The sequence below is a fragment of the Lutra lutra genome, chromosome 12, assembly GCF_902655055.1.
Source record: "Lutra lutra chromosome 12, mLutLut1.2, whole genome shotgun sequence".
NCBI lineage: Eukaryota > Metazoa > Chordata > Mammalia > Carnivora > Mustelidae > Lutra > Lutra lutra.
The window spans coordinates 94,005,588-94,293,945 of NC_062289.1; the positions used below are offsets into that span (position 1 = coordinate 94,005,588).

A 288,358-nucleotide genomic window follows, 5' to 3' on the forward strand; every position below is an offset into this window, starting at 1 on the left:
CTGTGGCCTGAGTCTGTGGCTAATGGCAGGGCTTTCCTGGGGACATGAACACCACCTAGTGTACGCTCGGTGACCCACTGTCTCTTTCCTCCAGGCCATGCACTGGTGATTCCTGCTGCCTGGCAAGATTTTCTTTCAGTGAAGTATTTGTTTATTCCTTAACAGAGGCACAAGTTTGAAAACTCGGACTCCTTCCCATCCCACTTCTCTGCAGAGCAGCAGCTGTTACCCATCCTTCTCCCTTCAAGGGACATCTGTGTGGGGGGTGATGCGATCTGTCCACACCGCCTTCGTGTGGACAGGCCCACACTGTTCTGCATCTTGATTTTTCCATTTACCGGTGTCCCTTGAAGATCGCCAGATCTTAGTACTTGTAGATCTGCCTTCTGCTTCTTGGTAGCTTCATGGTATTCGATTTTGTGGATATACCATGATTTAAATCTCCTTTTTGGGGGATATTTTTGCCAGATCTTCTTAAACACAGGGATTACTGGGCAGAACATTGTTGGCATGTAGTAAACACTGTACCTGTTGGATTTGATGGTCGTTCTTCTCATTCACAGAACAAACCTTGGTGGCAGGCACTGTTCGTTCCCTCTGGAATTTCTGGTAGATGCGATGCAGACCTTCTCTTATCGCCTGGGTTTTGTAACCTCGTTTTCATGTTGCCATCTCTGTCTCTGTGTGCTGCCTTCTGGATAATTTCCTCAACCCTCGTGGGTTTAGTAATTCAGCCTCCATATTTCAGTCCACCCATTAAATTCACTTGTTTTAGAACGTAGCAGCTTGTTTTGGGATGCCTGGGTGGCTCAGCTGGTTAAGTGTCTGACTCTTGATTTCGCCTCAGGTCATGATCTCAGGCTCTGCACACAGTGTGGAATCTGCTTGAGATTCTCTCTCCCGCTCCCCACCTTCCCCACTTGCATGCACACGTTATCTCTAAACAAGAATAAAATCTTTAGAAGTTTATTTTCATAACCAAAAGATTTTAAGGATAATTATTAGGACAAGCATATGCAGGAGGAAAAAAATGTGAGGTTAGTTATACAGTTGATTAAAGCAGTGCTTGGAGGACTCATGAGCAAAGTTCATTAACTGACCCCCCAAAACAGGGATTTCTGAATTGGCTTTTTTTTCTCATACTTCTATTTTCTGCTGATTTCTTTCAATTTAAGTATGATGTTTGTTTTATTTTTTTAGGTACCTTTTATTCAACTGAGGAAGTTCCTTTCTGTTGCTGGTTTCCTACAAGTTTTTATGATGAATGAATATTGGATTTTGTTATATGCTTTTTCTGCCTTTTTTTTTTTTTTTAAAGTCTGTTGATATGAATGGCATTGACTGATCTTTGAATCTTAAGCCAAACTTGCATTCATGAAATAGATCCGTTTTGGTCATTATGTATTGTCTTTTTTATATATTGTTGCGTTCAATTTGCTAAAATTTTGTTGAGAATTTTTATCTCTGGGTTCATGAGGGATACTGGTCTGGAGTTTTCTTGCACTGTCTTTCTGGTTTAGATATCCAGGATAATGCTGTCTGCATAGAGGAAGTATTTCCTTCTCCTCAATTTTCTGGAAGAATTTTGGAGAATTAGTAATATTTCTTTCTGAAATGTTTGGTAAAACTCACTGTTGAAGACATTCGGCCTGCATTTTCTTTGTCGAAAGGTTTTGAACTATAAATTCAATTTAGTAGATTCTGGGTTATTCATGTTATCTGTTACTTCTTCATTGAACTCTGGTAGTTTGTCATCTTTCAAGAAATTTTTCCACTTCAATTAAATTCTCAAATGTATTGGCATAAAGTTCATAAAATTTATTAATATCGTTTCCATAGCTACCAACTCTGTGGGAATGTTTCTACTCTTGTTCTTGATATTGGTAATTTGTGCTCCCCCTCATTAGTGTGGTTAAATATTTATGAATTTCATTGATCTTCTCAAAGTATCAGCTTTTGGCTTAATTTTTCTCTTTTTCTGTATTTTCTGATATTTCTGCTTTTATCTTTATTATTTCTTCTTGTGTTCACTTGAGGTTTGATTTGGTTTTCCCACTCTAGTTTATTAAGGCACAAGCTTAGGTAATGTATTGGAGACTTTTCCTCATTTCAAATATGAACATTTAATGCTATAAATTCCCTCTAAGCACTGCTTTGGCTATACCCCACAAATTTGACATGTAGTATTTTCATTTTCTTTCCGTTCTAAATGTATTTTTTCCCCCTAAATTTTCCTGTGATTGTCCCCTTACCCTCTTTTGAGATTGTCCCCTTACCCTCTTTTGATCCATGGGTTGTTGAGAAGTGAGCTACTTAAGTTTCCATGTATTTGAGGATTTTTAAGATCTTTGTTAATGATTTTTAATTTTGTTGTGGTAGAGGACAGCCTTTGCATGATTTCACTCCTTTTTCATTTATTAACTTATCTTATAGCTCAGAATATGGTCTATCTTTGTATATGTTTTTCTGCACTTGAGAGGAATATATATTCTGTTGTTGGGTGCAGTGTTCTATAAATATTAATTAGGTTACAGTGGTTGATTGTGTTGTTTAAATCTTCTATGTTCTCATTTTTTTTTTCTTAAAGACTTTATTTATGTATTTGAGAGAGAGTGCAAGCAGGGGGAGGAGGGGGCGGGACAGAGGGAGAAGCAGGCTTCCTGCTGAGCAGGGACACCTGAAGTGGGGCTCCATCCCAGGACCCTGGATCACGACCTGAGCTGAAGGCAGATGCTTAATGACTGAGCCACCAGGCGCCCCCTCACTCATTTTCTGTTTACTTGCTCTATGAATTAGTGAGATTCACTAATTGAAATCTTAACTACAGCTGTAGATGAGACTACTTATATTTCTATCAATTTTTGCTTCATGCATTTTGAAATTATATTATTAGCTGCATAAACATTTAGAAATATGTGCTTCTGATAAATTAATCATCTTATTATTGTGGAATGATTTGCTTTATTCTTGGTAATGCTTCTTGTTCTGAAAACTATTTTGATATTAATGTAGACACTCAGTTTTCTTATGATTTGTGTTAGCATGATATATATTTTCCATTCTTTTTCTTTTTTTATTTTTTTCACACTTTTATTTAAATTCTATTTGTTAACATATAGGGTATTATTGGTTTCAGGAGTAGAATTTAGTGATTCATCACTAACATGTAACACCCAGCGCTCATCACGGTAAGTGACCTCCTTAATACCCATCACCCATTTAGCTCATCCCTCCACCCACCTCCCCTCCATCAACCCTAAGTTTATTCTCTGTAGTTTAGAGTCTCTTATGGTTTGCCTCCCTGCACTGCATACCCCCACCTGCTTTCCACCTGCCCTCTATGTTCATCTCTTTTGCCACAGAGTGAAGGAAACAATCAACAAAACTAAAAGGTGGTGGCCTATGGAGTGGGAGAAAATATTTGCAAATGACTTATCTGATAAAGGATTATTATCCAAAATCCATAAAGAACTTACCAAACTCAACACCCAAAACCCCAAATAATCCAGTTAAGAAATGGGCAGAAGACACAAATAGACATTTTTCCAAAGAAGACATCCAGATGGCCATCAGACACATGAAAAGGTGCTCAACATCATTCATCATCAGGGAAACGTAAATCAAAGCTACAATGAGATACCACCTCACCTCAGTCAGAATGGTTCGCCATTAATTTTAGAATTAACAACGCAAAAAACAACAGCTATTGGCCAGGCTGCGGAGAAAGGGGAACACTCTTCCACTGTCGGTGGGCATGCAAACTGGTGCAGCCACTCTGAAATAATACAGAGGGTCCTCAAAAAGTTAAAAATAGAGCTACCCTATGATCTAGCAGTTGTCCTACCAGGTATTACCCCAAGGATACAAACATACTGATTCCAAGGGATGCATGCATCCGGCCGCGTATGCCAGCATTATCAACAACAGCCAAATTAGGGAAAGAGCTGATACATTCCTCGAGTGATGAATGGATAAAGAAGATGTCTCATCTCTTTCTTGTTTCCTCCCTTATTTTAGATTATTTTATGATTCCATTTTATCTCATTCATTGGCTTATTTTATTTTAGTGTTATTCTAGGATTTACAGTATACCTTCTTATCTCAGCTTATGTTCAAATAATGTTATACCACCTGACATATGTTAAAATAGTGTATTTCCGGGGCACCTGGGTGGCTCAGTGGGTTAAAGCCTCTGCCTTCATCTCAGGTCATGCTCCAGGGTCCTGGGATCGAGCCCCGAATCGGGCTCTCTGCTCCGCGGGGAGCCTGCTTCCTCCTCTCTCTCTGCCTGCCTCTCTGCTTACTTGTGATCTCTCTCTCTCTCTGTCAAATAAATAAATAATTAAAAAAAATAGTGTATTTCCATTTCCCTTCCAACTTTTGTGTGATTACTGCCATACGTTTTAGTTTTATATTTATGAACCCACAACATATCTTACTTTTGCTCCAACCAGTCCATTATCTTTTAATGAGATTGAAAATGCAAGTCTTTTATATTTATCCACATATTTTCTGTTCCTAGTGCTCATCATTCTTTGGTGTAGATCCAGTTTCCATCTGGTACCATTGTGCTGCCTGAAGAAATTCCTTTAACATTTCTTGCATTACTGTCTGATAACGATGAATTCTTTTTGCTTTTGTAGGCCTGAACTGAAAAAGTCTTTATTTCACTTTCAATTAAAAAAAATTTTTATTTGTGTATGTTGAATATACAAAATATTTATCATAATTAGGGGCACCTGGGTGGCTCAGTTGGTTAAGTGTTGGACTTCAGCTCAGGTCATGATCTCAGGGTCGTGGGATCGAGCCCCAAGTCTGGCTCCTTGCTCAGTGGGGTGTCTGCTTCTTCTTCTCCCTCTGCCCCTCCCCCTGCTTGTGCTCTCCCAATCTCAAATAATAAAATCTTTTTAAAAAATATGTCATACTTGATTGTGCACATAAGTGTACAATTAGGTGGTGTTAAATACATTCAGTGTTGTATAACCATCACCACTCGTTATACCCAAAACTTTTTCATCATCTCCAACAAAAACTTCATAGTCACTAAACAATAACTCTCCTCTCCTTTCTCCAGCCTCTGATAACCTCTATTCCATCTCAGTGAATCTATTTGAGGTACTTCATATAAAAGGATTCATATACCATTTCTCCTTTTGTGTATCTGGCTTACTTCTTTTAGCATAATGTTTTCAACTTCTATCCATGTTGTAGCAATATCAAAATTTCATTCCCTTTTCTGGCTAAATAGTATTCCATTGTATGTATATACCACATTTTAGTTATCCTCATTTTAATATGATGGACACTTGGGGTGGTTTCACCTTTTGACTATTGTGAATAACAGTGCTATGAACATGGGTGTACAAATATCTGAGTCCAAGCCTTCAGTTCTTACGGATTTATACCTAGGAGTGGTGTTGCTGGATCATATGGCTGTTCTAGGTTTAACCTTCTGAGAAACTTCCAAAGTGTTTTCCACGATGGCTTTACCATTTTATACTCCCATCAGTGATACACGAGTTCCATTTTGTCCACATCCTTACCAGCACTTGTTTTTAACTGTGTGTGTTTTAATATAATAGCCGTCCTAATGAGGGGATGTGAAGTGGTATCTCATTTATCGTTTTGATGTATGGTTTCCCTAATGACTAGTGAGATTGAGCATCATTTCATGTGTTTATTGGCTATTTGTACATCTTTGGAGAAATATCAATTCAAATCCTTTACAAAGTTTTTAGATTGGCTTGTCATTGAGTAGAGGAGTTCTCCATAAGTGCTGGATATTAACCTCTTATCAGATATTTTCTGCCATTCAGTAGGTTGTCTTAATTTTGATGAAATCTAATTTATCTTTCTTCTTTCTATTGTTGCCTGTTTTCCGTGTCATATCCATGAAGTTGCTGCCAAATCCAGTGTCATGAAGATTTTCTTCAGTGTTTTCTTCTAAGAGTTTTATAGTTTCAGTTCTTAAGTTTAGGACTTTGATTCATTTTCAGCTAATTTTGTAAATGGTGTAAGGCAATGGTCCAATTTCATTCTTTTGCATGTGGATATTTAGTTTTCCCACCATGAGTTGTTGAAAACTGTCCTTTTCCCATTGAATGGCCTTGGTACTCTTGTTGAAAATAAATTTACTGTATGTGTAACATTTTATTCCTGGACTCTCTATACAATTCCATTGGTCTATATGTCTGTCCTGATGCCATTATCATACTGTTATAACTACTGATTTGTAGTAAATTTTCAAAGTTGGTTAGTGTGACTCCTCCAACTTTCCTCTTTTTCAAGATTGTTTTGGTTACTTGGGTCCCCTTGCCATTCCATATGAATTTGGGAATTGGCTTTTCCATTTCTGCAAAGACTACTTAAATTTTGATAGGGATTGTGTTGAATCTATAGATTGCTTTGGGTAGTGTTAACATTTAACAATTTAAGTTTTTTTTTTTTTTTTTTAAGAGTGTGAGCAGGGATGGAGGGAGGGGCAGAGAGAGAGAAAGAGAGAATCTTAAGCAGGCACCATGACCTGGGACTTGATCTCACAACTCTGAGATCATGACTGGAGCCCACATCAAGAGTTGGATGCTCCATGGACTGAGCCACCCAGGTGCCCCCAATTAAGTATTGTTATCCATGAACACGGGATGTCTATTTATTTGTTTTTAATTTCTCTCAGCAATATTTTATAGTTTCAGTGTACATCTTTCATCTCTTTGGTTAAATAATTATTTTATTCTTTTTAATGCTATTGTAAATGGAATGGCTTTCCTAATTAGCTTTGCAGATTTTTCATTGCTGGTGTATAGCAATACAAATGATTTTTATGTGTTGATCTTATGCCCTGCAACTTTGTTGAATTAATTTATTTTATTTATTTTTTTGTAGTCGAATTAATTTATTAACTATAATAGCTTTCTTGTGGACTTTTTTGACATTTTCTTTATGTAGGATCATGTCTTCTGTGAATAGAGGTAGTTTTATCTGTTCCTTTCTGATTTGGATACCTTTTACTTCTCATCTCATAGGTCTGGTTAGAACTACCAATACAAAGTTGAATAACAGCAGTGAAAGTGGGCATCCTTGTCTCATTCCTCATCCTAAAGCTTTCAGGCTTTGATCATTGCAGATGAGGTTAACTGTGGGATTTTCCTAAGTACATTTATCATGCTGAGAAATTTCCTCCCTATTTCTAGTTTTCTGTGAGTTTTTATCATGAAAGGGTGTTGGATTATCAAATGCCTTTTCTGCACTAATGGAGATGTTCATCTGGTTTTTTTTTCCCCCTTTTGTTCTGGTAATGTGATGTATTAACATTTACTGATTTTCTTATGTTGAGCTGCTCTTGTGTCCCTGGTATGAGTCCCATTTGGTCATGGTGAATGTTTTAATGTGCTGTTGGGTAAGATCTGTTAGTATTGAGAATTTTTGCATCTATATTCATAAGCAATATTGGTCTGCAAATTTCTTTACTTGTGATGTCTTTAACTGGCTTTGGTATCAGAGTAATGGTTGCCTCATAGAATGAGATAGGAAGTATTCCTTTCTTTTCAGTTTCTGGAAAAATTTGAGGATTGGTGTTAATTCTTTGTTTAGTAGAATTCACTGGGGAAGCCATCTGGTACAGAATTTTTCTTTTTTGGGAGCTTTATCATTACTTATTTAATCTTTTTACTTGTTAGAGGTCTGTTGAGATTTTCTATTTCTTTTTTTTATGTATGTATTTATTTATTTTTAATTTTTTATTTTTTCAGCGTAACAGTATTCATTATTTTTGCACCACACCCAGTGCTCCATGCAATCCGTGCCCTCTCCAATACCCACCACCTGGATCCCCCAACCTCCCACCCCCCGCCCCTTCAAAACCCTCAGATTGTTTTTCAGAGTCCATAGTCTCTCATGGTTCACCTTCCCTTCCAATTTCCCTCAGCTCCCTTCTCCTCTCCATCTCCCTTTGTCCTCCATGCTATTTGTTATGCTCCACAAATAAGTGAAACCATATGATAATTGACTTTCTCTGCTTGACTTATTTCACTCAGCATAATCTCTTCCAGTCCTTTCCATGTTGCTACAAAAGTTGGGTATTCATCTATTCTGATGAGATTTTCTATTTCTTGAGCTAGTTTAAGTAATTTGTATCTTTTAAGGAATTTGTCAATTTTTTCCAGATTATAGAATTTGTTGACATAGAGTTCTTCATAGTATTCATTTGTAATCCTCTTTATTTCTGTAAAGTCATTATTGAATGTCTTTACTTTCATTTTCAATTTAATTATTTGTCTCTTTGTCAGTCCAAGGTTTTGTCACTTTTGCTGATCTTTTCAAAGAACCAACTTTTGGTTTTACTGATTTTCTATTTTTCCATTTCCTACTTTGTCTCCTCTCTAATTTTTATTATTTTCTTCATTACGCTAGATTTGTGTTTAGCTTGTTCTTCTTTTTCTAGTTTCTGAAGGTGCAAGTTATTATTGACTTGAGATCTTTCTTCATTTATTTTCAAGTAAGCTCCACGCCCAGTGTGGAGCCCAACAAGGAGCTCAAACTCACAACTTTGAGACTAAGACCTGAGCTGAGATCAAAAGTCTGATGCTTAACTGACTGAGCTAACCAGGCACCCCGAGACTTTCTTCATTTTTAATGTAGGTACTTACAGTGATAAAGATCCCTTGAGTACTGCTTTTGTTGCATCCCTTAAGTTTTTGTGTGTTGCATCTTCATTTATGAAAAACATTCTCTTAAAATTCTGAGAAAATTTAGAATTCTTTGTAATTCTGGTTGGGGACTTGTTTTCTTTCAGTCCTTTAAAAATGTTGCTCTCCTGTCTCCTCACTTGAATTGTTTCTGATGAGAACTTTTCTGTCATTCTTACCTTTGTTCTGTATTTCCATCCCACCCCCTTCACCCACCACATGGCTACTTACAATTACTTAAAAAAATATTTTATTAATTTATTTTAAAGAGCAGGTGAGTGGAGGGGGAGAGAGAGAATCTCAAGCAGACTGCGCTGAGTGTGGAACCTGACATGGGAGCCAACATGGGGCCCAATCTCATGACTGAGATCATGACCTGAGCATAAATCAAGAGTCAGACACTTAACCGACTGAGCTACCCAGGCACCCCTACTTATAGTTATTTTATCATTTATTTTCAGCAATTTGATTATGAATACCTTGGTGTGGTTTTCCTGTTTATTCTACTTGGGGTTAATTGAACTTCTTGGATTTTGGGGTTTACAGTTTTCTCCAAAATAGAAAAAAAAAAAAATCCAGAGAATAATTTGGCCATTATTTTCTTACCATCTTTTTCTGTTTTACATCTTTCTCTTGACACTTTTCTTTTTTAAAGGATTTTATTATTTATTTGACAGATAGAGAGACAGCAAGAGAGGGAACAGAAGCAGGGGGAGTCAGAGAGGGAGAAGCAGGCTCCTTGCAGAGCAGGGAGCCCCATGTGGGGCTCCATCCTGGACCCTATCTATGATCATGACCTGAGCTGAAGGTGGACAGTTCACAACTGAGCCATCCAGGCGCCCTCTCTCGACACTCTAATTACACATATGTGAAGCTGCTTATGTTGTCTTATAATTCACTGATGCTGTTTTTCCCCAGTCTTTTTTTTTTTTTTTTTTTTTTGTTGTTGTTGTTGTTGTTGTTGTTGTTGATAGTTTCTATTGCTGTATTCAAGGCCACTAATCTTTTCTTCTGCAGTATCCAATGTGCTGTTCTTCACAACTGGTGTATTTTGTATCTCGGACACTGTAGTTTTCATTTCTGTAATTTTGACTTAGGTCTTTTTTATATCTTCCATTTTTTCTCTCAACCTGTTCATGGTTTCCTTTACTTCTTTGGATATATAGTATATAACCACTTTTTAAATATTCTTATCTACTAATTCTATCATCTAAATAATTCTTGGGTCTATTCCTGTTGGTGGATTTTTCTCTCCTATATGGGTCTTACATTCCTGCTCCTTCATATGCCTAGTAATTTTTATTGGGTTCCAGACATTGTGTATTTTATACTGTTGGATGTTTTATATCATTTGTATTCCTTTAAATATTCTTAAGCTTTGTCCTGTGACAGTTACTTGGAAATAGTTGGGATCTTTTCAGGGATTACTTTTACGCTTTATTAGATGGGTCCAGAATGTCCTTTCATCTGTGGCTAATTTACTGCATTGAGACAATACCTTTTTGAGAACACTAATTGATGCCTCATGTGTTAGTCTTTCTATTCTGGTGTTGAGAGTATGAAATATTCCTTGCTATGTGTGAACTCTGTGGAGCCCTGCTCCTTTTTTCCAGTTCCTTCTCTGGACTTGATAGTTTCTCATACAGATGTACTAAAATCAAAGGTGAACCTTTGCAGATCTTCAGTGATTTCTTTCCCTCTGAATTCTTTTACCTTGTCCCACAATTCTAGGCATCCCAAGGAAACTTCTGGGTTCTGTTTTGATATGTTCTCTCTGACCCATGGTTTGGAAATGCTCTATACATTGTATCTTGGGGCAGTTGTAGGGTTTCTGTCATTAGTTTTCCTTCTGTCAGAGATCTCTGTCCTGTGCTGCCTGTTGTCTGTCTGAGACCTGTTGTTTCATATATTTTATGTTTTAGTTGTTTAAGGTGGGATGGTTAAACTCCTTTTTATTCCTTTAGTCAGAATTGGGTTATCAGCCCATTAATATTTTTTTAGTCCATTAATGTTTAATGTAATTATTGATATGGTAGTATTTAGGTTGTTTCTTTTGCTGTTTTCCTATTTGTCCACCTTAATTTTCTCTTTTCCTGATTTCTTTAGTTAGTTTTTAGTATTCCATTTTAATTCCTCATATTAGACTTTTTTAGTTATACTTTTTGCACTTTACTAAGTATTTAAGGATTACAATATACTTGAAAAACTTTCCCCAACCTACCTAGAGTTATTAATATTTTATCAGTTCATAAAAAATATAAAAATATTGCAACCATAGAGGTCCCTTTACCCATCACCCATATTTTATGCAATAGTTGTTATAGGTATTAGATCTTCATATATCAGAAACCCCACTATACAATGTTGAGTTTTCCACTCAGTTACAGGTATATTAATGAAATTTAGAGAAAAATCTTTTATATTTAATCAATTGACAATTGTATTAGTTATCTATTACTGCATAGCAAGTTACCTCATATCTTAGTGACTTAAAATAATAAATATTTATTCCACAGTTTCTGTGAGGCAGGAATCAGAATTGGCTTTGCTAGATGATTCTGGCTTGTACCTTCTTAGGAGATTACAGTAAAAATATTGGTCAGAGCTGCAGTCATTTAAAGGGTTGACTCAAGCTAGAGGATCTGCTTCCAAGTTTTTACATCACAGCATACTGATACGTTTCTTGCCATATGGGCCTCCCCATAAAGCTGCTTGAGTGCTGTCATGACATGACATCTGACTTCTCCTAATGTGAATGTTCTGAGAAAGATGGAAGTGGGAGGTTTTGTTTTGTGTTACTGTAAATTGAGATATAATTCTCATACTGTAAAATTCACACTTAAAAAAAAGATTTTATTTGTCAGCACAAGCAGGGGGAGCAGCAGGCAGAGGGAGAAGCAGGATCCCCACAGAGCAAGGAACCCAATGTGGGACTTGATCTCAGGACCCTGAGATCATGACCCAAGCCGAAGACAGACATTTAACTGAATGAGCCACCCAGGTGTCCCTAAAATTCACACTTTTAAAGTGTATAATTCAGTGGATATTTAGTGTATTCACAAAGCTATGGAATCACTATTGTGGTTTAATTCCAGAATGTTTTCATCACCCTAAAAGGAAACCCTCTACCCGTTAACTGTTATTACCATTTCGCCCTTCCCCTGGCAACCACTAATCTCCTTTCTGTCCCTAAGGATTTGCCTGTTTTTGACATTTGATATAAGTGAAACAGTATTTTATGTGGCCTTTTGTGTCTGGTTTCTTAGCATAATGTTTTCAAGGCTTATCCATGTTGTATTATGTATCAGTGTATGTATATGTTCATTCTTTTTTATTACTAAATAACATTCCATTGTATGGATACTTGTCTATCCATATGTCAGTTGAAGATTTGGGTCATCTCCCCTTTTTGGCTATTATGAATAATGCTACTGTGAACCTTTGTGTACAGGTTTTTGTGTGGATATATATTTTTTAAATTCTCTTGTGTATATAACCACTAGTGGAATTGTTAGATCATATGGTAACTCCATGTATTACTTTTTGTGGAACTGTCAAACTGTTCTCCAAAACAGCTGCACCATTTTATAGTCCCACTAGCAAGGTAGGAGAATTCCAGTTTCTCCACATCCTGGCTAGCATTGTTATTGTCTGGTTTATTACTATTATTCTTATTCTTATTGTCATCCTAGTAGATGTGAAGTGGTATCTCATGACTGATTTGTATTTCCCTGATGATTAATGGTGTTGAGCAACTTTTCATGAACTTATTGGCCATTTATATATCTTCTTTGGAGAAATGTCTATTCAAGTCTTTTGCCCACATAATAATTGGATTTTTTAAGTGGTTGAGTTGTAAGGGTTCTTTAAATGTTCTGGATACTAAGCCTTTATCTGTGATTTACAAATAATTTATCCAATTCCTTGGACTTGTTTTTTTTTTTTTTTTTACATTCTTGGTTGTGTCTTTAAAGCACAAATGTTTTAAAATTTTATTTTAAATTATTTTAGTCCAATTATTATTTCCTTGATTGTATGTGTTTTAGTTGTTATTTCTCAAAAATTCATGCTTAATCCAATTGGGGTCATGAAGATTTATGCCTATGTCAATGTATTTAATGACCTCGCTTTGGACTTCTTACACTATCACTTCATATTCTGGTGGTCAAACAGACCAGTCCTGATGGTGTGGGAGGGAACTATATAGAGGAGATAAATAACAGAGAGAAAGGATCACTGAGATCATTTTGAAATTACTAGGCTGACTGGCTTAATTTCTGTAAACCTCAATTCCCAACTGGTCTCTTTTCCCTTGACCTGAAAGAAATTTTATTTTTTATTTTTTATTTTTTTTTTTTGGACACAAAGCATGCAAGCTACGAGCGGGGAGAATGGCAGGCAGGGGAGAAGAAGGCTCCTTGCTGAGCAAGGAGCCCGATGTAGGGCTCAATCCCACAACCCTGGGACCATGACCTGAGCAAAAGGCAGCTGCTTAACCAACTGAGCCACCCAGATGCCCCTAAAGAACTTTTTAGTAATTCCTGTAATGCAGCTCTGCTGCTTACTGACTCTTCCTTTTATCTGAAAATGTCTATATTTCACCTGCATTTTCAAGAATATTCCCACTTGGTAATAGAATTCTGGGTTGACATGTTTTATTTTCATACATTTAAAGAGGTTATCCCATTGTCTTTTAATTACCATGACTTCTGATGAGAAGCTTGCAGTATTTCATATAATTGAAATGTGGTTTTTTAAGTGTGTCATTTTTGTTGCTTTCAAAATTTTCTATTTTTAGTTTCCAGCAACTTGACAATGAAGTCCTTGGGTGCAGCTCTCTTTGTATTTATTCCATTGGGGGTTTGTTATGATTCTAGAACTTTCTCCAAATTTGGAAAATTTTGGCCATTATTAAAAAAAACTCTGGGGCACTGGGCTAGCTCAGTAGAGCATGGGACTCTTGATCTCAGGGTCATGAGTTCATGCCCCAAGTTGGGCATGGAGCCTACTTAAAAACAAAAAAAAAAAACACCCCGTTTCTGCCTAATGCCTTCCTTCTTCTCCTTCTGGGATCCCAATTATTTATATGTATGCTAGACTGTTTGATGTTGTCCCAAGATGCTCTGACCATTTTTTTTCATGTTTTTTTTTTTAAGATTTTTTATTTTATTTATTTGACAGAGATCACAAGTAGGCAGAGAGGCAGGCAGAGAGAGAGAGGGAAGTAGGCTCCCCGCTGAGCAGAGAGCCCGACGCGGGGCTCGATCCCAGGACCCTGAGATCATGACCTGAGCCGAAGGCAGAGGCCTTTAACCCACTGAGCCACCCAGGTGCCCCTTTTTTTTCATGTTTTTAAAAAATTTTTTAAAATTTAAATTAACATATAATGTATTATTTGTTTCAGGGGGTACAGGTCTGTGATTCATCAGTCTTATGTAATACCCAGTGCTCATTACAACACATACCCTCTCCAGTGTCCATCACCCAGTTACTCTATCCCTTCCCCACCTTCCCCTCCAGAAATGCTGTTTGTTAGATTATGTTATGGTTTGTCTCCCTCTCTGGTTTCATCTTGTTCCATTTTCCCCCTCTCTTCCCCAGTGATCCTCTGCCTTGTTTCTTAAATTCAACTTATCAGTGAGATCATCTGATAATTGTCTTTCTCTGACTGACTTACTTTGCTTAGCATAATACCCTCTAGTTCCATCTATATCCTTGCTAACGGCAAGATTTCATTTTTTGATAGCTGTTTAATATTCCATTGTGTGTGTGTGTGTGTGTGTGTGTGTACACGTACCACATCATCTTTATCCATTCATCTGTTGATGGACATCTGGGCTCTTTCCAAGGTCAGGCTATTATGGACATTGGGCTATAAACATTGGGGTGCACATGTCGCTTCGGATCACTACATTTCTGTCTTTGGGTAAATACCCAGTAGTGCAATTGCTGGGTCATAAGGTAGCTCTGTTTTAAACTTTTTGAGTTTTTCATGCTGGTGTACCAACTTGCATTTCCACCAGTAGAGTGTGAGGGTTCCCCTTTCTCTGCATACTTGCCAACATCTGTTGTTATCTAACTTGTTAATTTTAGCCATTCTCACTGGGATGAGGTGGTATCTCATTGTGGTTTTCATTTGTTCCCCTGATGCTGAGTGATGTTAAGTCTTCTGCTCATTTCTTGACTGGATTATTTGTTTCTTGGGTGTTGAGTTTGATAAGTCCTTTATAGTTTTTGGATACTAGCCCTTTATCTGATTGTCATTCACAAGTATCTTCTCCCATTGTCATTTATCAAAAATTTTTTGTAAGATTTATTTATTTGAGAGAGAGAGTGAGAGAGAGCATGAGAAGGGATTAGGTCAGAGGGAGAAGCAGACTCCTCATGGAGCTGGGAGCCCGATGAGGGACTCGATCCCAGGACTCTGGGATCATGACCTGAGCCGAAGGCAGTCTCTTAACCAACTGAGCCACCCAGGTGCCCCTCAAGTTTTTGTTCTGTTGACTGTTTCCTTTGCTGTACAAAAGCTTTTGATATTGATGAAGTTCCAATAGTTCATTTTTGCCTTTGTTTCCCTTACCTTTGGAGACATGTCTAGCAAGAAGTTGCTGTGGCCAACATTGAAGAGGTTGCTGCCTGTGTTCTCCTCTAGGATTTTGGGTGGATTCCTGTCTCACATTTAGGTCTTTCATCCATTTTGAGTTCATTTTTGTGTATGATGTAAGGAATTGGTCCAATTTCATTCTTCTGCATTTTGCTGTCGAATTTTGCCAACACCATTTGTTGAAGAGACTTTTTTCTATTGCATAGTCTTTCCTGTCTTTGTCAATGATTAGTGGACCATAGAGTTGAGGGTCCATTTCTGGGCTCTCTAATCTGTTCCATTGATCTATGTGTCTGTTTTTGTGTCAGAATCATACTGTCTTGATGGTTACAGCTTTGTAATAAGGCTTGAAGTCTGGGATGGTGATGCTGCCAGTTTTGGTTTTCTATTTCAATGTTCCTCTGGCTATTCAGGATCTTTTCTGGTTCCATACAAATTTTAGGATTATTTGTTGCAGTTTTGCAAAAAAAGTTGATGGTATTTTGATAGGGATTGCATTAAATGTGTAGATTGCTCTAGTAGCATAGACATTTTTTTTTAAAGATTTTATTTATTTATTTGACAGAGAGAGAAATCACAAGTAGGCAGAGAGGCAGGCAGAAAGAGAGGAGGAAGCAGGCTCCCTGCTGAGCAGAAAGCCCGATGTGGGGCTCGAACCCAGGACCTGGGATCATGACCTGAGCCGAAGGCAGCGGCTTAACCCACTGAGCCACCCAGGCGCCCCTAGCATAGACATTTTAACAATATTTTTCTTCCAATCCATGAGCATGGAATGTTTCTCCATTTCTTTGTGTCTTCAATTTTTTTCATGAGTGTTCTATAGTTTTTGGAGTATAGATCCTTTGTCTCTTTGGTTAGGTTTATTCCTAGGGATCTTATGATTTTGGGTGCAGTTGTAAATGGGATCAACTCCTTAATTTCTCTTTCTTCTGTCTCATTGGTATGTAGAAATGCAGCTGATTTCTGTGCATTGATTTTATATCCTGCCACTTTGCTGAATTCCTGTATGAGACCTAGCAATTTGGGGGTGAAGTCTTTTTGGGTTTTCCACACAGAGTATCATATCATCTGCAAAGAGTAAGAGTTTGACTTCTTTGCCAAATCAGATGTCTTTTATTTCTTTTTGTTGTCTGATTGCTGAGGCTAGGACTTCTAGTACTATGTTGACTAGCAGTGGTGATAGTGGACATCCCTGCCATGTTCCGACCTTAGGGGAAAAGCTCTCGGTTTTTCTCCATTGAGAATGATATTCGCTGTAGGTTTTTCACAGATGGCTTTTATGATATGGAGGTATGCACCCTCTATGCCAACACTGAAGAGTTTTGATCAAGAAAGGATGCTGTACTTTGTTGAATGCTTTTTCTGCATCTATTGAGAGTATCCTATGGTTCTTGTTCTTTATTAATGTTTGTGTATCACATTGATTTGCAGATGCTGAACCAAACTTGCAGCCCAGGAATAAATCCCACTTGGTTGTGATGAATAATCCTTTTCATGTACTGTTGGCTCTTATTAGTTAGTATTTTGGTGAGAATTTTTGCATCCACGTTCATCAGGAATGTTGGCCTGTAATTTTTTGGTGGGGTCTTTGGTTTTGGGATCAAGGTAATGCTGACCTCATAGACAGAGTTTTGAAGTTTTCATTCCATTTTGATTTTTGAAACAGCTTCAGAAGAATAGCTATTTTTCCTCTGTTCTTTAGATTGGATGTCTATTGCTCTTTTTCAGTTAAGAAACTCGATCCATCTAGGCCAAATTTGTTTATCCCTATTCATTTACTTAGCTGCTTTCACACTGCAGTGGCAGAGACAAGTAGATGTAATGGAGACTTTTGACCCTCAAAGCCACAAGTACTATGCTCCTTTGCAGAAAATGTTTCCTAGCCCCTGCTTTTTTTTCCTTCAAGCTTAATGATCCTTTAACATGTCATCTTCAATGTGCTGTTAATCCCACTTATTGAATTTAGTTATGGTACTGTATATTTGTTTAGAATTTTATTGGGTTCATTACTTTTTCTCTGCTGACAATTCCTACGTGTGCATCCATTATAAGCTTATTTTCCCTTACATTCTTTGGCAGCATTGTAATAGTTGATTTAAAAATCTTGAGTGTTAATAACATCTGGGTCATCTCCAAGTCCTTTTACATTAATTACCTTCTCTCTTTAGTATGGATCACATTTTCCTCTGTAGTAATTTCAAATTATATCCTAGATAGTGTGATAATACAGTGAAGAAGTTCTGAAGAATATTTTTAAAACAGGCACTTGGCTGAACTCAGACTTAAAACTTTGATTCCCCTGTGGTGGACAGCAGTTGGTCTCTTTTCAGCTCTTTCAGTGGGCTGCTTGGAGTCTGCTGTATTTAGAGATTAAAGATTTAGGCAGAGTTTATACACAGACCATGGGTGCTCACTCACTCTTTCAGGGATTGACTCCCTCACTTTTTAAGGTACTGGGGTGATTCCAAACCATTTCTTTTGGTGACTGAAGCTAAGATTGCAAGTTTCTTTTTACTTGTTTATTTTTAATAATTAACATATAATGCATTATTAGCCCCAGGGGTATAGGTCTGTGAATCACCAGGTTTATATACTTCATAGCACATACTTTCTCCAATGTCTATAATCCCACCACCCTCTCCCTACTCCCCCTCCCCCTGACAACCCTCAGTTTGTTTTGTGAGATTAAGAGTCTCTTACGGTTTGTCTCCCTCCTGATCCCATCTTGTTTCATTTATTCTTTTCCTACCCACCAACCCCCCACATTGCATCTCCACTTCCTCATATCAGGGAGATCGTATGATAGTTGTCTTTATCTGATTGACTTATTTCGCTCAGCATAATACCCTCTAGTTCCATCCATTTCATCACAAATGGCAAGATTTCATTTCTTTTCATGGCTGTGTAGTATTCCATTTTGTGTGTGTGTGTGTGTGTGTACACCACATTATCTTTATCCATTCATCTGTTGATGGACATCTAGGTTCTTTCCATAGTTTGGCTATTGTGGACATTGCTGCTATAAACATTCGGGTGCACATGCCCCTTTGGATCACTACATTTGTATCTTTAGGGTAAATACCCAGTAGTGCAATTGGTGCGTTGTAGGATAGCTCTATTTTCAACTTTTTGAGGAAACTCCATGCTGTTTTCCAGAGAGATTGCAGGTTTCTATCCCAGTTTTAACTACCTTATGGTGGCAACTGGGGACTGTCCTCAGGCAAAAAGCCATAAAAAGGGGCACTCGGTGACACTTCCTTCCAAATGGCAACTCCCAGTTTCTCTGGGGTTGGTTGCTCTTCACTCCCTTAAGGTACTTGTTTTCTTCACTTTGTTGAGGATGTATAGTTGTCATTTGTGGGAGGGTTGGACGAATAGAAGCTCTTTCACCATTAGCAGAAGCAGAACCTTCTTCACTGCTTTGTAAAAGACACTTTCTATAGTTTAAAGTTATTTTTAGCAGAAGGATTGATTTGAATTACAGCCCATCATTGCTGGAGATCAGAACAGCGGCTGGTAGTTCTTTTCATTTATTTTTATGGTTTGTTGTTTTATTTTTTTTAAAAGATTTTATTTATTTATTTGACAGAGAGAGATCACAAGTAGAGAGGCAGGCAAAGGAAGAGAGAGGGACTCGATCCCAGGACCCTGAGATCATGACCTGAGCCGGAGGCAGCAGCCCAACCCACTGAGCCACCCAGGTGCCCTGGTTTGTTGTTTTATTTTTATTTTTATTTTTTTTAAAGATTTTATTTATTTATTTGACAGAGAGAGATCACAAGTAGACAGAGAGGCAGGCAGAGAGAGAGAGAGAGAAGCAGGCTCCCTGCTGAGCAGAGAGCCCGATGCGGGACTCGATCCCAGGACCCTGAGATCATGACCTGAGCCGAAGGCAACGGCTTAACCCACTGAGCCACCCAGGCGCCCCTGGTTTGTTGTTTTAATGACAGCAATGGGGGATTCAAAATTTTAACATTAAAATCTGGTTGCTTCAGATGCCTCAAAGAGGTGTTTGGTCCTGGTCCCTCCTTCCTAGGGACTCCTGATTTGTACAAGACCATACTCTTAATAGTAGTAGTCCACACTGCCACAACACGGCTGGGATGAAGGTCTCTGCATACACCTCCGGACAGCAGCTGAGTCAGAAGGACCCAGGCTTCCCAAACTCCAGCTCTTCTTTGCCTAATAGGGTTGGTGGTCCCTCACCTCCAACAGGATGTTGTTCGCACAGTCCTCTGTTTATAGACACCCCTACCCCCCTTTTGTTTAAGCCACACAAGTCACATCTAAAACACGGGGATGTGGGGCGCCTGGGTGGCTCAGTGGTTAAAGCTTCTGCCTTCAGCTCAGGTCATGATCCCAGGGTCCTGGGATCGAGCCTCACATCGGGCTCTCTGCTCAGCAGGGAGCCTGCCTCCTCCTCCTCCTCTCTCTCTCTGCCTACTTGTGATCTGTCAAAAAAATAAAAATAAAACACGGGGATGTGATTACCTTCTGATAAGCTGGACAAAGACGGTGGGAACACCTGAGGCAAACTGACCTTGAAAGTTCTTTTGGTATATAAAATGGGTAATAAAATCTGCTTTGCCTATATCATAAGGTTTTATTAAAAATATGAGGTGATTACCATTTTGGCTTACAAACGTGGAATACAGACTGGATTTGGGAAGACCAGGGCAGAGGTGGTTGCAACAATCATCATTTGTTTTGGGCAGTGGTTAGATTTAAAATGTTTTGGGGCTACTAAGCCAGTCAGCTACCACAGAGTGTCTAATGACTTGACTGTATTTTCGGAGGGTGGGGACTATCTGTAATAGTATGCTGGAGAGCAAGTGTAGGGGTTAAGGTCACGGCCAGTGTTTGGAGCTATCAGGTAGTGATCTTGGAGGCCTCGTTGAGTTCCTCTGTAAAACTGGTGATGGTAGTGGCCCTCACCATCAAAATTCCATGTAGGATTAACTACTTGTTCTAGCCCTCTACACTCTCTTTGGATCATGATTGTGTCTTCTCGCTTCAGGTCCTCCTCCAATTTGCCAAGCCTGGCAGCCATTGCCTCAGCCACACCGTCAGGGAAACTACCGGGTGGGGCTGAAGACAAAGGCCAGGGCTGCTCCTCTGAGTTACTGCCAGGCCCTTCCTTTGCTTATTTGGAACAGGGTCATTTAACAGGTTATTAACCTATTTTATCAATGATACCTCAGCCTTGACTTCCCCACCTTGTCCCTGAGGATAATTTTCTAAATGCTTTGCTGAATCTACTCTTGCTTTCTACAGACTCTGGCTTCTGTCCCTCTTCTATCTTGTGGCCTGACTTCAGCCAAGTGGCTTAAAATGACACTGCTCTTTATTTTAAAATAGACTGGGAGTTTAGCCCATTGAATCTTTTGTTCCAAGGCTGTTCAAGAAAAGCCTGCAGATTTGGGAACTAAAACAAGCTCACAATGACTGATGGGGGGCTTCACAGTGCAGTGGGTAACTTCCCTCAAAATAAGTAGCAGGACTCTAAAGTACATGAAGTGAGAGAGGGCACAGGTAGTGTTTATTACGAAAAACAAAAACATCACCACTGGTTTGCAGAATCTGATTAGAGGTTGATACCCTTGGCCTTAGGCAGCCAAAATGTTAAGGACCTATTACGCAGAACCTGTAGCATTTGAGTTATTGCAGAGAACAAGTGGCTTCTTGTAAGCGCCTCTATGTTCGCTGCTGAGGACATATCACGTTTCTGTTGTGAGCATTTTGCTAAGTCCAGGCTGCAAACAATTAAGGCCTAAACTGACCTCAGAGAATGGCTCAAGGAAGGCCCTAAAGGCTCTGGGAGGCCACTCCTTAAACTCAACCAGGGTGAGGCTCACTGTTGGGCCCTGCCCAGACATCGCAGGACTCACACATGTGGGAACTGTTAGACACGCTCAGCCAGCATCGCTGCTTTCTACCAAGTCCTTCAGTGCACACCGTAAAATGTCAACACCCTGGGCTGGCCTAGTTTTATGGCAAAGATCTTATTCTCTATGAAGAATCCTCTCTGTTTTGAACACCAGACTAGGATTCAAATTCAAGTGCCAGCCCTCCCTTCATCCCTCAACAGGGGAAAGATAACCAGTTTCCTCAGTGATGAACTGGAAGCATTTACAGAAGCTGTGGTTGCTTTGATAATCAAAGCATGTCTGTTTAAATCTGATAATTTTAATTGCATTCTAACTCCACAGAGACTGGTAAATTGTGTAGAGTACATGAAAACTCAACAGACCAGAGAAGTGCCTAGTATTCATTTGGTACTTTAAATAACACACCTTTATCGCCAAGGCCCAGAGGGGCTTTATCACTAACCCCAGGCCACATGTGGCTGTGTGAGGCTAACTGCTGATTGGGGAGTCATTTTCCGACCTCTCACTATTGAGATCATCTTGGTATTTAAAGCCTTGGGGAATGTACATTTCTATCTTTAAGACACCCCAGTTCTCTAGCTGCTTTACTGACTGAACCAGAACTCCTCCTCCTCCGTCTTTCCTTTCTCTCAGTTTTGGCAATTAAGTGTTCAGGTCAAAAGCTGTGGTGTCACCTTCCAGTCCCCGTGCTCTGCATGCAGGGTGGCAGCAGGTTCTTCACACCCCTAGTCCCAGGCACCCTGCACTGGGACTGCATAGTGGGGAGGCCTGCTGGCAGAACAGCTCCTTGAAGACGATGGTGAAAGCCGGACAGAATGGCAGCAGAGAGACCCACTGGGTGACATCTAGTGGCACAGGCCCTGATTACACCTGTAGTTGTTGAAAGGAGTGGGGCATTGTGGGGGAAAGGTGTTTCTTCATTCCCCAGGCCTCTGGGTGGGCCTGGGGCTCCTGGCCAGCGTGAGGTGTTCCTTCAGATCTGGCCAAACCTGCCACCAGCCTTGGGGTGGGTGGCACGGTTTCCACCACTGTCAAGCTAGCAAGACCGTGACTTATCCGAACAGAGCTTTGTCATCTCAGAGGCCAGGAGTGCTCCTTCTCATAAAAGCAAGTCCTTAAACTCTCTTTTTGAAATTAGGTGTCTGCCCTCACCAGGAAGCCTGTAAAGCTGGGCACAGCTGCCCCAGGATGTGCTACTATATACCCGCAGAAAATACCCCAAACAAGCTGCACCACCAACTGCAAGAGGGAGGGAATCCGCGGTCTCCGATGGAAAGGTTCAACCACACAGGCTAAAAGTTAGCTACACGTGCTACCTGCTCTCCAAGTCCAGGTGGGTTGAGTGAAGGGTCTCATTAGAGGGTGGAGAGGTAACTTGCCTGGAGCCAGAGTGTTTGGGAAGGCAGAGGAACTGGCATTCAGAATCCCAAGGCCGGAATGCTGGCACGCGGCCACCTTGTTGCCCCCTCTCCATCTCTTTGTCCTCCGGACACCCACTTCCTGTCTTTCATTCCTCACAAGGCAAAAGCCCACTGCTTGGCAAATTTCCCAGCTCCCAGTCTCAAGCCTTGTTTCCTCTCCCCAATTGGTTCCCATTCCTCTGTCTTCTTGAGATCTAGTGAGAATCCCAGGACTCTGTGGGGGCTGGAGCAAGCTCATAGATTCCTCTCAGGAACACTGTTCACTTGCAAACCAGGGGCAATTGATACCGTTTCTACTTGACAGGGGCTAGACTTCCTGGAACTTCAACAATTGACTAGGAAGCATTGTAATCAGAGGAGCCATAAACTAAGCCTGAGTCAGCCACATGAATTTTTAATAACTCAAATACCTAAAAGCTCTGTATAGCACACTAAAGTGATCACTACGAGAAAGTACTGCATAAAGTTAGAACTGCTGGCTTTAGTAAGATTCCTAAACCATGCTGCACAGAGATAATGTACTCAGTGCTCCTGTCCGCTGTAGTTTTATGTATTTGGCCAGGAGCACCATGGTGCAGGAAAAAGGAGCGTTTACAGCCCTGCTTTCTCTTTGTTAGTTGCAGGATCCAGTCCTGCATTCCCAGCTATGCCTTTGCTATTTACAGGAAAGTCCAAGTCATGGACCAAAAGCTCTAGATTCTACTTGTCAAAGGTGAAATAACATCACTTCTGTCAAGGAGTTTTAAAAGGAGCCAGGAGGCTGTTAAGGAGGTGGGCCTTATGCACATCCTCACCAGATGGAACCATGAACTTCTGGACTGGGCTAAATCACAGATCCTCCCAAGGACTCTGCACAGATCTGCAACTTCGTACAGGAACTGATTTTTGCTTTCGGGGATAGCCTTAGCGACCAATTATGTTCAGCCAAGATTAGTCTTCTGCCACTACCAATCAGAATGCTTTGTAAATAGTATCAATCCCCTTTCTGTTAAAAAACAAAACAAAAACCAAAAACTAACTCTGGTTTTTGCTCCCTAGTGGGACACTATTTGGATTGCTACCCAAATCTATGTATCCCAAATAGTTGTGCTTAATTATTGCTTCCTAATGGTTTCAGGTTGACACTCTATCTCTCGAACTCAATGCTACGTTGCTGAGTGACCTCATCTACAGGGACCACGTTCCCCACGTGCCCAGCATGGTAAGGCACCCCTGCCATGGGGCACGAGGGATCAGCTCTTTGGTTTTGTTCCCTGGAGCACCCAGTGCCTGACACAGCTTAAGTTGAAACAACTCTGAAATGGCCACCAGTGGGCAGGAAAGGGTTTTGAATTCCAAGGGAAATGAGGAGGAAACAAATTATGGCTGACAGCCACGAGGAGGAGTCAGCAACAAACTGTTCTGGGAGAGGCTCCATACACGTAAGGAGTTAAGAGTCCGAACCTGAAAAAGTGTTTGTTCAGTCCTGCAAACAGCAGTCTATAAATTGCACAGGAATAGAAATAATTTCTGGATTAAAAACCTCTTACCTGGCTTATCCCTCCCAAAAGAGGGAAGAGGGCTGAGCTCTCCAGGCAGATCTGCAGGACTTCGTACAGACTCCAGGGCAAGGCTGCCACCTGTGTAAGAGCCATTTTTCTTGAAGAGATTTCATTGTTGGAAATTGCCAAGGCAATGTGACTGAGTGGAGGGAGGAGTCTGTCCAGGCCAGTATGCACTGGAGATCAGAAGTAGGACAGGTTGCTTTCCTTCTGAGCCTGTACTGTCTGCCCTGCTTCTACGGAGAAGGAAAATTGCAGTTGACATTCTTGATGAGTATGCTTCATGTATATACAAAACGGCTACATTCCAAGGCTCTGATGTAAATGTTGGCCTTTACCAAACACAAATGTCTACGTACAACACTGGATCTGGTTAGCAGTAATGAGAGCTGCTATGCAGACACAGCAGATTCTATTTTTGACATTTTATTGACAAAACAGAACTCCCTTCCCTCCACCCCCACAGAGAACTAGTCTTTTTTCTTATGGGTACCATAACTTACCTGTTGGTTAACCAAGGTTTGTGCTGGCATGCTACAAAGGTAATTCAGATAGTAGCCTACCCCCACACCCTCCAGTGCTGGTTTGAACTGTCCCCTACACAGCGAGTTGTGCAGCTATCTTATTCAGAAAAGCAGAAGCTGTAGTAACAGTAATGGAACATACTAGGTTTTGCATAAACTTTGCTGTTCTATCTTCGTTAGCTCAGATTAGAATAAAGTTACTATGTAAGTGAAGAGTTCCAGCATGCGGTCTCTTTAGAGGAGGAAGAAACTCAGACCAGTGAGGAAGAAAGGTGGTCTGTGCTAGAACTTTGTCAACATGCCTTGCCTAATGCAAAGACTTCTTAGAAGACCACAGAACTCAGACCATCTGAGAAACCAGAAGAGGAAAAAAGAAAAAAAGCTGGGGACATAGATCTGTATCAGGCAGGGCAGGGGAGAAGACTGTAAGGGAAGACCAAAATCGTGTGCTGTTACTGCAGCACCTCCCACACCTCCACAATAGCACTACTTCCAGAACCAGGGAAGTTCTAATGTGTCTTCTGTGGTTAATTTAAAACAAAAGGAGTTATTTGTGGTTCCTCTGCCAAAGTTTTAAGGGCTTTGAGAACTAGCAGCTGGGATCCAAATTACATCCAGGAGACCCAAGTGGGTATTTTCCCCCCTAAACCCGCACAGAAGGATGACCAAAAAATTATATTCCGTTTTTTTACGAAATTTAGTTTTTTTACGAAAAGATAGAAAAATCAAAATGACCAGCTGCCAGGATAATACTTCTAACCATTACTGGCACTTACCCTTAATCGGAGTCATTTTGGTAGAGTCCCCCGACTCCTGCCCTGTTTAATTAGTCAGTAGCATCAGGGAGGGCTAAGGAAGGACAGCTGATAAGCAGCAAGCACACCAGTGTACCTCTGGTCTTCACCAACTCCAGAGGCTGTTTCGAGTTCTGCGGACAACGGAAGCTTCAGTTCTTTGACATCTCTAGGACTGAAATGAACCAGAGCTGTAGGTGACCTTGTCTGGAGACAAGGTCTTACCGTCAGTCTTCTGGAACAGGCACAGTGGGTGGGAGGTGACGGGAGGCTCTGTGTGGTACCAGCAACCAAAAGTGAAGATGAGGTGACAAAGGCTAGAAAGGAGTCATTTATTAAAAAACAAAAACAGAACAAAACCAACAAAACAAACGAAACAGCCCTCAGCAGGATTTGAAGACAACAGGAGAACACATCGTCTTGATCGCTTTACGTCCCCATGAGCACGTGACACGCACTGCCTATGAGCTCTGTCCGTGGGGAGGCACAGCACACCAGTTCATTGCACAGGTCAGAGCAGTGGCAGGTTACCTGCTGAAGGGGGAGAGGGGGACACGTGGGCCCTCCTCCCACTTCTGCTGTCAGGTAGCCAGGCTTCTGCCTCTCAAGTGGGCCATTTCTTATCAGGCGGGGGCCGCCACGACAAAAGCGAGCTGACATGATCGCAGTTACTACCGGAATACCGGCTCTCCAGCAGAGACCACACAGCACACGGTCAGATTCTAAGGGGACAGAGCAGCTTGCTCCTTCTGCCATGCCTGCAATGTAGGGCCCAGCTCAGAGGGGCAACTGACATTTGTCCCCAATACCCAGTTGTCACCACAGGTAAACCAAGACCATAATCACAACAGCAAGGACAGGATCATGTTGTTTTCCTTTTTTTCTTCAAGGAGTGAGGGCATGGAAAATACAGCACACCAATGAAACAAAATGCCAAAAAAAAAAGAAAATACAAAAACAATAGAAAATAGAAAAATGTATTTACAAGTAGTACATTACTATGATCAGAAAGCACAAAGACACCTGCTGCTATATTACATGCATTGGTTCAAGAAGAAACTACTAAAAACCCTGCAAGGGAGAAGCCTGTAAAAACAAAACAAAAAAAGGGCCAAAAAGTTTGAACTTTTCATCCCTAATTGGCTACACTGATCAAAACCAAACAAGAGCCCCCGAAAGTCCATGAGTATATCAGTACAAATACTATACTGGTTTTTTAACTGCATGTTCAGTTGTGGAGGGGAGAGACAGCAGCGTATCCATATACAAGGAAGCCGGAGTAAACTGCTCTACATGCTAAAAATTACAGCAAGTCCCTGTCTGCTACACAGCATGATCTTAGCAGGTTTTAATTCTGTTTATTCATATATATCGATGTGTGCGTGTGTGTATGTATAAAAACCGTGCCCTCGTTCACTGCCGACACAACATCTGGGTGGACATGAACTCATTACAACAAATTCTTATGTGTATGTTTTAAGAAGTCACTCAATGTCTGTGGATTTTTAATAAGTCACTTCACACCACAGAAAATATTTAATAAATCCAGAAAAAGGAAAGAATATAACGACAGAAGAGCTTCTGTCTCAGTTCTCTGAAATGGAGTCCCCCATAGGAAACTGGTCCCAAAGTTCTTGAGGGTTCACTGAAGAAACTTCGGTTTGCTAATATTTTTCATCCTTTTTAGTGTTCAAAAGGTATAGAACGACTCCTTGCCGTGGTCAGTTTTAAGCAGTCATACTCCATCCCCCACAGGTAACAGTCTGGTGCAATTCATAAAAACGGGGGAGGAAGGAGCGCTGGGGAGGGCCTGTCACTTCTGGAAGGGCTCCGCCTCTACATCGGCAGGAAGAGAAAAAACGAAGCAGGGCTCCAGCACCTCGTTCCTGCAAACAAGCTCCCTGCAAACGCAAAATCCAGTCACATGTCAGTTCCTTATACAGGTACATCTCCAAGTACCAGGCCAGCTCTAAGAGGAAACAAAACCACGCGTTGACAGAAAAGGACTCAGATGGCCATTCTGGTCACTGTCTGGGATCCATCATACTTCCAGGAATCGGGAACTGCCGGACTTGGAGTGGAATGGCTCAGACCACATCCGCCGAAGGTCACCCTAGGGAAGAAGGAACTTTACTAAGTTATAGATTTAAACATGAGCCACACACATCTATAAGTCCTTTCTGATTCTTGATCTCAGATCAGCCGGCTTCTGTGAAGAATCAAAGAACATGCAAATTTTATTCAATGAAAAGTAACCTACCATTCTTTGAAGAACTCTCTAGAAGAGCTCTTAGGGTATAAGTTCTATCATTTAAGAGAGAGATGCTGAAGCCAAGCTAGTTTACCTCTGTTTCCTCCTCTGTAAAATGAGGATAATACAAATCTTATATATCAGGTAATGTTCCAAGTCTAGCTGTAATCATACATTTCTTAAATATCTCAAAATTTTAATGCAAAGTAGTAAAAAGCTATTAGGTAACAATCTGATGCTGCTTTTAAGGGAAGTCTCTGCAGCTGGGCTCTAGGGACTTCAATAAGTTCGCTCATGACAGAGCAGCATAGTAGTCTAATTCACTAGCATTTTGTGCCAGTGTCTCCAACAGGCTGGAAGAGGTTGCTCATACCAGGTGAACAAAGACCCACCAACCCACCATCAAGGTCAAGAGCTGTGGGGCTTAAGCAGACCCACCTCTGGCAAGGAGAATACATACCCAAGTGCTGAGTCAATGCCAAGTTACTGCCTTCACAGGTTTCTAACTGCTTCTCTCACCTTTAAATAGGCCATTGTGAGGAGCGGCAATAAGGTGAATGGCACCAAATAGAGAAGGGCGGGCTGGGCCGCTCGGTGAATGCGGGACGCCACGGTTGCGGTGAGCAGACCTATGAAGGGAGAAACATTCATACACAACACTGAGGGGTCAACCCTCAGAGAGGAAAGCCTGCTACCTGGCTGATACCTGCCAGGGTCTTGATCGGACAGCTCTCCTGTGACGTGTGCTGTCTAGACAGAAGCCCAGGGAGAGGCCCTGCTTGTGATCTCTGCCCAGGGTGGAGCAGCATAGCTTTGAAAAGTCCTACAATTCCAAGGACCCGTGAGCAGCCCAGGTGCCCCTCAGTGCTTAGCTTCCTGGTCCAAGCCCTTACTTCTGCTCTGAATGTGCCTGGTCCTCCAGTCTCGTGTGGTAGGTGATGCCAAACTCAGAGGCAAAGAGGTGGGTTCAAGTTCTGACTCTGTTCCTTCTGCAAGCGTTGTCACCTGGGTCATGGCGTTTCACGTCTCTGAGCCTCAGCGCTGAAATGATCCACCCTGCTGTAGCCAGCCACTGGAGCAGCAAACAGGTTCCCACCATTCATTCCTACAGCCCCATTATGTGGGTCTTCCCTGTCTGTGTGTAAGTGAGCCAGCTAGAGAAGAACTGGCCCAGGGAGAGTCTAAGGTTAGAAGTGACAGACATGTTAGAACAAATAAAGGGAAGTACCTGTTTCATGAGGTGGGAAATAAACATGACCTTGATTAACCTCAAGCTGAAGATTTAATTAAGCACACAGACTGATCCACGATCATTGAGTGGTAGATATTTCTAACTCTGAGGCCTGATCAGTCTTTCCACAATGTTCTTCAGATTGGTGGATAGGGAACTGGGCTGGCCAGTAGAGACAGCATCTGTCATGTCATGGGTCACGTTTTTCTTTCTCTGTGGCTGTCTACTGCTCTCCTTCCACCTAGTGTCTGCAGCTAGAAGACCTGATTTAACTCCAGGGCTTGGAGGACAGTGAGGGGATCCCATGCAGGCTCTCCAGCTCCCTTACCTACAAAGTATCCAATGAGAGTGCAGTGAAAGTAGGAGACCTTCTGCATGCGTCCAGAGATATTGGCAGGTCCAGAGGCACCGCAGGAGTCGCTGTTGGCTTGTTTTTTGTAGTTGTCGTAACGAAGGACAAAGCACAACAGGAGTCCAGGCATCACGATGTCCCCAATGCCCAACATAGAGAAGTGACTGCCAGTGGAGCTGGAATGCAGTGTCATAGGTCAGGGATGCCACCCTCAACAATCCCATTTCTCCTCCTCCTGTGCAGAGTCATCTGTCAGCTTTTTAAGAAGTTGGACTTACCTGAATGGGAGCTGGAAATCTCTAGAGGTGGAACAACACTAGTTTTTAAGAGTTTTTAGAGATCACAAGCCACAAGATTACTGGCAACAGACGTCTTCAACCAGGCCCCTCACTGCTTCAGGAAGAGTACCTCTAAGAGTAGTGCTGAAGTCATCTGTTTAAGTAATGCGTCTTCCAGAAATGTCAAGCAATTCCATATTTTGTCACACATTCGCTGCTGTGACTTTAAACAAGCACCTGACTACTCCCAGACATGGAGTCCCAACATAATTTTTCCTAAGACTGTATCCTCAGCAACTGTATAATTTTTAGCATTAGGACATATTTTTACAAATGCTTTAGAAATAAAAAAGATTCAGAGTCTCCTATTGACTTCCTCCAGCCAACTCTAAAATATGCTAACAACAGTAACATACAGCTGTTTCGTAACATTAATCAATAATAAAAAGCAGCACCTGTATCATTTAATGATAAATCTTTTCATTAAATTTATCATTTAATGATAAATCTGCTGATAAAGCAGCACCTGTATCATTTAATGATAAATACTCAAATCAGTAGTAAAACAGAGAAGATGACACACAACTCTTTTCCAGTCTAGGATAAGAATGTTGATGACAAAGGCTAATCAAGGAACACAGAGGAATAGGAAGACAGTGTTCACTATCACAACGTGAGGCCTGACATGCCAGTCCTACCTTGGGAAGACCAGTTTTCCAGGCAGAGACAGGCGAGGAACATCACGCCCAACATTGGGCCCCAGGTGGAGCTTCCGGGATAGAACGTCAAGGGGATTGTCAGCCGGTTGCGTGGCCACCTTCACCATGACATTGCTATTGAAGATGTAGGCAGAAAAAAACACCTGCCGAAAGCCAAATGGAGAGACGTGTTTAACAGAGGAAGCTGGGAGCACCCTGATTTCAGCATCAACCCTCCTTGTTCTTAAGAGCAAAGTCTCAGAATACTGCAATGTCAAGAGTTTTTTGTTTTTTAATTAACATATATTATTAGCCCCAGGGGTACAGGTCTGTAAATTGCCAGGTTTACACACTTCACAGCACTCACCATAGCACATACCCTCCCCAATGTCCATAACCCTACCACCTCTTCCCCCCGCCCCCAACAACCCTGTTTGTTTTGTGAGATTAAGAGTCTCTTATGGTTTGTCTCCCTCCCGATGCCATCTTGTTTCATTTTTTCCTTCCCTACCCCCAACCCCCAACGTTGCCACTCAAATTCTTCTATCAGGGAGATCATATAATTGTCTTTCTCCAATTGACTTATTTCGCTCAGCATAATACCCTCTAGTTCCATCCACGTCGTTGCAAATGGCCAGAGTTCATTTCTTTTGATGGCTGTGTAGTATTCCATTGTGTATATATACCACATCTTCTTTATCCATTCGTCTGTAGATGGACATCTAGGTTCTTTCCATAGTTTGGCTATTGTGGACATTGCTGCTATAAACATCTGGGTGCATGTGCCCCTTTGGATCACTACATTTGTATCATTAGGGTAAATATCCAGTAGTGCAATTGCTGGGTCGTAGGGTAGCTCTATTTTCAACATTTTGAGGAACCTCCATGCTGTTTTCCAGAGTGGCTGCACCAGCTTGCATTCCCACCAACAGTGTAGAAGGGTTCTCCTTTCTCCTCATCCTCTCCACATCTGTCATTTCCTGACTTGTTAATTTTAGCCATTCTGACTGGTGTGAGGTGGTATCTCATTGTGGTTTTGATTGGTATTTCCCTGATGCCAAGTGATGTGGAACACTTTTTCATGGGTCTATTGGCCATCTGGGTGTCGTCTTTGCAGAAATGTCTGTTCATGTCCTCTACCCATTTCTTGATTGGATCATTGTTCTTTGGGTGTTGAGTTTGACAAGTTCTTTCTAGATTATGGATACTAGCCCTTTATCTGATACGTTGTTTGCAAATATCTTCTCCCATTCTGTCAGTTGTCTTTTGGTTTTGTTGACTGTTTCCTTTGCTGTGCAAAAGCTTTTGATCTTGATGAAGTCCCAATAGTTCATTTTTGCCCTTGTATCCCTTGCCTTTGGCGATGTTTCTAGGAAGAAGTTGCTGCGGGCTGAGGTCGAAGAGGTTGCTGCCTGTGTTCTTCCTCAAGGATTTTGATGGATTCCTTTCTCACACTGAGGTCCTTCATCCATTTTGAGTCTATTTTTGTGTGTGGTGTAAGGAAATGATCCATTTTCATTTTTTCTGCATGTGGCTGTCCAACTTTCCCAACACCATTTGTTGAAGAAACTTTTTTCCTTTGGACATTCTTTCCTGCTTTGTTGAAGATTAGTTGACCATAGAGTTGAAGGTCTATTTCTGGGCTAACATCAGGCTTCTTTGACTGCATGCTCGGAGAAGAAAAAAATATTTGCTCCCATGGCAGAGAATCTTGTCTGCCTGGTCTCTCCCCCACCCCAAGAGACACAGATGCACTATCTGTTTAACACATCTCAACAAACAGGTGGGGACAGATGCCTGCTCACCTTTAGTATGTACAGTTTAGGACTGGAGGGAGTGATCTTAGGCAGGAGGTACTCCAGCCAGCCAGCATTTGGATACTTAAAGTTAAGAACTTTCAGGAATCAACACTCCAATTAAACACAAGAGAGAGCGGTGGCTTCGGGGAAACAGACACTTACCCAAAAGACATCGTAGATTAGAAGCCCTGAGAGAAGCAGGCAGGACACCTTGAGGCTGGGCAGGCGGACAAAGGCGATCATGGCTACACAGAGACCCATGGCCAGGGCTGCAGAGGAGACCACAGACATTGGTCAATGTGGAGTATGGGCTCATCCTCTTTCCACAAGCTATTCTGCTTATACACCTAACAGTTTATAAGTCCCCTCAAAAACCAAGCAGCTCAGTTTAAGCTCCAGTTTAAGACATTTACACTCTACTTGTGCAAAGTGCCCACTTGAGCCAATTTTGACCTGCTTGGTCTTTGGGAACATCCTTTTTTTCATGTTCTTGGATAGTGCTAACTGTGTAAGACCCAGGAGATTCTGTTCTGAATGATAAAGCTCTTGGCCAGGCCCAGTTTAAGACTTCTTGGCTCTGCTTCTGGCCTTCCCCATCCCTGAGGATCCTTGCTCCTTGCTCTTGACTTTATGTGGTCTGCCCACACCTGAGACCACATCCCCTTTTATTTACTCAGCAATTCATTCTTCTATCCTGGCCTTATTTTTTTTCTCACACCTCTCAAAATCTGACATACACTATATATATGTGTGTTTAAATTCTCTCTCAACTAAAATGCCAGGTCCTTGAGGGCATGGTTCCCTGCCGCATCCCGGGAGACTATAACAGGTCACACTGATGAATGGTCTCTCCCTGCCTTCAGCTCTCCTCCATTATTCTGAAACACAGGTCTGATCAGACCACTTCAGCTGCTTCTGTACTTCCTGTGGGTTCTCACAGTGGAACAAAGGTCAGAAAACTTGGATGGGCACTGACAGGGATGTAAGGGAGGACACTCTCCACTGCCCAAGTCCCCTGCCCTCAGCGTGCAGTGCCCTGGCTCTATTCTCTAGTCACCTAAATATGATCACACCTCTGAACTATGTTCCTTCTTGTTTACAAAATGCCCTCTTCAGGGAAGTCTTTCCTGATCTAATCAGATTAAGTAAACACCTCTTGTGATGCTACAGAACTCTCTCAACACGTTCATCCATTCTGTAAGTGTGATTAATTTATATACAAGTGAATTTATTCCCTAAACTCAGTGCTCCTGGTAGACAGAAACCACGGCTTATTCTTTCTGTGAAGCCCCAGCACTTAACAGAGTAGTCATTCAACAAATATTTGCTGAATGAATGAAAAATTCTGCTGTCTACTTTAAATTTCAAATTAATTCTAAGGAAGGTAAGAAAAGCAAGGCCATATTAATAGAACTGGTGGTAAATTGTCAATACATGTAATGAAGTGGGCAAATACGGCAGTTTGGTGGACCCTAGACACAACAATTCAACTAATATTTGGTGAGTTCCTACCATGGGAATGGTGTTGCACAAACAAACGAGAACCACTCCCATCCCTGGAAGACAGCACTAAAACTGGAAAGAAGAGCAAACTATCTCAATTTCCCCTGTGTCATTATTGTTATCAAGTATTCACTAATCTCCATGGTGTGCACTGTGTGTATGTTTTGGAGAGATGTGGTCAAACATAATTTCTGATTTTACAATAACCTAGGATTTTACTAGGGTCTCCTTTAATTTTTTATAAATTCATAAAAACAATGAAGGCCCCTGATATAATCAACTCATACCTGTTTTTAAATAATGATATTTTCCATTATAATCTTTGGAAAGAAAGAGTGGGCTGTGCTATGAATCAATACTCAGGACACGGGCAGGGATAAGCTCAGCTGACTTGAGGAACAACAGTGGTCAGTAGAGGGTGGGAAGCCCTGGGGGCAGATGCAGGGTGATGGTGGTAGGGGAACAAGAAGTGATCTGTTCAGAAACTTAGACAAGTGCTTATGTGGAGTGAGAAGCACATCAAGGGAAGAAAGGGAGAAATGAAGGCCTGAGATGGACATACAAGGGACAGGCATGTGGCCAGTGGAGGTCAGTGGACTGATGACACCTGAAAAAGAGGTATTTTGGTAACGAAAGGGACAGACAAGCAAAATGGCAGGTTCCCAAGTTAAATGTATATGCCTCTGTGACACACGCAGGTGACTGGTCTGTTCTAGAACTTTTCAACTTGCCATACAGTTACTTAATCCTAAATTGGTAGGAGCCTTTCTGGCCATATGGTCTAATCATCCACTTGTTGCTTCGCTACTCCTCTTACACTAATCCTACCCCACCCGAGAGGAAACCACCCACGGACAAGATAGAACTGCTCAGTGACAGGATTTTCCATGATTCCAGACAATGCCATTCAGTTTCTCATCTTCCAAACTAGAAACTCTGGTTCTGTTTTCAGTTTTTCAGTCTCTCATCATGTACACTCACGCTGCAGCCATTCTGGGTGCCACCCTTTGTGGCTACAGTACACCTGTTCATGCTTCCCTACACCTCCCTAGTTTGACATGCATCCTTTCCCACTCTGGCTTCTCTCCCACTTAATTCTTCACTGCCACTGGAAACAATCACTGTGTGTTTCCTGCATATGGTAATAGGTTCCCTACTCTGTGATGGGTCCAGTCTAATTATAAGTCCCATGGCCTTGGGCACAACTCACAGGACAGTGAGCTTTCAGGGTCTGCCTTCCTTTGCTCCCATTCCTCAGCTACTGTTTCATCTCCAGCTAAGCTGAGCGATACCCTCTTCCAGTCATTCCGACCAACCATCCCCACTGTGCTGTGAGCTCCACATTTGAAGAGGCAAAATGCATCCCTCCTGACTCTTTCAGTATCACTCCTACCCCCAAACAAATATTGCCACAATCTGTCACATCCCCGAAACACAGGTGTTCGCCTAGTTTGCCTCTCTTTTTCTTCATGCTTTCATTTAAATAACCCTTCAAAGTCTCACCTCCTCCTTAGGACTTTTCCAAGCCAAAATGAAAAGGGGCGGTAGCTTTCCCTCATTCCATGCTGGTTGAGAAACTGAAGACTTGACTTTTTGAGAAACTCAAGACCAATCTTAACTTTTGGTTAAATGTAAAATAACCAAAAGTGTTAAGTAAATGATTATTCTTAGCCAGCTATCTAGAATTACTTTCAATGTATTATTGATATCATCTTTGTGTCAATTTGCCTTCCATGACCAGTAGGGCCAGGGACAAAGACAACGACACTGAACTGAGCCAAAGTGTTCTCGAAAAGAAACATGTAACCTGTAATAAGATCTTAGGCAGTACTCTGTTCTGTAGAACCTGTAGAGTCTTTATCTTAGCCTTATGTGGACTAAACACCGGAGTCTAGCATTTTAAAACCAATTACTAGATTTTTGGCATTGTACATTTTCTAATCATAGATTAGTAACAAGCATATTAAGTGAGGTGGCTGGACTAGACATCTGTTCAAGACTTCTAGTCCCTGAACTGGTTAGTGGACATATATTGTGGACCTGGTGTAACAATCTTTGAACAGTAAATGTGTGTGCACAAGATTCATCAACTTTTAGCTAATGCACCACACCACCCATTGGTCAAATTCTTTCAAGGCTTCCCAAATTTAAAAGGTTAATTTGCCAGATGAAGGTGAGAGTAGATAAAATACTCTAGGTTTAGTTCAAGAACATGCTTAAGTCTCTTACTATTAATGCTTTTTAGTATATAAGCCTGAAAATATACTTCATGCCTTGCCCTAAAACAACCACATTTGTCATTCTGTTTTCACTCTCACTTTAAGTAACAGGCTTTCATTGAGAAACATTCATTTTTTTAAAAATTCTACTACCAAATTATCACTCCCTATGATGATTCTGATTCTGCAGAGACATCTACAAAGATAATTTCCATGTCAGAAAAGAACCAGTTCCAGATTTTTCTTAACAGCAGAAAACAAGTCTCACACACGCACCAAACACTAGAGTCTGAGAAACAATTTTAAAAAGCTCAAAGGCTCCCCTCTTTAGGGGACCAGGCAGGGAGAGAACTCTGTTCTTGGTTACAAAGGCAGTTTAACCAGTGCGAACTGGTAGGGAGAAGAGACTCCTAGACAAGTATATTTTGGGGACCAGCAATAATGACAAAAGGTGATATAAACATCCACACATATGGGTTAAGTGGGGTTTGGGGAACCTCACTGACCCCTCAAAGAATTTTAGCTATCAGGTGAATTTGAGGATGGAAATATATTTCCTACAGTGGTCACTGGGAAAAGAAAGTTGTCTTGTATGGGCAGCTCTCATGAACTCTACAGTCTAGATGAAATCCTGTAGTGCAATGGACTCTGCATTCTATCTTACAGAGAGCTGCTTATCTGTTTCTTCTGTTAGTGAGTCTAGTAAGCCTGTCCCTAGCCCTGCCTGCAGAGGTACAATGAGGAAAATTCTGCTTATCTGTTCTTAAGTATGTACTTCAGATGGCTGTGTAAATCAGTGGATCTTGAAAAGAATGTCACCTTCCAATGCCAACCTTTTCTCTTTTAGTTACATACTACTAGAAAATATGTATTTCTCTGTTCTCTGCAATGCTTGGGAAGAGTAGAGATGAGAGTATAAACACACTGCTTGCTGCTTTGAGAGGGATCTAATCTTTTCGGGTCAGCAGCTTGGTAAACTTAAAACCCTTAGCAAAGCCTATAGATAGTTAACGTGTGTCTGGACACATGAATAAAGAGTTCCACGAAAGTATAGAGTCACAAGAAGTCAGTGGGATTACAAAGAACCTCAGAGGAAGCTGAGAGACTTCAATGTAGCTTAAGCACCATCTGGACTTAGAGTGTGCCGGCTTTGAAACTAATCAGTCTGGTTAGGTGATGACTGTCTGCTATTACTCTAGTTAAAACAGTGGCACCTGAAGCTCTTGTCATCTCATTTAACACAATATTTGTATAGGGAGATCATTTATGTGTAATATTTATGGGAGTGGACTCTTTCATTTAAGGACATCAACATAAACCAGTTTCTCTTAAGAGTATATAGCTAACAGTCATCCAGTGATTTTAAATAGACCAAAGTAATCTGGTTTAGATATTAACTAACCAACCAACCAACCAACCAGCATTTCTAAATATTTTTGTTCAGAAATAGTAGAGGAGAAATATCTATGCTGCTTGTTTCCTCATCAGGAAGCACTGGTTTAGGTGAGATTAAAAGATATAATCATAAAAGCAGCTATGAGGCTGATTTGGACTAATAGTTACTATCCTTACTCCAATCATCATGACTAAGACTCCTTAATTTTCTGTAACACAGATTTAAAAAGAGATTATGCTCTATTAAAGTCTTTCAAAATCACCTACATGCTTTTAGGTTAAATCATTCTGCAGATATTAAGAGTTAATCTTAGGAAAAGTCAAATGTACATACCTGGTATTTCTCAATACTCAATGCCTAGTATATAAAAATTGGCATTCGCTCTTCTACCAGGCAAGCAACTTGTGTGACTTTACATGTAATTTCGTTCCCTCGAACTTACTCTTTATCAATCTCCACAAGCACTGATGTATCAAACACCAATCCGTAGGAATACTGAAAGCACTGATACTTGATTTGGGAAATTGAATAGTTCTGGTAACCATTTAAAAATCCTAAACACTACAAACTTCAGGATGTTTATACACATTCCAAAGCAAATGACCACAGAAATGTTTTTTATAAGGCAACTTAAGAAGCTAAAACGAGAGACCAAACCGGTCAGAAATCAGCAAATGTCAATTACTGCATGGTCAGACACTGGTGATTTTGACTTTGCCTTCCATTCCAACTCATTAAAGGTCTCTCTATAAATCTAAGAGGTAACTTGATCTATAACCTCAAGGAACTACTTTTGAGTATCAACAGGTTGGTATATGGTAGGCACTCAAAAAAGCAAGGAACAATGGAATAGTGACAACTGTTGGAACAAGGAACTATGACAATATACAAATTATATATTTATAAAATTATAAATATTATATAACCACTGGCAACCACTCACCTGTTCTCCATCACCGTAATTCTTATTATTTTAAAAAATACTTTCTGAAGAAGTATATCAGATATTTGTATGGTTTACAATTTGAAAAATCCTTTCTCCATAATTATCACCTTTAGTTAAAATGATGTGCCATTTTATTAAAGCTTTACAGAGCTCCCAAACCACTTGATAGCCTGTTCCCTCATAATATTGTTTTCGCCAGTCAACTTCGCACACATAAATTTCAAATCCCTAAACTAGTCCAAGTAAATTATGAGGAAAAAAACCCCCTTGAAACAAAAGCATAAGTTTTTAGTTTTCTTCAAGATTTAAAATTACTTCCTTATCAAGGTTTAGATTGCACACTTACACACACATGCAGTTTAAAATCCTTTTTGTCAAATTCTATCTGATTTGACCATGAGCAGAACATTGTGACACAAATGTTTGCTACTCCTGACGTGGATAGGGAGCACCACGTTGGGTGGCTCTGTGCTTAGATGACAATGAGTCTACAATAGCTGAGCCATTCTCAGAGCTGTGAGGACACAGTCTTGGTGGACAGGAGCCTCCAAAGAGCCCTGTTTCCAAAGTCTTGATTAGCCTTGTGTTTGCTTGAAATGGATAATAGGAATAAGTGTGATCTGTACCCATCATCTCTGATTTTCAAAATCCTCCCTTAAATATTCCTTAGATAGTATTACAAATTACATAAAACTGTCTTTTGTATTTTAACTTCCTTCTCTTCTGAAACACCAGAAGAAAGGAAAAAGTGAACAGACCTTGCGGGGCAAGCAGTTAGAGCTTCTTGAGATCAAGAACGTGAACTGTGAAATTAAGGACTGAATGAAAAAGGAGGTGGAAATGCTTATGTGGTCTTTGAGAAAAGTTTTAAAATATCTTAAGGGAGAAAAAAGAATAAAGGGGGATTTCTGGAAATGTCCCTTCAAGATATTCTGATGAGAAGTATGAAATGTACACGAGAGTTCTGTGACTGGATAAGGGACTTCTCTGAACCTGTTTCCTCTTCTGTCAAGTGGGAACGGAAGTATCCACTTCAAAGACTTTTCAGGATTAAATGAGATACTCCACGTAAACATCCAGGGAAGTGGCCAATGCATAGCACTCAACAAATGTTAGCTCCTCATGACATTCTTAGTTCATCCTAATCATCACCAACAAAGAGGGAGTCTCATGCGCTACAGGTAGGAGTGTAAAGTGCTACCGCTTTTCTGAAAGGCAGTACAGTAATAGAGAAAACAATTTTTAATACAAAAATCCTCTCATCTAGGAATTTCATATCTAGGAACTCATCCACAGAAATAACTGTTTTAAGTAATCTGACATGTATATCCAGAAGTAGAACAATGTTTACCTCAGGTTGTTTATAAGAGATGATTAAGAGCAATCTAAGGGTCTAGCAATAGTGAAGTAACATACAACAGAATACTCTGGAATTATTAAGAAGGATATGCTACCTTTATGTAATGATACAGACATGTATTTATATCATTACATAAAAAGTCTATGGTATATAACACATATATAACATATATTCCACATATGTATTTATATATATTACAGTATTACTCCATTTATGTAATTGAGTCTCCACAAAAACGAAAACATGAATGTTCACAGCAGCATTATTCATAAAAGCAAAAAAGCGGAGAAAACTGATGAATGGATAAATAAAACTGGCATAGCTATGCAACTGAGTAGTACTGGCCAGAGAAAGAAATGAAGTGCGGGTTCAGATTATGGCATGAATGAATCTAGAAAACATCGTGCTAAGTGAAAGAAGGAAGACAAACAGGTCATATAATGTATGATTTTATTTATGTGCAATGTTCAGAAGAGGCAGATCCATAGAGAGAGAAGTAGATTAGTGGATGCCTGGGGCTTGGGTGGGCCAATGGGAGTGACTGCTGGGTAATGGTTTGGAGGGTGGGTGATGAAAATGCTCCAATATTGACTGGAGTGATGGTTGCACAACTCTCTGAATATACTAAAAACCAATGAATCGTACATTTATACACTTGGACATTGTACCTCAAAAAGCTGTTATTCAAAAATATCTTAAGAATGTGGGTAAAAAGGGGCACCTGGGTGGCTCACTGGGTTAAAGTCTCTGCCTTCGGCTCAGGTCATGATCCCAGAGTCCTGAGATCGAGCCCTGCATTGGGCTCTCTGCTCAGCACGGAGCCTGCTTCCCCCCCTCTCTCTACCTGCCTGCTCGCCTACTTGTGATCTCTCTCTGCCAAATAAATAAATAAAATCTTAAAAAAAAATGTGGGTAAAAAAACTCAACAATGGGTAGCACCGCCTAAGGACACCTAATGTTCACAGTAATTGGAGTAAATATTACTAAACACAGTAAGCAGAGGAAGGGAGGACAAATATAACTGTATAAACTACATTAAAACTTCAACTTTTCACAGGTTACTCACCATCCATAAGAAGCCAATGGCCAGTGAGAACCCAGATAAGGACGAGCATGACAGACAGAGAGAATGATAGTAGCTCAGCAGCAGTGAAACGCCCACAGCAACCAAAGGAAATCCTGGAAAACACACACCATTATTGGACTCATAGGCAATACATAATATTTCAATAACCAAACTCTACCTTGGTCCTTCATGATCAGAGCTCATATGGCCAGATGAGAACAGCAGGCAATACCCAGACACCTGGAATTCGAAAATACCCAAACCTCCTGGGAGTAAGCTACAGAAACAAAGAGGAATTAATTAGGGGCACCTGGGTGGCTCAGTGGGTTAAAGCCTCTGCCTTAGGCTGGGTCATGATCCCAGGGTCCTGGGATCGAGCCCCGCACTGTGCTCTCTGCTCAGCAGGGAGCCTGCTTCCCCCTCTCTCTGTCTGCCTCTCTGCCTATTTGTGATCTCTCTGTCAAATAAATAAATAAAATCTTAAAAAAAGAAAAGCTAAAAAAAAAAAGAGGAATTAATTATACTTCTGCACCCATCTGATTGTACTTTTTATCCCAAATTACCAGCATGGGTGTTTAGAAATTTTAAGTGACAACACCAATCTTTGGAGAATTAAATACATTATAGGGGAAATTCTGTTCTTATGAGGAAAACGAAAAAGTACTGACCTTCAATCCACTGGGCAATGAATGATGAATACATATTTAAAAAAATCTGCAATAACTCTCTTTGGCTATCACTAATTCCTGGGAAAATCAGTTGCCCCAAGTGACGGGTTTCCTAAGTGCATACAGTATTTCTGTTAGCACAGCATTTTGTTTCTATGGAGCAATGGCTTTGGGAGTTAAGGAGTGAAGAAAGGTATGCACATGGGGTTTGAACCTAAGTGGCTAGTGTATATTTTAGGCCACCAAAGATGAAAGGCAAAAAATGTCTGAGTCAACCACTACTTTCACATCCCGTTAACTCCCTAGTAAAAGAATGAGAGTATTGCTTCAAAATAAAACTGCTCATCTTTCAGTAATCTAAGCAGGAAGCATATTTCAATGACTCAGACTTTGTAAGATTTGTTTACATTTCCTCTGCTATGGAAAGGTACAAAAGGAAGTACTATCTTCTAGTCTTAAAGATCAAACATCTCCCTTCCCAATCTTCTGGCATTTGTGTGCTCTGGTCAATACCAGAAATTGAGACTCCCAACAATGCTATCAAGTCTAAGATAAAAACATATACAAATTCATAATTTAGAGGAAAACCCCAAGTCCTTACTTATTCTGAGGTGAACAGGGTCTTGTTAAATACTGGCACATCGGGAGGAGGAGGAAAGCAAAAGCTATTGTTGCAAGAACTAGAGAAAGAAAATATATATGGTTAGGTTTTGTTGTTTATTTTCAACAACCGTAAGAAAAATGGCATGACTTATGGAAACACTGACTACCCAGAAAACTTTTCTCAATAAGTAGATAAAATTAACTAACTAGAGATAAAAAATGTCTTCCATTAGCACCATACAGATAAAGTCTTGAGAAGAAAGAAGTACCTGATTTGAAGTAGGGGAAGCAGAGACATCTAGGTTTCTCATTCTCTTCTATCTTAATATGAAAAGAGAAACAGCGGGCCAGGGGATGATCTGACATGTCCAGCATTTTGCTGATGTTTTATACACTTATATCATCTCTTTGCTTAAAAACTGATCAGAGGGCTGACAGTCAAATTACTTTGATTAGTTATCACTGTGTCTGTCTACTACAGAAACATCAGTGGGGGTTGCCAATGACCACTTTGCCACACTGGATCTTCTAGTAACCTCCCAGACAAGGAGCCACAGTCAAAGTGGTCCTACTCTGATATCATAAAGCCTGCATGTTTTCAAACCCCCTGGTCTTTTGTTCAGGCTGTACTGGCAGTCCTAAACTGATGTTATGTGTATCCAGTGGTTCAAGGAGAAGTATGGGGAGAAAAAACAGACTTAAAAAGAAAAACTTGCATGGCATGGTGTATAAATCTTAAGTTTTGAATGATGATTAAAAAGAGGTGAAAAAAATTCCTTCTAGGTTAAAGTTTGAAAATGGAGAAGAAACTCATTTACCTGCTGTACATATTGTAAAAACTACTTGAACTGAGTCAAAGAAGAAGAACATTACTAGGAGAGAGACAGATGCTCCAATTGGAAGGAACAGGGCCTGGGTAGAGTCAATAGTTTGGATACCTGAAAGAGAAAAGGGACAGATTAATGACTTAAGTAACAGGCACTGTGCCCATGTACTCCAGACACTTTAACAGTTCCTGGGGTTAGTATATAAGATACAGTTTATCTAGGTCCTCTGATTCTTTCCTTCCCACTGAGATCATGAACTCCTTGCTCTCCTCATGGTGCCTTCATTATCTACCTCCTGGTGCTAACAATCTGATTGACAGGGCACCAAAAAACCCCCTCAAACGAACAAAAACGAAAAACCAAGAACATCAACAGGTAGTAAAAATTTGTATTAATTGGGGCACCTGGGTGTCTCAGTATCTACCTCTGGCTCAAGTCATGGCCCCAGGGTCCTGGTATCAAACCCCTGCATCAGGCTTCTTGCTTGGCAGGGAGCCTGCTTTTCCCTTTCCCTCCCTCCACCTGTGGTTCCCCTGGCTTGCGCTCTTTTTCAAATAAATAAAATCTTAGAAAAAAAAAATTCAGATTAGTCAATTTGAGTACATTCTTAGTCTCATGTGCAGGTCTGGTATAAGAGATGGTTTAAATCCAATGACTAAAATCATTTCTCATCATCTACGGGTTTATTCATATTCATTCTTCCCCATTGTTGCTGAGGATCAACTCTGAGTAGAGTCGGGGAGTGGAGGGAATAAGACATCTGAAAACCGAAAATCAGAAAAATTTTATGGGAACTTTTTTTTTAAAGATTTTATTTATTTGACAGAGACCACAAGTAGACCGAGAGGCAGGCAGAGAGAGAGGGAAGCAGGCTCCCCGCCGAGCAGAGAGCCCGATGCGGGACTCGATCCCAGGACCCTGAGATCATGACCTGAGCCGAAGGCAGCGGCTTAACCCACTGAGCCACCCAGGCGCCCCTTATGGGAACATTTTAAGGATAAATGGGAGAAAACAATTACTTGGGATACAGGATTTAGCACAGTGGTTTTCAGTTCTTGGTTACTCATTAGAATCACCTGCAAAGCTGTAACAATTACAATGCCCAGGCCCCCAACCCCAGACCAATGAAACTGAATCTCTAGGGGTTAATAGGCCCAGCTAAAAACTCCCAGAAAATTTTATTTTGCATACAGAGTTGAAAAGCATTAAAAAAATATTTGGTAGAGAAGAGAAACATGGCTATATCTGATAACCACTGAATTAAAAAAATTATTAATCTTGTGTGTGATCTACTTCCAAATTAACCCTGCAGAGATAAAAAGTTCTTGAGAGGAATCGAAGAAAAAATATTCATATGAAACTATTATAAAGAAATATCAGAAGTCTCTCTTCATTAAATTAAGGCTATGAATAAGATATAATGTGACCAGGAAGAACATAACTATGCACCAAGGGTTGCAATCATCAACCAATGCTTAAAAACTGCTCTTTGGTATTTAAATTTATCTGTCCCAAGAAGGCTATTTAGGTATTTTAGTTCAATAAAATATTAAATATTTCTACAAAATAAAATTGTTTCTTACTGGCTAGGTGGAGGAGTCAATTCACGTAGGAATAGGGCATTTCAATTGAGGAGGAGTGATCTATGTGTCAAGACAGAGATGTTCTTAAGATGGCTGCTGACCAGAACTGCAGTCAAACTCCTTCACTTGGCCTGGATCATCTGTGGGTGTATATGGGAGTGGGTGGGGGGAGGGGTAGTACCTTACTTAAAGTGAAGTGTCTTACGGACATTTATGAGACACAACTCCATGAAATTTCTAACTGAATTTCACCTAGTTGGTCTGAGTGCTCTACACTATGTCAAAGAACTACTAGAGAAAACTACAGATTTTAGGGGCGCCTGGGTGGCTCAGTGGGTTAAGCCGCTGCCTTCGGCTCAGGTCATGATCTTAGGGTCCTGGGATCGAGTCCCACATCGGGCTCTCTGCTCAGCAAGAAGCCTGCTTCCCTCTCTCTCTCTCTCTCTCTCTCTCTGTCTGCCTCTCCGTCTACTTGTGATCTCTCTCTGTCAAATAAATAAATAAAATCTTTAAAAAAAAAAAACTACAGATTTTAGGTGCCTTTCACAACAGAAAATAATAGTTTCACAAATAAGTAATTGTTATATGAAGAGAAACAAATCTTTTAAGAGAAACAAATCTTTAAAAAACTATAAGTCTTAAAATATACATCCACACCCCCCTCTTTTGTAAAACAAAACATCATATAGTCTAAAGATTAATTATATTGGTTTAAAACATGAACAGAAAACTTAAATGGCTGGCTAGAATAAAGACTTTAGTGAGTCAGGCATATGATAAGTATTTGTTTATAAAAAATCTAAATTTTAGAAGTTCAGTCTGCAATTAAAATGCAAAACTGGAGGCGCCTGGGTGGCTCAGTGGGTTAAGCCTCTGCCTTTGGCTTGGGTCCTAGTCTCAGGATCCTGGGATCAAGCTCCACATCGGGCTATCTGCTCAGTGGGGAGCCTGCTTCCCCCCCTCTCTCTGCCTGCCTCTCTGCCTACTTGTGATCTCTGTCAAATAAAATAAAATCTTTAAAAAAAATGCAAAACTGAACACAAAGAGCCTTTCTAGAGTATTAGAGAGAATGCACAGATTTTTGTTTTTTAAAAGCACAGATTTTAAACCAGGAGGTATGAGACACTGCTTCCGTTAGTTTTATAGAAGAATGCCCAAGGGAGTTTACAAAACGGCAGTGTCACAGGGCAAGTAGAGTTCCTTTTGTTGCTGACAATATGCCACCTAAAAAAATGTACACAATTTTAATACTGTACTTCCTAAAGGTCTGGAGATAATGGTCCTGAAGAGGATGAAGCTAACAGAAATTTCGGGCAAACTTCAGTGACTTCAAAACAAAACAAAACAGACCAAAGCAAAACAGAGTTGTCATAATTAGGAGGAGTTACTCAAAAGCAGTTGGCATTACCTTTAAAGCAAAAATTAACATAAGAAATAGGCACGGTTTTCTCTTCAAGGCGGGCCCTAGAGATAAAGTACTTTTAGGACAGTGGCAAGAAACTGCTGGAGCACAGAGATGGAGGGAAGTCGTTTAAAAAAAAAAAAGAAGAAAAAGTAGGCAGGGTGATGGAAAAAATTATGTAGAGAAATTATTTTTAGCATTTACTGAACAAGGCTATAGGCTAAATACATGGTCATGAAATAGATACTGAACAATAATATACACCAGCATATTATTGATAATCACTAAGAAAGTTACTGATTTTGCACCTCCGTGAAAGAAGCATGCTTTTCACTATTTACTGAGCACCTATTACACAGTAGGTAACATTAGGGCTTTGAAAAGCTGTACAGTCTTCAGAGTTCAGATAAATTACATGGGAAGCCTGGTAAAGGACTTCAAAACGTCAGATAATGGGGCCAAGGGTGGGAGCTGTCCTTTTTAAAACTCACTTAATACAGATTAAATGAAGGGCTGGTGTGCCAGAAGGAAAAATCTCTATATAGGTTTCTTGGGGCAGATATAGGGATGAGACAGGATTTAGAACCAGGTTCAGGAAAATCAGACAGGACCTGGAGGGCACTCCCCCTTCCCCACTTTCTTTCTAACCCTTTTTATTGTAGAATACAACAGCATATGGGGGAAACTGGGTGGCTGAGTCGTTCGTTAAGCAGCTGCCTTCCGCTTACGTCATGGTCCCAGGGTCCTGGGATCAAGCCCTGCCATCCCTGCTCAGTGGGAAGCCTGCTTCTCCTCCCTCTCCCACTCCTCCTATTTGTGTTCCCTCTCTCGCTGACAGTCTCTGTCAAATAAATAAGTAAAAATCTTAAAACAAAAACAAAAACACAACAGGCATAAAACAAAGTACATAAAACAAAGATGTAGAGTTCAATCAATCAGCAAATAGCACCCAGGTCAGGGAACAACCCTGCCGAGCCCAGAAGTCTTTCCTGTGCCCCTCCTAAGTCTCCATTCTTTTCCCCAAAAGGAACTACTACGTTGGCCTTTATGACACTTTCTTCTTTGCTCTATTTTATATGTCTTCTGCTCAACTGCACATTCTAAAATACTAGTATTGATTTTGCTTATTTTTTGAGCTTATTGCATACACTGATACGGAGCATGTGTTTTGTGTGTCTGGCTTCCTTTTGCTCAATACTGTTATCAGCATCCATGCTGTCTAGGAAACCGTACGTCACTCATTTTTGTTGTCTTTTTCACAAATTCCTTGATTCTTATTTATTTCGGGATTAGGCAACTGCAACCTTTTTTTTTTCTTTTTAATATTGCAACCTTTAACAACAACTTCTACCTATTTACACTTTCTCCTTCAATCAAGACTCTTGCCAAAATCTGAACACTAAACTCATACCTTCCTTTCCTGAGAACAACCCTGTATTCTTTTACATTGGTTATCATTCAGGACTTCAATCTCTTCAGCACCCACACAATTTCTTGTGTTTCTCTGTTCATCCTTTTGGCTGTTATTATTTCTTTGATTTTGATAAATTTACCCCATGTTCCATGCTGTCCCTTCAATCTGGAATGGTGTCATGCCTCATGATCAAATACTGGCCTTCCCTGCTGCAACAGCCATTTCTTTCATTGTGTTTTTCCTGATTTTGTGGAAGAGGACTGCATTCTCTCCTAATCTATCTCTTCTGGTATCCATGGCCCCAGATGAGGCACTGAGGAAATACATTTGTGAAGATCATTTAGCACAACACAGGAGGTAGATTTAAGAAAATGACCACTTAAACAAACATTTACTACTCTTTAGACATCAGCGGTGAGAAATGAAAACTCATGTCACTAGGTAACTTCCTTCTACTGTATGGACTGACCCGATCAATTATTTGAGGACAAAATAGTACTTAGACACACAGTGTCCATTTCTCTTAGGTTTCTGTGATTCAATGTACAATGGATTTATAGTCTGGTTTAAATACATCATATGCATATATGCTACATAACACAGGACTTGCAAAGGAGTTTCAGTTGTAAAAGTGATTTGGCTTAAATGTTGACAGAAGATAAACGCTATATAATCATTTAACCTGAAAATCGGGTATTGATACTGAGTTTTACCTGGTTTCCCTATAAGTTACTGATATGGTATTTTACCTCATACAAGAATCTGTGTCATAAGTTTAAGAATAGACTCATTATATTCAAATAATTCTACTTACTGTATTTGCAATACCCACTTTACATTCCTGGGTACAAGGAACACATTTAACTGGGTAAAAGCTAGGCAAGTATAATTTGGTGGGCGGGGCAGTAACTAGAGAAAATGAGTGATTTCTTTTCCATTTAAGTTCTAAAATTCTCCATCAGTATTCTACCTTTATCCTGGATCCTCAATATTTCCTCCCTGTTAGGTGGTGACTTGAAGCTGTTCTGTAAGTCACGCTCATTCTCTCTGTGCCTGTTAATCATATGCTCTTCCCATCCAGAATGACTTCTCCAGCAATCCAAGTTCACGGTTTCAAATTTCAGATCAAACTCACCTTCTCTGGCACGGGAGTCCCTTATTAAATTGACCCATGTGGCTTACCCTGACTTGCCTTTCTCTTTGCTCTCTCTGTACATGGATGTCAAATGAGTTCATCTCTAAGGCTTACTCTGCTCTACTGATAGCAGATGCTTGTTAGAAGTACTCTGAGGCTACGGTAAGGGTCTGTGAGAGAATGTTCCTGTTCTAGGGAAGGGAAGTGGTATTTACTATCTCTGTCTTAGCACTTTATTAATGCCTCACAAAGTGTTTTGGCCACAGTGCCTAGTGACAGCTTGGGTACCAGCTCTTGTGCTTTGGCAGCTTTCAAAATATCTAATAGAATATCTAAAAAATATATATCTAATAAACTGCATGGTAGGAACCCAGTATCAAGCTCTTGATGATCAAATCAAGTCTCCTTATTTATAATTAAATTCCCCTTATAATAAACATCACCAATTTTCTATAACTCTACTGAGGCACAACTTACATACGGCAAAATTCACCCATCTTTAGTGGCCAATACTTGCCAGGAAACTACAAATGCACTTTCAGTTTCTCCATATTTGTCTTTTTGGAAATTTCATGTAAGTGGACTCACACAGTATGTACTCTTTCCTGACTTCTTAACATAATGTTTTGAGGTCCATATCATGTATCAGTATCAGTACCTCTCATCAGTACTTCATTCTCTTTAATGCTGAATAGTATTCCATTGTATGGACAGGCCATATTTTGTTTATCCATCAACGAGTTTATTGATCTCTGAGTCATGTTTCTACTTTTTGGCCATTATAAACAATGCTGCCAAACATTTGCTATATATAGCACACTTCTATTTCTTATAACTCAACATTCTTACAAAATCTTTACTATCCTACTTGTTTTTAAGAAAATCTCAAGCAGCAAGCTTTTAGGCATGAGTTAAAAGCAGTAATGAGAAATCATTGGGTTAGATTCAGAACATAGGAATTTTTACAAATTATACCAATACATATTAGATTTTATTATAATTAAACATAAATCCTTAAACCCAGTAAATTAACTGGGGTTATAGGAAGAATCTAATTAAGACCACTATATGTATTAAAGTTAATTGACATAAAATGCCTTACTATTATTGGTGCTGTTGCCATTGAAAGACCCAGAAGAACTGCTATTGTCTTTCTCTTTATCTTGATTTTCAAAGTCCATATTAAGGGACCTGTGGAAAAAATTACATAGACAAGTTTTAATTTTGCTTAAGAAAGAAAGTAGGTCCAAAAGTCAGTAACGAGACAATATTTTAATACACTAAGGCATTATGGAAGACAGGAAAGGCTCTTTTGAACAACTCTGCAAAAACAGTTCTTGTCATCACATTTTGAAAACAATCTACATTCCTTCTGGTATGTCAGTTCAAGAGTTCAGACTGCAGATAAAAGCATTCCATTGTGGCCAAATCTTCCAGCCATATCTCTGTGCACATCCTTAATTATTTCCTTATGATAAATACCTAGAAAGAGAAAAGTTAGGTCAAAGGGAAAGCACAATTTTGAGACTTTAACATGCTACACAACTACTTCCAACAAGGTTGTACCAAATTTACTCTGATAGCAGTATATGAGAACATTGTTTTCTCTACACCTTGTCAGCTTTCATTTAACAACATGTATGAGAGTTTCTATATATAGAACTGTTCTAGGAAATGGAGGGACAATAAATAGTGCATAAAACAGGCTTTCATGGATTGTACATTCGAAGTGGGGGGGGGACACCGACAATAAACAAGAAAATAAGTTCAATGTATATATGGTAACAGCTAATGAGAAAATGCAGGAAATGAAAAGACTAAGTTTGAAATTTTAAATAGGGTGGGTTGGGAAGGCCTCACTGATGTGATTTTTAAGTCAAGACCTGAAGGGAAGTAGTCATTGTCCATCTGGGGAACTAACAATGCAATCTCTGTTCTAATTTTGCATTCTTTAACTACTAAACTGTTTTGTGTACATGAGTTCACTCATTTATTTTTTGTTTAACTAACTGTTCAAGTCCTTAGCTCATTTTCATCTATGTTAAAGTGTTTATGTCCTAAAGAACTTCCTGCAGGAGTGCCTGGGTGGCTCAGTGAGTTGAGCGGCTGTTTTCAGCTCAGGTTATGATCCCGGAGTCCTGGGACTGAGCCCCACATCGGGCTCCCTGCTTGGTGGGGAGTCTATTTCTCCCTCTGCCCCTGTCACCTGCTCATGCTCTTTCTCACTTGTTCTCTCTCAAATAAATAAAATCTTAAAAGAACTTTCTGCAATGATGGAAACATTCTTTATCTGCACTGGGGAGACATCAGCCACACGAGCACTTAATATGTGGGAGGGCAAAATTAATTTAAATAATATGGGAGCTGTAACTATAGAATTCTTAGATGAAACATAGGGACAAATCTTCATGATCTTGGATTTGTCAGTGGATTCTTTTTTTTTTTTTTAAAGATTTTATTTATTTGAAAGAGATCACAAGTAGGCGGAGAGGCAGGCAGAGAGAGAGAGGGGGCAGGCTCCCTGCTGAGCAGAGAGCCTGATTCGGGGCTCGATCCTAGCATCCTGGGATCATGACCTGAGCCGAAGGCAGAGGCTTTAACACTGAGCCAACCAGGTCCCCTGTCAGTGGATTCTTATACATGATGCCAAAGATCCAGCCCAAAACTGATAAAATGGACTTAATCAACATAAAAATCTTATGCTTCAAAGGACACAATCAAAAAGGTCCCAACGCACAGGATGAGAGAAGACACCTGCTATCATATGTCTGATAAGGGCCTTGTATTCAGAACATGTAAGAACTCCTGCAATAATAAAAAAAACAACCCATTAAACAATAAGCAAAGGATCTGAATAAATACTTCTACGAAGAAGATATGCAAATGACTGCCAGTAAGCGCACGAAAAGATTTTTCACATCATTAAGTGTCAGGGAAATACAAAGTCAAACAGAATGAGATAGCACTTCATACCCACCAGGAGGGTACAACCAGAAAAATCAGATAATAACCAAATGTCAGCAAGGACATTGCTAATAAGAATTTAAATTGGTGCAGACACTCTGGAAAACAGTCTGACATTTTTAATTTCTTTAATAAATATGGGGCTATTCAGGTTATTGATTTCTTCTTGAGTGAGCTTTAGCAGATTGTCTCTCTCAAAGAATTGGTCCATTTCATCTAAGTCATCAAATTTACTGGCATAAAGTTGTTGACAGTGGTCCCTTATTATTGTTTTAATACCGGAGGCTCTAGTAATACCACCTCTATCATTCCTGATACTGGTTTTATGGCTTCTCTTCTTCCTGATTAGTCTGGCCAGAGTTTACCACTTTTATTGGTCTTTAAAAATCAGCTTGTGGTTTCACGGATTTTTCTCTACCCCTAGAGAAAATATTTCACTTATTTTGGCTTTGATCTTTATTCTTACCTTTTCCCTATTGCTAAGTTGGGTTTAATTTGCTCTCTTCTTGCCTAGTTTATTAAGGTTAAAGTTTAGATCACTGATACCTTTTTCTTCTATTCTAACCTAGGCATTTAGAGGTGTAATTCCTCCCTAAGTACTGCTTTTGCAGCAACCCATAAATTTAGTGTGTTTTCACTTTAATTCAATGTATTTTCCTTACTTCTTTTTTGATGCATGGAAGTATCATTTTTGTTTCCAAATATCTGGGAATTTTTTAGACCTCTTTCTGTTATTGATTCCTAATTTGATTCAACTGTGAGCCGTTAGGTGTTAGGGCCAATTTAATGTTAAAACCTGTTTAACTATTAGGGCCTGCTTAGCCAGAGCAACTCCATATTGCCGAGGTAGCCATATTGTTGTTTACATCCACGAACTTCATTCCGGGAATAAACGCCCCCGTAGTTCCTGGTATGGTTCCGGGTATCGATTCCGGGAGTAAATGCCTTAAACAATAGAAGCCACGTACCTTGGGTCTGGGGTTATGCCCTATAAAACCAGCCTGTGAGATCGGGAGGGGGTCGCTCTCTTCGGAGGCCGCCCCGGCTAGTCAGTCTAACTTCTAATGCTTGGCATAGAATAAGGCATTGCATAACTTTCACTTTGTCTCAGTCTCGTTCCTTTGATAACGGACCCCAACATGAGGGACTGAATGTTTGTGTACCCCCCCCCCGGGCCCCCTACAAAAGTTCATTTGTTAAAGCCCTAACTCCTAGTATGATGATATTTGGTGACTGGATCTTTGGGATGTAATTCTGCTAAAGTCATGAGAGCAGAGCCCTCATGATGGAATTAGTATCCTCTTAAGAAGAGATACCAGAGAGCTTGGCTCTCTCTCCCCTGAGTGTGCATACACCAGGGAAAACCATGTGAGCACTCATGGAGAAGGTGGCTGTCTGCAGGCCATAAAGAGTGCTCACCAGAACCCAACCATGCTGGCACCCTGACCTTGGATTTCCAGCCTCTGGAACTGTGAAAAAATAAACTGCTGTTGTTTAAAGCCATCCGGTCTGTGGTATTTTGTTATGGCAGCCCCAGCTAACTAATAGAGATTAGAGATCATACTTTTTATGCCTTGTATCCACTTACTGAGACTTCTTTTATGTCCCCAAATATGTTCTATCTTGGTAAATGTTCCAAATGCACTTTGGAAGAATGCATATTCTCCTGTCAGTTGGGAGTGTTCTAGGAGTATCAGGTTAAGCTGGTTGAGAGTATCATTCAAGCCACTGATTTTCTGACAATTTATCAAGTAATAAGAGAGAGGTACTGAAATCTTCAGCTATATTTGTGAATGTTTTATTTCTTCTTGAAGTCTATCAGTTTTTGCTTCATGTATTTTGAAGATCTTTTATGTGATGCATAAACATTTAGGATTATGATTTATTGATTAACTGATCCCTTTATCATTATGAATTAACCTTGTCTGTAGTAACATTTCTTGCTCTGAAAGCTGCTTTGCCTGATATTACTACAGTTAACTCCAGCTTTCTTTTGATGAATATAAGGTATGTCTTTTCTCAACTTTTTACTTTAAATCTTGTTCTAGCTTATAGCTATAATGTACTTCTTGTAAGCCGCATGTAAATGGAGCTTACTTTTTAATTCAATTTGACAATTACTACCTTTTGATTGCAGTATTTAACCAATTTCATTTAACAAGATTATTGTTGTGATTAGTTTTGAGACTATCATGTTGCTATCTGTCCTATCATTTTTTGTTGTTCCCCTTTACCTGACTTCTTTTGGATAAATGGTTTAAAGGAAAAAAAGGTTTATTTATTTACTCTAGAGAGAGAGAGCACAATCAGGGGAAGGGGCAGGGGGAGAAGGAGAGAAATTCTTAAGCAGATTCCTGCTGAGCATGGAGCTGGATGTGGGGCTCAATCCCAGGACCCTTAGATCATGACCTGAGCCAAAATTAAGAATCAACCACTTAACCAACTAAACTACACAGGTACCCCAGGATTAAGAGTATTTAAATGATTCTCTTTTTATCTCTTTTGTTGACTTACTATCTGTAATTTGTTATTTTAGTGGTCACTGAGCATTTATATTAAAACATCTTTAACCATACAGTGTACCTTCAAGTTATATTATGGTACTTCATGTGTAGTATAAAAACCTGACAAGTTTACATTTCTTACCCTGAACCTTTGTACTATTTACATGAATTTTACTTTTACATGTTATGCCATAAACTGTACAATATACTGTTTTGTTTACATAATTATATTCTAAAAAACTTTAAATAATAAGAAAATAGTCCTTTTATACTTATCAATACTGTTACCATTTCTGGTGATCTTTATTCCTTTGTGTAGATCCAGATCTCCAGCAGTACCATTTCTAATCTGCTTGGAGTACTTCCCTTCACATTTCTTACAGGGCAAAGTGGTTTTGTGTTATCTGCAAACATCTGTATTTTGTCTTCATTTTTGAAAGATTTTTTGCCAAGAGAATTTGTCAACACAGAATTTTATGTTGATGGTTTTTCCTTTCTGTGCTTTAAAGCTATTGTTCCACTGTCTTCTCACTTAACATTATTTTCAGTGAGAAACCTGGTGTTTATTCTTATCTTTGTTCCTCTCTATATAACATGTTCTTCTGCCCACCCCCACTCACTCCTGGCTCCTTTTTAGATTTTCTCTTTTATGACAGCTTTTGAGTGATTTGATTATGCTATGCCCTGGAGTAGTTTTCTTCGTGTTTTTGTGTGCTATGAGTTTAACCTTAGCAGGTTAGTTTAACCTTATGAGTTTCTTAGATCTGTGGGTGATAGTTTTCTTCAAGTTTGGAAAAATTTTGGCCATTAATTCTTCAAGGATTTTTCTCTCCTTCCCTTTCTTCTCTCTTGCAGAGATTCTGATTGCCCATATATTAGCCCCCTGGGGGTTGTTCTTTGATGTCCATAGGTCAAAGACACTCTTTCCATTAAGAACATTTTTTCCCTGAAAATAAATTTAAAAAATGATAAAAAAAAAAAAAAAAGAAGAAGAACATTTTTTTCCCTCTTTTCTGTATTTTGTTTTGGATATTTTCTGTCACTGTACCTTCAAGTTCCTGATCCTTTCTTCTGTAATGTCTAATGCTGTTAATCCCTCCCAGTGTATTTTGTTCAGGTTTTAAAACTTTTTATTTACATATTTAAAAATTTGTGCAGTCCAATAATTAAAATCATTTGAACAAAAAAACCCCACTCTGATTAAATAGCATTTTGCAGCCTGCGAGACACCTTAGAACAGCTTGATTTTCCTCTAGATTTCACTGTTGTCCCACCCAGCTCTTTCAGCAGCATGCAAGTTTTCCTTTCCTGCCAGCCAGACAAGCAGATGAGAGAAGTATGTGACCTTTGTTGTCCATAGTCTTCAATTCTTTGATGTGAAAAGGGGCAGCAGTCATTAACTTGATCCAAACTCTTTGCATCTTATAAACAGCTAGAAGCAGTAAAGTACGCAATGCTTGTGGAGTACAGTGCATATTGGCAGTACGTGCCCTATTAGAATTTTCCTACTTGCTCCTTCTGTTGTTTGAGGGTAGGTAATTATTCTCTTGCATTTCTATCTTCTTCAATTTTGACTTACTGAATTTCCCAACCTCAGCCATATCAGGTTTGTGAGACATGGTTACAGAGGAAGCAGAGTGAGGTGCATGAGCAAGCAGTGTCTGGTCTGAGCAGTGGCTGCCACTGAGTTCCCATTCTGTGTATTTTTTTTTTTTAATCTCAGATGTTGCTGCTTTTTACTTCCAAAGGCTTAACTTTGGGTATTATTTTATTTATCCATGTATCTCTCTAACTTTTTGTACAGATGGAATGTAATTTATAATATCAGTTTAATGTACTTCTTTGGTAATTCCAAGGTATGTGTCAGTTCTGGGTTGGTTTTGACTGAAGATTCATCACTGGTCATGTTTTCCTTCTTCTTTGCTGCCTAGTCACCTCTGCTTGTATGCCAGACATTATGAGTTTTACTTTGTCTCAATATTTTTATATTCCTACAAATCTTCTTGAGCTTTGTTCTGGAATGCTGTTAGTTACTCAGACGTAGTGTGTATTCAGGTATTACTGTTGTAATGTATTAGGCAGTGCTCAATTTAGGGTAATTACTCTCTACCAACTGAGGTACTCTACCCAATGCCATATGAATCATAAGGTTTTCCAACCCAGCTGAGGGAGTAGGCACTCTTCTTCTACTCCTTCCACATTATTCTTTCCTTAGCTTCAGGTAATGTCCTCACAAGCATGCAGTGATCAATACTCCAATGACTTCTCAAAGGGTGCACCTGCAGATCTCTGGGGTTTTCTGTCTTTAAAGCACTTTTGTCTTTCATACTCTGTCCTATTAACTCTGGCTGCCTTACGCTTCCTGGACTCTCAGCTCTGTCTTTTTGAGGAACGGGATGTCTCTCCCTACACCATCACCTAGAAATTGTCTTTAATGTTTTCTCTTTTTCTTAAATTTATTTTATATCTATCTATTTATTTATTTACTTATGTATTTCTTTGACACAGAGAAAGACAGCTAGAGAGGGAACACGAGCAGGGGGAGTAGGAGAGGGAGAAGCAAGCTCCCCTGTGCAGGGAGCCCGACATGGGGCTTGATCCCAGGACCCTGGGACCATGACCTGAGTCGAAGGCAGACGCTTAACGACTGAGCCACCCAGGCGCCCCTTAAATTTATTTTTGACTAGTAAAAACTGTACTATTTATGGTATACAACATGATGTTTTGATACATGTATACACTGTGAAATGATTACCACAATAAAACTAACATATCCACTGCTTCCCATAATTATCTCTTTTTCTCATGGTCAGACACCTGAAATCTATTCTCTAAGCAAGTTTTAAGTACAGAAGTACATTAACTATAGTCACCACAATGTACATTAAGTCTCCAGAACTTATTCATCTTATACCTGAAGGTTTGTACCCTTTGAACAATCTGTCCCCTTTCCCCTAACCCTCTAGTGTCTGGAGATCATATGATAATTGTCTTTCTCTGACTGACTTATTTCGCTTAGCATAATACCCTCTGGTTCCATCCATGTGGTTGCAAACGGCAACACCCTTTAAAACACGGATAATAACACTGCTCTTCTGAATACGGTCAGGACTCTGATGCACTGGCCTTCCTGGGAGTTTATTAAAAAAAAAAAAAAAAAAAAAAAAAAGCCCTGTATTTTAGAACATTCATCTTCTCATATCTAGTATCAGGGACTTCTATTTCTCCAGCAATGAGAGGAAGACACTTTAACAGCGATTAGGAAGTATACAAGCTGTTCGCACCTCAGTCAGCCCTAGTTACTGCTACAGCCACTGGCTCGTGGGACAAACTCTACCCAGTCAACTTTGATTAGTTCCACAACTAACTAGACATAATGTTTTGCAAATATTTCTCCTGCTAAGACATTGGTCCTAGTTTTCAGTTTCTGTGGTTTTTAAACTTTAATCCATGTTCCTCGTGGAAAAGCTAAGAGAGTTAAACTCTAAAACTGGTGATGTAATTCATGAGGACCTATCTGGAGCCATGGGAATATGAAGACCACTTCTTCCCCGTGGGGATGCTTTGGAGAAGACCTGTATTAATTTAAATTGCACTTTTCAAGTTCATTTACGAGTGGAAATAACAACAACAACATTTGTTATGCCTACTCTGCTTAGAATCTTGAAGACAGCATGATATATTTACAGAAACTGTTAACCCGCATCTCAACCACTGGGGCTGGCTATTACAAATTGTTAGCTTTTCCTATGCTTTCTCCTGGCCATTATAATGATGTCTGGACTGGAAAGTTCCAGTTATCTTTCTGGTTTGACCCTCGGCACAGCTAGTACAAAGCCTCAGTCTTAACGTTGGGTAAATGAGACTGGCTGCTGAGTACTGTCAGATAGGCTTAGTGGTGATACCTAACTATAGTTCAATTTGTCATTACTAAGGACTATTTAAGACTACCCTGGCTGTTTTAAGGCAAGAATTCCCCTTCTTTCCAACTACTAGTAGGTTGTGATTAACTTAAAACCAGTTTTAGCTGTAACATTTTCTTAGACCCTAGTCTGGTAAGAACTGTTGCAGAAAACCTGAAACCTGAGAAGTTTTAGATAGGCTAATGAGGCACAAGGTAGGGGTGTGGGGTAAGCAAGCATGTATATGGTTTGAAGTTTACTTTGAGTTTCTTACTGCCACAAGTAAGCTTAGCTAAAATCAAGCACTACTTGATAAACAGACCATGGGTCACTACTCCACAAAACATAAATCTGGTTAAATGAGGTTGTGGGGCTCCATGTATTTGCTCAAACAGGAAGATTCATGTATTGTAGCTTTACAAAACAAGATCAATGGACAACCTAGGTTTAGCAGATTCCAGGCCACTGTTACTGGGGGGTCCAGCAACAGTTACCCACACTGAGCAAGTGACAGCCAACTTAAGCTGTTTAAATAAAGTCTTGCCTGCTTCCTGAGTGGAATGATGAGCCTTTATCCCGCCTTACTTGGTGATCTTTATTAACTCTACAGACATGAAATTGCTTGTATGGACCTAGAAGCATTTGTTCCATCTTCATAAAAGACTATCTTTAACTCCACCCCCCCATTCCCTGCCATCACAATCTCATTGTTATTACTACACAATAACACACATTAATTCATCAGTGTTATCACTAGACATTCCAGCCAAATTGTATCTTGGCTATTTGCTTAACAGCAAGTCTGGGTTACTGAAATCAATGATCAAACACTCACAGAAAGACCTGAGCTGTGGCTATTTCATCACAACCACCTACCATCTCAGAAAAAGCCATCTAAATTATAGCATATCATTTGCTATTTTTAGTTGCCTTGTCATCAACTATGACTGAACAGAAAATAGTTATGGGTCAAGCTGTAGGAGGCATACAAATTTCTAATTATTGACGCTAGCAAAGAACCTATATGAAGAATCTACTACTAAGAATCCAGGTAAAAGAGATGATCTTCTGACTAAGCAACTGAAAACTTCCTCAGGATTAAAATAATGGTAATAGTTAATCTTTATTAGAGCTTTTCCTGTCAGGCATTACAAGCTAGCTGCTTTATGAGAAAGATTTGTTTCACAGAATAACTGTAACTAGTAATATCGACTGTATTTGGGAGAAAGAGCATTTAAAGATGTAATTAAATTAAAATGAGGGTGGAAAGGGTGGGCCCTGATCCAATCTGACTGATATCTTTATAAGAGGAGGAGATTAGGACAGAGAGCGACAGTCACCCAGGCACAGGCTTACATGTGAGAGAAAACCCTGTGAAGGGCACCATCTACATATGAAGACAGCGACCTATAAGCTGTTTCAGAACGAGACCAACTCTGTTGACACCTTGATCTTGGACTTCTGGCCTCCTGAAATAAATGCCTGTTTTTAAAGTTAGATAGTCTGTGTTACTTTATTATGGCAGTTGTAGCAAACTAATATGAAGATGCTCTATTATTAACCCTATAAGGTAAGGAAACGAAGGTTCTCACTATACACCCTGCCTTGGCTATAATATCAACCCTTCCAAAACAAATTAACTTCTATTTTTTTGAAAAAATATAATGATTACTAAAAATCCTAAACAGGAGAAAAAGGTAAACAGACTCCCCAATTCCCTATCTCCAGAGATATATGCATTTGGTATACAACTGCCTTTTTTAAAAATGAGGATCAATACCATATTATTTCACAAATTAATATTTGGAATAGTATTCCAAGGATGTCTTTTTACATCAATACACACTAGTTTTTTTCTCATTAAAAACAAACAATAACAACAACAACAAAAACACAAGAAACAAACTACACAGTATTTCTCCTTGAGTTAACTTAACCTGATACCATTTTTGGATGAACTGCATATATCCTACCTTATTACACAAGCATCCTTTTATAATAAGATGATATGGTTTTACACTGAACTGGGAAGGGTTCAACTGATAAGTGAGCCTGCCTGCTAATTAGTGTCAGAAAGAACCAACTGATCAATGTTCTTCAAATTTAAATTTGTGAATAAGTGAAAATCTTAAGTGTGCCTTTTTGGGGTCACTTTGACGTACATGTCACAAGTAATATATCACAGACACTAACTACAGGAGGAAGTGGTTTAATGTTCTCTTAGTGCTCTAATAAGATTTTATTTTGGCTGAGCTGGAAATCTGGTCGTATTTGCTCTAAATTTTTTCAGACTAAAACTAATTCAGCTGCAAGGAACAGAACTTTAGGAAATCAACTACTCATGTCTTTATGTACTGGACTGGATTATAAAGGATTTTCTAAAGAAAGTCCTAGGTCTGTGGGAATTTCCACTGCTTGCCTAGAATAAGAGGAAATATGGGCTTATCATTAGGCCTTTTTAGGTTCCTTAGTTCTGATGAAAATACAAATGTGCTCTGAGCACGGTTCAGACAAAGAGGTCTGTACTCGCTCAGCCACAGAGTACACGTCTGGACTGCTGCCAACATTTATCAAGAGATCAATATTCAGGACTAATCATCTGAAGAACGAACAACCCATTCATTTCCCTAGATATTCTAAAATATAATGTTAGACCAGAACAAGCTAGCAATCTGAACCACAACTTTCTGCTGCTGGCTGTGTGCCTCTAATGTTAGCAAAATTACTTTTGCTGAAATGTATTTTCATGAAATGACCTTCTAGCTGCTTTTGAAGGGCACTGTAATTCATTCAACAAACACCTGAATGCTTATTTTGAACTGCTATGAAACTCAAAGTTTCTCTTCTTTCTGAGGATCTTCAGGATAAAGGTCTGTCTGATCTTAAGACCAACAACAGTTGTAATTCACCTGAACAACTAGGTTCTTTTTATTCAACAGCACTGTAAAGGTTTTCTTTTCTTCTTAAAGTTGGCTGCTAGAAGGCTTACTGTGCTATTTGTGGACCACCAGTAATAAAGGTGTTGGCCAGTATGGTTTGCATTTTTAGAATTATTTTTGGCTCTCTGTCTCCACCCATACTTTTTCTTTTCTTTGGCCCCATTTTAATTTACCTTATCTCATCACAAGCTGGAAAACTCTAGCGAATGGCCTGAAATCCTTTTGAACAGGGCAGAGCAAAAATAAACAATTGCAGGAACCAAAATGGAGCTGAGAACATATTTGCTGAGTTATACTTGTTCATTCATTTGAATTCTGAAAACAGACTACACTGTGAGTACTGGAGAAGAAAGGCAAATTGGAATTTTTTACCTTAATATTTTAATAATACCATGTTTTTTGATCATTCTAATATCAGAAGCAGGTGCAATGAAGAGAGGAATTCAGTTGGTCAGAGAAAACACTACATGGCTGAATTGGATTTAAGCCAGATGTGCGTTTCTAGAAAACTCAGTGGTTTTTTATAAATGGAACATTTTAAAAAGAGTTGATGGAACTGTTAAGTATATCAAGGAGCTTGTCCATATACATTACAATGTACATAATCATTCCCTAATAAATTCAGATTTCTGTATATGATTTTTTAAAAGATTTTATTTATTTATTTGACAGAGAGAAAGAGAGTGAGTGAGGGAATATAAGCAGGGGTAATGGGAGAGGGAAAAGCAGGTTTCCTGCCAAGCAGGGAGCCTGATGTGTGGCTCAATCCCAGGACCCTGGGATCATGACCGGAGCTGAAGGCAGATGCTTAACAAACTGAGCCACCCAGGTGCCCCTGTATATGATGTTTTCTGAAGGTAGGAGAGATTATGAGGTGGCAACAAGAGCAGTTCAAAAGGTAACACGTCAAATGCCACAGCACTGTGTGATCAATACCTGTCATGACACTGTGGACCACGATGGAATTTGTTTCTATTAACCTGGTCTGACTCTACAGTGATACACATTTAGTGTGAAGGGCAACACAATCATAGAAAGTGCTTTTCTTATACTCTCTGCAGTCTAACTTGATGACATTGTCTTCCTAGAGTAGGTCTGGGTATAAGAAAATAAATTGCCTTTACCATTAAAGAAAGCACAGGTAAGTGCTTGTCTTAGGAAAAAGGTAGTAGTTACCCTACAGTTATAGAAGTTCTATTCTTCCTTCATACAGCAACTTTATATAGGGATTATAGATAAATATATATTAAATAATTATCTTCCTAGAGAGATAGGATATAAAATATGTCTTCCTTTGGATTTTCTTTTAGATCTATTTCAAACCTGTTATTTCTGTGTCTATGATTCCTGATGAAACAGAACTTAAATATCTTGCCACTAAGGAGCTGTGGTTGGAAGTTTATTCTGTCTCTCTTTCTCACTGTTAATGCTCTTCTGTAGTTTGTCATAGTTTGTCAAACTCTTCAGGGACATACTGATTAAATGAGTAATTATGATATATTTTTTCCTGAGCAAGTGGAAAGAGTAAGGAGAGATAGGTGTCGGTTTAAGTAATATAGGAAATCTAGCAAAGCTCAGCCAAGGGATGGCAAACATAAGGGTTCCTAAATTGAGGATTGGCTTTGGCTTTTAGAATCCAGTTTTACACAGTATAGTTTTTCCTTCTGTACTTAAAAACGTGAAAGCCTGGTAAGAAATAACCCGTACAATTCACAAATCTTTTATCCAATATTTTATGATATTCCCCATGTCTTCACAGCTTTGAGTAAAATGTGATAATTTGAATGAGTAAATAATATAGTCTTATGGTCTCAGAGGAGATATGAACATATCTGGTTGGGTAGTGGGGGAAGGGGAATAATACAAACTGTTCTATTCAAATTCAGGAATGTTTTTTGTGCGTGTCCTATAACGGGGGTAGCATGAAAAGTGAATCATGAAGCTAACCGAGAAAATTTCAGTAGCAGGTGGTGGTAAACCATGAAGGACAGTTCAAGAATGGAGGGGCCCAGGGGTGGCTCAGTTGGTCAATCGTCTGCCTTTGGCTCAGGTCATGATCCCAGGGTTCTCGGGCAGAGCCTTGGATTGGGCTCCCTGCTCTGCGGGAGTCTGCTTCTCCCTCTCCCCCTCTCCACTGCTTTTGCTTGTGCACTCTCTCCCTCTCTCTAGCATGCTCTCTCTTAAGTAAATAAAATCTTAAAAAAAAAAAAAAAAAGAGTAAGACTGGAGGGGAATTTTTTTTCTTTTTAGCGAAAGAGAAAAACTTCAAGAACTTCAGGAGAGTTTCAAATAGATCTGTAAAGGGTAAACAACATATCAACGAATGGGCCCTGAAAATGCTACCAGCAATTAAGAACTAACAACTTAGAAAGTCAGGAAAGAGTATGCACAAAGTGTGTCACACAGGCCACTTGAACAGGCTCGGGTGTTAGGTCCCCATCTGAAGCCTAGTGAAGCAATCTTTCCCTGGTGATTTTTATGCACAGTAAGGCCTGAAGACCACGGCTGAAGGAAAAGAAAAAAAATAACAAAAAAGAGGTTTATAAGAAAGCTTCTCATTCCTTCTGAGTTTACTACCAGATTACATTTATTTGGTTCAGATTTGAAATTGTTACTATTCTCAACAGTTGGCAGTAGTAAAGTACTTAAATCCCAGCTTCGTCACTTATTACACTTGACCACTTAAACATTTCTGGGCCCAGTGTCCTCATCTGTAAAATGGGAATAACAATATGTATCTTATTGAATTAATATAAGGATTAAATGAGACTTTATGTAAAGCACTTAGCACCATACCTGTCACATAAATGCTCAGTAAACTATTAGCTGTTTTCATCTTTGTCACATTTTTAAATTCAGTTAATATCACAGTAAAAAGATTATGAGAGCCAACAAAAATCATACATCTCCACCCACCCTCACACTAAGTAACAAAAGTCAACTCACAACAATTAAAAAGCATCTCAACTGTAGAAAACCCAAACAGTAGGAGTCAGACAGCATGTACACTGGGAAGCATCATTCAGAACCCACAGGGTATGCACTGGCTTTGCCTCAATGAACTGTCCGTAAATATTTTCATCAAAGAATCTATGTACAAAGAAGTCATAGGCCAGTTCTTCATCCAGCTATCCGACGTTTATGCAAAAGCAAGAATTAAGGAAATTACTTTGCTACTAGTTTTACCTCAATGATGACTTCAATTTTTCACTTCTGTTATCACAAAGAGGTATTTTTGAGAAAAGAAATACATAAAACCCTACATGATCCTAGTCAATGAGTAAAAAGAATCTATCAGGTTGAACTACATAAAACTGCCAATATTTGACAAGTTTTGACCTACCAAAGCAGTAATTGCAGTATTGCTTATTTACTAAATACTCAGAAAGAAAAAGATGTGAAAGCACTACTAAATTGGGCAAAGTACTACTAAAATATACTTCCAACTCCCTCTGGAAACCGTAAAGAGAGATACCGTTATTAAGTTAGAATAAATGACACTACTATTATTATAAATCATAGTAATACTCATTAATTAATCAAATTAACAACTGTCCAGATAGGGGTCTACAGAGGTTAAATTTCTTGTCCTAAATTAAAGAGAAGGGAGAGAACAGAACCGACATCAGTCTCTTGATAAATCGTATATGCTTTGTAATATCATGTTTCCACGAAAAGTCTGCTTCTTCTATAGAGCTTTCCATCTCAGAAATGGCATCATCACTGGATCCAGTTGTTTCGGCCATAAACCTTGACTCCTCTCTCTCACATACTATCCATTCTATCAGCCGTCTTGTCCTATCCACTGACATTTCACTCTACTACTATTAGCCCAGTTAAAGCCATCATGATTTCTTGCCTGTACGAGGGCAACACGCTCCCAGTTTCCCTTATTTCACTCTTCCCTCTTATCCAAAGAGCTATTTCTCATACAGAACCCACAACAATCTTTCTAAAACACAATCCAGATTATGTCACTTCCTGCTCTCAACCCTCTGTTGTAGGCCGATTTTTCCAACTGCACGTGGAACATTTTTTAGGACAGATCATATGTTAGGCCATAAAAATGAGCCTCAATAAATTTAAAAAGACTGAAATCATAAAAAGTATGTCTCTGACCAGAGTGGAATTGAATTAGGCTCTTAAAATTCCTTTCAACAGAGAGAATTTTGAAATGTTCCCAAATAGTAGGAAAGTAAGCAACACACTTATAAAGAACCCATGAGTCAAAGAAAAAATCACCAGGGAAGTTAGAAAGTATCTTGAATTGAACAAAACAAAATATAACATAAAAAAATGTCTGGGATGCAGTTAAAGCAATGTTTAGAGAGAAATCTGCAGCTCTAATTGCCTATGTTAAGAAAGAAGAAAGGTTTCAAATCAGTAACTTCAGCTTCTTCTTTAAGGAACTAGGAAAAGCAGCACAAACTAAACCCACAGCAAGCAGATGGAAGGAATAATAAAAATTAAAGTGGAGATCAATTAAATCAGAAAATAGAAAAAAAAATGAAGAAAAAATAATGAAACCAAAACCCGTTTCTTTGAAAAGATCAGCAAAATTGATAAGCCTTTAGCTAGAGTGATCAAGGAAAAAAAAAGACTAAAGATACAAATGACTACGATAAAAAATTAAAAGAACATCACTACAGATCAATAAAAATTAAATGAATTATACATGAACAATATGAACAAACTGATGTCAACAAATGAAATCATTTAGAAAAGATGCACAAATCCTAGAAAGACAATTACCAAAACCAACTCAAAAAGAAACAGAAAATCTAAGTAGACTTAGAAGAAGAAATAAAATTGGTAATTAAAAATCTTTCCACATGCAACCTATAAGAGAACTGGAATGGTTATACTAACATCAGATGACTTTCACGACAAAAACTATTTCTAAAAAGTGACATTTTATCTCAATCTATTAGGAAAATATAAAAATTATAAACAAAGTGAAAAGACAAAGCCATGGGTTAGGAGAAACTCTCTGCAAGCATTTTTCTGATAAAGGACTTGGACCCATAATATAAAAAGAATGATCAGAACAATAATAAGAAGGTGATACAATTTTAAAATGGACAAAAGATATGAATAGACACTTCACTAAAGAAGACACAAATATGGTAAATAAGCACATGAAAAGATGGTCAACACATCATTAGTCCCTAAGGAAATGCAAATCAAAACCACAGTGAGATACCACTTCGTATCCACCAAAACAGAATACAGTATCTATATCAAAAGACAGAAAATAACAGAAATTAGAACCCTCATACATTGCCAGTAGGAATGTAAAATGATGCAGCTGCTTTGAAAAACAGGGGCAGTTTCTCAAAATGTTAAAAATAGAGTTGCCATATGACCCAGCAATTCCAGTCCTAGGTATCTCCTCAAAAGAAATGAAAACTTATGTCCCCACACAAACTTATATATGAATGTTCACAGCAGCCCAAATGTAGAAACAACCTAAATATCTATCAACTGATGCGTGGATAAACAAGATATTGGGCAATAAAAAGGAATGAGGTACTGACACAGGCTACAACTGAATAAACTCTAAGAACATTAAGTGAAAGAGCCAGTCACAAAAGGCCATGTATTGCAGATTCTACTTAAATGTAAATTTCCAGAATAGGCAAATCTATATAGAGACAGAAAACAGATTAGTGGTTGCCTAGAACAAGGGATAAGGCAAAGGGGAATGACTGCTAATGGATACAAGGCTTCCTCTGGGATGATAAAATTGTTCTAAAAGTGGTGACAGTTGCACAATTTTGTAAATACTAAAATTGTAAATACTAAAATTGTGCACTTTACATAGGAGAATTTTATCTATGTATAGATATGTATAAAGCTATTTAAAAAAAAAAACCCTACTAGGGGGACCTGGGTGGCTCAGTGGGTTAAGCCTCTGCCTTCGGCTCAGGTCATGATCCCAGGGTTTTGGGATCAAGCCCCACATCATGCTCTCTGCTCTGTGGGGAGCCTGCTTTCTCCTCTCTCTCTCTCTGCCTGCCTCTCAGCTTACTTGTGATCTCTGTCTGTCAATTAAATAAATAAATAAAATCTTTAAAACAAAAAACAAAACAAAACCCTACTAATACTTAAAAAAAAAGAAAAAGGAATAAAGTAGTGAACCAAGTAGGAAAAAAACAAAACCAAAAAAAGCTTCCCACAAAGGAAAGCCCGGCTTTAGACAGGTAAACTCTAACAAATATTTAAAGAAGAAATAGTACAATTCTAACACAATCTTTTCAGGAAAATAAAAGAGGAAACACTTCTCAACTCATTCAATGAAGCCAGTATTATCTAGGTACCAAAATCATAAGAAGATGGATAACAAGAACAGAACAGACCAATATCCCTCATGAATACAGACACAAAAGTCTTTAACAAAATATGAGCAACGTTTAAAAGGGTATATAACCATGAGCTGAGATTTACCCCAGGAATACAAAGTTGGTTCAACATTAAAACATTAATATACTGTATTAATAGAACAATGCATAAAAGCCACATGACTATCTCAGTAAAAGCATGAAAATACATGACAAAACCCATTCATGATAAGAACTCTCCACAAACTAGACACAGGAAGAAATTTCCTCACTGATAAAGGCATTTATGAAAAACGTACAGATAACACTGCACTTACTGGTGAACAATGAAATGCTTTCCCCTTAAGATGAGGAACAAAGCAAAGAAGGATGGAAGTGTGCTCTTTTCACTTTCTATTTAACACTTTACTGGAGGTTCTATCCTATGCAATAAGGGTGGGAAAAGGAGGAGGAGGAGGAAAAATTAAAGGCATTCAGATTTGAAAAGAAGAAACAAAACTGTCGTTATTTGCAGACCACATTATCCTGTGTGTAGAAAAACCTAAGAAGTCTGTATACAAAAAACTATCAGCACAATATATGAGTTCATCAAGCCACAGGATACCAGATCAACATACAAAATCAAGCATGGTTCTACATACTCACCAATGAAAAACCCAAAAATGAAACCAAGAAAAAAATTTCATCAAATACTATATCCAAAGAGAATGAAATACTTAGGAATATCCAAAAGAATGACATACTTAACAACAGAAGTGCAAGCCTTGTACATGGAAAATTACAAAGCATTACTAAGAAAAAGTAAAGTTCTAAGTAAATGGAGAGATAGTTGAGGTCTCTGAACAGGAAGACTCAGTTTTAGGAGAGCCACTCCCTGAAGTGATCTGCATATCCACAATACCTACAAAATCTCAGTAGACTTTTTTTGGTAGAAAACAACCAGCTAAATCTAAATTTACACAGAAATATAGAAGATCTAGAGTAGCAAAAATTCTAAAAAAGTACTAAGTTGTAAGACGAGCATGATGGATTTCAACAGTTATTATAAAAGCTACAGCAATCAAGACACTGTGGTACTGACCTAAGGAGAGATATATGGACCAAAGAACAGAAATCGGTATCCACGTTTACAGTCAGCTGTGTTTTCACAGTGGCGCTGATGCAATTTGATGGGGAAATGGACACACTTTTCAATAAATGGTGCTGGGACAACTGGACAGCCACATTCATAAAATAAATTTACATTTTACTTCATGCCACACAGAAAAATTAACTCACAATGAATTATGGACTTAAATGAAAGCAATAAAACTAGAAAAAATATTTAAAGAAAACATGAGAAACTCTTTGTGCCCATGGATTAGGAAACAACTTTTCACCAAAATGCGATCCATGAAACAAAAAGTTGGTAAGGTGGACTTTATTAAAATTAAAGATGCTTACACACTATGAAAATGAAAGACAGTATCAAGATGATGAAAGGCAGAGATTGGGAGAAGACATCTGCAAATCCTAGGACTGAGAGAGAATTTGTATCCAGACTATTTAAAGAAATGTTACAACTCAGTATAACAAAAACAACCCAATTTAAAAATGGCCAAAGATCTGAATAGACATTTCACCAAAGAAGAAAAATATATGGCCAACAGAGCACATGAAAAGATGCTCAACAACTTTTCAACATTCTAATCTGAATTATTAGGGAAATGCAACCAAAGCCAAAATGAGGTATCACTTCACATCCTAGTATCAAAATGGCTATAATAAAAGACCAGTAACGTGTCCTAAAAAAGGCTCAAACTGGCTACTGAACTGTGTAATTAAAAATGGTTAAAAATAGTAAATTTTACATTATATTTTATCACAATAAATTTTTTTTTACAGTCCTATTACTTAAAAAAAGAGAGAGAAAGAAAGTAGTAAACAAAGTAGGAGAAAACAAAAATCATCTTCCCAGAAAGAGAAAAGCCGGGTTTTAGATGGTATTACTGGTGAGTTCTAGCATATACATAAAAAAGAAGTAACACAATTTTGCATAATCTTTTCCAGGAAACAGAAGAAAACACTTCCAGACTTATTCAGTGAAGTCAATTTAAATTCCTTAAAATATAAAAGATAGAAGGTACTGGACCAGAAGTATTAAGAACTGGGTTCTAGTCCAGAGTTTGTTACCAACTAGTTGTGTAATCTTTGTCAAGTTACTCCATCTTGTTGGGCTTCAGTTTCTTCATTTGTAAAATAAAAGAGTTGACCAGAGAAGTCCTTTCCATCTATATAATTTTATGGTACACCTATTACATCAATTTTGTTCAAAATCTGCCCAGTCGTATTATTGGTATTAACTTTCTGGAAAACAATATGGCAATATGTATGTAGTAAGAGCCAGTTCACACTCTCTGGCAAAGTTTTTCAACTTCTGGATATTTGTCTTAAGGAAATAATTTAACCAGTCAAAGAACACATAAAAAGATGGTCACTTTAACAATCCACATGTCCAACAATAATGGAGTAAGACAGTAACACAAAGAAATATCAACTTACTAAAAATTAGTATGAAGATTATGGAAAATATTTTTTGTTAGGTAAAAATAATAAGTAAATGATTTAAAAATGAAAATGTACATTGTATATAAATTATAAACCAAAGTCATTTCTACTAATGTAAGTGGTATCAGAATTTTGAATCTACAAGATCTTTTTTTTTTTAACCCCCCCAATGATTTTATTTATTTGACAGAGAGAGATCTCAAGTAGGCAGAGAGGCAGGCAGAGAGAGAGGGAAGAGGAAGCAGGCTCCCTGCCAAGCAGAGAGCCCAATGCGGAACTCGATCCCAGGACCCTGAGATCATGACCTGAGTTGAAGGCAGAGGCTTTAACCCACTGAGCCACCCAGGTGCCCCTACAAGATCTTGTTTTTAATGACAAAGTAGTTTTTGAAATGTTGATACATTATATACTCAAAGAGAAAAAATCAGAAACATGTCCCAAGTATGATACAAAATATCAAGATTATGTTGATAAGGTTCTAAATTGCTCTAGCTTGATTAATGCTTCCTAAGAGTGGTTATGATTCTAGGGCTCTCAGTAGAAATCTTAATCATTCAAACTTTCATCAGCTGATACTGGAATTATCAATAGTATTTTACCATTCTACCCAGTTTTGAGATTAAGCCTAGAAGTCTGATTTTATCAAGTGCTCATTCAAACACAGCTATAATACTGGGCAGTTCAAAATCTTCACACCTGATTATTTCATTTATTACTGTCAACCCATTCCAACTTCTCTATTTAAAATTTCTCAGGCAGCCTTCATTTGTAAATATATAATCCATAAAACATCTGAGTTATACAACCACTAATTTCCTCTCTCTCAAGTAAGGAGGGAGAAGAAGAAGCCTCTAGCTTCTGGGTTTTCCTTTGTATTCCATTCCTAGGGCTGTCTGGTAGGACAGGGATTTCAAGAGGATCCAGTCTCAGCACTGCCAAGGTTAGCAGAATACTTGGTGAATGATCTTGGCACAATCCTAAAAATAATAGGTTAAACCGTATGAAATCATTTCTGTAGGTCAAAAGAATAGACCATCAGTAACTGCATATGGCTCAACCAATGTCAATGCCTCCATATTAAGGAAAACTTTCTGTCCCCTTTCAAACTCTGTAGAATCACTATCAAGGATTCTCTTCTTGATCTTTTCAATGAATACACTTATATGAGTCATTATTTCTAGAACCAGAATTAAAGCAATTTTAAATTTTAATTTTTAAGCAATTTTTACATGTTTGGATTAAAATGTTTTAACAGCAGCCAACCAAAGAATAAATATCAGAATTATCCCACTCTAACTCAATTCTTGTTAGTCATGTTTCTATTCACAGAGCAGTAAGTTTTCACACTTTCAGGGCAAGGCTTCTTCCAGCTCCAACTGAAATCCATCCATATTGAGAGCAACTCACCTGAAACTACCATAGACTATAAGCAGAATTGAAATCAGAAATGTAGACACTTGACTGGAATCCACCAGGGAATAGGCCCTAGAGAAATAAGAGGGGAAAAAAATTAGATCACATGCTACAAGTCCTCATGGAGTTTACAGTCCGGTGGAGTTCTATCCCACTAAGCTTCATTATTGTCTTTAAGTTAAAAAAAAAAAAAGTAAATTAGCATGAACAAGCAGCATAATTAAAATGAGGTCTGCTAGTTTAATAGAATACGTGTGTAGGTTCGCAGCTATTATAAGTTAACATTCTCAGGATGTTAAATGATATCAATGTAAAAATCCCACCTCTGTATACCACATATGCCTACAACATCCACTCCCAATTTAAGAAGTACCAAAATATATACCATCACTGTGCCAAAGATAAAAAAGTCTCAGTGATTAAACTGTTATCAGTTTACACTTGAACTGTTAATAGTATTTTACTGCTTTCCCTCAGTGAGGAGGTGAAGCCTGTATCTCTTCCCTGTATTCCATTTCCCTTTTTTAATTGCCCACTGGGTTCTCCCCATCCAGGTGTCCTACAGGAGTTCTTCCAAGATAACAAGGTCCGAAATTAAAGTCAGTGTACTTCCCTTCATACTTGATCCTCTTAAGGAATGGAATTACAATTCCCTCAGTTCAAAGCTAGAAGTCGGCTGCATTCCTGACACCGCTTCTCTTGACACATTAACAACAGTCAGCAATTCTTGCAACTGCCACATCCCCAATCATCCCACTGGCCAATTCTTTAGCTCTCTTCTAGGGCTTGACCAACAAAATTCTTGTGTATAAGCCTGTCTCCAGGAGTTAACCCTTCACACTAATCATTTTTGTTCACGATTTTCCTAAAAACAAATCTCTCTTTTTTTTTTTTTCATTCACCAAATATTTGATGATGCCTCTATGCTGGTACTCTGCTAGTGACTGTGGATACAGTAACAAACAAGACTGTCTTGGTCCCATACTGAATGTTCTAAAGGAATAAAAAAATTAAACTCCGTTCTTTCCAAAGTGATGAAAACAAAAGTTTAAAACAAGTAAATATCATCATGGAAAATGTTGTAAAGGGGAGAGAGAAAAGTACAAGGTCCTCTGAGAATATATAATAGGTGGGTCCTACTGAAGAATTGGGGGTGGGGGACTTTCCTTAGGGTAACAGATGAACAACTGAGATAAAAGACACTGTAATGGACTTGGTAATTGTTTTTAAGAGCTAAGAGCATCCCCAGCTTTCTGCTGAGCAGCTGCTGAATGGCTGTACCATTAAGCAAAAAAGGCAACATACAGAAGCAAATTCCTTGTATGTTGGGTTTTGGATTGTTGAGTAGACAGGTGGGTATGTGGGTCTAGAGCTCAGAAGCAGCTTGAGGACAAAGATATATATTGGGAGCTCATCACCTTCAACACGTTAATTGAAACCATAGGTGTGCATGAGACTGCCTAGCAGCAGTAAGAGGACCCAGGAGGAAAGCCTGAGAAACTTCTATAAAATATAAAGGTCAAGAAGGAGAAGCTGGAAAACACAAAGTCATACATCCCAAAAATGAACGAGAAAAAAGAAGAAAACCCAGAAAACCCAGGATAGCACAGTGTGATGAGAGTATTTCACAGAGGCAGCAGGATCGGATGGTCCCTGAATTTAAATCCTTGCTTTACCACTTACCAGTAGTTACTCAACCTAAGTTCAGCCTCTTCACCTATAAAACGCAAATAATGGCACCTACCTTAAATAGATATTAAACAATCAAATGAGGGACACTGCATGGCTCAGTTGGTTAAGCATTTGCCTATGGCTCAGGTTCTGATCCTAGAGTCCTGGAATCAAGCCTCACACCGGGCTCACATCAGGCTCACATCTAACCTGCTTCTCCCTCTCCTTCTGCCGCTCCCCCATTCGGCAATTCCTACGAAGAGCTGAGCAGCTGAACTAGCAATCACTGTTAGTATTAGGAGGGAGAGGTCACCTGTGCTGAAGGCTGGGGAGATAGCAAGTAAGATAAAAACCGGTATCCACTGGATTTATTTACCAACTAAGTCACCTGTGACCTTAACAAGAACACTTTATGGGGTGCCTGGGTGGCTCAGTGGGTTAAAGCCTCTGCCTTCGGCTCAGGTCATGAACCTTGGGTCCTTGCATCGAGCCCCACGTCAGGGAGCCTGCTCACCCCCCCCCTTCTGCCTGCTGCTCTGCCTACTTGTGATCTCTGTCTGTCAAATAAATAAATAAAATCTTAAAAAAAAAAACAAACAAGAACACTTTAAGGCATGGCAGTGATGGGAATCAGGTTGGAACTGGCTGAGAATGAGAATCAGGCAAATGGAGACTGACATCTTTTTGAAAGGCACAAAGAAGGGAAGAGCAGTAGGAGGGGAATGTAAGGATAAGTGAGGCCTGGAAAAAATTTGTCTTAAAGATTTACTTATTTGAGAGAGAGATACCCCATGCACATGTGGGGGGTGGGAGGGACAGAGGGAGAGAGTCTTAAGCAGACAAGCAGACTCTTCAAGGAGGGGGCTCGATCCCACAACTGCCTGAGATCACAACCTGAGCCAAAAGCAGTATGACACTTAACCGACTGTGCCACCCAGGGTCCCCAGGTCTGATTTTTTTTTTTAAGATAGGAGATACTCAACATTTTGTGTATGCTGACTGGAAATTATCCCAGTGAGAAGAGAAAGACTGGTGAATACAGAGGAGTTTAAACCTTTCTAAAAAATAGGACACACAGTGAAATTCAATGGTAAGATACTGTGGTCTGTAGTGTGATTTTTTTTTTGATCTTCAGTTTTTAGAGGCACATACTGCAGTGACTCTGGGTGAAATGATTTAAGGTTTGCTTTAAAATGTCCAGGGGTGGGGAGGAGAGTAGGGATAGTTTTTTTTAAGGCAAAATTTTTAGTTATTGATGCTAGAATGATAGGTAGATGGGAATTCATTATAAAGCTGACCCTTGAGCAACCTAGGGGTTAAGGATGCTGAACCCCCTTCACAGTTGAAAATTGTACAACTTCTGACTCCCCAGATACTTAACTGTTACTAAACTACTGTTAACCAATAACATCAACAGTTGACTGATATTTTTTATGTTATATTACATGTTGTATTCTTATAATAAAGTTAGAGAAATGTTAAGAAAATCATAAGGAAAGTGCATTTACAGTCCTGTAGTGTATTTACTGGAAAAAAAAATCCATGTATATAAGTGGACCTGTGCAGTTCAAACCCATGTTATTCAAGAGTCAATTATACTCTTCCCTCTACTTTTGTGTATTTTGAAAAATTCCACAATAAAAAGTTAAAAAACCATCTTTTTTCACAGCAACATGAAAACTGGTGAGACAGTTAAAAGTGTGAGAGGCAAATGGATACAGGAACGTCTGTTCTGGATCATGAGTTCTGAACCACAGCGCCCCACGGTAGGCAACTACCCCCCTCCTAAAATTTCAGTCAGCAGAGGGAATGGAGATGCAGGCGACAGGACAGCTACCCTAGCTGCTCTGCCAGTCTGTGTTCAGCCGTGCAGCTGTTGAGTGGCCAATGTGTCCTCTTTCAGGCAGACAACCAGACAACGTAGACAGGGCTTACCCACCACAAGACTACATTTCGTATATTAGGAAAACAAATTCAATCAATGTCTCTTTATTTTAGAATTGAGTTTCTTGTTTTGACATAATCGCTTTTGTACATCTCTTCTTAAAATTTTGAGAACAAATGACCTCTGTTTAGAAGGAACATTTTCTTTCTTTCTTTTTTTTTTAAAGATTTTATTTATTTATTTGACAGAGAGGGATCACAAGTAGGCAGAGAGGCAGGCAGAGAGAGGGGGGAAAGCAGGCTCCCTGCCGAGCAGAGAGCCTGATGTGGGGCTCAATCCCAGGACCCTGAGATTATGACCTGAGCTGAAGGCAGAGGCTTAACCCACTGAGCCACCTAGGCGCCTCTAGAAGGAACATTTTCTTAAAATTAACAAATTTTTTGGAAAACATCATGCAATCATATGGTACAAAAATCAAAACTACATATATTAAAAGGGACACACCAGTAAGTCCCATTCCCATCTAGTTTCCCCCAGCTCCTCTTTAGATAACCACTTCACTTTCTTGTAAAGCCTTCTAGAATATATAATATAAACACGTATTATTTCTCACCATTTCTTACACAAAAGGCAAGACTCTGTACTTCCCCTATCCTCCTTTCACAATATAATGTACAGATCTTCCTATATATTAGTATGTGCAGATTTTCTCTTTTTTGTTTTCTTTAAGCTGCATAGTATTCTATTGTGTGGATACACTGAAAAGCAGTTTTTTGTTTGTTTGTTTTTTAAACAAATCCCTTTTAGATAGACACTGGTTGTTTCCAAAAATTCTCTTAACCATACTTCTAAAAAAAAAAACAAAAAACCCAAAAAACAAAACAAAACAAAAACGGAGTAAATTATACCTGCAATGCACACATGAAATGACACATGTTTAGAACAAAGGTCTTAAAAGTGAGACTGCCTATCACAGAGGAAATACACATGCAATTTGATAGATACTGCCAAACTGCCCTCCAGAGACACTGTATCATTTTGCATTCTCACCAGCAACAGATTAGAGTTCCTCTTTCCAAAGCCTTGTCAATGGTGTCTCTAATTTCGGAATTTTTGCCAATCTGAAACATGAAAATTGGTATCTCAATATGGCTTTCATTTGCATTAATTTCCTGATATAGTTAAAATTTAAAAAATTGATTAAAAGTGAGCTTAAGCAGCTTTTCACATGATTAAAGGCTAGTAGGCATTTTTTAAAATTTAATTTTTTTTCCAGATTCCAAGGCTATAAAAAACAAAGGCATACTTTTTTTTTTTTAAAGGATCTTTTCTTTTGCTGTTTTTTTTTTTAAAGCTTTTATTTATTTATTTGACAGAGATCACAAGTAGGCAGAGAGGCAGGTGGAGAGAGGGGAGTGGGGGAAGCAGGCGCCCTGCTGAGCAGAGAGCTCATTGTGGGGCTCCATCCCAGGACCCTGGGATCATGACCTGAGCCCAAGGCAGAGGCTTTAACCCACTGAGCCACCCAGGCACCCCCTTTTTTGCTGCTGTTTTACTTGGGTTGGATGCCTTGGTTTTTCTGTACCCTTTGTATTCTGAAGCCTATTTTCATTACCTAAAAGGTAAAGTCTAAACTTCCCAAACTCAGCATCTTTTTTTTTCTTAAGATTTTTATTCATTTACTTGACAGAGAGAAAGAGAGAGATCACAGTAGGCAGAGAGGCAAGAGGGTGGGTAGGGAGGAGCAGGCTCCCCGCTGAGCAGAGAGCCTGATGTGGGGCTCGATCCCAGGACCCTGAGATCATGATCTGAGCCGAAGGCAGAGGTTTACCCACTGAGCACCCAGGCACCCCTCAAACTCAGTATCTTAAGATCTCATACCATTGTTTATTCCTTTTGCTACATCTCTCCAATCAGTGGAGACTCTCCAAAGACTCATCAGTTAAGATTTCTAAAAGTCTGGGGTTGAACTGTTACTAAACCAGCTCTTTATCTTCCACAGATCCTTTGGACTGTGCTCTTGTCTCTGTGGCTGACCATCCTGTAGTAACCAATGTTCTTCAGTCTTTTTCAAGGCAAAGGTCTGACCATGTGCAAAATGCCTTCTAAAGAGGCTGACCAGGGCTACCAGCCAATAAGCATGTTACCTACTGCAGAACTAAATGCACAGCTTCAGAAAATGGAAAAATAAAACTGTTCAGTCTAGACAAAACCAATCTATACAAGAAAATCTGGTGAAAGCTGGCTTCTGATATATCCATGGTATTTTGTAATTTATAGTAACATTTAAAAAAGTTATCACACTGCAAATTGTACCAAGTATCACATAATTAGAAGTTATAAATTATTTCTTGGGGTTATTTGAAATGTCATATATTTTCAACTCTAATTACCATTATGGAAGTTTTACAAAAACTTTTTAACATGGGGCGCCTGGGTGGCTCAGTGGGTTAAGCCGCTGCCTTCGGCTCAGGTCATGATCTCAGGGTCCTGGGATCGAGCCCCGCATCGGGCTCTCTGCTCAGCAGGGAGCCTGCTTCCTCCTCTCTCTCTCTCTGCCTGCCTCTCTGCCTGCTTGTGATCTCTGTCTGTCAAATAAATAAATAAAATCTTTAAAAAAAAAAACTTTTTAACATAAAGAACTTATTATACAGAGTACAGTTTAAAATTAATTTTGGCCAATTTGCATTTTAAAAACAGTAGTGATTTTCTTTTAAAAAAATTGCCAAAATGGGGCACACCTGGGTGGCTCAGTCAGCTGAGCTTCCCAAACTTTATTTCAGCTCAGTCGTGATCTCAGGGTCATTGAGAAAGCCCCACGTTGGGCTCCATGCTGAGCTCAGAGTCTGTCCCTCTCCCTCTGCTCCTTCCCCTGTTCAAGCCGCACACTGTCTCAGATAAATAAGCAAAAATATTTTTAAAAAACTACAAAAACAATTCATGTTCATTGTAACAAATAAGAAGCAAAAGTACAACCGTCTCCTCCCTCCTCCTCCTTTGCACTCCCATTCCCTATGGGCAGACACTGTTTATAATCTGATGTGTGCATCCTTCTCCATAAATTGCAGAATGTATACATAGCCATATAATCGGGACACACACACATTCTTCTACAACCTACTCTTTCTGAAAACTCAACTACGTACCAGGAGCTGTTCTTTTCTATTGCCTCACCTTATTGGTCTTTGGGTATAAAATTAAGACATGGAAAACCTGACAATTTAGAAAGCATTCTTCTTTTTCTTTTCCTTTGCAACTTTTAACCACATACACACCATCTAAACATTCTTATTTCTGAGGTATTAACAATGGCAGGATCTCCCAATGCTTCACACTTTTTCATCTCACTTGACTTTCTAAATTAGAACGGTAGACTGTGGTTTCTAACCTCAACAGAAACAAATGGATGCCTGTGCCTGTGTTGCTCTTTTTTGTCAATTTAAGATTTAGTGAAGACAGGAACGTTTCTATTGTCCTTTTTTCAAAGGCAAAAACCATGGAAAGGCAAACAGTTAAAGATAACGTCCATGTTCTGACACCGAACAGTCAAATCTCCTGTGAAAAACAGGAGGAAACACTGCATCTTGTGCTCTGGCAGATGCACTCTAACAACTCCTGCCAGCCTAGAGGCTATCGAAAACATTGATATTATACATAATATTACATTTCAAATGTGTATTTTTGGAAAATAACATCTGCTTATGAAATGTGAACATGCTAGCACATTTTGTCATGGACATTGAACATGTTAGCACATTCTGCTATTCTAAAAACTTCACGATGAAGTTTTTCGTTTTTCAGATTTACCAGAAAACCTTCTGCCACTTACATTCTCTAAGTTTAGGGACTTCTTCGCATAGATGCATTATGTTTTATGAATCACTTACATTTATTTCACTAGAGGTTGCCTGTGTCAAGTTTAAGTAGCAATATGTACACTTTACTATTAAGTCTTTAAAAATCCCTGAGGACAAAAGAACTATTCAGCTGATGATAAGCCTAGAATATAGTTAGAAACACAAGTTCTCCCCCTCACACCAGCTGTCTTACCCAACAGTCTGCTGGGTCATGTTGTATCTTAATCAATACAAAGAGGTAATTACAAAAATAGCAAAAGTAAAGACTGAATGGAACATGAACTCAAATTCCAAACTGCACTGTCCAATATAGCAGCCACTGGCACTAAAACGGCCACTAGACACATGTGGTTATTTAAATTTAATTAAAAATTTGGCTCATTGGTTATACTAGTTGAATTTCAAGTGTCCAATAGCTGGTGGCTACTGTATCGAACGGCCAGATAAAGAACATTTCCACCAAAGGAGGAAAGTTCTCATGACTGCACTGACATACACTTGTATAGGAAGATGCCCATATTTCACTTCAAAACCGGGCTTCTGGCGCTTTCTTGGTGGTAAGAGCAACATCTGACATTTTACTGAGTGCTTAATTCTCACAACCATTCTGTGAGGTTAGGTCCTACGTGTCCACAACTCCTTAGCCAAAACAATACCTTGTGAACAGATGTGCTGCAGAATTCAAATTTTTTGGATCTTACACAGAAAACACCCTCGCTTGGGTCTAGTACAGTACCTCATAATCAAATATTAATGTTTCTGTAGTGAAACATGAATAACCGAAGTAAGATAAATGAAGATTAGAAACTGCTTCATATCAGCTTAGGTCAGGTTTTGCTTCCAAAAGAATTACAGAAAAACTCTGGGTTTTCAGAACTTGGGGTTTGGGAATTGTGGATCTGTGTGATGATCACCATTTTTTTTTTTAAAGATTTTATTTATTTATTTGACAGACAGAGATTACAAGCAGGCAGAGAGACAGTCAGAGAGAGGAGGAAGCAGGCTCCCTGCTGAGCAGAGAGCCCGATGTGGGGCTCGATCCCAGGACCCTGGGATCATGGCCCAAGCTGAAGGCAGAGGCTTTAACCCACTGAGCCACCCAGGCACCCCGATGATCACCATTTTGAGGTGAGGAGCCAGGTGCAGTTCTGAACACATGCAGCCTTACTCCAGACTCTCCCAAACTGACTTGATCATCTGATGACAAAGATGGGAGTCAGGAAGCTCCAGTTTCTTTCTATTTTTAATTATACTATAACTAGCCATATGATCTTCCCTGGGCAAGGCTTTACATCTTCCTGGTCTCTATAAAATCCTCCTTTGTCCTCAATAAACTTGAAGGCCCAACTAATTTTTAAGATTCTAGGTTTTTAGGGGCGCCTGGGTGGCTCAGTGGGTTAAAGCCTCTGCCTTTAGCTCAGGTCATGATCCCAGGGTCCCGGGATCAAGCCCCACATCGGGCTCTCTGCTCAGCAGGGAGCCTGCTTCCTCCTCTCTCTGTCTCTGCCTGCCTCTCTGCCTACTTGTCTGTCAAATACGTAAATAAAATCTTGAGAAAAAAAAAAAGATTCTAGGTTTTTATATTGTGTTTTTCCTCCAAAAATTTTAAGTCCTTCCAAAAATATCCGTTTATGTTTGGCGGATCACTGGCATGTTATAGGTAAATCAGTACTGTTTTCAGGCAACTGAAAATTGATATTTATTTTTAGTATGGTTGACACAATATTACATTAGTTTCAGGCATACAACATAGTGATTCACCAAGTTTACACATTATGCTATGTTCACCACAAGCTACCATACAACTGTTACATATAACTATTATAATATCATTGCTTATATTTCTTATGCTGTGCCTTTTATTTCTGTGACTTATTAATTCCATAACTGGTTGGTTTAATCAACCCAGGGAAAATCCTTCTGAGTCACTTTCTAAAAAAAACTGGCCAGCGCTCGGGTGTAACCCATGGCTCTTTTGTTCCTTTGTCAAACAGATTATTCGATAAAGGTTTTCACTGCTGATAATGATGGGAGAAGAGTGCCAGGTCCATACCTCTCTCTTCTCTTCTCTTGGTCCACAAAAAGCGGTGAAGAAAGAATTGTCAGCACTTCAGAAGTATGCCGAGATCCTAGAACTTTACAACAGAATTGGGGTCTGGGCTTTGGGGGTATAACCAGAGTACGGTAGGCAGAGAGGGAAAGACATTCCCAAGAAAAAGGTAGTCTGGCCAATTCTTGGAAATCAAATCTAGGAAATCAAAGCCCTGCGATCTTCTTTATTTTACAACCTCTTCCTATCCCATACTTCAAACTCTGCCAAAGCCATCAGCAGAAATGTGTCATCTCTCAAGACTTCCTAGTGAGGTGTTTTTTCCAGAGACTTGATGCACATTAAAGACAGGAACATACTCTACACCCTGAAACAAAGGAATTCCTACTGAAATGCAAAAAGAAACTAAATACATGTATTTTAGACATGCCAAAATCAGGTTAGCCAAATGTACTGAAGACAGACTTGGGAGACTGTGCCAAGTAATGTATTAGTACAGGTTAGCTATTGAGATATTTTATATGGTCACTATGAAAACGCCTAATTCCTTTACTACATTCCCCTAACCTTAATAGACAAAGACAAAAAGCTACCAGAAAGTTCTCTCATATACAGTAAGATTATATTCTACACCCAAAGATTTTTAGAACCATGCTGGATTTTACTTAGTAATTGCTCTACAATCAAACATCTATTTCTAGATGCTTTACCAGCAAGTGCTTATAACACATAGCCTGCTAAAAATCATGCCAAACTGAGACACAGAGAGTACTGTTCTATAATGTGTTCTATGTGTCAGCCTTCCAGCTATACAATGAAAGCATTCTTATCCGTCCAACAAACCAAGCAACTAATATTCCAATCCGGCACAGACAGTGCCCTATACTAGCACTCTGCAAACTTTCTCATCTTGAAACTATTTATACTCTTTTTTTTTTTAAACATTTTATTTATTTATTTGAGAGAAGAGAGAGACAGTGAGAGAGAGCATGAGCGAGGAGAAGGTCAGAGGGAGAAGCAGACTCCCCGTGGAGCTGGGAGCCCGATGCGGGACTCGATCCCGGGACTCCAGGATCATGACCTGAGCTGAAGGCAGTCGCTTAACCAACTGAGCCACCCAGGCGCCCGAAACTATTTATACTCTTGAAGTGAAGACCCTTTAGTACTTTTGTTCCTGTGGGTAATAACAGTTAGAAATTAAAACTGAGAAAAATTAAAACCATTTACTAACTCATTTAAATATAACAAAACCATTACATAGGAGCCTAATTTTTTTTTAAAAAAAGTTTATTTACGGGGCGCCTGGGTGGCTCAGTGGGTTAAGCCGCTGCCTTCGGCTCAGGTCATGATCTCAGGGTCCTGGGATCGAGTCCCGCATCGGGCTCTCTGCTCAGCAGGAAGCCTGCTTCCCTCTCTCTCTCTCTCTGCCTGCCTCTCCGTCTACTTGTGATCTCTCTCTGTCAAATAAATAAATAAAATCTTTAAAAAAAAAAAAAAGTTTATTTACTTTAGAGAAAGAGACAGCAGGGGGTAGGGGCAGAGAGAGAGAGACAGTCTCAAGCAGACTTTGCGTTGAGTTGGCGGTGAGCTCAGGGCCCAACAAGGGGCTTTAACTCACGACCCAGAGATCATGACCTGAGCTGAAACCAAGACTTAGAAGCTCAACCAACTGCACCACCCAAGTGCCCTGAGCACAAATTTTTTAAAAGAAAAAGCACTATTTTCCAAAACAAAAAAGAATTTAGTGAGACAAGGGGATGGCATTCTCTTACATTTCTGTGTACCTCTTTAATGGCTGGCTTAAAAGGAAGACAGCCAGACTCTTCATAACTGCCTCTGCATTCATTCTGTTGCCATACATTGCTTTAGTTGAATGCTACAGAGAAGGAAATCTGGCCTTACACGGATGGGTAGTTGGAAAAGGGAGGGGTATTATAATAACATTTTTAGATAAATGAGGATACGCTTCTTTGATACTACACTAAACTTCAGCAAGTGGTAATTTCTTAAAGGTTAGTTTCCAAAGTGAAATCTGACACCGTATCAGTGAATTTTTTTGTCATTATGTTAAAATCCAATGGATCATATGTTAAAATCCAGTGGTTTATGCTGTACTTTGAATGGATCCTCTACCCATGGATGATTTTTGTAACATCTACGTATTGATCATCTGGAAAATACTGGTTCATTGAGTTATGTAGCTATTCCACATGTTGTCACATTTCATTATACAATATCTGAAAAACCACATTTGTTAGTATCATTCCTCAGGCTAATGATAACGTATAAATTTTCCAAAATTCTAATTTTCACTAAAATGTTCAAATATTATCAGTGGCGAAAGTACTGTGTGTGTATGTGTTTTAAGTGACAGGCTTACTTTTCATTTTGGAGAAACTGTCAAACATCAAAGTGTGAGTAACTCTACTTTGTCCACTAGTCATTCTTTAAGTAAAAATAGTGTTCCAAGAAAAAAGTAGCCAGTTTGGCAAGCATCTCACTTGACTGCAGAAGTGTTTTTTCAAGAAAACCCATGGTACTTTAGTATACAGCAAAGTGCTTAATGAGAACTTTCCATTTCATTATTTAAAAATGTGTTCTTGGGGCGCCTGGGTGGCTCAGTGCATTAAGCCTCTGCCTTCGGCTCAGGTCATGATCTCAGGGTCCTGGGATCGAGTCCCGCAATGGGCTCTCTGTTCAGCAGGGAGCCTGCTTCCTCCTCTCTCTCTCTCTGCCTGCCTCACTGCCTACTTGTGATCTCTCTGTCAAATAAATATATAAAATCTTTAAAAAAATAATAAAAAATGTGTTCTCAAGGGTTGAGATTTAATAAAAGTAATTTTCACTGTTTCACCCTAAGTGAAACTGCCCTTGTTATCTTTTTTAAACAATGTGTGCATGGTGGTGAAGAATATATTGATTACTAGCATAGTTCTGATGCCACTACCTTGATTCCTGTAACAGTCCAGCAGTGGTTTTACCCATCACCACTTTTTAACCATAAGAAAAAAAAACACTTCAAAATGAAAAAGACAAAAAACTTTAATGGCATTATACAGTTTGACCCTAAAGCCCCCTGAAAGTGTCTGAGGAACCCTGAGAGATTCAAAGTTCACACTTTGTGAATTGCTGCCTTACACATTTACCCACAGCCCTGGCTATACAGACTGCTAGCATTTTTTTATATGCAATTCTTTTTTTTTTTTTTAAGATTTTATTTATTTATTTGTCAGAGAAAGAGCACAAGCAGGCAGAGTGGCTGAGCAAGGAGCCCAATGCAGGACTTGATCCCAGGACCCTGGGATCATGACCTGAGACAAAGGCAGCAGCTTCACCGACTGAGCCACCCAGGCGTCCTCTCATATGCAATTCTAAAATCACAAAACACTAAGAAGTAGTGAACAATTTTTTTGCTATGCAAGATTTTTGGTTTTAAATATAGTATGTAGAATGACTTATATATAAAGCCTAACAAATGCTATAATCTCTCCCTTTAAGACAGAGTATGTTGAAAGAGGATTTTATTTGTATTTTTATTTGTATTTTTTTAAAGGTTTTATTTATTCAGGGGTGTGTGTGTGTGTGTGTGTGTGTGAGAGAGAGAGAGAGACAGAGACAGAGACAGAGCACACACACAAGTGGGGAGAGGCAGAAGAAGAATCTGAAGTAGACTCCACACTGAGTGTGGAGCCTGACACAGGGCTCCATCTCACAGCGGCAAGATCATGACCTGAGCCGAAACCAAGAGTCGGATGCTTAATCGACTGAGCCATCAGGCGCTCCTTAATTTGTATTTTTATCTAAAATATTTGTCTAACATGATGTCCACAATCCCCTTCCACATTTTTCTATATTTTAAGGGAAAAACATGTATCCTAATAATGGAATAGGTAATCTTATTAAATAAAATTTAAATTAAATCTTTATGTGCAAGATACAAAGTAAGACAGTCACTTAAGATGGTTACAATATAGTAAGAAAGACAGCATACAAGGTGACAGAATGTGTGTTTTTTTTTTTTTTTTGAAGATTTCATTCATGCATTTCAGAGAGAGCATGAGCAGAAGAAAGGGAAGGGGCAGGCAGAGAAGTGGGCTCCCCACCGAGCGGGGAGCCTGAAGTGGGACTTGATCCCAGTACTGTGGGATCATAACCTTAGCCAAAGACAGATGCCCAGCTGACTGAGCCACCCAGGCGCCCCAGCATGCAATTTTTTTTTTTTAAAGATTTTATTTATTTATTTGACAGAGAGAGATCACAAGTAGACGGAGAGGCAGGCAGAGAGAGAGAGAGAGAGGGAAGCAGGCTCCCTGCTGAGCAGAGAGCCCGATGCGGAACTCGATCCCAGGACCCTGAGATCATGACCTGAGCCGAAGGCAGCGGCTTAACCCACTGAGCCACCCAGGCGCCCATGCAATGTTTTAATGAAGTGTTATGAGAGGTGCTATGGGTTGCTACATACCAAGAGTGGGCAAATTATGGCCTACTGCTATTCAGTAAACAGTAGTTAAGCTCATCCATTAAGGTATTGTTTATTGCTGTCTAGTGCCTCACTGGCAGAGTTGTAAAGTTGTGACAGTCTGCACGTGGCTCACAAAGCCCAAAATATTTACTATCTAGTCCTCCATGGAAACAGTTTGCTCACTCGTGTATACTGTTGTTACTGCACAAGGCCACCTGGCTACTAGGGAGAGAAAATGTCAAAATACAACACGTCCCTTCCTCCCAGAGGATGCAGCTTGACATTCGGCACAAAGCTTGATAAGCGTGACCTTGTCTCCTAGTGGATGGATTCAACTACCTGGTAGGAGTGGCATCTTTTCATTTCACAAAGGTGATTATTTATGAGCCTGAGTCCGTCCACTCAGCCATGGAGGCACTATTACCTGCTTTGCCAAAGAGGTGTATGTATGTAGTCTATCAAGAGTCACGAACATCTCTGAGTCACAACATGAAGATGGGTGGATTTCCAATATCAAAATATTTTTGGATCAGAAAAGAAGAATTTTCATTTGTTCATACCCCTTCACTAGCACCAAATACTTTGTGGAAAGAACATATATGAGATGTACCATATGTTGATATTTTACATTTTACCCAAACAGTACAGTAAAAAAATATTTCCATCAGAAATGCAAAATCTGTGGACTGAGCAAATTCCTATGAAAGAAAGGTATTAGTCCCCATGGCAGTAAAGATGAGTTGTAGTCATTTTGTTTTCAGATGGATTTTACTGCGTAGGACAGATAAGAAAGGGTATACAACGCTCCTGTGAAAGAAGAAGAAGACCCGATACTGAAGGATTCCATGGCACTATGCTTTCATTTTTTCCTATTAATTATTCTTTTAGATATGCCCTATTACAATTTCAAAAGCATTGCATTTTTTTGTGATTTGAGCATACACCCAGCAACATAATTGTGACCTCTGTGTTAATACACCAGCAGCCAGAAATAGACCTGTATTAGCTGTAACAGATATATTTTTAAGGCAAGGGAAAAACCTAGGCAATTGGTTTTCTCAAAGTAGACAGGTACAAGCTGGAGTAAAGTGGTTTGTATATTTTTATTTGACCAAGGAATTCATTTTTGGAAAAGAAACTTATAATGCAGCTTTCAAAGACATTTTTGTATCACTATCCAAGACTGCTTTAGAACTTGAACTAAATAAATATCCTTACAAATTTACAAAAATTTGTGTTAACATGCTGGCCAAGATTAATATTTCATGAAGGAACTACGCCTGGATGTCTATATACCCTCTCATGATATATGCCCATAAAACTTAGTAAGGCCTATGTATACCCAAAACAACTGAAAGCAGGGACTCAACAAATACTTGAATACATGTTCATAGCAACACTGTTCACAAGAGCCTAAAGGTGGAAGCAACCAAACTATCCAACGACAAATGAACGGATCAAGCAAATGTGGTATGTATATATATCCAAATGAATATTATGCAGCCTTAAAAAAGAAGGCAACTCCAATACATGCTACAACACAGGTGGGCTCGGAAAATGTGCCAAGTGAAATAAGCAAGACACAAAAGGACAAATAGTGTCTGATCCACTTATACGAAGGGCCTAGAAGAGCTAAATTCATAGAGAGAGGGACACCTGCGTGGCTCAGTCGGTTAAGCCACTGTCTTTGGCTCAGGTCGTGATCCCAGGGTCCTGGGATCAAGTCCCACATTGGGCTCCTTCCTCTGCAGGGAGCCTGCTTCTCTCTCCTCCTCTGCCTGACACTCTGCCTGCTTGTGGGCATGCTCTCTGACAAATAAATAAATAAAATCTTTTAAAAAATTTAAAAAAATCATAGAGAAAGTAGAGTAGAGGTTGCCAGAACTGGGAATTATTGTTCAATGGGTACAGAATTCTGTTTGAGATGATGAAAAAGCTCTGAAAATAGATAGTGGTGACAGCCGCACAACAACCTAAGTGAATGGAGTTAATGCCACTTACAAATGGTTAAACTGGTAACTTCTGTATTTACTTTATCACATTAAAAAAAAAAAAGATTTTTTTTTTTACTTCTTTTCCACTTTCATCTTTTTTTTTTAATTAATTTTTTATTTTTTCAGCATAACAGTATTATTTTTGCACCACACCCAGTGCTCCATGCAATCCGTGCCCTCTACAATACCCACCACCTGGTGCCCCCAACCTCCCACCCCCCACCCCTTCAAAATTCTCAGATCGTTTTTCAGAGTCCATAGTCTCTCATGGTTCACCTCCCCTTCCAATTTCCCTCAACTCCCTTCTCCTCTCCATCTCCCCTTGTTCTCCATGCTATTTGTTATGCTCCACAAATAAGTGAAACCATATGATAATTGACTCTCTCTGCTTGACTTATTTCACTCAGCATAATCTCTTCCAGTCCCGTCCATGTTGCTACAAAACTTGGGTATTCATCCTTTCTTTTTTCTTCTTCTTTTTTAAAAAAAAAAAAAAAAAAAAGATTTTTATTTATTTGACAGAGAGAGAGAGAGAGAGATCACAAGTAGGCAGAGGAGCAGGCGGGGGGGGGGGGCGGCGGGGGGGAAGCAGGCCCACTGCCAAGCAGAGAACCTGATTTGGGGCTCAACCTTATGACCTTAGCTGAATGAAGGTGGAGGCTTAACCCACTAAGCCACCCAGGGCCCCTATCACTTTTTTTTTTTTTTTTTTTTTAACAAGAAGGGAATTAGTTTTTAACATTGCTCTTAAAAACATGCAGCAAATCGTTTTTCAGAGTCCATAGTCTCTCATGGTTCAGGTTGGGGCACCAGGTGGTGGGTATTGTGGAGGGCACAGATTGCATGGAGCACTGGGTGTGGTGCAAAAATAATGAATACTGTTATGCTGAAAAAATAAAAAAAATTAAAAAAAAAAAAAAAAAAAACATGCAGCAAACTGATTTTCACTTCATGAGTCTCATTACAAGATTATTCTCTGCCATTTAATGCTGATAATATAATAATTTTATGTATTATTCTGTAAACAAAGTCTTGAGCATGCACACAATTCCAAAATCTGGACTTTAAGAAGAAATTCTGCAATGCCTTGTAAAAGTCAGTGCTGCAGGGGCGCCTTGTGACTCAGTCAGTTAAGCATCTGACTCTTTTTTTTTTTAATATTTTATTTATTTGACAGAGAGAAATCACAACTAGGCAGAGAGGCAGGCAGAGAGAGAGGAGGAAGCAGGCTCCCTGCAGAGCAGAGAGCCCGATGCGGGCCTTGATCCCAGGACCCTGGGATCATGACCTGAGCCGAACGAAGGCAAAGGCCCTAACCCAGTGAGCCACCCAGGTGCCCCCTGACTCTTGATTTTGGCTTGGGTCATGATCTCAGGGTCCTGAGATCAAGTTCTGCTTCAGGCTCCGTGCTCCGCAGGGTATCTGCTTGAGATTCTCACCGTCTTCCCCCTTGTGGGTGAATGTGTGCTTTCTAAAGTAAATAAATAAATCTTTAAAAAAAAAAAAAAGTGGATGCTACAGGTTGACATTTAGTCATCTCCTGGTAGCTAACCTCTCCTAGTGACAAATCTATTTCTGTAGACAAGCAAAAAGATGCCTGACAATTTAAGTCACGGTGCCTCCATTACTTGTCAAGATAAACCAGTGTTAAAAAGAAATGTCCCAGAACAAGGGGAATTTCTAAGACAGTCTGAATTTCAGTAAAAAATCTCCAATGCCCATGAAGGTAGTTCCACCTGCATAGACTGCGGTCACCTCAAATTCAACACATCTAAAACCAAACAAATCTCCCCATCACCTTGCAAAATCTAATGTCTGTTATATGCGCTCCAACAGTAATAACTGCTTGTCACTAGCCCATCCTATCCAATGCATCACTGCATGCTTGACTACTGAAATTAGTACTCTGATAAGTGCTGGCACTCCGAGATAAAGACCCAATCCCTATCACCCACTAAGGAAAAAGAGAAGTAAACAGGCTATCAAGTTGAGTGGATAGGTGTAAAGGTTCAGCTTGGAGGCCTATGGGAGACTCTGCTCTGCTGGGAGGTTACAAATAGACCAGTAGTTCAGCTGAGCTAGAGAAGACTGAGCAAGAGACGTGAGGCAGCAAGAATGGGTTGGAAAGATAAAGCAAGAATGTACTCCCAACAAGAGTATCTGTTGGGGTTTATACCAGTTGGGGAAGGGGGTGCGGTGTGGTGATGTAGTGAAAAGACAAACGGCCAGAAAAGTTAAAAAGGCCAGGTCCAGTCTTTGAGGGATTCAGGCTGGATTGCCAATGCAATGTGTCTTTCTGACACAATCTGGCTTCTGCCCTCAGTATTCCATGCAACATGCTCTTCTTCCCCTCCCCAAGATCAGCAACAATTTTATTTCATCTATTAAACCAGTCAGTATCTTACTTCACATGCTCCCTCTGGCCCCTTGCAGGATCTAGGCAACAGTGGCTGCCTCCTTTTCCTGAAACAATTTTGTTCCAGCGTCCATAGTTTTCTTCTGGATTTCTTCCTATCCCTCTGGCTCCTAAACCTCTTAGTCTCCTTTTCCTCTGCCCATCAGGGTTCTGTCATCAGTTCTCTTCCCTTCTTACCCTACACATTGTCTTTGGGTGACACTGTCCACTGTCGCGTGTTCAGCTACCATCTTCACAGGCTGATGACTCCCTCCTCTAAGCAGTAACAGTCTTCCACTGAGCACTGCATGAAGCGACTGAAGTAACTGAAACATAGTGAGGTTAACCAACCTTTCTCTTTCTACTACAGTCATTGGGTTTTGTATAATTCACTCACGATGAAGAAATTTTAAAAGGAGACCACGGAAAACTATTACAGGAAGAAGCAGGTTAAAGACCAATATATCACATAATCCTACTTTTATTAAAAATGGGATGTACAATTTCACATTTTTATATTATGTGAATTTTTAAAGTAACACAAACACTTAAATTTTAAAAACCGTGTCTAGGATCTTAGAGGACATGTTAAGAAAAAGAAGTGCTTATGATTTCTGATTTGGTTATATTTTTCATTTATTTTTAACCAGAAATGTAACATCCCATCTATAGAATTTATTTTTAAAAAGCCAATTTTAAAGATAAAGGTTTTCTTAAACTTTTGCTTAAAAGCACCAACATTACGATTACATTCATATTTTAAGATTTATTTAGTCATACAGTCACATCAATTGAGATCTTGATTCAGCACTAAATGCTACTTGCAGGTAAATGTTATTTTTCTGGTTACTGACCCCTCTTCACACAGGAAATGGCAACAAACTCTCATACTCTAATTTATTTGGAAAAGGCAGCTTAAAAATTATTTTATTTTATTTTATTTTAAAGATGTGTTTATTTATTTGACAGATAGAGATCACAAGTAGGCAGAGAGGCAGGCAGAGAGAGAGAAAGGAGGAAGCAGGCTCCCCACTCAGCAGAGAGCCGCATGCGGGGCTCGATCCCAGGACCCCGGGATCATGACCAGAGCCAAAGGCAGAGGCTTCAACCCACTGAGCCACCCAGGCATCCCAAGCTTAAAAATTTTTAAGCAGCTACTATAACAGATTTTTAAAAAGATTTATTCACTTGAGAGAGACAGAGAGAGAGAGAGAGGGAAATAGTTGGGGGAAGAGTCAGAGGGAGAGGGAGAAGACTCCCTGCTGAGCAGGGAGCCCAATACGAGGCTCCATCCCAGGACCTGGAGATCATGACCTGAGGACCTGAGCACAAGATGGAGCCCATATATCAGATTTTTTCAAAAAGATTTTATTTATTTCTTTATTGAGTGAGTGAGAGCATGTAAGTGGGTGGAAGGGCAGAGGGAGAGAGAATCTAAAGCAGACTCCCTGCTGAGTGCCAACACAGACCCATAATGGAGCTCAATTTCATGATCCCGAGGCCATGACCTAAGCCAAAACCAAGATTCGGACACTCAACCCAATGAGCCACCCAGAAGCCCATGTAACAGATTTTTAAGAACATTTTTAGAAAGGTTATTTGCAGATGGGGCTGAGCAAACATTAAAGAGTAGACAGACCCCTCAGTCCCTTTCCCATAGTATGCCCTCCCCTATGACACTACCTTAAATCTATTGGACAGTCATTATATTTAGTAGCACAAATGGACATCTTTACTATTAAAGTCTTAAACTCTGGGAAGAGGATATAGGTACATAAGGAGAATACATCAATAGGAGCAAGTTTCTCTTGTCTCACAGAAGAGTGGAATTCCAGAGAGACTAACTGAAAGTTTAGCTTCTATTTAAGTGAGCACGTTAAAATATGGTGTACTAGGGTTCTGGGTTTGTCAGTAGGATTTTATCTGTTGGAGTTTTAATCTCACCTAGAAATACTACTGTTGTCAAAAGAATAAATCATAAAAATGATACAATAATATTCTGGAAAATCAGTCAGGTAGAAATATCCAATGTAGAAGGAAGGGACAGAAGAAATGAGACTGAAATGAAGGAGAGTAAAATTCTTATGCAATCCAGGCCTTAAGTGAGAAAGCCTGATTAAAAAGAAGTGGAAACAGAGAGCTAATACATTTCAAACTATATATATATATATATTTTTTAAAGATTTTATTTATTTATTTAACAGAGAGAGAGAGAAAGACAGTGAGAGAAAGAACACAAGCAGGGGGAGAGGGAGAAGCAGGCTCCTCACCGAGCAGGGAGCCAATGCAGGGCTCAATCCCAGGACCCCGGGACCATGACCCGAGCTGAAGGCAGACACCCAACCGACTGAGCCACCCATGCGCCCCTGTAAACTATATTTTGAAAGAAATACCAAAGAGACCTGGTGACAACACTGGGCAAAGGGAATGAAGGAGAGATGAGAGTGAAAATTTCTGCAGTATGACAAACAGTGATCGGGCCACTTAGCCTGACAGTGGGGACACCTGACTGGACACCAGAATCCAGGTCCAGATACCTCATATTGGTAGAAGAGGCAGCTGGAAGTAACAAACCAAGACAGAAAAATCCTCTAAACAGAGCATCTCCTCCCGGCCCACTGCTTCCTTAATCAACAAGTGCCAGCAACCGGCAAACCCCTCACACTCCACCTTCCTAATAAGGAATTGAGATACTCTGCTATCTTTTGACTGCAAAAGCCTTAATCCACTTCCTCTTCTTCAAATCTCATCTTCTAGAGCCTAGACTCCCATGGACTGGGTTGACTCTCCAACAGCAAAATGACTCCGATATTTTAAACCAGCATTTAATCTTTGGTTTCAATTATCTTGAACACTGGCACAATGGAAATTAGGAATTACTACAGAGAGCGCTGAAAGGCGAGGGGGAAAAAAAGTCATTTGGAGATACAACAAAGAAGAGTTAAAAATGCTGGGCATATGTACTGAGCAAGCTGGGGCAGTGAGACAGGCAGATGCTAAGGTATTTGCCCCAAGTTATACAGAAAGCATCAGAAACAGTATGTGAACATAGTATGGCTCCAAAGGCCCACACTTCTAACCAATACCCCATATTATCTCTCAAAAAAGCAGAAGAGCATGAGGGTTGAGAATAGGTCATTTGGTTTAAAAGAGATTATAGGTTATTTTCTAGAGCAGTTTCCATGAATGGCAGATAGAGTGTGAAGTGCTAAGTCCCTTCACTGCTGGCAGAGGTCCACAACTAGAAGACTGGAATGCAGCTGAACAGTAATGTGAAAGGTAAATAGGGTGACTTTGTTTACTGATATACTTTTAAAGATGGGAGACCTATGCCACTTGGAATGAAGTAAAACCAGAAATTCTTAGAGAAAGAGAGTTAAGGGAACCAGAGGAGAGAAATGATTATGTGGACAAGATTCCACAGAAAATAGGAAAGAAAGGGTTAGCTTTAGACAGGAGTGAAAAAAACACCTGCTCTACCAAGACCTGAAAGGTCAGATAAGCAATCATGGGCTGAAGTACAGATGAGGTTTTATGAAAGTACTCATGCCAGAAGATCTCAATCTTCTCCATAAAGTAGGATGCAGAGTTAGTTGTTCAGTATGAAGCAAAGATGGTACAAGTTCAAAGAAAAGAGCATGTGTGAAAGTACCGTAAGCAGAAATTTCCTTAAGGGGCGCCTGGGTGGCTCAGTGGGTTAAGCCTCTGCTTTTGGCTCAGGTCACGATCTCAGGGTCCTGGGATCAAGCACTGCATTGGGCTCTCTGTTCAGCAGGGAGCTTGCTTCTCACCCGCCCTGCCCCGCCCCCCGGCCTGCTGCTCTGCCTACTTGTGATCTCTCTCTGTATCAAATAAATAAATAAAATCTTAAAAAGAAAGAAAAAAAGAAATTTCCTTAAATTCAAAGCTTGGTTTCATAAGATAAATTAATCAAGTACTTTTGTAAGATTCATGTTAGAAAATCTTCAAACTGAATTAATAGATAAAAAGGGACACTTGAATTCCCTTCAAAGAATAATGAGTATCTAAGCACTGCAGAAATCAGCCAGGTAAAGATGCCAAAGAAAGATATCAAGTTTTGGGTGAGGTGAACAGTGTGCAAGGTGTCCCAGAAGACTGGTTGAAAAAGGGAGGTATTTTAAGCAGAAGAAATGACGTATAAAATGGTAAGGAGATGGAAATGCACAAATGACTTGACTTGAGGAGGATAAATACCTAATGAAAATATGAGAAGTGGATCAATAAAACATGTGGAGTGGACAGAAGTGCCTTATGAGATAGTACAGGTAAGACAACAGGTTCTGTAGTCAGATGTCCTGGGTTTAAATCTTAACTCTGTCCTTTGCCAACTATGACTTTGGGCAAGTTACTTCACCTCTCTACTCTTCAGTGTTGTTACCTGTAAAATGTGGATGATAATAACACCATTACTCTCAAAGTTACCTGGGAGATGGAGTTATAAGTTTACTGTTCATGGGAATCACATATTCTTCAGCTAAGCGATGATGAAATGAGAAAAGTAGAAAAATTTATTTTAGTAATTCTATAGAGGTAAGAGCTAATCTCTACTAAAGATATGGCTCATTCTGGTGTCACCTGGGTGGCTCAGTGGGTTAAACCTCTGCCTTTAGCTCAGGTCATGTTCTCAGGGTCCTGGGATCAAGCCTCGAATTGGGCTCTCTGCTCGGTAGGGAGCCTGCTTCCTGCTGCCCCCGCCCCCACCTGCTGCTCTGCCTACCTGTTATCTGTCAAATGAATAAATAAAATCTTAAAAAAAAAAAAAAGATTTGGCTCATTCTGAATAATTCTGTTATTTAATCCTCATTACCATTGTAGGAAATATCTTTTATTATCCCTAATTTTACATAGAGGGAAACTAAGGAATATGGAGGTGAACTATCTTGCTTAGGTTGCAAAGTATTAAGTGAGAGAGTCTGGATTCAAATCCAGACAGTTTGGGTACAGAAACTTTAAAGTACTCTGTTTACTCTGAATAGCTGCCATTTCTATTTCCCAAGTAAAGGCTTCCCTTTGTTAGTGAAAATAATCAAGGACTGTCTGCAGATACGATTATTTGTCATTTTCCAGCAAACAAATCAAGATCAGCGCCAGGGCCTGATTTTTTTCCAGAGACCCAAAGCTATGCTGAGTGACTGCAGTGACTTAGGGCTGCTTGCAGTAGGGAGGTGGGGGAAGAAATGTTATTAACCCCATTGAGGTTAAACTCTTCTGTATCTTCCACTAGGATACTCCCATTTGGCTACTTAGTCCCTCCATCCTTTTCCACTTCTAGTTGTACTACCACATTTTCAAGTGCTAATGTTTTACTTCATCTTGAACTCACCCAATTTATTCAACTGGATTTTACCTGAATTAGATATTACTCTGGAGTATGAGGAAAAGGCATACCTACACTTAATGTACCAGGTGCCAGAACTGGCCATAGATGAAGGTCCACAAAAGAAAACATAAATAATTTGTGTGACAACTAAACTGGAGGTCATTCAGTAATTTGCCTCCAAATCAGTAATAAAGTATAAGGTTTCCAATAATATATTTAAAAGTAAAAGCTTATAGGATTCTAAAAGTTTTAACATTCCTTTTATTCTATTTCCAATATATTTTATAAGGAATCTAAGACCAGAGGTGTTGAGACTGACTTCAGAACCTGAATATTTTAGTTACAGCATGTTAAAAAACCCCAACATCTATCAACTCAATGTAAAAGGCAACTCATTGTGCAACATTCATGTAACACACAAGTATTCCAAAACCAATTAAAAAAGCTTTGTTGCTGTTTTCCCAATATTATAAACACATGTTTACTGTAAGGTCATACTTGAATTCCAAGCTCTCCGAAGCCCCACACCACCCTTATTTGGATAGCAGCCCAACTTACACTCCTGAGCTTGCACAGCATAGGCCCATGCAAAAAGAGAAATACAGTTGTCTACTTCACCACTGCCCTGATTATACTGAGAATTCAGTGATTCTGAAGAAAAAGAAATGGTAAGTCAGAACCTTGATAAAATTGGTCAGAGCTGAACTAATGCCTTACAGCAAATACAAGGGTGATAAGAGGAAAATATCTGGCAAACTTCAGTATCACTAAACAATAACAACAACAAACCTATTAAATAGTTTTTTCCAGATTCTATTCTGACTAAAGTTTCTTAGGCAATTTATTTGATTTGCATGACTCCAGTAATGGAGAAGCAGGTTTGTTAAATGCTGAGCTATAAGCTATACCACTATGGGCTGTTGTTGTTTTTAAGTAGAGAACTTCCTACTGCTCATCATGTATGTTTTCTCTTTTTAAGAATTTATTTTATTCATGAGAGACAGAGGCAAAGGGAGAAGTAGGAGCAGGCAGCCCCATGCGGCACTGGATCCCAGGTCCCTGAGATTATGACCTGAGCTGAAGGCTGATGCTTAACCATCTGAGCCACCGAGGTGCCCTCATCATATATTTTTCCACAGAACTTATACTTCTCCGGAGCCCTTTTTTCCTTAGATGAACGTTTATATTCTACAGTGCATTCTTGGAGAAGCTCTGCTCTAAAAGGAGTCTTTTTGCCAACACAAAGTCAGGTTAAAAACTTGGTCTCTAACTCTTCATTCAGAAACTAAACACAAGTGTATGGCTATACCACCCTTAACGCGCCTATTTCGTCTGATCTTGGAAGCTAAGCAGGGTCGGGCCTAGTTAGTACTTGGATGGGAGAAACTAAACACAAATAATAACCACAATCATAATAGCAAATAATATTTGTTAAGCATTTATTATATGCCAAGTATCATCCTTCAGTACTTTATTATTTTTTTAAAAAATTTTAAAGATGTCCTGGCGATTCGCAGACCTGTACCCCTGGGGATAAAAATATATGTTTATAAAATAAAAATAAAAAAAAAATTTTAAAGATGTTATTTGACAGAATGAGAGAGATCACAAGTAGGCTGAGAGACAGGCAGAGAGAGAGAGAGGGGAAGCAGGCTTCCTGCTGAGCAGAGAGCCCAATGCCAGACTCAATCCCAAGACCCTGCCTGAGATCATGACCTGAGCCGAAGGCAGAGGCTTAACCCACTGAGCCACCCAGGCGCCCCTAAATAAATAAGTCTTTAAAAAAAAAAAAAAAAGAACTTGTTCAATGGTACAAAATTAGTAGGTGACACAGTCTGGATTCAAATCCAGGCTATTTGAGCCCGGAGCTCTAACGTACTCTGTGCTAAGTTAACTCCAAAAATCAGACACTCTGTTGTCTAGAGAGGACTCTTCTGTCCTTAGCAATAACAAGAATATTTAATTCCCTGCTCTTTTCAGAGATACATGCAAAATATCAGTGACTGAAGTCTTTAGCTGGAATTAATCCACTTGCACTACTCTAAAAAGATTCAGATCAATTTTTTTTTTAAGACTTTATTTATTTATTCGACAGAGAGAGATCACAAGCAGGCAGAGAGGCAGGCAGAGAGAGAGGAGGAAGCAGGCTCCCCGCCGAGCAGAGAGCCCGATGCGGGGCTCGATCCCAGGACCCCGAGATCATGACCCGAGCCGAAGGCAGCGGCCCAACCCACTGAGCCACCCAGGCACCCCGAGATCAATTAACTACTGTCCAGGACTCCAGGGAGCAGGTAGGGCAGGAGACGCAATAAAAATATACTATTAGAAACAAGAACAAGAAGCCATAGGTGATTTTACTTATGAATTTTCTGATTAATCTTAAGCAAAAGTGAGATATTCATAAGACAAATGTCAATATTTAAAAGTCGCACTGAGAAAAGACTATTTTTAGTTGGTAGCTATAATGATAATGGGACTCAATTCTGTAATTGGAGATTTCTGCTACATATGAGGATATTTTCAGAGGCAACTGTTGACTAAGAGTCACATTCTTGTTTAAATTGTGATGTTTTAAAAGGTTGGGTTATATAGATTTTCCAAACTTTCCATTTTCTTCTGCATACATGACACAATCCCCCAAACAAATGCTATCTGGCTCCCCATAAATAATTAACATGAGAAGAACCTTTAAAAGGGGAGTAGTAATTCTTTAAAAAGTATCCAAGCAACCAAACCAGGCCCTATCTGAAAGTCCTGTGAGGGCACCTGGGTGGCTCAGTTGGTTAAGTGACTGCCTTCGGCTCAGGTCATGATCCTGGAGTCCCAGGATGAGTCCTGCATTGGGCTCCCTGCTCAGCAGGAAGTCTGCTTCTCCTGCTGACCTCTCTCCTCTCATTCGCACACTTGCTTGTTCTCTCTCACAAATAAATAAATAAAATCTTAAAAAAAAAAAAGTTCTGTGAGACCAAGAAATTACAATGCTATCATATAATAATAGTAACAATTACAAGAGCTAATATTTGGGGGGGGGTGTATTACTATGTGTTAGACATTGTACAAGCTGTTAACATCCAATTCATTTTACCTTTACAACATCCCTCTGAAGAAGGCAATTAGATTACCAGCTCTAGAGATGAAGGGATGGAAGTGCAGAAAGATGAAGTACCTTACCTAAGGAGGGAGAAGCGCTAGCAAGCCAACCCAGGCAATCTGACTCTAGATCCAGAGGTCATGCTCTAAACCACTGCAGAATCTTCAACTTTGTTTATTCCCCAACAACAGCCCAGATCATTAAATTGTGTATGATGGATCAAAACACACCTTTTTAAGTGCTAACAGTAAACAAAGCACACATAGACCATTTTCCAGGATAAGCTACATGCTAGGCCATAAAAACATTTAAAAGAACTGAAATCGGGACGCCTGGGTGGCTCAGTTGGTTGGACGACTGCCTTCGGCTCAGGTCATGATCCCGGAGTCCCGGGATCGAGTCCCACATCGGGCTCCCAGCTCCATGGGGAGTCTGCTTCTTCCTCTGACCTTCTCCTCGCTCATGCTCTCTCTCACTCTCTCTCTCAAATAAATAAAATCTTTAAAAAAAAATAAAATAAAAGAACTGAAATCATACACAGTATATTCTCTAACTACAATGGGATTAAATTAGAAATCACCCACAGAAAATCTGTGAAATCCCTAAATATCTGGAAATTAAACAACACACTTTTAAAGAATCCATAGATCAAAATAAGAGATCACATGGAATATTAGAAAATATCTTGAACTGATGGAAGATGAAAACAAAACATACTAAACTATGTGAAACGCAGCTAAAGCAGCTCACAGAGGGAAGTCTACAGCATTAAATCATTATACAGGAAAAGAAAAAAGGTTTAAAAAAAATCAGTGATCTAACAAGCTTCTATCTTAGGAAACCAGAAAAAAAAAAAAAGGCAAATTAAACTCAAAGCAAGTAGAGTAAGAAGTAGTACGGAGCAGAAATCAATGAAACTGAAAACCAGAAAATTTCTATAGATATCAATAAGTTAATCCCAATTTTTAAGGAGGTAAAGGAATTAAAACAGCCAAAACAATTTTGGGGGAAAAAGTTGGAAGACTAACATGAACTGATTTCAAGACTTACTACAAAACTACAGTATTCATACCATGATAACTGATGAAGAATATATATACTGTTCTGTGGAACAAAACAGAGATTCCAGAAATCCAAAAAGTTATGGTCAACTGATTTTTGACACACATGCCAAGTGGGAAGGAACAGTCTTTTTCAACAGTGTTTGAACAACTGGACATTCAAATACAAACTGACAAAAACCTCATATTTAGATTCAAAAATTAACTCAAAATGAGCCATAAACTTAAATGTAAAATTGAAATCCACAAAGCCTTTAGACAAAAAGGAGAAAAACCTTTGTGACACTGGGTTAGGTAAAGGTTTCTTAAGACATAAAACACACTAATCATAAAAGAAAAATTGGTAAATTGGACTTTATAAAAATAAAAATTTCTGGGGGCACCTGGGTGGCTCAGATGGTGATCCTAGAGTCCTGGGATCAAGGGAGCCTATTTCTCCCTTTGCCTCTGCCATTCCCCCTGCCCGTTCTCTCTCTCAAATAAATAGATAAAATCTTTTAAAAAAAATAAAAAATAAAAACTTCTGCTCTTCAAAAGACACTGTGGAGAAGATAAAAAGACAAGCTATGGGAGAAAATTTGCAAAATACTTATCAGATAAAGAACTGCTAACCAAATACACAAATGACTTTCCCAACTCGGTAAGAAAACAGATAGCCCAGTATAAAAAATAAGTAAAAGATCTGAACAGATAATTCACCAATTATATCTCTGTATAAGAGATACAGATAGCAAATAAATACATAAAGAGATGCTCAACCACCACTAATCATTAAGGAAATGAAAATTAAAACTTATATCAAAATACAACTATGTTGGGGTACCTGGGTGGGTCAGTGGGTTGAGCCTCTGCCTTCGGCTCGGGTCATGATCTCAGAGTTCTGGGATCGAGCCCAGCATTGGGCTGTCCGCTCAGAGGGGAGCCTGCTTCACCACCACCCCACCCCACGCCCCTGCCTGCCTCGCTGCCTACTTGTGATCTCTCTCTGTCAAAAAAAAAAAAAAAAAAAAAAAAAAAAAAAGATACAACTATGTACCTCTCAGAATGGTTCAAATTAAAAAACAAAAAGTGACTGTAACAAGTGCTGAGAAGGAAGCTGAGCTACTACTGGAAACTGCAAACAATGCCAGTGGGGATGCAAAATAGCAGTCATTTTAGCAACAGTTTGGCAGCTTCATATAAAATGAAACAAGTTACCCTAGGACTCAAGAAAAATGAAAACATATATCCACAGAAAATCTTCAATGTGAATGAATGTTTTCAGCAGCTTTACCCAGAACTGCCAAACCTGGAAATAATCTAAATGTCCATCAACTAGGGAAGAGAAAATTATGGAACTTTTACATAGCGGAGTACTACTCAGAAATAAAAAGATACAGACTACTAATAGATGCATGTGGATGAATCTCATTATGCTAAGGCAAGGAAGCTAGACTCAAAAGACTGCAAAACCTCATCTTATTTATAAGACATTCCAGAAAAATATAAAACTAAAAAAAGGGGAAAGAGATCAGATGAGGGGACTAATGACAGAATGATTACAAAAGAGCATGAGGGAACTTTCTGGGGCAATGGAAATGTTCTTTCTCTTTCCCGCCTCCCTCCCTCTTTTCTTTCTTTCTGCAAACAGGCATTTATTTGAGCAATTAGAAATCTGGAAGGCATAGACTGAGGTAGAAATCTAACTCATGTTCCCTCTATTTCTTGATTATGGTGGCCGGTATAAGATTCTGTGGTATCAAAATTCATAAACTCTATGCTTAAAAAAAGTAATTTTTACTGTTTGTAAACTATACCTTAAGAAATGTGACTTTTTAAAAAAGTGGACGAAAAAGGGAATGACTGGCTAATAATAGTAAGAACAGATAATATGGGTTAAGGTAGGAGCAGAGAAAATAGACTACTGTAGAAATCCAGGCAAACAACAATAGATGGTGGCTGGCACCAAATGAAAGTCATGGTAGTGTAAGAAGTGATCTGATCTAGTTTTATTTTGAAGAAAAGTCTATAGGATTTCCTGACAGACTGAAAATGGAGCATGAAGAGAATCAGAAACCAAGGATGTCTACCATGGTTGGCCTGAGCAAATGGAAACATGAAGCCACCATCAATTGACACTGGATGACTACAAGGGGAACATGGGTGGGGGGAGTAGGGATGGAGGTTGGTCAGGAGTTCACTTCTAAGCTCCAGTCTGCTATCAAAGACAGATAATGTTACCTATCTCATGGTTTTGCATGTTTGTGTGTTTTTTGTATATGTCACTGTATTCCTCCATGTTCAGCCTGAAGTCCTACCATGTAGACTTGGTTGTGACCTTAGAAGGAAGCCTAGTCATCATATATTCTGCTCATGGTAGCTTAATGGTACTACCAGCAATCATTTCTAAGCGAAGCATACTCTTCTTAAATGAAAGGCAAAAATATGTCCACTGTCCATGGCTCCTATTTACTCAGGTCTCACACCTAACCCTCTAACAGAAATTCTTCCACGTCACTATTTCTATACTTCAATTATTATGCCCACTGTTTGCCCCACTGTTTATGCAAGGGAGAGGTTGGATACTTTGGGGATTCATGTCAGAATCACCTGTATCTCTGATACAGCATTCTCTTCCTATTATGGAGTTCATCATTTCCACTAGTAAACGGTATGCTTGAAACACAAAAACAAAAACAAAAAAAAACTGCTTCCTGTTTCTCCCATCTCCTCAGTGAGTCAGTTCCTCTGAAGTTCTGTAGGTCCTGATCCTTTTCAGAGGCTCCCTATTCTCTCCTTTACACTATCATTTTATTTTTTTTTTTTTTTAAGATTTATTTACGGGGTGGGGGGGGAGGTACAGGGGGAGGGAGATGGAGAGAGAATCTCAAGCAGACTCCCTGAACAACAGAGTCCTATATGGGGCCCAACTCACCATCCTGAGACCATGACCTCAGCAAAATCAAGAGTCGGATGCTTAACCTGACTGACCCTCCCAGGTGCCCCTCACTGACTATCATTTTAATCTGAAAGGTGGGAAGAAAGAACCTGATAACAAAACAAAAAAGTCACCATGGATTCCCACTGAAAGTTTTTTTCTCTGAAGGGAGAGCCAGTCCTGTTTCCTACTATACTACTGTCACCTAGAAACCAAAATTCTCAGCTGACATAACATTTTAGAGCTAATCTAATTCCTAGGAAACTACTCCACAGAGTTCAAAACACAAAAACCAGCAGCAGCACTTGCCTTTACACCATTACCAATCAGAATCTCAAATTGTAAATTCCTGATGGTAATTACAGCTGCTTGGGTTTACTGACAATTTAATACGCGTGGGGTGCTGTGCTAAGTGCTTTAAATAAATTAGCCCATTTATTTTTTTTTTCAAAGATTTTATTTATTTATTAGACAGAGAGAAATCACAAGTAGGCAAGAGAGGCAGGCAGAGAAAGAGGAGGAAGCAGGCTCCCCGCTGAGCAGAAAGCCTGATGTGGGGCTTGAACCCAGGACCTGGGATCATGACCCGAGCCGAAGGCATCGGCTTAACCCACTGAGCCACCCAGGCGCCCCAAATTAGCCCATTTAATACTCAAAATAACCTTGTGACAAAGTTACCATTATCTTTACTCCTATTTTATTCATGTAAAGTTAGTATTCAAGGTAACATTTATAAGAACAAGAGATATTATGTTAACCTTAGAAATAAGCAAGCATCAAGTACCTAAAATTTGGTTTGAATGACCAATATTTTGGCATTATACTAAGGAGTATGACATTTAATTAATCCCCAAAGGATTAGAGAAAATGGTTTTTGCCTTATACTGTTATTTTCTGGCTCTGACATTTAAAAAAAAAAAAAAAGAGGAGGAGGAGGAAGAGGAGGAAGAAAAATACAAGTGTGCCTGCTCTTAAAGAAAACAGGTTATTTGAAAATATCACATTTATGGAAATGAAAATTCTTTTTATTTTGCTTGGAAATTCTCATAATAATCATCGAGGGAACTCAAAGTTGTCCTCACAGCAATTGAGAGCTCCCTACACTATACAGGCACCTTGTTTTACACTGTAGTTTAATATCAGAGATCTAAATGCACAGGAAGACTCTTTTAAAATAGTGTATTGGACAGATGTTTTACGGAACCCTTCCAAAGTATGAGGAATTACTTTAGGCACCACATCAGCACTGTGGGAATATCGTGATAACTCATGGCTCCTGACCTCCAGATTACAATCTAAGTGGGGAGATAAAAATGCACACAAATAACTCTAAATAAGCCAGGGATAATTAAATTACAATAAAAGGAAAAGACAGCTACAGGAGACAAGAAAGAAACTACTTCCAAATACAGACATCAAATTATCCTCTTCTGAAGAGGTAATATTTGAAATGTTCTTGAAGGATAAGTAGGATCTGGATATGTGGAATCCAGCAGAGAGAAGAACATTCAGAAGCAAAGGGTACAACAAGAATGATGGCATGATGACAAGGAAGTGTGGATGGGATGGAAGTGTGGGGAGTGTTCAGTACTTCACATGGAGCATGGGGCCCTGAGAGGAAACATTAGAAAATAAGGTTGGCCAGACAGGTTAAGTTAGACTGTGACAGCAGCAGAGAGCATAGAGGAAGAGTGATTGTAACATTCTAGGAGAACACCTGAATCAAGGCTGACACCAGAAACATTTTAAAAGGTAAAACAGACAGCGGGGTCTGGCAGCTGACACGGTATGGTGAAACAACAGTGAAATACGAATGAGGCTGGGTAAAAGAGGATGGTAATACAGTGATAAAAATATGCCGCAAAGGAGGAGAAACAGATGCATGTGAGTAGGGACAGGGAAAGGAGTGCTGTTTTTTATACACTGAATTTCAAGTGATAGAGGAACATTTCAATGGTGAGATCCACTTGTACTTTACATAACTGCAGTGAGCTCCAAATGTGGGGCTAGCACTCAGGATTGAGACTGCACCTTCTCTCTCTCTCTCTCTCTCTCTCACACACACACACACACACACACACACACACACCAAACTGCTGGTAAATTTGCATAGTGCTGATCTTTGAAGACTCAGAATAAACATATGTCAAGGATTAAACACTTTCACTTACATTCTCCTTTAATCCTAATAAAAAAGACAGCATTTATCTCACATGATTACTTATCACCATTTCCTGAAATGATAATATTTGGCCTATAAATGCTTCCTAGCTAATGACTTCAGTTAGAACTGGTTTTAACCACAATCTGTAAAGCAGAAACAAAGGAAATATCCCACAGATAATGTTTCAAAAGTCTTCAGTTCTTAACAGGCAACCAAGACAGTATGACAATCATTCAGTTCATTCTTACTCCTCGTAGCTCCCTGATCTCTTCAGCACAATCATGTATGCTACGCAGTCTGAAGCCAACTGTGCCATGGTTAACAGGGGACAACGGGATGATAAGAGGGCTCAATGGTCCATGAAGGCTGCATGGTTGTCTCCGAAAGGGGTTGGGGGGGGTAGTGACAGTGATTTTGCCTTCTGAAGTACCCTTTGAGAGACTGCTGGGAAGACAGACAGATGGACCATGAACAGCTTCCATGTCAACACCTAACATTCAGGAGGTAGGAAGCAAAAGAGGACACAGATGTCACCAAAGAAGTTAGCAATGTCTACTAAAACAAAGGAAGACCTTTCCTTTTCACTGTCTAGGTAATACTACTTTCTGTAATTTTTAATTCATTCTCCTTTTCTAGCAGAGTGAACAGGAATCAGCTATGCCATTCTGACCCCTAGTATCTGAGAAGCACTAAATGAAAGTCTTAAACTATTCTAGTTTATCCAAAAATTAAAAAACTTTTGTTTCCCTTTCTGTATTTCATTAATGAATGTAATTCATTGTTTCATCAACAAACATTAAAACTGGTGTCCATAACTGCGTATGCACAGTGGGTAAAACATGCCGAAATTACACGGCAATACATCTTTCAGAACATCAGACCATCACATGGAATCTGCTACATCTTATAAGAAAGTATAAACTTGGGATGCCTGGGTGGCTCAGTTGGTTGAGTGGCTGACTTGATTTCAGTTCGGTCGCAGGACTGGGCCCAGCATCAGGCTCTGAGCTCCATGAAGAGTCTGCTTGGGATTTTCCCTCTCCCTTTCCTGCCGCTCCCCCTATTCATAAATGCACACATCTGTCTCTCTCTCTCTCTAAAGAAAATCTTTTAAAAAAAGAAAGAAACGATAAACCACTAACTAATCATTAAAGCAGACATTTCAGAATTATAATACTTCAGATTACTCAAAGAAAGCCCGTCACATTGGTTTTACAGGGGTGAAAATGAAAACTAAGATTCCAGCAGCTCAGCCTGTTGCTAGTAATGTTCTCTACCTGTTTTTTTTTTTTTTTAAAGATTTTTATTTATTTGACAGACAGAGATCATAAGCAGGCAGAGAGGCAGGCAGAGAGAGAGAGAGGAGGAAGCAGGCTCCCCGCTTGAGCAGAGAGCCCGATGCGGGGCTCAATCCCAGGACTCTGAGATCATGACCTGAGCTGAAGGCAGAGGCTTTAACCCACTGAGCCACCCAGGCGCCCCTCTCTACCTGTTTTGAACTTCTATGTTATCACCTTGGCATTATGTATCAGATATTTGTGTGCATCTTATTTGCCCTGTTCCAACTTTCCTGTAATGATGTCTAACAAAGTGCCCCAATATAGAGTGTATAGTATATGCCTGTGGAGTCAGTTATCACTCAAAAGAAGTCAGGAAGGAAACAACCAAATAACACACTAGTCTACAACTTAGAGTTGAAAAATTCATTTCTGTATTTGAAATCACAACTATACACCCTCATGATTCGCTAAGGGCTTTCTAAGCATGTGGCCCTCACTGGGCAACAGCTCTTTAGTTACCTGTCATTCTAGAAATTCTAAGAATGCTTATTCCTTACAGTGTAACAGATAAACAATGATTCTTCCAACCAAGTCCAGGACCTAACCCTTGACCCACTCTGCTGCCACTCTCACAGCAAAATGAACCCTCTCAGAGTAAGTAACATTTCACAGTCCAAAAATTCTTGAGAAAATGCTCTTCTGGTTCCAAATTCTTGGCTGAAATGAGTGTCTCCTTCTACAACTTTATTCCCTATTAAAAGATCTTTTCTATTAAGTCAAAGTATCTTTAAAAAATACCATTATGCCTTACCTAAAAAGTTTAATAAAAAAAAAATCTGTACGGTCTTTCAAAGTTAGCACTGCAGAAATCTGGAAGTATGTATACAAGCCCCTGCTATTTTAAGATCCCAAGAAAACAGCTAGCCTGGGAAAATAAAAGAGAGGTGAACCATTTCTAACACCTTTACAGCCACTTCAAGCAACCACTTGTTCTGTAAATACCACAGGCCCCTTGGGAATCCTTAGATTTGGTGGATAACTTGAACTCTGGCAACTTGCCCTCCAAAGGAACTGTTCTATTTGAAACAGGCATTAATAGCAGAAAACTACAAATTTTATATTCTTTGTACTTTTTATGGAATTCAAGCTTTAAAATGACACTTTAAAATGACAGACTGTATGCAAAGCTGACCAACAGTCCCTGCACACACCTGCTGCTCCTCCCACCAAAGGACAGCACCTGTTTCCCCTCCCCTTGAACCTGGGCTATCCTTGTGATTGCTCCAACCAACAGGCTGCTTATAGAAGTGAAGTTGTGCCAGTTCTGGACTTAGACTGAGAGAGACCTCGTAGCTTCCAATTTTTGCTTTCTTAGAGCCCTGAGCTCACATGTAAGTAAGTCCCAACTCTACTGCTAGAAACAAGAAGCCATGTGGAAAGAGGGCCCGTAGGAGAGGAGGCTACATGAGAGAGGTCATGAGAAACACTTAGATACCCAAACTGAAAGCCAGTATTAAGACTGCAGGCAACTGACCAAGACCATCTTGGATTCTTCAGTGCTAGTAGAGTCCAGTGGATACCATGTGGAGCAAAGACAAACCATCCCAACTGAACCCTGCTCCAAAGGCAGATCCATACAATCATAAGCAAGTATTTCTGAAAAGACAAAATTAAAAGACAGTAATTGCCAGGGGTTAGGGATGGAAGTGAGGGTGGCATATCAACACTGAGAGGGAGGTGGGTATGGTACAAAAGAGCAATATGAAGGGTACTTTTAGTGTTAGTCCTATTCAGTACCTTGACTCTGGTGGATAGACAAACATACACAAGTGTTAAAATTGTTCGGACCTAACACACACACACGCAAGTAAACCTGGTAAAATCTGAATAAGATCAGTGGGTTGGATCAATGCCAGAATCCTGGCAGTAATACTAAAGTTTTGCAAAATTTACCACTGGGAAAAAATGGGCAAAGGATACATGGGACCTCTCTGCATTTTTTTTTTTTTTTTACAACTGCATATGAATCCAATTATCTCAATAAAAATGTCAACTAAAAATATTTAAGTAGCCTATTATATAGCAATAAATAACTGATACAGAGTGGTAATATTTTAATGTAGCTTATTAGCTTAGTTTTATAAGAAAACAGTAACTGGATATATAACTGATGCTAACAAGTGCTATTATTAGTATGGTGCATTATTTTTGCCTAATTTCATTTGCATCTGACCAAACATTTCTCAACTGCATGCAATAGTTATTCCTTCAACAGGCTAATTAGAAATGGGAGGAGACAAAACCAAACATGAAAAAGGTTAATACTGTTAACAGGCATCCTTTTCCATGTTTTAACATCTCTGAAATTGGATTATTATTTTACAGTTGACAGCATTTTTTTTCCTTAGTAGTGCAAACATATGGTTCATTTTAAAGATTTTATTTATTAATTTTTTTGAGAGAGAGAGTAAGCCTGAGAGAGTTGGGGGGATGGGCAGAGGGAGAGAGAGAAGCAGACTTCCCACTGAGCAGACAAAGACAACGGGACCCCTGTATCATGACCTGAGCCAAAGGTAGACGCTTAGCTGAAAGAGCCATCCATATGCCCCAATAATGGTCCATTTAAAATCCACAGGCTCAGATTAGCTGAAACATTACATTAAAATCTGAGCTCTTTTTAAGTCTAAATATATATTTAACTACATTTCGAAACACAAAATTTTGCTTTCTACAGTTCTTTCACGTATAAGCTGCCATTATCTTGAGTTTTTAATCACATATAGTTAAATCTAATCTCAGCTAATAAGTAAAGACTGTAACAGTGTTCTCCAAAACATACCCCTAAGGAATCTTAGTTTTTGAAAATATCCTTTTTTTGTGAAAGAGTTCCATATATAAATGAGTAGGAAAAACACCATCCTACCCATTAAAACCTACATTCCTCAAAGTCTACAAAATCACTTTTCTACCAGCATTGGAAACTTTCAAAATGACAAACACAAACCAACAATTCTGTCTAGGAGAATGTATACAGTGTTCCTGAAATGTTCCTTAGATGACCTAAATGTTTCTAAATGTAACTTTATTTTATTTTTTATTTTTAATTATTTTTATTTATCTATCTATTTATTTTGACAGAGAGATAGAGAACACAAGTAGGCAGAGCGGCAGGCAAAGAGGAGAACCAGGCTCCCCGCCAAGCAGGAAGCCGGATTCGGGGACTCAATCCCAGGATTCTGGGATCATGACCCGACCCAGAGGCAAATGCTTAACCAACTGAGCCACCCAGGCGTCCCTCTAAATCTAATTTTAGATGCCTCACCTTTTCACTAATTCTATGTTCTAGCTGTTATGAGATCCTTGCAACAGCTGATATATAAATTGACTGATTAGTAGTTTGCTAAATTCTAAAGAATGGGAATAAGAGTTGGTTAGTAATTTAAGACTGACCACAAACAAGGATTTCAACCCTTCTTACTATTAATACAAGAGGCCAGTACTAACAATCATTAAGCAATTTAGCAAGTGTCTTCAGACACTGAGATGAGGAGTTGAGCACAGTACCAACCAAGGTTGCTTTCTGAGAGGTAGCAGTAAATAAAATATCATTAATTTTAGTTTGAACATTTATGGTTTTAATCAGATTAAAATGTACCCAATTATACTCTTACATAATCCGAATTTACTCACTCTAAGAAGTCTGCTTTTGTCAGATAGTTTCATGCACCATTATTTCTGGGATAATACCTATAGCTAAGCAGATTATCATTCCCAATACTCTACTCAACCCCTGGTTAGAATTATACACCCATGTTCCCTGCTGTGTGACTTTACAATGCCTCCCACTGTGGGAGCAGTGTATTTCCTGACCCCATTAATTTTGGGCTTGGCCATATAATTTACTTTGGCTAATAAAACTGGGAGGAAGTATCAGTGTGCTAATTCCCAGATAAAGCCTTAAGAGACATTGCATGTTTCTACTCACCCTTCTCATACTCCTGTGATCCTATATGACAAGAACATGTAGCCATGTACCCAGATAGCCAATGCCTCTCAGCCCAGGCCCCAGAACAAAAACTTGTGAAATAGTTTTTCAAACTATTTTCAAAAACTTGTGAAATAGAAACTGAGCCTGGCCTAGATGAGCAAAGCCTATAGAGGAAATGCTCCAACTCAAAAACCCATATGAACAAAAATAAATGTTGGCTGTAATTCACTGAGATTTTGGGGTTATGCAGCATCCAAAAAAAGAAAAAAGAAAAAAAGCTATACAAGGAAAGTTATTAAACTGAATAAAATTCGTATTATACACAGAATGCTTATCTGCATTCTTGTCACTGATGACCAGAAAATAATATTTAAGCCACCCCATATACTGCCTTGCCCTGTTAGTTATTAGAATGAGCGAGGGGCACTTGGGTAGCTCAGATGGTTAAGCATCTGCCTTCGGCTCAGGTCATGATCTCCAGTTCCTGGGACCCAGGACTCGCAGCGCAGCAAGGAGTCTGCCTCTCCCTCTCCCCTAGCTTGGCTCTGTCTGTATCTCTGTATCTCTCTCAAATAAATAAATAAAAATTAAAAAAATTAGAATGAGCTGGAAGAGGCATATAGGAATGCTGTTTCAAATAAAATTCAAGTTGCACTGGTCACTAAAAACCCAACCCTTAATACTAAGCAAGACTATCACTGAGCAAAAATAAAACATTCTTCACCATGACAGGTGTCTCTTTAGTATTAAAACTCAGACCCAGTGATTTATGAATAAAGCCCACACATACTACTTAAAAAAGAAGGAACCATTTTTATTTAACAAAGTTATAAAACACTTTATCAAAACAAATACTCAGAATAAAGAGGTTCAGACATCAAGGATCTGTAGGAAAGTCTAGAAAAGGGTTGTTGATCTCTTGAGGAAAGATGGGCTTCCTAAATTCAGTAGGTTATCAGGTTCAGGCTCAACTGCAATGAGATGTGAATTTATTTTTCCCTTATCAGCTCTACAGAAAGAGAAGTGTGACTGTGCAATGGGCCCTTGTTGGGTACATCTCAAACACACATTCTTTTTTTCCCTAACAGAACCCTAACCTGGAGTGTACTCATTCCCAGTTCTAGTTTAACCCAAATCCTGACCAAAGAAGAGCACACAACCCAAGGCAGATCAATCAGGGAGGGACATACTATTCAACTGTGACTTCTGTTAAGGCCATCAGGGAACTCATCTTAAGAGTGGAAGGGCAAGTCCTTGCCCCAAGGCAGGACTACCTGGACTTTTCAGTCACTGCACTAAAGAAGCCTCATTCCTAGTTAACCAAATATTTAACTGACAAAAATTTTTAGAGTAATCAGGAAGCAAATGTGAAATGAGAATTAAAGGTATTACCAAAGTGCATAGCCACCATTCCAAGAAAGGCAGATTCAAAAAACCCAATCAACTCATAATAAATGAAGGAGTCTTTGTCTTTAAATAACCAAAGGTGGAAAACAGCATAAGAATATGCTTAGCTCTGTGGATAAATTATTTTTTCAGTATGTAAGTACATCTATCACATTCCATTCACTCGACTAGTCAACAGTGATTGTCATTTAAGAAACAATTGTAAATAACAATTATTTAACAATAAAATAGACTGCAAAATGGAGAAATTCCATTCTTTGGTACATACTCAAGAAAACTGAAAACATGTTCACACACACAAACATGTACACAGATGCTCCTATATCAGCATTATTCATAATAACTCAAAAGTGGAAACAATTCAATGTTCACCACTGAGGAATGGATAAACAAACTGTGGTATAATCCATGCAAAGGACTATTTGGGGCCATAAAAAGGATATGAAGCACTGATATGTGCTACAACATGGATGAACCTTGAAAACATTATGCTAAGGGAGAAAGGTCAGACACACGGGCCACATATCGTAGGAGTCGACTTGTGACACAGCAGAAGACGTGAATCAATAAAAAGCAGGTTAGTGGCTTAGGGTTGGGGTGGGGGATAAGGAAATGGAAAGTGACAGCTAGTACCCATGGATCTCTCATGGGGGGAATGAAAATGAGATGATGATGACTGTGCAACTAAAAACAGTGGAGCAGATAGGAAAGGTTGAATTTTACAGTATGTGAATTATATCTCAATAAAATTGGTATTAAAAAAGAACAAAAGCTTTGAACTGTTCAAATCTTTATTATTCATTGATTTTCTCTGCTATGCATTTTATATATTTTTTAAGATTTTATTTATTTATTTGACAGACAGAGATCACAAGTAGGCAGGCAGAGAGAGAGGAGCAAGCAGGCTCCCCGCTGAGCAGAGAGCCCAATGTGGGGCTCGATCCCAGGACCCTGGGATCATGACCTGAGCTGAAGGCAGCGGCTTTAACCCAATGAGCCAGCCAGGCGCCCCTCTGCTATGCATTTTAAAGTGAAGAGAACAGATTTTTATTACTTATATAGGAGTGTGTCTCCTTCCTCCAACTCAGTTTACATTGTTACAGATTCCTGAGACATTCGTGTTGTAAAAGGATGAGAAATAAAGAGCCAAGCTACATACTTTCCTTAAAAGAGTAAAAAGAGACACCGCCAAGCTTGCACATTCATGTGAATTAGGTTAAATTACTTGACTGTGTAAGTCAGAAGTTCTGGAATATGAAATAAAATGTGTTAATTGGGTAAGTCCCAGCCTCTGCTTTATACAATTAGCCCAATGTTACAAAACAAGTATCCCTTGTTGTCCAAATCTATTCAGTTTCTGAGTCTGAAAAGTGTAAGGTCAGACAGGGAGTGATAACCGAACTGTCCTTTAGTCAGAGAGTCTCAGTATTTGACTACCCAGCAATACCCAGCAATACAACTTCTTTCTTCAAAGCAAAATAAGCATCAACGTAAATACCTTTCTGCTTTCTGCTTTCACCAGGTGTCTGGGTGGCTGAGTCGGTTAAGTGGCTGCCTTTGGCTCAGGTCATGATCTTAGGGTCCTGAGATGGAGCCCCACATCAGGCTCCCTGCTCAGTGGAAAAGTCTGCTTCTCCCTCTCCCGCTCCCACTGCTTGTACTCTCTTGCTCGTGATCTCTCTCTCAAATAAATAAATAAAATCTTAAAATATATATACCTTTCTATTTTTAGTACTAATCAATAACCTGAGTCACATTAACTATTGGTTTGTACATTGAAATGTCCACAGTACTATTAGACATTTATGGCAAAACATGAGTTAACTGTTTTATGTCCTAAGCTTGTACCATGCCCCAATATTATCTTATCATATGAAATAGTAACTCTAAGGATCTGCAGGTTCAATTAATTCTGGTCACCAACACATACTGTCTAGGTCTTTTCTGCTGGACTATTACAGTACAAACAAAAAATAAAGCACAGCTACCACCTGTGATGAACTGAAGAGCTCAATTTTTGAAATGATGGGTCAGACTCACAGACAGGAAGCCAGTACTTTTTAGGTAGAGTAAGAAGAGAGAAAGCAGTCATAAAGATCCCAATGATCTAGTTGACTGATACAAGTAATAATGCCAACAGGCACCGTAAAAAAGTTATACACATGTACAAACAAAGTATCAGAAACTCATGTTCCTCAGGCTAAGACAGCGGCAGAACATTAAAATACACCCCCAAGAAGCTACAGATGGTGGGGGAAGGGAGAAAGGAACCTTACCAATAGCTTATAAAATGTTCCTATAAAAATGTTCCTGAACAAATTATTTTTCAAAAATAGTGAAAGGGGAAAATATAGTGCTGAAGAGAGAGTTCTAGCAAACATTCAGTTAATGGAAAAAAAACACCAAGGAGGTTTTTTGTTTGTTTTAGTTTTTGTTTTAAATACAGAAGGGCTTGCTGACGAGTGATTTGGAAGCTGGAGAAGGTAACACAACATACACACACATCCACATACCAATCAACTATGCACTGTGCACGGTTTCTAACTTGAAATATATTGAATTATATCCTCAAACTAGTAAGTAAGGTTCTCAACACGGTCTATGCCACATTCAATAGCGTTCTTATGGTGATGGATTACAGTTCTACTAATACATGTCTGGGTCCACAGGGGAGAGAGGTATCTATAAATTATATAGTGACATTTCTGTAGATTTGCATTAGGAACAAAATATGTCTGTTATCCCAGTTCTCTCTTACGAAACATAATTTCCTGTTCTATCTATTCTTGACATAATCCTTTGTAATCTAAAAGTTGTCAATAACTGTCTCCTTCCTTGCTTCTATTCTCTCTTGACATGCATTCATATCAACTCCACGAGAATGTTCGGATGAAGATCATGGATGGCTCTTAAAGCCAGCATCCCTGTAGTTCTTATATAACTTGACCCTCAGGAGTGTTTGGCAGTTTCTACCCCTCCTTCTTGAAACTTTCAACTTTCAGTTTCGCTGCCACAAATCACTGGTTTCCCTCCACCACAGTGGTTGTTCCTCCTCAGTCACTTTTGCTGGCTTTCTTCTGGGGTCCCCAGGGTACTAGCTCTCCTCTTCTTCTCAATCTACACAATTTCCTCCATCTTACAAGTCCAATGGTTTGAAACACCTGCTCTCTATTACTTAATACCTCTCCGTTTGTCCTTCTCCCTGCAATTCCAGAGTCATTTATTCAGTTGCTAATTTAAGATCTCTAGTTGGCTAATAACAGGTATCTTAAACTTCAAATGAACAAGAGGCGCCTGGGTGGCTCAGTCAGTTAAGCAACTAACTCATGAATTCAGGGTGGTGGGATCCAGCCACATTCAGAGGAGAGTCTGCTTGTCCTTTTCTCTCTGCCCCTCCCCCGACTCATGCTTTCTGTTTCTCTCTCAAATGAATATAAAAAAAAAAAATCTTTAAAAAAATCTTAAATGGACAAAACAGAAACTCTTGGCTTTTCTCAAAAAGCTTCTCTTCCCCAGTTTTTACTACATCAGTAAAGGCATCACCCTCCGGGTACTCAAGTTAAAATCTACAACACAAGTAAATCAATCATACCCCCCAAACATATCCCCAAATCCTTTCACCTCCATCTCCATTATAAGCATTCTGGCTCAACTCAATTTCTACCCTGAACCACTGCAACAGTCAGTCTTAACTGGTCTTCCTTACTTCCATCTCCTTTCCCCAACACATACACACACAACCAATTCATGTCTAAACAGCACCGTTGTGCCTGTGTTTAAAATCCCCCAATGGCATCCACCACAGGGATAAAATCCAAGCTCTGGTATACCCATCTGACCAAAATCTTATTCTTTTTCCTGAATCACCCCAACTCAGTGCCCCACACCCCATGCCTTACCAATACAAACACTACGATTCAGTCTCACTGGCCACTTTCTGTTTCTGAATACTCAACTCAGTTCCTTAGTTTAGGACTAATCCTTCTGCTTAGAATATGTTTCCTCTGATCTTTGCGTAGCTGACTCTTGCTATTCAGACATCAGCTTAAAATGTCACCTGAGTTCTCAGGCAGCTACTTCCTGCCTACCCAATTTCAGTCGCCCCAATCACTGTATCATTCTATGTCAATTCTGTGCTTAGAATTCATTATTGGTATTTTCCTTGTTTACTGCTCCTTACAGCTACACTAGAGCAGGGGCTTGACACCTTGTTCTAGTAAACCCCCAGCACCTAAAACAGTGCCTGACATAATTAGAGCACAGTAAATATTTCAAATGACTGAATAATTGGAAAGTAGGAACACTATGAGAGGATAAAATAATCTTCCCATTTCACAAATTATCTTCCCATTTCACAAATTCATTTCAAACACATACACAGTATGACACATTTGTTTAGTATGTCACTTGATTTTTTTTGAAGATACTATGTTGAGCTCTTCAAGTAGATTTTTAATTGTATTGAAGGCAAATGAAATGTTACTATTTTAAACTGATGAAACAACCCACAGTCTCTGGTTTACTTACATAGCTGCTATTTCAATTAAAATAGTTGCCTTAGAATTTAAAAGCATGTTTTATCCTATAAAGATTCTGGAGAGTAAAATAGTCAGGAATGTTTTTTGCTTGTTTAGTATATATTATTTAAGACTAGAAAGAGAAGTCTTAAAATTGGGAGTTTTTAAAACTTGGCAGGAAGGCAAGTAGAATGTCTTAAGAATACAATCACAAAGTTTTCAAGAAAAATACCCCCCCCCCCTTTTTTTAAGTTAAAAAATGGTTTGGGGAAAGCTGTAAAAATGGAATAGAATTAGTAGAGTTTTGAGCATTTCGTTGAGCCATTTATAAAAGTTTCTAAGCCAGTTCTACAGTAGCTCTTGGAATGGCTTCCATATTTTTGTTTGCCAGATAGAGGGCAGGAATAGAAAACCCAAGGGAGTTCACAAGGGTAGAAGTGTGGAGGATTCCTTCAGGCCCTCTTCTGGGTGTTTATATTGTGACAGCAAACTCTGTGGTTAAGCTTGTGGAGTAATTAAGTAGTGTGTTTAAAACTTAAATCTCAATGGACTTTTCTAAGATTTCCCCTCAGGCTCAGGAAGAAGTGAAATAGGATTCTGACTTATAAACACAAATAAGTAACATAAGTTTTATGTTACTCAATGCCTGCACAGATAGCCCCGAGCTTCACTATGCACAGAAGCAAACTGATGGAAAAAAGGAGAAAGGGAGACTCAAGAAACAAAAGACACCAAAAGAAGATATAACACTGATTTCCATGCTAACTAGAGAGAAAGGAAATAAAGAAAGAAAAAGACAAATTTAGTTAGCCTCTCAAGGGAAGCTAGAAATATCCATTAGGTTTATTTTTTAAGGCAGCCATTTGAACCAGCTTTTAATCTAATAAAAAAGTAGTGCTGATATTCATAACTCACGTTCCACAGCAGAGCACTGGTCTTCCTCTTCCCCTGTAACTACATACCATAAACCTTGGGTGTGTGCCCTTGCTTTGAAATTGCCACAGTAAACACAAACTGTGTTCCTTTTAACTGTTGAGATAAAGGGGATAAGCTCTGGTTTGATAGAGAGTGACTTTTTTTTTTAAGGCTTTATTTATTTGAGAGAGAGAGACAGAGAATGGAGAGCAGGAAGACAGAGAGAGAAGGAGGGAGAAGCAGACTCCCCGCTGAGGGAGAGCCCGACAGAGGGCTGGGGATCATGACCTAAGCCAAAGGCAGACGCTTAACCAACTGAGCCACCCAGGCGCCCTGAGATTGATTTTTTTTATAGATTGCTGAATGTCTGGTGACAGAAAAGAGAAAGCATTATGCATGCCCCCATCCCAAAGACGGGGGGGGGGGGGGACCCCACCAGAAACTTCAAAACTAGTCTTACCCATGAACACTGGAGTGAGTTAGAAGGTGTTGTTACATGTGTCCAAGAGTAGCTTCAGACCTAGACTATTTACCACCTCTTGATGAATAGAGCAGCAAGAACCTGGAGAAAAAGAACATTACTAACAAGGCCTTGATAGAGAATCTCAAGGCTGCTCTACTTGGCACTGTAAACAAAGTTGTACTTGCAGTGTCTAACCTCATTTTCTCCAAACGCTACTTTCTAATATACCAGGATCAAGATATAAATCTCAAGGAAAGGGTCTGAGAAAGCAGGCCAAACCACAGCCGTTTAGGATCAGCTCTAGATCCTAAAGTCCTGGAATGAAGTTGAAGACTACAGGGATGTGTGTGGGACTATAATGATTCTCAAAATCACAGAACTAAGCCCTCAAATTAAAGTCCTTCAACATGGGAAAGCCCAAGGCAGGTGACACACCAGCATTGCTATTTCTCATCCAGTCTCAATGACTTAGAACATTGGTACCATTAAGAGAATGGCAAGAGTTTATTTTAACTAATTTCCTTGTCTCCCTACCCCACCAAGTAAGCCTCCTTTACAAGTATTAGAATTGCTTTATTACTTTAATCATCCAACATATTTTGCATGGACTTGTAGAATTAATCTATATATTTAAGATTAAAGGAAGACAAATTTATAGCTTTCATAACTACTTTCTGATTGTTTCATTTCCAAAGTCATACTAAGAAGATTCCAAAGGAAAAGGCTAGATTTTTTACACATGCTTTAAAATTACTGTTCTTCTAACATATCTCGTTACATCTAAAGCATAAGGAAATAGTAAAGAAAGTAAGCAAACAGTAAGGATAAAATTCTAAACAAACTGGTGCAGAAACTACTCTTTATTACCTCTATATGATAAATAACACCAGTAACCAAAAAATGAGCAAGCTATAGATGATTTGTATGACATCCTTTTTTTTTTTTTTTTTAAACTACCCTCTGGGGCTCAGGGCATAATACGAACTTGGTTACTGTGTAAACATTTTTACATCAATAAAGTAAAACTAAAGCTAAACTTACATATATACCTCTCATACTCTTCCCTCTAACAAAGTTACCAGAAATGGGATCATAACTCTAAAAAGCTTTACGGTGTATCAAACCATCTAAGTCAGTCTTCTAAGGTAAAAAAATAGTTTCATGTAATTAGTACCAACTTCTACAAATCTATACCCAATTGGCAGGGCAGTTTCCTGAGCTACTGTTTAGGTAGCTACTAATGATTAGTGAGCCACCACAGATGCAGTGGAAATGGGTGATCTGTTTACACTAGCAACTTTAAAAGATCTGGGGCAGTGTGCACTCGGATGGCTCAGTCAGTTAAGTGTCGGAGTCTTGATTTCGGCTCAGGTCATGATCTCAGGGTAGTGGGATCAAGCCCCATGTCAGGCTCCCCGCTCAGCAGGGAGTCTGGTTGAGTTTTCCCCTCCCTATACCCCTCCCCCTCATGCACATGCTCTCTAAAATAAATAGAGCTTGAAAAAAAAAAGATTTAAGGCAGTTAAATTACCAATATGTAGAAAATACAAGTAAAATTATGACTTTCACTTTAAAAATCCAAAAACTGGTCAAAAACCAGAGACTAACATATTCTGTATGATATTTCCATATGGCACTGAGACTATGTCCAAGAAAATGTCTGGCTTGTATCAGGCATTCTAGTTAAGCTGTGAACTAGCTTGACTACCGAACGATACATATGGTCTATACCTTTTGGGACTAGGAAAACCCTAGTTAGCTCAGACTCCTGAAAACAACTCTGGGTTATAGGCTCTAAATTTTCTCACACATACCATCCCCCTAAAGTTTTCATGTCCTCAAAACTTACCACTTCTTTATGACAGCTACTGCTTTATAAATCCATATCTAGTGTGAACAAATTTTATCTGAAAATCTATGATTGAAAAGTTGACAAAAACTCAGTAAAAATAACCCTTCTTAACAGTGTAACAGATACATACAAGCAGATTCCAGTCAGATGCTTCCCTCAGCTCAATCAGTGGGCCATGAAAAACCCCAACTTTGCACTTCAGAGAGGCTCTGAAATACTACCCTCCAGTGTGCAAACTTAAATTACCATTAGGCTCGGAGAAACTGTTCTAAAGTAACTTGCTACACCAAACTCATCAGGATGGATGATCAGTAAAGGACAGATGAGGAGCTGCCAAGGAAGCTCCCGTTCCTGGAACTCTTTCCACTGCATTAAGTCTTCTGGAGACGCTCTTACTTTAGATGTTCCAGAGGTTTAGAAATCCTCCCCACTATCCCTATCAAATCTAATTTCTTAGTCTCTAGAGCCATCTGAGTGTTAAGGCCAAAGGAAATCTCAACATATATACACCGTGGAAGTTTATGTCACAGTATAGAGAAGCCACATGCTGCTATTCCAGACTTCATGTTATGATAAAAAATGAGTCTTCTGATACTGGTCTAATGGTTTCTTAAGGAAACTGTCCCCTGTTCAACTTCAGTAACACCCTGTATTCATTTTCTGTTGTTCCTATAACAAATTACCACAAACTCAGTGACTTAAAACAACACAAATTTATTCTTTTATCTATCGTTCTGGAGGTCATATATCTGCAGTGAGTCCCACAGGACTAAAAATTAAGGTGTTGGCAGGGCTGGTTCATTCTGGAGGCTCTGAGGGGTAATTAGTCTCCTTGCCTTTTTCAGCTTCTAGAGGCCCTCCTGTACTCTGACTCATGCCCCCTTAATCACATCACCCCCTCCTCTTGCTTCTACCATCAACTCTACTACTATTCACTTGGATCTCCTGCCTTCTTTTAAGGACCCACCTGGATAATCCAGGATAACTTCCCCCTCTCAAGATCCTTAACTTAATTACATCTGCAAAGTCTCTTTTACCGTATTTAGGGTAACAGGAATTAGAATATGGATATCTTTGAGGAACCATTACTGAGCCTACCCCCAACCTGTCTACAGATTTTAAGTTCTATAAAGCATACTTAACCTAGAATGTCTCACTTAAATCTTATGCGGTGTTAATCATTCCTATTTTATGAATACTAAGGCAGGTCTAGAAAAGTCAATTTCTCACTCAGTCATATAGTTAGCCAAAAAACCAGGACTGAAAACAACAGTATATGGCCCTGAAGACCATACACATCACCACATACTGCCTTCTCCTAGACTGTGCTGTTTACAGTCACCTCACTTTCTTCCTTTGTTTTCTTGTACAACTTTTTACCATACCTAAAGTCCAAACAGCAATTTATCAAAAAAACTTAATTCACACCAGATGTTCCCTCACTTCTTCAGGTCATTGTTCCCTCATAACCTTGGTCATTTTCTTATGGTGTCCACTGGGCCAAAAGAAATGCCAAATAGTTCTGTTAGCTCCAAGTACACTAAGTATGTTCTAACAACTTAGCACCTTTTGGGTACTCTCAACTTCTCAACTTCTGAGTCTTAGAATCAGATTGGAAATTGCCTCCCTTATTTCCTGCTTCACACTGATTTTCATAATACAGTACTTGCTTGGTTACAGCAATGGTCAAAATCCCAGCTTTGCAAAAATACAATATCCTATCTAAAGGAATGCAGTGATTTAATGCTGAATTGTGAAGTACATTACACAGCAATTTGCATGATGTCTGACAGATGTCACTGTGTTTCCTGGAAAATTAAAAATATCCTGTGATGCCCATATGGTTTTGCTGAGGCACCCCACAGCATACAGGTAAATTATTTGGACCTATGGGGATATGCTATTTGCTATGAAAAATGATAGCTGTATTTCTGGATAATGGGCTAAGACAAACAATATAGAGAACTCCCTGTCTGTTACTGGCATGCCAATTTGACATTTTCTTTTTTATTTTTTTTAAGATTTTGAGAGAGAAAGAGCACAAGTGGGGGAGGGTCACAGGGAGAAGCAGACTCCCTGCTGAGCAGGGATCTCCATGCAAGGATCAATCCCAGGACCCTGAGATCATGACCTGAGCTGAAGGCAGATGCCTAACCAACTGAGTCACCAGGCATCCCATTTGACATTTTCTATTAAAAATACATTCTTTATCACCACCATATCTGCTCATCATATTCTCCTGAGAGAACACACAAGCAGCTCAAAGAAAGTGTCTGTATAGTAAGGACTTTTATTTATAATTCTCCAGGAGTATGCTGCATCTAAAAGCAGAGAACTTCTGTGTTAAGACAAGTAAGATACACTAACATTTTTATCTGCCCAAATGAACTGTACTTACTCATTAAGATATCACAAGAACACCTGATACCAAACATCAAAAATTCACGAACTTTAAAAATGTACACAATATTAGTAAAGTAAAAAACTCTCAATATAAATTATCTTATTTCCTCATTCTTTTGGTATCCTTTTAAGACTGTTAGGAAGGAAGATACGCAGATCAAAGCACATAGAAAGTTTCAGAGCTTGATCCAAATGATGCAAATTCATGGATCTTCTAGATCAGAGTTCTCAAACCTGAGGGTACATTAAAACCACCTGAAAGATTTATTAAAAACACAGACAATTGAGCCTCACTCCCCAAGTTTCTGGTTCAGTAGACCTGGGGCAGAGTCAAGAATTTACATTTTTAAAAAGTTCCCTGGTGATGCAGATGCTGCTAGTACAAGGACCATACTTTAAAAGAAATGCTGTTTTAGATAAAATTCAGATATTCATGGCACTGGAAAAGCTAGTAATTATGAAAGCTGGTGAGGAAACAAAACTACATTTGAAACTGCAAAATAACAACAAAAACCCACCACAAACAACAACAAAAACACCCAGGGGGAAAAAAACACAGTGACAGTCAGTACTTTCCCAAACAAGAAAACTGAGCCAACTCAAATTGAGCTCCTCATGGTCTGTGCAAGTTATCAATTTACCCTTTACTGACTGCTCTGCGCAGTGAGACAATCACATACATGCAGCAGCCAGCTGGGCGGTGGGCAGAGGAAACTAAAGCTCAGAAAAGCCCCAGGGTTCACCATCAAGCATGAGAATAATTTTCCACATCCAGTGGGAGGTTATTACATTTGTAAAGACTTCAGAATGTTTGTTCATCCCTCAACTGCTTCAGAATGAAGAAACAAGTAAGTTTTGGTGGTGTTTGTCAAATTACACTCGAATAGATAGAAGTAAATCTAGTCCTGCTGACATAAAATGGACAAGTATGCAAGCAGGCAGCAGGTTTTTTTGGTTTGGTTTGGTTTGTTAATCAAGGGGAGATGTGCTGTGTTGCTCACCTGTCTTTTACAACACCTACATTTAAAATCAGTAAAACAGTAAATGACGGACAAGAGTAAGAGATGTTATCAAATCCTTAATCAACTAAATGTCAAATTACGTGGTATATTTTATTAAGGCAAGAAAGCATCCCAATACTAAACAAACAAAAAGGCAGTTAACTGGTTCAATCTAAAATTAGTTAGCCTGGGGACGCCTGAATGACTCAGTTGGTTAAGTGTCTGCCTTTGGCACAGGTCATGATTCCAGGGTCCCGGAATTGAGCCCCTGCATCTGGCTCCAGCAGGGAGTTCAAACTCCCAGCAGTCTCCCTCTCTCTATGCTCCTCTTCCCACTCCTGTTCTCTCTCTCAAATAAATAAAATCTTTAAAAATAAAGTAAAATTAGTCAGCCTGGGGGTGCCTTGGCGGCTCAGTCAGTTAAGCATCCAGACTCTGGATTTTGGCACAGCTCATAATCTCAGGATTGTGAGATCAAGCCCCGCATCTGGCTCTGCACTGGGCTTGGAACCTGCTTAAGATTCTCTCTGGGCGCCTGGGTGGCTCAGTGGGTTAAGCCGCTACCTTCAACTCAGGTCATGATCCCAGGGTCCTGGGATCGAGTCCTGCATCGGGCTCTCTGCTCAGCAGGGAGCCTGCTTCCCTTCCTCTCTCTCTGCCTGCCTCTCTGCCTACTTGTGATCTCTGTCAAATAAATAAATAAAATCTTAAAAAAAAAAAAAAAAAACTAGAGTCCCTAGTTTAAAAAAAAAGATTCTCTTTCTCTGCCCCTCCCTCCTCTTAAAAAAAATAAAATAAAATAAGTCAGCCTGAATGCCCCAAAGTCTAAGTATCATTAAATTACAGAACTTTGTGAAGTTTATCAATAATGAAAAACTAAATTTCCTTTATGCTTTTTCATTTTATTTTTTTAAAGACTGTATTTATTTATTTGAGAGAGAAAATGAGCACAGGTAGGGGGAAGGCAGGGGAATTCTACCAAACATTTGAAGATTAATACCTGTACTTCTGAAGCTGTTTCAAAAACTAGAAATGGAAGGAAAGGAAACTCTTTCTATGAGGCCAGCATTACCTTGATCCCCAAACCAAAGATCCCACAAAAAAGGAGAATTACAGATCAACATCCCTGATGAACATGGATGCCAAAATTCTCACCAAGATACTAGCCAATAGGATCTAATAGTACATTAAGAGAACTATTCACCACGACCAAGTCGGATTTATTCCTGGGCTGCAAGGGTGTTTCAACATCCTCAAATCAATATGACAAGCCACATTAATAAAAGAAAGGACAAGAACCACATGATATTCTCAACTGATGCAGAAAAAGCATTTTTCTTGCATCCCTTTTTGATTAAAAAAAAAAAGGGATGCTTTTCAGCACCCCTTCTTGATTAAAACTCTTCACAGTGTAGGGATAGAGGGAACATACCTCAATATCATAAAAGCTATCTATGAAAAACCCATAGCAAATATCATTCTCAATGGAGAAAAACTGAGAGCTTTTCCCCTAAGGTCAAAATACACCAGGGATGTCCACTCTCATCTCTGCTATTCAGCATAGTACTACCTCTTCTACCTCGGCTGCAGCAACTTCTTCCTAGACACATCTTCAAACGCAAGGGAAACTAAAGCAAAAATGAACTATTAGGACTTCATCAAGATAAACGTTTGCAGAGAAAAGGAAACAGTCGACAAAACCAAAAGAAAATGGAGAAGAGTCGAGAAGATATTTGCAAATGACATATCAGATAAAGTGCTAGTATCCCAAATCTATAAATAACTTAACTCAGCAGGCAGCCTACTTCTCCCTCTCCCATTCCCCCTGCTTGTGTTCCCTCTCTCTCTGTCTGTCAAATAAATAAATAAAATCTTTATTAAAAAAAAATCGACAAATGTATATAAACCAGTTTTTGTCAAGTAAATCATAGCTCTCTGCTACTTAGCATTTTGACTCCAAGCTTTATTTTCAAATAAAGTTACTGGTCTCAAGTGGAAACAACATTCGCTTCAAAAATGTGTGAGGTTCTCTTTCAGGCAGAAATATCTTACTCTTTTTCACACACGGAGGAAATATGTCACCCTGCAAAGGGAGTAGAGGTGTACCTGTAGCCCAAGAGCCACACCAGGGTGGAATCACTGTCAGATACTGTACCTATTCATTATGCAGATGTCCCTGGAAGGCTGGAAGGCCGCAGAGAGAATTTCAGTTTTAAGAGTGAATGTAATTCTAAAAGGCCCAGAGGATAAATCATATTAACCTAAGCCCACGCTGTCCAACAGAACCTTCTGTGATGATGAAACATTCTGTATCTTCACTGGCCAATAAGTGAAACACGGTGAGTGCCACTGAATCTATAATTCTACTTAATTTTAATGAATTTAAATTTAAATAGCCACATATGGCTAGAGTCTACTTTATTGGACAGCACAGGTCTAAGCAAATTCTAGAGATTCCAGTCCCCTTGACAGTGATCTGACTTAGGCTTATGATACAATTCTGGCCAATGAGATAGGAGGAGGAAAAGGTCTTCCCTGATCTAAAACAAAACAAAGCAAAAAACCAACCACCTCCCGCCCCCGCACACAGGGAAGAAAAGATTCTTCCGCCGCTAGATGTGGTCTCAAGGAAGTGATGTCTAGGAAATGTTGCAGCCATCTTGCAAACAGTAGGGCAGCAAGCCTACAGATGAGGCAGATAAACTGAAGAGAGGAGAGCAGAAGAATGGAAAGAATATGGGCCCCTGGTACTATCACTGAGCTGCCCAACCACTATTATGGAGATAATATTTTCATCTATTTACTCAGATATTTTAGATATTTTCATTTGTTCAGATATTTCCTAAGTACTGACTAGAGATATTGCAATAAGCACAACAGATAAAAAATCCTGACAATATGAACTCAACAAGTTTTTGTTATGTCAGTCAAGTCAGGACTATTGTTAATTATACTGAAGATACAGCAATTCATAAAAGAATGAAAAAGTGGATGAAGTAAACGGTCTTCCTTGGTATAGCAGTGAAAAAAAAATATATTTAATGATCAGACATTGATGTCTATTCCAAATTTGCACCTCCAAACAGTTATATCCTAAATAATGGGTCATAAGTACTTTGCTAAAAATCATTTTGTTAGCATGTATTAAGGCCAGACTATGAAGAAACATAAAAAAATATGGTCAACAGTAAACTAACCACCTGTACACTACCATCCAATGACGAATTTAAGGTTGCCATTATTAAGGTATTGGTAAAAACAGAGTATTTTTCTAACTTAATTTCTCCTCCATGTATCTCTCGCTCTACTGCTTTGTATGAACTACAAAATACACATTACTTAAGTTACCTAATTGTTCTCAAACCAAAGAACAGTCCCTTACACATGAATTTTGCTAATTATATAAACAGATTAAATCATGTTTCCAAACATGGAACGTGAAATAATTTAAATCTGTTTGGTACTCCTAATGAATCAAGATAGCATATCACACCAGAGCTTTTTCCCACTATATTGTGTTAAACTACATGCATATCTGACATAAAAAGCAAAAACAAAATACTATCATTTTCAATTTTGCTACTCTTCTGCTCAAAAAAGTATTTTAAAAATATTTAATTACAGGACAGGATTCTAGAATAATGGCAGCAGCAAGGGCATAGTTGTTTTTGACTCCTCCTGAATTCTCCCATAAAAACAAACTGAGCAATCTGGTTAGCAAAACTGAAAATATACATTTACAACAAAACTAAGAAATAAGGTGTGCTTATGAAAGCCAATATACAAGCAGGTAGGGGCCAACTACTGCCTGCTAAAGACCCACATGCAACGGCCATTCATTTGAGAAGCAGCAGAGGGAAGCAACAAGATATCTGACGAACCTGAAATCAGGAGAACCCCAAAAGAGATGACAGGCACTGTATGGAAAGTGTAGCCTGACAACTGAGAACAGCAGTTGAAAATAAAAGGAATTTTATACATTCCAACTTGTGGGTAGCTTCAAGGAGACTGTGGAGGTCTGAAGGGGATGGAGTACTCTGGCCCTACAAACTCAAAGCTAGCCCATCTAAAGCTCCCTTTCAGGACAAAGCCTTGTACTGAGGAGACACCACTGGGAACAGAATCCAAGTTAAGCATCAAAGAGACAAGAGAGGGAATGGAAGAAGGAGGCCAGGATAAACAACTGGGAGGAGTAAGGGCCAGGAGAAGTGTGCAAGTACAAGCTTACCTCTGTGCCCCCCACCAGAAAATTCGGAATAGGGAGCTAGAACCATGAAGCTAGAAAAGTTTTCATGACTCTTTATTTTTTCTAATAGTTCAGGAAATTAATTTCACTTACAAATGAGCAAGGGAAAGCACTGGGGTTGTATCTCAAAGTTACTAAAAGCAAAGTGTGGGGCACCTGGGTGGCTCAGTCGTTAAGCATCTGCCTTCTGCTCAGGTCATGAGCCCAGCATCACGTCAGGCTCCCTGCTCCGTGGGAGGGAGGCCTGTTTCTCCCTCTCCTGCTTCCCCTGCTTATATTCCCTCTCCCCCTGTCTCTCTCTCTCTCTCTGTCAAATAAATAAATAAATCTTTTCAAAAGGGGGTGGGGGAGGAGGCAGATACCATCCTTAAAGGCAGTGAAAGCATACTAGAAAAACATGCCTTTACGAGATGAAAATTATAACACAATATTTCAAAATCAGCTTTAAAAATTTAAGAAAATGACATAATAATAACATAATGAAAAAAAAAACAAAACAAAAGCAAAGGAATGGAACATAAAAAATACTGAAACATAATTTGAGAAAAATTTTATGAAATAACAAAACTGAAACTATATATTGAATCTATTAAGCCCTAATTACCACTACTAGGACACTCTAGTAAATGACTAGATTTTGAAAACCAGCCAGCAAAAATTCTGGCATCCAGGCAAAAAGACCAAATCACTTGTAAGAACTATCAGAATATCTTTAGTCTTGGACAGTAATACAATATGGCAGAAGACAACTGAGAAAACCAAATGTGAGCCAAGAATTTATAGGCAGCCAAACTAGTGGGAATAAAACTGTAGGGTCATACAGTACATCGCTTAACTTTTTATGAACCAGTTCTTTTTATAATCTATTAGGGTTTCCTTTACTTAGTCACTCTATTTAGGGTCCTTAAAAAGTTATGCTTTCATTTTTTATTTTTGTCTCATCATGTTTCTAGGAGGCACGGTAAGAAAAATTTCTAATGGGGAGATTTTATCTATAAAGAAAACTTAGAGTGATTATAAGCAAAATATAAAATTAAGTGCTCACACCTCTTCCTAAATAAGGTAAAGGTTACTGAATCCAAATGTTTTCAAGCAGTAACTGAAGTTATTTGTGATTATATATACACACACATGTGCACCATATATAGTAGTGTATCTGGGTATATATGGTTTATTTTGACTTCCTAAAAAAGTACTACCTGAAACAAAAATCCTATAAAAACCACTAATTTGGGATGCCTGGGTGTCTCAGTTAGTCAAGTGGCTGCCTTCAGCTCAGGTCATGATCCTAAAGGTCCTGGGATAGAGAGCCACATCAGACTCATTGCTTGGCTGGGAGTCTGTTTCTCCCTCTGCCTGCCTCTCCCCTCCGCTTGTGCCCTCTTTCCCTGACAAAGAAAAAATTAAAAAGAAAAAAGAAAAGAAAAGAAAGAGAAACCACTAATTAAAAAAAAATTCTTTTTGAACACTTATATCTATAGACATATTGTCCCTATTAATAAGGAAGCTATACTAAGTTCAAATACAATATAAAACACAGAGTCAAAAAGTCTACTCGGACAGTGCCTGGGTGGCTCAGTTGGTTGGGTCATGATCCCTGGGTCCTGGGATCGAGCCCTGTGTTGGGCTCCCTGCTCACAGGAAAGCCTGCTTCTCCCTCTCCCTGTTTGTACTATATCTCCGTCAGATGCATGAATAAAATCTTAAAAAAAAAAAGTCTACTCAGTCATTAAGCAGGGTCTTCAAGCTGATGAAGAATACACAGGGGCACCTGGGTGGCTCAGTGGGTTAAAGCCTGTGCCTTCGGCTCAGGTCGTGATCCCAGGGTCCTGGGATTGAGTCTCGCATCAAGAGCCTGCTTCCCTGCCCCCAACCCACCTGCCTCTCTGCCTACTTGTGATCTCTGTCAAATAAATAAATAAAATCTTTAAAAAAAAAAAAAGAACACATAAAATTACCCAGGAAAGACTTGGCTCACCTGTGGAAAACACATCACTTTCCGGATATATCTTTAGCATACTTTGGCATATACGCCAAGTAAGTTACACAAATATTTTTATAATTATTAAACAAATTGAATAAATTATATAAATGCAAAAGTCCTTAAATAATAGACTGATTATTAGAACAGGGCTATTCATATTTTTTTTTTTAAGATTTTATTGTCAGAGAGAGACAGCACAAGTAGGGGGAACAGGGGTGAGAGGGAGAAGCAGGTTCCCCACCAAGCAAGGTGCTTGATGCGGTACTCAATCCCAAGACCCTGGGATCATGATCTGAGTCGAAGGCAGACACTCAACCAACTGAGCCACCCAGGTGTCCCTAGAACAGGGCTATTCAAAATGTGATTCAGCGTTGGTGCTGGTTCAAAAACTATTGGTAACTGACCTACTTCAAGTACAAAAACAGAATACATGATTTTGAAACCTTTAAAGGAATTTGGTAATTTTATGTCTGTTGCCTCTAATAATGAAACTGGGGGTGCGCATTTTGTAAGCTTTTATTACTTTTTTTTCCCTGATAATTTATTTTAGTGTATTTTACCAAAATATGTGCTCATGTCAAATTGGGGGCAGGGAGGAATGAGAAACTGGCACTTTATCAGCAATAGCATGAGAAGCAGGATCCAATAAGCTTTTCCTTAAAAGGGCTAGACAGTAAATACTTTAGATTGCAAACCATAGGGTCTCTGCTCCAATGATTAACCTCTACCATTACAGCATGAAAGCAGTCATAGATGATATGTAAACAAAGGGGTATGGCTGTGTTACAATAAAACTTTATTTACACATACAGTTGGTGGGTCAGATTTGGCCTATAGGCCATATTCACTGATTCCTGTACTATATAACATTGAAGAAAAATAGGAAGAGGAAGGAGACAAAGCATAAAATTCTCCCAAAGGACAAAACCTTGGAAAGGGTTTTGCCAATGATAGGAAGGGGAAAAGAGTAAGAATTTTAGAATCCAATCCTGAAGAGACTGTTATCAATGTAATCTAGATTTCATTTAGCTATGCCAGTAGCCACATTTTTAGTTAACCAGGCTATGGTGGATCCTTGCTTTATTACAGTAAACTACAGTCTTGTGGTGATGATACTACATAAGTAAGATGCCTTCATTAATATGCATCAGAGCAAAGGACTGAATCCTGATTTATGTGGCAGGGAAGGATAGTCTGCTTTTACACTTAGCATACAACCAAATCTCCAGTAGATTAAAAAAAAAAAAATCACATCCTTAAAATCATAACATATAACAAACAATCCAATTTCCTAACAGATTTGTCCTGTCCCTTATTATTTGCATTATGAAATAGTTTCTGTACCTAATAGGTATAAAGCTCTGTTGGTGGTATCCATTACTGAGGGTGTAAAAATAGGTTTGCCTTTAAAAAAGTTATATTCTAATGATTAAAATAAGATACATCTATAAATAGCCAAAATGCAAGGTAAAAATTACATTATTTTTCCTACTAGACCCTATGTTACTTGAGAGCAGAATTCATGCTGATTTTTCTTTGTATCTCTTCTACCAAGCACATTAAAAAGTCAACTATTTGCTGAATAAGATCTAAGGGGGGGAAGTGATTCGTATCTGCCTTTCACAGATGATGAAACCAAGGGAATAAGAAATTTCGTAACTGTGGGGCGCCTGGGTGGCTCAGCGGGTTAAAGCCTCTGCCTTTGGCTCAGGTCATGATCCCAGGGTCCTGGGATCGAGCCCCACATCAGGCTCTCTGCTCAGCAGGGAGCCTGCTTCCCTTCCTCCCTCTGCCTGCCTCTCTCTGCCTGCCTCTCTGCCTGCCTGTGATCTCTGTCTGTCAAATGAATAAATAAAATCTTTAAAAAAAAAAGAAAGAAATTTCGTAACTGGTTAAAAGTGGATTCAAGACCACAATCCAGATTTCCTGATCCCTATTATTCAGGCTTTCTCACCAGACCAAGATTTCCTCAATATATATAACAAAGGACAAAAACCCCACCAGCATTCAGACTTCCAACCATCTGAAATAAAGCCATAAAACTTTAAAGATATCTTTAATATCTCGCAAGAACAATCTCTCAAATTGAGGGTCAATAACTAGATTACAAGAGCAATAAGGATAACAGATGCGGAAGGGAAGAAGGGAAGAGTAGAAAGTACCTTTCAAAATATGCTCTGGATCCTTGATACCCAAGAGCTTTGAGATACTAAAAAGAAGATAAGGAAGCCTAAAAGAGAGTTGGGGTAAAAGAGAACTGTGAAAGGATTAAGAATATGGCTTTGGGTGGTGGTTCTCGACATATTCATGTTTTTCACATGGTTTCAATTCTAGAATTTTGGGCACACACTTGAAGGAATTAAGACTTTAAAACAACAATAAACAAGTCAACAATAATTAGAATACTGTACTGTAAAATAATACCCACGGTGTCTACAGAAGCTATTTGCAATCTTTTTTTATTTTAGGACTCCTACTGGGGACCCAAAAGGCTTTTGTTTATGTACATTATATATACAGATATGTATTTTAGAATTAGAACTGAGAACATTAAAAGTATTTATTTTAAAACAATAATAAGCCCAATACATATGCACATAAATCACATATTAATGAAACATAGGTTTTTCTTAAGTTAGAATAGTGGCACTGTTTTACATTTCTGCAACTATCTTTAACGTCTGGTTTAACAGAAGTTGGCTGCATTCTCACATCTACTTCAGCATTTAATCTGTTGCAATAATTTGCTTTGGATGAAATATATAAGGAAAATATAGCCTCACACAAATCTGTAGTTTAAAAAGGGAGTTTGTAAATAGCTTTTCAGAAAATTATGGATATTCTTCTTCAGTACTGCAACAAAGCTCAAAAGATGGTAGTTTCTTAAAGATTACACACAATATGGAACCTGAAACCACATCAATGTTACATTAAAATCCACCCGTCTACGTTGCACTTTGGATCTTTACTCAGCAATTATTATTTCACTGAGTTATAGAGCTCTTCAAAACATTAACACATTTCCTTATTCAATATCAAAAATTCTTATTTCTTAACATTACCACTGATCTCTTCAGAAAAGCCTTTAAATACTGCGAAGCTCAAATTTTACCATCGGCAACAAATACTATCAGTTTTTTTTTTCTTTTTTTAAGATTTTATTCATTTTAGAGAGAGAAAAACGCACGTGCATGTGGGCGGAGGGGCAGAGGGAGACTCTGAAGCGGACTCTCAGTCAGTGCTGAGCCCAACATGGGGCTTGATCTTAAGACTCTGAAATCATAACCTGAGCCAAAATCAAGAGTCAGACGCTCAACCAACTGAGCCACCCAGGCGCACCCCCCTCCACTAGTTCTTTCATTACTCGCCCCCTGCAAGTTTCATAGATTTATTAATTCGTGTAAACCCCAACACAATACACCAACATGATTTCACATTTAGAGAGGAAATATTTCCTAGATAAGTGGAAAACTGTACAGATGGCTTCTGGAAGACCTTCATTCAAAGCAGCTTTATATAGTGAAACATTTCATTTAGAAGTTTGGACTCCTTTCTTCAGCTTGCTATCCTCTACATTCACTGAGTAGAACTTGCTTTAATCACCAACATCCAGTTTGTTCCAGGATTCTGGGTTATTCTTCCCAACCCACTGACATAAGAGGGAGATCAAGCTCGGATGCCTCAGGATCTGACATAACATGGCTGCAGTAGAGGCCTCAGGTCCAGAAGGAGAAAAGATCAAACCTGCAAGGTCTGGCACTAAGTAGTCCCTATGGTAAGGATGAATGACATCCAAAGTCACCCAGAACCTCCTACTTCTGAGTTCTTTCATTTTTGAGAAAATGTCTGCTAATTACCCAAATCAGAATAACTATAATTTTTCTTTCCATTAATCTTTCAAGTAAAAATGGGTGGCTCAGTTGGTTAGGCAACTGACTCCTGATTTCAGCTCAGGTCATGAACTGAGAGTTGTGGGACTGGCCATGTTGGTTCTGCCCTCAACCAGTCTATTTGTTCCTCTTCCTCTGCCACTCCCCCACATGTGTGCGCGCTCTTCTTCTCTCTCTCAAGTAAATAAATAAATACAGTGTTCCATGAAGAAATTTGCTAGATCAGTATGCAACTCTAATCCTCCAAGTGCTTTTCCTTAAAACCACCTTGGTACATAAATATGAAGTGCCATCTATATACTCCCCATTACCTTACATAGACAAATCAAAGGACATGTACTCTTTTACTCTATTTTTTACTTCAATAAGGGCATTCCTTAATGAAATGGACCTTTTTTTTTTTTTTTTTTTTAATTATTGAGTATACGGCAGTGAAGAGTAAAATGGCTACTAGACAATCTGGTGCCAATGCCCTGTTTCGTGCTTAGGCACCAACACTTTATCTACCCGTGCAGCTGTACCAGCAGTACAAATGTTATTAGCACACAGAAAATGTCAGAATTTCTCAATAATGTTATGAAAATAGTTTGACCCTGAGGACCCCATGAAAGGGTTTCAGGGTTTCCAGGAGTACAGATACCACATGTTGAAAACTGTTAATCTCCAGAATCATTAATAGTTATCTAACTGATCCCTTTGTGATCTTTCAGGTTTGGTTACTGTTTTCCCCTGACTCTCACATACTTAGAAGACAATACTCTGCTGGGCTTTCAACCTATGTTCTACTATGTCTCTCACCTCATACACACAGTGAACTGTACACTATTCTACAATGTACTGCACAATCAGCTTAGCTCAGCATTTGACTTGCAACAGCCAATATAGTGTGGTTAAGAGCACTGGCTTTAAGTCTGTTTGTCTGGGTTCCAATCCTGAGTCTATCACTTACTAGCAAAGACCTTATACAAATTATTTACCCTTATTTGCAAAATGAGAATAATAGTACCTACACGTCTAAGAGTTGTGAGGATTCAACCCATTCAGTGTTAGGTATGGGGCCTGATACAAAAGAAGTACTTGCAAAATATCAGTAATAGTCAAAATATCACTATAACTAGAACAGATGCATCCTAAATTGTAGCAAAGAAATTTTGTATAGCAGACAAAATTAGGCAGCACTCCCAAGAATGAGCCCAGGCTCTCTAGCAGTTCCCAAGCTATCCTGAAGAATCACCTAGGGTGCCTACAAATCTAAATTCCTGGGCTTTACCACAGACTTAGTAGACCAGAAACTTCAAGGAAGAAGCCTGGGAATCCTATGCAGCAACATGTTAGGGATTCTTATGATCATGTGAGGGCAGGAAACATACTTTAAAAGAAACACTGTAATTGAGGAATTTAGACCCTATCTATCGTCACATAATTTATATATTTTATTCTCTGAAAAGCATGAAATTAATTACAAATGTAACTATTAAAAGCTAATACATGGGGCACCTGGATGGTTCAGTCAGTTGAGCATCGGATTCTTGATTTCAGCTCAGGTCAGGATCTTGAGGTCATGGGCTCAAACCCCACATCAGGCTCTGAGTTCAGTGAAGAGTCTATTTCAGATTTTTTCTCCCTCTCCTCTTCCTCCCCGTTGCCCCTCCCTGCTCACATGCACTCTTTCTCTCTAAAATAATTAAAATCTTTTTAAAATAAGTAAATAAATAAAAGGTTGATATGTAAAGTCAGTTTCTGAATAAACTGAATGGTAAGGTATAATCTATCTTGAAAAAAGCATGTTTGAAAACAGGAAAGATTTAAAAGGGAGAAATAACTCATTTCTTCCATTCTAAGGGGCCATCCACTGTGAAATCATGGCAACACATTTCTCAAAACAATTACATACGACTTTGCTCTTCAAAAGCTGGTCGAAGTTTGAACTGAAACTTCCTTCAAATTCAAAGTTTAACAATTTTTCTGAACTTCTGGCCATCAGCAGTCCTGTCGTATCAGATTAACATGTCACTTTTTAAAAACTAATTGCATTCTCTTTCACAACCTCAGAACACATAACTTTGAGGCAAACAGAGGAATATCTGGGAATCTTCTAAATTCTATATGTGGTTATACTGTTTCATTTTTTCTTAACTAGACCGTAAGATGTTGAGCAATTTCTGTTTAAAAATTAGGATTTTTAAAGATGTCAGCACTTGGGGCGCCTAGGTGGCTCAGTGGGTTAAAGCCTCTGCCTTCGGCTCAGGTCATGATCCCAGGGTCCTGGGATCAAGCCCCACTTTGGGCTCTCTGCTCAGCAGGGAGGCTGCTTCCTCCTCTCTCTCTGCCTGCTTCTCTGCCTACATGTGATCTCTGTCTGTAAAATAAATAAATAAAATCTTAAAACAAAAGAGAGATGTCAGCACTTGGGTTATAATCCACCACAAATCATGAATCGTCACACTCAACTTCCTTATCTTTCAAACTCTAAGATGTGTTAACAACTTTATCTCTTTTAACTGTATCATCTGTCCTGGTATAGGTTGTTTCCTGACACATAAAAAAATCTGTATCATATGCCTGTTGAAGAAGTTCTATACCTAAATTTAACTTAAAATTCAGCCATGTGTAATGTTGTCAGTGCAAATAACTGAGGTGGCAAGTGAGTGAAAAGATACCTTTACACATGGCTAAACTGACATATAAGCAGCCAGTGACAACTGCAATACAAAGTTATCCACCAGTAAATCGTAAACTTCACTCACCATTAAGGACTTGCAAAGGCACATCAAAAATGTTTAAAAGTGTTAAAAAACGTTCATTCCACAGTTGGGCTTATAGTATCAGATAATTTATATATAAGAAAGTTAAAGTTAAAAAAAGAAAATTAAAGTGATAAATGTAAAGGATCAGATTTCCTTATAAAAAGTCTCTTCCCAATGAATTAAAACCCAAATTCAATAACAAATTGTTTAAAAAGGACAGACTAAAGGGTAAAGTTTAGTACTGAACTACAATAAAAAGCACCTTGGAGTACACCTGAAACTACTATGTTGTATGTCAGTTATACCTCAGTAAATAAAATTTAAAACAAAACAAAAAGAGGCTTAAAGTAAAAACTATATATAAAGAATTTACAACAAAAACAGTAACTGAGAAAAATAAGGTCAATATATAAAAGACAAGATACACGGCATTGTTTCTCAAAGTACCAATGGTATGACCATTCATGAGATAGTGGTAACTTCCAAAGAATACTGATAAAAGAATATTTTCACACATATCTGTAAGGTAATATTAGTGATAACTTTTCATAGAAATACTACAGCAGTCTTAAAGGTGTGTGTGTGCCACAGGGACACTGCATCTCAGGCCTCTCTGCTATTCAATCAATTCAGGGCCTTCAAGCTTACCAGACTCAAAACCTCCCATTTATAATGAACTTTTTCTTAATTTTTTCTTTTCAGCGTAACAGTATTCATTGTTTTTGCACCACACCCAGTGCTCCATGCAATCCGTGCCCTCTCTAATATCCACCACCTGGTTCCCCCAACCTCCCAACCCCCGCCCCTTCAAAACCCTCAGATTGTTTTTCAGAGTCCATAGTCTCTCATGGTTCACCTTCCCTTCCAATTTCCCTCAACTCCCTTCTCCTCTCCATCTCCCCTTGTTCTCCATGCTATTTGTTATGCTCCACAAATAAGTGAAACCATATGATAATTGACTCTGCTTGACTTATTTCACTCAGCATAATCTCTTCCAGTCCCGTCCATGTTGCTACAAAAGTTGGGTATTCATCCTTTCTGATGGAGGCATAATACTCCATAGTGTATATGGACCACATCTTCCTTATCCATTTGTCCGTGGAAGGGCATCTTGGTTCTTTCCACAGTTTGGCGACTGTGGCCATTGCTGCTATAAACATTGGGGTACAGATGGCCCTTCTTTTCACTACATCTGTATCTTTGGGGTAAATACCCAGTAGTGCAATTGCAGGGTCATAGGGAAGCTCTATTTTTAACTTCTTGAGGAATCTCCACACTGTTCTCCAAAGAGGCTATACCAACTTGCATTCCCACCAACAGTGTAAGAGGGTTCCCCTTTCTCTACATCCCCTCCAACACATGTTGTTTCCTGTCTTGCTAATTTTGGCCATTCTGACTGGTATAAGGTGGTATCTCAATGTGGTTTTAATTTGAATCTCCCCGATGGCTAGTGATGATGAACATTTTTTCATGTGTCTGATAGCCATTTGTATGTCTTCATTGGAGAAGTGTCTGTTCATATCTTCTGCCCATTTTTTTATATGATTGTCTGTTTTGTGTGTGTTGAGTTTGAGGAGTTCTTTATAGAGCCTGGATATCAACCTTTTGTCTGTACTGTCATTTGCAAGTATCTTCTCCCATTCCGTGGGTGGCCTCTTTGTTTTGTTGACTGTTTCCTTTGGTGTGCAGAAGCTTTTGATCTTGATGAAGTCCCAAAAGTTCATTTTCGCTTTTGTTTCCTTTGCCTTTGGAGACATATCTTGGAAGAAGTTGCTGTGGCTGATATCGAAGAGGTTACTGTCTATGTTCTCCTCTAGGATTTTGATGGATTCCTGTTTCACGTTGAGGTCTTTTATCCATTTGTACTATAATGAACTTTTTAACAGTTCCTTTATTAAACCCTGAAATTATATTGAAAACTTACCTAGCCACATAACTTAAAAAAAAAAAAAAAAAAAAAAAAAAAACGCCCTAACTATAATATGAAGGAAAGAGAAAAGGAAACTAACTCATAAAATGCTAACATGTAAAAACTTGAGCATCACTACACCAGAAGATATGATCCAGTAAAATGTCTGCATCAATACTATGAATCACCATGAACCCAACACCTACAAATGCTAACTCAATCAGGTATATGAAATGGTGACCAAAATACTCTAAGGGGTACCACTGCGAACCATTTTTCCAAAATGGTAAACAATTCTTTGTAAACCTCTATGTGAAAGGACGTTACTCAGTCCCTGATGTACATACCAAATGCATTCATTGACTGCAGTATATATTAACATCATGTAAAAATGTCTTGTGTATGTATGTAGAATATTTTAGAATGAGGTCATCACAGGAGATTCCAACCTCCTAAGACAGAACAGTTGTTCACTATACAGCACTGTCCTGCACAATGTAAGACATCTAGCAAACTTAGCTCACTATCACCTACAACAACCTCTAGTGTGGTGACAACCAAAAATGCCTGCCCACCCTGCAACAGCACTACCCTACCTGAGAACTACTGAGCAAAGTAACTAGGCTAGGTATTTAAAAATCATTGGCATGCTACTATTTACTTCTTAAATTAGCATTTTTGCTACTACACAGTATTATTCTGTAGCTACAACTCACTTTAATGATCCACATAGAATTAGTTATAAAAACAGAAACAAATACTACATCTAAGCATATCACAAATATATGTAATCAAACATAATTCAAATACCAGAATGGAAACATATATCTTCTGGAACAAAAAGAATTTCAGGGGCGCCTGGGTGGCTCAGTGGGTTAAGCCGCTGCCTTCGGCTCAGGTCATGATCTCAGGGTCCTGGGATCGAGTCCCACATCGGGCTCTCTGCTCAGCAGGGAGCCTGTTTCCCCCCTCTCTCTGCCTGCCTCTCTGTCTACTTGTGATCTCTGTCTGTCAAATAAATAAATAAAATCTTTAAAGCCTCTGCCTTCAGCTCGGGTCATGGTCCCGGGATGCTGGGATCGAGCCCCATATCAGGCTCTCTGCTCAGCAGGGAGCCTGCTTCCTCCTCTCTCTCTGCCTGCCTCTCTGCCTACTTGTGACCTCTATCTGTCAAATAAATAAATAAAATCTTAAAAAAAAAAAAAGAATTTTAAATGTAGTGATTTCAAATAAACAGCTGAGAATCCAAAAATAGGAATATTTAAAAACTGGATTTTACTGAATTAGCAATCTATTCACTACCAGGAACTGTTCCTGAATGTCTCAATACTCTCTCAGGCATGTGTCCATAAAAATTAGTAAGGCCTAGGTATATACCCAAAACAACCGAAACCAGAGATTCCAACAGCTATCTGTAAAGCCACGTTCATAGCAGCATTATTCACAATCAGTCAAAAGGCGGAAATAACCCACATCTATCAACAGACAAATGGATATGCAAAATGTGATACAGCCATACAATAAAATGTTCAGCCTCACAAAGAAAGAAAATTCTGACACATGCTACAACATGGATGCATCTTGAAGACATCATGCTAAGTAAAATAAGTCAGTCACACACAGAGAAACACTGTATGAGTCCATTTAATGTCAGAGTAGTCAGAAAGTAAAATGGTGGTTGCCAAGTCCTGGGGAGAGGGTGCAATGGGGAGTTGAGTGTTCAATGGGCACTGAGTTTGAGTTTGAGAAAATGAAAAAGTTCTGGAGATGAACGATGTGATGGTTGTACAACGTGAATGTTCTTAATGCCACGAACTGTACATTTATAGTTAAAATGGTACATTTTTATTTATATATGTTACATAAACATACAGTTAATATATATTTTATTATATATTTATGTATTTGTATATTTAAACCAATTTTAACAATTAAATGGGGGAGAGCTGAAAAATTAGAAAGTAGAATTGACACAGAATTTGTTGGCCAATGAGGGGCACCTGGGTGGTTCAATCAGTTAAGCATCTGCCTTTGGCTCAGGTTGTGATCCTGGGGTCCTGGGATCAAGCCCCTCCTTGGGCTTCCTGCTCAGTGGGGAGCCAGCTTCTCCCTCTCTCCCTCTGATCCTCCCTCTGCTCATGCTCTCTCTCAAATGAATAAATAAAATCTTTAAAAAAAATTTGTTGTCCAATGAAACGGATAAACCGTTGAAAGTACAAATGCAAAAAAATTTGTATTTAATTTTGTATTTAATTTCATTTAATTTAAACAGGAAGACTTCTAATTCTGAACATGAAGTGGTAACTACTACAGGAATTGCCCTACTCTTGTAAACAACTAGAAAGTCTGACAAAATATATGAAATAGCAGTTTTTAGACATTGGACAAACAGCAGCACAGACTGTGATCCTTGAGAAAAAGGAAGCAAAGAAAGTAAAGTCCATGACTGACCAAACTTTACTGCCTGGAGGCAATTACTAGGCTTCACTGCAGGGACAGAAATTTGTAGGATTCAGAGGTCTGACTGTATTGAAGAGAAAAACAGAGTAGGGGGAAGCTGAGAATTTGCAGTCAGAATTTGAGGAATGAAGGGCTGAAAAGCAACTAGCTGCATGCATGTAGAGATCTAATGATCTATAAAGGAGTTCCTTTTGATCCCAGAAACCTCCTCAAGAGCAAGGAACAAACTACCAAAAAGCAATCAGTCCAACAATTCTTAGAGCTCACACAGGGCTGGGAATCATCTGTGATCCAATTAGTCAAAATGGAGAAATTCAGTCACTAGAAGGATCACACTCCAACATGGGGCTACAGTCTAAGGAGAAAGACTGCTGTGACCAGCCACATAAGCCTTCAAAGCTTCACAGAGATTAAACTGGCCTAAAAATTACTTAACTATGTATACAACAAAGTCTGAAATTCTTTAAAGGAATACAGCAAAATTCAGTACCCAGAAACGTAAAATGTAAAATTCACAATGTTCAGCCATACAAAGGAAAGAGGAAAACTATGATCCACATCCAGAAAAGTTAATCAAAATCAACTGAAACAGAACCATAAATGGAATTAAAGACAAATGGGACATTATGGATTTAAAATACAAAGATGTTATATTATAAATCTGGTTCAGATATATGTGAAGTGAAAAGAAAATAGATTAAAAAAAAAAAAAAGACCCAATGGAACTTGTAGAAGTTTTAAAAAAGATATTATCTAAAATGAAAAATACAGGGCACCTGGGTGTCTCGACTAGTTGGACAGCTGGCCAACTCTTGATTTTGGCTCAGGTCATGATCTCAGGGTCATGGGACTGAGCATGGAGTCAGGCTCCACACTCAGCACAAAGTCTGCTTAAGATTCTCTCTCTCTCCTTCTGCCTCTCCCCGAACCACTTGTGTGTGTGTGAGCACGTCTGCGGCGTGCGTGCACGTCTGCATGTGTGCGTGCACGTCTGCATGTGTGCGTGCACATGCGCACTGCCTCACACACACACTACCCTGAATGGGAAAAGAGATGAGACACTGCAGAAGATAATATGAGTGAAGTGGAAGACAGCAAATAGAGACTATCTACAGAGACAAAGATTGGGGAAATAAAAAAAGAACAGAGCCTCAGTAACCTGTTGGACACTATCAAGTGTTCAAACACAGATAGAGTCCAGAAAAACTAAAGGGAGAGCAGAAAAACAAACAAACAAACAAAAAACCTTGAAGTAGTAGTAGCTGAAAATCTGACAAACTTGATAAAAACTGTAAGAGAGCCAAGAAACCCAAGTCTCATACAGAAGAAACAAAGGGAAAAAAACACTGAAGTACATCAAACTGCTTAAAAGAAAAAATGATAAAGAAAACTTTGAGCATCCAGGGGAAAAGGCCACACTATTCAAATAAGAGCATAGATGAAAATGAAAGCAGACTTACTAGAAATCACAAAGGACAGAAAAAAAAGTGTAAGATCCTAAAGCACTACAGAAAAAAATTTTGTCAACAGAAAATTCTACACCCAGTGAAGTGTTTTTAAACACAAAGACAAAATAAATCTTTTAGACAAATAAAAGCTGAGAGGATTCATCAGGAGCAGACCCCCGCTACAAGAAATGTTAAAGGAAGTTCTTCACATAGAATACTATCAGATATAAATTTGGATCTACAAAAAGGAATAAAGAGTGAAACAAACTTTAAGTATGTGCGTAAATATAAAAGACATGTTTAAAACAAAATAACAGGGGCACCTGGGTGGCTCAGTGGGTTAAAGCCTCTGCCTTTGGCTCAGGTTGTGATCCCAGGGTCCTGGGATCAAACCCCGCGTCGGGCTCTCTGCTCGGCAGGGAGCCTGCTTCCTCCTCTCTCTGCCTGTCTCTCTTCCTACTTGTGAGCTCTCTCTCTGTCAAATAAATAAATAAAATCTTTAAAATAAAATAAAACAAAGTAACACATTGTGGTGTTTACAACATACAAAAAATTAAAATGTCCAATAACAGAGGAACAGAGATATGTGAGAGCATAATGGACTGCATTTTCCAAAGATTGCCTCCCATCTCAACCCATATGCTCTGCTTCCAATGTGACACTGATATTCCTCCAATAAGATGGTGACAGGGTAAGTGTGTGTGCAGGGGGCGGGGGGACATCTATGTTCCCTCTCCTTGAACCTGGGCAAATCTTTGCAACTGCCTCCACCAGAGAATACAGCAAGAGAAACACTGCATGACTCAAGATCAAAGCTAGATCATAAAGGCAAAATACTTTCTATTTGTCTGGTTTTTGTTAGGATACATGCCTTTGGAACCCAACTACCAGACTTTAAAAAAATTTAGGCCACATAAAGAGGTCATGTATATGAGTTCTAGCCAACAGACTAATAAGCTAAGGTCTCAGCCAGCCTCAACCACTCAACATGTGAGTGAGCAAAATCTTCAGATAATCCCAGTCCCCTAGCTTTGAGCTCCTTCTGCAGAGGTCACATCATTGGACCGTCCCTACTATGCCCCATTCAAATGCCTCACCATCAGAATAGGTTTGTAAAATTAACAGTGTATATAGCTTTTAGGCACTAAAGTTACTGATAACTTCTTATGCCATGAAAGTAACTGGGACAGGAAAAATTAAAGTATGCCACCGTAAATCCCGTAAATTATAGGTGAAGTGGTATAACATTATTTCGACACAGTTAGTAAGAAATTAAAGATATATACTATAAGCCCTAGATCAACCACTAAAAATATAAAACAAAGACATAAACCAAGTAAAGCAAAGTAAGATAAAATGGAATCATAAAAATTCTCAAATGTTAAGAAAAAAAAAAAAGAAAAGAGGAAATATAGCAAAGGAGAAAGAACACATGGAACAAATAGAAAACAAATAGCAAGAAGGAAAATACGGGGGTGCCTGGCTGGCTCAGTCAGTAGAACATGCAACTCCTAATTTTGGGGTCTCGAGTTTATGTTTAATACAAGTATATAATTACAGAAAATATAAACGGTCTACTTCAATTAAAAGGCAAATGTTGTCAAACTGCATAAAAAAGCAAGCCCCAACCATATGCTATCTATAAGAAACAGTTTAAATATAAAAAACAGGGGCACCTGGGTGGCTCAGTGGGTTAAGCCTCTGCCTTCGGCTCAGGCCATGATCCCAGGGTCCTGAGATGGAGCCCCGAGTCAGGCTCTCTGCTCAGCAGGGAGCCTGCTTCCTCCTCTCTCTCTCTGCCTGCCTCTCTGCTACTTGTGATCACTGTCTGTCAAATAAATAAAATCTTTAAATATATATATATATATATATATATATAACACAGATAGATTAAAAGGATGGAAAAATACAAATGAAGGTAGACACTAAGTTGAAGTGGTATAAATATCAACAAAGTAGATTTTGGAACAATGACTATTAGGAGGGATATTAATAATGATAGAGGGATTAATTCATCAACAGGACATAACCATCCTAAATATGTATATACCTAGTAACAAAGCTTTGACAGTCATAGAACTGAAAAGAGAAATACACAAAGCAACTAAAGTTAGGAACTTTCAAAACACCTTCCTCAGTAATTGACAGAATTTTAAAAAATCAGCAAAGATTTGAACACTATAAACCAACTTGACCTAATAGATATTTATATAATATTTCACCCAATAACAGCAAAATACACATTGTTTCCAAGTGTACCTGAAACATTCACCAACATGAACCATATTCTGGACCAGTTAAGAAAAACAAAATAGGGGCGCCTGGGTGGCTCAGTGGGTTAAGCCGCTGCCTTCGGCTCAGGTCATGATCTCAGTGTCCTGGGATCGAGCCCCGCGTCGGGCTCTCTGCTCAGCGGGGAGCCTGCTTCCTCCTCTCTCTCTGCCTGCCTCTCTGCCTACTTGTGATTTCTCTCTGTCAGATAAATAAATAAAATCTTAAAAAAAAAAAAAAGAAAAACAAAATAAAACAAAACACTACTAAGAAAGTAGGGAGGGGAAAAAAAAAACTACTCGAATTTAAAAGGACTGAAATAATACAAAGCATGTTCTCTACCTGTAAGAGAATTAAACTACAAAGATGCACTTCTAAATATATAAGCCATGGTCAAGTAGATTACAAATTAGAAAATACTTTGACTTGAATGAAAATGAAACATCAAAATTTAAGGCACCCAGCTAAAGAAGTTCTTAGGTGTAAATTTATAGCTTCAAATGGTTATACTGGAAAAGAAGACAGCTTTCAAGTCAATGATCTAAGCTTTCCTTTTGAGGAACTACAAAAAGAAAAGCAAATAAAAGGCAAAGTAAGAAGGAAAAGTAATAATACATCAATATAACAGAAAGGAAAATACTATAGAACAAGCAACAGAAAGCAAAATGATTATTTGAAAAGATAAATAAAATTAATAAACCTCTAGCTCTATAGACTGATCAGGAAAAAGGAACAAGCCACAAATTACCAATATTGGGAATGAAAGAAGGGATATCACAACAGATGTTACATAAATAAAAAAGACACGTTAGAGAAAATCAGAAAGTTTTTTTTTTTTAAATTTTATTTACTTGGAAGAGAGAGAGAGATCACAAGTAGGCAGAGAGGCAGGCAAAGAGAGAGGGGGGAGCAGGCTCCCCACTGAGCAGAGAGCCTGATGCAGGGCTTGATCCCAGGACCCTGAGATCATGACCTAGGCCGAAGGCAGAGGCTTAACCCACTGAGCCATCCAGGTGCCTCCAGAAAGAATATTATTAGAAAATAAGAAAGATTATCAAAATAAGAATATTATCAGAATATTATCAGAACAAGAAAACATTATACCAACAAATGATACAACCTAGCAGAAATGAGAAGACAAAACTACCAGTTGCAACATGAACTGTGAAGATACTTGAGTATTCATAGCAGTTTTATTTATAATAGCCCCAAAGCAAGAAATAGTACCCAACAAATAGTGAATGGTAAACAAACGGTTATATACCTATACAAAGGACTATGTCCAGCAATAAAAAGAACAAAAACTTCTGATACACCCAACAACACAGGTGATCTCAAAAACATTTTTCTAAGTGAAAGAAGCCAGAATTGACTGTATGCTATATGACTATTTGAAATTCCAAACAAAAACAAAAACAAATAACGACAACAAATCAGTGATTGCTAAGGGTCTAGAAATGAGAGAGAGGCATAAAGGATTATTTGGAGAGCTGGGAAGAAATGTATTTTGACTGTGCTGGCGATCCCACAAGAGCATGGTCATAAACTCAGAGAATTATACACGTAAAATGGGTGAATTTTACTGCAGACAATTAAACCTCAGAAAGAAATTTTAAAAATTACATGGAATAAGGGGCGCCTGGGTGGCTCGGAGGGTTAAGCCTCTGCCCTCGGCTCGGGTCATGGGGTCAGGGTCCTGGGATCCAGTCCCATATCAGGCTCCCTGCTAAGCAGGCAGCCTGCTTCGCCCTCTGCCTGCTGCTCTCTCCCCTGTGCTCAATCGCTTGCTCTCTCTCTAACAAGATTAAAAAAAAAAAAAAAAAAAAAAAAAAAACCAACAAAAAACGGATAAAATTAAAACACAAAACTACAAGACAATCTTATTTATGAATAATGATGTGAGAAATCTGAAATAAAATTCAAGCAATTAAACAATACCTCAAGAGATTTTAGAAACTACTGAATAGGTTTTGTTCCACAAATGCAAACACTGTTTTTTTAAATAAGTAAAATTATTGCTATTGTACAAAGATTTAAGCAAAATGTGATGATAGCAATAGACTCTACATATTTTATAAAACTCAATCCCATTCCTTTTTTATAAAAAGCAATAAAATACTTGTTTCTCAATATAATTAAAACAATCCATACCACAAATTTGATGGTTAAACATTAGTGGCCTTCCACTTAAAAGACGAAGAAGTGCCTTATTCAGTTATTTATAATAGCATATATTACATATTCTTTACTCCAGAGTAATTTTTTTTACTCCAAAGTAATTTTTTAAGGTACAAATAAAACAAGAGAATTACAAAAATTACTGAAATATAGGTATCACTACTTCAGTCTGTATAAAATTTAAGCAAAGAATCAGCAGAATAATTTGTCTACTACAGTTGTTGGGTATAAAGCGAGTCTGCAAAGATCAATGTAACCCTATACAGCAGCAGTAACCAGCTAGAAAAAGAATGGGGAACTCTCTCCATTAAAAGAGCAACAAAAAGTATAAAATACTTAGTAACTGGTGTACTAAAAATATAAAAAAACTAAACTTTAAGGGGAGAAAACTTGGTTATAGAACATATACCATAACATGAAGACGACAATTCTGTCCAAGTTAAAAATAAATAAATAAAATGTACTTCCAATTAGAACACTAACAAGAATATTGTACAACCTGAGAACTTGGAAAAATAAATGGGTGAAAAATCAAAGAGCATCTGTTAAATCATGAAAATAGGATTAGCCCTATTTTATACTAAAGCAATGCTTAAGGAAACTAAAAAATGACTTTCTCTTGCAAGATAAATGCAAATAGGCTGCTGATTCATTCATTTGCTGACAAACACTGACACTAATTTCTGTTCAATGTTTTGTTTTGTTTTTTGGAGATTTATTTGTTTATTTGTAAGAGAGAGAGCAGAAGCATGAAGAGCTGCAGGCAGAGCAGGCAGAGGGAGAAGCAGGCTCCCCACCAAGCGAGGAATCAGACATGGGACCTAATCCCAGGACCCTGGGATTGCGACCTGAGCCAAAGGGAGACACTTAACCAACTGAGCCACCCTGGCGTCCCTCTGTTCAATGTTTAAATGGCACACTCATAATAGAGACAATCTTTCATTTCCTAAGTCCTAGCTCTGTGGTACAGCTAAAATGAATAATTCATGACCAAGACAGAATCCTTAACAGAAAGCTCACATGTAAGAAGTACTGCATGGTAAATATTTTTTCTTAAATATTTCTAAATGAATGTCTTAAATTCTTCTGTTGTATTACAATTTTACCATATCATATACACTGAAATAAAGCTAGAACTTTTCTACTTGTCCTGTGGACAACAGAAGTTGCAATCACATGTAATTTGCCTCTGGCAAAGCAGCTAGCTGTCCATCTGAGTCAATTTACAGATATTAGGATATAAGCTGACTTTCACTCTCCAAACTACGGCTGTGTTACGTAGTTCTATAGGGTGTTTCTTTTCTTTACCAAGTTAGGATTTAATTTCCTGTCCTTAGCCTTTGATGAGATTTGATACAAGAAAGAAAACATAACCTTGAGAGCAGCACTTCCCAAAATAGTGTTAATGGAGAACTGTTCCAGGTATTAAGATGCCAAGCAAACTCTTCCCCTGAGCAAGTGTCTTTTAATATTTAAAACAAAATTAAACAGGTTTCTTTATTACCACTTGACTTATCAGACCTCAAAATACACTAGTTCAGACTATGAATTTTTAACATGCAGCCTTTCTCAAGCTTACTTGGTTAAAGGTTCCCTTTATTCTCAGAGAACCATTAGTGGCAAAGAGCCTAAGCTTTGGAGTTAAAAATTATCTGTGTTCAAACTCTAGCTCTGCCATTCATTAACTATATAATCTTGAGTAAGTAATCAGTTTTTCAACTGTAAAATTATAGTGGGGGAAGCAATACCTATACTTCAGAGGACTGATTTAAAGATAAATTACATACACAGTATTAGGAATAAACCAATAACTTTCAACAAAATTGCAATTTGTCTTCCAGAGAGTAAAAATTAATGATCTTATTCCCATATCTCCCTCTCTTTCTCCCTTCCTTTTGTCTTTTCCTTTGAGTTTTCATTCCTGGGTTTAACATTCCTATTTGATTTTCTTTTCATTTAACTATCAGTTAAGGCAGCCATACCCAGAAGCTCTCCTATATACTGACTTAAACTGTTCAACTAAATACTAGATGGAACAAAAAAGAAATGAGTGAGTAGGGCTGAGATACATTACTAAGTGAAAAAGGCAAGACACAGGCATCATGGTGTGTAGAGCACACCATCACTCCATTAAAAAGAGATTAAACAAAAGAATGAAATCAAATGCTTATGATATACAAAAATGGATCCCAAATTGATCAAAGCCTTAAGCATAAGAGCCAACACAATAAAACTCAACGAAGAAAACACAGAAGAAAAGCTTCATTACCTGGGATCTGGCCATGATTTCCTGGATATGACACCAAAAACACACACAATCAAAGAAAAAATAAATTGGGACTTCATCAAAATTAAAAACTTTTGCGCACCAGAGGAAACTATTAACAAAATGAAAAGGCAACCTAGAGAATGAAAAGAAAATCATATGACTAATAAGACATCCAGTATATAAAGACATCCAGAATATATTCAGACAGACATCCAGAATATATAAAGAACTCCTACAACTCAACAACAAAATCAAACAACCTGAATAAAGAATGGGCAAAGGACTTAAAGAAACATTTCTTCAAATATATACAAATAGCAAAAAAATACATGAAAAGATGCTCAACATCATTCATTATTAGGAAAATATAAATCAAAAACACAATGATACCACACCCATTAGGACGATGACAATTATCCAAACAAAACAAAACAAAAACACAAGAAAACAGAAAATGACTAGTGGTAGAGAGGATGTGGAGAAACTGGAACCCTACGCCCTGCTGGTGGGAATGTAAAATGGTGTAGCTACCATGGAATACACTGTGACAGTTCCTCAAAAAATTAAATAATTATTGCATTATCTGCAGTCCCACTTCTGAGTATATATTCAAAAGATTTGAAAGCAGGGACTTGAAGAGATATTTGTATAACCATGTTCATAACAGCATTATTCAATAATACAACAGCTAAGTGATAGATGATTGGATAAAAAGAATGTGGTATATACACAGAATTGAGTGTTACTTAGCCTCAAAAAGGAAGGAAATTCTGACTCATACTACAACCTGGATGAAACTTGAAGATATTATGCTAAGTGAAATAAGCCAGTCACAAAAGGAGAAATAGTATGATTCTATTTATATGAGATATTTACAGTAGTCAAATTCATTGAGATAGAGAGGAGAATGGTGGCTGCCAGGAAAGGGAGAAGAGAGAACAAATTAGTGTTTAATGGATATGGAGCTTCCAATTTGTAAGATGAAAAAGTTCTGGAAATGGTTAAAATGGAAAATTTTATATTTTCTATATGCTACCACAATTAAAAAAAAAAAGGATTTCATAGGATTATACATGTGCACACATTTCTAGAAGAATGGAAAGAAAGCTAATTATAAATTTTACTGGAGAGGGAGACTGGAGGAGAAGGAATGAACAAGACTAAATAAAAAGGGATTGAATAGGGGGATCTGGGTGGCTCAGTGGGTTAAAGCCTCTGCCTTTGGCTCAGGTCATGATTCCAGGGTCTTGGGATCGAGCCCCGCATTGGGCTCTCTGCTCAGCAGGGAGCCTGCTTCCCCTTCTCTCTGCCTGCCTCTCTGCCTACTTGTGATCTCTGTGTGTCAAATAAATACATAAAATCTTTATTTTTTTTTAAGATTTTATGTATTTATTTGTCAGAGAGAGAGAGTACACACAAGCAGGCATAGTGGCAGGCAGAGGCAACGAGAGAAGCAGGCTCCCTACCGAGCAAGGAGCCTGATGTGGGACTCTCCTGGGATCATGACCTGAGCTGAAGGCAGAGGCTTAACCAACTGAGCCACCCAGGTGTCCCAAATACATAAAATCTTTAAAAAGGGGGGGGGGGGGGTTGAATATAGTGGTCTACTATACATACACTAAAAACTAATCTGTAATATTCAATGGTATGAAGAGACGTTCAAGGAATTTTAAACAGAAAAAAGGCGGGTAACAAAATACCATTTGCCATTTAATAACAAAATACTATTTACCACCGAAATTACTTAAACACACAAAACACACCAAAAAGTCTCAGAGATGACATTAGAGATCAATGAGAAAAGAAGGGACTGTTCAATAGAGCTGGGACAACTGGATTCCTATTACCCTCTACTAATAGGATACAATAATATAATCAATAATCCTATTATCCTATGTTTAAATAAGACAATTACAGATGTCTTAATTCTTACCTAAATTCATGTTAATTTAGGCTAAATTCTAAATTTAATCTAGACTTTAGATTAAAAACTTGTACATGAAAGGCAAAGTGTTAACACTAACCCACTCCAATTTAGAATATAGGAGAATACCTTCTCCTATATGACCTTGGGCCAGAAAAGGATTTCTTATGACACAAAAGCACTCACCTAAAAGAGATTCTAGCAATAGGTATAAACCCTAGGAAAACTCTAAAACATGAACCCCAGGAATATATACTATATATATAAACATGAACGCATCACAGAACTCTTTGAAACAGCTCCAACCTAGAAACCTGAATATCCATAACAGGAAAATATATGAATTATGGTATAATTCACAGGGTAGAACATTATACATTCATGAAAATGAGTGCAATAAGTAGGACACAAGTTGAAAACAATATTGATTGTAAAAAGCAAGGTATAAGACCACATATTTTATCTTTATCACACTCAACTGTAAAAAAAAAGTAAAAACGAACATGTTGTACAGTAAAACATTAATACATAGTAAATGTAAAACCCTTTTCTTTTAAGATTTTATTTATTTATTTGACAGAGAGAGATCACAAGTAGACGGAGAGGCAGGTAGAGAGAGAGAGGGAAGCAGGCTCCCTGCTGAGCAGAGAGCCCGATGAGGGACTCGATCCCAGGACCCTGGGATCATGACCCAAGCCAAAGTCAGCGGCTTAACCCACTGAGCCACCCAGGCGCCCTAAAACCCGTTTTTTAAAAAGCAAGGGAATGCTAAATACAGAATTCATGACAGCAGTAGAGGGAGAAGAGGTAGGAGGAGAGACCAAGGAGTATACAGGAGCTTAAGAGAGTACTGGTAATCCTGTAGTTCTTTAGGAGGTTGGTGAGGTTCATGAAGGCTTATTATGTCTCATAACTTATATACACAGAGCAGATATTCCATATGATGTAAGAAGGAAAATACACTATGAACCGATTCCTCTTTTTGTGTAAAAAATGATCTATAATTCCTACAACACCCAGAAGAGTTGCATGAAATTTTGCCATGAATTTTCTAGGTAGGTTAAATTTTAGGTAATGACAATTTTTTTATTACTTGAGATGACTGATTTTTTTATGAACTTGTGTGTAATTAAACAATAGTCACAAGCATATATATATTTTAAAAGACCTGCAAAATGGATGCCTGGGTGGCTCAGTCAGCTAAGCGTCTGCCTTTGGCTCAGGTTATGATCCCAGCGTTCTGGGACTGATTTCAGCATTGGGCTCCTTGGTCAGTGAGGAGCCTGCTTCTCCCTCTGCCTGCTGCTCCCCCTGCTTGTGCTCTCTCCCCCATTCTCTGACAAATAAATGAAATCTTAAAAGAAAAAAAAAAAAAAAGACCTGAAAAATACGCAACAAATTTAATGAGGCACTGGAAGAGGAATATGCGGTTTTCTTTTCTTCTCCTGTTCATCTGCATTTTCCAAAACAGCACCAATAATATATGTATTAGGGTTCTATAATCTCTTATCTGATACTCTTGTAGCCAGAGATGTTTCAGAAATCAGATTTTGTCTTCTTTTTTCTTTTAGAAAGGCAATACAAAAACATGTATTAGGATTATGTAACATACCCTAACATCAAGCAGTGCCCCATAATCAAACACAAATATTTCTGCAACAGAGTGAAAAGTCACACTAAGAGGGATAAATAGATAATACAAAGAACTTCATGGGGCATCTGGGTGGCTTGGCCAGTTACGTGGCTGTCTTCAGCTCAGGTCATGATCCCAGGGTTCTGGGATCAAGCCCCACATCTGGCTCACTGCTTAGTGGAGAGCCTGCTTTCCCTCTCCCTCTGCCTGCCGCTCTGCTCTGCCTGCTTGTGCTCTGTCAAGTAAACATAAAATCTTAAAAACAACATCAACAAAAAACTTCACATCAGGTCTTTGGTTTTTTGCCATCAGAAGAGGTTTCAATTAGGTTTTATCACCAAAAGAGTAGAACTGTTTAGTATACAGAACCAGAGAAGTAAGGCTTCCAATTCTGTCCCCACTGGGCCAACCAACTTGGAGCTTAGTCACTGGAGGCTGTGCACTCAGTTGAGAACAAGTGAAATAGCTGTTAAAGGAATATTTCATAATAGCAATAAATCAAAGCATTTCAAATTCTAAACTAAAAAACATTACTTTTCTCTTAATAAAGCTAAAGCTTTCAAGCACATTTCAAAAATGAAGAATAAACAAGTGTCAAACTAAAATATTTAGAGATTATCAAAATCATAACGTGTATCAAAAATTTGACATAGCCACCCAGTAAACTGTTGACCAAAGAAAGTATCACTCATGGTATTCTTTAATTCCACAATTGTGCACTGAGGACCTACAACTCATAAGGACTTAAAATTCAAATTCAAGTCCATGAACCCAACAAATGGGCCCTGGGTCCACACAATCACAAATACCAAGAGTTCAAAAGTTCAAAAAAGAGTTCAAAAGAATTCAAATATGAATGCAATAGGATATATCATGTCAATTAGATAGTGACCTTGTTCTCTCAGTCAGAAAACCATTCACAGACTACAATACAAAAGCAAGTGAATTCCATTTAGAATAACTGCATGTAAATGCTCAGAAAAACCAGAACCATGGCCGATGGAACATTTGTTAGAACCTTAAGACATCCAATAGTCAGCACTACTTAATGCAATGGTCAAGTATGGGGAAATTTTTTATGTCTAACGTTGCATGTGCTCTTAAGATAGACTTTTTTTAATCCACTGTCACTGGAGCACTGATCAGCTATCTCCTTATCCCTAACCCACCTTTGTGGCAATGATCTAGAACTGATCACAGACATCAAGGGGTCACCACTCAACTGCCTGCAGGGGCTAGGTAAATCATATAAACTACTGATGTAGAGATTCAGGGTACAGCAACATAAAGTGGTGGGCACTAAGGCAAACTAGAAAATATAAGCTATGGGTGAAGGCACTCAAGTATTAAGACACCTGACAAAATTCAGTCCCTCTAATAATAATCAAACGATTGACAGACATGCCTTCTATACAATGAATGGCCCATTCTGAAATCTCCTCTTGAAGTTTTAATTACATTTGCTGGCGCTAGATCCAGCAAATGCCAGCAGTCTCGAACAACAGTGTAAACTCATAGAACAGAGAATCCTGTTTATTTTGCCTTAGTTACTATAGTGAAGCCCCAGCAGGCATAAAGTCAGTCATTAATTACATAGATCAAATCTACAGCTTTATTTTGTCTAACCAAGTGAGCTATGTGGTCAGACAGTACAAGTACAAGAACAGGCCAAAAGAGATTCTGACTATCCAAGAATAACCAGAATAAGGAACGAATAGTAGTAGTTCTTTTATTTGCTAAGAACCACAGAATCTGGTGCATCCTTAATGATGAGGGAGACCAGTTTTTTCTTCCTCCTGCTAACTAATCTCTACTCATAGCCAAAAATCTGAGCTGTAAGGAGCATGTCTCTATACCCTTCTGAAGATGTTCTCCCACATTAAAAAAAAGAAAAAATGCAGTAACAATATAAAACTGAAGAATCATAGAAATACAGGCTGATTAAGCACTCATCTGTTTTTCCTGAAGATACGGATCATTATGCTTGTGAGAAGAAATTCAGATCATAAGCTCTTAGACCTCTATGATGGTGTTGTTCAATATGGCAGCTGCTAGCCACATGTAGCTACGGAGCTTTTGAAATGTAGCTAGCCTGAACTGAGAAGACTTTCTACTAAAAAATGTAAAATGTCTTAATAATTTTTGTACTGATTACATATAACAATGATACAAATATCTGATACACTGGATTAAATCAACTATATTATTAAAATTAATTTCATGTGTTTCTTTTTACTTTTTAATGTGGCTACTAGAATACTATGAATGACCTAGGTGCTTTATATTGTATTTCTATTGAACAGTGCTAAGTCCAAAAAGGTCATATTTTACAACTAACTCCTCTAGTGATTATCTTCCTGGCAAAGAATAGATATGGAGGACTCCCAGCCCCCGCCCCCACCAAAACAACCCAACAACTTCAGTCATTAAACCAGTCACAGTCCCAAGACGACCGGATGCAGCAGGTTGCCAGCGTCATCTGGGCATTCACTTACCCAAAAATAAAGAACTCATGTAACAATCATCTGAGGTTAATTTCTTCCTAAATGATTCTAGCATGTAAAATAAGGAATGAGTAGCCTGAAGAAAAATCTGTGAGACAAAAAAATTTTTTTCCCTAATGCTAGATTTTTTAGGTAACTAAAACTGAAGCGTGACTTTAGTACTACACTGTTAAGTACAAAGAGATTTAACATTTTATTTTTTATTTACTTATTTTACAAACAGATTATGTAACCATTGCTTTTATCCTCTATAAACCCTTCATTATAAACATTACAGAAGTAAAAACCACTTCACACTCATTAGACTGGCTATAATAAAAACATGAACAATGACAAGTGCTGGTAAGGAGGTGGAGAAATTAGAACCCTCACACATTACGATAGGAATGTAAAATGGTACAGATGTTTTGGACAACAATAGGCAGTTCCTCAAAATGTTAAACACAGAGAAACCCTATGAGCCAGCAATTCCACTCCTAGATATTTACCCAAGAGAAATGTAAACATACATACATCTGTACAAACACTTTTACACAAATGTTCATAGCAACCTTATTCATAATAGTAAAAAAAAAAAAAAGGGAAACGACCATCACCTGAGAACAGATAAGAAGAATGTGGTATATCCGTACAATGGAATATACCTGCCAATGGAAAGGAATGAAGCACTATACATGCCATATGGATGAACCTTGAAAACAGGAGACTGAGTGAAAGAAGTCAAAAGACCACATATCGTATTATTCCATTTATATGAAATAGGCAAATCCATAGAAACCAAGAGTACCTTACCGGCTGCCAATGGCTGGAGAGAAGCGGGGGAAAGAGAGTAATTGCTAATGGGTACAGAGCTTCACTTGAGATGAAAAAAAATTCTAAAATTGATTGTGGCGATGGTTGCATAACTCTGTGAAAGTACCAAAGACCACTAGATTATACACTTTAAATCAGTGAATTGTATGTTATGTGACTTGTATCTCAAAAAAGCTTTCTTAAAAATAGAAAACATTAACAGAAAATAAAATAAAACATTAAAGTCAAAACCTGAATGCTACAGAAGGGACCTATATGAAATCGGACTATATGATACGCTTCCTTTTAGAACAGAATGAAAATGTTTGACAACTAGTCATACGAAAGCAAAGAGGGAACTTCACTTGTGGTTGATTGCATTACTGGCCCTGATTCCTCACTCCTCCTGCAATCTACTCCTTAGCCCTGTGATTCTGCAGCTACTCCCACAAATGGGCAAGGCTTAGTTTTGTGGCTCCTTGTCTTTGGTTTCCCCCATATGACTTGCTTTGGTTGAAAGAATGACCCAGAAATGTCATGTATGCCAGCTCTGAGTGTGAGCCTCAAGAAGTCTTGTAGATTTCCAACTGCCTTCCTATGCTTCTGTCAACTGTCATGCAAAGAACTTCCCCTAGGTGCTCCTGCCCATTCAGTCTAGGCCTCAAAATAAATACACATAAAACAGAGCTACCCAGCTGACATACAGATCTGAAGTTGACCAGCCAACCTGCAGACATCTATTTTAAGCCACTAAACGTGGGGATAATTTGTTATACAGTATTAAGATGGCAACAGCTAACCAATATAGTAACCAATCCTCCCACTGTATTTTGAAGAGGTTCCATAAATTAAACAGTGATGATCAAGGCAGATCTCGCCTAACATTCTGCACAATGATACTTTAAATTACTTAGCATAAAGAGTGAGCTACTGACCTCAAATGATATTTGATGCCTGTCCCCTTGAGCTCTTAAACTGAAAGTTGAGAGCAACATACTTTCCCATCTTACTAATTTTACTTTTTTAAGGGTTATTTTTTTTAAAAAATCAAATACAAAATATTTATTTATTTGAAAAAAATTGGGGGCGGGCACCTGGGTGGCTCAGTTGGTTAAGCATCTGTCTTCAGCTCAGGTCATGATCTCAGGATCCTGGGACTGATCAAGTACCACACTTGGCTCCCTGCTCAGCAGAGTCTGCTTCTCTCTCTCCCGCTTCCCCGGCTTGTATGCTCTATCAGATATTTAAAATCTTTAAAAAATTTTTAAAAACCTTTTTTTTCAGATGGGGAAGAAGAACAGAGGGAGAGAGAGACAGAGAGAATCTTAAGCAGGCTCCATGCCCAGTGAGGAATCCGACCCTGAGATCACGACCGTAGTCAAAATCAAGAGTCACTTGATTGACTGAGCCACCCAGGCGCCCTGGAATAATATTTATTTAAGTAAACTAGGTGTCAAACCACTGAGAATAAACACACAAACAAAATGTAGTCATGTCCTCAATACTTCAAAAGGAAACACTTTTTTTTAAAAATTTTACATGTATAAAATCAACAGGACTTACCGACTTGTTTGATGAGGGTTAAGAATGTCTCCAAGGTCTCCGGATGGCAAGTTGGTAAGTCTACCCTGAAGCACAAAGCTGGATTTGCAGGCCATTTGCACCTCTGCCACATGATGACTCTCATTGACTTTCCTATTCTAGGAGCTGGCTATCTTTTCCATTTGCACTCATTATCTGAGCTTCATGATGCTTGAGTCTCTAACCTTAACCTTGTTTCTACTGTCCAATCACATCTGCTATTCACTGCTCTCTCCCACTTATACTTGTTATTCTCTTCTGTTCTAAGTTTGTTCTAATATATCACCTTTAGGTCTGTAGGTTATTTTCACCATTGTACAACATGCAAAGACACAAAACAAAAACAAACTTCTAATCCCCTAAACTTCTGGTTTATGTCTATTCAGATGACCAGTTGATTTAATTCTGACCTAAAACTGAGGCACTGCTGCAGCTATGAAATTTAAAATATGTATGCACTAGGCCAAGAGATTTTTTTAAAATTGCCCTTGCTGAATTATAATTATTAAACAAGAGAAAAGAAATGAGTTAAAAGAGAAAATAGACTTAGAAATGGGGAAAAAAATGAAGGCAAAATAAGCTTCTATTTTTAAAATATTTTTAGCTCCTTAAAACAAAAGCTTAAATATAGGAGTATGAATTTCTGAAATTGTAGCAAGAGAGACAGAAAATGTTAAATTGCTCAGAAGCTACTTTCCATATTGCTTATTTCTCCTCATACCTTAAAGGAAATTTCCTGCAAAATATTTCATTTGAGCACAAGATTGAAACTTTTCCCTAATTACCACCCCGCCCGCCCCCCAGCACAAAAAAGGCAGAGCTTTTCCCCTTTAAAAAAAATAATATATGTCACAAAGTGCCTGTTTGGGAGATAAAAGTATTAATAAGTTGGTAGCAGCTGGTCTGTGGTCAGGTTGAAGAAGATGAGAGAAGTGAAGATGATGACTTTAAAGAGCCTGTGGTCCCCTGTCAATGTCCCCCGCACGTGTTCCGTTCAGGGGCTGAGCCACTTTCTCTTCTCAAGGTGCTGTGTGGATATTAGTAAGTTAGGCAAAATCTGGCCACAACCCTTGACCCAACTTAACAGTAACAATTTTACTTTAGTATTTTCTTCCAAGAGTTGTGAAATGTTAGGTAAGTATTCTCTCTTCTATGTGTCCTGTCTATTCTAAATCCAGCACCTGGTAAATTTCACCTCCAAAATACCCAATCTTTAAAAAAAGGAAAATCTATGGGGCGCCTAGGAGGCTCAGTCATTGGGCATCTGCTCTCGGCTCAGGTCATGATCCTGGAGTCCTGGGTTCAAGCTCCGCTTCAAGCTCCCTGCTAGGCAGGAAGCCTGCTTCTCCCACTCCCCCTGCTTGTGATCCCTTTCTTGCTGTGTCTCTGTCAAAATAAATAAAATCTTAAAAAAAAAAAAAAAAGGAAAATCTCAGCTTCTACTATGTGTAGGTCCTTACACCTAAAATCAGTTATTTTGATCCTATGCTTACAGAATTCATGCGGGGGGGGGGGGGGGGGGGAGACAGTCACATAAATATATTCAATACAAGGTCAGAAAAATCATAAAAGGACTGGCACATCACAGGATCAGAAAAAGAACTAAAGGCATCAGAAGAATATTTCTCCTGGGCGAATCAGAAGGTTCTGTAACAAGAGGACAGCATTTCAGCAGTACCTTGAAAGATGCTTTGGACTTACATATTTAGAGACTTGGGAGAAAGACTAACCAGGTATAGGAGTCACCTTAAATAAAAGGGGAAATGATGAGTAACCCAGTTTGGCAGAAATAACAAGCATTTTAAAGAAAATACAGGGAAGTAGGGTTACAAGGCAAGACTGTTTCGAAAGTCAGACCAAAGAGGTTGGATTTTACACTGATACAACACACACACACACACAGATACAATTAAACATACACACACACACACACACACACACACACACACACACACATGAAACAAGACCTTCAAAAGCAATACAAGCTGAACTAGTGGCAATACAAACACGAGAGAAGCAAAGAGTAAATGTATACACATTCCCCATTAAGTTCCCTTCAAAACTCTTAATTGAAATCTGTGATTAAAATAAACAAATAAAAATCTCTAAATTTAAACTACAGTTAAAAACAGAAAAGTCTTTCCAAGATCAGTTTCTCCTCCTCTCTAGCTTCAAATACACAATTCTCTCCCCTTATCAAAAAAAAAAAAAAAAAAAAGGAAAAGAAAGAAAGAAAAGAAAAAAAAAGAAAACCAGAAGACTATGGCCCCTGTCTATATCAAGCATCCTATCTTCTTTCCTTATGTCTTTCTCATCTTATCTTGCCAACAAATGGCCCATACCCAAAGGATGCTTTTATTTCTTCATTACCCTGACCTAATCTGCCTTTCACCCTCACTACTCTGATCTTTATTAGTGCACTTTCACTAATGACTTCCTTTGCAAATTCAACAGTCTGTTTTTTCTTCATTCTCTTTGAACCCTGTAGCCTTTTACACTCTTGTCCCCCAAAATTCTCCATGCCTTTTCTTTCATCACTGTTGAGCTTTGCTAATTATCCTACTTCTGATGGAGCTTCCTCTGACTCCTCTTCTTCCTCCCATTTCTCAACTGTGAGGTTTCCCAAGCCTCAACTTCCAGGTCTCCATTCTGCCCTCAGAACTACTCTCTCTGTCTTGGTTAACTCACCCCATCTCAAATCTTTAACTTTCACTAGCCTCACAGTGGTCGCAGGTGGCATTTCTGTAACAAGTCTAGACTTGAGTTCCTATAAAACTTACATTTGAAAATATTTTTAAGATATCTGACCTTAATACTTTTTTTTAAAAGATTTTATTTATTTATTTGACAGACAGAGATCACAAGTAGGCAGAGAGAGAGAGAGAGGGAGGAAAGCAGGCTCCCTGCTGAGCAGAGAGCCCAATGTGGGGCTCGATCCCAGGACCCTGGGATCATGACCTGAGCTGAAGGCAGAGGCTTTAACCCACTGAGCCACCCAGGTGCCCTGTGACCTTAATACTTTTAAGGTACTGGTGCTTGCACTAATCAATGCAGAGGTAAGAGAATTCAATCTCTGAAACTAATTTTTTTAAAGATTTTATTTATTTGAGAGAGAGCGAGAGCATACAGAGGGAGAGAAAGGAAGAAGCAGACTCCCTGCTGAGCAGAGAGCCAAACACAGGGCCTTCATCCCAGGACCCTGAGGACCCAGCCACCCCAGGTGCCCCTAAAACTAACCTTTACCTCTAACAGTATTTTTGCAAGCACTTTTGAGAAATAAATGTAAATTGGGGGGAGTTTATAAGTCAGCAAAGCATATAGTCAAAGGTTTAAAAGTTAAGGCTGTCAGACAAAGCCCCAAGATTCACAAGCTTGGAAAGTAAAGCTAGACAACTTGGGCAAAAATTAAGACAAGGAAACAACAAAGTCAAGCACTGTACTTCAGTCAAAATGTCTGTATAACCAAATTGAAGAAACAATTAAAACTCTGCTGCACATGTCCTATTTAGATCAAGAGTGAAGCCAAAGTCTGAGGCCCTCAGATGAGGGGGAAGTGGGTGTGCCTGGAATAAGTAGTGTGGAGTAAGGAAACAGGTAAGAGACTGCTAACAGCCTGTCCTTGGGCATTTTAGGGTACGAGTATCCTGTGCATTCCAAAGAAAACCAGGAAAAGACTAGGATTATCTACATCATTGTCCTCTTCCCTCATCTGAGTATATTATGAAGGAATTTGCCTTCTAAGATCAAAATAAAACTTACATGAAAAAAACTTATTTTTGTAAGTTTTATTCAATTTACGATTTTTCTTTTTTATTTTTGGACTATGAAATGTGACTAAAAGAAGATGGCCTTATAGCACATTTCAAAGGCAACTACATTAATCAATGATAATTTGCAAACTATTCTTTTTTTTAATTTATTTATTTGATAGAGAGAGATCACGAGCAGACAGAGAGGCAGGCAGAGAGAGAGAGAGAGGGAAGCAGGCTCCCTGCTGAGCAGAGAGCCCGATGCGGGACTCGATCCCAGGACCCTGAGATCATGACCTGAGCCAAAGGCTACGGCTTAACCCACTGAGCCACCCAGGTGCCCCAATTCTCCTTCTTTTTATATGGCATTGTTTGGATTCTCAGAATGGACATCTCAAAGTTTAAAGACTGGTTATATTATGAAATGAGAAAAACCATTTCTGTAGTGAGGAATTCTGTACTTGGAACCTGTCTGGATCTAACAACGTAGAGCACAAATACCTTGTTTTTATATTTCACTTAGTAACTTACAAAGCATTTGCAGATGTATTATCTCACTGAATCCTTGCAACAACTCTTCGGAGTAGGACAGGCATAACCACTGTACAGAATACAATACTGTGACTCAAAGACAAGACTAGGATCACAGTTCATCAGAGATAGAAATCACCCTCAAAGAAAAAATTTCCCAATTCAAAGAAACCAGAATGGAATTAGATCCTATTTTAGAATTTCGATTTCAAACAAAAATTTAACCAGTGGAATTGGCAGAATGAATACTTATTGAGCAACCAATTATATTCAATATAATTCACAAACACAGAAATCTAACCAAGTAGAGTACACCTCTACTTTAGCACACTTTGGGTTTTTATCCCTTAGCGGTTCTTCACTATCAATACCAGAACTCCAAAATAGAGATTATCAAGTCTCCTTACCAAATTAGAGTGACACCCAAAAGCCAAGAAATGGGATTTTCTATTAGGTCTCTATTAGGCTATTATATATTAGTTGGCCTAATACCTTAAAAATATTTTCTAACCTAACTTTTCACAGGTGCTCAATCTAGTCTAATCACAGCTAATGCATGGGTCTGTTTTAAGCTGTGGCCCTAGTGAGACCTATTAATAAAATCTGGGAGGTAAGAATTCATTGTGAGGATCCTGGGGACTAACTGTAGATTTTCCCTATAAAACTGAATTTGGTACCTGGAGCCCCTCTAGACACCTAAGAGATTAAAATCACAGAAGAAGAGCATTCTATCTCTAACTTTTTAAGTGAGGATTGGAAAATATTACAGAAACTTGTTGCAAAGTTGTAAAATTTATTGACTTATACATACAACATATAAAACCACTATTTCCTTTAACTCCCAAGAAGCAACCATTAAACTCCAGAAAATATATTCTAGAATTTAACAAATCAAGTCATACTTATGGCTCAACTGCTAGGGACAGCAATAACATAAGGCTCAGATGCCAAATGTAGCCAAGAGTATTTGGCTAGACACCCTCCTCTTAGAACATCCCCTGATTTTCCAAGAGATGATCTGGTGAAACATGAGAATGATAAAAACTAAGTTATTAATGTTGAAGTAAAATACAGTTACACAGAGCTCCATAACACCTCAATTCATGGCATTTGTCATCTCTAAAATAAATGGTCACATAGAAATCTGTTCTAAGAAATGCATGGACATTAGGCATTTTAATTCTTAACACCACTTGGGAAATTAAAAGCTGATATGGTTACAGACTCTCCAGCTTCCCTCTCCCCCATCCCCAGGCTTCATAAGAAACCCTGAGGGAAATGATTTCAATACGAATTTCTGGTCTTAGTTTTGGTTAATTTCAGTCTGAATCACGCATCACCAAACCATTATTATACCACCTTAACTATAAGCAAAACATGTTTTTAAAGTGAGCAAATCTAAAGTCTTTAATGCTAGACACATATTTTTCTTTTTTTTTTTTTTAAGATTTTATTTATTTATTTGTCAGAGAGAGAGAGAGAGAGAGAGCAAGCAGGCAGAGTGGCAGGCAGAGGCAGAGAGAGAAGCAGGCTCCCTGCCGAGCTAGGAGCCCGATATTGGACTTGATCCCAGGACCCTGGGATCACGACCTGGGCTGAAGGCAGTGGCTTAACCGACTGAGCCACCCAGGCATCCCAAGACACACATTTTCAACTAAATAGTTTCTCTCTGAAAAACCTGCATAAGGGGGCACCTGGGTGGCTCAGTGGGTTAAAAACTTGCATAAGATGCAAAGACCACAAGATACAAAGAACAGATATGTTCATCAACAGATACAATGATACACAATAGTAATTGCAAGGAAGTGACTTCCATAAAGTTCTAGAGATCTGTGTTATTTCTCATTCTCAGGTGTAGCACTATTTGCAAATACCCAGCAGGATAAAGCCCATTATCATCACAGTATATTACCTCAATATAATGCAATCCTTAAAGAGTAGATCTTAGGATACTTAGTCCAGGGGGAAGCGTTCTCATACATTTGTTCAGTAAATATTTACCAGCTACCCACTACATGCCAGGCACTGAAGAGAATACCCAAATAGAAAGATTCTTACCCCTGTGTAACTTTTAGTTTATTGTCTGTCAACCCTTAGAGACACACACAAGATGAGACCATGAAGAGCATGCTGAGGAACCTGGATTTTATTCCAAGTATGACCACTGAAGAGTTTTAAGCAGAGGACAGGCACAATCTAAGTTAAACTGTCAGAAGACCACTCAGAGGTGCCTGAGTGGCTCAGCTGGTTAAGCGACTGTCTTCGGCTCAGGTCATGATCCTGAAGTCCTGGGATCAAGTCCTAATTTGGGCTCCTAGCACCATGGGGAGTCTGTTTCTCCCTCTGACCTCCCCCCTCTCATGCTCTCTCTCTCACTGTCTCTCTCAAATAATTAAATTAAATCTTTAAAAAAAAAGAAAAAAAGTCCACTGAGGAGAATGGCTATCACGTGGAGAATGGGGAAAGGGAGACCCAGTGAGGAGGCTAACAGTGAACTCAAGCAAAAGATGGGCTGGCTTAGAGGAGTGATTGTGGAAATGGAAGTAGACAGATTCAGTGACAGAATCTTCACATTAAACAGTCTTGACTTTGAGCCCTTTCACCATTTACATGTTATTTGGCAAGTTACTTAAATTCTTTGAGCCTCAGTTTCCTTACTTAGCAATTCTTGAAAGCCCTAGCACCCAGAAAACACACCATAAAATATTATGATACTACTCTGGTAACAAAATTCATCTCGATGAAGTTAACATGTACTTATTCCCTTTTCTTTCTACACCAATATTAATCCTAACGTAAATCATTTTTACCACCAAGACTGAAGTACTGCACTGACTTCATCAAGAGAGAAGTTTCTTAAAAAAAAAAAAAAAAAGAGAGAGAGAGAGAGAGAGAGAGGGAGGGAGGGAGAGAAGTTCCTGTTTTCCACAGAACTTTTGCTAAAATAACACTCACAAATATATATTGAGCAAGGTGTTTTTCTCAAATTAATAAAAATCTAGTTTGCACCTTCTATTTGTGTTTTCACATGAGTTCTTTTACTTCCTCAGTATACAAGTAAAAAGAACACAAGCTGAATCTTGTGGGTACATGGTGATAAAGACTGTGGTGTTACTACCAATTATTTTAATTTCATCTGTCAATAGCTTTTATTTAAAACTTTATTAAGGATGGCATTACTCATTCTTACAGCACTGTGACACCAGGAAACTAAGTTACCAAAAGCTCTCTTTTATAAGTACAAGGATTTTAGTAAATACTTATCTGTAGCTTTCCCTTACACTTAAAATATTCTTTCAACAAAGGAAGAACCACCCTCTAAACCTATCATATTCAGTCAGCGTGTTTTAAGTAGAAGCTATGGGCAAGACAATGTGCTAAGTATATGGGAGGACAAAGGGTAGTCTAACAGTGTCCTTTCCCTCAAGGAGTTTATAATCTAATGAAGAAGCTAGGTATTCACACAAGTAAAGGAAGGAAAGATGCAGACAGACTACAAGTATCCAAAACAAAGAGATCACTTTCAGTTGGGGTGTTCAGAAAATGCTTCTCAGCTAGTGGAATTTCAGGTGAACCTTAGGTAATGGGATTTTGATAGAATTTGCTGGAAGAAAGTGTGATGAGGAAAACAACTTTCGAAGACAAGAATTTTGTTTTTCAGAGTTGATGCCCAGCCATTTTACAGTATGATTATCTGTAATCACACCCAGAGTCTGGACATTTAGATAACGATTTGAGTTTAGGAGGCCCACAAGTCCCTGCTTTGCTTTTCCCCGGGGCACCTTTATAAATAACCTCTAGAAGTAAGACCCCCAATTACTGACCTCCACCTCCATCATCTTATAAGTAATAGGTGTTTGCTACCCTACTCTGTATCTCCTGTTTGTGACCTGGGACAGAGGACTGCCCTTTCCCTGGCTCACTGAGCCCCACGGTTTCAGTTACCAGGGTCAACCAGTCTAGAAGGAGATGATTCTCCTCCTTACGTATTGTCCTTAGGTCGATAGTAGCCTAATGCTACGTCACAATGCCTATATCATTCATCTCACTTATCTCATCACATAAGCATTTCATCATCTCGTATGTTACAAGGGTGAATACAGTACAATAAGATATTTTGAGGCCACGTTCACATAACTTTTATCACAGTGTATTGTTGTAGCTGTTTTATTATTTGTTATTAATCTCTTACAAGGCCTAAATTATAACTTGAACTTTACCATAGGCATGTACATATAGAGAAAACACAGCACGTATAGGGTTCGATACTACCCTCAACCTCAGGCATCCACTGGGATCCTGGCATGTAAACCCCACAGATAACGGGGGCTACTGTACTTCCACTGTATGGGTGTACTGAAACTGCATCTTCAACTGCAATGACCCCTTGGATTTCCCTTCCCCAAAGTGGGAGCTCAGATGCTGAGAAAGCTACCTGCCAACTACCTGAGTGGCTTGTGCCCCCTCATTCATCAGGTCATAATCTATATATTCTTAATTCAGCACACCCATTCTGGCTTCTCAACACAGAAAGCAAGCACAAGAAACCAGAAAACTGCATGAACAACATGTGTATTAGTTTTCTTAAATTAACTTGTTATTATGAAAAATGTAAACATGGCAATAAACCTCCAAGTACTCATCACTAAGCTTCAACAATCACCACCTCATGGCCAATTTTGCTTTATAATTTACATATCATTTTATGACAATCCTGGGGCACGTGGCTGGCTCAGTCAGTGGACCTTTTGACTCTTGATCTCAGGATTGTGTGTTCGAGCCCCATTTACGTGTAGAGATTCTAAAAACAAAATCTTAAAAAAAAAAAAAAGAAAATCCTAAGGAACCTATTCTCATTCTTCTAACAACTACTTTCTACATTCTTCACTGACTTCATCCTCAGACAAATCTATACTGCCACAATAGTCCCCACAAGGTTGATTTTCCTAAAGGCCACATACAAATGAGTGAAGAAAAAGTCTGTTAAAAAAAAAAAAATCAACTCCTATTTACATGAATCAAAGGAACAGTGACAAAGATACTGCAAAACGAGAGATAATCCAAAGCTCAGTTCACATGTACTTTTGGAATACCTTTTCCACACTTATATTACAAGGAGAAGGAAAACAATGATGTGGGAATTTGTGTCAAACAAAATAAAGCATCACAGGTGAAGTATCTCGGACAAATCATTTGGTCTCCTCAGCCTAAGCTTCCTCCTCCAAAAAACAGAATGGTCACCTACCTCAGGGACTGGTGAGAATTAAACGTGTACTTTACATGGATAATTACCTATGGTAACTATCAGAACCTAGAATGCTCTTTGGTTTCCCAATCCTCCCTCCTCAAACACCTCCCTCTCTCACGATGCTGTAAAAACTTTCACCGTCTCAAAACTTGCTAAAGGTGGCAGGCTAATAACCATTCTGATTTCAAGAAGCTTCTTTGCCTATAGAGCAAAAGCAGCTAAGACTGAAGTATTTCAGAAGGATAAATATTATAAAACACCAAACTTCACAAAGTAGTCCCCCCTTAACTAGTAGAGCTGTCCAACATCACATAGTGTGTGGCCAAAATATCTAGCAAAACATGTTCATTTTCCCCACTTCTTGGCCCCTGTGTTTACCCTTTCAACAATTCAGTCTCTGTATGGCACAATAAAAGCAGAAGGGCAGCCATCAGAACTCTCAGCTGGGCCAGTCAATGTTAAGAGCTCAAGATGAGTTAGTTAAGTTAGTTATGGGACTTAATTTGGTCCATAAGAAGGCTCAAACTGTGATCTTGTGTTCCATTAATACCTGTTAAGGAGAAACAGCTCACTGCTGCTCAAAACTATCCAATTAGTTAACACTTTTAAAAATACACTTGCAGTCACAACTGTTCACCAATGTTTTAATTCTTTAGTGTTACTTTTTGCAGACTCTCAGTTATCTTCTTTTTGAGCACTGAAGTTCCCTTCTGAATTATCATCTTCCATCCACTAACCCTCTTTCCCTATGTGAAGACACAAAGAGTTCCTGACTTACCTACCATAACCTCAACCACCACAAAATATCTACTCCGTTAAAGCCCTCTACCTAAAACCATTCTTTATTTTCTTTTTTTTTTTTAAAGATTTTATTTATTTGACAGAGAGAAATCACAAGTAAGCAGAGAGGCAGGCAGAGAGAGAGGAGGAAGCAGGCTCCCTGCTGAGCAGAAAGCCCGATGCGGGACTCGAACCCAGGACCTGGGATCATGACCTGAGCCGAAGGCAGCGGCTTAACCCACTGAGCCACCCAGGTGCCCCCATTCTTTATTTTCATGTATTACCCATTTCTTTGCTGTTTCCCTAGCTATAATGTAATAAAATGCAACACTTTACAGTTTGCCATGTGCTTTGTAAAGTTATTCATTTAATCTTTACAACCTATGAAAAAGGCAATTCCCTATTTAATAGGTAAGGGAACGGAGAACTTACTATCGTGCCCAGTTATAAAGCAAGTCAGTGATGAACAGGACTTCCAAACAAAGTCTTCCAACTCCAAAAGCCATGCTATTCCCAACTGTGTTTTTTCTAACAAGGGAAAGCAGTACAATTCCGTCCCAAATCACGTTTGCTTCAAAGAGTAAAACCATCTTCAAACAATCTCTCTAGATTGCAACCAGGTTTCCCATCCCACACTTATCCCATTTCTTCCTTCCTTAACCTCCGGTTATTACTTCCTCCCCACTGTCCAATTTCCACTCTTCAAGGAAACTATCATTATCCTTCAACCCCTCCTGCAAATATTCCACCTCCACATGCTAAAGGAAGGCCTCTCAGCCCCCTCTCCCCAAACATTGCACTCCCTTCTCAGGAGAGGTAAATTCTCACTCCATAAGCTGCAGAATACACTTCTCAATCCTTAACAATCTATTTAATAACTTTAGAAGTCCCACAAAAATGGACATAACTAGCAGATCTTCCATCTCCATACTTGAACCAGGGCAGCAGGCCACTTTAAAAGAGAGTACCAATCCTCACAAAGATTCTACTCATGCCCCACTGCCACCAACGACTTCCTTTCCAGAACGTGGTTATCCAAACAGGATCCCCTTCCAACATCTTCACACGGGACTCCCCTCCATGGTTCCCAAGACACTCCTTCCGCGGTTTTCCTTCGGTTACACCCGAGCCTCTGCCCACCTTACCAACTCTCCCTTCACTCGCCAGCCAGGTGCTAATAAGCAGCGGCCCCCAGTTACGGCTCCTCCTCTCTCACAACTTCCAAGTTCAGACTCTTATCACCTGTTTTTCCCACCAGCTTCCTCGCAGCCCGGTGGCCCACCCTTGCCCCGGCCCGCCTCTGCCCACCCCTTCAATCCTCCTGCCCAGAAGCCACCCCCTCAAGTCAGTTCCGGGGTGCCCACGGGATTCAACTTCCCATCCGTGGGCTTCCCACCTTGGGGTCATGCTCCCCTTCTCCATCACCTGCTCCGCCCATGACCAGATGACATCCGCCGCGGCCGCCGCCGCCGCCGCCTCCATCCCCCGTCTTGGACTCTGGGTCCTCCGGCGCTGACCGCCCGCCACGAGGGCCAGCCGCCCCCTCTGGTGGGGACGAGGGGGGCGTGCACCCCCAACCCGCGCCCCCCCAACGCGCACCTGTTCCTCCTCCTCCTCTCCCCCACCCCCACCCCCACCCCCCGCCGCCCCGACCCCCACCTGCGCCGCGCCCCGGCCTCCTAAGCCCCGCACTCACCACGAGTAGGTCTGCTCCGCCATGGCGCTGACTCTCGTGGGCTCCGCTGCAGGCTCTGGCCGGGCCCGGCGGCGGCGCGGGAACGAACGGGCGGCGGGCTCGCTCGGGCCGGGAGCGGAAGGCGCGGCCGCGGCCCGGCGCTCGCTCGCTGGCTTGCACGGCGGGCGGGCCGGGAAGGCGTCTGGCGGGGAGAGGCCGGGCTCCGAGGCGGCCCCGCTCCCTGGGCCCCGGGGCGGGGCGGGCTCCGCTCTCGGCCTCCCTCACCCGCGGCGGCGGCGGCGGCTCCGCTGCGGCTCTAAACCCAACATGGCGGCGGCGGCGGCGCTGAGAACAAGGGGGCCCCGGGGCGGGCGAGCAGCGAGAGGGCCCCGCGCTCACTGCGCGCTGGGCCACCGGAGCGCCGCGCTCGAGCGGCGGCGGCGGCGGCCGGGGGACATGGCCGGCGGGCGGAGGCGGCGGCGGCTGAGGGGGGCGCTAGGCGGTGAGGCGAGGCGGCTCGGCTCACACCCGCTGAGGGGAGGAGAGGAGGGGGCGGGGGCCAGCTTTGGCCCCGCGCGGGTCACGTGCCCAAAACACGCTCACGTGACGCGCGCGCCCCGCCCCTCGCGCCGGGCCCTGCGCGAGACGTCGGTTTGCTGGTTCGAGGCGACTGTTGCTCGCACAGCTTCTGGCGGTTGGGCCGTCTTCCGCCGCTTGGTGCCGCCTCCTCGGCACCCCGAGCAGTAGCCTCAGGCCCCCTCCCCTTCCCCTTTCAGGGGGCTGCAGCAACCAGCCAATCAGGAGCCCCGATGCGGGTCCGCTGGCTGCCACTCAGCTGTCAGTCGTCAATCAACAGTGTGCGGGCCAAGCGTCCCCCAACTGTCAGTCAACCTGTCAGTCAGTAATCAGATCGCGGCATCCCTTGCTTCGTTTTTTCCTTGGTTCATTCATTCGTCTAGCAAGCGTTCCATGCAGCCAACCTTTATTGCGCCAGGCTCTGTGCCAGGGCCTCAGGGTGACAACTCGAATACCCCATACTTGCCTTCATTTAATCAATCAACAGATATTTATTGGGCACAAACCACGTATCAATTGATTCTGCTGTATCTCTGCCCTCCAGGAGCTTACATTCTAGAGGAAGAGACATAGTCCAGGCCAACATATAGGTGAAGATAATTTCAGATGCTAAGTTTCATGAAGATGATAACTCCAGATAATGGGGCAGAATGTGTATGAACGGTCAAGGAAGGCCTAGCTGAGGAGATGACATTTGAGCTGACACCTGAAGGATGAGAAGGAGCTGGTCATGCAGGAGCAAAAAGCTCAGGGAACTGCCCATCGGCATGACTGGAGGCAGGCACGAAGTAAACGTAATAGGGCTAGACCAGAGACCAACAGAGTGAGTCTGGGGCATAGGAGAAGAGAGGAGAGAGAGACGTATTGAGCCTCTGGGCACTGGGGGTTGCTTCTCCAGGACCACTCTAGTGGTCTCCTAGGAGGAAAGACGTTCTACGAAGAGAGAATGGCATGAGGCAAGGCCCAAAGATATGAAGGCCTGGAGTGAGCTTGGATCCAGGAGTGGGATAGACGGTTTGTGCTGGCGAGTATCGAGAGAAGGGACTGATAAGTTGCTCTGAAGTGAGATTCTGAAAGGCCAAGCCAAGCCTCCTTGCTGGTTACTGTGTTCATGAATGAAAATGATCAGTGCAGCTCCATGTTTGAGAAGCATGCTTGAGCAACAGACACACTAGCTCCCCAGACCCAGTCTCCACTGGGAGCAGAGCTCACATACCTGAAACCAGCATATTCAAGCTCCATGCTGCTTGCCCAATTTCAGGCCCAATTTCAGCTAGCAGATCTAGCTCTGCTCCTGTTTCCCAGGACCTGCCCAGGCTTACAGGGAACACCACACCCTGAATCTATCTCCAAATGGATCAGTTGGCCATTGCCCATACATCTGCTGCTTGCCTGTTCCCCAAGGGGAACCCATTAATGAGAAAGCCAAGTACACTTTTCCTTCAGGAGGAATCTCTCCTTCTTCCTCCTTCCCCCACTGCTAGGTGCCAGGACCAGTCAGGTTCAGCATGTTTCCTGAAGTTCCACCAGAGAGGCCTGGGAAAGAGCCAACTGATAAGGTCAAAATCCCAAAGAGGGTTGCAGGCAGGGTCCTAAGAAAATACCAGGTCCTTCCTCTGACCATTGGCAGAAAGATACTAACCTGCAAATATCTGTCTAGCCATAAACACCACTGGATGTAGGGATATCACGGGGAGATAGGAAGGCAGAGAGCCTACATTCTTGCTGTTCGTTTAGCTCTTACAGCTTTGCCAGGTGTTTTTACAGAACACCATCTATCCCCTTAAGTGTGACACACAGTCATCCTGAGTCTCAAAGGAGCATGAGTGAGGCTCCAGGCCCCATGGGAAAGGCCAGAAGCCATAGGTATAAGTGGCTTTGAGAGATGCAGAAGCTTCTTGTCTGGAAGGCTAAAAACAAAACAGACCAGACATGTCACTAATGAGACAAAAAGAGACACGGAGCCTTCAGGCAATTTGCTTGGATTTCACTCCCAGTGAGTCATTAACAGCAAAGCCAAGTGAAAAGTTGTTGGTATCGGGTGGATGGGCCACGGGGTGCTGAGGGAAGAAAGTCTAGGCCGTCCTAGAAGCAATGGGACCATTCTTTGCACTGAGAAATATATGGTAGAAGAAAGGAGGGAGAAGAGGTTGGGGTGAAGGTATGGGGTCAGAAATGAGAAGAAACGTTTTCTTCTCTCCATCTAAACCAGAGGCTCTCAAGATGTCTCTTGGGTGTACATGTGAATGTAGATTGTATAAGAAACATGTGACGGCCTAGGAGCATGTCCAAGCCACAGAGACCCTGTGTATGTGGTCCTAGGAAGATGGAATGTGAGCCTAGAGACTAGTGGCTTGAGCATCTCAGGCTAAAGTGGCCAAGATGTAGAAGGCACCTCCAGGTCCTGGGCGGGCTCTCTGCAGGCCTAAAGGTCAGACTGAAATAAAGGCTAGAGTCTGTTCAGCCTGGGGAACTGGGGAGTGACTCTTGTCCCCCCCGCCTCCGACAGCAGCACTTGGCTCCAAGGCGGAGCTGTCCCAGGTGCATCTATGGCACCTCTGGGCCACAGCAAGGTAGTCAGGTGTCCTTGGCAGGAGAAAGATGCAGGCGTTGGCCTCCCCCATGAGGGATACCTGACTTCTTCCCCACCCCACCCCACCCCACCCCTGCCCTGAAGGTGAGAGAGCCACATTTTATGCAATGTTTGTTGAAAGAAGCGATGGAAGTTCCTCTAATTATCACCACGGTAATTATAGGATTGCGTCTTCTACCAAATGTGTTCAAAAGAGACTTGGTGAGTCTCCCCAAGACGCGTCATCTGCCTTGGGCACAGACTCTTGGGAGCAGGCTTTTCGGGTCTGCCTGGGCTGAGTAGGCACTACTGAGAGGGTCAAAGGCTTGGGTCTGACTGGTCCCTGCCTGCCTCGCCAGCCCATTTTCACCTCTATCCTCCACTTCTCTCAGCCCCCCGGTTCCCCTCCACACACACTGGCGTGCACACGTACACACGCTGTCTATTTACATTCCACAGTGACCGGCTTGTAGCTTCCGAATGGGCTCTGATCTTTTTTGTTTCCAGATCTCTGATCAAGCCCAGGAGGCATTTCCATTACTTCTTAACTGCTGCCCCTCATTTTGAGGCTTGGCTTCTATGTCACCTCCTCTGGGAGGGAAGTCTAACTTGACCAAACCCAGGCAAGCTTAGAGACTCTTCCCCAGGATTCCCCCCAGATCCCTCAATGTACATGTATGCAATGTAGATGTAATACTTAACACGGCAAACTCTCCCTGTCATGGCTTGTTTACTTGTCATTCTCTCCCTCTGGATTGGGACTGCCTTGGGGGAAGGAGCTGTGGCGTCTTGCCAGTTACACTGTCAGTTCCCAGCACAGAACATAGCTCAGAGTAGAAGCTCAGACACTGTGGAATGAATGAATGTTGGAGTGAGCAAGAGGGCAAACCCGGTTTCGAAACAGGACAACTGGTTTCGCCTGATATTCCCATGATTCTCTCCATGATCTCGTCCATATTTAGCACACCCTCCTGTCCCCGGAAACCCACTTCCTGACTGAGAACAAGAATCCTTCAAGGCAGATAAATCTCTATTAGAGATGTAATGGGAAGACAGAAGATCGGAAGTATAGGTTTAGGAATATGGTGAACTTGGGGCACCTGGGTGGCTCAGTGGGTTGAAGCCTCTGCCTTCAGCTCAGGTCATGATCCCAGGGTCCTGGGATCGAGCCCCACATCGGGCTCTCTGCTCGGCAGGGAGCCTGCTTCCCTCTCTCTCTGCCTGCCTCTCTGTCTACTTGTGATCTCTCTGTCAAATAAATAAATAAATAAATAAATAAATAAATAAAATCTTTAAAAAAAATTTTTTTTAAAAGGAATGTGGTGAGCTTATAAGGCATTGGGTCACGGCCATTTTGGCCATGGGTCTTTTAAAAAAAAATTTCATTTTTTTAGAGCAGTTTTAGGTTTAAAAAAAAATTTATGAGGCTTCCCACATACTCCCTCCCCCTTCAACACACAGATTCCCTCATTATTTATATCTTGTATTAGTGTGGCACATTTATTACAGTGAATGGGCCAGTAATGGTATGTCACTATTAACTAAAATCCATAGTTTACATTAGGCTTCAGTTTCTTAAAATCTTTTTAAAGAATAATCTCTATACCCAACCTGGGACTCAAACTCACAACCCTGAGATCAAGAGTTACATGCTCTGAGTCAGCCAGGTGCCCCAAGTTTCCACTTTTTGTGTTGTACAATTCTGTGGGTTTTGACAGAGATATAATGATACATATCCAAAATTATAGTGTCATACAGAATAGAATAGTTTCCCTGCCCTGAAAATCGCCTGTGCTTCCCTTACTCATCCCTCCCTCCCTCCAAACCCCTGGTTGCTTTTTATGGTCCCTGTGAGTTTAACCTTTTCCAGAAGGTCCTATAGTTGGCATCATACAGCCTTTTCAGATTGACTTTTTTCACTCAGCAATATACTTTTAAGGTTCCTCCATGTCTTTGGGGGGCTTCAAAGTTCTTTTTTTTTTTTTTAAAGATTTTATTTATTTACTTGACAGAGCAAGAGAGATCACAAGTAGGCAGAGAGGCAGGCAGAGAGAGAGGGGGAAGCAGGCTCCCTGCCGAGCAAAGAGCCCAATGTGGGACTCGATCCCAGGACCCTGAGATCATGACCTGAGCCGAAGGCAGAGGCTTAACCCACTGAGCCACCCAGGTGCCCCTTCCATTGTATCAATGTACCTGTGTTTGTTTATCTACTCACCTACTAAAGGACGTTTTGGATGCTTCCAGGTTTGGGCAAGTGTGCATAAAGCAGCTATAAATATCTGTGTGCAGGTTTTTGTGTGGACATATGTTTTCAACGTATTTCAGAAAATCATGAACTTTTTAGAGGTGTGTTGTTTAATTTCCAAATATTTGGGGGATTTCCCAGGTATCTTATTGCTGCTGATTTCTAATTTAATTCTGCTGTGGTCAAAGAATATATTCCATGAGATTTTTAACCTTCTGAAACAGGTTAAAACTTGTTTATGACCCAGGCTATGGCTTATTTTGATGAATATTCTATGTGCACTTGAAAAGAGTTTGTATTCTATTATTTGAGGTGTAATATTCTATAAATGTCAGTTAAATCAAGGTAGCTGATAATGTCCTTACTAGGTTTTTTTTTTTTTTTTGGTCTAGTAATTGATTTTTTGTATCAATTTTTGAGAAGTATTAAATTCTCTGATTAAAGGGTGCCTGGGTGGCTCAGTCTGTTAAGCGTCCAACTCTTGTTTCAGCTCAGGTCATGATCTCAGGGTCGTGAGATCGAGCCCCACATTGAGTTTTGGGCTCAGTATGGAGTCTGCTTGAGATTCCCTATCCCTCTGCCCCTCTCGCTCATATTCTCTCTCTCTCAAATAAACAAATAAATATTTAAAAAATAAATAAAATAAAATAAAATCTGTAATTATAATTATAAGTTTGTTTACTTCTCCCTTTAATCCTATCCATTTCTGCTTTGCATATCTGAATCTCTGTGATTAGGTTAACACACACTTAAAGTTGTCCTATCTCCCTGATGAAGTGTCTCCTCTATCATTGTGAAATATCTCTGTTACAGTCTTTGCTTTGAAGTCTACTTTATCTCATATTAATACAACCATTAAAGCTATCTTAGGATTTCTGTTTTTATTTTGTATCTTTTCCCATTCTTTTACTCTCTACCTACGTGTAGCTTTGCATTTAAAGAATATGTCTTGGGGGTATCTGGTTGGCTCAGTCGGTTAAGCATCTGCCTTTGGCTCAGGTCATGATCCCAGGATCCTGGATCAAGCCCTGCATCAGGCTCCCTGCTCATCATGGAGTCTGCTTCTCCCTCTGTCTCTCCCCTTGCTTACACGTGCGCGCGCTCTCTCTCTCTGCCAAATAAATAAATAAAAATCTTTTAAAAAAATAAAATAAAGTTTGAGAGGCACAATCCTAGCGTCTATTCTGATGGTCATTGGGGATTCAGTGCTGACGGAAACAGACATCTTACAGCAGACGAAGTATGACAAAGAATGTACAGCATTGGGGTGCCTGGGTAGCTCAGTCCATTGAGTGTCCGACTCTTGATTTCAGGGCTCTGCACTCAATGTGGAGTCTTCTTGAGATTCTCTCTCTCTTCCCCTCTCTCTGTCCCTCTCCCCATTTGTGCTTTCTCTCTCTCTCTCATAAATAAAATATTTTTTAAAAATCTAGTTTGAGAGGGGGTTTGCTTTGTTTTGTTTTGTTTTCCAGCACTTTAAAGGTGTTGACTGTTAGGTTCCGGGCTCCATTATTTGCAATGAGAAGTCAGTTGTCATCTGTATCACAGATCCCGCCCTTACAACGTATCACTTTTCTCTAGCTGTTTTCAAGATAGTTCTCATTCTCTTGGGATTTTGGTGACTTGCCTATGCTGTGCTGCGCATGGTTTTCTTTGTATTTATCTTGTTTCGGCTTCACTGAGCTTTTTGAACCTGTAAATTTATCTTTGATTAAATTTTGAGAAATCATCAGCAAATATTTCTTCAAATATTCTTATGCCCCATTCTTCCTCTTTTCCCCCCAAAACTGAATTATGTATGGCTAATTGATCTTTCAGTGTTGTCCCACAGGCTCATGAAACTAATTTTTTTCAGTTTTCTTTTTCTTGCTGGTCTTCAGGATGGGTAATTTCTTTTTATTATTATTATTATTATTAACATATAATGTGTTATTTGTTTCAGGGGTACAGGTCTGTGATTCATCTGTCTTATACAATTCACAGTGCTCACCATAGCACATACTCTCCCCCATGTCCATCACCCAGCTACCCTACCCTCCCACCCTTCTCCCCTCCAGCAACCTGCAGTTTGTTTCCTGAGATTAAGAGTCTCTTATGGTGGGATGCCTGGGTGGCTCAGTTGGTTGGACGGCTGCCTTCGGCTCAGGTCATGATCCTGGAGTCCCGGGATCGAGTCCCGCATCGGGCTCCCGGCTCCGCGGGAGTCTGCTTCTCTCTCTGACCTTCTCCTCGCTCATGCTCTCTCTCACTGTCTCTCTCAAATAAATAAATAAAATCTTTAAAAAAAAAAGAGTCTCTTATGGTTTGTCTCCCTCCCTAGTCTCCTCTTGTTCCGTTTTTTCCTCTCTTTTCCTATGATCCTCTGTCTTGTTTCTCAAATTCCTCATATCAGGGAGATCATATGATAATTATCTTTCTTTGATTGACTTATTTCACTTAGCATAATACCCTCTAGTTCCATCCATGTCGTTACAAATGGCAAGATTTCATTTTGATGGCTGCATAGTATTCCAGTGTGTGTGTGTGTGTGTGTGTGTGTGTGTGTGTGTGTGCGCGCGCGCGCGCATCACGTCTTCTTTAACCTTTCATCTGTTCATCTGTTGATGGACATCTAGGTTCTTTCCATAGTTTGGCTATTGCAGACGTTGCTGCTATAAACACTGGGGTGCAGGTGCCCCTTCAGATCACTACATTTGTCTCTTTAGGGTAAATACCCAGTAGTGCGACTGCTGGGCTGTAGGGTAGCTCTATTTTCAACTTTTTGTGGAAACTCCATGCTGTTTTCTTTTTTTTTTTAAGATTTTATTTATTTATTTGACAGACAGAGGTCACAGGTAGGCAGAGAGGCAGGCAGAGAGAGAGAGGGAAGCAGGCTCCCTGCTGAGCAGAGAGCCTGATGCGGGGCTCGATCCCAGGACTCTGGGATCATGACCTGAGCGGAAGGCACAGGCTTTAACCCACTGAGCCACCCAGGCGCCCCCTCCATGCTGTTTTCCAGAGTAGCTACACCAGCTTGATTTCCATCAACAGTGTAGGAGGATTCCCCTTTCTCTGCATCCTCACCAACATCTGTCATTTCCTAATAATTTTAGCCATTCTGACTGGTATGAGGTGGCATCTCACTGAGGTTTTCATTTGTATTTCCCTGATGCCAAGTGATGTTGACCCCTTTTTTATGTGTCTGTTGGCCATCTGGGTATCTTCTTTTTTTTTTTTATTTTTTATAAACATATATTTTTATCCCCAGGGGTACAGGTCTGCGAATCGCCAGGTTTACACACTTCACAGCACTCACCATAGCACATACCCTCCCCAATATCCATAACCCCACCCCCCCTCTCCCAACCCCCCTCCCTGGGTATCTTCTTTGCAGAAATGCCTGTTCATATCTTCTGCCCATTGATTGGATTATTTGTTCCTTGGGTGTTGAGTTTGATAAGTTCTTTATAGATCTGGGATACTAGTCCTTTATCTGATATGTCATTTGCAAATATCTTCTCCAGAATGGGTAAATTCTTTCTTTCTTTCTTTCTTTCTTTCTTTCTTTCTTTCTTTCTTTCTTTCTTTCAGATTTTATTTATTGGGGCACTGGTGGCTGAGTGGGTTAAGCCTCTGCCTTCAGCTCAGGTCGTGATCTCAGGGTCCTGGGATCGAGCCCTACATCATCTCTCTGCTCAGTAGGGAGCCTGTTCCCCCCTCTCTGCCTGTCTCTCTACTTGTGATCTCTCTGTGTGTGTGTGTCAAATAAACAAATAAGATCTTTAAAAAAAAGATTTTATTTATTTGTCAGAGAGAGAGAGAGCACAAGCAAGGGGAGTGGTGGGTAGAGAAAGAGGGAGAAGCGGGCTCCCCACTGAGTAAGGAGCCTGATGCAGGACTCAATCCCAGCACTCTGGGATCGTAACTGAGCGGAAGGCAGCTGCTCAACCAACTGAGCCACCCAGGAGCCCCAGAATAGGTAATTTCTGTTGATCTTCAAATTCACTCTTTTGTCATCCTCATGCTGCTATTGAACCTATCAAGTTAATTTTTTCACATCAGTTATCGTACATTTTAGTTCTCAGATTTCCATTTGGTTCTTTTTCATAGTTTCAATTTCTCTGCTGAGGAGCTTCATCTGTTTCTTCACTGTGACTTTTTTTTCCTTTAAGACCTTGAAAATATTTACCAGCTGCTTTTATTTTTTTATTTTTTTAAGATTTTATTTATTTATTTGACAGACAGAGATCACAAGTAGGCAGAGAGGCAGGCAGAGAGAGAGGGAGGAAGGGAAGCAGGCTCCCTGCTGAGCAGAGAGTCCAATGTAGGACTTGATCCCAGGACCCTGGGATCATGACCTGAGCCCAAGGCAGAGGCTTTAACCCACTGAGCCACCCAGGCGCCCTACCAGCTGCTTTTAACTCCTCGATGTTAAGTCCAATATCTGGATTGTCACTTTTCTCTTCGAGGATGAGTTTTGGGTATAAGTCAGTTTTCTGTTTCTTCATATGTCTGCTTACAGCTTACTTGGTTTTTGTGTGCTGGCCATTGTCAGTGACCCATTGCAGAGACCTTGGAGTCTGTCTTCTTCCTCTCAAGACTGTTGAACTTTGTTTTAGCAGGCAACTAATCTGGCTGGACTCAAAACTCCAAATTTTGCATCCATGTAGAGGGTGGTCCCCGAGTTTTCCACTCAGCTCTTTCAGCTTCCGATTGTTGGTTTCCCTGAGATCCTTGGAGCCTCTTCTGTATGTGGATAGTCCAGTGGAAACCCAAGGATTTAGACAGAGTTTGGGACTCAGCTCCTCTACAGTTCCAGGTTTTTCTGGGATTCCCTCCCCCGCCCACTCACCTTGATTTTTCAACACTTTGCATGGAGTTCTGTACTCCTGACACCTCAAACCAGTAAGACCACAGCTCTCTACACATGCCTACCTCCCACACAGGTTAGAGAGTGCCTCAGGTGAGAGACCACAACAATACAAATTTCAACCTGTAGCTTCTATCTTTCATGTGTTGTCGGCTCTCTCACATTTCTGGCTGCCGTGGGATGCGCTACGGTGCCTTCAAATAACCAGAAGTTTCTGGTACATATTTTGTTCAGATTTTATGAGGGAGGGTTATTCTGACCAACCCAATCCCAATCTGCTATTACCACCCCCTCCCTTTATTCCTCAGAGCACCACGCCAAGGTCAGTATAATCTGCCCTGTTTTTAAGCTAAGGAAAACAAGGCTTTGAAAAGTAAAGTATGTTGCCCAAGGTCACATAGCTAGTTCATGGCACAGCCAGGGTTTGAGTGAAATCAGATGACATAACCCAGTCCTTGCTCCAATTCACAGCCTTTCCTATATCTTTAAGGTGGTTTGGACCCCAGTCTAGATCCCATTGGAAAATATTCAAGGATGGAAAGAAGTGAGAAACCCGAAAACCCCTATTCAGGCTGGGGCAGCAGTTTTCAACCCGCACTGTCAGAATCATTTGAGAAACCATGAACAATAGAGATGGTGGACCCCATCTGCTGGAGAGGTACTAGCGGTAGAAACTTGAAGCCTACATTTTATACAGCTTCTTCATGATTCTAATACCCAGTCAGGGTTAAAAACCCATCTGGGAAAGGCAAAGGACCTGCCACCAGTATTCTTCTGTCTCCTATAGCTCAGGATTCTTATTTTTCCATCACGCTTCTCCTAGGTGGGGACCCTGCTTGGATTCCCATCCCTGCTCTGTCACTTGTCACCTGTACAGGCTTGGGCAGGAGGCCCCACCTCTCTGAGCCTCCTGCTTTCTTTGATCTTAAATGCAGATCGCAATAGCACCAACTCTGGGGCGCCTGGGTGCCTCAGTCGGTTGAGCATTTGCCATCGGCTCAGGTTGTGATCCCCGGGGTCCTGGGATCCAGAACCGCATTGGGCTCCCCTTTCAGCGGGGGAGTCTGCTTCTCCCTCTCCCTGTCTGTGCTCCTCCCCACTGCTCATTTGCACGCTCTCAAATAAATAAATAAATAAATATCTTAAAATATATCTATATAAAGCACCAACTTCACGGGGCTGTTGTAAGGATTACGTGAGCTAATTTGGCTGAAACATTTCGCAGAGGATCTGACACCCAGTAAGCACTCAATCGATAGTAGCTGTTATTACGATGAACACATCCTCTCTTAGTTCTTCTGCTTGCATGAACTCTGTTCTGTCTCTTACCTAAACCCAGTTTCTAGAGTTAAACTACACCTACGCCCTCTAAGGTATTTTAAACCCCCCCCTCCCAAAAGTTAGCATAACATCTGTTCTCTCAACTGAGCCATCCCCACCCCAGCCCCCCTGCCTTAGAGCAGGAAGCATTTTTAAATTGAGCTCAGACCTTGAAGAACTTCTTAGAAGTGACTAAAATGCCTTCGGCATCTGGCTGTGCCCCTGCTTGCCTGTGAGCTGGACCTTACAGGTCACTGCCTCAGTGAAGCCCTGAATGACAACCTCAAATACCACACTAGGGGGTTAAAATCACAAAACCAGACTTAAATGGCTGAAACTAACCACCTCAGCTCCCGAGAGTCAGGCTTGAGTCAGAGCGTCGAAGGGAAGCACAGGCCTGACCAAGAAGTTCCGAGGAAGGCGAGCTTCTAACGCCCTATTTCTAGACACTGGCTGAGCAATGGGGGGTCATGAGAGAGGACGCAGCCATCACCCCTGAAGCTTGCCCCGTCCAGCAAACATCTGTGTAAGGCTCCTCCCCAGAGAAACCTTTCCTGTGTGGCACATGACACACCCCAAGGTGACTAGTTCCAGGCACACTCCCGGGGCTCTTCTGCTGGCCAAAGCATTCCTTCAACCTCCATCGCATGTCAGGTCTGTGGTTTTCAGGGAACACTGGGGACCAGCTGGGTTCCCAGGGCTGGTTCCTAAGAAGGAAGGGAGGAGGATTGCCCCTGTTTACTGGGGATCCTCTATATGCCAGATGCTGTGTCTTTTTTTGTTTTTGTTTGTTTGGTGTTGTTAAGATTTTATCTATTTATTTATTTATTCATTTGAGGTGGGGGAGGGGCAAAGGGAGACAGAGGATCTCAAGCAGATTCCACACTTCTGAGCGCAGAGTCTGACACGGGAGCCGATCCCACGACCCCGAGATCATGACCTAAGCTGAAATCAAGAGTCGGACCCTTAACCAACTGAGCTCCCCAGGCGCCCCAATACTGCACATTATTGTACTCTATCTACTATAAGGTGTCTGCTTTCCTCAGCATGGAACCCCGATGCCCAGCAGAACAGACACTGGGTAAATATTTAATCATGATAATAGGAAAATTACCATTTACTGAGTGGTATTATGTGCCAGGTACTGTTCAAAATGCTTTATATCTCTTAGCTCATGCAGTATTTGCTGGTTGAAAAATATGACGACAACCCTGTGAGGCTAGACTGTCTTGATTCTACCTCAGAGGAAGCTGAAATGCAGAGAAGGTAAAGGGATGCTCGAAGGGCAGACATGTAAGAAATGGACAGCGAGGCCGGGCTTTGAACCCAGGGAAATGCGGCTTCCCAGGAAGCAGAAGGGAAGGTCTGGATCTCAACTGAGATGTGGATGCAAAGGGAAAAACCAAGTGGATTTTGAAGGAGGCACGTCTCTGGAAGAAGGAGCAAAGACTGGTGATTGCTGGTGGGGCCGGCTGCCAGCTGGCCTCCTCTTAGAGCAACCATTTCAGACAGCAGCACAATCCCCAGGCAGTCCCCTAAGAAATGCTGACATCTAGTCCTCAAGGACCATACCCCTTTCCCACAGGAAGAGGTGGAAAGGAACCTTAGATTTCATCATGGCCGCTATGGGGCAGGGGGGTGGGGTGGGGGGTGGGGGGGGGTAGGGTTGCTGCCCCAGTGATCAACAGCTCCAATTTCTTGAGCGTCTCCAATCAGATCCTCTCCCAGAGTCCTGGAGCCAGGGCAGTGTGGGGGTGGGGGGAGTGTAGCAGGTGGCTCCCAGCTCCACCTGAGGTGACTCATAAGTGACACCCCAGCCCTGGACTCTGGGTGCACCACGGCAGGGAAGAGCACGTCGCAAACCCTGCCAGTGGTTCAGAGGACACCCACCCACTTGATCTCATTCTCAGGTGAGACCCCCAGGGTTGGCTTGCTGAGGGGCTACAGAGCTGTCTGCCCTCCTGGGCAAGCCTTCGGTGGACCTGACTTCTGAGGTGGGACAGGGGCCCCAACAGGGCAAGGCCTGGGAGCTCATGATATAGGGACACAAATGACCACATCTGCCATCGTCACTCAGCTCCCGCCCCAGCCACTCCAGGACATCGCATTCTCTTCTTCACCTTGGATTCACTTTGACCCACACGTCGCATCTGCTTATATCCCTACTGCCTTGAAGCTCCCGCGGGCTGCTCCTCCCTGGACATCCGCCTGGAATGGAGCTGGGCACAGCACAGGTGCTGCAGAGCTGCAGGTGAGCCGTGAATACGGCAGGCCTCGGTCACAGCCATGCCCCCCACCTCTGAGCCTCTGAGCACTCGCCACCCCCCACCAGAGCCAGGCCAGCAGGAAGTCCTGACTTGGATGTGGGTCCTCTTCACCAAGCTGTTCCCGCCAATCTTGTCAATCTCGCAGCCTAGCCCTCTGTCAGGCCCTCTCTGTCTGGTGCCTTCCTCCTGTGATTTTCTCTCTCAAGCTCCATGTGTCATGTCTGTCCCCTAACAGCATGGTTGGGCTGTTCTGACCCTATCTGAATCCCAGGTTCAGACACCTGGTCAGGGTGTCAGTCCTTTTCCATGAAGCGCATGGGTCCTGTGCAGAACGGGGGCAGGGGGTGGGGGGACCTGGCCATATTCCAGGAGGTGTCATGCCCACCCCTCATCTCATACTCCATGCTATTTGGGAACCAGTCTATTTCTAGCCCACGGGGCCCCTCTGGAGGGTACCGTGGCCTGATTGTTCTGCTCTCTCTTGGCCAGAACATCCCTACCCAGGAACCTGGAAGCTGGGCAAAGAGAAGGCACATTTCCTAAGCACCCACTATATGCCAAGCAGCCTGCTGGGCCCTTCCAAATGTAAGATCTCGGGATCCACTAACTCTTCCACAAACTTTTAGTGACCCCCCAATCAACCTCATTTTTTTTACATTGTTATGCACGATTTCCATTTCAGAGTTGAGGAGACTGAGGGTCTGAGAGGTGAAGGGACCTTTCTAGGGTTACATGTCTAGCAAATGATTCCATGTTCATCTCATCCTGCCACGTCCTAGCCCCAGCTGTGGCCTTAAGAGGCACGCTCAAGGAAAACAAGGCATGAATCACAACATTCCACTCACCTAAACAAAGGGTGCAAACTCAAGTGCCTCCTGGACCCAAACAGATCATTTAAATGAATTTGTGAAGCAGTACAGGGGTAAGACGACAGGGAGAGGTAAAGACTGTGGATAACTGGAGAAGCCACACCCCAACTAAAGGCAGTAGGTGTGACTCATCTCCAACAAAATGTTACCACATGGGGCTACAGGTCAGTTTGGCCAGATCTGATTCTTCAAGAAAATCTGGAAATCGGAAACTTTTATGTGAAATTTACAAACAAAGCATTTCCACTTGCTGGCTGTTATCAGGAAGACAATTTGGCCCTGTGAACTAGAAGATGCTCCACAATCTTGGAAAGGATCCCGTGTCTACAGACCAGCTGTTTTGAGTTTTGCACTCTTCGAGTCCTCCAGATAGCCCTCTGCCAAAAGGCATGCCACACTTGAAGAAAAACACATAGTTAAAGAAAAAAAACAGGAAGAAGAAGACGACACATGGTTGTAACACAGGACCACTTGAAGGTCTGAGCTCATCACCTGCCAACAACAGAACCCAATTCTGGGTAACTTAGGCAGGTAAGAACTTGTTGGAAGGACATCTGGAAGCTTAGGGAAATAGAAGCAGGAAATTGGCAGAAACCCAGGGGAGGTAGATGGCTGGGACCACACCTAATAGCCCGCAACCACCACTGAGCGCTAGAGGCCAGATGAAGTCCACATCATCTCTCCTCCTAGGCAACCCTCAGCCTGCGCTTCCAGAGGTTCCAGCCAAATGGTCCAGTTTGGTGAGAACAAATATTTGATACTTTCATTCCATACAAAATCTGATATTTGATCCAGAAGGTGGACCACCTCCCGCCCCCGGCCCCTGTCCCAAACACAGGTACAAGGTTCTGATTCTGAGAACACACACACACACACACTGTCTGACTCATATCTAAGCTGGAAGGGCTCTTGAAGAGCCTCTGGTCTTTCATTTTCAGAATGGAGAATCTGAGGCACCAAGCAGGACAGTGACTTGCTCAAGGCCACACACAGAGGGGCACCCGGGTGCCTCAGTTGATTAAGCATCTGTCTTTGACTCATGTGATCCCGGGACCCGGGGATCAAACCCTGCATTAGGCTCCCTGCTCAGCAGAGAGTCTGCTTCTCCCTCTCCCTCTGCCTGCTGCTCCCCCTGCTTATACTCTCTCTCTGTCAAATAAATAAAATCTTGGGCGCCTGGGTGGCTCAGTGGGTTAAGCCGCTGCCTTCGGCTCAGGTCATGATCCCAGGTCCTGGGTTCAAGCCCCACATCGGGCTTTCTGCTCAGCGGGGAGCCTGCTTCCTCCTCTCTCTCTGCCTGCCTCTCTGCCTACTTGTGATTTCTCTCTGTCAAATAAATAAATAAAATCTTTAAAAAAAATAAATAAAATAAAATCTTAAAACAAAAACAACAGAACAAAAAACATAGCTTCTGGAGTGATCATATTATAGCTCATAAATTAGGGAGTGAATTCACAGATAATGTTTATTTTGTGATTAAGTTTTATAACATATTTCAGGGTTTTGCTCCAAAGTTACCTCCTCAATGAGGTTTTATAGGTAGACTACTCAAAATTATATCCACTCTGTGCTCCCTTGCCTCTTTCCTGCTTTATATTTTTTCCACCTGAGAGATGAAAAGTGTCAGGGTTTGTGTGTGTGTGTGTGTGTGTGTGTGTGTGTTCTCTTTCTGTAAGGTACAAAAGCAGCACCTGGGTCTGTTTTAGTCCCCACTATATCCCCAGCAACCATAACAGGGCCTGGTACCCAGGAGGCCCTCCATAAATGTTTTTGGAATGAATATGTTATATGGTATATATATTATCTCATAAAATGGATTTGAAAATTTAAAAGCCAGACTTAACAATTATTGGGCATTGCTCTGTGCCAAGTCCTGGGCTGAACACTTCATGTGCCATAAGATCTCACTGAACCTCATTATACAGATGAAGACACTGAGGTTCAGGGAGCATGTCATTTGCCCAAGGTCAGAGCTAGGAGGTGGCAGGAGCAGAATGCAAACTTAGGGGAGAAAAGAGGCTGAAACGATTTGGGAGGTGAACTGGGGACAATGCTGGGCTCGGGGAGCAGAGGCACGGAGGTGAGGTGTTGGAGGAAAAACCCTCCTCTAAGGCAGGGCCCTGTTGTTTAAGAGCTGGGCTTGGCCGGCTGGGGTCAGGTTTTTACCTGGGGACTCTGAAGCCACGCGGAGAGGGAGGCTGGTGGACTCTGACAGTTGTCAGTGTAGCATCAAGCTTGTGACCATGCACTCGGATTACAATGAGCTGAGAAACGCTGGGAAGGCAGCTCAGAGCCTTAGAGACTCATCTCCCCAGTCCATCCAGGGGCCCAGGAGGGCTAGCTCATTGCAGAGGGACAGGAAGCCAGGAAGCCATGCAGCGGAGGCGAGCTGGCCACGCCTGCTATGGGCTGCTTTCCTCCCAGGATTACCATTAAGGGGATCATGGACTCCCACAGAGCCACTCTCTGCCCCACTCTGTCCCCTGAAGGGACCCATCTTCGAAACACATCCCAGGGGTGCCTGGGTGGCTCTGTCGTTTAAGTGTCTGCCTTCGACTCAGGTCATGGTCCCAGTTCCTGGGATCTAGTCCTGCATCTGGCTTCTCGCTCAGCAGGGAGTCCGTTTCTCCCTCTGCCTGATGCTCCCCCTGCTTGTGTGCTCTGTCAAATAAATGGATAAAGTCTTTTAAAAAAATTTACCTTTTTAAAGTGGATTTCAGTATGGTCACCAACTTGTGCCATATCACCACAATCTAATTTTCAAATTATTCTTGTCACGCCAAAAAGAACCCCTCATCCATTAGCAGTGAGCCCCCTGACCAGTTCCTCCCTGCCCTAGCCCTGGTTAACCTCTCATCTAAGCTCTGCCCATTCTGGATATTTCATGAACATGCAGTACGTGGTCTTTTCGTGTCCGGCTTCTCTCACTTAGTATAACGTTTTCAAGGTTCATTCATGTCTTAGTATGTATCAGTACTTCATTGTTTTCCTTTTTAAAAAAAATTTATTTATTTATTTAGTAAGATCTTTTATTTATTTTATTTGACAGAGAGACAGATCACAAGTAGGCAGAGAGGCAGGCAGAGAGAGAGAGGGGGAAGCAGGCTCCCTGCTGAGCAGAGAGCCCGATACAGGGCTCGATCCCAGGACCCTGAGATCATGACCTAAGCCGAAGGCAGAGGCTTAACCCACTGAGCCACCCAGGCGCCCCCAAAATTTTATTTATTTATTTGAGAGCATGTGCATAAGAGGGGTGGGGGAGGGGCAGAGGGAGAAGCAGGCTCCCTGCTCAGCAGGGAGTCCCAGGTGGGACTTGATCCCAGGACTCTGAGATCACGACCTGAGCCAAAGGCAGATGCTTCACTGACTGAGCCACCCAGGCGCCCCAGTACTTCATTGTTTTCCATGGCCAAACATGCCATGATATGGTGAGACCACAATTTCTTTATCCATTCACCAGGGGATGGACGTTCGTGTTATTTCCAGTTTGGGGCCATTATGAACAATGCTACAATACACGTTTGTATAGTTTTTGTGTGGACACCATTACCTTTTTAAATGAATGAATGAATTTATTTATTAGAGAGTGAGGGTGGGGCAGAGGGAGAGGGGGAGAGAGAGACTCCGGAGCAGGCTCCGGAGAGCTCTCCCATGCAGAGCCCGATCTTACCACCCTGAGACCATGACCTGAACTGAAATCAAGAGTTAGACGCTTAACCGACTGAGCCCCCCGGCGCCCGGACACCATTACTTCTTGCCTGAACCAGACCAGTAACCTCATCAGAGTCCATGCTTCTGCCCTTGGCTCCCAAGGGTCTGTTCTCACCGCAGCCAGAGGCCCCTTTGAAAACGGGAGTCAGGTCGTGCCATTCCTTCACTTTAAACCTCCAGTGGGTCCCCCAATCCCGAAGACAAAGCTGAAGACCCAGTGGGCTCTCTACCCCACCTCCAGCCCAGCGGCCCCCTTGGTCAACCACAGTTGTCTATCCTTCCCCTTCACTGCCTGTGTCTCAGTTCCTCACATGAGCTATGCTCCCTCCCAACCCCAAGCCTCTGCAAGTGCTGGCCCTTTGCTGGGAGCCTTCTTCCCTCTCCTTCCTCCCTCTGGTCTGCAAACTCCTCACTATCCCTCAGATCTCCAGGGAGAATCATTCATATTTGCAGAGAAGCCTTCTGTAACCTTACCATGAACAGGTGGGGTGAGGGGGTTTAGAAGGGAAGACTGAGGGGGTTGTCTTGAAACTGCGTTTTGGGAGCTGTAGAATACCCTCTTGGTACCCTGTCTAGATCCTTTTTCCCCAGCATCTACTGTTGAACCTCCAGGAGTGTTGCACATTCTTTCTCCAGAGAACTGCCTTCATCTAAGGTGTCCTGCCTTGGTAGAAGGTTCTGACAGCTTCTAGTGCTCCCCCACCCAGCAGTGTGTAGGCAAGGGCAGATAGAAAGACACAGAAAACTGGTCCTCTTGCCTCAGTGAGGGGCAAACCTATGGGGCAACTAACACTCAAGACCACCTCCCTCTCTGCCCCAGCTACAAGGCTAGACTTTATCTTGCCCCTCCCCTGCCCTAGCCTGCTTCGCTCAGTCTTTCACTGGGTCTCAGTGCATGGGAGTCAGACTAAGCCTAAGATAATCACATTTCACCTGAGGTTGAAAAATTATCCATGTCAATATCAGATACGTCCCCTCCCTGCTTCTGCTGATGGAGATGATGGGGAAGAAGGCGATGGCCTTCCCCAACTCCCCTTTGGCACTGACCCTGTGTCTGGACACCCCATCTGCACTCCCTAAGCTCTACCCTTTGTGCCCTTACATCCTTCACTTGTTTGTGGACTGTCAATGGTCTCTGCCTCGCCTGATCTTAAGTTCTCCAAGGGCATAAGCCGCATCTGTCTCAGCCTCCACCTTATCCTCGTTATCCACCAGGCACCCTGGGATAGTCTAAACAAATATTTGGTAAAGGGTGTTCCTTGCTGTAGCGTTTATGATACCAAGCGATGGGAAACAACCCAAATACCCAGGAAAGGGGAATACCTATTTTTCGGTGGTTGGCTGGGCTTGCTTACCTAGACCGCTTCTTCCTCGCTCGATTTCATAGATTCACCTACAGCCCGTAGTTCGGGACCCGGCTTGCTTGCCGGCATGCTTCCTTTTAAAGACTTTATTTATTTGACAGACAGAGCAAGAGCTCACAAGCAGGGGAGCAGCAGGAGGAGAGGGAGAAGCAGGATCCCCGCTGAGCAGGGAGCCCGACATGGGGCTCCATCCCAGGATCCCACTCGGATCATGACCCGAGCTAAAGGCAGATGGTTAACCGACTGAGCCACTGAGGCGCCCCTGGACCGCTTTTCTTCATGCCTTACACCGAGGTCACAGAAGTCAGAGAAATCTCAAGGCGCCTTCCAGTCATCAGCCACCTACTAGGAAGCTAGCAAAGGGCAGAAGGCAGGGCATGGTGGGACTTATTTAGCTACCAAATTTGGCTTTCCAAAGCCTGTATACATACATATGAACACCATGACCTAGAAATTCCATCACTAAGAATTTATCCTAAAGGAACAATCGAGGATTACACATCAAGGTCTAGTAGAAGCATAGTCACTGAAGGATTACTTAGGACAGTGAGGGGGGAAATGAAAGCACCTCTCACTGGTGGAGAACTGGTAAGTGAATTAGGCTGCATTCACACTAAACCCTGCGTGCATTCTTTACACAGTTTCTAAGAAGTTGTTTGAAGACAGAAACTAGCAAACGAGAGAGAGATGCCAAGTATCAGGCAGAGCTTGATTCAAATTCTTATTGTACTCTTTGAGGAGCGTGACCCAAATTTACTTAATCAGTGTCCCTGGACCTCTGTTTCCTCATCCAAACTAGGAGTACACTATCAGTCACCTCGCATGAATCAGTATTGGCTCACCGCCAAACAAAGCACTATACAACATCACTGGTGTAACCCCACAAAGGTTTATTTCTCTCTCGTGCTAGGTCTGATGCAGAGGTACACAGCCTTCTGCTGACCCACAGACTCAGGATCAGGTTCCTTCCCATCATAAGGCTCCTACCATCTTAAACTCCTTTGTTCCCTTTCCCACTGGACAGGACAGAGAACATGAAAGACTGGATGGGTTCCTTCCTGGCCAGGCATGGTGGAGAGTACATCCCTCCTTCCACACCCTATTGGCAGCACAAGGCAACGGTCCTCCCTGATGCAAGGCCGCTTGGGAACGCGGTCTAGTCAGTGCCTGGGAAGGGGAAATGGGTTCAGTGAACTCTTGGCTTTGTTTCTGATCCACGCCTCCTGTGGACTCCTCTGAATGAATGAAGTGGCACATAGTAGGGACTCAACTATGCCAGGCTTTTTCTCATTCCCTTTCCTTTATGACTGATTCTAGGTGTGACTGCCTTGCCTCCCGAAAAGTTTTGTGTAAATTGAGGCAAGATGTTTATGCTTTGGGGTAGGGAGCAGAAGAGGGTGGGGTAAACTGGGGGGCAGGGGGTCCACTTAGAGGAGCCCTAGAGAAGTCATCCCCTCCACCTGCATCCCACTCAGTTTACTCTCCAAAAAAAAAATGAGTCCCACGATGTTTCTCTTTCTCCGCCTCCCCGCCACCGGTGAAGTCTAGCCCCAGCTCTTCTCTCCAGCCTTCATACCTTTTGTGGCTTTCTTCTTCCTGCCCACGCTCCTTTAATTTCTAGAATGTGCCTTGTTCCACATCGTTTTCCATGCCACAACAAGGCCCGCCCAGCATGTCCTCAGGAAAGTCCCTCTCTCCAACTCCCCGGTCTAGACAAGGGGCCACTGCTATATCCTGATGGAACTCTCTCGGCTTCTCCTCCACGGTGATGCCTCCATCGGGTGATGAGCCCTCCGTCGGGCTCCCTGCTCAGTGGGGAGCCTGCCTCTCCCTTTCCTTCTCTCTCACTATCTCTGTCCCTCCCAAATAAATAAATAAGTAATCTAAAAAAAAAGGGGGGGACCTACCTGCAAGTCTAGAAAAGAGCCCACAGAAAGAAACCTACCTACGTAGGGTCACCTGGCTGGCTCAGGCGGTAGAGTGTGCGACTCTTGATCTTGGGGTTGTGAGTTTGAGTCCCACATTGGGTGTAGAGATTACTTAAACATAAAATCTGGGGAGAAAAAAAGAAAAAATGGAGGGGTGCCTGGATCACTCAATTGGTCAAGCGTCTGCCTTCAGCTCAGGTCATGGTCCTAGAGCCCTGGGATTGAGCATCGGGCTCCCTGCTCAGCGGGGAGCCCGCTTCTCCCTCTGCCTCTGCTGGCTTCCTTGCCACCTGCTTGTGCTCTCTCTCAAATTAAAAAAAAAGAAGAAGAAGAGGGGTGCGTGGGTGGCTCAGTGGGTTAAAGCCTCTGCCTTCAGCTCAGGTCATGATCTCAGGGTCCTGGGATCGAGCCCCACATCTGGCTCTCTGCTCAGCAGGGAGCCTGCTTCCCCATCCTTCTCTGCCTGCTTCTCTGCCTACCTGTGATCTCTGTCAAATAAATAAATAAAACCTAAAAAAAAAAAAAGAAGAAAGAAGGTGCCTCGCTGGCAACTTGATCTTGGACTATCAGCCTCCAAAATTGAGAAATAACATTTCTGTTGCTTAAGCCACTCAGTTAGGGCAGCTCCGGTGGACCAAGACATCACAGAACCCATCTGAATTGTTGTTCTTTCAGGACAAATTGTTAATACCTGCAAAGCACTTAAAACTGTGCCTGGCATCCAGTTAGTCCCATTAACTGTTAAGCTGGTCACATATCAGATGTATAAGAATTTGTGGAGTGAATAAATGGATCCATTTTACAAGTTTGAGTTCTTATGCAATGGTTTCCTCGAAATGAACTTAACTGAAGTGAAAATAGCCTTCAGACATTTGAAGGACTCCCTTAACTGCATTTTTATCCCAGGATATCCAGACACAGACGAACTCCTTAAAAAGAAAATTCATAAGCAAAGAAATGGAGTTGAAAGAGGTGGTTCCCATCTCCAACTTTTTTTTTCCTAGAATGCCCACCAGAGGGCCCCCTGTTGTCTTTCTCCTTCCAAACCAAGGTTGGCCCTGGGGAAGTGACCGCTCTGGGGATAAAGAAGAGAAAGCTGAGTTTTCTCCCTGGGTTTACTCCACGGGTGGTAAACAAAGCTCATACAATCGTAGGTGTAGCAAAAGCCGAGGCGGGCTTGAAAAGAAGCAAGGTGGAATCTTGGTTTCGCTGACCCTGGGCTAGTGAACCTCTGAACCTTAGTCTCCTCCTTTCGAAAGCCGAGATAATCTTGCCTAGCACGCAGAATTGTAGGGAGGACCAAGTAAAAGCCTTTTGCGAAAATGTTAGCGGTTACTATGGAATCACTAAGTTGCAAGGACCTCTTTTACACACAGTTATCCTGCTAAAGTGATAGTGCGGGGGTCCCTGCACCCCACTCCTGGAGACCTGCCCCACGTAGTCAACCAATGTCTATTTTTCTGCACTAATTTGAATGCATTCAGACCAGATGTAAATTCTTCTTGCCATCTTCTCTGCCATTGCCTATCGTAAATGCTTATCTTACCTTGTTTACCAACCTGGCCCCTAACAGCCTCTTTTGGGTTTGCAACATCTGATCTAAATAGAAAGTTCAGGGGTGCCTGGGTGGCTCAGTGGGTTAAGCTGCTGCCTTCGGCTCAGGTCATGATCTCAGGGTCCTCAGATAGAGCCCAGTGTCCCAGTGTCCGGCTCTCTGCTCAGCAGGGAGCCTGTTTCCCCCTGCCCCCCACCTGCCTCTCTGCCTCCTTATGATCTCTCTCTGTCAGATAAATAAATACAATCTTTAAAATTAACTAACTAACTAAATAAATAAATAGAAAGTTCTGTGCCTGTCAGGTGATACCTGGAATACAGCATTATTAATCCCAATCACTGCTATTTACTGAGGCAGGCCCCAAGCTGTATGCATAATATACGGAAGCCAAATATAGCCAGAACTTCTGGATGCCTAGTCTCTGCGTGGTGACTGACTTGGCAGAAAAAATGTAATTGGAAGCAATTCAAATCTTCTCCCAAACCGTTGAAAAAATGTAAAGGGGTGAGTAGACTATGAAAAGAGCTTCGTTGCTGTGTAATGGACTGACCGCAAACTTGCCCATGTCTCAGGTGTGTAATTTGATAAGCGTTGGCAATAAGGGCACATCTGTGAAACCATCATCGCCATCACGATAATGAACACACCTAGAACCCTTGTAAGTTTCCTTGTGCGCTTTGTAATCCCCCCACCTTCCCTGGCCTGCCTGCCCTGCAGACCCCAGGAACCACCAGTCTGCTTTCCATCACTGGAGATTACTTCCAGGGAACTGAACTCGTACCGTACGTTCCCAGTCTCTCCCGGCTTCTTTTTCACTCAACACCATTACTGTGAGATTCATTCGCGTAGTGGCGCGTGAATGAATCTTTGGCTCTGTTGTCGCTCAGTTTCTCTTTGATTGTACAGAGAGGACACGCTTTTTTGATTCATCTCCTGGCTGACCGTCATTCGGTCTGCCTCCGGCTTTCGGCTACTGTGGATACAGCTGCTGTGAACTCTCATGGCACACGGTTACTCATGGGCAGATGTTTGCATTTGTCCTTAGTAAACACAGAGAAGTCGAATGGCTGGATCTTATGTTACTTGTATATTTAACTTTTTAAGAAACGGCAAGCTCTTTTCCAAAGTGGTTATACCACTTGACAGTTCTAACAGTAGCGCCGGGAAGTTCCAGCGGCTCTGTTAGGTCCGTTATTAAACGAAATGAGACTGAGACAAAGTGAAAGTTATTTAAAGCTTTATTTCATGATAAGTTTAGAAGTTAGACTGATTGGTCAGGGGAACGAGACTGAGACAAGGTGGAAGTTATGCAAAGCTCTATTCTATGCTAAGCATTAGAAGTCAGACTGACCAAAGAGAGCGACCACCCCCAGCTTACAGGCTCAAGAATTGAATGACTGACCGGTCTCCCCATCTTACAGACGACCTTTTATAGAGCAAAAGTCTGGCCACACATAGGTGGCCAGTGAGATTGTAGTCATGTTGGGTCACACGCAGGTGGCCAACTGAATTACAATTTACCCTATAGTAGCTGTTTGACCTAACCTATTACTCTGGTCAGAATTGGTGCTCAAGGTTGGCGCCCAATGGCGGGGTTTACATTCTTTGGTGGTTAGGGAAAAAGTATGTGTGTTTCTTACTGATTGGATGTCTCCACCTGGCCCGACTTGTCCTTGTATTCTGGGCTCTGTTATCAGAAACTGGCCGACCTGGCCTTGTATTCTGGGCTCTGTTATTAGGAACTAGCTGACCATATTTTACTGGTTTCCCAGACTTGCTTCTAAGTAAGTTTCTCTGGGGGGAGGGGGGCAGGGTCAGTTTAAGTTTACTGCACAAACAACAAAATGGCTTTTAACCAAGATGGAGTCGCTCTGGCTAAATAGGTCCTTACAGCTCCAGATCCTCACCCGCAGTCTGTGGTTTTTTTTTTTAGCCATGCAAATAGGTGTGGTTTGGGGCGCCTGGATGGCTCACATGGTTAAGCATCTGGCTCTTCATTTTGGCTTGGGTCATGATCTCAGGGTAGTGAGATCGAGCCCTGGCATTGGGCTCCACGCTCCATGCCTCTCCCTCTGCTCCGTCCCCCAAAATAAATAAAATCTTTAAAAAAAAAAAAAAAGGTATGGTCTGGGAGTAAGCACATTTTCTATGCTGAGTAAGACTTCTTTAAACACAATTTCTCCCCTCACAGAGGTCTCCCTGGAGGAGGCAGTTCCTTAGACATAGACTCAGATCTCAAACTTCCTGACCACTTTTCTCCCAAGATGTAAACCAGTTGCTGGGATCCTGCATCATAAAGGACAGGTATGGAGCTTAGCTGGCAAGGATCGTCTTCCATTATAAGGTGGGGAGGGAGGGGAACCGGGCTAACTCAGTGAGAGGAGCGTGCAACTCTTAATCTCAGGGTTCCGAGTTGTGAGTTTGAGCCCCACGTTGTGTGTAGGGATTATGAAAGAAGGAAGGAAGGAAGGAAAGAAAGAGGGGAAGGAAAGAGTATGAATAAGCACACCTAGATAATAACAAATTAGCTCAGGGCACCCGGGTGCCTGGGTCAGTTAAGTGCCTGCCTTCAGCTCAGCTCATCATCTCAGGGTCACGGGATCGAGACCCACATCAGGCTCCTTGCTCTTCAGGAGAACCTGCTTTTCCTTCTCCCTCTGACTCTCCCTGCCACACCCCGCCAGACTTGTGCTCTCTCCATCTCTCTCTCTCAAATAAACAAATAAATAAAATCTTTAAATAATAATAATAATAATAATAATAATAATAATAATAAATTAGCTAATCTAATCCTCACATAAACCACAAAAGATTGTAAAGATCTTTAATCAAATTGTAGTGAGAAGGAAACAGGCTCAGAGAGAAAATGACTTGCCCCAGATCCCACAGCCAGACTGAGGATTTGAATCCAGGCCCACCTGGTTCAAAAACTTGTTTGCTTGGGGCGCCTGGGTGGCTCAGTGGGTTAAAGCCTCTGCCTTCGGCTCAGGTCATGATCTCAGGGTCCTGGCATCGAGCCCTGCATCGGGCTTTCTGCTCAGCGGGGAGCCTGCTTCCCCCTCTCTCTCTACCTGCCTCTCTGCCTACCTGTGATCTCTCTCTGTCAAATAAATAAATAAAATCTTTAAAAAAGTACAAAACAAACAAACAAACAAAAGTTGTCTGCTCTTCTGTTCTGCAGACCCTACTGTTCAGACGCCACAATCACAGAAGATCCCCACCAGGCTCTAGTGGTAAGACAAGTGAGGAAAAAAAAATTAGGACCATTTAACCAGAAGAGAGAACTAGCAATGGTGGCATGAAAATAGCATTCAGACATTTGAAGGACTGTATGTGACCCCCAACACATCATTTCTCAACCTTCCCTTCCTCGAGACGATAAAATCATTTTCAGTATTAATCATTTGGTAACCAATAAAGATTATTATTTTCTTGAGTCATGGTTTTATTTCATTTCATTTATTTTTTTTAAAGATTTTTATTTATTTATTTGAGAGAGAGAGAGAAAGTGAGAGCAAGCACCAGAGCGGGGGAGGGGGTAGAGGGAGAGGCTCAGCAGACAGGCCACTGAGCTCAGACCGGACCCCAGGAGACCCCATTCCAGGACTCCCCCCCCCACCCCGACCAAGATCATGACCTGAGCCAAAATCAGATGCTTAATCGACTGAGACACCCAGGCACCCCCATTCTTTCCTTTTAAAACAATTAACGGTTAAGAAGTGGGAATACATTTCAATTTTAAACTTATTAGTGAATTCAGTAAAAATATCATGCAGGAACTAAAATTAGCACTGACCAAACAGAAGTATTACATCTTGCCGTTCACACTGTTTCACCTTTTTAAATTTTATTACTCCCAAGTGGCCTTCTAAAATGACCAAATTAGAGGTAGGCTAAGTTCTGTTTCTTCATCTTTTTAATCACTGTACTATCTCTGTGTTGTTTTGTTTTTAAACCTACTGTTTATTATTTTTTAAAAGATTTTATTTATTTACTTGAGAGAGAGAGCGAGGGAGAGAGCATGAGAGGGGAGAAGGTCAGAGGGAGAAGCAGACTCCCCATGGTGCTGGGAACCTGAAGCAGGACTTGATCCCAGGACTCCAGGATCATGACCTGAGTCAAAGGCAGTCGCTTAACCAACTGAGCCCACCAGGCACCCGAAATCTACTGTTTGAAGGAGGAACACGTAGTGCCATTGGGGCTGGTGTCATGACCACCCCCAATGATTTTATATCGTTAAAAACTTACTCTTAAAACCAAGATAGCTGAGACCAGCTGCCCGGGGACCAGCCATATCACTGGGAATTCTCCGAATTAACTTCCCTATAAGTAGACTACAATGATTACTAAAAACAAAACAAAAACACCCCAAAGATATTATAAAGTACCAGTTTTACATTTATATTACTTGTGTTCTATTTTAATTATATACTTATTATAGAGTCATTTATATTACTAAAACCCAACAGTACAGAGTTCTCTTAGAACTTAAACCAACTGGGGATGGAGGGGGAGAGTATTTTGTAACTGACATTGGTGAGAAGCGTTATTACATTTTGATAAAACTAACTTTTGGCTGGTTTTACCATTAGGTTAAAATTCTCTACATGAAATGTTCATTCCCCTTTGTTGCTAGTTGTTCCTGTCGGAAGCTAGCTTTTCCCATCACCCTGCCGTTGACTGGTACATCATCACTGGTCATGTGGACGGGAGACTGACCATCTCCCATGGCGTAGAGGGTAGGACCCAGATGGGTAGCTGTGTATAGCTGTGTAGCCTTGACTTTTCTGACCTCAATTTCCTCATGGCTACAATGGAAATTTTGTAACATCTCTTAAAGGACCACTGTGAGATCCAATGATGATGGATGTGTAGGCGTTTGTTCTGTCCAGTGGGTAGATCCCGTTCCCTTGGGGGTTGCAGAAGAGACCTCAATCTTACAGTCTCCTTGCTGCAGATGGGGACTCCTGGGCCCACATTGTCCCTGTCATCTCATTATCCACAGCGGGATTTGCAATGCCCACTGGGGAGGGCATTCTTTCCCTCACGGCCCTCCTGCCAACTCACCTACCTTTCTCCAACGTCACCCTCACTCCTGGACCTTGAAGGTGGTTTATGAAGACCTTTACTTAAGGCAGTGGTTCTCCATCAGGGCATCAGAATCCCCCACAGGGCTTAGGAAACACTGGCTCCCTGGGTCTGCTGGAAGATTTGCATTTTTTTTTTTTCCAGAGAGAGAGAGAGAGCACAAGCAGGGGAGAGGGAGAAGCAGACTCCCCACTAAGCAGGAAGCCCAACGTGGGGTTCCATCCCAGGATCCTGGGATCATGACCTAAGCCTAAGGCAGATGCTTAACCGACTGAACCACCAGGTGCCCTCGGGTTTTCCTTTCTAACATGTTCTCAGGGGAGGCAGATGTTGCTAGTCCTGGGACTGCACTTCCGAGAGAATCACCAGCAGACTAAATCAAGTGTGGTAATTCCTTCTTCTTTTGCCCCTGGTTGATTCAGATCTGGCTAGACTTCTGCAAGTAAGCAGCTCCCCCCTCTGCTTCTTCCCCTAGGAAGCCAAGATGCCTCAGTGAGCGGTGGCAGCCTCTTTGTGACCACGAGGGGAGTCACAACTCAGTGAAGCTAATGCTATAGACTGCTGAGAAGGAAAATGAAAAGAACCCGGACTCCTAATGATGCCACGGAGTTGTCCTTAACTGACTAGGGGAAGGCTGTGGGTGCATAAGGTTTCTAAGGAGAAGATGGGAGAATTTTTAATCAAGGCTTAATAGCTTTCATTTTGTTTCCCTTGTTTTAAGAACTACAATTTTGATCAGTCTTGACTTTTTCTTTTTTTTCCATCCCCCAACTCATTTCCAAAATATAAAAAGGGAAAAGTGAGGGTGGCCTGGGGACCCCCCAATCTTGCAGTTGGTGTCTGAGGTGAGGTGAGGGTGGTCTTGTGGAAGGTCATGTCCCTCTCCTCAAGTTTTGCCAACTCATTTTAGGCCATCTGCCTAAAATAACACCATTTCCTTGCAGGTTGCAGCGGGAGTGGGGGTGGGGTGGTATGAATTTCCACCACAGATACTAGAGAACAGTACTGTATTTATCTGAAATCCAACTACTCCTGACCCAAGGCTTCCGCGTGTTCAGGGAGGGTGGCATTCATGTTCGGTCATAACTCAGCTTCTTATTTTTAGTCTTGTACAAAGGTCATGGGACTCCTCTACAGGAAAACATGTTTGAGGGGGCCTTCTGGCCTTCTATCTATGCCCTCGGTCCAAGCCTGTGGAACTGCCCCCACGGCTGGCAAGACCACCATTTCTGTGCCAGGCTTCAGTGTGGGTATCTTGCTTCGGATTGGCTGCTCCATAGCCAGGATCCAGCCTCCCTGGGTTTTGCCCACATCACCAATCCTCAGGAAACTCAAACCATGTCTCTAGTCTTGGGATAGCTTCATTTCCCAGGGGATGGGCACTGCTGCCACCTCCCCCTTTCGAGCTCCTTCCTCCATGAACCCTCCCAGAAGGTCGAATGTCATCTCCTTTCTACAGGCCCTTTAGAAACAGTGCTGGCCTCTCTTCTCTGTGGGTGGGCGTGACCCTGGGGTTGTGCAAAATGGCAGCCCTGTGATGCTCCCTTCCTCTCTGCACCGCCTACTTCTCTCTCCTACCTTTGCATGCCTCATGCCCTCCCTTCCTCCTACCACTCCAGCCATCGCGCATCTCTATAAAAATGTCAGAGTCCCCACCGAAGCCCCTTTTTGTAAATTGCTAAGTACACAGTTCCCAGCGTCTGCTGACTATCAAAAGCCTTTCTTCTCCGGAGTTTCTGCTGACTTGCAGAGGGGAACAGAGGACTTTGGTCTCACCATTTGTGGACTCCTCTGGGGGCAGAAGCAGGAGGCTGGGGTTGGCTGAACAGTGGGGGGTTTCCATGCCAGACAGTGGCTGGTCTCGTATCAGTGTATATGAAATCAAACATTATCTCCAGCCACCAAGATTAATTTCCTTCTGAAAACATTCCCCCCTATCTGCATGGGAAATTAATATTTCTCCAAGTCACAGCGTTTTGACTGAATTTCATGAGAACCAGTAACCCTGACCTTATTATGCTAAGGGAACATTAAAGGAACATTTCCCCTCCCTGCTTGGGATCACATTACAAAGACTTCTCACATGGGCAGCTCACAGTGAAGGGGCAAATGGCTTGTGTGTGTGTGTGTGTGTGTGTGTGTCCCTGGCTACGGAAGAGGCAGCGGTCAATCCTGTTTGACCACAGATACACTGTACCGGCGCATAGTAAGGGCCTAATGACTGGAGATGCTACGATTATTTGTAGCTAATTACACATCTAACAGACATTCTTCCCATTTTTCCTTAGCAACAGAATCTTGATCTTGTCTAGAATAAAGGTATTTCCTCATTTCTCTTGCAACTAGGGGTGGCCATGTGACTGCATTTTGTTCCATGAACGGTAGGTAGACACACTGTACCGGCCTCTAGGAGCCTAGGAAGCTTGCATCAGGTAAGCATCCCGCTCTTGATTTCGGCTCATGTCCTGGTCTCAGGGTCCTGGGATGGAGCCCTGCACGGGGGAGTCTGCTCATCTCTTACTCACGCTCTCTTGCTCTAATACGTAAATAAATCTTAAAAAAAAAAAAAAAGTCTCCGCTTTTAGCTCAGTTCTGACACTAAGTACCCAGGCTTATTGCAGACCCCATAGGTTAAGGGTTTAGGCCCCCATCCCAGATGCCACTCACAGGTATTGGGGTCCCAGGGTACCCACACTTCTGTCCGACCTGGCTTCACATCAGAAGCTCCCATGCGTGAGCCCATCCTCAGTTTTGATCATCTGTTATGATAGCTCCCAGGATTCAGGGACACACTTTACTATTACTGGTTTATTATTATTATTATACTGGTTTATTAGAAAGTATATGATAAAGGACACACACGACCAGTCAGAGGAAGAGGTGCCTAGGGCGGGATTTGGAAGGGTCCCTACCACAGGAGGGGCGCCTGGGTGGCTCAGTGGGTTAAAGCCTCTGCCTTCGGCTCAGGTCATGATCCCAGAGTCCTGGAATTGAGCCTCTAATCAGGCTCTCTGCTCAGCAGGGAGCCTGCTTCCTCCTCTCTCTCTCTCTTGCCTGCTTCTCTGCCTACTTACTTGTGATCTCTGTCTGTCAAATAAATAAATAAAATCTTATTTAAAAAAATAAGAAAGAGTCCCTACCACAGGAGCTTCTGTCCCCATGGAGCAGGGGGGCACCACTCTCCCAGCGCAATCGTGTGTTCACCAACCTGCAAGCTCTCCCAACTCTCTCCTTTAGGATCTTAACGGAGGTTTTTTTTTTTTTTTTTTTAAAGATTTTATTTATTTATTTGACAGAGAGAGATCACAAGCAGGCAGAGAGGCAGGCAGAGAGACAGGAGGAAGCAGGCTCCCTGCCGAGCAGAGAGCCCGATGCGGGACTCGATCCCAGGACTCCGAGATCATGACCTGAGCCGAAGGCAGCTGCTTAACCCACTGAGCCACCCAGGCGCCCCTTAAAGGAGGTTTTGTGACAGAGGCGGCATTGATTAAAATCACTGGCCATTGATTAACTCTGTCGGCAGCCCCTCCTCCCTCCTTAGAGGTCAGGGGTGGGTGGGAGGGCCTGAACTTTCTTTCTTTTTCTTTTTTTCTTTTTTTAAAGATTTTATTTATTTATTTGCTGAGCAGAGACCCTGATGCAGAGGTGGATCCCAGAACCCTGGAATCATGACCTGAGTTGAAGGAAGGTACTTAAACCCGAGGCCTGAAATTTCTAATCCTCTAATCTGGTCCTGTTCTTGTGGGTGGTGAGCCCCCACGGTGCCCCCCCACCAACCATCAGCCATCTCATTAACATACAAAAAGACAATTTCATCCCTCCAGAGATTCCCAAAATCTTGGAAGGTCTTAAATCTAGAACAGGGACTAAGTTCAAATAGTGGAACCAAAGATGCTGCTATCACCCCTGTCATCCATTTTACAAGGGTTCAGGTGCTCTGTGCCAAGACCCAGGGACGAAGTCCAGATATATACTCCTTAGCTCATCAGTATCATGGAAACCTCCACTGTGTGGTGGTCAGGTCTGCCCTGCAGGGGTGCTCTTCTGTCCGCAGCCTGCCCTATGCCCAGGGAGTCTGTCTGGTGGTTGCCTTTGGTAAGTGGAGAGACCAGCAGGAGACAGGAGCGTGGTAGGGGTGGAGGCATTTACCTCCTGGCTTGGAGTTACGTCGTTCTGGCCCCTCAGGACAGCCCTCTCCAAAGCGCTGGAGGCCATTCCCACCGCTCACCAGTCCGAGCCTGCTGACCAGTCCCAGCCCCTGCCCCGAAACTCCATCCCTTGGGTTTTTCTACATCTGCTCCCACTTAGGTAAAGAGCCTTATGGAAAGCCTCCCCCACACCATCTCATCTGAGAGTGCCTGCTGTATCCCACCAGGACCGTGTAAAAATGAAGTAGCGCAAAAGAGAAGCCTTCATTCCACTCTGTCCTCCGGTCTCTGGGTTCCCCTCCTCCCGGAAACAACCAATGTTCCCAGGTTCATTTGTATCTATCCATCCAGAAACACGATCATATGGTTCCTGCTTGCCTATCTGTTTTGGATTGTCAATTATCCGTGAATCTCGAGGCCCACGGATGCCTGTGAATGGACGTGACCCCAATGCTGGGCCCCGAGGACCCCCAGTTCAGCTTGATTTCCCTCTTGTCCCTTCATTTCCTCGAAAAGGCCCTGTCTCAGGGCCAGGGGTTGGGGGGCGGACACGACACTCGGGAAGCCATGCTTTCTGGAGTGGTTAATGTCCTAGACGGAGGCTGTCATTGATGGGCATTTGTCCCTCAGTGTGACAGCTCCCTGGCCTCTGACTCCAGTTCTGACATTCCCTAGCTGGGACACCTGCGGCAAGCTGCTTAACCTCTCTTTGCCTACTTCCTCACCTGTGAAACGGGGATAATACCCTTTAGGATTATTGTGAGGGTTGAAGGAGCCAAGAGAGTTAATGTGAAGCTCCGCGCAGAGTATGTGTTCAAAACACCAGGTATTTTTTTTTTTTCTTTAAAGATTTTATTTGTTTATTTGACAGACAGAGATCACAAGTAGGCAGAGAGGCAGGCGGAGGGGTGGGGTGGGGTGGGGTGGGGAGCAAGCTCCCCGCCGAGCAGAGAGCCCGATGTGGGACTCGATCCCAGCACCCTGGGATCACGACCTGAGCTGAAGGCAGAGGCTTTAACCCACTGAGCCACCCAGGCAGCCCCAAAACACCCGGTATTTTTATATTAGGCTGAAAACTAACATTCCATCGATGTCTGCTTGCCACAGAGACACAACAGCAGTGTATCTCACTGAAGGATCACAACCACCCGGTGAGGACAGCAAATGCTTCTGAGACTTGCCAGGCACGTGCGCGGGCCATACATACCAGAGCTGGCAAGTTCAGTCTGTGGGCAGCAGCACAGCCTCTCTCTGGGACTGACCCATTAAGTCCAGGCTAACATATTTATCTGTTCTCTTTGATTCCTGGTCCTTGTATTACAGGAAGTATCCCTGGGCTCTGGCTTTTGCTTCTTAACTCATGGATGCCACATCAAACACATCCAAGGAGCTGTGTGAGATCCTTTCTGCAATTTGCTTGATCCTGAGAAAACTGCCCAAGGTCTTGTTCAAAGAAGAGATTCTCTGTCAATTTCTGCAGTCTGATTCCGAACAATGAGGGCGGGGCCTTGGAATCCTTAAGTTTTTCAGTGCTGTGAGTTCCTAGGATGAGGCAGAGGTAGAATTTTTTTTTTTTTTTGGCGTGGAAATAGAGCGCCCTCTGCTGTCCAGGAAGGGGATGACTTCAAAGCAGAGGAAGGCGCGCCGGGGCATGGTCCCTCTCTTCCATGGGTACTTTTCTGACTCTTATCTTTGTTCTACCCTTGAGGGTCACTATGCGCCTGTATCAGAACTGGGCAAGGGTAAGGAGAATAAAAAGAAGGCAGGGTCCTCCTGCTCTCACGGAGTTTACAATCTAGTTTTACTGACAACAAGAAAATTGTAAGAAACAGGTTCAGAAAAGTGTGGACTGGGCTCCATCCTACAAGTATTTCCTGGGCATGTGCTGTGTACAGACTCCAGGAGCATAGGATCAGCATTTACAAACTCCATGTGCTCAGGAATAGACATATCGTGCGTTCTGCCACCAGGTGGGGGTCCAGAGATGAACACTTGAGATGGGAACAGACGGTAGGTGCTAGCATAGCCTGGGGAGCCTGGCTCTTGGGGAGGGGGGCAGGGAGGAGTTACCACTCAAATAAAAATAATTTTATCTTAGGGTGCCTGGCAGGCTTAGTCAGTAGAGCATGCGGCTCTTGATCTGGGGTGTCCTGAGTTCGAGCCCCACATTGGATGTAGAGATTACTTTAAAAAAAAAAAAACACTCATTTTGACATAACAACTAAGTATTCAAGTTAAACTATTCCAATCTTATAGAAAAGAATAAGCACGAAAGTAAAAATTACCTGAAATCCCACTATTTCAAGGTAACTACGGATATCTCTTTGGAGACCATCTTTCCATCTGGCTCACTGTGGTTTATCCCGACATACCTACAGATACCAAGTCACTTCATTATACACAGTGTCTTTCAGAGACTCCTTTTCTTTTTAATTTTTTAAAAAAAGGTTTTATTTATTGGGGCACCTGGGTGGGTCAGGTCATGATCCTGAAGTCCCTGGATTCAGCCCTGCATGGGGGCTCTCTGCTCAGCATGGAGTCTGCTTCTCCCTCTGATTCTCCCCCCTCTGATGCTCTCTCCTTTCATGCTCTCTTAAATAAAAAAAATATTTAATAATAATAATTTCATTTATTAATTTGAGAGAGAGAAAGAGAGCGGAAGTGAGAGACCACAAGTAGGGGGAATAGCAGAGGGAGATGGAAGTGGCAGTTCCCCGCTGAGCAAGGAGACCCACACAGGACCAGATCCCAGGACCCGGACATCATGACCTGAGCCAAAGGCAGACACTTAATCGACTGAGCCAGTCAGGAGTCTCCCTCCCTCCTTCCCTCCCTCCCTCTCTTTTTCTTTCCTTTTTTTTTTTTTTTTAATTATTAAAAGCTTTCCTGAAATGTTTTCACATACCATACCATATAATATTTTTATATACTCATCCATTTAAAGTATCGATTTAATGGTTTTAAGATACTGCAACAAAGTTGTGCAACTGTCCCTATAATCTACTTCCCACCCCCAGTTCTGTAGAGCTGTAACTGACATGAAACAGTGTACTCGTTTAAGGCATATAACATAATGATTTAGTATATGTACATATTGCAGAATGATCACCACTAATAATTTTAGCTAACATCCATCACCTCACATAGCTACGATTTTTTTTTTTTTTTGAGTTTTCTTTTCTTTCCCTAACCCTACTGTTGGTTTTTTTGTTTGTGGACACCTTTCCAGCCCAGGTAACTGAGGTTGACAGCTTAGGATGTGTCCTTCCACATCTTTCTCAAACACTCTTATACAGAGAACACCAGAGTTCTTTGCCCTTTGGTGGAAAGAGCTTGCGTATTTTGGCCTCACTCGGGATCTACGAAATCAAACCCTCTGAGTGTGGAGACACGAACCTGTGTTTCTAACCCTCAGTCTGGGGCTTCCTGCTGCTTCTGGTCCTGCTCCGGGGAGGCAGGTGAAGGCTCCCGTGGCTGCAGACAATAGCTGAGGTCAGGAGGAGATCATGGAGGATCTTCAGCACAGACGAACAGGTGGAAGTGTCCAGGTAGAGAAAAGAACTTGTGCAAAAGCATGGGTGTGAGGGAGTTCCAGGTGTGCTCTGGAGATGGCTCACAGTGGGGCTGGGAAGGGGGTGGGCCTGAGGTCCTGACGGCCTTGAATGTCAGAATCAGGGCCTGTGAGTCAAATGGGATGGGTGGCAGGGACTCTTATGGGAGGAACTTTTGCAAAAGGAGAGAACTCAACCTGGCCAAGGGGAGTGGGGCACTCATGTTAATAACCACGTAATGGCAATCATTCAGTGCCGGGCTGTGCTTACAGTATGCCAGGCACAGTGTGTGTGTGTTGTTAACTCATCAGTCCCCCTAACAACTCATGGGGCAGATAGTATTTTCAGGCCGATTCCAGCGAAGAGGAAACCGAGGCAGAGAGATGTTAAGCAAGTTGCCCAAGGTCACACAGCTGGTAAATGGTTGAGCCAGGCTCAAACTCAGGCAGTCACCACCGAAGTCTATGCTCCTCACCTGTTTTTTGTTGTTGTTCCTGGGCATTGTAGTCTCTTAATCTACAAAACCAGCTCAAAAGTGACAAGGCTGAGAGGCAGAATTACCCAGAAGAACCACCATCAAAGTGATAGTAACAAGTATTTAGAGAGAGCCAACTGCCTCAAAAAAAAAAAAAAAAAAAAAAAAGAGGACTCATGGAATAGTGCTCAGGGCTTTGATTCTGCCATCAGAGGAATTTGGGTTCAAATCCTAGCTTTGCTATGCACCAGCTGGGCTGCTTATATATCCTCTTACAGCCTCAGTTTTCTCAGCTGTAAAATGGGATAAAAGTACCTACCTCGGGGTGCCTGGGTGGCTCTGTCCGTTATGCCTCTACTTTCGGCCCAGGTCGTAGTATCAGAGTCCTGGGAATGAGTTCGAGTTCCACATGGGTTCCCGGCTCAGCGGGGAGCCTGCTTCTTCCTCTCCCTCCACCATTCCCTCCACTTGTGCTCTCTTTGCCGAATAAATAAAATCTTAAAAAAAGTACCTGAGTACTCAACGTGAGGCTGTTGAGGAGTTAAATGAGAAAACGGATGAACAACGCATATACCAGCCACGTAAGTGAAAGGGGAGTGGGGCTGGGAGGAAGAATGGTCCGAGTCTGAGACTGGCTGTAAGGGCATCCCTCCTGTGCTGTTTCCGAGGGCCAACGGGGAAGCCTATGCCTTACCTGAACTCTGCCTTTGCAAATCGCTGCTCGCCCAGGAGAGAATAGCAATAAAGCTCGCAGCCACCACGTACTGAATTATCTACCGTCCCCACTGCGCGAGGATTCGGGCTGCGGAGGATTTTTTGAGCGGTCCACAGCGACACCTGCCGGACAACGAGCGAAACTGCTAGCTCAAGGTAGTTCGCAGTTTGAATGTTGGAGCTTCGTTCCTTTGGAGGGTGTGGTTTATGGCAGTTCTGATAAAACCCCCAGTATCATACGAAAATTATTGTGGAACAGGAAATGAGGGTGGTAATGCCCAATCTAATCCCAAGGGTTGAGCTGTGTAGAGTCCAGCAAGCTCTCATTCCATTATTATGTAGTTACGATTATTCAAGAAGGAACTAAAATACTTTTTTCTTTCCATTTATGTGTATTTTTTCAAGTGGCCTCTAAGCTGTTAGGACATAAATATTTAAGAGTTGTTTTGATCTAAATACCTACTAAACCGGTTAGGTTTTATTGGGGGAACTGTTTGTTGCGCAGGTGGGAGCACAAGGTGCTTTAGAGACACTGGGTGCCTTGGACCAAGTAAGTTTGCGATCTGCATCATGCTTGTTACAAAAAGTTGTCTTAAGCAACCCTACCTCTGTTTTATAGATGAGTCAAGAAAGGCTAGCTCACGTGCCTGAGGCCCGCCAGGGGCGGGGCTGGGGTGGTGTATGGGGACCTTGACATTCAAACTAGGTCTGTGTCCTTCTCTAGAAGGCAAACGACTCCTGTTTAGATTTGTCTCCTGACTGGGGGAAGCGCAGCCTCTTCTGCTTGCGGAGAAGTAGGGTCACGTTCTTGATGTGTCCCTTCTTATTCATATCCTAAGGAGGACCCCTACTCAGGGGACCCAGGACAGCAGCCTCTGAGCGTAGTGGGAGCAGAAGCTCCCATTAGGCTGTGCTCCTAACCCCCAGGCAAATGCACCTTCAGTCTGGAGTCCCAGGCTCATCCACCGGGCTGCGGGCGGGCTCAGCAGTTAGATTTCAAACGCAGGCAGCGGAAGAATCCAGGCCCCTCCCTTTCCCCCTCCCTCGGGTTCCCTTTTCTAAGTGGAGAGTCACCGCGGACCCCTCTGGGCAGCAGGCAGCCTCCTGGTAGGGGATAGAGAGCAGATAAGAGACCAGTGAGACCGTGAAGGGACCGCCAGTGAGCTGCCTGCTCCTCAGAGCAACTTGCATCGGAGGAAAAGCACTGGGGGAGAGAGGCAGACTATTGGCTCTCGGGGACTCTGGGCAAGTCATTTAACCCCTTGGAGCCTCTGTTCCCACCTCCCCACTCCCCGCAGATGGAACAGTAGTACCTCCTAGGTGGAGTTGTTCTGAGAATTTAATACATCACTAACGCTTATACTTAGTGAATGGCCCAATATGCATGGTCTGTTTACAGTGAAATTTAGCTGTCTATTCATTTTCAACAAATAATTATTGGCCACCCCCTATGTATATACGAGGCAATATTCTAACCTCTGGGAATACAGCAGTGAATAAGACAGAGGAAAAAGCCCTGCCCTCAGGGGGCTTATACACTGTAGCAGAGGGAGACTGACCCTAAGTAACACACACAACACAGAAGCCAATTACAGAGCCTAGGTCAGACAGAGATAGAGGAGCCACATAATGTAATTTACAATTTCCCAGCAGTACTGTTACAAAAGTAAAAAGAAACTGGGGAGATGAATTTTTCTAATTTTTCATTTAGAAAATTTTAGATTGTGTTTTAAAAACGTTCGCTCTCTCCCAATACACCCAAAATATGGTTTCACCCAGAGGCATTCATTAGCCACATTTTAAGTACTCAGTAGCCACATACTGTGGACCATGTTAGAAGGTGGAAGGAAGGGGCACCTGGGTGCCTCAGTCGGTTGAACAACTGACTCTCGGAGTCTCAGTTTTGGCTCAGATCATGATCTCTGGGTCGTGAGATCGAGCCCCATGTGCAGCTCTGTGCTCAGTGGGAAGTCAGCTTCAGTTTCTCTCCCTCGGCACCCTCATCTCTAAAATCAATCAATCTAAAAAAAAAAAAAAAAAGCAAGAAGGGGAGTGGAACAATAAAGGCATAATCCAGGGAAAGCAGGACTGGAGCCCCAGGTAAGGGGGGCGTCAGGTAACAGACAGGGAAAGCAGTTACTGCAGTTAAGCAGCCCCTTGGTCTGTGCTGGCCTGGCCTGGCTCCGCAGGGAGCGTTTTCTGGCCAAGGGCACATTTTCCTCTCCTGCTACCAGAGCCCTGAGGTGCACCCCCTCACCACCACCCTGCTTACTCCCGGAAATGGCGGCACTCCTTCTGGGCACTGAGGGCCACCCCAGGGGACAAATTTCAGGACTTTTGTCAAGGATCTGACTGGAACAGGGAAGAGGGTGTGTGTGTGTGTGTGTGTGTGTGTGTGTGTGGCATTCTTGCACAGGGCTGGGATTAGGGGCAAGTCAAGTGAGGGCTGCAGCCTGTCCTTATTTTAAAATTGTGGTATTTTATGAAATCCTGCCGTTTGCAATGGGTGTGCATGGATGGAACTAGAATTATGCTAAGCAAAGTCAGTAAGAGAAAGACAATTGTCGTGTGATCTCACTCATGTGGAATCTGAAGAACAAGACAGAGGATCATGAGGAAGAGAGGGAAAAACGAAACAGAGGACAAAAGAGGGAGACAAACCATAAGAGAAGAGACTCAATCTCAGAAAATAGACTGAGGGTTGCTGGGGAGTGGAGGGGAGAGATGAGTTGCTGGGTGATGGACACTGGGGAGGGTATGTGCTATGCTGAGTGCTGTGAATTGTGTAAGACTGATGATTCACAGACCTGTACCCCTGAAACAATTACTACATTTTATGTTAATGAAAAGTTAATTGCTCCTAAAATTACTGGGACTGTATGCATATACAAATTATCACTTTGTACACTTCGAATATATTGCAATTTTATCGGTCAGTTGTACCTCAATAAAGCCAAAGCTATGTAAAAGAAAAAAAATTGTATTTTAGGGGCACTTGGCTGGCTCAGTTGATGGAGCATGGAACTCTCGATTGTAGGGAGTCAGGGGTTCAAGCCCCATGTTAGGCATAGAGCTTACTTAAAAAAATAAAATAAAATTTTAGTATTTTGTTCATCAGAGACTTAAGATTTTATTTATTTGACAGAGATCACAAGTAGACAGAGAGAAAGGAAGGGAAGCAGGCTCCCTGCTGAGTACAGAGCCCGATCCCAGGACCCTGGGATCATGACCTGAGCCGAAGGCAGAGGTTTTAACCCACTGAGCCACCTAGGCACCCCCATCAGAGACTTTTTAAAAAAAAAAGAATTATTTATTTGCCAGAGAGAGGAAGGGAGGGCACAAGCAGGGAGAGCTGCAGGCAGAGGGAGAAGCAGGCTTCCCGCTGAGCAAGGAGCTGGATAAGGGATTCGATCCCAGGACCCGGGAACCAAGACCGGAGCAGAAGGCAGATGCTCAACCGACTGGGCCACCCAGGCGTCCCTACCAGATATTTTTGCCTGAATTTAAAAATCATAGTCTACTGGCTCTTGTATCATAAAATCCACCCTGTAAACGTGCTCAATTCATCGGTTTTTAGTTATTCTCAGAGTTGTGAGACATCACCTAGTCAATTCTAGAATGTTTTCATCATCCCGACAGAAATCCTGATACCCATGAAGCAGTCCCTCCCCCTCCCCAACAATGCCCCACCCCACCTCCAACCAGTCACGGACTTTGTATAGATTTGCCACTTCTGGACATTTCCTAGAAATGGAATCATAGACGGCCTTTTGCAACCGGCTTCCTTCACTGCACACAATACTTTCAAGGACCACTTACGCTGTAGCGAGTATCCGCCTTTCCTTCCTTTTTATGGCCAAATCACATACCATAACACACCATGGATGCACTGTATCTTACTCACACAATTGTCCATTGATAGATATTTATGTTTTCTCCCCACTTTGGTTATCATGAGTAATGCCGCTATGAACATTCACATGCAGGCTCTTGTGTGGGTATGTTTTTAATTCTTTTTTGAGGTTTGCATTAATTTTGGTTTTTACTATATTGTATAAAAATACAGTTTTTCTCAATTACTGAGCTCTTTTTTTTTTTTTAAGATTTTATTTGACAGAGAAGAGAGATCACAAGTAGGCAGAGAGAGAGAGGGGGAAGCAGGCTTCCCGGTGGGCAGAGAGCCCAGTGTGGGGCGCGATCCCAGAATCGTGGGATCATGACCTGAGCTGAAGGCAGAGACCCAGGCACTCCATTAATTACTGTTTACTGATGCCCCCTTAAAATTTACACGAGTCAAGTACCTGCCCGGCCTTGCCTTGTTCCCACCTTCCAAGTTTGGTCCCTTGCTAGCTCTGAGGCTTTGGGCAAATTGGTTCACCTCTCAGAGCCTTTGGTTTTCTGGTCTGTAAAATGGGGATAATCCCTGTACCTACTCACAGCTCTTAGGGGGATACAATGAGGCAATGTCGTATTTTATAGATGAGCATAGACTTAAGTCAACATGTCTTTCTTACGGGGAGGCCTGGAGGTGAATCCCACACCCAAAATGGATGTGACCTAGCCCTGACCTTGAGGAGAGCTGGCCCATCTGCCTAGGACCCTTTCCTGCTTTAGTTCCCAAGGGAAACCTGCTCTTTTCGCTGTCCTGTCTCAGCCTGAGCCCCCTACAAAGTCCTCAGCGGCAGGACCCAAAGCTGTTCACCTAAAGGCCTCCGTGGCCCCCCCAGCTCCTTCCATTCTGGCTGCCCTCTCCCCCACCTCCTGCCTCCCCCACCCTCCCCTCTGCCCACTCCCGTTGAAGGCCTCGGCTCCCGTCCCTCTGCACTGCCATGAGGCCCGCACTTTGCAGGGCTGAAGTCCAAAGTTCAGTCCCTTCGCTAAGCACACGGATAAATATGAACCTTAGAGAATTTCCCCAGCTCCAATGTAAACAGAGCGGGCAGGGGCCCTGATTCACTGGCCGCTGGGGCCAGGGTTGGGGGTTGGGGGTGCCCACAGGGCTTGGTTTGTGGGGTTTGGGGGGGCAGTAGGTGAAAGGAGCCTGGTTTGTGCCTGCCTGCTGGTCGGCCAGCAAGGAGACGGCCCACTCAGTGGGGAAGGCTGCCGGTTTGGTGGCCCTAGGCCTCGTGGCCCCAGTGGTGGCGGAGCCATGGTTTCTAAACTGAGCCAGCTGCAGACGGAGCTCCTGGGGGCCTTGCTCGAGTCCGGCCTGAGCAAGGAGGCCCTGATCCAGGCGTTGGGTGAGCCGGGGCCCTGCCTGCTGGCTGGAGATGGCTCCCTGGACAAGGGGGAATCCTGCGGCGGCAGTCGGGGGGAACTGGCTGAGCTGCCCAATGGGCTGGGGGAAGCGAGGGGCTCCGAGGACGAGACGGACGACGATGGGGAAGACTTCACGCCGCCCATCCTCAAAGAGCTGGAGAACCTCAGCCCTGAGGAAGCAGCCCACCAGAAAGCCGTGGTGGAGACCTTGCTGCAGTAAGGACCCCTCCCCTGTCCCAGCATCCAAGGAGCCCAGGGAGGACCCCCGCCCCCACCCCAGCTCCTGACTAGCCTTTCTTCCGAGCCCAGAGTTCCCCAAGCTGCAGGTTTTCGCCTGGCTGTTGGGGATGGGGGCCACGAGAGCTCAGGGGAATCCCTGCTCCCAGCCCTGAGCCTCTCAGCCCCCCAGCCTGGCCCTCTGCGAAGTCCCAAGGCCCCACGAGCCAAGGCTTTCAGCCCAGGGCTGGGGAAGTAAGGGCATTCCCCAGGGGAGCTTTGAGATCGGGGAAAAGCAGGCACGTCTAGAATTTATGTGCCTGGAGAACTGGAGAACTGGAGGGTGGGTGGGGATTGTTAGCCACCATGGCCCTTTCCACTCCCCAGACCCTAACCTCCCCGCTAAGCACTCAGGTTGCAGGCTCCGGGGCCAGGAAGCATGGTTAGTGAGAAAGAGGGCCGAGGCTGGGGTTTTAGGGGCTCCCTCTGCCACCCGGGGACCCAAGCATTAAGCCAGGAAAGCCCAGATCTTACCTGAGGGAGATGGAACCTCAGGGCAGGACCTGTTCCCCTTTCCTACACAGCCTCAGGTCCCCCCAGTGGTGTGTGCCAGTGAGGTCTCCCCATTGTGCACCCCCATCCACTGGCTGGCTCCCCAACTCCCCTCCTGGAGAACTGGGTGGGTCTGAGCCCGCAGCCTCCCCTCTCCTCAGCAAAGCTGACCTGGTTACTAATTACCCACGAGCTTTATTATTTCTCTTTTGTTTTATAAATTTATAAACGGTAAAAGGCTCTGATAAGGCCTGTGATCATTAACTTGTAAAGATGGTGACCTGGGGAGGCCTGGGCCAACCAACCTCTTACCCAGCAGGAGTGGGAGGGGTAGGGGTCTAGGGGCTGCAGAGACCGCCCTCCCCAAAGGCTCCTAAACTGGAATTCTAACAGTCTGACCCTGTGCTGGGGTTTCACATGCAAATGGTCTGAGAATGTCAAGATGAATGCTGGAAAGAAGCTGGGGATAACTGCCTCACAGATGAGGAAACTGAGGCCCAGAGAGGGGAGGTAGCTTGACTAAGGCCACCCAGCTGGGACTCCACAGCCACTCTGTTTGGTCTCTCAATTGCCATGACTGGGCAGTGGGAGGAAGAGCCCCAAAGAGGCTCTCTACGGGACTATCTCTTTTCTGTCCAAGGTCCTGATCCCAGCTTGGGGTGGGGGGAGGCCTCAGGGTCTGCCCAGACTTGTGAGGACCTGGGCAGGGGGCAGGGGAGCAGCCAGGGCCCCCTGACTTGGCAGGAAGAAGAGGGCAAAGGGCCCTACTGGGCTGCAGGGGAGGGGCAGAGAGTCAGGTCTTGCCAGACCCAGAGCCAGGGTGACCGGGACAGGGTGGGGCTGCGCCAGACCTGCTCCGGGTCCCAAATGGGACTGGGGGCTTTCCGGTGGGAGTGGGGGCAGGGGGTACCAAGGGCCTTTCTTACCTGGCTGGGTGGGGCCTCTGGATCAGCAGCCCCTTTGGTGGAATGGTGGGTTGGGGGTGAGGCTTCATCCACAGCACCTGAGGGGGGAGCAGAGGTCAAAGTGCTCCCTGGGGACCAGCAGAGACCTGGAAGCTGAGGGAGAGCAAGGAGCCACGGAGGGAGAGAGAGAGAGAGGGGCATGGGGGGAGATGGAGAGGCCTGGAGAAGCCCAGGGGAGCAGGAGAGCCCGGAGGGTAGAGGGGCTCCCTCCCAGCTGGGAGAAGGGGCAGGGGAGAGAGTGAGGCACCCCAAGCTGCAGTAAGGCTAGAGTGCTTTCCGCCTGCCCCGATTGGGTTTTCTTTAATGCTAACAGCATGCTATTTACTTTCCATTTAAATTTGAGATGTTGCTATAAATTATCAACCAGCTCCTTGTTCCTGCGGAGTTTATAACTAACTACCTGGGTTACTTATTGTTCAGGTAACAAAAGGGATCTGAAAACGCCCCGAGGGGGGAAAAAAACGGGGCTCTACCCTCTGGGCACAGGAGGGAGTCGGGGGTGGGCACCCCTGATGAAGGCCTGGACAGCCCTGGGTTGGAGAGGTTAAGGCTGGAAAGGATGGTGCAGGGGCAGGGTTTCCCGTGGGCACCATTTCTTTGGAGAAGACAGTGGGAAGAGGCTGGGTGGGTCCTGGGGGCCTCCCCACTGGGGTGCTTCACGCCTGAGGTCACAGCAGGAACCGAGCTCTTCCCTCAGACTTCCACCCTTCGGTCAGTGTGTGACCTTGGGCAAGTCTCTTCTCCTGCCTTAGTTTCCCTAGCTGGCCAATGACTAAAACTCAAATTCCCTGCCCTGATTCCCTGACCTCTTCTTGCAGGCCCTCTGCCCCTTATTCACTTTCCTCTAGTTACATGGAATTTGCTGATTCCCACCACAGGGCCTTTGCGTGTGCTACTCCTTCTGCCTGGACACTTCTTTCTAGATCTTCCCAGGACTGATTCCCTCTCCTCCTTTTGCTCCCTCCCTCACTACCGCCATGTAAATGTAGTTCCCACTACACTCCCTCTTCCACTCTCTTCTGTTACTTTCTCTTGTCCCTTAAGGTACTTAAGATGATCTGTTTTCGCCTGTTTTCTGTCTCCTGCCATGACATCAGTTTTTCAAAGGGAACACCAGTGTGTCCTTGTTCACCACTCTTACCCCTGATATCCAGCCTAGTGGCTAAAACACAGCATGTATTAATCAGTGGCTAGGATTCCCTGAAGCCCTAGGGACATCTGCTCTTATGGCTGAGGGAGCATCCTGTACCAAGGGCTCCTTCCTTGGTGTCCTCCTGGGTCTTCCCTGCCCCTGAGCAGCTCAAACCACAACCTGAGGGACTCTGGTCCTCTCCAACAGGCAGCACCAGGGCATCGAGACCCAGGAAGACAATGGGCAAGGTGGGACAGTCTAACATCCGTGACTGAGGCCAACCTCCATGGGTTCAAATCCCAACTCAGCCCCACCCTAATTTCAGCACCTGATTTCACATCTTTGAGCCCTTGTTTCATCTGCAAGGCAGAGACGATATAACACCCACAGGGTTAAATAGCATGTAAGTGCGGTAAACTGTTGCTATGAGCAATAGTCCCATTTTGCAGATAAGCAAACTAAGGCTTAGAGAGGCAAAGTGACTTGCCCAAGGTAAATTACAAAGTGGTAAGGCGGGGACTTGGACCCGGGTCCTCTTAGTCCCACACTCTGCAGCATCCTTGAGGCTGCCTGCCATCCTTGATAGGTTTATTCCCCTTTTTATCCTCCGGAGTCATTCTCCTGTTAACCTCACATTCATTCCCTTCCACACTGTGCTCTAGAACTCATGGGACTGCTTACAAATGCGCTAAACTTGTTTTCTCCTCCTGGCAACCTATGAAATTTTTTTAGCCCTGTATCACAGTTGGAGAAACTGAGGCACACAGAGGTGAAGCAATTTGCCAAGGTCCTAACTGCATGGATAGTGAGTGGCAGAGCTCCAATTCAACCCGAGATGGGAAGCTTCTCTGCACCACCCCCCTCCAAGCACTGAGAAGTCTACTGTCCCTCCAGACGTGTGGCCCTTCTGGCTGGTCTCCGAGCTCCATAGCCTTGGACCCTCTGAAACCCCAGGGGCAAGCAAGCCAAAGGCCCAGAGTCTTGAAACTCTGCCTGACCCCTCCCAGAACCCGTAGGAGGTGGGAAGAGGACATGTGGGCCAATCTTTACCTCTTCTGGGCCCTCTTCCCTCTGCGGCAGGGCTGGGGGTCCCATGGCCACATCATCCGTGATGGTGATGGTGGTGACAAATTGTTTTTTTTTTTTACTGAGCACTTACTATGTCCCAGGCCCTGCTCTATGTGGTTCACTCCTATCTGAAACTCAGTTGGTCCTCCCACGGGCACCGTGAGTGTGCAGGGCACACATGCAGGACATGCTAGGGCGCCATGCTGGGATGGGAAGCCAGGTTGGCTAGGCTCTTAGACCCATTAGAGGGAAAGCAGGGCTACCTGGAGATGTGGCCTGTTAGTTCTGGGTTGGGGCAACTGTCCTGGAAAGTCAGGTGTCTGGAGACTGAGGGTGACTGACTGAGTGTGTGTGGTGGGGAGTGGGTGGGAGGAAGGGACAGAGCGAACAGCAGAGATATACACACAGACAGGAGAGACAGAGAGGGAGAGAGCCAGGCAGAGAAAAAGTAGGACAGAGACACACACACACACACACACACACACACACACACGGTGTCAAACGGACAGTGATGAGACAGTAAGTCTTCAGTTCGAGCCAGGGAGGCCTGGCTGAGAGGGAGATTGAGCTCATTCTCTCTCTAGGGGGAAGGGGGAGGGGAGGGAGGGAGGGTTGCTCAGGAGGGTGATGCCTGGGGCTAGTGGGAGGAGGGAGGCCATCCCGCAGTCAGTTGGGCTCCAGAATCAGATAAACATGTTTGCCCGGAAGCAAAGGCTGGACTTTGTACTGCCCTTCCCTCCAGGCTCTGACTGGCACCCGGGGAGCAGGGGAGGAGAAAGAGGATCCTAGGAGCCCCTGAATGCAGGGAGGAAGAAGAGCTCAGGGAGAGCTGGGGGGGTGGATCTGGGCAAAGCAAAAGATTCTGGAGTCCCAGCTAGGTCACTTTGGACAAGTGCTCGCCTTTCTGAGGCTCAGTTTTCCCATCTATGAAACAGGCACACAAGTAGTCCCTACCTCGCAGGGTTATGGTAAGATTTACATGACCAGCCCTTAGCACAATGCCTGGTTCATGGGAAATACTCAAGAAACAAGGATTCTCACATCTATCATTTCTACACAACTGGGATTTTGCCGTAAGATCGCTGACCAATTCAGATCTGACCTTCCCTGTCTCCCTTTCCTACCCACGTGTATGGGAACTGCCGATAAAAAAGAGGGAGTCACAGGGTAGGGCTGCTGAAGGGCTCTGGGCTCTCCCACCCGAGAAGGGTAGTGTCAAGGAGGCAAGGCGAGGCTGGCAGCTTGGGACGGAGAGAAGAGGAGAAGGCGGTGCGGGGTGGGCTTCAGAGTATTGGGGGTTTGTTTGCTTTCTGTTTTTTTCGCAGTTGAGTTTTAAATGTTCTATATGCATGTATCGCCTATTGTCTAACATTATATTACATTATTTGAAAAGCACAGAAAAGCAGCAGAGGACAGGGTCCCTCTGCCCGTCCCCAGCACCCCATTCCCGCTGGAGTCAATCGATGTCGCTAGTCTCTTCTGTGTTCTGGGATCTCACGCAGACCCAAGGAAACATGCCAGACTCCTTTGTGCCATTTCAGATTTTACAGCAACAGCATAGTAGAGCCAGTCTCTGTCCCGTCTTGGGGGGGCCAGCAGGGCTTCCTCAGGGCGTGTTTATGGGAGCATCCTCTTGAAGCACCGCCAGCAGTACCCTTTCTGCCGGACACTCAGCTCATTTCTGCTATTTTGCTGTGGCAAGCAACACAGCAACGAGCGGCCCCCTACATGGGCTACTCGTCACACGTGCAGATGTTGGAAAGCTTAAATTCTTAGAGACAAAGTGCTCAGTCAAAGGGAAGAGGACCTCAGGCTTTGGAGCTACACAGAGCTGGGGTTCCAGCACTGCTGCACTCAGCTGTTTTTCTTTGCCTCCGTATTTGTAACACAAGCTCTGGAGAGGAGGGTTGGGACAGAACAGCAGAAGGAGAGAATCAGACACCCTATCCCCACTCCCCCCAGGGCGCAGCAGACAGGAACAGGAATCATGGATGGTTGCAGGTCCCTTGAGTCTCTTGGTGAGTCTTAGCCCACAGAGTGAGATCCAGGGGCTCAAACACACACAATATATGTATTTTTTGCAGGGAGGCTCTGAATACCAATCTGTAACTCCTTCATCAGGAACTGCCCCCGCCCCCCCCCCCCATCCCCCTACCATGCTGTTAGGGAAACTGGCCAGGGCACAGTCTAGGTTTTAGTATAGATTATCAGAAGGTGGGTTTTTTGTTGTTGTTGTTGTTGTTTGTTTTGTTTGAAAGATTTTGTTTATTTATTTGACAGAGAGAGAGAGAGATCACAAGTAGGCAGAGAGGCAGGCAGAGAGAGAGGAGCAAGCAGGCTCCCCGGTGAGCAGAGAGCCTGATGTGAGGTTTGATCCCAGAACCCTGGGAGAAGGCAGAGGCTCAACCCACTGAGCCACCCAGGTGCCCCGCAATGCATCTTTTTAAGATAAGACTTTCTGTGATTTTTACCTGATAGGCTGACTTAGAACAGAATCCCTTCAGGCGGGAGGGGACTCTGCTGGGCTGGCTCTGTGACCTTGGGCAAAAGATACAACACAAGCACTCTTAGCCTCAGTGGCCCTAGCTATAAAGTGAGAGAATCATGTTTCTCTTCTTGTTTTCAGACCCATTTTTTCCCCAGGAGGTCTCCTTCAACCGTCCATACATCCATCCCCCTAATAACCTATCCATCTACCCTCCGGTTCGTTCATCCCCCGCCATCCCATTTACCCAACCTCCATGAATGAAGGGTGCTTCATTCACTCCTGCATTCACCACAGGAAAACATTCTGCCAGGCCTCGTCTGGGGGCTGAGAATCGGACGGCTCCTGCCCTCACAGTGTGTACAGTTCTCTCACAGTGGATAAGACATAACCACAAATAACATTTCTAGGTAGGATGGGGGGATGGTTTTTAAAGGAGGCACAAAGGTGAGGGTCTTCCCTCTCTGGCTTGTACAGCTTTTGGCGGGAGTCTGTTCATATCTCCAACTCTGTCCCTATGACCCGGCATGAGTGCCCTTACCTTGCCGTCCTGGAGTCTGAGTGTAGGTCTGGGGCTCCACACCTGCTTCCGTCCACAATCCCCACTCTCAGGGCTGACAGAACCCCCAGCCCTGCCTGCACCCCCTGCACCCCCATACTGAGCAGGCTCTGTCGTCGTCCTCCTCCTAGGGAGGACCCATGGCGCGTGGCCAAGATGGTCAAGTCCTACCTGCAGCAGCACAACATCCCACAGAGGGAGGTGGTCGACACCACCGGCCTCAACCAGTCGCACCTGTCCCAGCACCTGAACAAGGGCACCCCCATGAAGACGCAGAAGCGAGCCGCCTTGTACACCTGGTACGTCCGCAAGCAGCGAGAGGTGGCCCAGCGTAAGTAACGAGCACAGCCCCGTCCTCCCTGGCAGGGCCCGGGACTCTTTGCCGCTCGGGGGTGGGGGCCGGGAGCTTCTCCCCTGTGTTACTGGGACCGGGCAGCTGAGAAGAAGTCAGCAGGATTCAATGGACACATATGACTTGTTCTGCACAAGGCACTCTGGGGGAGGGGGTAGGCTGGTCCCGGGCATCTGAGGATGGATGAATTGGGTCCCTGCCTTCTAGGAGCTCTGTGTAGAATAGATCGTTACGATGCAACGAGACATGTTTCACAATACGATAAAAACAACAGTAACAGCGAGGGTTTATGGAGCGATCACCATACGCCAGGCCCAGGGGGCATAGTACTACATAAAGTTTTTCAAGATATTAAGCTGACAGAAGGACCAGAGAGTAATCTGTTCTTACACAGGGAGGCAAGGGCATCAGGAAGGACCACACCAGAAGGAGAACTTTCAGACTAAGTCTTGAAGTCTGAGTGGGATGTTGGCCCGCGGAGACACAGGGAAAGGTGTTTTGGGCAGAAGAAGTGGCCCGAGTAAAGGCTCAGAGACAAGGTGTATGCTCAGGGAATCTTTCCCTGCAATCCCTGGGAGATCGGCCCCACTGTTGTTCAGGGAATGCTGCATTTCCTTACTCAGACATCACACCCCACAAAATCCCAAGTGCACTCACACTTTTGAGCCTATGTGTAAAAAATTTTTTTTAAAGATGTTACTTATTTGTCAGAGAGAGAGAGAGAGAGAGAGTGAGCGCACAAGCAAGGGGAGTGGCAGGCAGAGGGAGAGGGAGAAGCAGGCTCCCCAAAGAGCAGAGAGCCAATGTGGGACTTGATCCCAAGACCCTGGGATCATGACCTGAGCTGAAGGCAGACGCTTAACCAACTGAGCCACCCAGTTGTCCCTAAAAAAATTTTTTTAAAAATTTCTTTTATTAATTACCCACTTTTTTTAAAGATTTTATTTATTTATTTGACAGAGAGAGATCACAAGTAGACAGAGAGGCAGGCAGAGAGAGAGAGAGAGAGAGAGGGAAGCAGGCTCCCTGCTGAGCAGAGAGCCTGATGCAGGACTCGATCCCAGGACCCTGAGATCATGACCCGAGCCGAAGGCAGCGGCTTAACCCACTGAGCCACCCAGGCGCCCCAAATTACCCACTTTTTTAAAAAAAGGTACTACATATTAGTTTAAAAAAATAGGGGAAAATAAAGAGTTTACAATAAAAATTAGGTGTCCTCCTAATGGGCATTCCTGGTCTCATGCATCCTTCCAGAGATATTTTATGCATATCTACACAATATATAATATATAATAATATATAATACATACATACATGCATATATATTTTTCTTTTTTTTCCCCCTGTGCTCTTTGAAGAACTGCTGGCTACTGTTATTTGGAGACACTGTTACTTGTTTAACTGGCTCCCTACCAAAGACTTTTAGACTTTTAGGGTTTTTCCAATGTGCTGCTATAACCAACTGCTTCAAAGAAGACGTGCTCACACAAGACTCTGTCTGTAAAGTAAATCCTAGGAGTGGGATTCTGGGTCAGGGAGTATGTACTTGAAAATCTTTGATAGATATTCCCGTAGCTCCTTATGAAGACATGGTGACAATTTGCATTATGGTAATTAAAAAAATCAACTATTTGCTCCCATGCTTCCTAAACATTTATTAAAATGTTAAAGTCCTCAAATTCATGTACTGATGTGCTCACTCATTTAATATTCACTTATTTATCTATTTTTCACGAGGTGATAAGTTGTTTTTTCAAGCTGGAAAGTTTATTAAAGTGAAAAGTACATTCTCAAGATAGGAGAGCAGGTGAGCTTAAGAGAGAGAGAGCAAGCTATACCTCATTTAACATTTATTTATTTATTTATTTATCCTTAAAAATTTTATTTTTATTTTTTTTTATTTAAAGATTTTTATTTATTTATTTATTTGACAGAGAGAAATCACAAGTAAGCAGAGAGGCAGGCAGAGAGAGAGAAGGAAGCAGGCTCCCTGCTGAGCAGAAAGCCCAATGTGGGGCTCGAACCCAGGACCTGGGATCATGACCTGAGCCGAAGGCAGAGGCTTAACCCACTGAGCTACCCAGGCGCCCCTAAAAATTTTTTTTTTAAAAGATTTTATTTATTTATTTGACAGACAGAGATCACAAGTAGGCAGAGAGGCAGGCAGAGAGAGAGGAGGAAGCAGAGCAGGGTGGAAGCTCCCTGCTGAGCAGAGAGCCCGATGCGGGGCTCAATCTCAGGACTCTGGGATCATGACCTGAGCAGAAGGCAGAGGCTTTAACCCACTGAGCCACCCTGGTGCCCCTTATTTATCCTTTTTAAAAGATTTTATTTTTAAGTCCTCTCCATACCCAACATGGGGCTCGAACTCACATTCCACTGATCGAGCCAGCCAGGTGTCGCACCTCAGTTTATATTTATTGAGTATCTACTATTTACCGTTTTTGTTGAACAAAAAAACCCCACAACTTTTTAAATTTAAAAGCTGTGATGATCGGGCTCTCTGCTCAGTGGGAAGCCTGCTTCCTCCTCTCCCACTCCCCCTGCTTGTGTTCCCTCTCTCGCTCAATGTATCTCTCTGTCAAATAATAAATAAAATCTTAAAAAAAAAAAAAAAAAGAAATAGCAACACATACCGATGCCCTAGGACCCAGTGTTCCTGCCACCTGTACCCAACAGGGGCATCCTTTGGGTCTCAGGTGGCTGGAATTATATATGACGTACTTTGAAGGCACTATCACTAAGTGTTTTTAGAAAACTAGCATGGCTTTAATTTACCCTTCTTAGCAGGTAAAACTTAAATAACATAACAAACTTTTTTTTTTTTAAAGATTTTATTTATTTATTTGATAGAGACACAGCAAGAGAGGGAACACAGGCAGGGGGAGTGGGAGAGGGAGAAGCAGGCTTCCCACCTAGCAGGGAGCCTGATGCAGGGCTTGAACCCAGGACCCCGGGATCATGACCTGAGCCGAAGGCAGACAGATGCTTAACGACTGAGCCACCCAGGCCCCCACACATAACAAACTCTTAATTTAGGACAAGTGTAGACCTTCTGGGCAGGTAGTACAGAGGAATCTAGTTTACCCCAGTCCCAGTTTTCCCTATTATTAACACGAGTAGGGGACATTTGGGACGATTAACAAACCAGCACTGTCACACTATCGTTAAGTCCGTACTTACTTTATTGTTCAGAGTGCCTCAGCTGTGCCCTAATGTCCTTCTCCTGGTTCAGGGTCCCATCCACTTGGATGGTGAAGGCACAGGGTCTGCCCTCCCTGACTCACTCTCCCTGCCTCCCCTCCCCCAAAGATGGCTTTGCATTTATCCGTTCTAGTCTCTCGGTTCCTTGCTCAGGGAGAATCTAAGCGTTTCCATTAAGGTGGAACCAGCTGATGAGGGCTGGCTGGGTCTCCCCTCTCCTGGCTAACACTTGCATGTTAAGTGTGATTTCCAGATCTGAGGAGTTTAAAATAGCTCTGAATCTACTCAAGAGATGTGTTTCAAGTTTCTGTTCTACTGTGCAGCCCTGGAAAGAAATTCAGCCTCTCTGAGCTCAGCTTCTTCGTCTGTAAAATAAGAGAGCAAATGTGTTAAATCTGAACAAATACCAATGCTTTCCTGGCCTTGTATTGAGAAGGATCACAAGCTTCCATCTGGGCACGGTAGAAAACTGTGCAGGGGTTGATTAGTGATGTCTGCCTGGGGCATGGGTTGAGACAGGTGGCACATGTGCTGTTTGTTATCACTGGATTGGATTTCTACGTTCTAGCTGTAAGCCCCGTTGGCTCAAGACCTTGGGAATGAGAAAGAATCAGAAGCCTGGTTGGAGGAATTGAGGTGGCCAGCTGGGAGTGGCCAGTGCCCTGCTTACGGCTGTGTTTGCCTACAGAGTTCACCCACGCAGGGCAGGGTGGGCTGATTGAAGAGCCCACAGGTGACGAGCTGCCAACCAAGAAGGGGCGGAGGAACCGTTTCAAGTGGGGTCCGGCCTCCCAGCAGATCCTGTTCCAGGCCTACGAGAGGCAGAAGAACCCCAGCAAGGAGGAGAGAGAGGCATTGGTGGAGGAGTGCAACAGGTAGGATGTCTGGTGGGTTGGCAGGGCTGGGTCGGTTTGGGCTGGGGCAGGGCGGGGGAGAGGCTGGGGGAGAGTGGCTCTGGATTCTGAGGCTCCCTAGTCCTTGAGCGCTCTTGCTGTTGGCCCAGGAGCACTCAGATCCCACTTAGTATCTGGAACCTAGCTCCATTCCTAGCACCCACTCCCCACCCATCCCAGCAGTCCTTGAGGGGCTGCTCATTTCATTCACCCTCATTATGACCCTATGGCTATTTTGCTCACTTATGAATGGAGATACTAAGAGAGGTTAAGACCCTTGCTCAGGGTCACACAACAGCATTGGGATGAGAACCCAGATCTGCCAGCTCTCAATACTAAGGGAGAAGCCTACGTCTTGGGACTCTCTCCTCTACCTCCAGCTCCTGGGGAGGGTTCCTTTGAGCCTGGCCTGGAGGCTCATGAGTGGCCTTTTCTGCAGGGCGGAGTGCATCCAGAGGGGGGTGTCCCCATCGCAGGCCCAGGGACTGGGCTCCAACCTCGTCACGGAGGTGCGCGTCTACAACTGGTTTGCCAATCGGCGCAAGGAAGAAGCTTTCCGTCACAAGCTGGCCATGGACACATACAGTGGGCCGCCCCCAGGGCCAGGCCCGGGCCCCACACTGCCTGCCCACAGCTCCCCAGGCTTGCCCCCACCTGCCCTCTCCCCCAGTAAGGTCCACGGTGAGTGCTTTGTGTGCGGGGGATGAAACGGTGGGTAGAGGGGACAGATGGCAGGCTGGTGAGCTAGGGAGCACCACACCAGCAGCAATAACCACCCAAACCCCTTCGCACTTCCACTTGGTTCCTTATCACCCCCCTCTACTCATTACCCTCCTCCATCCTCTATCTGGTCCCCTCCTCTCCACCCCAGTGACCATGCCATGCCATTTGATCTGGCCGAACTTGACTCGGGGCACTTTCATTCAGGTCATTTATTTATGATCAACTCAACTCAATTCCTTTCAGTTCAGTTCAATTCGATTCAATTCCGTTCTATTCAACTCACTATAATCCAACTGAGTTCCCTTCCATTCCGCTCCGTCTGGCTAAATATAATCCAAGGAAATTAAGTTAATTTTGTACAACTCAGTTCAGTTCAATCCAATTTGATTTGATCTGGTTTGGTTCAACTCCAATATGCTCAATCTACTTCAATTCATTTTGGGTTCAATGCAACCAGATTCTAGTTCATTGAACTAATTCCGGTTCCTTCTATTAAACTCCGTTCACCGCAGTTTCAGTTCATCAGTTTCCGTTCATTTTGACCCAAATGTCTTTCATTGCACACCTCCTGCCTATCACGCATAGCTCCGGCCCACGGGGGCCACAGAGCTAGTGAGATGCAGGTCTTGCCTTCAGGGAGTTGGAAGCAGCCAGCCCAGGACCTGGCAGGGGGACGTTCAAGTGAGGTTTGTTGGCCACACACAGAAAGATGGGGTGAATGAGCTAACTAGGGCAGTTTGGAGCGATGAGGGCCACGGAGGGCAGGGAAGTGGGGTGCTGATGCTGGCCTCGGCTCCCGTTCCAGGTGTGCGCTATGGACAGCCAGCAACCAGCGAGGGGGCGGAAGTGCCCTCAAGCAGCGGTGGTCCCTTGGTGACAGTGTCTGCTTCCCTGCACCAAGTGTCCCCCACGGGCCTGGAGCCCAGCCACAGCCTGCTGAGCACCGATGCCAAGCTGGTGAGTGTCCCCACACCCCACAGGGGAGGAAGACCCGTCCAGACCCATCTTCCACCTTCCCTTGGCTGGGAGATTCTGGAGTGGTCCCCAGGGAGACAGTGTGGGGCCTCACCCAGGCTCAGCTTGGTTTCCCCTCTAAGGTCTCAGCAACTGGGGGTCCCCTGCCCCCTGTCAGCACCCTGACAGCCCTGCACAGCTTGGAGCAGACCTCCCCAGGCCTCAACCAACAGCCCCAGAATCTCATCATGGCATCACTTCCTGGGGTCATGGCCATTGGGCCTGGTGAGCCTGCCTCCCTGGCCCCCACGTTCACCAACACAGGTGCCTCCACCCTGGTTATTGGTAAGTTGGTGGGCATGGGGCACCTGGGTGGGAGGGCTCACAGGGACCCCACAGGATCCAGAAGCCAGAGGAGCCACTGGGACTCATTAATTCATTTATAGACTTACTGAGTGCATGCGCTGTGCCAGGCACAATGCCACCTCAGTGACACACAAGGGAGCCAAACAGACCAAAATCTCAATGACTCCGGGTGGGGAGGCAGACAGCACACACAGTACAGACATTATATAGTGTCTCAGCAGGCAAAATGTCTATGGGAAAACTGGGCACGGAAAAGGAGATCAAAATCTTGTAGGTTTTTGGGTGTTTTTTGTTTGTTTGTTTAGTTTTCTTAAGCCCAGAAAGACTTTCTTTGCAAGCACCATTATACAGAGGCTGAATATATTTGACAGATAGGGAGCTACCGGGAGTGGGGACAGAGTTAAGCCGCAGGGCTTATGCACAGCTGTGGAACCCTGGGTCTCCAGGGAACCTAACTGGACACACCCACTGCCCATAAAATGAATTAGAGGGGGGCGCCTGGGTGGCTCAGTGGGTTAAGCCGCTGCCTTCGGCTCGGGTCATGATCTCAGGGTCCTGGGATCGAGGCCCACATCGGGCTCTCTGCTCAGCAGGGAGCCTGCTTCCCTCTCTCTCTCTCTGCCTGCCTCTCCGTCTACTTGTGATCTCTCTCTGTCAAATAAATAAATAAAATCTTTAAAAAAAAAAATGAATTAGAGGCTCAGAGAGGGGGAGTGGCTTGCTAAGACCATGTAAGTTAGCGCCAGGTCCTAGTGCAAAGGTGTCTCCTGGTCGCCCTTCCCCTTCCTCCCCCGCCCCACCAGCTCTGGGAGGGAGGGACAGTGTCCGGGGGTCAGTGCTGGGCCAGTGGAGGCAGTGGAGGCAGTGAAGGCAATGGAGGCAGTAGGAGGCCAGGCTGACTCCTGTTCCTCCCACTGCAGGCCTGGCCTCCACTCAGGCACAGAGTGTACCAGTCATCAACAGCATGGGCAGCAGCCTAACCACCCTGCAGCCCGTCCAGTTCTCCCAGCCGCTGCACCCTTCCTACCAGCAGCCACTCATGCCCCCCATGCAGAGCCATGTGGCCCAGAGCCCCTTCATGGCCACTATGGCCCAGCTGCAGAGCCCCCACGGTAAGCACCCCAAGCCCCACGCTGGGGGAAAGGGTGGGAGAGGCCGGGTGTCTACGAGCAGATGAGGCGACAGGGCGGCTTAGTAGCGCGTGCGTGTGTGTGTTGGGGGCACATGCTTCGGTCTGTGTTTTGGTGACAAGGCGGTCTGCAGGGGCTCAGATGCGTGTCTGGGGGCCTGAATGTCGTGTGTTGGGGTGTGAATGTGCGTGGTCGTGTGTGCACACAAGTTTCTGTGAGTGGGTGTGCATGTGGGTGTCCATTGGTGTTTGTGGGTGCACACCCACGTGTGGGAGGAAGGTCTGATCCTCTCTCTGAAACGCGCAGGGCCCCGTGTATCTCAGAACTCAGTACATCCCTGACTTTAGAGAGGAGACATGGGGTGTCCACCATACATACCACCACACTCCTGGGAGGCCTCGGGGCAGTGTCCTGTCATCTAAGCCCTGTGACTTCTACAGAAGGGAGAAAGCCACGAGCGGGTTCACAAAGACTTACAGAACCTCCCGTTGGGTTCGGGTCAGAGTTTGCCACCAGATGAGCTCAACTGACAGCTTTACAAAAACCTGTTGGTTTTCAGAACTTTCTGGAATTTGGAACTGAGGATAAGGGCCTGTGGGCCTGTGTCTCTGTGTGGGTTTGGTTGAGGGCCCATACTCGTGTGTGTATGGTTTCATCTGAGTCAATGTGAGAATATGCAGTTCAAGTGCTTTTCTGCTGGTGTCTGTGTGTGTTGTCATGGGGCCAGGCTGTAGGTGGAACTCTGGGTTACGTTTTGGAGAGGTGTCCTGGAGGTGGAGTGATGCTGCCCCCCCTGCTCTGCTGACCCCCTAAGGGGGCTACCAACCTTCCCCGCCACGGTCTGTACTTAGTACAGCTACACTGTGCCTCCCACTGCCCTTCACACTTGTCGTCCCTGGGTAGTGGGTGTGGGTTGAGGGTTCTGGGCCTCCCCAGCCTTCCACCAAGTCAGTCTCTGCAGGGTCTTGTAGTTGGGGAAAGGGTCTAGCCCGTCAGTTTTGGAAATCTGTCCTGAGTCCTTAACCACTGCTCCATTGGGCCATTTACCAGGCCCCATGCCCCACTTCCCCTAGAGCTCCCAGCTTTGAGGCCCCCTTCAGAGGGGTCCAGCGTGGCCCAGGGTGCTGTGTCTTTATCCTCCTCTCTCTCCTTCCTCCTGGCCAGCACTCTACAGCCACAAGCCTGAGGTGGCTCAGTACACCCACACGGGCCTGCTTCCGCAGACCATGCTCATCACCGACACCACCAACCTGAGCGCCCTGGCCAGCCTCACACCCACCAAGCAGGTAAGGCCCAGGCCCTCCTGGCCCCTTGCTCAGGCCCCTCCCAGAGAGCACCTCTGTGGGGCTCAGGAGGCTGCTGTGTTCCCCCAGGTCTTCGCCTCGGACACCGAGGCCTCCAGTGAGTCCGGGCTGCATACGCCAGCGTCTCAGACCACCACCATCCACATCCCCAGCCAGGACCCCGCCGGCATCCAGCACCTGCAGCCAGCCCACCGGCTCAGTGCCAGCCCCACCGGTGAGCAGCCTTTCCCTGCTCCCTCGGCTGGGGAGGAAGGTGTGTGCAGCAAAGGGGAGGGCAGCCTGTGCTCCCCCGAAGTGAGCCAAGAGGGGTACGAAACCACAGGAAAATGGGCGTATCTTACGTGACTATCACACTGACTCAGTTGAGGAAAGAGATTAAGTAATCACAAGAGACAGTAGAGGGTACTAAGGGCGTGCCGTGGACCAGAAGCAGCTCATGGGCGTGCTGGTTGGGCTCAGGGCTTGGCACTGTTTGAGAATGTTGCCCACTTTTTAAAAATTAGCTTTCACAAAGAAATCATGGTTTCTGGCTTTTCTTGGAAAATTGGGAGACTCTGTGTTCCCACATAGCAATGACAGAGTGTGGGCTCTCCAGGTCGTCACATCCCCCTTGACCCATTCACTTCCATCCCCGATGCCCGACGTCTGCAATAACGAACAGTGGGCACTTGGGAGTCAGGCTGCTGGGCTCTGGGGCCATGGGTCATCACTTGCTAAGTGTGTGACTGTGGGCAGCTGCTCCCCCTCTGGGGGCCTCAGGTTTCCCCATCCAGCCCTCGTGGCTGCACTGACAGGTACTCAGGGCTCCATGGGCCAGGCTCCATGCTTTATCCACCGGGCACGAGTCGTCATCCCCATTTTACAAATGAGAAGCAGACACTCAGGAGGTGAAGGACTTGGCCTTGCCTCTGACACTGCCTAGGTGGCAGGGCCAGGATTTGCATCCGGGTCCAAAATCAAAGCCTATTCTCTTAGCCATCGGAGTCAATCAGGGTTCTGGTAAGACACAGAACCAACAGGAATACAGCTGGGCCCTGAACGACCTGGGGTTTGAAAAGCACGGGTCCACTTATACGCCAGTTTTTTTCAATATAGCACAGGACGGTAAATGTCCTTTCTCTTCCTTATGATGTTCTTGATAACTTTTTCTTTTCTCTAGTTTACTTTGTTGTAAGAATACGTATATAAGAATACGGTATATAATATCTACAGCATATGTGCTGATGGTTCAGGTTATTGGTACAGTTCTGGGTCAACAGTAGGCTGTCAGTAATTCAGTTTTTGGGAAGTCAAAAGTTAGTTGCACATCTATGACTGTGCAGGGGGTCAGTGGCCCTAGCTCCCCCCGCACTATTTGAGGGTCAACAACATATTTACACGTATATTTAAGGAACTAGTTCACATGCCTGTGGGGCTGGCAGTTGGAAAGCTGTAGGGCAGGCCAGCAGGCTGGCAAGAGAGACAGGAGTCCAGGCTGCAGTCTTGAGGCAGGATTCCTTTTTCTCTAGGAAACCTCAGCTTTGGCTCCTAAAGCTTTCAACTGATTCGATGAGACCCACTCATGTCATCAAGAGAAATCTCTGTCACTTCCACGCAATGGATTATAGGTGTTAGCCACAGTTACAAAACATCACCACTGCAACACTTCAGTGTTTGGCTCAGTGACTGTACTGTAGCCAAGCAACTAACCACACCATCTCACCAGGGCTTCTCAAAAGTTTCCACTAAAATGTTCTTAGGTGGCCATTCCCTGGGGGGCCCCAGAGCCTGGCTTGGGGGGTTGATGAGACCCAAGCACAGAGGTTTGGTTTTGGGGTCTAGTTATCTGCGGCAGTTTGGGAGGTGGTGAAGCCTTGTGTCCTCTGTGCCAAGTGCCCCTTGGGATGGGGAATGGGTGGGCGAGCTGGGTTCAGGAAGGGCTTGGCCGGCAGCCAGCTGTCTCACTTGCCCCTGCAGTGTCCTCCAGCAGCCTGGTGCTGTACCAGAGCTCCGACTCCAACAATGGCCACAGCCACCTGCTGCCATCCAACCACAGTGTCATCGAGACCTTCATTTCCACGCAGATGGCTTCATCCTCCCAGTAACCATGGCGACCGCCTCCCAGGGGCTGGGCCCTGCCTGGAGCCTGCATGGCCTGCTTGGGGGGTGACTGGGACATCTGCGCCTGTGAAACTGTCACTGCCACAGGACAGCAGTCTGCCCTGGAAAATTGTGCCTTGGTCCCTATTCTGCTCTGTCAGCGTCTTAGAAGGGGTTCCAGGGTTCCCTGACCCCAGGAGGGCTAATTCTGTCCACAAGAGGGGACTGTGGAGAGCTGGGAAGCAGAGCAAGACATAGAAGGGACTGTTCCTGATTCTCAGGGTCAAATCTGTCACTTGGAACAGAAGAGAGCAGCCTTTGGACTCTGGTGCTCCCAGCCTGTACCCATGGAGAGCCCTGGAACTCCCAAGGGAACCACACTTCTCAGGACACGAGGCTGTGCAGCTGTGACTCACTGAGCTCCGAGAAGCTCAGGGTCAATGTGGCCCCACTCTGTCCTCTGTGTCCTCATCAGTCCCCTCACCCTGCTCCCCTTCCAGCTGTAGGCTCACATGCCCATTTGTACCAACCCTGTCCCCCAATGACGTGAGCTTTCCCCAAGTGGCTACTCTGATGCCCGCTGCCGGGAGAGCTCAAGCTAGCAGTGACCGCATGCACAGTTCTCCAGCTTCTCTTGTCCTGGACCATCCCTCTCCCTGGTCTCTAAGATGGCCAGTTTTCTTGGCTGTTCTTTCCCTTGGGTATCACACCTTCTAATGCCAGCCTGGCATCTTGCCTCTATGGGAAAGTCCCCCTCAGGGTTAGGAAGTCATCCCTGCCCCATGGGAGCCTTGCGATTGCGTCTGGTTCTGTCAGGATTCTGGGCAGCAGCGCTTCTGGCCTGTGGGGCCCCGCAGCACCTCCCTGGTTTGGGGGAGAAGCCGCTAAGCTCAGAGGGCACCAAGGCCTGAGCACGTGGCAGAGCTGAGGTGCCCAGAGGGAGGAGGGGAAGATCTAGGCAGTTCACAGCCACACCCAGGAGCCTGAGGTCCCGAGTGCCGCCAGGAGAGGCAAGGCAGCTGTGTTAACCCAGCGCCCCATGACCTCCTCCCCCTGGGGCTGCCACACCTCACCTGGCCTTGCAGACCACTCCCACCCTGGGACTGAGGACAGGGCCGGGGAAGAACCAGCGCCCCCTGCAGCTTGCAGCTAGCTAAGGGCGAACCTGTACATTTATTTAACTTTTAGTAAAGGAAATGAGGAACGGAGTAGAGGAAATGAGTACTGGAAACTTCTTGCTTGTCCACACATTGCCCAGATGGGGTTGGGCGGGCAGAGGGAGGTGGAGGTGGGCCAGGGGCCTGAGGGGAGATGGGTCAGCGCACACACTCTCATGTCCCACCTCTGTCTCGCTCTGGGGAAGCTTGAAGGCAAGGCCAGGAAGCCAGAATGTCACCTTAACCCTGAGCTTCTCCTCTTCCCTGTGGAACACTCCTGGTGTGTGAAATCCCGCTTTCGAGCACTGTGATACTTCCCGAAGTCTTGAGGCTGGGGTGCAGGGACGTGTAGGCAGGAGGATTCCACCTGAGTGATGTTTATTGAAACTGTCTCATCAAGATTCAGCATCGATACAGAGGCAGAACCCCGACTATTTTGTTAAGTTTGGGGTCTCTCAACAATTTATTTTCAATAATCTGGTTGGCTCGACACATGATCGTGCATGGTACATTCACAAACGTGGAGGAAAAATATTCTGGAAACCTAGTGGGGGAGAAAATCTCTCAGACAATGTTGTATAAAGTCTGTGTGGCCTGGAGGCAGAAAAAACTCCTTCTGGGCCGAGCCGCCCTTCCCTCAGTTTCTTATGGTTTTCTGCCACACCAGGTTGAGGAGGTGGAAGGAAAGGAAAAGCTCTCCCTTCACTCACTCTCCTCAGACAGTACAGGGAAGACAAGCTTTACCACCTGGTCAACAGTCTTGAATAGGTGGATGGCTCCTTTTTCCTGAGGCCATGGAATGTTCTGGTACCACAGGTCTGCCCCAGCCCCCAGGGGGAGCACCGATGGGCAGGCCTTAATTAGGCTTCTCACTCTACAGCTGTCTTTGTCCCCACCCTTGGGCAAGCCCCAATCATGGGCCAGGTATGCACTTCCTAGCCAAGTCCTTGAACTTGGAAAGGGAGGTGGGGCTTGGAAATGACTTGTCCCCAAAGGGCACCTTGTCCTCCAGGCTAGCTGAGCCTTGGGCCCATATGCCGAGGTCAGTTTGCAGGCGTGGCCACTGTACCCTTTGTTGATGGGAATGGGGAAGCCTCACTAGTCTTCTTGGCTTTTTTCTTCCTTCTCTTCTTTTTGGTCCCAAGCGATGGCTGGTCTCCACTGAGCTTGGGTGACTGCTTTTCCTGCTTCCTAACTGCAGTTCCACTTGTGACGGCGGCGGCGGCAGCGTCCAAGTTGGCACTGGCCTCCTTCTTGGCTTTCTTTTTAAACTTCTTTTTCTTTTTCTTTGCCTCTCCGTCCACTCTTATAGGGCCATGGATAGCAGATTCCTGGAGGATGTCGGAGGCCGACACAGCTGCCTCCCGGCACCGCTGCCATTCCTCCTCGCTGTCCTCACTGCTACAAGGGGAGGGCACAGAGTGGGCACAGGGCCCGGAGCCGCCCCTTACCGCCCTCCGTTTCAGCCACAGGGAAGAGGTCACAGTGGGAGATGGCTAGAGAGTTCCGGCCTGGGAGTGAGGCTGGCCTAGGTTCCAGCCCTGGCTTTTCTGCTTCCCAGCTGTGTGACCTCAATAAGTGACTTCACCTCTCCGACCCTCAGTGTCTTCATCTACAAAATGGGGATCTTACTAGAGCCCAGGCCTCACAGGGATGCCCCAGGAGTGAGGTGTCTGGCAGTAGATGGTGCCCAAGAAGCAATAAAAATCCAAAGCCAATGCCCAACAGAACCTCTTCCCCCTCGCCCTGATGGCACCATTTCTCGAACTACCTGACAGGCTCCTTCTTGGCCTGGATCTGATCAGATTCTGCTTGGCTATTCCAGGGGACTGGCAAACACAGACAATGGTTAGAAAGGAGGGAACACGAGAAGAGGGTATGAGACCTCACCTGGAGCCGGAATGTAATCGCTTTCGGCCAGGCTGGGGAGCAGCTTTCTTCTCGGAGCCTCCCGGGATGGATGTGAAGAAGAGGCGGAAGCCTAAAATCCAAAGGGGTGGGGTCAGCACTGCCAGGGGCTCTCCTCCTAGGGGGCCAACGCTGCCCCGCCCTGCCCTCAGGGAGCTCCGAGTCCAGAGGCAGAGACCCAGGAATCAGTGTTGGCTGGCAACAAAAAGATGTCTTGTGTGTTGAGAGGCACGCATGATGCCTGCCGGAGTCAGGGAACAGGGTGCTTCAGGGAACGCCAGCTGCCCCAACAGGTCAGCAAGCCCTAAGAGGAACCAGAAGCCCGCAGGTGAACCTTCTGCCTCAGGAAGCTTCCACAGTGGCAAGTGGGCTGGGCACGGGACAGACAGACTCAGCCAAGGGCAGCTGGGGAGTGTGGTGGTAAGAGGCCCCTGCTCAGGCTCCAACACCTTCATCTCTCAGAGCCTCAGCTTCCCCTACGGCTTCCCCTGTAAACAGGGAGAGCATCAACAAGCCTGTTTCAGAGAGGGCTGTGTGGATCAGAGAGTGTATGGAAACGGTTTGCCAGCCGGGACACACATCGGGGGTGTGTAAGGAGACAACACCGGGCACTAACAGTATGACTGCTCACCGTCGTCCTCTGTGGGGACTTGCTGCACCTTAGCCTTTGCTGGCTCCTCCACTACTTCTGAGATGGTAATCGAACTATGGAAGGAGGAAATGGTTGATTTAGGATGAGGTCTGGGGTAATAGGAAAAAAATTAAAAAAAAAAAAATTAAAAGTTTTTTTTTTTTTTTTTTTTTTAAGTGGAAGGGACAGGAGAATGTGATGTTAAATGCTAGAGCAGCAAGCATGTGGGCCTGATAAAGGGCAGTGACACCTATAGCCGTAACATGATGAACGCCCCCTCTCGGGGCAAATGGCAGCCCTTCCTTTGTTTGAATCCCACTTTATTCCAGAAAGTGCTGAAGAAGTTTTAAAGATACCCACAGTATAACAAAATTCAATTTCAAATAGAACAAAGCAAAAACAGGCCAGGAGGGACAGACAATGCTGAAGAGAGGGGGCATGGTTTGCTTTGAGCTTCCTGGCAGTAAGCATGAAAAGGGAAATAAGACCAATCTGGAGAATCGTCCAGAGGTCAGCCTCTAGAGCAGGGCAGCCCTGTTTTTTGTTTCTTTTCTTAATTAAAAAAAAAAATTTGAGTTAATCATGGGTTGACATACAGCTGTTAAGAAATAAAACAGAGATCCCATATACCCTTCCCTTTCCTCCCTATGGTAACATGTGCATAACTAGAGTACAGGATTTCAACCAGGAAACGGACACTGATACAACCCACTGATTCTATTTACACTTCAGAGACCTGGCTTTGAATCCTGGCTTCGTTGCTTTCTTGTGGTGTCCCCTCCGGCAACTGACTTCATCTCTCTGAGCCTCTGTTACTTACCTGCACACGGAGAACAGTCACCCTACATCTTAGAGTTGTCATGGGATGAAATAATAGTGGATAACAAGCCCTTAGCATAGAGCTTGGCCACAAGTAGATGCTCAGTAAATGGTAGCTCTGATGATGATGAAAATGGTCACTGACATCAAGATGAGCAGGCAGAAGTACTGAGATCAGGAAGCATCACTCTGGTGAGTGCGGATGAGGTCACCATGCACGGCAGAGAACAACGCTCGCACAATGTCTTGGTGGTGAACACAGCAACGTACTGGGTACATTCTCCTGTTTCTTCCCTATATGCCAAAGGCATCCCTTGGAGCGCTGTGCAGGAAAGGAGGGAGCAGGCACAGAGCGGCTGCTGCCCAGGTGCCTAACTCTGACCCAAGCATCTGACACAGTGGTTCAATGTCGGTCTGCAGGGGACATGAGAATGCTATTAGGACGTAGTAGGTCAAGGCCAGGGATGCTGCTCACTGCTCTACGAGGCACAGGGTGGCTCCCCACAGGCAAGAAAAATCCAGTCCAGGAGTCTAAAATGTCAGGAGTGCCAAGGCTGAGGAACCTTGATCTAACACAAGGAACCAATTAGAGTATCATTTAAGTCTCTTTTCAGAGAGACGCAGAAACACCACAGGGAACATGTTGACTGTGGTTGACCTGTATCCTGCGTGATTTCCACCTGGGGAAAAATCCGATGTGAATCACCACAATGCCAGCCAGGCCTTGTTCACCCCAAAGCCAAATGGTCATGAAGAAAAACTGCTCCCGTGTGTTGAAATGCCACTGGACCGCCCTACACACGTTCACCACATTCTCGAGTTGGGGGACTGGTACTGAGGCTGCGGTGGCTCAGGCTGCGAAGGTCTGGCCCAACATTCTGTCAGTCTCAGAAGAGCAGCTGGTTTATACTTTGGGAGGACACATTCGTCTTTTTGATAAATTGAAGGACAATGGCCTGAACATCTTCATCTCCCTTTCAAAAATCTGGTGGGGCTCTGCCAATCAGGAACGGATGTAGACCAGCGTATCCGGAAATGTGTTCCATGCTACACTTATCAGTCTTCCCTGAAACAAAGTCACTGTGGCCAGATGAGTTTGGAGACTGCCAGGCCAAGCAAAACCACACAAGTCTCTTGACTGCAGGATTCTCAAAGCCTTGAATATCCTATTATGAATCTTAAGTCTCCAAGGGCATAAGGAGGTACACAGATTGCAGTGTTTCCCAACTTCTTTGCTGTTGGACCCCTTTTTTTGAGAGCCATGCCCTGGACCTGGCACTGACTTGAGGAACACTGACTGGGATCTGTACAGATCATATTCTCAAATACAAGACAGAGAACCAGCACGGCACAGGGCATAAAGAAAGTACCCCCAAAATAGTAGTTTTGGCTGTCTCTACTCTTGTGGTGAGAATGAGCTCTCGCTTCTTACGTTCCTCTGACTTTCATGGTAGCAGGATAATGCAGTGCTTAAGAGTGTGGCCTTTAGGGCCAAACACACTTGGGTTTGAGTCCCAGCCTGGGCCTTGTACCCTGTGGCTTCAAGCAAATGTTCCTTCTCCCTAAGAGCCTGTTTCCTCATCTACAGAATAAGGACAATGATAGGACCTGGTTACGAATGTCACAAGGGGACATATGCCACATGCTTGCCCAGCGCCTGTTTGCACACCCTGAGCTCCTAGCCGATGTGAGCCATCCCTGTTTGTATTAAAGGATGCAGGAGAAGAGAAGGGCCATCTTTGGTTACCTGTCCAGCAGGGCTCCCAGTTTCTTGGCTACGTGGGCTCGGAATTCGGGGGTGGTCTGAAGTTCATTGCCATCTTGTTCGTGGTCGTCCACTCTATGCCTACAACACACACGGAAGGACCTCATTTCCCGCCAGCTCAGCAGCACCCCCGCCCCCCAAGGGCAGGGACTCCATGGGTCTTGTTTACCCTGACATCCCAGGGTCTGACCTCATGTCTGGCATGTGGCAGGGGACCACTATTTGTTAAAAGGGTGGATTAAATTTGAACACAGTGTGCACAGTACCTGAGGCTCGGCTGGGTGGCTGGCCCCTGATTATTTCCAGCACCTATAGAAATAAGGAAAATCGAGGCATTTATAGAGGAAATGACAATAATACCCATTGGGCATTGGGCACGACTTACATGTATAACACACTGAATGCTCCCAACAACCTTGTTAAAGGAGTTATTATCCATCTGGCAGAAGAGGAAGCAGAGACAAGGAGATGTAAACTAACTTGGCCAGAGTCAGGCAGCTAGTAAGTGACAGAGTTGGGGCAAGACTCAGGTCATCCGACTCCAGAGCCCCCTCTGAACCACCATGCTGAACAAGAAAGTCTAAATGCGTTTGATTCCAGTGTTTACTGCACACCTACTGTGGGCCTGCTGTGTGCTAAGTGCTGTGGAGGAGAGAGAAGGTGGCTCGGTTACATAGGCTGCGTTTTTCAAGCCAAGATGCTAGGGATGCCTGGCCTGGTGGTCATTCGCTCAACCAGATCCTGAAGCTCTAATATCACCCAGGTGGTGTTGCAGTTGATGAACAATTTAGACACAGATCCCAGCCCTCATGGAACTTCCATTCTAGTTGGTGGATATGGATGACAAAAACCACACAATTAAAATATAAAATTAGATAATGATAAATCTAGGGGAAAAAACAAAGCAGGGGAAGGATATGGGGGAGGGACAAGGTAGGGGATCATTTTGTAAAGGTGGTCAGGGAGGACTTCACTGATAGGTGACACATGAACAGAGTTTTCACAGACGTGAGGGAGTGAGTCAAGTGCATACCTGGGGAAGAGTCTTCCAGGTAGAGGGAAGAGCATCTGCGAAGGCCCTGAGGCCAATAGTTTAGAACCAGCCAAGAAGCTGGTGTGGCTGCAGCCCAGTGAGTTGGTGGAGCAGCAGAAATAGGGACCTTGTGGGGGTCAGAGCAGGAAGGGCCTGGTGGGCCAGTGTGAGGACCTGGGCTTTGAGGGAGGTAAGGAGCCCCTGGAGGATTCTGCACAGAGGAAGGACATAAATGGACTTGGAATTTTCCAGCATGTCTCTGGCTGTGGTGTGGACACAGGCCATGGTGGGGCGAGGGCAGGAGGAGGCCTGCAGCAATTAGGGAGAAGGGTTAGGGCTCTGGAAGCATGTATTTTGAAGAAGTCAGCAGGATTTTGCTGATAGACTAGACGGATGGTGTGAGAGACGAATGAAAGATGGTTCTCAGGTCTCTGACTTGAATAATGGGACAAAACGTGCTTGTGTCTTTAGGAAGCCAACTGGACAAAATGATCACTTGGTAATTCTGGGCCCCGAGCAGGGCCTCATGGTCTTGAATCAATCCAGGGCACGCAGTTCACGTGTGGTCTGTGTCAAACATGTTCTGGAGAACAGCCCAGAATGCAGAGTGCCCGATGCTCCTGCAGCTGGGGAACCTGCAAGCCTGGGATGGACCCAGTCCTGCCTTCTGAGCACACACGCACAAGGAGGAGGAGTATCTCCTCCAGCATGACTACAGAGCAAGGGCAGTGATGGCTAATGTCCTGGAACAGCAACAGTATGAGGCCCCAGGCCCCAGAAGACAGGGTTCAGTTTTGGTTCTTCCACTGTGACTCCAGACATGTCACTTTATTTCCCTGAGGCTTTGTTTTTGTCATCTATAAAATGGGGAGAAGACCACCAATTTCCCAGAGTTAGTGTGAGGACATAGTGAAGTTTTACTCTGTTTCAGAAACTATTTTTTTTTTAAAGCTTTTATTTATTTATTTGACAGACAGATCACAAGTAGGCAGAGAGGCAGGCAGAGAGAGAGAGAGGAGGAAGCAGGCTCCCCGCTGAGCAGAGAGCCAGATCCAGGACCCTGGGATCATGACCTGAGCCGAAAGCAGAGGTTTTAACCCACTGAGACACCCAGGCGCCCCTCGGACACTTTGTTTGCATGTCTATCTCCTCCCTGGATTTGTAAGCCACTGGAGCACATGGTCCACCTCTTGTTATCTTTACATCTCCAGCTCTGGGTGTAGTGCTTTGGTGTGAAAGATAGGTTGCATAAAGTAATCAAAGCGTGTACTGCCCCAAATGTAAGTGGTTTGTGGTATGTGTGATCATTCCTGGATTAAAGAGCTCATTACAGGATTAAAAAGCTGTATCAGGGGTTACATTAATAATACAGTCACTTTGGGGTGCCTGGGTGGCTCAGTCAGTTAAGTGTCCAACTCTATTTCTGCTCATCACAATCTCCATGTTGTGGAATTGAGTCTGGTGTCAGGCTCTGGGCTGGGCATCGAGCCCACTTAAGATTCTCTCTCTCCCTTTATCTCCCCACCAACTTGTGTGCGCATACTCTCTCTTTCTCTTTCAAAAAAAAATCTTAATACTACAGTGACCTACATTTCCACATGGTCATGGACCAAAGGGTGGGAGTTTTGCCCACAACAGGCACTTGTCTGTGGCAGGGAGTGACAAGAACGAACAGCAGTTAATAGCATAGGCTTAGAGTCAGAAAGACTCTGGCACCTACAAGCTGGATGACCTTTCTGAGCATTCACTTTCTCATCTGTAAAATGGGGCTAGTAATTGCTAGAATGGATTGCTGGAAGAATTAAACTAGACAATGAACATGAAGTGTTTAGAGCAGGGCACACGGGGCACTTGGGTGGCTCAGTCGGTTAAGTGTTCAACTCTTGATTTTGGCTCAGGTCATGATCTCAGGGTTGTGAGATGTTGGCTTAGCGCAGAATCTTGCTTAAGTTTCTCTCTTCCTCTGCTCCTTCCCCTCCCCCGCCCCCACACAAGCGCCCTCCTTCCCGCTCTCTCTCAAGTAAATAAAATCTTTAAAAATAAAAATAAAAATAAAAAAAGAACAGGGCACACAGTAAACTCTCAACTCATGGTGGCTACTATTAGAATGGCCCAAGAATGTATGTTAAGTGTTCAGTATTCTTCCTGGCACACATAAGGTGCTTAATAAGTAACAGGGCTTATTATCAGCAGCTACATCTACTTTGGTTAGCAGAAGGTTTATGATTTCACAAAAACAGTGAGTCGTAAAGCAGATATCTTAGATGCCTCTATTCCCATGTACACCTCCTCACTAGCTTGTCAAAGCTGTTCATGTTTGAGACTCCCAACAATCCTAGGACTTAGGCATTTCATACATGAGGAAACTGTGGCTCTCAGAAATTATTTTACTTGTCTGGGGTCAGCTTCAGAGCTCCACAGAGAAATCCATTCTGTCAAGGCAGAAACAACTGGACTGGAATTCTGGTTGGATCTCAGTCCCTCACTCATCAGAGAAGTGTCTCTCTGGCAAGTTCATTCATGTAAGAACTATTTTCCTGAACACTGTGCTAAGCTCTGGGGATACCATGGTGAGTGACAGGCCAGATCCCAGCCTTTGTTAAGTTCACGTCACATAACCTCTCACTAAAATATTTGTGGAGAAAGTCAGGCCAGGGTTAACTCACCCACAAATGCTAGGGATGCAGGGATGGAAGGAAAAAGTGATAAGTGGCAAGAGTAGGGGAAAAGGAAGCACCATTTATGAAGGGAATCGCACAAGGTATGATGGTGACACTGTGAAGACATATAACCAGCTTTTCTGAAGAGGTGGTTATCTCAGCTATATCACAGGGTAAGCAGGAGTTAAGCAGGAGAGAGAAAGCGGTCCATGTAGAGAGAGCAATCATAAAACTACTACCACTTATTGGGTCTTTAATATGTGCCAAGCATTGTAGAGGTATCATCTCCTTGGGGAGGGGAGGGACCACCATTACCCTTACAAGTGCCTTACAAGTGCCTTGCCCATATTCTCACTGCTAGTGAATGATGGAGTTGGCAAGGCAGACCTGTATGCAGAGCTGAAGAGAAAAGTGCTGAGTTATGGTGTCCAGAGATGAGAGGATATAATATGGTTTGGAGTCTACCTATGGGAAATGCAATGTGGCAGGACAGGAGGAAGGGAGAGGCAGGCAGGGAATGGATTGAAGATTAATTACCAAAGGGCGTGTAAGTCCTTTTAAACAAATGTGGGGGGTTCTTAACCTTGCTTTGCTATGGCCTGCTTTAGCAGTCTGGTGAAGCCTTGAGCCTCCTCAGAATAATGTTTGAAATGCATAAAACACAACACATATGATTACAAAGAAAACCAATGATACAGAAATCCAGTTACCATTATTCGTTTAAAAAAAAAAAATGGCACATTACGGAGTAAGGGACAGGTGAGGCTAGGTAGGGAGAGACAGGTAGGGGGCTATGTGACCAGGCTCATGCAGGGTACTATGTAACCAGGCTCACAGAAATCCCAGAAGTGGAGAAATGTTATAGATAAGATATTAACCAGAGAGCAGGGAACAAAACAAACCCACCTTGTTTGTTTTAAATATAGACAAGATATTTTCATAATATTTACAAATCCATCTTGTTTGCCTTAAATGTTCTAGACAAAATATTTACCAATAAAAGCCCTCAGTGGCAACCCATTCCAGATCCCTCACTCTAGAAAGCTTTCCCCTCTGTTCGCACCTTCCCTTAATAATCCTTCACTTAATTTCACCCTTTGTCTGCCAGATCCATTTTTTGACTTTGTGAGAAAAGAACCCGGCAACATTACTACATGTGCTTCTTTATTAATGCATACATAGTCTTTATTAAGGCATTAAGTAAGATCTACCGATCGGTCTAAAAATGACTGCAATTTTAAAGCAGGGACGACTGTAAATTATCTTTTCCTAATATTTTCCTGTGAATACAATGGTGTTTTGATACATTTGCAGACTGCAATGGGATATGAAAATCTGTGATTTTGTCAGGACAAAGTAACAGGTGTTGCCCAAACGACTGTAGTTGTTTTGCTCACATGCATGACAGAAAGGGATGCTAAATTTCAAATGCAGGTTAATGAAAGTAAAGGTAAAATATTTTTCCGATTCCAAAGTCACGGATCTTCTAGATTCTACCCATGACTAGGAATCCCTATGTTGAAGGGCTTTGGATTCATTCTCAGGGTTGTAGTCACGGTCAGACACGTGTAGGACTAAGCTCGCTGGCAGCGCCAAGGTCTGAGAATGAGCTGGACGCGGGGTTAAGGCTGGAGACCGGTATACAGAAAGGGGGCTGTTGCAGTCATCTTGGAAGAGGTGGCGGGCTGCCAGAGTGCGGCAGTAACGATGGACCAAAGGAAACAGAGTCGAGACATTCAGGTGCCTCAGTTTCCCTGACTGGGATAATGGAGCAACCCTCCCTCTTGCTGCCTGCTCTTTGAATAGGGGTTCCACCCAGTCCCTGAAGCTTTCTCAGGGAGAGAATGGAGTCCGGATAACACCCTCCTCACCATCTGTCCTCTGAGACCCCGGGATAAGATCCCACGCCTTTCCGCCAGACTCCCAGAGTACAGTGTCCTACCGGCTCTTGACTTCTCATGCCGTCTCTGGTGCTGCTCCAAGCCCCAGGCCGGCATCGCCGCCTCCCGGCACCGTGCCAGCTCTTCCGCATCGCTGCCGCTGCTGTTGCTGCTCTCCAAATCGCTCAGGTTGGCACGGGGCGCCGCCATCTTGAACTACCGCAAAGGATTGTGGGGAGCGCTCCTACTGGCGAACCTTCTCTGCACCCGCAGGAGGGCGGGGGAACGCAAGGTTTTGTGGGGATTGTAGTTCTTCGACGCCGGCCGCCTGGGACACGAACTACCCTGAGAGTTTTCTCAAACGTGAGAGCTAGAAGGGCTTAAGAGGTGAACTTCTCCATCCTTTTCTTGATGAGGCAAATGAGATCCACAGAGGAGAAGGAATTGCCTAAGGTCCTACGGGGAGTTAATTACAAAACCAGCATTGGTTCTTAGGCTTTGATCCAATGTAATTTCAATATTATCCATTTATTCCAGTAATTCCCAAATTCTTCTACGCATCAGAAACACCATAGGGAACTTATTAAAACTCGGATTGTTGTGTCCAACAAAAATTAACCAAAGGAGGGCGCCTGGGTGGCTCATTCAGTTAAGCACCTGCCTTTGGCTCAGGTCATGATCCCAGGGTTCTGGAATGGTGGGCATCTGGTTCCTTGCCCCCCAGGGATCCTGCTTCTCCCTCTCCCTCTGCTCTTACCCCTGCTTGTGCTCTCTCTCTCTCTAATAAATAAATAAAATCTTAAAAAATATGTGTTAAGAAACAAAAAAGGAATCGGGGCAAAGGCGAGGGGGGAAATGAAACTTTTTATTGGGTGATTGGAGTAACCTGATCACATGAAGTCCTCTGATGATAGAGATACTGTTCTTTTCCAAAAGCCTTTGGACTATTACATACCATTTGTGTGTGTGCATCAGGAGTTGAGAGAATTGTTTTACACTTCATCATACTCGCTGTCCCAGACGTTGCCTCCCTCCTCAGTTTCCCAGCAATCCTCACCTCCCAGAGTTAGGATGCTCAAATGATTCAGGAAGAATCACCAGGACAGCATTAGCATGTGTGGAAAGAGATGAAGAGCATCCAAAAGAGAATAAACAAAGGTTATTTATTCCCAGCTTCCTATTACAAGGGAGCCAGCCACTATTCCCTGCAAATTGGCAGAGACTGCAAGACAGAGAAAGCTTTATAGTGGAAAAAAAAAAAAGAAAGTTTCTCTTCACTTCCTGATTGAAGCTGTTGGCATGGGGAAGCAGTAGGTGGCTAACTAGAAGCAGGCTGTCCTCTGTGATTGGTTAGGGAACTTATTTGCCTTTTTCTGGTTGGCTCTACGTTGGAAGTGCAGTGGAATTAGGCAGTTAGTGACCAAGTCCTGATGACTGGGGGTAGATTGCTGCGAAGGTGGTGGTTTGGCTTCCTGGGCTGGGGACTGCAGAGGTTGTGTGGGTCAGAATCCTATCGTCATATGTGGTCTGGCCATTGTCCATTGTATACCAAGTGTCTCACATCCCTCCTCATTCCCCCACTTGCAGGGCTAAGCTAACTATTTACAAAGCTGGTGAAGACATGGCACCTCCCCAGGTGAGAGCCCGAGGAAGTGGCTGATATTCTGAGTCCCGGATTAGCGGGGCGGAAATGGAAAGCTTTTAGCTTTCTTCTTGGAGAGGATAAGGGTGTCACCGTCCTGGATCCCATAGCTGCACAAAGACGACCAATCCTGCAGGACTTGACCTTGGAACTGCAGCTGCTGCTTTTTTCTGGGCAGCCCCTGCTCGTCTTCAATCTGGTGCTTCAGGCCTAGGATGAAGCTTTTGGGGTCAATGCCATAGGCATGGCTCCCCCCATCGGGATTCTTCACAAATACCTGGATCTCGTGGGAGGTGGTCTCCACCAGACAGAGGCGAATGTTGGAGAAGATGCTGTAATAGGCCAAGGAGCACTGGCTACTGAGGAGCTGTCGCTTGCCACCGGGCTCCTGGAAGGACAGAGGCTTCAGGGCCAAGGACCCCTGGCTCTCCCAGATCTTCTCTTGGATCTTCTTTATGGGCTCATAAGGGTTCACCGTAAGAATCATATCTGAGTAACCCCACTGTCCCACTGTCACTTGGATGTCTCGTGTCCTCTGGAAAGGAGAGAAGAGGGAGAGGGGGGTCAATTCTACGCTCCTCTGCCTGACATGCAGAAGTTCCCCTTACCTGTCCCTAAGTTTCCAACAGCAGCCGCAGTAGCAACACACTTGGGCTGTGCCAACCACCTTCTAGGCCCTGTGCTGGGCGCCCGCACTCTTCTGAATGCATTTTACTCTCACAGTGATAAGGGAAATCTGTGTTCTAATGTGGCCAACCAATCCAGCAGGAGATCCCAGTCCCAACCCCAGGGCCATTCCAGGTTTTCCCCCTGCTCCCACTGGCAGTGGCTGTAAGAGTGGCACAAAGTGCCCCCTTTGTGCTCCAGGCTCAGACCTTGAGAGATTACTCTCCTCTGAGCCTACCGGCATTAAATAAACCTTGGATCCTCCAAGGTCTCCGAGTGCCACTGGGTTCTTTGGCCAGGATCCAGTCCGGGTCCCATACAACAGCAGCCTCATGAGGTTGGTTCCTATCATCCCCTTGCACAGATGAGGAAACTGTGGTTGAGCAGGGTTAAGTGACTTGGCGACCATCACAGAGGTAGTGAGGAGCATAGCAGGTATTTGAACCAAGGTCAGACTCCAAAGTCTGTTCTTCACCACCACCGGAGGTCATGCTCCAGGTTCTTGGAGTCCCGGGTGGCTGGAGAACAGCACCTGGCTGGCGCTGGGTGGGGCTGGACCCCTAGCTGATCTTTTCAAGAAGGAATATAGGCCCAAAATCCCCACGTCCTCTGATTTTCAAGATTAAACATCTTTGCAAAATGGTTTTTATACTCAGGAAAAATTCAGAGGCATATATATTTCAGTCTGTCTGTGGGCCTCACTTGGCTGGTGGCCCCCACAAAGACCTGGGCATAAATCCTGGCTCTGCTCCAAGCAGTGTGATGTTGGTTAATTCACTTAACCTCTCTGAGTCTCAGTTTCTTCATCTGTAAAATGGGGCTAACAATGTTCGAGATAGTGATAATAATATTTGACCTCTCTATTTGACAGACTTGTCCCAGGACAAGTGCTTGGCAAGTTATTAAGTACAAGAGGAATAGAATCAAAGTGATTATTATGATCTTTGCGTGTACAGCAGGTTTGCCACTGCATAATAATATTACTTGGCATTTTTTGTTCCCCGAGTAACTTCCCTCGTAGTTCTTTTCTTTCCAGCAGTTTTGTGCAAGGTTGTTTTCATGGGCTTGCTTCCCACCCAAATCCAGTGAGTTCTTTGAGAGTAGGAGCCATGTTTGATTTCTACCCCACTGTTGTCCCCACCAGCCCCAAGTGCTGGCACGAAACAGCTGCTGAATTCACTCGCGTGGTCTCAATTCCTGCCCACAGTGATCGGGAGCATGACAGCTCTCTTTTCCGGTTATGGCGAAGAGAAAGAAAAAGAGAACATGGATTTAAAGGAAGCAATCTGAGGCTCAGCGGGTTGAAAATGTTCCCAACTTCACAGAGCTGCCGGGTGCCAGGACTGTCTAGTTCTAAAGCCTTGTTGGTGCCATCAACACAGAAGGTAAGTAAATAAGTAAATTCTCTGCAGTTACCTCCTTCTGAGCTTCAAGCCCCTGACAAACCCACAGAAGAGCCATTACCTTCACATTCCAGCTGGGGACTGGGTTCTCTTTGTTGTCATAGCAACAGTTCTGTTTCAGGCACTGGGAGGCCCTCTCAGCGACTATGTCCCATCTGTATCCTTCTGCCACATTGTGGGTGGGGTCGGCTGGATCCAGGATGATGGGCCTGCAGCACAGGGAGAGGGTTCCCAGGCTCTTTCTGGTCTGCAGGCCAGAAAGAAGCCTGTTCAAGGAATCATCTAATCAAAACCACTGAGCATGCGCTGGATGTGGAGCCCGGGGCGGGGGGCCATCAGTCCCGGAGGGTCCAGGAACATTGCTGGAGAGGAACAGATCGGGGTTGATTATATTTCCAAGAAGTCCTTTTTGGGGTGTGGAGTGTTGAGATCCCCAAAGGCATGCTGTAGCAAGAACAGAGGCCTGCTCGGGCAGGTGGGCCTCTTAAGATCAGAGCTTTTGTTTTGCTGAGCAAGCTTACTACGTAGGTAACTTTGAGGCTAGGGCTGCTGAATTGCTTTGGATAATAGAAACACCGTCAGCACTAACCACTGAGAGTTACTGAGGCACTGGGTCAAGCCCTATGGGAATTAACCTATTTTAATCCTTATTAACAGTTCTAGGAGGGAAAGACTATTAGACTATTGGTTTCTTTCTTTCTTTCTTTTTTTTCCTTAAGATTTATTTACTTAAGAGAGAGCATGCAAAATGCATGAGCCGGGGGAGGGGCAGAGGGAGAGGAAGACAAGCAGACTCCGGCTGAGTGGGGAGGCCTGGTGTGGGGCTCCATCACAGGACCTTGAGATCATGACCCAAGCTGAAATCAAGAGTCGGCTGCTTACCTAATTGAGCCCCCCCGGGGTGCCCCGGGGAGAGACTATTTTATTGCTGTTATATATCCCCATTTCACAGATGAGAAAACTGAGGCACAGACTTCTCTAAGTTCTTACTGTCAGCAGATGGGTGTTCCTATCCCTTTGCTCTGGTTCAACAGAGAAGAGGTTGGGCTGCCCCCAATCATCTCTCTTCTGTATAAATGGTGAATGAATACTTAGCGAATATTGGCTCAAAGAGGGTCTAACAGTCTCCTTAGGTTGCTTGGGGTGAGCACATGGGTCAGATGCCAAGCCCATGATTAAGTTCTGGCTCTTGCCCTCCAGGAGCTTTTGGCTTAGGAGGGAGCTGTGACTTCATCTATGACAGAATGTGACAGTGTGCTATGGGAGGGTGCTGGACACCACAGGCTCTATGCTTGCTACCCCCAACATCCCTGCACCCCAAAACAGCCTTGCCTGAACTAGGGAGAAGTGCCAGGCTTCCCTACAGGGTAAGATCTCCTGACCCAAAGTGACCCACCAGGTGACCTGACATGTAGGGTTTGGGCCCAATGAATAGACTGGTTCCTTCTGGGGTTTGGACCAAGGATAAGGGAGGTCCCTCATCACATGGAAGTGAGAGGGAGTAGGGCAGGTGTAGGGAAAGAACCAGAGGCCGTCAGAGGAAGAGACGGCATGTGGACCATGCGAGGGAGTGGCAGAGAAAGAGGGTGTCTGTAGGTTTGCCTCAGGTCCTGATGGTTTCCTAACCTCAAATTTCTGGGCATCCTTAGAATGAATCCTCTTTTCATCAGGAGACTGGGTTTTACTTCCTTGTTTAAAAAAAAAAAAAAAAGGGACCCAACATTCACATAAGGGACAATAAACATTCTTGGGATATTGCTTGCACTGACCTAGAGCTTCTAATATCAAGAGTTGTCTCAGGCTGGGTTTCTCCAAAAGCAGATCCCAGGAGAAGGATGTGAGTGCCAATGGTTGATTAAAAGGACAGGCCAGGAAGCCCCAGTCAGGGAGTGGGAGAGTGATACAGGAAGGGAAGGATACGGATGAAAGGTTTGTATTGAGGTGATTCCCACTGTGGGCAACTGGAGGCTAGTCCCAGCACAGGGACTCTGGGAAACAATGTAGCACACGTGACCCTAAGAGAGTCCTTCCATCTGGGATGGGAGGGAGCTGGGGTGTTTATCCACCAGCCTCCACCGGCCACTGGGGGAGGCTGAAAGCCCCAGGCAAAGGCTGGAGGCTGAGCCAGCCTTCACATAAACGGTGACAATCCCGGGGTTGGGGATGGGTGCTGGTGCTCCGTAGAGCTACATGCGCCATGAGAGTGAACACCTCTCTGGCATCTACCGTAGATCAGACCACATGGGCCCTTTAGGTATTTCCCCAAACCCTTACAATAGCCTGCATTGTAGATGCCACTTACTCCTGCTTTACAGAGGAGGAGCTGAGGCTCACAGCGGTGAGAAAAAGCCAGAACTGGGATGAAACCCGGCTGTCCACGATTCTTTCCACATTTCCATGCCGTTGCTAGAATGCCCCGAAATGGTCTTTTGGAAGCAAGAGAGCTAAATAGGGTGGGGTTCCTTGAGGCACAAGGAGAAGGCTTACAGCCCCTCTGCCCACCGGGGCATTTTGAAAGGTTTGAGATGTCAGTGTGATTTTAGTGCTTAACAAAGCAGCCCTCCCATTCAATGCGACACTGCCTTTGCCTCTCTTCTTTCTGTTCTCTGTGAGGTGTGGCAGACACGCAGGGGCCCAGTACCTGTCTCTTTTGAGCTGTTTTCTGACAAAATCCTTGATGACTGGGTTCTGGAATGTGTAGTACTTGGTCCAGTAGATGCAGAGGAACTTAAACTCCTGGAGCAGTTCCATCACTGAGGTGAAGCCTTCATCCAGCCTGAAATTCTCATTTTCCTGAGTACCCATCTCCCAGGCGTAGATGGTCAGCAGCTCGAGGGCATAGTCAGGGGGCAGCGCGGCCCTGGGGCACTTGGCTTTCACGTACTGTTGAAAGAGACAGGAGAGACCCCAAGATGTTGTGTCAGGATTGCTCTAGATGGACCGGAAACTGGCAACTCCAACTTCTTGTCTCAGCTCTGCCACCTACTGGCTGTGTAATCTTGGCCAGTCGCTTTCCCACTCTGGCCCTAAATGGTTTCCCTGTTTCAGAATTAAGGGGCTCAGTTGGTCCAGTGGATTTCAAACTATTCCTTTTTTTTTTTTTTTTTTTAAGATTTTAGTTTTGGGGCACCTGGGTGGCTCAGTGGGTTAGAGCCTCTGTCTTCAGCTCAGGTCATGATCCCAGGGTGCTGGGATGGAGCCCCACATCAGGCTCTCTGCTCAGCAGGGAGCCTGTGTCCCCCTCTCTCTCTGCCTGTCTCTCTGCCTACTTGTGATCTCTGTCTTTCAAATAGATAAATAAAGCCTTAAAAAAATATTTTAGTTTTAAGCAATCTCTGCACCCAATGTAGGGCTCCAAGCCTCAACTCCGAGATCAAGAATTGTATACGACACTAACTGAGCCAGCCAGTGGACTGGAATGGACTTAGGAAGAGGTGTCCCAAAGAGTGAATGTGTTGGGCTCTAGATCCGAGCCTAAGCAACTCCATTTCTATCTATTTACTGTACTAGGCTTCTTCTGAAAGATTTCCTTTAAAGAAAAGTCTTCTTTGCTGATAGAAAAAGAGGGGTGGGAATGTAAGATTTTATAGGCGAGATCAACACGACACCAGGCGAGGTAGGCAAAAGGCAAGATTTATTAAAGGCACTCTCTGGCGAAGTTTCAGGGCTCAGGAGAAGGGGAGCCAGGAAAGTCGTGCCGGGAGGAGGTGGGCACCCTTGGGCGAGGTTCCATGACTCCGGAAGGGGGAGTCGGAGAAGTCGCACTGGGACGGAGTCGGTGGGGGTCTTTTATCGGGCCAAGGCAGGGCATGGGCTCACATCCATGTATGGTAAGGTATTTGGTGATCGGAGGGTATGGGGTGGGGTGTCCTGATACTTCTGTTTCCTGCATAGGTATCGGGTTATCTATGGAGACATGACCTGGGCATACATCCTTTTGGCGGGAGAGTCAAGGGTTGAGGAAGGTGGGGGAGGGGGCTGGAAGATGGCGGCCCAGGCGGTCATTTCTATTGTTCCTCCTGCTTTCCTAGAGCCACCGACCCAACAGGGAAGTTTCTACAGAACTTGGCAATAGCCGAGATTCTGTGGGGGAACACAGAAGGCTCTAGGAAGCATTTCTCTCTTCTCCATTGTATAGTACCTATGCTGTTTGGATGGGATTGCCACTCCCCTCAATGCCAGGGTGAATCCTGTTACGAGCTGATAATTGTCCTTACTGTTTAAGTCAGTTTTTTTTTTTTTAAGATTTTATTTATTTGACAGATCACAAGTAGGCAGAGAGGCAAGCAGAGAGAGAGGGGGAAGCAGGCTCCCTGCTAAGCAGAGAGCCCAATACGGGGCTCGATCCTAGGACCCTGAGATCATGACCTGAGCCGAAGGCAGAGGCTTCACCCACTGAGCCACCCAGGCGCCCCTGTTTAGGTCAGTTTAAGTTGGTTTTTCTCCTACTTGCAAAAGAAAGCATCTTTCCTGATACCAGTCACTTCCTGTCTAAAGAATCTTTCTAGGGGCGTCTGTGTAGGTCAGTCGGTTCAGTGGCCGACTCTTGATTTTGGCTCAGGTTGTTACCTCAGGGTCCTGAGGCTGAGCTCCACAGGGGACTCTGCACTCAGCAGGGAGTCTGTTTGAGATTCTTTCCCTCTGCACTCCCCCCACCACCAGGTGCATGTACTCTCTCTCTCTCTCTCTCTCAAATAAATAAACAAATCTTTTTTAAAAAAGAGAGAGAAATCATATGCGATCAAATCCTTGTTTTAAGGAGGAGGCTCGAACAAAAACAGAAGGGAGGCATCTAGAAGCAAAGCTGATATACTGTCCTGTGGACATTACCAGAAAAAGGGCATATCATATGTAAGAAGAAAGCACTTTGCATTCTTAGACAGCAAGCAAATGAATCATTCTGCAGAGTTCTAGTTCTCCAAAGCCACAAAACCTTGCATTTCCTGTAAGTGACTGACTAACCACCAAACCAGCTTTGTTCTTGGCTTTGGGCATTCTGATTACGGAAGATGTACCACAACCTTGGTTGACTTGATAATCGTGTAAGAAGAAAATGGCTGTTTCCTTCCACCCCCCACTCCCACCCCCAATAAACAGAGTAACTGTAAACTTACTAACCTTGGAAATTTTCTGATTCTGTTTTTTAAATATATATTTATTTATTTTAGAGAGACAGAAAGCGAGTGAGTGGGGGGAGGAGCAGAGGGAGAGCCTGAGAGAGAAAATCCTCAAGCAGACTCCCCACTGAGTGTGGGGCTCTATGTGGGGTTTGACCCCAGGACCCTGAATGATTGGGTTACCCAGGGGTGTGTGTATGTGTGTGTGTGTGTGTTTGCGTGTGTGTATTTTAATATATATAAAAAGCATCTTTCTTCCCCCCTTTCTAACTTTGGGTTTGTTTCTGAGTCTTCCTTTCATAAGTTTAGTTGACTTTGTTCATGGAGATATTTTGAAATGTACCTGGTACCATGCAAGCCATCATCTGTGAAATCTAAAAATGGGCTGCTGCAGATATATTCACTCGGTAATGACCATGACAGGAACACGGGTGTTTGTGGGGGAAACTGGTGTGGGTGTAATTAACAGAAACCTTCCTTCTGTTAGTCCTTAACTAGCTGAGATTAACTAACATCTGGAGAACTCAATGTAGTCAGTGCTAGCCAGTATCGACTGAAACTGGGGTGTCACAGACACTTGTGTCCTGGAAAATATTGTATATTCCTTGCTTTTCTCCTTCCTTCTGTTCCTCCTCCTCCTCCTCCACCACCTTCATCACTATTTCAACTTACAGTTTAAAAGATTAGCATTTCCCCCCCTTCCCCACTACCGCCCCCAACCTTGATGCAGGCCCCGCCTCCTCTTCCCCGCCCTCTACAGGCTCCCTCTATCCCCCATCCTGGCAGCCCCCTCACCTGCAGGTACCAGTGCTTTACTAGCCGGAGGAGGCTCTTCAGCTTGGTTGGCCGATATTTCACGAAGTTTCTCTGCAGCTCGCTGAAGGATGGGGAGGAATATCCAGGGTAACCCTGGGCCTCAATCAGACTCACATAGACCTCAGGATGTGGCTGAGTGTTGGAAACAGAAGGCCCTGGGGTGAGAGGGAGCAAAGGTAGAGAGCCGGGATTTAGGAAAACCCAGGTCGTTAAGTGGGGAGGAGGGGGCGGAGCCTGCTAATTTCACTGGACTGTCTCCCCAGGGAAACCGGACTCCTCACGGCCTGAGAGAATCAAGGTTTGCCTTGCTTGATTGTCCTTCTGGAGAACCAAAAGTGGGCTTGCCATTCTTCAGGCCACTCAAAGACTGTTATTCTCTCTCGAGGTCCCCAACCCCCCAGGTCCCCTTGATGTCTGCTTGGGATTTCTCAGTGACTGATTCCAACCTCCTGACACCAGAAGCGAGGACCAGGGTCAGATAAGAGAGCAGGCGGCCTCAAGGGCATTTGCAGAAGGGTGTGCTTCCGCGGCAGCCATCACTAATGCATCCCGGCACTCTTGTTCTTGCCCAGGTGGGACCCAGTTTCTGACACCGTCCCTACAAGGTGGATCCTAGCAGCCACCCATCTGGAGGAAACCTGATTCACCTGGGGTTGTAGCTGATACTGTTTACTCCAAACCCCAAGACTCTTTGCCTGAGGACAAACTCAGACAAGGGCGATGGTAAGTTGGGGAATAAACATCCCACGCTGTATTTGATTGAGGGGTACTCTGTGTTGTCCCCTAGAGTTCTCCAGGGGCACGAAGCCAGAGGCTTGTGTTGGTGACTTTGTGATGCTTCCTCCCTTCCCTATCCCTTTCCCCTACTTCCCTCTTAGCATTTCCCAGGACTGCTTATCCTCACATCTTTGTCTTAGGGTCTGCTTCTGGAAAAGCCCAAACAAGGACAAGCCCTGGCACCCGTGATAAATACTACAGGAAGACCCCAGTTTCTGCTTCTAACACCTTCCCCTCTGCCGCTCTCATCTCCTCTTGCAATCATGTATTTATCCACATGATTCTTTGATAATTGTTTCCCAAGTTGATCTACACAATGGCCCGAGTTGGGCCAGCCCCAACTGAGCCCCCAGCTCAGGATGTAGGTTGAACAGATGAATGCAGGTGTCTGCAGGTGGCCGTGAATGAGAGGTGTGAGAGTTCAGGTCTCCCTGAGATGGCAGGTGTGTGCATCTGATGGGCTTCCCCTCCCCCTTACCCAGGGCCCTGTAGGCAGGCACGATGGTGACCGTGATGGGCTCTGCCGTCCTCCTGGTCTCGATGGTAAAGACAAGAGCATCGGGTTCTCCCTGGGTGATTTCCACGTCCTTGAGCCCAAGGGCCAGCAGATCCTGGCAACACAACAGCTTCTTCCATATCAGACTCAGAATGGCTTGGTGGTGCTTGGCCTCTTGCTGGAAGCTGTGGAAACAGCTCAGGAACGCCACCAGTTCTACCTCCAAGTTGTTCCTGACTGCTGTGCCATTCCCGAAGGAGCCTACCTGCGGAACACAGAACCCCGTCACCTACCACTGCCTGTGCCAGGCAGTCCCTGGTGCTCCTTACGTGAATTATCCCATATCCGAGGCTCCCCACAGCCCAGAAGGGTGGGCGGGTGGAACCAACATCCCCTCTTACAGGCGAGGAAACTGAGATTTCAAGAGAAGAAGTCAATCGCTCAGGGTCACACACAGTACACAGCAAGGCCTGGGTTTGAACCCAGGCAGCCTGACTCCAGAGCCCAGACATTGTTTTGCTGCTGAGATGGGGTGTTCTAAGCTGCAGAGTGGTGCCTCCTCCAAGAGATCACTGAGGCCTGCTCCCCAGGGTATTCTAAGCATTTGGGCATCTGAGCCTTTCATGACATTAAAAAGTTGGGAGCAGGATTGCTTGATGGGTAAGAGCCAAGGGGCAGCCTGACTTTGACCTTGACTCCTGCACTTGTTTTTCATCTCTGGTCCATAAATGTGAACCCTAATTCCTCGTCTGCAAAATGAGAGTAACCGTGGAACATGAGTCATTGGGTTCCTGGGAGGATTAGATAAGAGAAGGTGTGCAAGGGGCTTGCCATGGGCCCGGCATGCAGGAAGTCAGCCATATAGCTCTCATCCTCTTCTTTGTCTCGTTGACTCAGATCATCCCTTCTCTGCCTGGGATTCAGTTTCCCCATCTGGATGGAAGGAGCCTGAGCCAGATGATTTGGAAGCAGTCTATTTGATGTTCTGAGAGTCTAGACCCTCTCTCCAGCCCCTCCTGCCTCTGGTATACAAAGTCCTACAAATATCTGGCCTCCTGTCTTTCTCACCCAGGCTGGGAGAGCCCTCAGACCTCAGGGTGGTTACCTCTTCTGGCAAGTGGAATCATGACAGATTGATTATAATGCAACTCTCATGGGTTGAACCTTCACGGTGTCTGGCACTATGGAAGGTCCTTTATGCTCATGGTATCTTTTATTTAATCTTAACACCTGCTGACTGGGGTGGGGACTAGTCACCACAGTAATTGTCCCCAGTGTACAGATGAGAAAGCTGAGACAGTGGATTCATGGCCAGGAGTCATAGTCATGGTCAGTTAAAGGGTCAGAGGACAAGGTGTTCTGACAAGGTGTTCTACTTCTTTCTTCCCTGTGCCCCAAGTCTCTGAGCCAGGCCCTAGTTCTGAGGAGAAGTCTGCCATCTTTTCTTCCTCCTTTTTTTTTTTTTGCATTCTCTTTCTGCACCTTCATTGAGATCCAACATTTCTGCCCCATTTGGCAGGGCTGGGGATGGAACCCTGTGTGCGGATGAAGGGCACATTCCCTTGAAAGCTATGCGCAGACTTCCTGCCTTTTGCAATGAAGACCCAGGAGGAGACTAAAGGACATTCTTGAACAAGCTTCATGACTTACTCCAGTCCAAGTCTTCTTAAACCCAACTCATTCAAGCATTCATTCATGTGAACCAACCAAGCTCCGGATTTTTGTGGGGGTGGGAAGAGGGTTTAGAACATGAATAAAGCATTATTTCTCCTCTACCATTGCTTTGGGGTATCTCTCTTATTTTATGGTTTTGGTGGGAGGGGGAAGTGGCTCTGGTCTCCAGGGAGAATTTGAGGGCTGGGTAAATTCCACTTCATGTCATCAAAACTCATTCAGTTGGTAGCATCCTCTGGTCTCCAGACTAACCCCCTTTCATCCACTTCACCCTCAGGATTGTCAGGGGTGGGGCAGGCTGGGGGAGGGGTCTGCCTGACTCAGAGCAAGAATTTATAATGGTGCTTTTGTTTTGGTGCATTTGCCATGTGCTAATCTCTTAGTTTACATTGACGAGGCTTTTGCTGGACAAGGAGGAAACTGATGATGATGATGATGAGACAGAAGGTATGAGAGATAAGAGGAGTCTAAGAAGGAAAGGAAAGGAAGCCAAGAGTCAAATCGTGGTCTGTCTAAATCCTGTGGCCTCAGCCTCTAGGTGCTGGAGGTGGGTGTAAGGAAGGGCTGGGGACTCGAGATTCTAAATCCTCCTCTGAGGTGAGAACTAGTGCCCTAGGCTGGGAGTCAGGCACCCTAATTCTAGTCCTGCCTTTGTCACTAGCTCACTGTGTGAACCTGAGACATCTCTGAGACATCTCTCACCATCTCTGTACTTCAGTTTCCTTAATGTTTAAACAAAGGGTTGGCCGAGACTGATTTTCCAGGGCTTTTCAGCTTTGACTCCCTTGAATTTTGATTCTAGCTAGGACAAGAAGCAGCTGAAGGAAGGGCATGGGGGGAAAAATCAGTGAGGTTGGCCTAGAGCACCGGCTGTGGAATAGATAGATCCTGGTTCAAATCCCAGCTCCCCCATGAACTGTGTAACCTTGGACAAGTCACCTTACCTCACTGAGCTTCCACTAAAGAAAACTTCTAATCAAAAACTTACAACAGAAAAGTAGGAAGAGACTCCAATGAGCACTCACATATCCAGTCAATTAGTTCCAGCAAGTCTAAACTCCTTGCCACATTTGCTGCATCAAAACCTTGTTAGAGCAATTACAAATACTGAGGAACTTTGTCTCTGAATACTTTAGCATTTTTAAAAAAGATTTTATTTATTCATTTGAGTGTGAGAGAGAGAGCACAAGTAAGGGTAGAGGCAGAAGCAGATTCTCCACTGGCAGGGAGCCCGATGGAGGGCTCAAATCCCAGGACCCCAAGATCATAACCTGAGCTTTTAAAGGCAGACGCTTAACCATCTGAGCCACCCAGGCACTCCTGCTTTAGCATTTGTATCCAGCTAAAGAGAGCACTTCCTCCTGGCCCATAATCACAAAAGGATTATACCTAAACAATCAACAATGCCCTCTATTATCTAATATCCAGGCCATATTAAATTTTCCCTACTTGTCCCCAAACTGTATTTTATGGATGGTCTACTCACACCAGGATCCAATCAGAGACCTTGCATTGCATTTAGTCATTATGAATCTTAAGAGTCTGAACCTCCATTTTGCTCATCTGTAAAATGGGAAAAGAATCGTGCATACCTCAAAGGGTGCATGAATTAGAGCTCGTGTATTGTAAGGGGTTAGGCTAGTGCATCCCAGAAAAGTGAACTATTGTCATGAGTTTCCTTACCAGACTTGTTCCGCTCAAGACAGAAGCAGGGTAGGGTGCAGGCAGCTCAGTGGGGTGCCCTGACATGTCAGCAGCATGGGCTAAGGATAATGAGGCAAGAGGCTCCCAGCATCCTCTGGGATGAGGACCCTCATGCTGCCTTTGCCCGGCCCTGGCTTTATGGATGGAGGGGACCAATCTCACCTTGAGCACCTTGAGCACCCGCACCTTCTCATCCAGTCCGCAGTCTCCCTCAAAGTGCTCTTCTCTCAGAAATTGTTGCACGGTCTGCACAGCCTCCAGAACCTCCATTTTCTGCTCCCGGTAGGGCTGCAGCCATTGAGCCACAAAGGAGTCCAGCCTGGAGGCAGGGGTGGCATACAGCTCCCTGGTCAGTGCCATCTCTGAGCCAGAGGACCACCGCTGCACAGATATATAGCCACACAGTTATCCGGCTCCCTGCACGCCCACTTCTTTAAGGGGGCTCCTCCTCAGTTGACTGCCAGCACCCTGGGAGATAGAGGGGCCAGAGTGGAGAGGAAACCAGGAGGTGACTGGGCTGACCTGGATTCCTCTTCTTGGAGACCCTTTGCCACAGCAGGGGCCCTCCCGCTGGGAGTTCTGGGGCCACCTTAACAAGCTTGACTTCCAGCCCAATCTTTTTGCTATCAGTTTCGATTCTCAGCTGCTTTGGTTTCCCTTTGATGACATTTGGAAACTGAAATCGGCTGAGTTTAGCCCTGGAGGAGCCAATGCTCCCAGTAGGTCAGAGTGGGATGCTCTCTATCAGTCCAGTTACCCCACACTGTCATATGAACCCGAGGCTCAGAAAGATGGGGACTTGCTCATGGTTGGTCAGGGTGAGCTGGGGGAAGCCCAAAGGTCCAGAGTCTGGCAGAACAGACTTTCAGTTCTGGCCTGCCCTTTGCCACACTCTTTACTTCTCTGACCCTCCCATAACTGACCCATAAAAATGGGGTTAATGATCATACCCTCCCCCATAGGTTGTTGTCCAGATTAAGTGTGAGAACACTGAGCACAGAAAACGCTCAGTAAATGCAAATATTATTATTCACTCATGAAGTACCTGTTGAGCACCTGCTAGCTGCCAATGTGTTAAAAAGACAAAATAAGATGAGATTCCTGTCCCCAGGGGCTCTCAGAGCAGTAGGGGAGAGGGGCAAGAGATTCTGAGAGTCCAGTGTGACCCTTAAAAGACTACGGATCTGGCCAGGAGGAAGAGGAGGGCAGACCACAGGCAAAGTAGAAGTCCGAACGATCCTGGTGTGTGCCAGGGATTGAGTTGTCAAATATGCATTGGCACAGAGGGTAAGGAGGAGAGAGGTGAGATATGTGCCTAGAGAGGTGGGCAGGGTTGAATAATTGGAATGTCATCATTCATTCATTCATTCAGTAAATATTTATTGAGTAGCTACTATGTGCCAAGCAGGTGCTGGGGATACAGCAGGGACTAGACAAAAATCTGTGCCTGCAGAGGGTTTACGTTCTGATGGTGGAGACTGACCATAAACAGGATAAATAAGTCAAATTGTAGTAAATAAGACGATGAGAAGTGCTAAGCAGAAAAAGTAAAGCAGGGCAAGAGGTTAAGATATATGGTGTGTGTGTGTGTGTGTGTGTGTGTGTGTGTGTGTATAGGATTATTTAGATGTTCAGTCTCAAATAAGGTGGTTGGAAAGGCCTGAAAAGGAGATATTTGAGCAAAGACACAAAGGAGGCAGAGTGAGCCATGTGTATGCCAGAGGGAAGAGGATGATTCATGGCAGAATGAGCAGCAAGTGCAAAGGTCCTGAGGCATCAGTGTGCCTAGTGGGTTTGAGGAATAACAGCATGACTAGAATGGGATGACCAAAGGGAGAGACTGTGAGGAGATGAGGTTTAAGTGGTAAAATGTTAGGGTGCAAATAGTGTAGGATCTTGAAGACCATTCATTAAGGCTGACTTTTACCCTGAATGAAATGGGGAGCCATTGGAAAGTTTCAAGCAGAGGAATGAAATGGTCTGACTTTCATATTAATGAGATCACACTGGCTGCTAGGGGAAGTTTAGATTAAAAGCAGAGGGTAGTTGTGGAGGTGAGAGGGGAAGCAGGGGCTCAGTTAAAAAGCTACTGCGATAGTCCCAACAGGAGGGCACCTGGGTGGCTCAGTCTGTTAAGTGTCTGCCTTCCACTCAGGTCATGATCTTGGAGCCTAAGATCGAACCCCATGTCAGGCTCGCTGCTCAGTGGGGGGGAATCTGCTTCTCCTCTGCTCCTCCCCCTCTCTCTCAAATAAATAAATCAAAATCTTAAAAAAAAAAAAAGTCCCAACAGGGGATCTGGCAGCTTGGATCAGAAATTGTATGATTTAATTTTAAAAAAGATTTTATTTATTTATTTGAGAGAGAGAGAGAGAAAGAGCATGAACTGGGGGGAGGGGCAGTGGTAGAAGGAGAAGCAGACTCCCCACTGAGTAGGACTTGATCCCAGGACCCGGGATCATGATCAGAGAGGAAGGCAGACACCTAACTGACTGAGCCACCCAGGTGCCCCTGATTTAATGTTTTTATTATGGAAAATTTCAAACATAAACAAAAGTGGAATAACAAAAGGAACCTCTGTGAACCATCATTCAGCTTCCACAATGATCAAACTGAGGAAGGAAAGGGTTAAGGTGTAGGGAGGGAGGGATAGGGAGCCCCTGACTAGGCTCTGAAACTATTCCTGGCAGGCAGAAGCTCTAAGAGAGGCTGGACAAGAGATAAGGGAACAGACCAGACCACTGGCCCCGGATGTTAGGGAGTCATTTTCTTTGGTGGCTACAGTGTAATCACAGAAAAATTACCAGACCTCAAAGAAATGAGTCATTAAGGGTGTTACCAATAACACCTGCTCAAACCAAGATAGCACGAGAATCTCAAGGTCACAAGCTTCCTGGTCGAGTTTTCAAAAAGGACCCACCCTGAAAACCCTCAGTGGAAACCCATGAGGGACCCCTCTCACTCTAGAGAGATTTCTTCTTGCCTTTCTGCTCCACCTCCACTTAATAAACTTTCACGTCCCTTGACCCTTTTGTGTCTGGCAAGATTCATTCTTCAACCCGGTGAGACAAGAACCCTCCGATCCTGCAACAAAATGGCATCTGGTGATTCTCGCATCCACGTGTCCTCTCCTGTGTTATTTAAGCACGAACCCCAGATGTTGCATCATTTTCCTGCATCTATTTTGAATATAAACAGGTCTTGCTAATGGATAGAATATGATGTGAGACCAAGACTGGACCCAAGGACCACTCCGAGGCTTTGGTTTGGCAACTGGAAGGATAGAATTGTCCTTAAGTGAGATGGGAAAGACTGGGAAGGGCCAGCGTAGAATACTTCTAAACCTCAGTATTCCTATCTGTAAAAAGGCAGAGAAGGTAGCATGCGTACTCCTGCACCTAAGTTCCTGGGCAGCTGTGAGGACAGGAATCTAATGACATCATGTCGATAAAGACTCTTGGTGTCAATGCCAGGCAGAGGCACGGAATTAAGTTACTAAGGAATAGAAAATAAATAATTTTATTGAGCTGCAGAAGCAGATCTTAGTCAAGGCTTTGGGGGCAAAAAAGATACCCTACCTAGTCACAGTCACTCAATGAGTAGGAGTTCATTCAATTTAGGTTAATGATGGGGGGGGGAATTTGATTTTTTTTTTTTTTTAAACAGGCTGGTCTAACAGCACCCTGCAGCATCTCTCCCTGGGGCTGTGAGCGCTTTTGATTCTCTCTTGCTATGCATGGCTCCATTCTTTGTGCAGAGGGAAGACTTTTTACTCAGACGTAGACTTGACCTTGGGCTGTTCTGCTCTGACTGCATTTCTTCTTAGACATTCACGCTCATTTAGCTATACTGGGAACTGCTGTACTTGGTCCCACCCCCCAGGGCTCAAAATCAGGCTAAGTAAAACCAATAGATGGGAGTCTATGCTAGGTCAGCTGATCACTCTGGGTCCAATTAGGTTTGGACAGATGAGTGAAGCTATTGGGTCGGAGCTTGGCATGGTTTACACTATGGCACGGAGCGCATATGGGTGAGTGGGCAATTTCAAAGAATGAGACAGCAGTTACCATGTGGTCTCTAAAATAGCATTGGGCTGAGACCCTCAGGAAGATAAGAGGGAAGAATTCAAAGTCATTCTTTGGTTCATTCGTTTATCGAGCAAGCACGTGCTGAACATGTGTGCCAGGTAGACAGCATTCTAGACCATGGGGACACAATAAGGCCCTTGTCAAGTCTCATTAGATCAGGGAGACGAATGATCCAACAACGGAACACAACGAGGGTCCCAAGTGTTTTCATGGAATTCTGAATTGGGTGTAGGGGCAGGAAGTGACCCAGTTGGCTGTGTGGGGCTTCTAGCAATGGTTCTCAAACTTGAGCATGCACCAGAATTACTTGGAAGGCTTGTTTAGACACAGACTACTGAACCCTACCACCAGAGGACCTGACTCAGGTAAATCTGGGATAGCTGCTGAGAATTTTCATTTTTAAGACATTCCCAGGTGGTGTGCTGATTCTGCTGGTCTGGGGTCCATACTTGGAGAATGATGACTTAAGAGCTTTGAGTGTTGACAGATAGAAACACGAGGGAAAAGGGATAGTTGATTCGGTCACAGTGTCATGATCCAGAATTCGGTGCTCTGGAGCTTTGAGAGTTTGGGCACACCTGGTGTGTTTTGAGAGTGATGAGGAGAGATTGAGAAGCAAGCAATCACTTAATTGTCAAAGACCTTGAATGCCGAGACAAAGAACTTAAACTTTATTCAATAGGTAATAGGAGCCATTGGAGAACTTCCTGCAGGGAAGGGTATATTCATACTTATGCTTCTGAAAATCACAGTGGTCTGGGTGGAAAGGGGTGGGTGAGGGAACAGAACCATAGAAGTCAACATCATGTGCAGCCTGACCTGGGGACCTGTGGCTTTGAATCGAGGAGCTAGGTTCTTGTCTCACCAAGTCAAAGAATGACTCTCACCAACAAAGGAGGGTGAGTAAAGCAATAGAGTTTTATTAGCAAGGGTACAGAAAAAGCTCTCAGGAGTGAGGGCTCCCAACGTGGTTGCCACTGAGGGCTTGTAGTCTGTTTTTTTTTAATATATAATTTAAAAAAATTTTTAATAAACATATAATGTATTATTAGCCCCAGGGGTACAGGTCTGTGAATCGCCAGGCTTACACACTTCACAGCACTCACCATAGCACGTACCCTCCCCAATGTCCATAACCCCTCACCCTCTCCTGACCCCCCCTCCCCTCAGCAACCCTCAGTTTGTCTTGTGAGATTAAGAGTCTCTTATGGTTTGTCTCCCTCCAGATCCCATCTTGTTTCATTTATTCTTTTCCTTCCCCCAAGCCCCCAACGTTGCATCTCCACTTCCTCATATCAGGGAGATCATAAGATAGTTGTCTTTCTCTGATTTGTAGTCTGTCCTTTTATTGAGAAGTGACTGGGTGACTTATAGCCTTGAGTTTCTGGTGCCGTCTTGGCTTGAGCATGGACTATTGGTAACACCTTTAATGACGTACTTCTTTGAGGTTTGTTCATTTTCTACAATACACTGTAGCCACCAAAGAAAAATACTGCTGACCATCGGCCATCCGAGGCCAGGGGGCTGTTCCCTTATCTCTTGTTCACTCTGTTTTGGCGCTTCTGCTTGCCAGGAATAGTCTCAGAGCCTAGCCAGGGACCCCCATCTCTCCCTGCCTATACCTTAATCCTGTCCTCACTCAGGTTCTCCTCATGAGTAGGATGGTGTCACAGTCTTTAATCTGCAGGTCTGAGAGGCTGCGGTGATTCCGCAGTGTCCGATTCTGGAACTTTAGTATCTGATCCACCACAGAAATACCCCCAGCTTCCTCAATCTTCTCTTTCAAGTCACGGATGGAGTCCTCAGGGTGGATGGCATAAGGTTTGCTGTGGCCTTTAGAGTCCTTCACGAAGACCTGAATCTCAGGAGGGAAGGTCTCCAGTACTCGGATGCTCACCTTAGAGAAGATCCCATAATCTGCTAGTGTCTTCCGGCTGCTGAGCATTTGTCTCTCCCCACCTGGCTCAAGGAAGGAGAGACGCTGCTGCCCGTCGAAGCCCCACATCCTCCTGATCTCTATTTTCATCTTCCAGATGGGCCTGTAGGGGTTCACTGAGAATGTCCAGGCCTCCTCTCCTGCCTTTTTCACTGTCACCTGGACATCCCTTGCTGGCTGGAAGGGAAGGAGGACCAGATAAGGACATCTCACCGTCATGGCTGTTGTCTCCAAATCCTCCCTTTCCTGCCCACTGACAATATGATTGATTGCCTACGAAGATACTTACGGTAGGAGAATGTGCTATTGGTAATTTTCTCAGCCAGCAGGTATAAATTGGAACTGTTCCAGGCAGAGCAGAACACCTGATCATCCTAGGCTTACTGGACCGTTGAGTCGCCTGACTTGCCTTCTGACTCACCCTGATCAGAGTCACAAGTGGCAGCAGTTCTTGAAGTAACCATTCCTCCTGTGCCGAACTGTTCAGAGTCCCTATCTGTCCCATGGGGATAACATTAACACCTACACAGGTGTTTGGGCTACTCTAGGTTAAGTCATTTAACAGATGGAGGCGCAGGGACGTGTGGTCAAGGATATTCGCTGTAATAGCAAAAGTCTGGAAGCAGCCTAAAAATCTTTCAGTGGGGCAGTGGTCACAAAAGAGAAGGTACTTTCCTCCATTGGATCATGATATAGCTGTTAATCCAGGGGGACTTGAAGTCTAGTCCAAGTGTGTGTCCCTCGTCCCGGCGTAATTAGCATCATCCCATTTCATGCTCAAAAATATCCTGCTTTGGACTTTGTGTTACATGGTCAAGCCCTTTTAGGTCTACAGGTGTGGATATGGAATTACCTTTCTGATAATTTAACTGAGTAACATAAGTAGCCGAATCGTCTAAGTAAATAAAAGCAAAAAGGCAAAAAAGTTAGATTACAGTCAGACAGGAGCGTGATAGTGTGTGGGCGGCGTATCTATCCACGGAAGGAGATGCGGGACATCGATAAATGGATGTTGGGGAGAAGGTGGTACCGAGAGCCTGGGGATCGGGATGGGAAGGCAACTTACTTTAGTTGTGTGTTCTTTTCAACAGTGTGATTTTTAAAATTCTTTGCTAAACATGTGTGTTACTTTTTCACAAAACGATAATATTAAAAAAGGTGGTGGGGAGGGCTCTTAGCAAGAGCTGGAGGACAGTCCCGTGAATCTTGCCTTGCGGGAGCCTCCTGGTCCACTGGACATGCCCGTCAATGGGCCAGGGCTGGGTGGCAGGTCCTTCTCAGGAGTGAGGAACTGCTGCAGATCTGCCTTTGAGGTCAGCAACAGGATTTCCCTGCAGGCTACGAGATGTGGGACTGGCAATGAGATCTCTAGGGGCGTAGCAGGTTAGGGAAATGAGGTCTCTCTCGGTTGAGCCGATAGCCACGTCCTGGTCTTTGAACCCTGGATTCCTATAGTGTTCAGACCCAGGACTGCCATGGTCATGTGGGGGAAACCCGTAAATAGGGAAGGCGGGTGGCGCACTAGGGGTGTTGCTGTCTGCAGTGGAATCCAGTGCTCCTAACTGATCGTTTCTGGATACAGCTCTGAAATCTCTCTCTTTTTAAAAATAAAACTTATTTTTAAATATTTTTAGTAATCTCTACACCCAACATGGGGCTCAAATCCACAACCCTGAGATCAAGAGTCACATGCTTTTTGACTGAGCCAGCGAGGTGTCCCTTAAATCTTTTTTGACAGCAAGAAGAAGTTGAGCTTTCAACAACGCATAATAGGGAAAATGTTACCCCACAGGGGGTATGTATGCGATAAAGTCTTTGATTTATCTTTCCAGTGGCTACAGAGCAGGGAAGAAACTGCCCATTTTACAGGTGAAAGAACCAAGGCCAGATACTTAGAGTAGAAGGGGAAGACTTGCACATCTGGTTGCCTGGGACATCTCCATGGTGTGGGGGGGGTGCTACCTGTCCTGGGGTCTTAGAGGTGCTGTGGCCAGAAACCGAGGGGGTTCACTGGGGGGAGGGTGCTGAAGTGAGGTCAGCACTGGGTCATGACTGAGGCATGGGATGGCATGGGGATGATCATACCTGTATGTACCAGGCCTGGTTGGGGTCGTCAGTCCTGAAGCGGGCCTGTTCCAGTTCACGAACAGCCTCTCTGGCCACCAGGTCCCATCTCTTTTTGCTTCCCAGGTTGTTGGTAGGATCAGCTGGGTCCAGGATAACTGGCCTGGGAGAGAGAAAGGGAAGTAGATCTCCATCACACTTAGGACTCTGGCCTCTGTCACTGAAGTCTGTAGGACGTGCAAGGCCTCTGTGTAGGGAGGCCTCCCTGTAAGCTAAACCTTGTTTGTGATTAAAGGTGTAACCTAAGTTGGCCTGGTCAGAGTGAATCTCGGGGATTCTGCTTAGAACGCTAGGGCAAAGGCACTCTCTCTTGTAGTGAAAGGGATGAGGGCAGATGAGGAGACTAGAACTGATGTAATCATATTCACCTGAATTCAAAGGCAAAACACAGGGAAGGGCAGGGCTGAGTGATTTCACAGACTGCAACCCTGATGAAATAGCGAACATCTGGATCACACCATACCTGAAGCTTCATTTATCCTTGGGCTTCTCAGTTACAAAAGCCAATAAATTCCCCTTATTTAAAAAAGCGTGTGAGTTGGGTTTCCTGTTCCTTGAAGCTGAAAATAATGCCACCAATCTACTCACCTGTGTTCCTTCAAACGTTGTTTGACATAGATTCTGACAGTCTCATTTTGGAAATCATAGTACTTGGTCCAATATATGCAGATGTTTTGATAATTGATGAGGAGTTCCATCACAGCTCTATACCCTTCATCCAGGATGAAGTTGTCGCTTTGGTTTGTGCCTATTTCCCAGGCATAGATGGTCAATAGCTCCAGTGCATATTTTGGGGGCAATGCTGCATTTCGATATTTAGGTTTCAATTTCTGTGGGTTTGCGGGGAAAGGGAGACAGAGAGAGAGAGAAAATAAATATGAGCTGCTACCCTGGGAATTGAGAATTTCCAATTCTCTCTCTTTCTAGATCCCAGTAATATTTTGTCAACTTCAGGAATGCCTGGCTGGCTCAATAGATAGAACATGGTACTCTTGATCTCAGGGTTGTGAGTTCAAGACCCTGTCATGTATAGAGCTTGCTTAAAAATAAGTAAGTAAAAATAATAAAGAAAATAACTACTTTGTCAACTCCATTTTATATCTGGACTATGTAGCACATCCATGAAATTTGAAGTGGGTCTAGAAGCTTGGTCTCTAGAAGGATTACGTCCCGTGGCCAGCAAAATTTCCACGACAGGGGAAACTGAAGCCTCTCATAGACATGTTAGGCCCCATTAGTCTATGTTCTTGAGTTGGAATGGGGGAGACAATGCAGTATGGTGAATATAGGGTCTAATTAAAGAAAACAAAAGCACATGGACACACTGAAAACATAACACAAAACCCAGAACAAATGGAAAGATGGAAAAAGAGTTAAGAGTGCGAAATTTTCAGTTCCTCAAAAATTCATTTAGAAATTTATTGCAATTACAATTTGAATCCCACCAGTTTTTTAGTGGGAGAAAAATGATCTTAAGATTCAAATATAGGAATAAATGCTTAGGAAATCCAAGAAAATTGTGAGAAAGAAAAAGAGAGAGGTTGGGATTTGTTTTCTCAGATATGTCTTATAAATATGTTTTTGGTGTCAGAATAAGCAATAGCCAAGTGTAACAGAATGGATAGCCCAGAACTAGTTCCCAGTAGATTAAAAAACTTAACAAAGACTGACAAGGGTGATGGAAGATGGGAAAAAACGTGCAATCCAACAAATGATGCTGGCACAATTTGTCCACCATCTGGAAGAAAATAAAGATAATTCCACTGTGGTACCAAAGACCAAAATAGTTTACAAATGGAGTGAAAGAATATGTGAAACATAGTAGAAGAAAATTAGAAGACCACCTACACACTGTGGGCAAGACAGAAAACCTACAACCCAGAAAAGTCAGACCTATTTGTGTGTCTGTTTTTAAGTAATCTCTACAATATGTGTGGCTTGAACCCATGACCCCAAGATCAAGGGTCGCACACTCCTCCAACTGAGCCAACCAGGCATCCTTCTTTGTGTATTTTATTTTATTTAATGATTTTTAAATTCATTTTAGAAAGAGAGAGAGATTGCCTGAGCATGGGGAGGAGTAGCGGTGGGGGTGGGGGGACAGAATCCTCCAGCAGACTCCCCACTGAGACCGGAGTCCCACTGGGGGCTGGATCCCAGGAGCCAAGACGATGACGTGAGCTGAAATCAGGAGTCTGCCCTTCAACTGACTGAGCCACCCAGGTGCCCCCCCAACTTTGTGTATTTTAAACATTAGAAAAATTATATTGTCAGAGATACTTTAATTAAGGTCCATAGAGGAGTGATCTATTAGTGAAAACATTGTAATACATGAGAAATAGCAGTAAATATCTACATAATTTACAAAAAGCTCTCACAACTGATTAAAAAAACCCCAAAACACCCAATGGAAAAAGATGCAAAATACATTAACAGGTTAACTCCCCTAAGTTCAACTCCAAATATCAGTAAGCAAATGCATTTTTGCAAAGAGTGGACTACAGAAGAGTAAGGCATCATGAGAGTCCACTTATGTGAGCTCTGGGCATGAGCAGTGTGAACAAAGAGAGAGGAATGAAGGGATAGTCTCCAAAAACGTTTTTGGTGTCATTTCAGGCATTTCATCTGAATTTTACCTTCCTTTTTATACTTCTTTTTGTGCATTACTTGAATTTTTCACAAGCCCAATGTAATGTTCAAATAATCAGAAAAAGTGATTATTATTATGAAAACTATTATTATTATGAAATGTTATTATTATAAAAACCAGCCTTGTTGATTAATAGCACAGTCAGGCACCTTGGTGTTTAAATCTCAGCCCAACTTTAGCCCTTGAGCCTCAGTTTTCTCATCCCTGAAATGGGGCTAATGTAGAATGCCTACATGACAGGGTTGCTGGAAAGACCAAAAAAATATGCAGAGCACTCAGAAGACAATTAATGCTCAGTAAACAGCAGCTTTCTTCCCACTGCTGTTACATGAAATACCTGAGGTCTGAAGTCTGTGGAAAATCACATTGGCGGAGCACCTGGGTGGCTCAGTCAGTTGAGCCTCTGCCTTCAGCTCAGGTCATGATCCTGGAGTCCCAGGATTGAGCCCTTCAGGCTCCCTGCTCAGTAGGGAGTCTGCTTCTCCCTCTGCTCTTCACCCTGCTCTCTCTCTCCACCTCCCCCAATAAATAAACAAATCTTAAAAAAAAAAAAAAAAAAAAAAAAAGTTAGCATACGCCTGCCCTCCCTCTTGTCTCTGTATCTCCCAGTCCAGCACCTCCCAGGCCCGAGCCGCCCAGCCCTGGCACCCAAGCCCCGCACCCAGCCCTGCTCTGAGCCCCATACCTGCTGGTGCCAGTACTTCACCATCCGCAAGAGGTTCTTTAGCTTAACAGGGCGACTTTTCACAAAGTGCCGCTGCAACTCTGTGAAGCTTGGCGAGAATTCCCCAGGGGGGGCACCACTGGTTATTAAGTCTTCATAGATTTCCGGTGATGGTTTAGAGTCCCGGCAAAAATTTTCTGGGAGAGAAAAGAACCTGGTTTAAGAAAATCCACCATCTGAGGACAAGAAGATGGGAAAAAACTGCTAGGTAGAGAGGGCTCATAAATGATCTCACACAATCCCCACTCCTGTATTCTTTCCCCCATTTTACATCAAAACAAGTAGAGGCTTACCGAGTTTGGTAGCCCCCTCAAAAGTCACAGAGATTTTAAATGACTCGCAATGGCCAAAGACTTTACCTTGTGTTGGGCACTGGGCTAAGCTCACTGAATCCTTAGAACAGCTCCATGAAGTAGGTAAAATCAAGTGGAACCATAAGGAGCACCATCTTTGTGGATCAAACATGGTCAAATATTGTCAATTTCCTATGGTTCAACCTGATACTATCCCATTTAACAGGTTGGTACATTGAGTCTTAGAGGTGTTAGATACCTTGCCCAAGATCACAGTTAGTAAGTCTTAAAGCTAAAATTAAAAGACATTAAGAGTTCGGTTTTTAAAATGATTCCTATCTAATCCTAACTCCAAAGACCTTGAAGTGCTTTCTTATCCTGGTGTTTCCCAGAGGGTCACAGAGGAGTCTCTCCTTGGGGTGGGTGGGAAAAGTCCCCTCTCTCCCCAGCATGGGGCATGGTAGCACATACATTTATGGAACGACTTAACTTGATACAGCTCGAGTTGCAGCCCCCCCAGATAAAGCGAACTCTACTCTCTCTTCCCTGGTTTCCACTTTCCTAAACTTCCCCCAAGGCCAGGTTGGTGAAGACCCCCTATTAGTTTCTCGGGCCCCAAACCATTATTGTCTTTACTCAGAGCATCATAGGCTGGGAGCACATCCACTCCAATGGCTTTACTGTTCTTCCTGAGCTGGACCTGGAAGGACAGCGAGCGGGGGACCCTGGTGGTCTCTTTCCGTGGGACCATGGTGATGCTGTAGGCCAGGCTCCTGCTGTACTTGGTCAGTCTCTTCTTGATGAAGTTGATGACAAATTCGCGGTGGTCTGCCTGGTCTTGGAAGCTGGAGAAGCAGCTCAAGAACAAGACCAAGTCCACATCAGAGCTGTAGTTCAACGTTGTCCCCTTCCCAGAGGAGCCACCCTGGGGAGGAAATTAATGTTGAAGCTTCACCTATCTTGGAGCCTAAAGCTTTGAGGTCAGGGTGAAGCCAGAGGCACCCATGTTAAGCTGTTTACATAGGTGCCAAAAGGAGACCTTGGTCTCTTCCATATGTGGTGGACTTTGCTGACCACTTTGTTGATTTAGACAACAAATTTGATTTAGACAAATTAAGTGCATGATTAACTATTCAAAGATAAAATGAAAGGTAAAACACCACTGCACCTCAGGCCCTAAGCTCCTTCTGCAGAGGCACCCACAGTTACCAGCTTCTTTTGTATTATTCCAGAGATGCTTGATGCCTAAACCCACGCTGTCCAATATGGTAGCCAAGAGCCACATGTGGCTAATTACATTTGAATGAAACGAAATTTATAAATACAGTCTTTCAGCCATACTAGCTTCCGTCCAAGTGCTCAATAGCCACCCACAGAGAGTGATGGGGGGTACTTGTAGAGAACATTTCCATCACTAGGAAAGTTCTATTGTATATTTCTGGCCTAGACAGACAGACTTTAACATATATATTTTGTACATACATTTTGTGCGTATAGGCACAAACATATATTTTGGACATTGTGTGTGTGCATGTGTGTATATGAAGGATGCTGGAAACCCTAGTGCATTGGTAGCATACGTGTTCATAGAATGAGGCCCAGCTGTAGCCTTGAAAGTTACATCATAAATCTTTCCTCCTGGATAAGAAAAAAGCTGGAAAAGGAATTTAGATGTCACGGACAAGCATCCAAATTCATGGACAAGGTGATGATGGAGTTTCCCCATTAGAGGGGGACTGAGGATGATGGAAAGTCCTGCCTGCCTTTATTTACTTCACTTGCAAATCATTTTCTTGCCTGGTCCTTTTCCCCACTTACTGCTGATGCACTTGCAGAGAATGAACTAGAAAACTACATGTTCCTAATATTTGGTCAAAAGAAATCTCAACAAGAAAATCAAAAATTGTTTTCTCTTTCTCAAAAGTGTAGAAATGCAGCCACTGTCCTGAGACCTGATTTGTGACCCAGGATGTGATCTACTCTGGAGAATGTTCCATATGCACTTGAGAAGAATGTGTATTCTGTTGCTTTAGGGTGGAATGTTCTGGATATATCTGTGAAGTCCATCAGGCCCAGTGTGCCACTCAAGGCCCTTGTTTCCTGGTTGATCTTCTGCTTGGATGATCTGTCCATTTCAGTGTGTGTGGGGGAGGGGTTGTTAAAGTCCTCTACTATTACTGTATCATCAATGTGTTTCTTTAACTTTGTTATGTATTGGTTTATATACAAGTCTGCTCCCAGGTTAGGGGCATAGATATTTACAATTGTTAGGCCTTCTTGTAGGGTGGACCCTTTAATTATGTTATAGGGTCCTTCCTCATCTTATAGTCTTTGGTTTAAAATCTAATCTGTCTGATATAAGGATTGCCACCCCAGCTTTCTTTTGACGTCCATTAGCATGATAAATGGTTTTCCACCTCCTCACTTTATGTCTGAAGTGTCTTTGGTCTAAAATGAGTCTGTTGAGGTACTTGGGTGGCTCAGTCGGTTAAGTGTCTGCCTTTGGCTCAGGTCATGATCCCAGAGCCCTGGGATTGAGCCCTGGGTTGGGCACCCTGCTCTGTGGGGGGTCTGCTTCTCCCTCTCCCTCTGCCTGCTGCTCCCCCTTGTGCTGTCAAAGAAATAAATAAAACCCTTTAAAAACAATAAAATGTCTCTCTTGCAGACAGTGTATCAATGGGTCTTACTTCTTTATCCAATCTGATACCATGTGTCTTTTGGTTGGGTTATTTGGCCTATTTATATTCAGAGTAACTATTGAAAGATACTAGTTTAGGGCCATTGTATTACCTGTAAAGTTACTGTTTCTTTCTGGTCTATGTTACTTTGGGGCTCTCTCATCACTTAAAGGATCCCTTTTAATATTTCTTGTAGGGCTGGTTTGGTGATCACAAATTCTTTTAGTTTCTGTTTACCCTGGAAGCTTTTGATCTCTCCTTCCACTCTGAATCACATTCTAGCTGGAAAAAGGATTCTTGGCTGCATGTTTTTTTTTTTTTTTCCAATTAGCATTCTGAATGTATCATGCCAGTCCTTTCTGGCCTGTCAGATCTTTGTGGATGGGTCTGCTGCCCATTTTTTAACATATCATGAAATCTTTAATAAAATTAAGGAGGGATCACTGTTATATTTAAAAAAGACAAACTGGGATGGCCTGGCTGGCTCAGTCAGAGGAGCATGCAATTCTTGTTCTTGGGGTTGTGAGTTCGAGCCCCACACTGGGTGTGGAGGTGACTTAAAAACGAAATCTTAAAAGATGAGTAAAAAAGCACAAAAAAGTGCATACTATATGATTGCATTTATACAAAATTCAAGAACAGTTGAGACTAATCTATGTTGTTAAAACTTGGGCTATGATCAGTTGTCTCTGGCAAGAAAGAGAGGAGAACATTCACTTTTTGATCTGCATGCTGGTTACACTTGGGAATTCATTATGAAAATTCATCAGGCTGTACCTTTATGATTTGTACACATTTTTCGTATGTTAAACGTTATTAGGAAAGTATTCAAGAAGGGTACAAAATTATTTTTAGGTAATCCCTAAGCAAAATAAATATTTTTTTGAAGATTTTATTTATTTGACAGAGAGAGTGAAAGAGGGAACACAAGCAGGGGGAGTGGGAGAAGCAAGCTTCCTGCCGAGCAGGGAACCTAATGTGGGGCTCGATCCTAGCAACCTGGGATCATGGCCCAAGCCAAAGGCATACTCTTTTTTTAAAAAAAAAAATTTATTTATTCATTTGACAGACAGAGATCACAAGTAGGCAGAGAAGCAGGCAGAGAGAGAGGAGGAAGCAGGCTCCCCGCCGAGCAGAGAGCCCAATGTGGGGCTCGATCCCAGGACCCTGGGATCATGACCTGAGCCTAAGGCAGAGGCTTTAACCCACTGAGCTGCCCAAGTGCCCCCCAAAGGCATACTCTTAAGGACCGAGCCACCCAGGCACCCTAACCCTTTTAAGTAGGCTCCATACCCAGTGTGGAGCCCAATGCAGAACTTGAACTCACAACCCTGAGTTCAAGACCTGTGCTGAGATCAAGAGTCAGATACTCAACCGAGCCACCCAGGTGCACTTAGCACAGTGCTTTCGACATCCATCCATGCTGTTCCATATATTACCAGTTTGCTCCACTATCATCCCCGTTGTTATAGGTTGTACCTTGAGTTTTGACTTCCATCCCCCATCTTTCTGCTTATTGTTTACTGTACAGAGTTCTCAAATACTGTCTGTCCAGTGTTTCAGCTATAATTTGTGAGGCAGTTTGTAAGAAACTTACTTCCTCTTGGCTGGCACCAGAAATTACTAGTGTAATTTTCAAAAATCGTGAGGCAGTTTGGACCCCGGATTCCTATGTAATCTTAACTTTGGTACCAGGTTCCTTGACCTGGGGAAAAACAATAGTAGAAAAAGAAAGCATATGGATGTCAGTGGGGTGGCAGTGATCAGACACGGCCAGATGTCTTTGCAAAAGTTACTTCTGGTCCTAGAAGACTCTCCAGGCCACTCATGGTAGGAAATCCAGTGAAATCAGTACATCGAACTCAAGAATTAATTCCAGAACTCTCACCGCAATAGAGATAAATGAAACCAGGGAAATTAGATGCAACTTAGAAAATCTAGTGCTTAACAAGTTCCAGAAAGGCAGAGAGAAAGAACTGAATTATGTACAACGCACAGTGTAATCTCTTCCTTCCTCCTCATATAGAAACAGAAACGTTCGTTACAAATGTGTGTCCTTTATGCTATTGCTGGCTTACCAATGTTTATCCAAATACGGTGTTTAAATATTTGGCTCAGGACGCCTGTGTGGCTCATTTGGTTGGGCAGCTGCCTTTGGCTCAGGTCATGGCCCTGGAGTCTCGGGATCGAGCCCCGCATCAGGCTCCCTGCTCCACAGGGAGTCTGCTTCTCCCTCTGACCTTCTCCCTTCTCATGTTCTCTTGTACTCTCTCTCAAATAAATGAAATCTAAAAAAATAATAAATAAATAAATAAATATTTGGCTCTAGGCATTGTTGATCTTGCTCATAATAGCTGGACATAGCTATTGCAGGAGTATTTCAGCTTCTAGAAATAAAGATCATTGAGAGAACAAGAGAAAAGGGGAAGTGATTTTTTTTTCTTCTTCTCCAAATAGTCTTCACTTGACATGCGTAGTATTACCCATAAAGGAGAGAATGGGAACTTCAAGTCATGGGTATTTGAAGTAACACAAATGGCAGGTCTCCAATGGGAACACAACACTTTTAAATCCATAGAATAAATTTAACATACGTTCCTTTTTTGGTGTTAGGTCCTGAAATCAAAGAAGCTCAAGGAGGCCTACAGCAGAAAGTATGCATCACAATCACTCCAGGAAGTTCAGATATTTGGAAGAATCAGAGTCCAGAAGTGCAAAATTTGTATCTTTTTAAGCAACTACAGTAGCCTTTATTTCTTGAATTCCATTTGGAAGCTCATGCTTTGCTGATCACACTCCTTCAACTCTTTATTTAAAGATTCTTTGGGGGCGCCTGGGTGACTTAGTTGGGCAACTGACTGTTGATTTTGGCTCGGGTCATCTCAGGGTCATGGGATTGAGCCCTCCTGCTCTCTCTAAAAAACAAACAACAACAACAACAACAACAACAACAACAACAAAACAACTCTCTAAAGATTCTTTAAGGCTGCACATCCTTCTTTTGGCAGCCACAGTGTTAGAGGATTTTTGTCCCCCTAGTCCCATGGTTCTTGGTCCTGCTGCTTGGAAGAATGAAGAGGTAGATCTGACAGAGTGGTGGGCAGCAAAGCAAAGTTTATTGAGCGATAGAATAAAGCTCCTGGCAATGGAGGGGACCCCAGAGGGTTGCCATTTTGGCTTTCCCATCCAGGGGTTTTTATTAACTCTTTTGCAGGACTATCTTGAACATCTGGAGTGTTGGCCCCCTGTGGATTGGCTATGGAGGTGTACCAGTCCAAGCTTTGATCATGCCCCCGTCTACCTATTGGGTTATTGTTCCTGTGCTGCTGCTCGTTTGGGCTGTCATTTGGAGAACCAACTGTCTCAACTTGTGACAGTGACCCACGTTTTGTGGTTAATTGCTTTGTTTCAGGATATTCTGTAAGAGTCACTCCTACAGAGGCTGCTAGACAGGATGCCATTGTGGTTTTGTCTTGCTGTGAAACAGGATGCTGGCGGGATTTTGTCTTAGCTGTCCCCGCTCCCTGTTTTCTTGTTGGGGATCCTGGCCCTGATTACCTAAGTGTCCAATCAGCTACTCCTAACCATACCACCCCCAGGTGAAGCTTGATTTACTTAAGTAATTAGATTCATGGGACGCCTGTGTGGCTCAGTCGGTTGGGTGTCTGCCTTCAGCTCAGGTCATGATTCCCGGGGTCTGGAAATTGAGTCCTGAATAGGGCTCCCTGCTCTGCAGGGAGCCTGCTTCTCCCTCTGCCTGCTGTACCCCCTGCTTGTATGTGCTCTCTCTCTGACAAATAAATGACAAAATGTTTTTTAAAAAAGTAATTAGATACATGAAAATTAAGGGAAGCCTCACAAAACGGAGTCTGAGGCCAGAGGGGGAGGTCACCAGGGGGAGGGGTACCAACGCCAATTATAGGAATTATCCATGCAGACCACAACAGAACTGTAAACAGGAAAGAAACATCAATTGCAGGCCCCAACAGGAAATCATGTACATTGCATTTTCTATAAGAAATTTACCCTGCAACTCAGCCAATGAGAAAGTCTCATTACTCTGACTGGACTTCCCTTCAAAACAACTCCTGCACCTTCCTCTTCCTTCTCCCTAAATTCCTCTCCTTTGTATGTTGAACTTGCCTATGGTCTTGTCCTAGGGGGCTTGTGCTGAGTTGCCATTCTTTGTTATAAAGTAACTGGCTGTTAAATTTTTTTTGTGTGTGTGTAGGTTAACAGATATCTTTCATCTAGCAAAATTAGCAAAACCTAGAGGATGATCAAAGCAATTTTGATTTAGGGTGATGTTGGGTCCCAGCTCCAGGAAAGCAGGAGGAACAATAAAAATGATCACCTGGGCCGCCATCTTCCAGTTCCCCCCTCCAACCCTTGACTCTCCCGCCAAAAGGATGTATGCCCAGGTCAAGTCTCCATAGGTAACCCAATACCTATGCAGGAAACAGGAGTATCAGGAGCCCCCACCCCATACCCTCCGATCACCAAATACCTTACCATACATGGATGTGAGCCCATGCCCTGCCTTGGCCCTATAAAAGACCCCCACCGACTCCCTCCTAGTGCAACTTCCCCGACTCCCTTTTCTGGAGTCACGGAACCTCGCCCAAGGGTGCCCACCTCCTCCCAGAGGGACTTTCCTGGCTCCCCTTCTCCTGAGCCCTGAAACTTTGCCAGAGAGTGCCTTTAATAAATCTTGCCTTGCGCCTACCTGGCCTGGTGTTGTTTATCTCGCCTGCTTAACTTTACAGGTGATATGTTAAAAGTTGAATTATGTGGTCAGCTCCTAAAAATCCCTTTTAACCCATGAAGTACTCACAATTGCTAGATAGATTCTAGCATAACTATGTAGATATAGTACCATTTTAGGAGAAAAGTACAGATTATAACTTGGAGGGTACAGTAGGTTTAAAATAAGAAGATTTTATTTTATAGCAAGAGCAAGAGAGCACCAGAGGGAAAGCACGATGGAGGGGGGTGGGAGGGGGGAGGAAGGATTCCACACTGACAGTGGATTCCCAGTGGGGCTCTATCTCCCCATCTCCCCTTCCTGAGATCATGACCTGAGCAGAAACCGTGAGTCCCACGCTTAACCCACCAAGCCACCCAGGTACCCCAACAGGTTTTCTTCAATAAGAAACAAAAGCGTCCACTTTATCAGACCTATTATTCGTATTCCACCTGCCCCCGCCCCCAATCAGCTGGATCCCAAAATAATCTTCCTCCTCCCGATCATCCTCCTCTGTCAGACTTGTTACAGTTCAAAGGCACTTTGCCACAGTTTATCACGTCTCTTCCTTGTAACAAATCCGGATCAAAGAGGGGGCAGCCCAGAGACGAAACGACCCCTCCCCCAAGGTCACACGGTCTCCAGGTCACACGGGCTGGGAGTCAAAGTCAATCTTAAGTCCCCAGGAGCTCACCTTCACCACCTTCAGCACCCTGACTTCCTGGTCTAGAACCAGCTCATCACGGAAGCAGCGTTCCCGAAAGAAACGCTCTATTCTCTGCCAGGCATCCTTCAGTTCCTCTTTCCAGTCCGGGTCGGGCCGAAGGTTCTGCTCCACGAAGGCACACAGCGTGTCTGCAGGGGTGTAAGACGGGACCTCAAAGAGCGCCATCTTCACCAGCCCCGGCGGCCAGCCCGGCTGGATTCTCTGGGCTCCTCTAGGCTTTCCCCAGAGGCTGAAGGGCTGGGGAGCTCCTGCTACCCCTCCGCAGGCGTTCGGCCGCCCACAAGGCTGTTTCTTCCCGCTCCTTCCTGCTCAGGTCTTTGGGAAACCGAAACTGAAAACCGAAAGTGAATTCCTGAAACTGCAATTTTCTGGGCGGTGGAGGCTGTCAGGGAAAAGGGCTGAGTGTGGGGCCAAGCGCCCTCTGCAGATCACCCGCTGAGTCTCGGTGTGAGCGTTTCTCCCCACCCCCGTGCCCCATTTCCTGCTGCTTGCAGAAGAGACCCCCCACCCGCTACAGGAGCTGGATTCTGTGGACCCCTGGGGGTAAGGAGGTGCTGAAGCCTTGGCGGGAAGGTGGGGGCTTGGGCTGAGCCGGAGAAGTCCTGGAGCCAGGCCCAGAACCAGCAGAGCTCTTTCTTTTCTAAGAGCAAAGGGAAACATACCTTCAGTTTGCTACTTTGTTCCTAAGATCCAGGTGAAGATCCCCTTATCCCCAGGATGATGCAAAAAAATAGCAGAGCTCGGGGTTAGGAATTCAAAGCTACCCTCATCCCAACTCCATCAACAAAATGCCAGAAAGATGTTTTCTTCTTGTTTTTGTTAATGGCAAAAATAAGATTTTTGCCACTCGTTGAAATCATAGGTATGGAGCAAGTGTGGGGAACCCACGACTGTGGGGAGGAGACTGGGTTTAGGAAATATGGACATGAGAGGTTTGCTGAGGGGCCAGGAGGCCCTGATGGCTGGCTGCACAGGCCAATCCAGGTTTGGTGGGAGGGATAAAATCAGCAGATTTGCATAAACAACCAACTCCAGAGTCTGCAACATCGGGGCTGATGTGGGGCGCCTGGGCGGCTCAGTGAGTTAAGCACCTGTCTTCAGCTCAGGTCCTGGGATGGAGTCCTACACTGGGCTCCTTGCTCAGCAGGGAGCCTGCTTCTCCCTCTCCCTGCTGCTCTCCCTTCTTGTGCTCTCTCTGACAAATAAAATCTTAAAAAAAGAAGAAAATCATAAGGAGGAGAAAATACACTTACAGCACTGTATACAGTATTTAAACAAATCTGCATATAGGTGGACCCTCACAGGCCAAACCCATATTGTTCAAGGGTCAGCTGTGTTGACAGCTGTGGTCACCAGGTTGTACGTCAGATTCCCAGAATTCAATAATCTTTTTTTTTTTAAAAGATTTTATTTATTTATTTGACACAGAGAGAGAGATCACAGTAGGCAGAGAGGCAGGCAGAGAAAGCGGGGAAGCAGGCTGCTCACTGAGCAGAGAGCCTGATGTGGGTGGGGCTCGATCCCAGGACCCTGAGGTCATGACCTGAACCAAAGGCAGACGCTTAAACGACTGAGCCACCCAGGTGCCCCAGTCTTACTTTTTATAGATCACATTTTCCTTACTTGTTCCTACCTCCTCACTCATTGTGGATTCCAGATGAGGGACCACATCTGTCTCACTGCTGGGTCCCCAGTTCCAACACCGTCACAGTGCTCTCAAGAAAGATTCTTTATTTTTATTTTCTTTGAAATAAACTGCTGTGAAATAATTGTAAGGGCGCTTGGGTGGCTCAGTCATTGGGCATCTGCCTTCTCCAGCTAGGTCATAATCCCGGGGTCCTGGGATCGAGCCCCACATTGGGTTCCCTGCTTAGCGGGAAGCCTGCTTCTCCCTCTCCCATTCCCCTTGTTGTGTTCCCTCTCTCACTGTCTCTGTCAAATAAATAAAATCTTTTTTAAAAAATGCAGAGGAGTTGCAGAGGTGGCATAGGGAGCTCCTGTAGACCCACTTCCTAGGTTCCCCTATTGTTATCACCTCCCATGACTCTGGGACACTGGTCACAATGAAGAAAACAGTGTTGTTTTAGTTCCAGGAACTAAACTCCAGACTTGATTTTGCCAACTTCCCCTTTCATGTCCTTTCCTGGTGCAGGAGCCAACCCAGCACACCATGCTGCGGTTAGCTGTCGCACTGGCCCAGTGTCTTCTGGGCTGGGACAGTTTCTCACTCCCGTTTTTTACGGCCTTGACAGGTTTGTTGATGGGTGCTTCCAGGCCAGCCATTTTGTAGAATGAGCCCGGTTTGGGTTTGTCTGATGTTCTTCTCATGAGGAGGCTGGAGTATGGATTTTGGGAAGAATATCACCAAGGTGAAGTGCTTCTGTGCCTTCTCATCCCATGGGAGCCGGGGCTGCGCTAGAGTCCCAAGACATTACTGCTGACTTTTGTTACTCAGTTAAGGTTGTGGGTGCCAGTCTGCTGCACTAAGTCACTGTTCCCCTCTGTTATTTGGAAGCATGTTCTAAACCCAGTCCACCCTTGAGGTAGGGGGTGGGAAGGATTTAACTTCACCTCCTGAAGTGGGGAGTCTATTTTCTGGAATTCTTTTCTTTTCTTTTCTTTTTTAAAAGATTTTATTTATTTGACAGACAGAGATCACAAGTAGGCAGAGAGGCAGGCAGAGAGAGAGGGAGAAGCAGGCTCCACGCTGAGCAGAGAGCCTGATGCGGGCTCCATCCCAGGACCCTGAGATCATGACCTGAGCCAAAAGCAGAGGCTTTATCCCACTGACCACCCAGGCACCCCTTTATTTTTTTTTAATAAAGATTTTATTTACTTATTTGATGGACAGAGATCACAAGTAGGCAGAGAGGAAGGTAGAGAGAGAAGGGGAAGCAGGCTCCCCGCCAAGCAGAAAGCCCAATGCGGGGCTCGATGCCAGGACCCCGGGATCATGACCAGAGCCGAAGGCAGGGGCTTTAACCCACCAACCACCCAGGCACCCCTCTGGAATTCTTTTAAAGGAAAATTTGCCTCTTCTCCCCCCATTTGTATGTTTGTTCATTATTTATATCAATATAAACTCATGTACATTTATTTCATACTTTGGTTATAATCCAATGCCGTGTTATTAAGAAATCTTTTGGAAGGGGTACCTGGGCCCACTTTACACGTGAGAAAACTGAGTCCTAACATCAAAATGGTAGAGGCAAGATTTGAATCTGTCTGGGTCAAGCAGAAATTGCCCTAGCCCAGTTGCAGGAATTTCTTTCTGCTGGGTAACAAACAAGCACTTCTCTCTCTCCAGACTTCGGAGGATGCAAAGGCGTCCAGGCTTCCCATTCTTAATTATCTTCTTTCCTAGCTCTTACCCCAGTTTTGCTCTATTAATTAATTTATCCTTTTATAAAGCCTCTCTCTCCAGAATATAGAACAAAAATCACATCTACCATTTTTGTATTCCAGTTATTTCTATCTTATGAGTTCCCTCCCTGTCTTAACCTCGTGGCATCCATTGTTTTATACTCTCTTAGGTCACATGGGCACAGAACTTTACAGGTTATAAAGTTTATACAGTTTATATGATGCTTTCACACATCATCTAATCCTCATGATGATCTTGTGAGGTAAGCATTACAACCAATGTGTTTCCCATTCCATATGTGAGATAGTTGAGGTCAACGAGCCTGAGAAACTTGTCCAGGACCTATTGCTGTGAAGTGGCACATCCTGTAAGACATGTGGAGTGATTCAAAGATGACAACCAGTATGGGACATTTGGGCGAGTGCCCACTGTTCATTATAGAGTATTAGTGTGTAACATGTTGGTGCTTATTTACTTTCTCTATTCCTTTTTTTTTTTTAAGATTTTATTTATTTATTTGACAGAGAAATCACAAGTAGGCAGGGAAGCAGGCAGATAGAGAGAGGAGAAAGCAGGCTCCCTGCTGAACAGAGAGCCTGATGCAGGGCTCGATCCCAGGATGCTGAGATCATGATTTGAGCCGAAGGCAGAGGCTTAACCCACTGAGCCACCCAGGCACCCCATTTCTATTCCTTTTGATTCATCCTTGGTAGGTTGTATGCTTCTAGAAACTTATCTATTTCTTTGAGGTTATCCAATTTGGTGGCATGTAAGCGTTGACAGCAGTATTTTCTGATCGCGTGCATTTCTGTAGTGTCAGTTGTAATGTCTCATCTTTCATTTCTAATTTTATTTATTGAAATCTTTTTTTCTGGTTCAGCATAGCTAAAGGTTTGCCAGTTTTGTCTTATCTTTTAAAAATATATATACATTTTAAAGATTTGTTTTTAGAGAGAGAGCATAAATGGGAGGGGCAGAGGGAGGAGAGAGAATCTCAAGCAGACTCTATGCTGAGCTCAGCCTGGCACAGAGCCTGACACAGGGCTTGATCTGACCACCCTGAGATCACGACCTGAGCCAAAAACCAAGAATTGAATGCTTAACTGACTGTGCCACCCAGGTCTCCATATATATGTGTGTGTGTGTATATGGGACCACATCTGTCTCACTGCTGGGTGAGCAGTGATGATATATATAGTAAGATACACACACACACACACACACATATATATATATATATATATATATATATATATATATATATATTATATTTAAGTTTGTCTATATACGTAATCTCTACATATATAGCTTGAACTCAGAACCCCAAGATCATTAGTCACATGCTCTACTGACTGAGCCAGCCAGGTGTCCCTGGTTTTATCTTTTTGACAAACCAGCTCTTAGTTTCATTGATCCTTTTTATTGTTCTTCTGGTCTCTATTTCTTTTATTCCATTCTGATCTTTATTCTTTCTTTCCTTCTGCTAACTTTGCGCTTGGTTCACTTGAGATAATAAAGTTAGGTTGTTTGAAATCTATTTTCTGTGCTTAGGTTTTTATTTATTTATGTGTTTTTTTTTTAAAGATTTTATTTATTTATTTTGACCGACAGAGATCACAAGTAGGCAGAGAGGCAGGCAGAGAGAAAGGGAAGCAGGCCCCCACCAAGCAGAGAGCCCGATGTGGGGCTCAGTCCCAGGACCCTGAGACCACGACCTGATCGGAAGGCAGAGGCTTTAACCCACTGAGCCCACCCACGCACCCCTTATTTATTCTTTTTAAACAATCTCTACAGTACAAGGCAGGGCTCAAACTCATGACCCTGGGATCAAGAACCTCTTGCTCTTCAGACTGAGCCAGCCAGGCACCCCTTGCTTTCTTCTTTGACCCATTGGTTGTTCAGGAGTGTGTTGTTATAGTTCTGCACATTTGCAGATTTCCCTTGCTTTCTTCTTGTTGGTTTCTAGATTTGCGTCACTGTGGTCAGAAAGGATATTTGGTATGATTTTGGTCTGAAGACTTGTTTTGTATCTTATTCCATAGTCTTTCCAAGATAATGCTCTGTGTCCACTTGGGAAGAATGTGTATTGGGCTTCTGTTGGGATGGAATATTCTATAAATGGCTGTTAGTAAAGTATGTTCAAGTCCAGTTTTTCCTTGTTGAATTTTTTGTCTGGATGATCTATCCATTGCTGAAATTTTTTTTTTATTGTCTATTTCTCCCTTCAGATGTTAATATTTGCTTATATTTATATTTAGGTGCTCCGATGTTGGATGTGTGTATATTTAGAACTATTATATCTTCTTTATAAATTGACTCTTATTCATTGTATAATGTCTGTCTTTGTCTCTTGTTAACATTTTTGGCTTCAAGTTTATTTTGTCTATTCTCAGCCATTTGGCTCTGAATGTAGTGTAGTGTCTGTTCTCATCAGTTTAAAGCCTATTTTGTCTGGTAGTTTTATGGTGCTCCCCACTGTTTTTGGTTTCCACTTCCATGCGCTATATTTTTTCCATCCCTTCATTTAAGACCGTGTGTATCTTTAAAGCTGGAGTGTCCCTTGTCGGGCAGCATATGGTTGTGTCTTGGTTTTTAAATCCTTCCATCCACTCTGGGCCTTTGGATCAGTGAATTCAATCCAGGTTGAAAATGAAAGGATGAAAAATGATACTCTATGCAAATAATGAGAGTGGGAATGGCTATGCTGGAATCAGACCAAATAACTTTAGATCAAAAATAGACCAAAGACTTCTATGTAAGAGCTAAACTGTGTAAATCTCCAAAGAAAAGAGTTAAATAAATCTTGATGGGGTTAAAAATCCTCATGGTCTTGGATTTGGCTGTGAATTCTTACATATGGTGTCCAAAGCACAAGCCACAAAAGGAAAAATAATAGGACTTTACCAAAATTAAATTCTTTCATGCTACAAAGAACACGATTAAGAAAGGTCTAATACAGCCTACAGAGTGGAAGGAAATATTTGCCAATCATGCATCTGATAAGGCCCGTAGGTATTTTCTTCACTGAAGATCACTCCCCACATGTATCTTTTGTTTGAATTCATTATCTTTTTGTATTCCTGAAGCAAGGTACTGGGAAAGCAAGGTATGGTATGTACTATAGGGATGGTTATTTATGTCCTCCAGGCGCAAGTATTCATACCATACTCCCAGATCAAACTTTGGCTCTCCTTATCACTAGCTGCCCGGGGAGCCCCCTGAATCCAAGTAGGTCTCAGGAAGATGGAGCTTGCCGTTTGGTGTGAACCTAAAATACCCCAAAGACTGACTCTACATGGGAATATTAACTTTCTTTAGATGAGGCAAGTAGAAAGCCAGCACAATACAGTGACTGAAAGCATGGGTGTGGGGGCCTGATGTCCTGAAGTCAAATCCCATTTGAAAAACATGTGTGTCTGGGGAGGCTTATTAGCTTTTTTTTTTTTTGTTTCTCAGTTTCCTGCTCTGGAATATGGAACTGTTAATAGGGTCTGCTTATTGGTATTATGTTATGAAGCTAAAAATAAGGAAATATGAAGCCTGGAGAAAAAGGATCAATGCTTTTTTAAGTTCTACCTACATAAGTGTTCAAATAGGAGATGTCTGGAAGAATAAGAAATGTAGTACTGGTCTCCTTTAGAGAGGGCACCTGGAAGGCTGCAAGACAGTAGAATGGAAACTACATGAACATGTTTTAGTGCTCATGGGAAAAAGTCTGACTTGTGATGCTCACATCTGCACTGTGGGGTGGGCAGAGTAGGGACTTGTGATCTATATTTAGTGGCTCAGTGCATGACATTTAGAGAAATGAAGTGACTCGCTCAGAGTCACAGCACTGACAAGGGATGGCTCTGAATCAGGGGATGCAGATGTCTCCCTGGGGATAGAGATCTCTGATCACCGGGGTATGAGATCCATGATCACGGGGGTATGAGATCGTGCCCAAACCCTTTCCCTTACTCCCTTGCCCACATCCTCCTGCCCCAAGGTTGCTGTGAGAAGATAGCTGGCACCCTAAGGAGGTGCTGGTCTGAGAGAATGGCTCAAAACCTGACCCAGCTCCTGGCTCTATGTTTCAATCCCTGACCCCATGATGGACAGGGTGTGGGGGGTTGTGATTCAAACACGTCTCCATCTCCCCCTCCGTCAGCCCCCAGCACTCGATGCTACCAGCTGCCTTGCTGGTGGTCAGGTGACCACCCGGAATGACCACTGGTCTGCTTGACTCTCAACTGTCTCAGAACCCAGGACATTCTAAACCAACTGCTGACTTTGACAGTTGCTCCAAGAATTCATTTTCAACTGACCAAACCTGGGCGATGAGCAGTTCATTTTAGCTGAGAGAGGGGTCTGCCAGGCTGGTGCTCCAGTGGCTTTAATGGATGAAGTCTACAAGCCCTGAGTATCTTGGTGACCAAGGATCAGACCCATCATCTGAGCAGCCAGAACTAAGGTGTGGCTGAGAGCAGGCAGGGGCTCCCTGGTTCTGAGCGAGCACCTTCCCTGCTCCTTCCTTCCTCCCCAACATCCAGTCTCTGCCGTACAAACTACAGTCTCTCTACAACCTAATTACTGATTTTATACCCACAGTACCTTTAATGGAGCGGTCAGTGGGGGGTGATATTTGTAGCTCTACCCTGTTTGGCCGGAAGCCCATTTTGATGCTGCTGGGTCTATGCTGGGGACGGCCACTAGATTTTCTTGAGCACAGATGATTTCCTTGTGAATCCTGCGTTTGAATCCCTTATGATCTTTTTTTGTAACCTGAGCCGCGATCCTGGAAAGTACACTAACCATGGAGAGACTGGTTGATACGTGGCTGGGAGAAGACCATGGTAGTGCATTCATTCATTCCTAGGTCACACTCCCGTTTTTGATCACCTGTGCCTGGGGAGCTGACTGAGTCCAAGCTGGGCTCAGAAGGAGGGATTGTGGTGTGGTGAGTGCTTACCACCCCCAGCCAACTGATGCGCGGGATGAGAGTTTATTGAGATGAGACAGTATAGAAAAGACAATATAGAGGATAGTGACCAGGAGCATGGGAGCTGGTGTCTGATGCCTGGTATCCAATCATACTAGAAGCCACACATGCCTGGGAAAATTTCTTAACACTTCTGTCCTCGGTTCCCTGCTCTGTGATATGGGGTCTGCTTACTAGTATTACCTTAGAAAGCTTAGTATAAGAAAATCCAGATGATGCCGAAAGAAAATGACTGGCACCTTGGAAGGGCTATGTGACTGATCGGATAGAACACATCTGGAAGAATAAGCAAGAAATGCGGGAGTGGCTGCCTCCAGTGCAGAAGCATGGATGGCTATGGGACAGGGGAGGGTGGAAGGTGACCTTTCAGTCGTCACATGGGCACCATGCTTTACCTCTCTGCCACCATCTCCTATGAGCCCCCTCAGACCCCCATGGGGTACACAGGGCAGGTGCAGACACCCGTATTTCCTAGTTCATGGCACTGAAGTTCATAGATTTTAAGTAACTTGTCCAGAGTCATAACTGATGGCCGATAGATCTGGGACAGGCATGCAGATGGTTCCCTGGGGACCGAGATCCCCATGTCCCTCAAGTCCTCTAGATCCTGTCCTGGACTCCAGACCAAGGGCTACCCTCCTTCCGTACCCCAAACTCTTCCTGCTGCGGGGACACAGGAGGTGCCCGTGACAAAGAAGGGCACATGTCCGACTCGTCCTCCTCCCATAGATTTCAATCCCTGACCCAAAAGCAATGACGTTTTCCTGAAAGAAAGCCCCTGGAGGGTCGGGGGGGTTCCAATCTGTGTCCCTCCTCCCTCAGCATCTTCACATATCAGCTGCCCGAAGTGAGCTCTTGGGCATCTGCTTGGCCCCCACGTGGCTCAGAGTCCACGAATTTCCCAGCCAACTGCCCACATGGCAGGTCTCTAATAAATTAGCTTGGCCTTTACCCTCCAACCATGGATGAATAGTTAGTGCTGAATGAGGACAGTGACCCATTGCGCTCGTGTTTGGTGGTTTAATGGAGGAAGCTGTCATGTCCCCTTTTGTCTACTGACTACTGATTTGAACAACTATGTGAGCCTGGCCTAAGGTCTGGTTGAGGACGGACAGGGGCTGCACTGTCTCTGAGTAGGTGCCTTTCCTACCCCCTAATATGACAAAGTCTCCACAGACTTCTCATTCCTCTCTAGATCCTGTATGGCAAGAGAGAGTGCCATGTTGTTATAGAGGGTTTCCATCATAGCTATAGCCTGTGACACCCCAGGACTCTCCCAGAGACTCACCCAGACCCTCCTTCCCTCTGTCACCAAATGCTCATTTCACCAACCCAATGGCCCTGTCCCTTCTCAACCGCTCCTCCAGGCAACCCCCAAATGGCCAGTGACCCTGTCCACATCCATCCATGGAAATCCCACTGTGAGATCCCAGGGTCACTTCTAAATCTCCAGATTTTCACAGCTCACATGGGGTTTTGGATTTTGCCGTCCACATCCAGAAGAGCTGACCCGTGCTCTCCCCTTTTCCCGCCACGTCCATGCTGGGACGGCATCAAGAGTCTCCTGATATAATGAAAGCAATGTGGGCGTGTCCCTTCTGTGTCTCTTCTCTGGGAGATGGTGGAGGAGACTGGCATCCTTTCCATCTTCAATATTTGGTTGAAATCAGAGAAAACACCCTGGGGCTTGAAGTTTGCTTCCTGTGAAGATTATTTTTTATATTTCCTGTTTTGAATTGCTGCTTACTCCATATACCATACAGTGCACTCTCTTTAGTGTACAGCTTTACGGTTTCCCATAAACATGCCTGCTGTCAACCCCCAGTCCACCATGCTGACCGGCTCCAGCCCCCTGACAGCCTCCTATAGAAGGACGTCAAGGTTGTCACTAATTTATTAGGATACAAGCGTGAAATCAACTACTCCATGAATATTCCAAGCATGACGATTATACATAATTGGCACAAAAATATTTGGGGTAGCACCCTGGAATGGCAGTGGAGCAGCAGGAGAGCTGGGAGAATCCAATTTCCACAGCGGAAGTGTGGGGGCAGGGCAAGGAAGCCGGGAAAAGCCTCTCAGAAGCATCTGGGCTTTCACAGAGTGAACAGAGTGCGGTGCCCACACACGAATTCAGTGACTGCTACTTTTGCTTCCAGGGCTGTTCTGCTTTTGTGTTTCATTTTAGCAGGAGATAAATTCTGCTTCATGCGAAAACCTCCAGCATTAACTATAAAATATATCTCTGCCCTGTGTTAGTGGGCTGGGACCGGAGGAGCCGCAGGGAGGCAGACCTTGGTCCTTGGCTTCCTGTCCTGTTAAGCTTCCAAACACTTTCCAAGCCCAAGTGCTCTGAGGCCCCAGCTGACTCCTACAGGGCACTTCCTTCCCAGGCATCTCAGCAGCATCTGCAGCACAAACATGGGTGCTGGGCTCCCCCGGGAAGCACAGAAGCTGAGGGAGGAGGGCGGCCTAGGGTGGGTGGGCAGGTCCCAGAAGACTCCTCAGGTCTTGAAAGGTGACCTTAACACCTGGGTGGCTCAGTTGGTTAAGCCACTGCCTTCATGACTCAGGTCATGATCCCAGAGTACTGGGATCGAGTCCCATATGGGGCTTCTCCTGCTCTGCAGAGAGCCTGCTTCTCCTTCTTCTTCTGCTTGCCACTCCCCCTGCTTGTGCTCACTCTCTCTCTCTGTCAAATTAAACAAAAAAGAAAAGATAGGTGACCTTAGGTCCCCAGCAGTCAGTCAGATCCACAGGGCACCAGGCCTGCTTGCGGCTCTCAGGCTGAGGGTGATGTCTGTCTGCTGAGAGTGAGGGTGATGTCTGTCTGCTGAGAGTATCTGTAAGTATCCTCCAGGAGAGATTCAACCCGGGACTGTGACCGGCCGACCCTTAAGCCACTGGTCCCCTGGACAGTGACCTGGAGAAGTGGAAAGGGGAGGCTCTCGATTCTAGGGTGGAGAGCCGGAGTCCCACCCCTGGGCCTGTGAAGAGCAGGAGGTCTGGTGACACAGGGTGGGAGAGCTGACACTGTCTTCCCATGGGAGGACCCAGTGTGACACCTGCACTGTCAAGGGGGACAGTTATCTGGAGGGCTTCCCTTTTTCTCCTTGTTTTGGTTGCACCCCTACCAAACTTGCCTGTGCTTGTCAATTAAAAAATTTTTTTTTCATTATACTGTCCTAGTAGAAATAATACCGTGTTTGAACATGAAAACCTTATGGAAGACACCATTTTTCAGAGTGTAATGAAACCAGCTATATTTAAGCTATTTAATTATAATGCCGGAATAATAATAAGAACACAAGTAACTTGCAATCCTACCTCTTTAGTTCACCCGAAATTAGCATGGCACAGAATTTCCTTCGATTTTTGTTTTGTGTTCAATTTTTACACGTGCACGAAAAATCTACTGGACCTCAGCCTGAGAAACAGTGCCATGAGGTGACCTTGGCCGTCCACAGGTCTCCGTAGAGGCTGAGGGGCCCCCAGGGCTTGGGCCTCTCCCAGCTGGGGATGGATGCTGCCTTGTCACCTACTTGAGCCCTGGCTGCCATGTGCCCTTGGGACACGTGGTGGGGCTGGGCTGAGCTGCCCTGCTGGCATGGGAGGGAGCCCCAGGGCCTCTGTCCTCCTCATGTTCCCAGGGAGCCTGAGCTGTGGAAGGTCAGGTCTCCCCACCCTCCCCCGCCATAAGACTCCCCCCACACCCTGGTGATTAGCTGTGGATACGCCCTATCAACCTCAGGGAGTTGGGAGGGCAGGGTGGGTCTCCCTGAGTGAGATGCTGAACACCTCCAGGGCACCCTTCACAAAGAACACAGCGTGACCCACACCTGGGGTGGAGCGCCTGGTGGCCCTGTGGGCACTTATGGAACGCCCATCCCAATTCGGAGCCACTGGAGGCTGCCACCTAGCCACTGTGGGACCTCTATGGAAGCAGGGTGGGGGGTTCCCCACTCCGTCGGAAGATGTGCTTAGGGAATTCTGCAGTTCCCTGTACAGATTTTTACCCACATCTCGTTTCCACTTCTGTGTCACGTGCAGTAGCATCCACCCTGGCCCTCCGCTCTGGGCTGTTTTCATCCTGATGCGCCAAAGAGAAAGTGAGGGAAGCAATGGAGAACATGGGACTTGTTTGCCTCCCGCTTCTCCCCCTGCCTCCTCCACACTCACATTTCCTCTTATTCTGCCACTTTATCAGCTTTTATGTCCTGCACCCCCCCTCTTGAGCCCAGGACAAGAGAACTTCTGATGCCAGACTTCCGCGGGACCTGATAGCTGGTGGGAAGAGAAGAAGGGGGCATGTTCAGAGCCCCCTCCCTATACCCGGCGCAGGAGAGCACAAAGATGGGGGGGTTGCCCAGGTCAGAGCCAGGCTTCTGGAACCCCTCCTGCTGGGTGTGTGTGTGTGTGTGTAGCCCAGCCCTTCTCACTGCACCCTCCGGTCTCCCTGTCCGCTACTCGGGGCTGCTCAGCACCATTCAGGGGCACAGACCCGGGTCAGGAGCCAGGGCGATGCAGGAGAGCAGGTGAGGGAGGCAGTGGCCAGGGATTTTATAGACATTGGAGATACAAGGACCTTCTGAGCCTGGTTGGGACCAGGTCCTTCCGGATGACAGTCATCCCGTCAGGGAACAGGGAAGAGTCACAGAGGGAGCTCATGGGTAGGGAATCGAGAAAATGAAAAGGAGATGACAGAGGAGATAAATTACCCACTCAGTTTTGCTCCCTCTGTCCAGTCTTCAAAATCTGCAAAGGAACCCCCTGCACGGAGCTTGACAGGAGTGGCTCAGGAGAGAGGGGGTGGCTTTGGGAAATGACGGGGGACAGTCAGGGCTGAAGTGAGAACTCAGGTTCACTGCCCTGGGGATTACGTCCCTGACCCCAGAACTCAATTCTGTCCTTAGCTCTGCGGCCCTCCCAGGACCATGACCACTTCACCTTTGTGATGAGGAGGGGGTCTAGGGTCTCTGGACCCTTCCCAGCCCTCACATTTCATACCTGGGAACAGCAAGGAGCACCGGTCATCCCATTCCTGCAAGATGCAGTCACTGTCCCCATGACTCTCTGGGCAGGACATTGCTCCTCCTCCCCCCTTTCCCCCCTTCCCAGCTTCCCTGCTTGTTTTGTCCCTTGAATAAAGCCCATTTCCCTTCTCCTTGTCCGTCCCCACCAATCTGATTCTCCAAAATGGGAAGACATACTGGCAACCTCCAGTCAGCCACACGATCCTACTCAGGAGGGGACTGTCCATGGGCACAAGGTTGTGCTGGGCCCATAGAGACAGTGACAGCCAATGCCCTATGTCTGGGGTAACCCCAGGTTCTAGGGAGACATTTAAATCTCACAACAACCCCATAGCATTCTAAAGATGAACACAAGCTTAGAGGTCATCTAACTTATCCAAGGTCCTCCAGTCGATAGGTGAAGTGAGAGGATATCCACAGCAGAGGCGGCCATGTAAACACCAGTGCCTGACAGCATCTGCTCCAAGACCCGAGCCCTGGAAGGCCTGGGGGAGGCCCCGGGCAGGCCTGAGGGAAGGTCCCACAGGGGGCCGTGAGCGTGATGTGGGGAGCCAGCCCATTGCTGTGTGGCTGGGGCAGCAGGTGCTGACAGGAGCAGAGACCCTGTCTCTGGTGCTCAGAACCTCTGTCTTGGGCCTGGTCGGTCCCAGGAGACCAGCTCAGCGAGACCATGAGAGCCACTGTGTGCACACAGCCCCGCAGCCTTCATACACACCTCTGTCTCGGGTCCCACAAACCCAACCCAGGAGCATCCCTGCTCAGTTCTCAACACATGAGATTCAAACATAAACAAGGCTTTGCTGCTTGGCAGAAGCAGAGCAGAAAAGAGCATGTTTGGGGAAAGATAATCTTCACTAGCAAAGCACATTGAAACCCACCCACAAAATATCTCCTACTATTATGTCATTGATATATGAGGAAAAAAGGCCAAGCCATCACACATATTTATTTCTTCTCTCTGATTTTACAGGCCCCTAACTCACCTCAGTCTCTATAAAGCAGCAAGTGAACCTGACTGCTCCTGGAACCCTCTTCCATTGATTCCTAGCTGAGTGTAGTTCCCTA

General features: G+C 43.1%; 5 protein-coding genes and 1 long non-coding RNA gene across 14 annotated transcripts; 1 reads left to right on the top strand and 5 right to left on the bottom strand.

Moving 5' to 3' along the window:
* Nucleotides 1–25,774: 25,774 nt before the first annotated feature.
* SPPL3 (signal peptide peptidase like 3) lies at nt 25,775–167,473 on the bottom strand. Its single transcript, XM_047697220.1, has 11 exons — nt 167,352–167,473; nt 70,792–70,869; nt 49,290–49,378; nt 42,645–42,764; nt 41,825–41,903; nt 40,556–40,668; nt 32,228–32,334; nt 30,267–30,430; nt 29,267–29,466; nt 28,227–28,336; nt 25,775–27,569 (listed from the first exon to the last, which is right to left on the bottom strand). Exons 1-11 carry the CDS (start codon nt 167,372–167,374, stop codon nt 27,498–27,500), a joined length of 1,155 nt encoding a protein of 384 aa, XP_047553176.1. The 5' UTR covers nt 167,375–167,473; the 3' UTR covers nt 25,775–27,497.
* Nucleotides 167,474–200,748: 33,275 nt separating this feature from the next.
* LOC125082117 (uncharacterized) lies at nt 200,749–211,500 on the bottom strand. 3 transcript variants are annotated; one of them, XR_007121894.1, is made up of 5 exons: nt 210,572–211,500; nt 204,543–204,778; nt 203,219–203,296; nt 202,108–202,194; nt 200,749–201,364 (listed from the first exon to the last, which is right to left on the bottom strand). It is a non-coding gene; the product is annotated as an uncharacterized LOC125082117 (long non-coding RNA). The 3 variants fall into 3 exon arrangements; XR_007121893.1 differs by lacking the exons at nt 204,543–204,778; nt 210,572–211,500 and adding an exon at nt 204,168–204,201 and having other exon boundaries at nt 203,219–203,383; XR_007121892.1 differs by lacking the exons at nt 204,543–204,778; nt 210,572–211,500 and having other exon boundaries at nt 203,219–204,153.
* HNF1A (HNF1 homeobox A) lies at nt 209,467–229,011 on the top strand. Of its 4 annotated transcripts, none has more exons than XM_047697342.1 (10): nt 209,469–210,037; nt 216,930–217,129; nt 221,043–221,229; nt 221,687–221,926; nt 222,768–222,927; nt 223,068–223,269; nt 224,211–224,402; nt 225,585–225,706; nt 225,794–225,938; nt 227,681–229,011. In XM_047697342.1, the coding sequence occupies exons 1-10, from the start codon at nt 209,712–209,714 to the stop codon at nt 227,806–227,808; spliced, it is 1,902 nt and encodes a 633-aa protein (XP_047553298.1). In that variant the 5' UTR covers nt 209,469–209,711; the 3' UTR covers nt 227,809–229,011. The 4 variants fall into 4 exon arrangements, with proteins under 4 accessions (XP_047553296.1, XP_047553297.1, XP_047553298.1 ...); XM_047697343.1 differs by having other exon boundaries at nt 209,470–210,037; nt 221,687–221,928; nt 222,776–222,927; XM_047697340.1 differs by having other exon boundaries at nt 209,467–210,037; nt 225,585–225,938.
* Nucleotides 229,012–229,147: 136 nt separating this feature from the next.
* Nucleotides 229,148–239,872, bottom strand: C12H12orf43 (chromosome 12 C12orf43 homolog). 2 transcript variants are annotated; one of them, XM_047697345.1, is made up of 6 exons: nt 239,719–239,872; nt 234,350–234,392; nt 234,066–234,164; nt 231,500–231,573; nt 230,851–230,941; nt 229,148–230,358 (listed from the first exon to the last, which is right to left on the bottom strand). In XM_047697345.1, exons 1-6 carry the CDS (start codon nt 239,864–239,866, stop codon nt 230,004–230,006), a joined length of 810 nt encoding a protein of 269 aa, XP_047553301.1. In that variant the 5' UTR covers nt 239,867–239,872; the 3' UTR covers nt 229,148–230,003. The 2 variants fall into 2 exon arrangements, with proteins under 2 accessions (XP_047553301.1, XP_047553300.1); XM_047697344.1 differs by having other exon boundaries at nt 229,148–230,361.
* Nucleotides 239,873–240,511: 639 nt separating this feature from the next.
* On the bottom strand, nt 240,512–254,555 carry OASL (2'-5'-oligoadenylate synthetase like). 2 transcript variants are annotated; one of them, XM_047697796.1, is made up of 6 exons: nt 254,114–254,555; nt 250,556–250,838; nt 249,280–249,455; nt 246,009–246,250; nt 243,429–243,576; nt 240,512–241,833 (listed from the first exon to the last, which is right to left on the bottom strand). In XM_047697796.1, the coding sequence occupies exons 1-6, from the start codon at nt 254,309–254,311 to the stop codon at nt 241,333–241,335; spliced, it is 1,548 nt and encodes a 515-aa protein (XP_047553752.1). In that variant the 5' UTR covers nt 254,312–254,555; the 3' UTR covers nt 240,512–241,332. The 2 variants fall into 2 exon arrangements, 1 of the variants encoding a protein (XP_047553752.1); XR_007121947.1 differs by lacking the exon at nt 246,009–246,250 and having other exon boundaries at nt 241,696–241,833.
* A 4,692-nt stretch (nt 254,556–259,247) lies between these two features.
* On the bottom strand, nt 259,248–274,979 carry LOC125082320 (2'-5'-oligoadenylate synthase-like protein 2). Of its 2 annotated transcripts, XM_047697798.1 has the most exons (7): nt 274,578–274,979; nt 273,883–274,246; nt 266,403–266,691; nt 265,435–265,610; nt 262,688–262,929; nt 262,061–262,202; nt 259,248–260,152 (listed from the first exon to the last, which is right to left on the bottom strand). In XM_047697798.1, exons 2-7 carry the CDS (start codon nt 274,078–274,080, stop codon nt 259,679–259,681), a joined length of 1,521 nt encoding a protein of 506 aa, XP_047553754.1. In that variant the 5' UTR covers nt 274,081–274,246; nt 274,578–274,979; the 3' UTR covers nt 259,248–259,678. The 2 variants fall into 2 exon arrangements, with proteins under 2 accessions (XP_047553754.1, XP_047553753.1); XM_047697797.1 differs by lacking the exon at nt 274,578–274,979 and having other exon boundaries at nt 273,883–274,460.
* Between the last annotated feature and the right edge of the window lie 13,379 nt (nt 274,980–288,358).

Bases quoted from the DNA above. Each gene is read 5' to 3' on its own strand.
- SPPL3 (XM_047697220.1), bottom strand. From the start codon at position 167,374: ATGGCGGAGCAGACCTACTCGTG. The intron at 49,379-70,791 runs GTGAGTTGCTCT...TTTTTTCCACAG, and splicing joins ATAGTCTATGGTAGTTTCAG to GTCCCTTAATATGGACTTTG. The intron at 28,337-29,266 runs GTAAGGGAGCTG...CTCCCTTCATAG, and splicing joins TCTCATTGGATACTTTGTAG to GTCTGCTCACCGCAACCGTG.
- HNF1A (XM_047697340.1), top strand. From the start codon at position 209,712: ATGGTTTCTAAACTGAGCCAGCTGCAGACGGAGCTCCTGGGGGCCTTG. The intron at 210,038-216,929 runs GTAAGGACCCCT...TCCTCCTCCTAG, and splicing joins GTGGTGGAGACCTTGCTGCA to GGAGGACCCATGGCGCGTGG. The intron at 223,270-224,210 runs GTAAGTTGGTGG...CTCCCACTGCAG, and splicing joins TGCCTCCACCCTGGTTATTG to GCCTGGCCTCCACTCAGGCA.
- C12H12orf43 (XM_047697344.1), bottom strand. From the start codon at position 239,866: ATGGCGGCGCCCCGTGCCAACCTGAGCGATTTGGAGAGCAGCAACAGC. The intron at 234,393-239,718 runs GTAGGACACTGT...TTATTTCTATAG, and splicing joins GCATGAGAAGTCAAGAGCCG to GTGCTGGAAATAATCAGGGG. The intron at 230,362-230,850 runs GTGAGGTCTCAT...CTCCCCTTGTAG, and splicing joins CGATTACATTCCGGCTCCAG to CAGTGAGGACAGCGAGGAGG.
- OASL (XM_047697796.1), bottom strand. From the start codon at position 254,311: ATGGCACTGACCAGGGAGCTGTATGCCACCCCTGCCTCCAGGCTGGAC. The intron at 250,839-254,113 runs GTGAGATTGGTC...TGTGTTCCGCAG, and splicing joins GGGTGCTCAAGGTGCTCAAG to GTAGGCTCCTTCGGGAATGG. The intron at 246,251-249,279 runs GTGAGGGGGCTG...CTCTTTCAACAG, and splicing joins TAAAGCACTGGTACCTGCAG to TACGTGAAAGCCAAGTGCCC.
- LOC125082320 (XM_047697798.1), bottom strand. From the start codon at position 274,080: ATGGCGCTCTTTGAGGTCCCGTCTTACACCCCTGCAGACACGCTGTGT. The intron at 262,203-262,687 runs GTGAGTAGATTG...TCTCTCTCCCAG, and splicing joins CAACGTTTGAAGGAACACAG to GCCAGTTATCCTGGACCCAG. The intron at 260,153-262,060 runs GTATGATCATCC...CTTCCCTTCCAG, and splicing joins ACCAGGCCTGGTACATACAG to CCAGCAAGGGATGTCCAGGT.